At 41.6% G+C, this 288,358-nt stretch overlaps 12 protein-coding genes across 16 annotated transcripts; 5 read left to right on the top strand and 7 right to left on the bottom strand.

Annotated features, from left to right (window-relative positions):
* Positions 1–82,764: 82,764 nt before the first annotated feature.
* Positions 82,765–105,003, bottom strand: dipk2ab (divergent protein kinase domain 2Ab). The gene is made up of 4 exons (XM_070928400.1): positions 104,840–105,003; positions 97,910–98,789; positions 86,465–86,768; positions 82,765–83,131 (listed from the first exon to the last, which is right to left on the bottom strand). The coding sequence occupies exons 2-4, from the start codon at positions 98,561–98,563 to the stop codon at positions 82,785–82,787; spliced, it is 1,305 nt and encodes a 434-aa protein (XP_070784501.1). The 5' UTR covers positions 98,564–98,789; positions 104,840–105,003; the 3' UTR covers positions 82,765–82,784.
* Positions 105,004–105,093: 90 nt separating this feature from the next.
* On the top strand, positions 105,094–161,662 carry LOC139304627 (sodium/hydrogen exchanger 9-like). The gene is made up of 17 exons (XM_070928551.1): positions 105,094–105,168; positions 106,479–106,650; positions 107,290–107,489; positions 110,719–110,796; positions 111,011–111,087; positions 113,969–114,084; positions 121,467–121,572; positions 123,892–124,030; positions 125,011–125,116; positions 128,056–128,144; positions 129,462–129,575; positions 132,549–132,660; positions 133,622–133,775; positions 153,239–153,284; positions 155,171–155,226; positions 161,268–161,373; positions 161,492–161,662. Exons 1-17 carry the CDS (start codon positions 105,094–105,096, stop codon positions 161,660–161,662), a joined length of 1,917 nt encoding a protein of 638 aa, XP_070784652.1.
* A 2,106-nt stretch (positions 161,663–163,768) lies between these two features.
* Positions 163,769–166,239, bottom strand: chst2b (carbohydrate (N-acetylglucosamine-6-O) sulfotransferase 2b). The gene has a single exon (XM_070928219.1). The coding sequence runs from the start codon at positions 166,069–166,071 to the stop codon at positions 164,674–164,676; it is 1,398 nt and encodes a 465-aa protein (XP_070784320.1). The 5' UTR covers positions 166,072–166,239; the 3' UTR covers positions 163,769–164,673.
* A 4,479-nt stretch (positions 166,240–170,718) lies between these two features.
* On the top strand, positions 170,719–183,219 carry trpc1 (transient receptor potential cation channel, subfamily C, member 1). Its single transcript, XM_070927925.1, has 13 exons — positions 170,719–170,884; positions 171,699–171,853; positions 171,980–172,081; positions 172,199–172,401; positions 173,258–173,389; positions 173,612–173,807; positions 174,594–174,930; positions 176,887–177,026; positions 177,596–177,745; positions 181,644–181,828; positions 182,079–182,280; positions 182,634–182,828; positions 182,992–183,219. Exons 1-13 carry the CDS (start codon positions 170,719–170,721, stop codon positions 183,217–183,219), a joined length of 2,391 nt encoding a protein of 796 aa, XP_070784026.1.
* Positions 183,220–184,849: 1,630 nt separating this feature from the next.
* pcolce2b (procollagen C-endopeptidase enhancer 2b) lies at positions 184,850–191,976 on the bottom strand. Its single transcript, XM_070928333.1, has 9 exons — positions 191,828–191,976; positions 191,452–191,560; positions 190,719–190,974; positions 189,382–189,506; positions 188,871–189,007; positions 188,615–188,778; positions 187,639–187,722; positions 185,359–185,526; positions 184,850–184,980 (listed from the first exon to the last, which is right to left on the bottom strand). The coding sequence occupies exons 1-9, from the start codon at positions 191,959–191,961 to the stop codon at positions 184,850–184,852; spliced, it is 1,308 nt and encodes a 435-aa protein (XP_070784434.1). The 5' UTR covers positions 191,962–191,976.
* Positions 191,977–192,955: 979 nt separating this feature from the next.
* On the top strand, positions 192,956–201,921 carry u2surp (U2 snRNP-associated SURP domain containing). Of its 2 annotated transcripts, none has more exons than XM_070928582.1 (26): positions 192,956–193,030; positions 193,898–193,996; positions 194,092–194,206; positions 194,371–194,495; positions 194,584–194,654; positions 194,821–194,909; positions 195,046–195,081; positions 195,196–195,278; positions 195,513–195,678; positions 195,774–195,985; positions 196,391–196,434; positions 198,090–198,194; positions 198,289–198,355; positions 198,491–198,654; positions 198,790–198,952; positions 199,059–199,138; positions 199,244–199,331; positions 199,448–199,585; positions 199,702–199,891; positions 199,996–200,076; positions 200,219–200,270; positions 200,374–200,521; positions 200,623–200,733; positions 200,819–200,946; positions 201,024–201,233; positions 201,393–201,921. In XM_070928582.1, exons 1-26 carry the CDS (start codon positions 192,956–192,958, stop codon positions 201,526–201,528), a joined length of 2,976 nt encoding a protein of 991 aa, XP_070784683.1. In that variant the 3' UTR covers positions 201,529–201,921. The 2 variants fall into 2 exon arrangements, with proteins under 2 accessions (XP_070784683.1, XP_070784684.1); XM_070928583.1 differs by having other exon boundaries at positions 192,986–193,030; positions 201,048–201,233.
* Positions 201,922–201,936: 15 nt separating this feature from the next.
* acad11 (acyl-CoA dehydrogenase family, member 11) lies at positions 201,937–218,774 on the bottom strand. The gene is made up of 20 exons (XM_070928584.1): positions 218,653–218,774; positions 218,419–218,518; positions 217,668–217,793; positions 217,284–217,445; positions 217,014–217,178; positions 216,791–216,932; positions 216,520–216,641; positions 216,205–216,311; positions 215,626–215,737; positions 215,055–215,132; positions 214,507–214,645; positions 214,119–214,226; positions 212,989–213,087; positions 204,632–204,701; positions 203,806–203,891; positions 203,583–203,654; positions 203,189–203,343; positions 202,906–203,022; positions 202,343–202,452; positions 201,937–202,250 (listed from the first exon to the last, which is right to left on the bottom strand). The coding sequence occupies exons 1-20, from the start codon at positions 218,772–218,774 to the stop codon at positions 202,136–202,138; spliced, it is 2,307 nt and encodes a 768-aa protein (XP_070784685.1). The 3' UTR covers positions 201,937–202,135.
* On the top strand, positions 206,629–210,029 carry ackr4b (atypical chemokine receptor 4b). The gene is made up of 2 exons (XM_070928585.1): positions 206,629–206,693; positions 208,730–210,029. Exon 2 carries the CDS (start codon positions 208,736–208,738, stop codon positions 209,846–209,848), a length of 1,113 nt encoding a protein of 370 aa, XP_070784686.1. The 5' UTR covers positions 206,629–206,693; positions 208,730–208,735; the 3' UTR covers positions 209,849–210,029.
* A 292-nt stretch (positions 218,775–219,066) lies between the features above and the next one.
* On the top strand, positions 219,067–222,606 carry uba5 (ubiquitin-like modifier activating enzyme 5). Of its 2 annotated transcripts, none has more exons than XM_070928133.1 (12): positions 219,067–219,357; positions 219,504–219,549; positions 219,951–220,040; positions 220,156–220,265; positions 220,355–220,441; positions 220,535–220,619; positions 220,716–220,820; positions 220,967–221,094; positions 221,181–221,316; positions 221,431–221,506; positions 221,627–221,733; positions 222,085–222,606. In XM_070928133.1, the coding sequence occupies exons 1-12, from the start codon at positions 219,194–219,196 to the stop codon at positions 222,160–222,162; spliced, it is 1,212 nt and encodes a 403-aa protein (XP_070784234.1). In that variant the 5' UTR covers positions 219,067–219,193; the 3' UTR covers positions 222,163–222,606. The 2 variants fall into 2 exon arrangements, with proteins under 2 accessions (XP_070784234.1, XP_070784235.1); XM_070928134.1 differs by having other exon boundaries at positions 221,627–221,744; positions 222,096–222,606.
* A 1,272-nt stretch (positions 222,607–223,878) lies between these two features.
* Positions 223,879–232,127, bottom strand: nphp3 (nephronophthisis 3). The gene is made up of 27 exons (XM_070928581.1): positions 231,804–232,127; positions 231,547–231,672; positions 231,310–231,460; positions 230,992–231,144; positions 230,591–230,724; positions 229,989–230,149; positions 229,723–229,879; positions 229,351–229,425; positions 229,045–229,215; positions 228,849–228,952; positions 228,550–228,664; positions 228,298–228,441; positions 228,059–228,156; positions 227,795–227,897; positions 227,618–227,700; positions 227,146–227,284; positions 226,728–226,892; positions 226,531–226,625; positions 226,320–226,442; positions 226,047–226,236; positions 225,569–225,810; positions 225,258–225,333; positions 225,035–225,162; positions 224,644–224,884; positions 224,405–224,530; positions 224,148–224,263; positions 223,879–224,047 (listed from the first exon to the last, which is right to left on the bottom strand). Exons 1-27 carry the CDS (start codon positions 232,125–232,127, stop codon positions 223,879–223,881), a joined length of 3,909 nt encoding a protein of 1,302 aa, XP_070784682.1.
* Positions 232,128–233,351: 1,224 nt separating this feature from the next.
* Positions 233,352–234,301, bottom strand: LOC139304555 (uracil nucleotide/cysteinyl leukotriene receptor). The gene has a single exon (XM_070928492.1). The coding sequence runs from the start codon at positions 234,287–234,289 to the stop codon at positions 233,378–233,380; it is 912 nt and encodes a 303-aa protein (XP_070784593.1). The 5' UTR covers positions 234,290–234,301; the 3' UTR covers positions 233,352–233,377.
* A 1,132-nt stretch (positions 234,302–235,433) lies between these two features.
* LOC139304104 (sickle tail protein homolog) lies at positions 235,434–278,409 on the bottom strand. 3 transcript variants are annotated; one of them, XM_070927949.1, is made up of 20 exons: positions 278,281–278,409; positions 262,044–262,239; positions 258,502–258,700; positions 257,388–257,481; positions 252,245–253,062; positions 250,622–250,726; positions 250,021–250,070; positions 248,048–248,187; positions 247,760–247,935; positions 245,506–245,636; positions 244,860–245,007; positions 243,738–244,236; positions 243,337–243,535; positions 242,914–243,203; positions 242,510–242,665; positions 242,076–242,198; positions 240,538–240,615; positions 238,787–240,436; positions 238,142–238,273; positions 235,434–237,093 (listed from the first exon to the last, which is right to left on the bottom strand). In XM_070927949.1, exons 1-20 carry the CDS (start codon positions 278,392–278,394, stop codon positions 236,527–236,529), a joined length of 5,865 nt encoding a protein of 1,954 aa, XP_070784050.1. In that variant the 5' UTR covers positions 278,395–278,409; the 3' UTR covers positions 235,434–236,526. The 3 variants fall into 3 exon arrangements, with proteins under 3 accessions (XP_070784050.1, XP_070784048.1, XP_070784049.1); XM_070927947.1 differs by lacking the exon at positions 278,281–278,409 and adding an exon at positions 276,122–276,239; XM_070927948.1 differs by lacking the exon at positions 278,281–278,409 and adding an exon at positions 276,122–276,235 and having other exon boundaries at positions 262,044–262,234.
* Positions 278,410–288,358: the final 9,949 nt, after the last annotated feature.

Raw genomic sequence — 288,358 nt, 5'->3', positions numbered from 1 at the left:
CATTTTTCTTTGGGTTGTACTGAATTTACAGGAAAAGGCTGGTTGCTCAATGAGGTACATGAAAAAATAAAAAAGAAAGGGATGATATCAAAACAATCCAGACTACAGCAAAGCAGGCGGGTAATTTCCTATCAATAAAAAGGTACAGTATGTTCTCTCATAAGCATTCTTATTTGTCATGCATTACATCCACCCTCTGGCCAGGAGTATGTTAGACCATGTCCATATTAGCACCCAGCATGATTTGCAACACCAAAATAAATTAGATTGCATGTCTTATCTGTGATGTGACTGTGAAATGACAAGTATAAATGGGCCAGAGACTAAAGCTAAAAAGCAAAAATTAACCTATAAACTCTCAGTTATTTAAAATATTTTAACTCTAACCTCGCCCTGGGGATAATTTAACAGACACACACCACGTTGCCTTTGACTTCCAAGTGAAATGTAACATGGCAGGAAATCTAGAGTTAATTTCATTTAACTGACAACTGTAATTTGAAACAGTTGGCCGTGATCACCCGAAGACTGTCCACAATCTCCTTGTGCTACAGTGATCTCCCTCCCGCTCTTTATGACAAAACGAAGTGCTGCTCCTAGTTCACACTTCATTACCCACAGTAATGCCTCAGCACAATGATGTATGGAACGCTTCTCACTAGCAGACTTGCTTCTGGCAGGAATGGCTCAACAAACTTAGAAAAGGGCTACAAGAAACAGCATACTGAAACTTTTATTTCCTCTTTAAGAGTTGGAAAAAGATTAGGTTAAAGTTATGACGACATCTCTTTGTATTGGTATCTATTTTTGATTTTAAAAATGCGTCAGTTCGAGATAGTATGTCGCATCATGAGCAAAGGAAAACATTTTTCTCTACATTAGAGTCCAAGGACTGTTGGGTGGACAGCACTTTCCTCAAGGTTAAAATAGTAAACAGGAAATCTTTGTGTTGATAAAAATGATAGTTACTTTAAAGCTGTGTGTGTGTGTAGGTTCAGGTATTTGAAATTACTTCAGATCCTCATTCCACACCTTGACATGTACAGTATGGCTCTCTATAGAGAAACAAAACAATTCATATGTACTTGAAGCATACCATTCTCATAACCCCTGTACCTCTGAGCAGCACATAGTAAGTAACATTGCGTACATCTTCTTTGTACTTGAGGTCATTTAACTTTGTCCAAGGCCTTTACAAAAGTACTACAAGATCTGAATTACCCTTTTTCATTGCTTCATTGGACCCCTTTTGGCTGACATATAAGCCGATACTAATAGCAATATCTGTATTTGAGCAGCTAATATCATCCAAAATATCTGCCGATTTATCAGTCAGGCTCTACAGTGTATGTTTAAACACAGTGTACATATTCCTTTTTACATTAATGTACAATTGTTAGTTGCAAGTGGAATCCATATCTGTACACCTCAAAAAGTGTTTCTTTTTTGAAGTGACTTCTTAACTATGCAATACCAATTTGATGCTAAAAATATACATACAGTGTTGCATCCTGACACATTTCTCTGTAATGCAGTGAATACTGTATGTGATTCTAGCATTTGGCTGTGGTTTACTTAGTTTCACAACAATGAACATGAAAATCCTTAACACTCTAATTCAGTGTTTCTCTCTTTCATCAACTTGCAGGTTTTTCTTACCTGTTCAGTTTCCCTCTTTGTTTGCTCACATAATCCTTTCCCTCAATCACCCGAAAGAGCTCGCTCTGGCCAAAGTTAACTGGAAGTGTGTAGTAGGTCGAATAAAATGTAGATTAAAGGCACAATAACAAAGATAAAGAGTGAGAATAAGGTGAGAATACAACACTTAAGAGGAACAATTACACACTGTACTAAGGAGAGCACAAATCTTTGTTCCCGTAACTGCCTTAAAAGGACAGCAGGGGCACAAATTGCGGATGTTTTTATGGATCACGATCTTAGGAAAGTTCTTCACAGTTTCAGGCTATGTAAATATTCAAATTTCCATTCATATTTTGCTCACTATGAGGCCCCTTTTCCAGAGATTTATAAATGTATATTCCCTCACTATAGCCTCATTTGAATATCTAAAACGTTCAATTCTTTGAACATAAGAAAACTCATCATTATTGCTGAAATCATAATAAAATGCATAAGTAATATTCTGAAAGCTTGTTAAAACTAGACACTGAACAGACATGAAAATGACTGTACTCAGGAGGCATGCAGACAATTTTTCAATAGCAAAATACTGTATGTGTTTCCCACCTCAGTTAATTATAATCATCATAACCACTGCAGTATTTCATTCTTTTCATCTAATAGGGACCGATTTAGAGAATGCTGCATGAATACAAATGACCTGATGGGATAAAAAACAGTGAGTACTCTGAGTTTAGAGAACCAGAGGTTGCAATTGGGAACCATTGTTCAGGCAGAAAAAGTGGCTGGGCAACATAATTAAAAAACATTAGGCATCACTGTATAAACAAGAAGAAGTTTAAATTGTCATGTGAGCAGATACAATCACAGTACTTTCTGCTAAAAACAGTATTCTTTCTCCATAGACATTTGACCATCTTCCCCATCAGCTGAGATGATTAAAGCAGAATAAATTGGAAAGTAGCCGGCCTCAACACCAAAACCTACATTTAATTACTTATTCCCTGTACCGAAAACATTTCAACAAACATTTCCACATGAATATTTAACTTCTACTGGAGAATAATGAGAGTCGCATTAGAAGACATTTTGTGAAAACCTCATTAAAATGTTTTGCTGTGTTCGTCAGCAGAGTATTGATTAATTGATTGATTTTATTAGACAAATTCATTTTCAAATCAAACACCCGCTTTGCCAGGGTAGTAAGTGATTACATAAAAGGAAAAGTCGGGATAACACATTAAAGCCTTGAGGCTTATTTCCACTGTGGTCCATTTGGGGATGGAGGGCGTGCAGGTGAGGACGACACATCTCACATGGCAAGAATTACACAAAAACACTAATCCAGAAACAATAACACAATACATTACAATGCAATACAATACAATCACTGGCACCCACTTTGACACTCACAAGTTATTCACTGTACTAACATCATCGACCTGTACCTCAGTGCTTCATTGGACAATGCATGGCCCGACTCGTCACACAGTTAATAAAACTAATTCAAACTCTGTACATCAGAAATAGACGCATCAATAAGTCAACATTACTTCACAGCTCTCTCAGCAGAATATATAAGTCTGGGTCTGGACCAAACATATGAAGCAAATAAGCTACATCAATACAAAACCAAGAAAATAAAATAGATACCCTGTTATCAGACATAATATGCTACTGTGAATAACCTCTGAGGCAATACTCCCAAGCAGCTCATGATTTTAAGATTTCCCGGCAATCTATTCCTCAGATTCCCTGCCATGTATAGAAAAGTTTCCTTCCCCAGGTTACGCTTAAACCTGAGAGGAACAAAATCAACAGAACTGCCCCTTGTGGAATGGCTATGAATATCCCACACCTGTATGAAATATATATTTGTTGGAATGGGATTTACGAAAGCCAGACTTGAATTCATACAGTAGTCTGATAAAAAAAAAAATGATCTTCTATATACAACATAGAAACAGGCCTATGGTTTCATTCTTATCTGTTGTAACCCTGTTCTCAATGTTTAAATAGATGTTACTGGTTTTTACTGCAGTCAAGCTGCTTGAGAGATTTCCATATCTTACCTGAGTCATTCCTATGTTCAACAATCGTCTCATTGAAATAGGCCTTTTTGGTACTGTCTATTAATGTTCTCGCTTCATTCCTTAACTTTTTGTCCAACTCTGATCATCCCTGTTTTTTCCTGTATGTAAAATATTGTTTATTTCTCTTCTTAATAGCCACCATTCATTCAGAATCAGAATCAGAAATACTTTATTTATCCCTGGGGGAAAATTAGACAAGTAATTCTATGGTGAAAAAAAGTACCAGAACTCTCTCTACCAGCATGTTTGGAGAGGACGCAACTTCAAAAAGTTGGTAGTTAAAAATATGAAAGTTATGATAAAAGAATAAAAGAAAACGTAAGAAAAAATAAGAAACAGGAGCGACTGTAACAGGCTGCATGCACAGTCGGCGCATGCGCACTTATACGGGCTTTGCCCTCTGTTTTATTCCTACCTCTCTTAATAGTACTCAGTACTTAATATTTGATGTACGTGGAAAATCATGACGGGTACCTGAGATGGTGTGTACCGCACCAGGACTGACTGAAGTGGCAAGACTATGCACAGTGCAAACCGCAGGAATGCCCCCTTTGTTAAGACAGTGGAGAGCAATTATGTTAAATGTCAGAAGAGGCAAAAACATACATTGGCCGCATATAAATATGCAATAACTAGCTGTCAGTAAATTATACCACGTAGAAGAATGTCAGGTTGAATGCTTCCTCTCTCCTCCAGGTCAGACAGAGGCTCAGTCGAATAATAACCACTACACCCTCACCTGCTCTGCCTCTGTTCTGAAGTGGAAAAGGACAATGAAATTCAGTACAGTAGTTTTGAACCCATGCACGCTTTTAATACACGATGCACACATCCCGTAGAGTGGAGGAAACACTATATAAATTAAGTTCTTTCTTGCTACATCATCAAAGATTCATTAACCATGAACATAAAACCACCTTTACCTTACTGTCTTTTCAGGGTGGGTTTGGACAAAAATAACAGAACATGTAGTGAGGGTAGAACAGAACATCAGTTTGTTTAGGGAAACAGCACAAAGAGCTTTTTCTTGTGTTGTTCTAGAAAGACCTCCACCAACACTGTGAAGCAATGAAAAACTTTACAGGGCTAATTGCAACTTTTTGTCAGGCATATTCTTACTTCATATTCTAAGCATCTAAGGAGACCATTTTAGTTAATTGTGTCTGTCTTTCTATGTTGTTTGATGAATTAAAATATAGACGACTGACTAGTTACTTCCTTGCAGGCAGACACAGAGCATATGTGCATGTCAGCAGTCAGCTGTTTCGCTGATTAACATGCAACTTTTGAGACGTGAGGCGAGGCAACAGTGCCGTGGGTTTTCATGTTCATGGCTGTGAAACTAACTAAACCATAGCCTAACCATAAAAGTGCTGGAATCACATACAATATTCCCTGTGCTACAGAGAAATGTGTCAGGATGCAACACTGTATGTATATTAACAAAGATTAGCCACCTGGGAATGTACAACAATGTATTTTTAACATCAAACTGCTAAGATGAAGCAACATTAAGTATGATCACTCAGCCTATTTTGGCACTCTAGATCTTTGAGGTTGGCTTGATGCAAGAACATTTTGTAATTCTCAGGCAAAATATCCAGGAATTTCATTCAAATCTTTCAGTTTTAAAGCATTAAATGCACAGACGTGATGTCAAGTAGTGTATGCCCTGTAGTTATCCATTTATTTCTCCATCCATTCATTTCTACACCTGCTAGTCTTGTACAGGGTCGCAGTGGCATTGTAGTTATCTTTCAGTGTTATGTAAACATTTCTGCAAGTACAATTTCATAAATTGCATCTATAAAACTCACAGTCCAGCCATGAAGGTGATGCAAATATGGTAAGAACAAAAAACTGAAATAATGCCAAAACAGCTACAAATCTGAAGTGAAAAACAGACTGGACCACTGCAGAGGCAAGACACGTCTGGCACGGACTAATACCAGCTATCACTCCGCTGAGATCAAATACTCCAGATTATCCTTCCATTAACCTACAAAGGCCTCCAAACAACGGTCACATGACAGCATCAAAGTAAGTCTTATAATAGCTCTTTGTTGGTTGAAAGCCGGAGCAGGCTGAGAATAACAATTATTCTTAACAGTGGATGGAGCCGGTCGACAACCTAATTAGAGGGTCAGAATGTGAGTGGGCACTTCATTGCACAATGACACTAATCTAGTTTGAGTTATTAAAATTTGCGTTGAAATATTTTTGTGCTTTTGAGAAATAATAAGTCACTTTCATGCTTGCCAAAGGGGATTTGCTTATCCCCACAATCAGAGGAAAATCCTGATGGAAGGCTTGGAACGGTTGATGATTATTGATGGTAAATCAAGTGATTATTAGGACATGCTACTACTATATTTGCAAATCAACATCAGCACATGCTCTGAACAAACCCTGTACTGTGAGGGTTTCTCCCGAGACCACAGCACAAATGTCAAATGAGACCTTTGCAGAAAAGAAGAATAACATGTTATAAGGATAACACGAAAGAAATGGGTGTATAAATATGATGTAATTTTTTTTACAATCAGACCACACTTCTGCAACAGAACACCTATAACCTATACAGGTTAGTGCAAAAATGCTTTACCGTCATATGTAAGTTTTACTATTGAGTAACTTCTTAATGCAGGGATAAGGTGGTCTGAATTTTGCATTAATGGGATTGGTTAATTGTGTATGCTCGCATTGCAATTCTGATCCGAGGAGGATGAAAAACTTTTGACCAAAGGGGCAGCAAACAGCTGACCGCCATATAACAGCTGATGATTTGTTCAGCCCAGAAGCTAACAGCTGTTCTGCAGCACTAGCAAACAATCCTGACTGCTGATAAAACCTCGACTTCAGGTGATCCAGAATCAGGTAATCCAGCAGGAAGACAGTTCAGGCAGTCAGTTTGCACACAAATCCAACAGCAAACAAACAGTAAATCCAGAATTGTTGGAGAATTAAAGCAGCAAAATGAGGAAGCATGTGTTTTGGCATGTGTGTCGTTTGGACTGTCTGTCCCAAAACAGAAAGGCACTCTGAACACTTTTAATTATCTAATTATCTCTCTGCTGGTACATTTTTACACTGAGAGTTTCAATCAGTTTTCTCCTTTCCAGCTTCCTTTAGGTTTTACTTTAAGCAACTTTTTCTCACCCTGAAGGCTCTACACAGTGCTGACTGAAGGATCAAAGGACCTGCTGTGTGCACCTAAATATAAAGAAGCACGGGTCAATCAAAATTGAGCTGGCTTTTGAATATACAAGGGGATGATGCTTAATCATGTTGCAGCTGATATTTGTGCATTTCTGTCAGGCTGTCTGACTGCCTTACGCATTGGATTAGGCACTTGACTGAATAGCAGTATTGGCCCATTTAACCTTGTATTCTAGCAGCCAATTGCATTTCTTCTCATTGTAAAGGGGTACAAGAGTATCTTGCTCTGCTGTATTATACATTATATTAAAGTGCCTGAGCACTGAAATGTGCACCTCGTAAACCTCACAAGCAGCCCTGTTTTCAGATGATTTGGCTCTCTTTGTAGCTTTACAGTACAGTGGCAAATGATTTGTTGTTGTTTTGTTGTGCTCAGTGTGGTGAAAAGATGATGGAGGCTGACAACAGCGTCTTTTGATATTTGCATGTAGCCACATTTTTTGTTTGGTTCATTAGCAGTGTTCCTCATGTATGTCAAGATTCATCCCTGGGTTGGCAATGAATTTGTGTGTTTACCCAACTGAAAAAAACACATTTCAATACTCATAGTTGGCTCTTTGTTGGCTTGATGAATTTTTTAGGTACACTGCAGATCAGTAGAATCATTCAAGGAGTCCTCAACCATCAGAGTTATTGGGGGCCTGCTCTACCATGTCTCTCAGATCTGGTTGGATGCTCTACAACAAGTTCGTGTGACCTGATCTTAAATTCATATTCAGCATTCAGCCCTTATCCAGAGCAGTTAGTCTCTATTGTTAGCACTTCACACATTAGCATCTGACTTATTATCATACCCAAAGGTGATACCGTGGATCAAAGACAAGGATGTACTGTTTAATATTTCTGCCTCATTACAGTAGAAGGGCTTTTGATTACTGGCCTTTGTGTGCCTCTGTCAATTTGAGGCAGTGATGTCCTTTGCTGTTCAGCAGGAAGTGCAATATTAATAGCAGTGGATCTTTGCTCCCGAATTAGGGAAGCACTTCGAGGTGCAACACACAGAGTTTCAGGCAGTATAGGCCCCGTAATTGGTCTTCTTGTCACCTGCTTGACTTTATGTCACATGTTCTCCCTCTGGGAAAACTACTGTACCCATTAAACTTATCTCACTGTCTATATTAATCTCACCTTTCCAATGTAATGATCCAGTGTTTTACGTTTGACACTTCTGAGTCACCCTATTGGCTATGTCGTCAAGTCAACACGGTCTTAATTAATGGACCAAATGTCATCTAGATACATCAGATTTCAAAATTCTTATTCCAGCTTTAGGCTTATGTGTACATACTTTCCCACTTGAATAACAGATTTCACCTTCAGTTAAAAAGAATCTGCATGCTTGCTTGTCAGTCACTAAGTATCTAAAATAAAAACAACCCCAGAGGTCGTTTTGCAGGTCTACGTGTTTCATTAATAAAGTGCAAAAAAGCAAAGCTTGATATATTCAGTTTGCTCCATGCCCTTTAAGCAAGAAGCACTGACTAATTTCACCTGAGTCCACGCTTCTACTTAACGGATCACAACATGCTGTCTGCGAGCAGGAAGAGTACAATCTAACCCCCCTGTCAGTATTATGCATATGAGCCCATTATCTGCTCATTCGCAGCTCTGTGAGGATACATTTACAGTACCTGCTCTGGAGAATCCCTCCGCTCTTCTCCGAGAACCAGAGCAAACTGACACTCTCCAGGTGCATATATCTTGGTCCTATATGCTTCAGTAATTAGGAGGAAGAGGCTTGGGCTAGCAGGAAGGGTGTTATTGTTTACCATGGTTGAATAAACAGTGTGATGAGATGGGCTGGCTGACTGATGGTGCAGGAACTACCCCGGTGTCACTGCATCAATTCACTCACGCGCTCCAGCCAATGAAGTAAACAGCTCTGAGATCATCCCCTCCCCCATCCATCGACAATATATTACTACAAAGCTGCAGATATTGCCTTTATGTGTTGTATTATTTGCACCACATGGTCAAATGATATAATGTCAATGTATGTATACAGAGAAAATAACACCCACCTGCTTGATCATCCAGTAGCTATCACCGTATCGACAGCATGAGCTTCAGGACTTCTGTTAAAGCTGCAAGTAATTATCTGATAGAGTTCTCTCTAGAAACTTAAGAAGAAAAAAGGTCAAGGATGTTTGGAAGACCGCTGCCCGACAAGATACCAAGGAGACTCACCCACCACCTCCTCCTCCGCTACTCTTCTAGGCCTGAGCGCTCTGAAAATCCTGTAAAGGAATTGTTTTCACACCAGAAAAATCAATTTGACAGTAAAGCTGTAGTGGTGGTGATTAGTTTGTCCACTTCCAAGCACAGTCCTTTTTTAAAAAAGAACAAAAGCAATAGTTCTGCTCTTCAAATTCTGATTGACTATGAAATATTGTAACAATCTGATAAAAAGTAATTGCCTCTTGTGAATTCATTATTCAATCATTTTAAGACCAGCCGTCATCACCTGGCAGATTGAGGACTGAAGCTGGTTTTTATAAAGCCACGCGGACCAACACTGAGTGAATTCCAATAGGAATAACCTCATCTGAAGCACAGCATGGAGGAGTTACCGTACGTGTAATAGAGGGTGTGCTGTATATGGAGGAGCCACAAGCTTTTATTAGCTTCAGATATGAAATTACAAGTACTGAAGCACCTACCATAATGAAGGACATGGCAAGAGGGGGAAGGCAATAAGGTTTATGTCTGATTCCTAAAGACACATTCATGTAGGTAAAGTCATAAACCAGCTACAGTGTACAGTAGTGTCTTGCACAAAGGAAAATAATCTGTTCATTAGCCAAATTCAGGTCAGTCAGTTCATCAGGAGCTCTCTCTCACCATATCAACTGACACTGGCTCACCCAGTGTTAGGTAAAATCTTGCTGTTTAATTTATGAGCAATTTTAAAAAGGCAAATATTTCAAAACCACACTGAGCAAGTAAAGCATTTCTTCGCATATCAGGCTGAGAATTGAATACACCTCCCCACTGCTAATGAAACTGTGCTCTCTCACCATGCATAGAGTGAAGCCTCTTCGACTAGTGTTCATATTGATGTGTGTTTCTAGTGGTGGTTAATATATGCTGGCAAAAAGAAAGCATTGGTACAACTTGATTGAACTGTCTATATGTTATGATTATTAAATCTGGGTAATGTTAATGACGTACTTTGCTACCATGGTGCTGAAACCTATGGAGCCCAAGACTTGGCAAATGTCAAAAGTGTTACTGAGTACAAACATAAAGTAATTCAAATGAAAAGTAAAAAGCCCTTTTCCATTATCTCTAATCAGATTTATTTTTATCTGGTGGTTATTATCTTTTGCTGGCTCCTTACTTTTATCATTCTACCACAGGTTCATGTTTCACCATTTCCCGACAAAACATTTTCCATATTACTCACAATATTTCCAATTCCATAGTTGCTTATATGGTAATGGCTTGTCTAAGATGTTTGGGTGGTGTATAATTGAATAGGCTTCCTGAACATTTTCTTTATTCCTTTTATTTTAATACAGTGGTGTGTTACAGTGCTTTACTAAAATCAAACAGCTCTGATTCACATCATGCCTACTGCCACTTGAAATACTTATACAAATGCAAATGATGGTCTGGCATGGCTTATTACTTCATCACGACTGTGATAAGAGTCAGTTAGTAAAGGCTTTTAATTCATGTCATAGCCAACCACTAAAAGTATTGGATGATATGATGTTGAGCATTTTTTCAAACACATCTGTGGACAGTTGTTTTTTATGACACAGCCCGTTTTGCATTAGGGGACAGAATGATGTGTCTATAAACACTATTCTACACGTGCCCTATTACTGTGGTGATGAAATGCGGGTGACAAATTCCACCAAATTGTGTAAATAGGACTAAACTAAGAGCAACACATTCACACACTATAATTCTCTTTCACACGTACACGCAAACAAAGCACTGCACACCTCTTGTTTATACAGATGCGAAGCCCAACTTTCAGCAGTGTGTAGCATTAAATGAGGCGGATTCCCTGTGATGTTCTTATCACCTCATCCCGCTCCTCTCCAGGGTCCACTAATGCCTCCCCCTCCTCGTTGATGCTTGACAGAGCCGATGCAGTCTGGAATGAAATGAGCGGCTGGCCCAGATATGACAGAGAAACAGACAACACTGAGGTCCTCTGCCCAGTAGGGATGGAAGTAATTACTGACAATATTATCTCCAGCTGTGGGCTGCTTGGGCTGCTGTACTTTTTCCACACTTTGCCTCAGAGCCTTAAGGTCTGCTGGGATTTCCTTATGTTGTTCCTCCGTTACCTTATTCAATTTATTGCACAGTTGCTCTCGTACAAATACTATGCAAATTCTGCGTGATATATTATACATGCTTAGGCTTAAATATAGCACACAGGAATATGCAACGTCACACTCTTTTTATCCTTGGTAAAAAAAAATCCCTCACCACTCTGCTCTAATAACTGCATGTTGTCATGCTGAAAATGATTTTCGAGGTCTGTAAATTAAATGAACAGGAATTCTGTTAATCATTGTCTGTTGCATCTTAACCTCTGGGAAATTACGTCTCACCCACATGAAAATGAGTGAGTTTAGTTTTCATTGTTAAGGAAATGTGAGGATGCTCATCAACTATAGCCACTGGAGATATTAAATGTTCTTCACCGTGTTAAAAAAAATGCACCTGGTACCAGGAAGGAGAGTTACATAATGAAAAGCAGTCCCAGTGTCACAATCTTTATTTTAGGGTACGTTTGAGAGAGGTAATGGTCCAGAAAGATGATAAATGTATTTTCATCCTGGCTTTTCCACTTCTGCTGGGCTGTTCATCATGACGGGAAGCTCCCTGTAGAGCACATGTCAGTCACACAGGTAAATGCAGAAGTGTGATCAGCTCATTATGGCGAGAAAGTAAGCACTGGATAGCAATGCTGGCACACTGTTTTCCCCACGCATATCAGCATTCATCCTGAAATATAAAGTGGAAGAAGTGCATAGCGTTGCTGAATTCACAGCATTCTCTTTAATGTAAGAGGGTTTTGAGGACACAGCAGAGGGAGTTGTGTACAAATTAGCTGCTACAAAATGAAGTAAATGGTGTATTGATTCTGCCCCTCCCTCAGATAAAACATAATAGTATGAGACGACATGTTAATAAAGACTGAAGCTTTAATAAGATGACACCTACACTGTCTAGCACCTGCTGTGTGATGCATTCAACTATAGTTCCCACAGATTGATCCTGTCCACCTCTCCGGGTAGTACAGTAACTTCAAATGAATGATTATTTTACTGTTGCAGAGAGACATAAAGTTCCCGGGGTGCTAAGATCAAGGAATGTAATATAACTAAGTTACTGGTTCTGATCCTTTTCTAAGACTTAAACACAGTCTCTAAGTGGGCCTGGACAAGTATTATTAATGAGTTGCATCAGCTCAAATTGATAAGAGCCTTAGAGAAGATTATCAAAAGCATTTGAGAGAGAAAGAGAGAGAAACTATTGATTCTTCGGGTTGGTTTCCACTGAAATCTCATTAAGGATGAAGAGCCCTGCCACAGTTGGCTTTGAGCAGTGTTTACCATCTTCCACATAGAATTTTTTTAATTACGGGAGCTGCCTAGCTGCCAGAATCGATAGTTACGAATCTCACACCAATCGGTAGGGATAGGAAACCCACTTCAGCTTGGAACTGGAGAAACAGATGGACTCGAGCTGTTTGCACTGGGGCCCAAGTTCACAACAGTGTCCTTCAAAGCTTCGCTTTCACATGTCATGGCCTTGAAAAAAGAAAAAGACAGCCAGACTGGCAAAATAGACAGAAAAGGCTGTGATGTGGAAGGCTGGTCAGTTATGCTTGTTATTTTTTCCCTCACCGATAAAAGCATCATTAGCTCAAGGTCAGCCCACTTGCACTTCCTCCTGCATTTTCATTTTCTTCACATGGCTTCTGCTTTTTACAAAATGTGCTTTTGTGTGAAAGTAAAGCTTTCCTCCCCCTCCACAGACCTTGCAAACATGATTAGTTGATGATTTCATTCTCTGTAAAATATCCATCAGCACTCTCTCACTTAATGGAGCACTCAAAAAAAGATACTCCTCAAGACACACTGTGACCAGAGTCACTGTGGAAAATGAAGATATTTGCATTTTAGTACCAAAAACCACCAACAGGAATGTAAATGAAAGTAACACGGTCACTTTCTATGGCTGTCCTAATTCAGGAGTTATCCTAACATTCAAAACATTTTATTTTTATTAGTAGATTTCTTAAACAAAAAGTCTTTAAATGATACCTTAAAACTAAGAACATCCAGTCATAAGTAATTACTAATAATCTAAAATGTTCCTCTCTTAATCTCCAGTGCTGTTTCTAAGGTGGATATATCATTTCTGAATAGGAACACTCCATATGTCTTCTGCCAAGTTCAATTTAACCGAAATGTAAAACAACATTAATGATTAATCTAAGATGGAATTCATGTCTCATAATTAACATCTCCCTTCTATTTGAGGACTGCAACCACACAGAACAGGACGTGGCTGAGCAAAATTAGGATTTAATGAGAGCGAAGGTGCTGAAGAAGAGGCAGCCAAAGACCTGGTACGGAAATATACATTTTTCATTGAATAGACTGAAGGGTTTTACAGCCCCTGCATTTGACTGATCAGTGCGATTTTACAGGCAGAGCATTAGCGGCTCATAACATACAATATATATTGATAAGGGTTATTATAGGAGCTAAATTCAATTAGCCAATTCCTTAAAATAATGAAGCTCCCTGTTCCTTCACAGCAATTACACCCATCATTGCAGTTGATGCCAATAAATAACGCACTTTAATTAGCGAGACTAAAACCTTATTTCTTTGTGTATCATGAAGTCCTCATGTCAACTTAAATGAGCATGAAAACTAAATTAAGATCAGGCCCAACACATGGTCTGTATTTGCCGCCACGGAAATTACTTTCAGATTTCAGACAGGAGCGCAGTGAGCAGCAAACGTAATATCTATGAAATATTTTACAAGGAGTTGCTTTTACTTTAATCATTTTGGCCACAGATAAGGTGAAGCCTCCAACCCCAACCACAACGTGGCATTCATTCATTGTGCACTCACTCTGTTTTATAGGTGATGAAACCCATCCAATATTGCTGAGCACGGTGTGAGAGTGCAAGAGGGAGCAAAATAAACAGTATCGACACACAGCGTACATGCGTTCTTGATGTCCTCGTCAAACTGTCTGGCTTAAAAGCCAGCGGCTCTAATTAGCTATGGATTCTCCTGTACAGTGGCTCTTCCTCATTATTTGACATGATGTCATTTGTCCAACCACCAACAGTAAGTGTTTGAGCAGCTGCTACACCCCTAAGTGAACCTCTACAATATGGTTCACAGACACATCAGTAAACATAGCCGGACTTGCTGTCACAGTTTATGTAGTCAAGGATTTTCCTTTTGGCCGGACATCAATGTCCGCTTTGGGTTAATACCTCCAGTGAAAGATTATTGCCTGAGGGACCGCCAGTTTGTCAGACTGGATTGATATTAGCTGACTGGAGATTGGAAAACTTAATGTAATCCCCGGTTCCTTGATAACAGAGTGAGGTGATTCACCACAGTGAAAACACCAAACACAGTTAGAAAAAGAAGTGGAATGTCTGACTGTCTGTGCTAAGACGCTCCTTGTAACACACATCTTTATCAGATACTCAATGCCCTCACTACTAGAGCTCCAACGATTAGTCAATTAATCGATCCAAAGAAAAGTATTTTGATAATCCATTCATTGTTTCAGTCATTTTTCAAGCAAAAATGTCAAACAGTTGCTGGTTTCCACTTCAGTTTAAATGTAAGGATTTGCTGCTTTTCTTTGTCTTTTATGATAGTAAATGGAGAGTCTTAGGATTTTTAACTGTTGGTTGGACAAAAGAAGAAATTTGAAGACGTCACTTTGGGCTCTGGGAAATTATGATGAGCATTTTTCACAAATTTGTCACATTTTATACACTAAACAATTAATCAGGAAAATCGTCAGATTAATCGATAATGAAAATAATTAGTTAGTTGCAGCCCTGCTCACTACTTTACGAAATCAGGAGTCACAGGAGTGGGGATCTAATGTCAGTAGCTTTCATCCTCTACGGACCATGAATGTCTGCACAAAAGTCAATGTCAGTCTATCCAATAGTTGTTGAGATATCTGTCCGTCTGACACTATGTGCTTGTAACTGGCTCCGTTTCATCTTGTTTGGCATTTTGTGTTTGCTTTCTCCAGCCAGAATAGGGCCTCCGCTGAAGCAGCTCAACGAATCTGAGCTGTGTAGTCTTCCTGATTTTGACAAATGTACTAGCAGGGAGGTATAGGAGCACCATTAAACTCACTTAGATGCCTGTGTGCTTTGATGGAGTGACTATCGTTTGAAACATGTATGTTTTGAAACGTCCCAGATTTCCTTTGTCTCTACTTGAGTCATATATGGCATTTTGCTTTGTGCTACTGTTATTTGTCCTCTGGTCCAAGGGAAACATAAAGAACCCTACATGGCCCAGAAATTATTATTTTTTGTTCTCCCTTACACTGACAAAAATAATAAGTCAGCAATGTTTCCAACTCTCAGTATATAGTTTAGTGTCAGTGTCCCGAGGCTCAGTGCAGGAAACTGGTCCAGTGGAGTCAAAAGCACCTGCACAGACACCTGCAAAGATCCCTTGTGAATTTCTGTGAAATGCTTCCCTCAACACAACCCGAATCAGCACACTTTGTGCTTGTTTCAGTAAACCAGATCGTCAAGGTGTGCATTTTCAGCTGCAGTCTACATGGCCTATGTCACCCAGTGTTTCACACTCAAACTGTGAGCCTCAGAACCACTCAGCTCTTTCCCCTCTGAAGAATTCTAATCAATCAGGAAGCCCTCCGGACACCTCCACAAGAGCTCTCTCATTCCCAGCCAGGACAAAAAAAGACTTGAGTCAGTCGGGAATACAGATAGAGGAAATACTGAGGCCTCTGGATAAAATGAGTGCCTGAAGTCTAATTTTGGTAGATGAAAGCCTGGGAAAATTGTGGCACAATACAGACCTTTCCGAAAGAACCTATTCACAGTAAGGATTGACTTCAAGCACTGGGAAATTGGACCTTTGTTTCACACAATTTTCAACTGACTGGCAGGATATAAAAAGTAATGTACGTTTGATCAGCCAGATACACCAGGGAGTAAACAAGCTGCATGTCTGCTGCTTCAGTATAATCTTTAAATGTTTTGTGGAAGTGAAATACTTCATCAGATATTTAAAATTAGTCTTACACACACGGTAGATAATAAGGAAATTAGCAGTGTCTCCTGGTGATCACAGTGTAGGTAATCATTAAAAAAAAGACTCTACTATTATGAATTAATTGTACAGAGGATTTAGCTAAATGGCTAAATATGTGGTTCAATTCTATTAACATAGTCAACTTGCATTTGTTCTGTGCTTAACTTGGTTGATGGTGAGTAAAAGGTTTCCAAGTATGTAAAGGGTAATCCCATGCAGGTAAATTCAGTTTAAATCTCATCCTTGATGTTGAAATTCACAACGTTACTTGCTAAATTTAGCTTAAAAGTAAAATAAAATTGGGGGAACTTTGCATGGCTGCAGTCCATTCTTCATCCATGCTGCACATTTAAGATGGGACTTCATGAATAAAACACCCTGGTAGGAAAAGCAAGAAGCACACAAATCTGATTGGCCAGCGAAAAGTTAAGCCATGGACAACTTTTTTTCAGCTTGTTAAATATGCTCCACACTGGTCAAGTTTCCCTGGTTGCTCAGCTCTATAAGAAATTAAAGAACCACTGGTGACATTAGCCCACTTACTCTGAGATGGTGATGGGGAGAGACATACGAGAGAAAGCTCAGGTGGAATTCACCCCCAGGCCAGTGGGGAAGCTAATCACTCATGAACTCTATCTATGGGCACAGGTTGAGGACATTTTTGTGCAAAATGACCTAAATGTTATGGCTTTTAAACCGACTTGTTTAAAATGACATGAGGATCTGTCTTGAGTAGGGTCACTGTTTAAGTAAGGAAAAGAACATCTTGGATTCTTACATGCCATTCAATCCAGGGCATCCAGAAGAGACATTAATATTAAAATATATCACTTCATTAAAGTTAATACTAAATCATGACATCTAAATTGATAGTACCTTGACATCAGACAGTCTCCAATGAGTGCAAGATGAAGTGAATTGAATTTGTGTCACTTGTGTTCTCAGAAGAGGCTTGACAACATTTTACAGAAGCCCTGTGCTGCTCTGATATGTAATTCTTTGTTTACTGCCTCGGGCAGGATCCTAATTTTCCCTATTAATTCTATAGTGCAAGGCAAGGGATAACAAATGTAAATATGGGAATCGTGTGATATCTCTGCAAGCAGATGTGCTACTCGCTGTTGTTCAATTACATAGACACGCGAGTCGGATTACTGCTACCTTTTAACTTGTCGGATTTAAATGTAGATTTCATTTTCTGCATATGAAGTAAATGGCCCCTGATGTTGCTTATCATGGCCTTGTGCATTCAGGGTTCAGCTGAGCATGTTAACTGTATTCTTAGTCAAGCTAACTCACTCAGTCATTGACACAACATACCAATAACAACACACAGTTGGGCACACATACACACACTACTTCTCAATGTGACTGCTCGCCATCTCCATCTGTCTATTTCTACATAATCAACCATACCCAATAAGCAATATCTACAGCTGCTTGAATGGTAATTGTGGTTCTAACTTGGGTCTTATTTTTGTAGTTTTGGCCATCCATTCCTGTCTGTGGTAATAACATTTTACTCACAGACTAAATTGCTGAACTCTGGAAACATTGTTTTAAACAAAGTCTGATGGGGCAAGAAACCACCAGGTTAGCCACATTTATTTGGGAGAGAAAACAAAGGCAAATGGTTAAATTATTTCCCAAACTGTCTGATGGAAACAGTGCTCACTTTTGTTTTTTTCTCCTTTTTGGTTTTACCTCCTAATAAAGCAGTTTAAAACATCAATTTTTTACCTGTCTGTTTATCTGTTTCTTGACAACTTTGTTGGAGAAATGTCCCAATGTTCCCACATCTCAGCAATTACTTTGGTGAGTACAATATTATCCTAACCGATATAAATGATGGCCAAACCTATGAGAATAAGTTGTAATACACTTATCTTTTAAGGTTCCCCCCAACCATAATAGAAAGTATACTCAAGAATATTTTAATATACTTAGTGTCAGTACACTTTTTGCCTCTACCTGTGCTTCGTAATGTATTCTAATACTGTATTCAATTTATCAAAGCAAGTAACACTTCGCATTAATACATGTCATAATCACACTGCTCAAAACATTGAGCCAGCATAAGAGTACAGTGTGAGCGTATTTAAGTGCACTTTGCACCGTTTCATCGTTTCATTGTGTCTCTCTATTATGATTAATTACTGCAGGTGTTATTGTCTGTTAGTGTGACTAATCTGTCATGAGTCCGCCCATAGTAAATGGCTGGCTATAGTAAATAAAAGTGAAAAGTCGCTGTCCCGATTGGTTCACACAGCCTGCTATACATTTCTCAAAGTTGAGTCCACATTTTTCATTCATCTTCGGTACAAAATTACGTTCGGTATGTGTTGCATTAGCTGTTTCTATGGTGAATCTTTTCAAGAGCTCTGATGTTTAACTTTAATTGTGTGGTGATGCAGGTTATTAACATTATTTGCATTCTTTCTCATTAAACCAGGTGATTTTTACTTAGTCTGGAATCTGATTTATCAGCATGAATTCAAATAAATCATATTTTATTGTTCCAAAACAATAAACCCATGTGATGGAAAACTGGACTGTGGTAATCTGGTTAGTCACACTGTTACACAGTCTCCACTGTTTACTTTATGTTTTGGATGGAGAAATACTGTATTAGCACATTGTTTTCAACCCCCACAATCAGACAACTTATGCTGTTATGATATCATGTTGTTATAAACACATATTGTAATAAAACCAGTAAGTACCAACACATTGACCAGTCACCATGACCATTATAACATGACCAGCTGATCCACATGCTGTGTAGGCGGAAAACTGATCGAATTAGCGTCATTACGTAAATAGCGGTTGTTGTTTGTCAGACTGCTGTAGAAGACAGTCATAGCCATGAGCTGAAAGCTGCATAGAGATGCAGACTTAACTGTTGATTCTCAGTGGAATCACCAAACATAGTAAGCTTTTCACACTATACAGAGTAAATTGATATAAATTTAACATCAATAATATCACTTAATGTAGCTTTAAAACAGAAAACCAGCTGGAGTGAGGAGGAGGAGGCATAGATTCAAGTGGATGAAAATGAAAGAGAAGAAGTGGATAACAGTTTAGGGTGTCAGCAGCCAGTTGTGGTGTAATTAAGTCAGCTTGGCATCTTTTCTCGGCACTAGAAGAAGTGGCACTGACTGCCAGGCCTCCAATGGGCCTGCTGAGCGGATGCTAATAGAGATGCCAGCAGGCTCTGTGATATAGTTGTTGAATATCAGAGTTTTGCACAGTCACATCTTGGTTTTGAGAAAAGTTTGTTGTAACTTACGTTATGCATTAATCAAACCACCTGGAATGTATATAACGTGCAATTCTATGAACTTTGCTTAAGCATTTATTGATTGGACATAATCACAAATATCTCCCCTTATTATTTTCATAATTGTCATGTTTATCATCATTAGCAAAATGACCCTGATGAAATACGGTAATACAGAAAATTTGTAGTTGAAAAACATCACAGGATCAGATCAGCATCATGTGGTGCACTCATTGATATTCAACTTAAACCCTAGGGTTTCAGAAGTTTAACCCGGCTCAGCTGTGTGAAAGATTGATGTACCTTAAACTCCAAACATTAATCTTTCACGGCAATATACCCCAACAGGAAAAAATTTTAATTTTCAATTCATAAATTTCCATAAGCATTAATTTGCTGATGTTGTGGAATAATACTGCCGCCAAGATGCTTAGGATATTAGTTGGATGATGTAGGACCATGATTAGTGTGTTTTAAGATATATGGAGGTAATCGCCATAATAAAACTATGAAATAACATTTCACAACACTGACCTAAATAAAAGGCTTGCACAGCTAAACAATGTGCACGCACAGCGTAGCCAGCAGTAATCAATTTGCCTATTTTCAAAGGGGGGAGCAGTGCATGTGGAACATCAATATCAGAAAGTCTGAGAGAGAAATTGGTTATAGTCATTTCGCCATCCAGAGCAATGCCCTGCAAATCAAAGCCTGTTTACAATCATGAGTACTGCACTGAAGTTTATCCATGTAGCAACGAGTGCCAAAGTGCTGAAGTCAGTATCACACATCAATAAATTCACAACGCTGCATCATTTGTCATCCCTAGTCCCCAAACCCACATGTGCGCTCAGCAGCACCATGAACACACTCCTCATATAAATGGCTTTTTGCTATTATTCACCGCAGAGAAACACAATTAGTTTAAGTACCGAGCGTGCATCAGAGATTCATGACGAGCCTATTTGTTAAAGGAACACTTTATGGTTTTAATGGTGCATAAAATAATTTACATCATCACAGAACACTAATCAAATATGTATAGTCTCCACTTAAACCTGTGTAAAAGCAAATGGAAATCTTAATGCTGGCTTACACTTTGTGTTTAGAAGGCAGAATCTTCCTCTGCTACTGAGAAGCTACTTGCAGAGTGGCCTGGCTGCAATCACCTTTGAATATTAGCGAGATCAGACACCAGAGTGACACACGGCGGCAGTTATGTCCACAATGGATGTGAGCAGTGATAAGAATTCACTTTAATTTCCCCGTACATCCCCATTGTCCACTATTCTAGCCGCTCCCCTTGTCATTTTCCTTTGATCACAATGTCAATATCCATACTGAGCCCATTTCCCTGGGTGACTTGCTGCCATTTACACTAAGACATTCATTCAGAAAGTTATTAATGCTTGATCACAAGGGACTTGTGCTTCTGATTTCTATGTACATTTTCTGAATATCCCTTTGACAATAAGCCAATAAAATTGGAATTTGGAGACTGTCTACGAGTGCAAGTGCCCGGGCCAGGACACAATGCAAATTAAAATCCTCAGTCTCTGCTCAGGGTGAGAAACGGAACAGACACAATGATATTCAACACAGTGATTGGAATGACAGATGCTGGGAGGGAGCCACCCACCATGTAATTACTTGCACATTGTTATTCCCCATTTATTCTCCTAAAATGTATGTTACATGCATATTAACCACTGATATTGATATTTGCAGAACAATTACATACTGCAGGAGGTGACTCAATGGCACTCAACCCTCCCATAAAACCTGCAAATACATGCACATAAATGCCAAGCAATCCACAGTGCACACAGAGACACATCACGCGTGAATATCTTATTCGGCCTGAAACCTGTGGTTATGACTGTTTTATTCACCGGCTTATGGTCAGGTTATTTAATGATTATAAATATGGTGCAGACTTGAGCATCATACACAACGACGCCCTCTCATGCAAGCCAATTCACGTCGCCTTATTCAGTGTAAATTGTTTTCCATAAACAGGTCCTCACATCTAATCTATGTAGAAATAATTGAGAATTACGGCTGTAAAAGTTACTTTAAACATTTTGACTGTCGACTGACCTGAAAACACGCATAATTTACCTTAGCAGCAACATAGAGTAAAAGCATATGGTCATCTCATATCTGCATTTTAGGAATATACAGTGAAGACATATAGTGTATTTGCTCCATATTGCCGTAATTAAGATGCAGTGTAAACAATGATAAGAATGCTTTAGACATTCTGAGCTACATTCTGAAAATTTTATTGCTATTTTTCTTATTGTTGTCAGTAATAACAATGCCTTCTGGAGATAAAACACAATGCAGTGCATGTGAAATTGAAATATCAAGAGAAAGAAAGCTCCAAACATCCAGGCTCCATGACCATAATGTAACACTGAGACACATACTCATAATTCTTATTTGAGTGTTTGTAGAGAATTAAATGGAAAACCTGGAAATAAACAAGAGAGAAAAACAAGCACCACTCAAAAGCATAAAGTGGTTTCATAAAATAATGACCAATCTCCTGGATATGATGGCAATTTTCAGATTTAATTATTCACGTAGACATGGTATGAGGCCCTTTTCACAGCTAATATGTAGATTTACCCAATCATTAGTAATTTTGGCAACTTCAGAAAGAAACCATTTTCAATCTTTTCTTTTTGCTTCAAGTAATGACCATCCATCCACCTTTTGCTAATCTGTCATACAGCTGGAGAATGAGAGAGAGAAGGATTGCAGGCACCGGGGAAAAGGCCTATATTTCTCCTCTTGACACTCTCCTTTTAAAGCGATTTTACTGAATCTCTTAATCAAAGCCTCTGTGCAGGAGAGGATATTTAGGATGGATGTTTTGCACTTAAACTAAATGAATCGCGTCTTTTGTCATTAGCGAGTCCTCCTTTGTTCCCCTCGCCCTATTGACAGTGTTGATAGAGAACCCTGTAGGAATGTGAGAGGAATGTCCTCTGTCATGTAAAGCCATTCGACAGGGAAGGACGTACGGCAGCCCTTTAGTGAATGACATATTCCAGTGTCTCGTAGACAATGTCGGCTAATGATGAACAATCCTGTAACTGTCAGACTGCACTTGTATCCTCTGCTCTTTTCCGATTGCATTCTGGTTGAGTGTTATTGTTGGCAATGAAAATAGCCTGGCATAATGGAAGCTAATGGGGCTTTAATGGAGAGTGTCATAGAATAATCAATCTGAGAAGGAGAGCTGATGAACAGAAAACCCATTACTAATGAATTTTGCAACAATAAGACAAAATATTGTTCTTACAGTAACTTGCAAGATTCATTTGCAATTTAAGTCCATACAGACAATAATGGAAGGCCAATGGGGTTTTGAATTTAATCTGTAAAAAGCTGTTGCCTTTGTAATAAATATAAAGATTAAATAAACTGGAGTTATGTTTGTTTTCTCTGCTACAGCCTCAGATCTGGTTACAGTATGAAGCTAATTGATTTAGAGTGGACCGTCTGCATTACAGTACGTGTCCTTGCTCTGCTGCATCCTTAGTCACAGAACATTCATGCTTAAAGTTCAGAAAAGGACAGAAAATAGCAAGGAAGGCTGTGTGCGTCTGTGTTTGTGCGTGCATGTTCAGAGAGTATTTTTCACCTCCTACTCCCAAACTCCTTGTGTTCCTGCGATAGGTCTGAGTCACTCATACTGACCTAGATGTCACCCTTGCTTGCACCCTCACCAGATATTCAGCAGGACCAGTGGATGGAGGAGAGGGCTGTAGTGGTGCTGTATGGGGTGGGGGTGGGAGGGGGGGAATTGAATTTAGGGCCAAAGCCATACTTGATGTGAAAAGACATCTCTATTTATTTCCAAAAACATTTTCGACTGTGCTGACAAACACAAAGTGACATTGCTGCCACACCACGGTTAACTCCAAATGCTGTTGCTGCTACTTGTTCTGTCCAAAATACTGTGATTCATGCAGGAAGTGTTCCACATTGCAGCATGGTGCCAACAGCTTGCAGACTTCAAAGTCTAACTTTCTTCTGATTTGGTAGAGCATTATTTTTTATCACAAACTGTGTTTCCTTTACACCCATCTTCCTCCTAGATATTAAATTACTTCATTGTATTCCTCTGCACCAGAAATAACTCTTGGACCCTCTATTGGCAGATAATAAGCAGACCTCCACAGTGCCCGATTGATTCTGGACTCCCCGAAGGACCCTGCTGTAAGCAGCCATGATGAAGACAGCAAAATTATTTAGAGTAGCTCAGATGGGCCTCTGGAAGATTTTCTATTTGTTGCAGATTTGATTCCCTCGAGCACAACGATCAATAGTTCCTTGTTGCAGATGCTGAGAGAACGGACTGTCTGGCCAGATTTGCACTCAGGCTGTGCCACTGCTCTGATATCTACTGCAGGCTTTGGAGATTTCTGCCTTCTTCAATGAAGACGGTTAACAATGTTTTGGTAAATGTTGAGGGAGGATTAATTTGCTTCCTTCGTCTCTTGTAAAGATAATGCTTCAAATGCACAAAGCAAAAGACATTACATTGTGCATGAGAGACACTACGGTCAGGATATGCAATTTTAGAGAGAGCCTTTCAGGATTTGTATTCATCTGTGCTTTTGTTGAGTAAGATGTATTACCCTGGTGTGTTGAGGGATGAAGTAGATGTTTTTGAATCAGCTCATTTCACATTTTCCTGACAAGAATGACAAAAATAGGTTACGGTGTTGTACCACGCACAGCAGCTAAAAAGAAAGAGCCATGGAAATTTGTGGAAAAAATTCTATCATCTTATGTCTGTATCTGTCTCTTGCCTAAATGACTTTGTTTTCATATCTAATCAGCATGGTAACAGTAGAATTGACCCCAACAAATATTAACTGAGACAGAGGTGACCTGGATCGCATTTCACTGATGAGGGCATGAACACATGCACTATCAAAACAATGAAACCTGATTCATGACCAGCTTTTAAATGACTGATGGGAGCTTTAGGTTTTAACAACAGCATAGTTATTTTGAAATATACTTCACCATAATTGGAACCTTTTTTATGTTTTATACTGACTTGTACCCTTTTCAATCAATTTACAATCGTCATATTGGAGTGACCTTTGAGATTTCAGGAAAAGGTGAGAGATAAATGTTGAACACAAACCGTTATAGATATTTAGGACATTTCTGTCTACTCCACTGGGTTGAGTTCTTTCCTCAATTTCTTCCAAATGACAGCAATGCTTTGGGTGAGCAGTTATGAGCAGAAGCCAAAAACTTCTCCCTCATATTATTTGCTAAATGTATGTCACAGGGAGTATTTTTTAATCAATATTCACTTGTCTAACCCTCTTCTGCGTGCCCTCTCGGTTTTCAAACTATGGATCTGGCTCTCCGTTATACACTATGTATTACATTCTGCATCAAATTCTTCCTCCACAACCACACCCTCCATCACCACCGAGCACTTCTGCAGAGCACAGATCAATTACAAGCAGGCCTGCCAAGCGATCAAGTCTATAATAACACAGTCTCTCCATCTTGTTCTGCTGCAGTAAATTACCTGGGCTGCAGGACAAGCCTCATCTTTCCCTCCCTCAACCCTTGAGGGATCTTTATTAATGCCCAGGCTTTACATCAAATACAGTCAGGTGGCCTGGTAATGAGATCACAGCCAAGCCCGGCCTGATTTAAATGCTAAATACAGGTCAAAGCCAACCAGTGACCTAAACATACTCCACCGGCTGGGTGTAATGATAATCCAGAGGCGGATGTCGTAGGAGAAAAGCACAGAGAAAAGAAGAGGGTGTGTGCACGGGTATGTGTGTTTGGGTGAGTTGAAAAAGGAAGCATGACGGGTAAGATGGGAGTGAGGGTGAGAGAGCAGAGACAAGGAGACGGAGAAATTAAAAATCTGAATATAAATATCTGTTCAGCTGTGTTTTTTGCAGAGGTGTCTGTGTGGAAAGCGTGGCAGTTGCAGTAATACGATTGGCTGCCCCCAATCTACCTTTACACATCTTCTGTCTGGCAGACAGAAGCTAGACAGACTGTTCCTCCACGTTTTCCTTCACCCCTCCCAAATACACCAATTACTCAGGCCCTGGGCTAAATGTGAGCTGTCTAAAAGTTGAAAAAGAAAAAGTAACAGATGAATAAGAAAACAACAAACTTGTGGTAATTAAACATCAAGGCCGTGGAAAAAGGAAGTGCTAATCCGCCCAACTCAGCTGATTCCACCATTCCAAAAGCATTTACACTTTCATTAAAGTGTGCAGCCAAGCAGAACAAAATCATTTAGAAGGCCCTGCATAAACACCAGAAGTGAACCTGTGGCTGTCTATGCTGCACAGTTGAGAATACAGTAATTAGGACTAGCTGAGGCCACGACAAGATATTCACAGAGAGAAACTTTAGGGAAAAAAAAAACACATGCTTAGATAAAATGTTCAGGGATACAAACAACTGTTAGCCCACTTTTCATCAATACAACGTCTGACAATGAATGAGATGCAATCCTTCTCCTTGAGAAGCCATTAAAGAGCTGAAACAAAAATGGAAATCTAGATTTCCTCAACAGGATGTACAGATTTTAAGGCATTCTATTATCTCAAATAGATTGAAAAACACAGCTGCCGTGAATGGGAAAAAAAATCTCCCCCTGGGGGACCATGCCCCCAGACCCCCCTTGGTTTGGGTTAAGCCCTGAATGTCTGGTTCTTAATTTTTGCCAATTAGTGAGTTAATAGTCAGTTGAGAATAACATAATTATAAGGCTGATTTCACTTGTTGTAAGAGCTTGTATGTGTTTTGGGAAGTATTAGAGAGTGCCTGTAGATGACTGTCATGACTACAGCATTCTGTGAAACCACCCTATCCATTAATGAAATCATAAATCTTTCAATTATGCATGGCAAACTAACTTATTAATGTCAGCCACAAAGGAAAAGCAGTCCACTAGTTGAGAGGAATTATTTCTTTTTTTTTCTTCTTTACAGTTCATTAAGTTTTAAAATAAGAAAATCAATGCCTGGAATCCATAAAGTTGCCGGTGGTTTTGAGTAAATGCATTCAGTCAGTGGGCAGATGTATGAGTCAGTCTGAGAGCTCACACTGCTACCCCTCCCACCTGCTTCACTGCTATCGGCATTATGTATTTATTTTTTAATGATTGTGTTTTGGGTGTAGCAGAGCATGCCAGTGATGCGTGCAGGGAGTGTATTGGCAGAGGAGGTAAAGGGAAGAAAAAGAGAGAGAGAGAGAGAGAGAGAGAGAGAGGGAAAACCTGAAAGCACCAACCACAGAGTTCGTAGAAGTGAGTTCATAGCACATGTCTCTTTGCTGCTGTGATTGGTGCCATCAAAGTCAACACTATGTTGGTTGACTGGCATGATCTGTTTCTGCAAATTGCTGGGGCAAATTGACTTTCCTTTCACTGCATATATCATTTTCGCACTATCATTTTCAGCATCCCCGCCAATGCCAGAAAATAACGGCAGTGTGTCATTCTGAGTGTAGCGACGGATTGATCGCTCTGAATTTACTTCTAACAGCAAACCTTTTGCAGACTGATGCAGGTTATCGTGTATGTAAGGATCAGCTCCCTGGATATCTGATCAGCAATCTAATACGGCCCAAGGCTTCAACAGGGCCCTGCCTCTAACCAGTCAGACAGTGAGACACTCAGGGGAGATGGTGGCTAGCAGTAGCAAAGATAGACATAATAACACTTCAATGCTGCAGAATACAAATGCAGACGCACAGTATGTTCAATTTAATCTATACAGTTTTCTTCTCAAGGTGAACTTACTTCTGAGACCGTCAAAGACAACACTGGGAGCTGGCGAAGCAAACAACATTCATTAGCGCGTTGACAGCCACACTGTACGTGAAACACTGATCCTGCAGATAACATACTGCCTAACACCAAAAGTCACTTCCAGCTGCAGTCAAATCTGCAGTCAGCTGTTAAAGTTGATTTGGTGAGGATACATTGTCAGGGAATGACAGTTCAAACATCACTACCGCCATTTGACTGACTTATATTGTGGCTGAATTGTACACATCACTGTCTTTCTGACAAAATGTTCGACCAAAGCTCTTAAAGGTTGCCTTTTTCTTCCTCAAAAAGTTAAACCTGAGACATTTTTTTCTTTTCGAAAAGGTCTCTCAGTGGGTGCCCAAAGTGGAGGCAGCTTTAATGTGACGGTAAGTAAATGTGAAAGTTTTAAACTGACAGATAGGACAATTGTATTTTTAATATATTTCTCTTTGAGTTCAAAATGTCGGAGAGGCCGTCGGCGACAGTAAATCATGCTAGCCATAAAAAGTAATATATGAAAATGGAAATTAAGTTTGTTGTAAAGAGTATTGACAGTAATCATATGATTTTTACTCCTTACACAAAGTTTACTGGAAACCTGTGATAGATTCAGTGTCCTTGGAATTTCAATGTTCCAGCTCACTTTTTTTTGTCTAAGCTGAGTCACTCACATCAACCAACCCAATGAATACCAATTAATGTCAGTGTGGTGTTATTTTTTGAAAGGAGTGATTTGGGAGTGTGTAATCGCCATTTAACTCAATGGATGTTGAAAACCTTTAAGCTCAATAACTCAGAACTATCCTGAAGGCAGATAGAATCATATAATTCTAAGCTCATGAATAAACTCAGCATGACACCTCCATTAGTCCTCATACGCCTGACAGCTGGTGCAAATTGATCAAGTAAACACAAAAATTGGAAATGGCTTAACTTGACCATTTTTATAGCTAATAAAAGAGTTTGTGTTTAGTTGATGCGTATTGATGTGCATGCTCAGTGTACCTTCCTCTAAAGATCCAATCATTATTTACAGCCAATATCAGCAGACGTGCAGGGGTCCGCCTGATGCAGTAACATAAGTGCCGGGAAAAGAAGTGGCAATACATGCCAATTCATTTTCTCCATGTTCAAATGTGGCCTTTGCTTCAAGCCACTAATTAATACAGAGTATCCTTGCAGTTGAATGGTCTCCTTATCCTCAGTGTGCAGGTACACAAACAATCAATGCTTGCCAAGTGCCTGTTCGCTTTTTAATTAGGCCTGCTTTCAAACGTATTACATCTGAAATACACTGTGTTCCTCTCCGTGTCCGACAACCAGCATGTGGCTAGATTACACCCAACACTTACAGTGCAGCACATCCATCTACAACACAAAGCAGGGGCTCAGAAACTGATATCATCAGTGGGCGCGCACCGCCTCAAACTGCACAGTGTCCACTCCTGTCCAAAAAGAGACAAATGACAGGTAAATACACCAAACGGCCTGTCACTGTACTGATCTGCTGCCCATTTTTCATTTCATAATAACAATGCAGGGGAAGAGACCATTTTGCTAGGCCTGCTGGTGCGTGAATGACTTGGGGAGGAAATAGGCCCAGTAATTATTCTTTCCTCCACTTGTCCCTCCTGTCGCGTCCCACCATCGCTCACACACTGGAGATACAGGCTATTGAATCCTGATGAAATCCAAGCACAACAATGGCTAGCATACTAGTCATGCAGCCATTGCTGTGTTCAAGTGATTGTTCCTGGTTGAACATTGGATGTGACACTGAGGGATTGGCAATTATTGGTATTTCAATCATACAGTCAATATACAATGAAGCAACCACTATGTAAGAACGAGTGGATTAAACACTGCTTTCATATGGGTTTCTCGCTGATAGAAGCGATATCATTCAGGTATATAAGGCATTATGCACTGAATCTTCTTCTGAGCTATGGCAGTGTCACTTTATTAGACAAAGTAAGCATAATGTGAAAATCCAGAACACTAAATTAAATGTCAAAACATGACAAAGACAGGGGCTCACATTGGACTGGATGCAAATGCCCTATCGCATAAATGCATGTCCAAATCTACTTAACACAAGCGAGTCACAGCACAGAGACGGGGGAATTATGAAAAGCAGCAACACTGGCCTTTACTATGCCAATACATACGTGTAGTGATGTCCTACAAGAGACAGGAGGATGGTTGTGTTTTATTTACATCTAACTTTATTTTCTTGGCACAGCTGAAACCAAAATAAATGTCCGTTAACCTGTAAGAGGTAGTTGTCCTCCAAGCCAACAACAGACATGATTCCACAGTCTGATGGTCTCTTTGAGCGCACGAAAAGAATATCAAACAGAATAAATATGCATTATTAATATGTACAGTCCTGTGCACAGACTTTATACAATCACATGTGGGGCTTTCATCTCTAGACAAAAACAAATGAGTCTGCCTTCCAGTTGTTTGGGTGTGCATCAGTGAAAACCTGCTGTCCACTGTGGTTTAGACTGAGTATTTAATGCATTGTGTACGCCCTTGTGCGCATACACGTGTGTTCGAGCAATAAAGAAAGAGACAGTTTCTTTGTGAACACACAAGAGACAACAATACAGAGAATGGGAGGAAGAATGCTCCAGATGGCAATGCTGCTGTGCATGAGGATGTCGACAGTAGGCCATCGAAAGGCAAGCCAGCTGGGGGAGGTCAGGATTTCTTTCCTCTGGGGCTCCTCAGCCTCGCAGGGAGCCAAACAGGAGGCAGAAAGACCAGCAGACAGACAGACAGACAGAGAACTGGTGCATGATAGGTTCAAGGGCCAAGGCCAAGGGTACAGCTGCTTCATATCTCTGCAGTCCTGGTTCACCACTTCCATCGTTCACAATGCACAATCTCTCTGACAATCCCATGATTTCTGTTTTCTAGGTAGCATCTCTTGAACATTTTCTACATTGCTACTCCATAAAATCTCCCCAAAATCACTTTGTGCTTCAAGCTTTAACCCTAAATTGATAGATTTTCTAGTCATGCTTCATGCCCTTCCACAAACTCCTACTCCAATCCACAGTCAAGAACCCCCACCAGCGCCCAACACGCTCGCCTTTGCCATGTGCCCTCAGTTCCACATGGAGGTATGAGAGGGTATTAGGGTCACCCCCGGGCAACAGAAAGAGCCCAGGGAAAGCCTGTCATGACCAGTGACTTGGAAGGACTTTCAATGCAGGATTGCGTTGGCGGAGGCATGCAGCCAGTCGGAAGCAACAAAACGAGCAAACAACAGCACATCACAAAAAGGCCACGAGCATGCTTTTGTAGGTGACCCGCCCTCCTCCAGGTCATCTGAGAGCTATGTTTGCAGCTGGCCTTTTTTAATTCATGATACAGAGGCTGAAGAGAGTAACATAAAAAGAATAGGACAGAAATGACAAAGAAGGGGATGCAGTTTCTGGTAGGGTAATGCAGCATGTGTATCAACCCTTCAAACACCTACACTGGTCAACTTGTGCCCTGGGTACCCTGTAATCTGATGTTGGAGCGTATTAGTACTCAGCAGGTCTTCCACCTTTGTTTATAGTCTGCAGGTTCGGCCCACACATTCGCTGGACATAAATTCACATCACAGCAGCGGCAGCCTTGGCCACACTTGGCAGCTCTGGTTTTCCCATTCTGTTGCAACTTCACACTTGTTTCCGTCAAGGTCCATTGACTTTGTATGCCCTTAGTCCTTGTCCAGACAACGTGTGACCTTGTATGACATGGTCTGACAGAGTCTAGCAGAAAGTGAGAAAAAAGAAGGCAGAGGGAGAAAGAAAGAGCTGTCAAAAAGTCACTAAGGTGCTAAAGCACAGACTACTCTTAAATCATAATGTCACCATCTCCATTCCTTTTCTGGAAAATATAAAAAAGAGGACGAGAGATAAGGAAGTCGGATTGAAGAAATCAGGGACACCTGATGTATGCCACGTTCCCTCAATTTGCCCCCCACCCCCCCCAACAAAAAAATCTGTTCCCTTTACATTCACAATCTAAATTAAAAAGGTCAGACTTTTCCTTCAAATGAAAACTAACTGACAAGATCCTAATTCATTATTTTGAGTCAACTGACATTTTTTTTCCTATCAGATCTGGCTTGTGAGTTGAAAAGCAATGAGATAGCATTGCAGCTGCATTATTCATAGCTCCACTCAATTGAACAAATGCCTAGAAAGGCCCTAAAGACAGTGCCATAACCATCAGCTGCCATTGTGGGTCTTTTCAGGTTGCTCTTGGTTCCATAAATCTGCAATGATAAATACCTTGACAATGATAAGCGTTTCAAATCAGCGTGTGAAACTGAAGTTATTCATGAACCTTTGCAGAGTGTTTGTATGTGTTTTCATTCTAGTACATGATAAGTTTGATGACAGTAATGTACAGCATTGGCACCACACTTGTCTTTGTTTGCTGTACTGAACACTCATTTCTGACCTATCAAATGGCCACAAAGGAGGGAAGCAGTTTCCAATTATGCTTCATTACAACCACCCATCCCTGAAAATGATCAGTGTGGATCATAAACCTCAGTGAATGTGGCTTTAAGTCTTGCCCAGTCAAGAACCTAACAAATATGACCTTTGTGAGTATGCAAATCCTTAAATCAGTCACTGCAGTCATTAAATTGTTAACAAGCTCAGTCCTTCCATTTGCTCCCTACGCTTCCCAAGTCTGGTTGTAAACAGGCTATTAAAGGGTCTGCCTCTGCCACAAGCGGCCTCTGGCCTTGGGCTCACAGCACCAGCACTGCAGCTCTTAATGAAGCGGAAAATTAAAAGGTTTGGTCGGACATTGAAAGCTTGTTTCCTTCTATGAAGGGTTTGTTATTTTATTCATCTCACTTTATTCGCCTCTCGTCAACACAACCCTCCACCCTCATTTCACAATCGCACTCAAATAATCAAAGGTCACAATCAAATGAATTCACAAAGTGCTTCAACATGTAACAGAAATATGGTCAAGTGGCTGAGCCCGGCATTACCACACATGCAAATAAGCCTAAATTAAAATTACAAAAACATGATAAGGTAGAATGAAAAGCTAATATCAGATTTGGAAATGTGGGTCCTTGATAATACGTATTTGCATACTTGAGTACATTTTTAATAAACTCGTCGCAATGACATGCTCTACGTGTTTCTAGAGTTCCTTCGGGTCTGTCACAATATTCACACCAACCCGAACACAAAGCTCTCAGAATATTATATCTGGGGGCTTCATAATACTTATTTGCATACTTTAGTAAATGTTTAATAAAGTGTTGTACAGTAGAAGCGCTATGACCTGCTGTATGTGTTTCTACAGTTCCTTCGGGTCTGTTATATGCCTCAAACCAACCAGCCCACTGAGGTCTCATTGGGATTTAATATGTGGCAGCTACTGGAGTACATCATGATATAACTGACTGTATGTAGTGCATTTAATCTGTCACTGACAAACCCAGCAGGGGGCCACAGCACAAAAGAAAAACAACATTAACATCCTGTTGACCTATTGCCATGAAATATTTACAACAAGTTTTTTCCTGCTCCCATATTATACAACAAGCTCCCACTCACTCTGCTGTGAGACAGGAGAGTGTATCTCACACTCAAATAACTAGCCAGGTGCTGAAGGCCCTACCAGTGGCAAGACCCTATGTCATTTCTAAATGCCAGTCGCCGGCTTTTTAATAACCGCAACCACAGATATATCGTCTCCATCCCACAGGGCCACTTAAAAACTAAGGGCCGGCTGAAAACATGCTTAGTCTTTATGTCTTGCCATTTTCAAGAAGGGGGCCCAGAGAATCCTGGTCTTAGAGGTTTCAAATGGACCTGCAAATACAGGAAGTAGCTTTCCAAGGGGAAATATGACATGTCAATATCCCAAGCTCACTAGCTCTAATTAAATTCTAGGGGCTCAACACTGCGTGAGCCTCGAATACTTTTGAGGGAAGCAAAAGGGCTCACAAACTACTTTGATTGGTAGCCAAGGGATGAGGAATTGTTTGCCAAAGGTAACAGGAACTTTGCTCTGAAAACGACATGCTGACCTCTTGAATTGACCTCAATCACTTGGTCCTGCTGCGTCCCACAATCCCCTCAACTTTTGGCAGTTTCCTTGCGTTACCACGGTGATGGCCCAATTTGGAAGAGGTTGTGGGAGTAGAGAATGCAGTCGCTCATTGTAGGGAAGGACCTGGGACTTCAAACCAGGGATTTGGCCCTGTGAACCTTTCTTCCTGCTTTGTTTGTGTTGTTGCACTGAGTGAACATCTAAATTGGTTTGGCTTTTGTTTTGGCTTTGTATTCCCGGAAGCACTCAGGAAGAGGACTTAGTGTAAATGATGCTATTTATCCAGAGCCTATGTTTAATGCTTTTTTTAAAGGATGATTTCATTCAAATCATAAACAAATAGCTGTTGCAAAGTAGATAGTTTTCATTTTTATGTGCAGAGGTTTACAGATATACACCTTCGGGATTGAAGCCACAATACAATGGGGGAAAATAGAATTTTGTTTGTGGCGCTCAAAGCATGAAAAACGATATCTGAAAAGCTCAACAGCAACATTTCTTTACAGAAATAAGGTTCTGGTTACTCTGGATAATCCGCAGACTTCGCTGTGAACAGTTTTTATTGGAAACTGTTTCCTAAAGAAGAAATAGTCTAAGAAATTGCCCGGAGCATTGTTTCTGGGAGGATACATTGCTTTAGATTTTTTTTTTTCCAAAGATCATTCTCAGTGCTTTCAGCAGCACACACAAAATTCTATTCGCGTCCATTGTATTGAGGTGGCAAGCAGAATTCGTGGGCACAGAGACCTCAAACCTAAGCACATACAGCCAAACTACCTGCATGGCTAGATACCACGGTTGGTAAGAAAATATCTAGTTTTTATTTCATTGAAGTGACCATTTCATTTTTCCGGTTGAGGTGCATTAAAGACACATCCATCCCTTCCCAACATATAATACATGGTGGATAATTTACATGTAGAATATAGAACACAAAATACTAAGACGTTGGGTATTGACATGGGTATTTGACAGGCAACACTACTTGGATATTCAGGAAAACAGTTTTCATAAACTACTGTTTTGTCTGACCACAGGGTACAATGATTTACTGAACAAAACAATAAAAGTGTAAAAACTAATTTACAGCTTTGCTGTCTCAAAGGCACACAAAATACTCTAAATCTCCCACTAATAGCAAAATTATGATGATTAAAGAGCTGCAATGTTATTCTAATACTTTGCTGAACATATCCACTGAGATTGTGGATCATTTTGAAGGCAAGCAGATAGAACTGTTCATGACCTGTGTTATCTGTCAGTGTGTTTACAGTGTACTTGGAATCTATTCCCTGGACAGAGGAAGATGAGTTCTGCCTCCTCGTTCTCTTTGCAATTTTGGTCCATTGGGGACAGATGCCATCAATGTTCCTGGCATTGGACAAGATGTTCCCTTGCATAAGAGATTTCCCTGCTGATGTTGGCCTGTCATTTCCTTTCTTGTCCATGATATAATGTGACGATGTGGTGTCCCACACAACATGCTCCATCTGAGAGGCCTGACAATGTCTTGTGTCTCCACCCACCCACACAGCCAAGCTGTGATGTTCTTCAACACCCAAAGCTGTTTTCACTGATGGTGCGAAGTAAAAAAAGAGCCTTTTGCGCTCCTGCACCAGGTGTTATTTGAATATTTTAAGCGCACAGAGATTCTGAATCAAGACACGTTTATTTGTGTACAAAGACAAACCACATAGCAGCATCCAAAACCAAACAGAAGCCAAACATGTGAATGAAACAGCTAGTTGAAAAGATAAACAAAGAAGAAGAAACTCATTCAGAGATTAAAAGAAACTATAATATTCTAACAAATAAGGATCTATAGTAATCTTATTATTCTTGGGTGCCATTTTACTCTTGCTCGTCATTGTTAAAGACATCTGATTAAACAGTTGTTTGGTATGTCAAATACTGGGATCATAATGGGATGAGATAATGACGTACCAACAGCATTTTTCCACACTGACACATTTCACACACATCCTTTCTACCTCCTCCAAACTACTACAAGCTAAAAATTATAAGCCTATACTCAAAAATTAAATTGTGTTTATGATCATTAAATGATCAGTTTGTGTTTGTTTAACATTAATCAAAGAAAATTCTGATGACTAAATGAATATATGTTGATCCAATAAGAACAAGATATTTCAAAACATTGAATCGGACATTACTGACACCCACCGGATGTGGAAAAACCAAGGAGCAAGTTGCAAGAAGCTGGAGCGGCAAACTTAATGGACAAATGCAAGAATAGTTTAATCTAACTGTTTGGCATCCTCGATATCAAGGGTAAGTTATGAACATACATCTATGTGAATGTATTGGGTTCAAAAGGGTGAGTGATAAAAAAGACTTTAGACTTTTTACCCATTTCTCAGTAGGCTAGTTTTCCCTACAATATCAATATTGTCACTCATTATTCTCACAGGTAATAATACTGTGCCTAAGCATTTTGTTTACACTCTGGGGAATGTTACACTATCTGTAAAAACTCCATTAAGACAGCGAGGGAAGCACAGACACAGAAAATAAACTGCAACCAGCAGTTTCAATCAAGACAGCACTCTCCTTTCAGTGAAGGTATAAAAAATGCTATGGGAGCAGAGCACCTGTGGGTAAGCATTTATTTCAGTGATTTTGCAGGTAGTTCTGGGAATGTAACAAGAGGCTGTGTAAGTACTGTCCAAACTCTGCTGCCAGTACTCTTAGAAAAGATGTAAAATACAGATACAAAATATCATAGAGCACTATACTAAATATTATAGGAAACCATCAAAGATGAGCTGTTATGCAGTCTGTCTCTTCTTAATGCAGACATATTCCACTGTCAATTGAATTGAAATTGCTTTACTAATTTTAATGAAGTTCATAGGCCTTCTGTTGAATTGTACCCGACAGAACACAGAACATATTGAGGCCAACAGTTCCATGGAGCAAAGTTAATGTGGCGTGTGTCATACAGAGGGATGCTGCAGAACCCAAATAGTAATTCTGAATATTTGGTATGGGTGTAGTTTGCATGGGTTTCTACAATTATTACAGTTCTGTGAGTAAGCAGGATCAGCAGCGCTCAGGTGTATTTTAGTTGCATCAGCAGGTCTCTGTAAAGGGTCAAGTCCGCAGGGTTGAGACGCAGACATAGTAGTCGACAGTGTGTGTGTGTGTGTGTGTGTGTGTTATTAGAGACCTTGTATTAGTTGCTATAATTTGCTTTGTACTACTACTGCAGATCATAGACTTTGAATTTGTGGATAAGCTGATTCATGCTCTGGTATAATGCCATCATGCAGTTTAGAAACTCTGTGTTAAACTTTAAAGTCATTACCACTGTAATATTTTAGTTTCAGTTTCCTAAAAGAAAGCACCCTACAGAATCGGACTATTACCATGACTACTATTCCTACAAATAATGGTATAATGAGTCATCATTATTTAATGATGTCAGTCAGAACTGAAGAAGCCGTTTGGATGAGAGGGAAAACGTCCAGTTGCCCTTGACTTAGCACTTAATGTCATGGATGGATGGATAAACCACTCACAATACATTACTGAAACGGACCAACATCACAAGCCTGTCGATTACAAAAGAAGCCGAAAAGCTATAAATCATAATATTTTCAGTTGAATTTTAATTTGAAATCTGATACACCGTCATGTTCGGCAAACGCTGTGTAAATGTGTAATGAGGCTGTTATAAATGTTCAACTGTCTTGTCGAGGAAGTGTGATCAAACATGTCACCAGCCTTTTATTAATGTGCTATGCAAACCCTGAACAAAGAAAGAGTTAGCCATGCCCCGCTGATTGACAGACTGAAGTTATTGCACATGATCCGCTCTGGCTGATATGTCTCTGAGACTGTAAATATATCTACTGCGGTTGGCAGAGACTACTGTTCAAAACATCACTCGCTTTCTTTCCGCTCTTGATATTTGTGATGAAGCGGTGGGTGTGATAGAAAATCTCTCTCATCCTTTTCCCCCCAGTTAAAATGGAAACCAGACAGGGAGGAAAAGAGAGTGGCGGGCCACAGCAGCTTCCATCACTTATCCACCACTCATGCATGATTGAAAGGCCTCTGCAAGCTTGGGGGACTGCATCATTTATACCGGCAAGCAGCAGCTATAGTTAATATTGACAAAGCATTGACTTAAAAAAAATTAAAGAAGAGAAAAGTCTAAATAAAGTACAAGTTGATTCCCTCTAGGGTAAAGCTTAGACTTTTGTCTTCTACTTTTCCTCTGCTCCTGCACTAATCTTTTAGATGGATTCAGCTAAATTGTTATAGTCTCCCACGGAACATAAATGGAGAGCATCCAGGGATTTGGAGCTGCTATTAGGGAGACAAAATGATCCATCAAAGCAGCTGCTAAGGAAGGAACTGGGAAATAAGGATGATGTGAGAGAAAGAGCTATTTTTGTAGGGATGCCATGTTTTTTTTTTCTACTTTCCTATTCCCTAGCTTTCTTCATTCCCCTGCACTGGCAACACCACTGTGGTGAGCTAATCTGTGTTCTCTTGCCCCATGTGTGCTCCATACATTTGGTCTTCATCAAACTTGCATTCGGTAGGAATGCATTAAGCTTAGCCTCATCAGACCACCAACTCGACCACCACCTCAGCAGCAGCAGCATCGGCCTCATCAGGCCTTCACTTTGGGCTCACAGATGGACGATCACAGCTGGAGACTGTCTTTCCATCTCCTCCTCTCCTGCTTCTTGTCCATATCAACAGCTTTAGGTTAAAGCAGAGGATTTCTGTTCATTAGTCAGAGCCCAAGGGTGCATGATGTGTTAAATCTGCATTAGATGGTGTGGAGAAAGAAAGAGTTGAGGGAGTGGTGGGAGGTAGAGGGTGGGGGTCACCACACTGATTAATGACTGAAAGCAGCAGAGCACCACATTCTCCATTCCCTCCGCCTACATCACCCTTGGAAAGAGGAGCGATATATCCAGCACGTTACTGTTGCAGAATCCCAAGCCTCATCCAGTTGTGTTGCCGACGTCAAATCACTCAACACAGTTTTTGTTTTAGAAGCCTTTTTTCTCTCTCTTCACTGGTCCCGGAGATGGAAAGCTTGCACCTGTCAGTCACAGCTGCCGCTGGGTTTTGATGCCTTTAAAAGTGTGACATCGTGCTGTGATAAGAGGCAGAAGCCCAGGCTCGGGCTGTGGCTGTTCGCCCACTGGGTTTCCAATGGGAAATGGAAACCACTGCAGTATTTACTGTTTAGTTTTTGCAGCCTTTCCTCACACTAAACAAATCCCCAACAACTGAAAACAACTGTGGGAAAAAAAAGGGAAACATCTACATAGTTTTATCTCTGGAGAACAAGTATCATGAATCAATATTGATTTTCCCTGATTCAAGTCGTGCAATCTGGCACAACAAAGATCATAAAGACTTAAGAAATACTGATGCTATATTCGGCTTGAGGTTCAGTACCATTTAAAAATGGTCTCTGTCCCTAAAGCTGCATGCAAGTCATTACATCAATCAATATCTTTTAGCAAAGTGATAGATAAGATGTAATTTAATGACAAGAGATGAGATGCAGTTAGTAATAAACAAAATCATGTAATAAACACACAAGCAGTGTTGCAGATGCTAACACACACCCACCTTCTTCAACAGAATGTATTCAGTGGTAAAACACAAACAGTTCTCCTCGCCCTCCCACATATTTTTAGCCCCAGCATCCTCAGGGTCCTGTCCTTCAGTGCTGTGCAATTCTGTGATAAGACTGGTGATAACATCTGGCCACAAGATCAAGAATCAAAAGGGAAGAATCCTGCCAGGTGGGGAGAAAAAACTGATATAATCAGACAGAATATTTAAGAAAAACTAGATTTAAGATTCCCCGCTGCTTGTATCAAATGTGTCTGTAATATCCTGTGAATTTAATTAATGACTCATACAGCTCTGGCTGGGATCATCATGCTATTTTGTGGTGAAACTATCTATTTTTCTGACAGAGCGTAATGTCAACTGTTTAAGGATGTCAATCAGTGCTCATCTTACAGTGTTTCCCAAGCACAGGGGAAGGTTTTAGATCATAACTGTGAGGCCTTATTATACCCCAAAAGTGAGGAAAAAAAGACATACATTATACATAAAACAAGCTAAGTGAGATGTGTCACTGTATAATTTACATCTCATTGTCATACATACAGCCAAGCGGCTTAATTACTCTGTCAAACAACTGAAAAAGTCTCAATGAGAGTTGGAACAGGGCTCTGACAGCCTCTGCGCCTTGACCTTAGGTCTCCGCTCTTAGACGCTCTATGTGTACCGATGCAGAAGCAGAGGCTGACAGATCTCAAAATAAACCTGTCTGAGATTCAGTTGCAAACTTTTCTCATTTATTTTTCCTCCACACCGCCAAAAGTGGCTTATCATCCGCGCTTCACTTGGGAATTATCTGTGATTGATTGCTGCAGCCTAGATTTTCAAGGACTCACCAGAAGGATGCGTGAGGGGACAGGTATGCTTAGCTGACCTCCCAGGCCGTTGATTAATGCTGTGTGTACTGCTGATTTGTACCACTCTGCCAGAGAGCACCGAGAGAGGCTGCAGAACACATGGTCCTCTCTGCTTTGATAAAACCAGAGCAGGAAGAAACACACTCTTCCTCCACCCTCTTGGAAGCAATGTAGGAGTGATTTCGATGGTCGAAACACTGCAAGCAATCCACCACCGGTGCTCTGACGATCTATACTGTTGCTACCACTGCTGCTTACAATAAGTGGCCAAGACGTTGCCCAGAGGCTAGCTACCGTAGCAAAAGTGGATGAAACGGGGCTTGCTGACCGACATGAACCATAAAATGAGAAAAGCTGGGAAACTTTTGTGTAAACACCACAAAATGTTTTTCATAGGCACCTCCGGGGGGTTTAGCTTCACATCTCTCCTGGGTTCCAGAGGATAAAGAGGCCCATGCTTAAAATCACATCCAGGCACCCTAAGTAATAAGCCACTGAATGGAAACAGCCTGGGAACATATGGACAGGGCGAGGCAGGCAATCCATTTCATGTGTTTATACTCAAGGCCGAGGAGCAAGACAGGTCTGCGCTGTCTATCCCCAGGCTAAGGGTTTTTGTTTGACACAGATCGGCTCAACTTTGTTTACCGTTTCCTTGAATTTTCTATTTAGTTTCCTCTCTGCACAGCTGCGGGGCTAAACACGTGTTTGTGTTGCAGAGCTCAGTGTGATGCTGGAGGTCCCTTGGTTCAGAGTTGAGGCTTTTGACTGATGGACAGGTTCCCCTCTGGCCATGGTATCCTGCCTATCTGCCTACTAACACTCACTTGTGCAGCATCAGAAGAGAGTCTGAAAAAGCTCAACAGCAAGGGCTGAAAACTGAGGGGAATTGCTTTGATTTCGTTGGAAGTTTTTTTCCTTTTTTCTTTTTTTGGGGTTTCATGTAGTCCATTCTGATAATTACTATACAACTGCAGAACTATTAATGAGCCATAATACATATATCTTTGCTGCTGTCTAGTTTACAATACAGCATGTAACAGTCTGCAAGGATGCAGCCAAGTGACACTTTGCTCAGCATAATATTGTCTCTCACATGACACAGCACCATTGGACTATACAAATAAAGTGTTACCTTACATGTAACACTGTTCAAAGATGGAAAATAAACATTCCACTTTCTATTCCTTTTTATTTACCATATGAGCAGACAAAGCAATTTTTATGGAATCAAATAAGGGTCATTAATATTTGGAGTTTGTGAAATGATGTTCACAAATAATTTCACAGCCTGCAGTTGTATTTTTGTGTGTTCGTGAAAAAAAATTTGCATGCACGTATCTGAATGTGTAAATGTGTAATAAAGTTTTGCAGCTGTAGAAATATTTTGCACATGTATAAAAAAGTTTTGTAGCTGTGGAAATATTTTGTGTACGTGTAATTAAAATTTGTACAGCATATTGCTTGAGAGCCATATATAGTGATTTTCCTGTATTGTCCAGGATGAAAAGCTAATCACACTAGCCTCTGTAGCTAACGTTAGCCTTGTTACACAGTGTGTCCATGCTTCATAAACACATACAGGCGCTGCATAGATTGAAATAAAAAACAAAGTCAGATTGTAGAAGTTAGACTGTCACTGTGAAGTTGACAAGCTGAGAAGCCCCCCCTTCGGCCCAGGTAAATGCATACTGTGAGTCAGGAGGAATTCTTTTCTTTTCCCTCACACCTCCAGTGATGCTGAGGTCATCCTGCTCCCTGCAGATCCTCGTATCTCAACTCAGGACGTTCCCTCAGCACTCCTCTGCAACAAACACTCAGCATTTACAAAATACATTTAATTGGAAGTGAATGAAAATCATGTGAAACCCAAAAAATGAGCCCAAAGACAACTATACAGCACTTGATTACAAAATTCTCAATGTTTCTTTCCCTGATCATGATTTATCTTTTGCTGTCCATTTTTTTCAGTTTTACTGCTGCATTTTTAGTTTCACAGTTGTTGCTCATCCAGACCATCACTGACCCTGATCAGTGAAAGAAAAGAGTTTTATAATCGAATGTCTTGTATAGTTTGCGTCAATTTGGCCTTTGGGGTCATTCTTTGGTTTCACATCATTTTTATTCACTTACAATAAATGTTTTTCTTGATTCCTGAGAGATTTAGCTCAGTTATTATGAAACAAATCTAATCCCATAAAATGTTAAGCTCTTTTTTGTTGAACTTTCTTTGACTCACTGTGTTGACTGTTGTTTGTTAAAATGACAATGATAACCCTTAATGCAAGCTGTTGCAGTTGTTAATTACTTGAAGGCAAAGACACTAAAAGACAAAGACACTAAAATCAAAAGAGCAGGTTAAGAACCTTGGTGTTTTAATTGGTTCTGACCTAAGTTTTAACGGTCATGTAAAATAACAATAACAAAATCAGCATTTTATCACCTTAACAAAATAAAAACAGGGGCCGTATGACAAAACAAAAAAAATGAACTGATTCATTTATCGTCAGCAAAATTGACTACTGCAATGGACTTCTGACAGGACTTCTTAAAAAGACCATCAGGCACCTGCAACTTATTCAAAATTCAAAATCTAAACAAGGAGAAGCAGCTTTAAGTAATTATGCAGCACAGCGCTGGAACCAACTGCCTGATGGTCTTAGAAATGCCCCAAACACCATTGCAGCTTTCCAGACCTTATTGTTCTCAAGCACTTAACTAAATGTTTTTTAAAATCCAAGGCCTTATTATCATTGTATTATTATTTTGAATATTTGTATTCCTTTACTCTTTTATTGTTGTTTTAACTTTGAATTGTGTTGTTTTAACGTCTCTGTACAGCAACTTCAATCTCCCGGTGTATGAAACGTGCTTAATAAATAAAACTAACTACTACTAATTACACGTACACAAAATATTTCCACAGCTACAAAACTTTTTTACACGTGTGCATTATCCGTGTGCACAAAACTTTTTCACACATGCACAAAATATTTCTACAGCTGCAAAACTTAATTACACATTCACACATTCAGGTACGTGCATGCAAATTTTTTTCACATACACATAAAAGGAGATATACAACTGCAGGCTGTGAAATTATTTGTGAACATCATTTCACAAGCTCCAAATATTAATGACCCTTATTTGATTCTATAAATTTTCACCTTTTTATCATATTTTTATCTCTTTAACCACCTTTTAATTTCCTTCATAAGAGAAGAAGGAGATGAGCAGAGGACAAAGACTTACAACACAGAGCATAACCCTGCAAAATGTGTTTAAAAGAGCCACTCTGTTATGAGGCGATTTACAATGGAGAATGGCAAAAGATGAGACAAATCGCTACAGGAGAGAGCAAGCCCCCTGGGTGCATGTAGGGGTGGCAGCCCAACTGGAGCTGCGAGCAGAGGTCAGGGAATCACTTGTGTGGGCATATGCAAACACGCACGCATATGTAAAGTGCGCGGCAGCCCCAGCAAAGAAACAAATGGCCTATGAGAATGACAGATTAGCGGCGCAGATAGGATGAAATGGCATAGAAGGTGCAGAGGGGGGATGAGGCACCATCCATCCCGGTCCGCAGGTGATCCATCAGGACGCGCAGAGGTCCGGTAAAGGGCAACCCAGGAGATGTAGCAGGAGACAAAACCCTGTCCGCCTGATGTTGAACGCTATTCCTGGGATGGATCATCTGGAAAGGGTGTGTGTGTCTCTGTGTGGGCATATGAGAAAGAGAGAGCCACAAATGATATGGGAATATTTGAATGGTCGTGCATGTGAATTAGGCTGTGGGCGAGATGTGAGAGATCCAGCTGCGCCTGTGTCTGTATGAGTGTATTTAAGCGAGAGGCACAGCATTACTATGGGAATTCAAGTGTACTAAAAGGTAGATGTGAGAGATTTGGGTGTGTGCGTGCATATACTCTAGAGAGAGACAGCAATAGCTGAATGCTTATGTGTGTGACTGAGGTGGGGGGGGGGGTGCAGGAGCACAAGCTGTGTTCGAGACTGTAATACACTGAATATACATACATACTTGAATATGTCTATGTTAGACTCCAGCTGTGTGTATGCATGAATGTGCAAGTTACACCCTCACAATTCAAACATGCTTAAGGTTATCGGCCTGCATTCAGAGCTCGGGTACAGTTGTATCACCCAGCTCGGCTGCAAAGCATCCACATCCTCGCTCAGAGCCACAAAACAAAGGGTTAAAACAATATCCTCTCTGATAACTCGGGGCTGAATGGGAGTGAGATTTTCTCCGGTGATTATGCAGTCAGACACAGCAGCCACTTTGATGCGTGATCATACTATTGATAGCTTGAGAGTGCACGGATAAAATGACAGTTTTGTATTCACATATACACCGCCCACCCACTGTCACCACTAACACACACACACACACACACACATACACACACACACTCAGATATACACACTAATCCCCAGACTGTTTGCCCTACATGCTAGAGCAAAAAGTGTGCTGAAAATTCCAATGTAGGGTTCAGCTTTGAAATGGACCTCCGTTGCTTCAGGTGCCTGGGGTCGTGAAATCAGAATGAGATGCCTCCTGAAAAGAATGTTTGTCAAACATAATTTTACATCTTCGTCTTTGGTGCGTTTGCACGTGAAAAAGGGGGAAACCAGTGCGGGTGCAGGTGCTATAACAGACAGACGTACATGGACAAAAAGACACACTGGTTCGAGGATGGTGCATTTTGGTTGCTGCACTCAGAGACCGAACATCAAAATGCACGATCACATCCAGCCTCTGAGCCTAAGCTTCAGGCTGCCCATGCAATATTTCTGAGTACACGGCTTCTGCTTGCATTACATGTGTCATCACATAGCAAGGGAAGGCGCTGATGACACATAACACTGGCAACAGTAAAGCTACAGATGCGTTGCTGCTCAACATGTCTTGAGGAGCAGAGGCATTTTAATCAAGTTTATGCAGTAATAAAGCAATATAACTTTAAATGCAGCAAAAAGGCACTCGTTCACCTTTAGTTGGTTACAGCAGCACCGCAAAATCATATTTTTTGACAGCATTAGGGATCTCTGCACTGGTTAATGGTGCCTCCAGATTGCGAAGGGCTGATTAATTGATTAGGCCCATTAGGAAAGGAGCAATAGAAGTGCTATTAATTTTGCAGCAGCAGCGCCCCTACGTGTGCTGCCGGAGAGCAGATGGCAATGAATGATGTATTTTGTTAGAACAGTAAATATTGACAGGTGCGCCTGGGCGCCTCCTCTAGCTCCCCACGGACGTTCCAAAGGGAGAGCATTCTAATTGGCTGTCTCCAAAGAGGAGACCTCTCGAAAGCAGATGCCCTGACCCACTCTGGCCCAAAAAGGGCATATGAGGAACTGAGCAGCTTCGAGCCATGTGCTTTACCCTCTATTGTGAATGTATACTATGTGTGAAGGGGGAGTGTGGGGGAGACGAGTGGTACGGTGAGAGAGGGAGAGCAGACTCTGAATCTGAACGGCTTTGGTTTGGCTTGGGGAGCACTCGATAATAGGCCCTCGCCTGGCTCCACTTTGCCTCAAGTCACAATGGCTCCACGTCATTTCAATCGGAAAGCCAAGAAAACTCATTTCTGAGCAGCCTTGACATCAATTGCACTCTCCCGCTCAGTGGCAATTTTAAATCGATTGCTTCACACAGCTCCCCTCCCAGACTTGGTGAAATTTAGCCAATTTCAGACACAACACAGACACTGTAAAGCAACATGGAGAGACCCATGAAAGGAACAATAAAGTTATATTAGTTGCGATTAGCTGATCTCTCTCTGTCTGAGCATCACACAGTAGATTTTTAATACCCGACTTGTAAGGAGGAGGCACAAAAGGAAATATTTCCTCAGTTCAATAAGGTACATTCAAGGACTCAAACGCTGTAAAAATCTGCAATCTACCTGAGTTGCATGTCTCAGCACAGAAACACAGAAACACAGCGAGATGTCATCAAGGTATTGATCGTGGGTCCTGCTTGCTGAGAGGCAACAGCGCTGCCATGTGAGAGAGGAACCAGTTACGAGGCAGGAAGGTAGCCCCCCAGTGGGGTTGGACACCATCAAGATGTTTAAGTTAACCCAGGTCAGCGGCTCCAAGGTGGCAGGGAGCCACATCACTGAAACTGTCCCCTGCAGGGATGCAAAGTCAGGAAGGCAGCTGTGGAGACCATCGATGCTACAGGTCTAATTGTGGATATTTGATGAAAACAGATGAATAGATTAGATCAACAATGAATCTACTACTACATACAACTACTTCCATGTTTGATTATTTTGTTGATTATTTCTTAATTATTTCAGTATTATTAAGTGTATAGTCAGTTAACATCAGTAAAATGTCAGAAAATAGTGAAAAAGGTGAGGGTGAAATCCTCAAATAGATTCCTTTGTGCCACAAACAGTCCTCACCCCAAATATATTAAATTTACAATGAAATAAAACTAAGAAAAGGAGCACATCCTCAAATTTGAGAAGCTGTTAGCGGACAATGGTTGACATTTTTGTTTGATAACATGACAGATAGTATCATTTTAACTCAACTAGCTACAACATGCTGGCTCTCCTCCCCTGTTACACAACAGCACAAAGGATACAACACTTGCCTGTTTCCCTGTGTGACACAATACACTGCGCCTTTTAGTTACATGACAAAGATGACTGGTGTGTGATAAGAATGTGTTTTTTCCGGGCAGCGGCTTTCCCTTCCAGAGAGATGTGTTGTTATTGTTGGGAGCCAACCAGTTATAGCCCCCAGGAGAAAACCACAGATGATGCTCAGATGAAGTGTCTTTCCTGGAACTGTGGGAATAATAGCTCCCTGTATTCTATCTTCACTCCTATGCTTCCTCTATCTCTCTCTGTATTTCAGTCTCCGAGAGCCAGCGGGGCCACTGTACCTCCGATTCTACTCCTTCATCCATGAAGACACGGGAAATTAGATTATCCCTGGTCTGTGTGCACATGTGGGTGTGTGTTTCAGTATAGTTGGGCTGGTTGACAGAGGAGGAGGGGGTTATTTTTAGGCAAGAAATTAAAAGTATACTTGCATAATTTTTGCCTTAGCAGGGTAGAAAACCTCATGATAAGCACACGATGAGACACCTTATCCCTCTTCTCATTTCAATAACATGTTCTTTTGTCTTACCTTATATTTTCTGTTAATTTTCATTCATTGTGCCTCTGTTGACCTTTCTGTCTTTTCTCTTTTCTGTCTTGGCCTAGCTTAACTGTTACCTGCTGTGTTATTGAACTCTACAGTGCCTTTTACTGCTGCATGGTGGTGTGTGATTCTGTTGTAAAGCTCTTGGTAAAGTTGTTTTGAAAGGTGCTGTACAATTAAAGTTGTATTGCTACAAAAGAGAGACAGATAAAGGATGAACACATTAAAGCTAGGTGACCCGTCTCTAAAATCTGGGCTACAATGGACCTTTGGAAAACTTCATTCAAAAATCAAATTAAATATTGCACAAAGACTTCTGCCACAGTTTCACTTGTGCACATCCATATAAACACCTCAAGCTTAAAAGTTAAGATTGGCTGTTTGACTGAGCAGGACATTCAGGATCATGCTGGAAGTTTCTCATATGATCTTTCTTGCATTGCCTCGTTTTGTGCAGAGAGCAGAGAAAGGAGAGAATGGCAAATGAAAAGTCATAACATTCATTTTGAATGCTGAATGAATGCTTTCAGCTTGTCTTGTCTGCATCATTTTACCATATATATGCAAAAGGAAAATGCTATTTAGACTCAAATATTATACTAAATCATTAGCAGAGGCAACCCCTGACGAAGAGATGCTTTCCAGCACAGTGTTTCCCTTATATGCATTCCACAGCAGATATAAATGCTATAAAAATCTCCCCAAACGCAATAAACTCGCTATTTCCACTTTAAGCAGCCCGGGGTGGGGGGCGAGCAAGGATTATAAATCGAACACCCCCAGACACGTCCTTTAGTAGTCTGTTATTGGTTTTTCAAAAGTGCAGTTGGCGGCAACAAAGGCTCAGCTGACGGTCTCGCTACCTTACTATAGAAACAAAGTTCAGCGAAGACGTGGAGACAACGCAGAACAGCTCAAAGGTTGCCTATGTTTCTTGTTTCTCCTTCTACTGTTCAGTGGAATAGTTTGAAACAGACAGAACATGTATAACATCACCGGCATGATTTTGGCCGTACACATTCATCCTTGTGCATAGAGCATGAGATACAAACAAAACATGGACCTGCTTATATCATCACATTGCTCCACAGTACTGCTAGTGGTTAGGAACTCCACATGGTACCTTTAAGCGCTCATTTAGTCCATTACATGACTGACAGGATTGTGCTTGGATTTCGTGTAACCAAGCATATTATGATGCCTGGTTACATTTCAGCCCACCTGCCTAAATGCAATTTGGGCTCTCCACTGATGTACTACACCACACGCTTTCATTATTTAGCTGCATAAATGCAAATCAAAGCACAGGCGCTCTGAGGCAGGGCTTGTGGAGGACAAGGTAAATTAAGGTGAAGAGGAAGAGGTGAGCCATTCTTCCAGTGTCCTTCTCTAAGCCTTATTACCCAGGAAGAAAATGAACACAACTGATACATTATAAAGGGCTGAAAAACCATGGCTATCTCTAATGCAGTCTTTTCCCTCAAACAAAAGGACTGAAATAAGGTCTTTGTCAGCAGTTAGGGCATCTGTCTACTTTCCCTCCTGTTCGCCTTGAGATAAAAGAATCAGCAAAGTAGCATAATGATTGTTAATGGGATCTTTATTAACCAAATTATTGTCTCGCTGATAATTGCTTTCTCAATGTCATGTAACTGTGTCTTACACTGCCATTGAATTAATGGTGGGCATTGATGGAGTTTATTAGCCAGCATCAGCGTGGCTCTCCATCACCTCTTTGATTGGGAAAATCATATAGATTTTACTAGACTGACTTGTGCTGTTAACATCCAGCACAGTGCATTTCAGAACTGGGACTGAGGATAATTCCCTTGCATTAGGAGGCTGTATACAGCAGTGCAACAACAGCCTTTCAACAGTGTAATCTAATGAGAATTAAACTGTGTGTGTGGTGCAAGTGCTTGTTTATGTGTGTTTATGCATATACATGTACGTGTGTGAGTGTGCATTAGCAAGTGCAAGCATCCATCTAAAATACCATTGTGTTTCAGAGACAGAGATGAGCTTCGCTTCTTTTTAATTAGTGGCCCAGCGGACTTAACCCCACCTCATCATTCTGCCTGAACTAAGGCCCTGCGATTAATTGACTCCTCCGAGTTGTCATGGAACTACATTTCCTCAGGACACTCTGAGTGTGCCTCTGAGTTCACAACACATTTTGCTTGCACAAATATTGAGTCTTTAGTAATGACATATGGTGAAGTCCTAGAGGCCTTTGATGTTCCATTTTTCCATCTTCCTCACAGCCGTGAGATGTATTCATCTGTCTTAGGCTGACTATAAGCTTAACAACTTATCATAAAATGTACCTTTTTCCTCCATTTTATGCCTATTTCTCCTGCCGTTCCAACAGGTCTAATTGTTCTTTTGAACTGCCAGTAAGTTACATGCTGCCCTCAGTTGGTAACTCCATTACTATTTCCATGCAACTGTCAAGAGAATCTGAATTGCACTTTTGAAATGTCAGAAAAATAAAATGCAAATTAGGTGCATTTTCATTAGCTGGGTTGAAGGGAATAAATAGTCTTTCAGAATATAAAACTTGCTAGGACAAAAATAGACCCAGACGTGTGTGCCTTAATGCCACATTAAATGCTATATAATAAAAATTTACTCTTTATCAATCACTTCTTTGCTGACAGCAAACATAACTGTCCTCAGTGTCAAAACCCTCATCGCACATTTCCATTCAGCCACTGAATAATCGATCATAAAGTACTGTTTGTAATCCTATAAAATGTTTCTTTAAAAAAAGTTGCAGTTATCTGGATAAGAAATAAGAGTGACCTCACCAAAATATGCAACAAAAAAAAATAATTCCTTAAACATGCTATGATTAGAAATACCAGAGATGATGAATGAGGGGCACCGGAGATGGAAAGGTACCATGGGATGCAGAAAGCAAATCATGGCAAACAGGTATGCTCCTGCCTTGGGCTACACTTATATATATATATATAGACTTAGGTACTTACAATTCCCCAGCAAGGAGCAATGGTTCTCTGGTCTGCCAAGGAGTGTGGACCTCAAAACTCACGAGGGGATCTTCTGAATGAAAGAAAAGGGCTAAAGAATAGAATAAGGTTTCTTCTGTATGGGTATTGCAGGATAAACATTTTCATCTTACAGCTATGGCAGATGAATACAAACTTCACTGGTGCTTTATGGAGTAAACTTTTCCTTATTAGCTTATCCGTTTCTTGCCTGTTCTTTCCAAAGGTTTATGGGCTTCTGGGCTCCCTGTGACCTGTAGCAATATTCCAGACTACACAATATCAATAAAAATACATTTAGGAGCAAATTACAAACCTGTGAACATTTTGAAAACTGTGAAACTACTGTACAGGCTAACAATATGAGTTCTATGCCATAGAGGAATGAGCTTTATAACTTGTTAGTAGGATCAATTCATTGTTGGTTATGGTGTTTTCATGGATTTGTTGACAATAAAAAAAATATAGAATATCACCAGACTTATCCTGCAAGGCCCCAGTATGCATTTCTTGTATTTGCCGTTTCCACCCAACTGTGTACACCAAAGGGGGTACAGTCTAATAAATGACACTGTAAACCAGCCATGGCTTCGGGCTTTACTTCCAGCTAAATGGTGACCAAAATACTAGCAATACATTTGTTTCTTCAGGTATTGGCAACTGCACCCTGTTATAAATGTCTCAGCAGAATTGTAGGCCGAGTGCAACAGAGGAATTAGTTACCTCTATTTAGGGTCTGCTGCCTATGCTACCCCATTAAGCTTACACCCACAGATTTATAGGGGAAGGAAGTATGTATGGCTGTTGTGGTGCAATCTTGATCCTGCAACACTGAAACTGGAGCAGTGCCCTGTGAACTCAGCAGGAGCACAGCATTTATATTGAACCTCATCAGTCATACCTGGCTACACACACAACTGCTGCTCACCTACTGAGCATCAGCTCCCTGGGATGATAATCTTTTTCTATAAACTCGCTGGAATGTGGATCTCTTTGTAGAACATAACCATTTGACAGTCAGCACATCTGCGGCACCAGGAGATTGATCTCAGGACACAACTAAAGATGATGAGATAACCTTATTGACCTACAAGATTACATAACAGGTACAATTTATGTAAGTTTCGTATTGGGCTGTCAAACATCCACAGAGGAATAGTAGAGAGGGCTTTGCAGTCAGTTCTTGTTATAATAGAAAACATATTAGTTTTTATTTTTCCACACTTCACTTCATAAGATTTCACGCTTAGCTGAATATTTTAAACATCACTAGCAACTATCAGCTTAAGTTGCTGCACAAACTCTGCCATGATTTATTAGATCTCCTCTTCTGACTCAATGTTGATGTCACCCTGAGATCTTTTATTTATAAAGTGGACAGTTTTTGGTCTTGTGCTAAGCTCTTGTATCATGGAGTGGACTATTCATCAACATATTTCAGGGAAGTTAAAGGTCAACTGTGTGACTGTTTATGTTTATGTTTTAAAGAATTTCCCTCGATAAATCTTTCACCAGTGAAACAGTCCTGTACGCTCCAGAAGAAACACTTGAAATGAGTGAACCAAGTGCAGCACTGCCAGGAATATATTGCCATTGACTGATATTTTAAGTGAGCCTTATCACCAGTTGTTCATCCAGATGCTGATGTGACAAGATGTCATTTCAGCTCAAAACATGAAAAAACAAAACTGTGCGTGTGCCGACTACGTTCTCTTGTATTGTTGCCCGTATGGTGTGAGTTGTCCCTGGAGACATGGAAAGAAGGACTATTCTGCTTTTCCTGGACGTCACCTATAGCTGCACTTTTAAAAGGGCTTTTAGTCTAATTCGTTTTCCCACCTCCACAACTACTTCTTCTCAAATTAATGGGCCCCTAAACGTCTATCAGCTGAACACATTTAGCAGTGCTTTACTGTGCCTCAATCACTGCCAACGCTTTCAAGCATTATAATTTTGCTGCTTTGCATCAGTTAGAAACATTCGTTCTGTGCATTAACTTCATTACAATTTTACCCAGAGCCCAGAAGACTCTAGGGGTGTAATGGTACACAGAATTCACAGTTCAGTATGTACCTCGTTTTTGGGGTGTTTTTCGGTACAGCAGGGAAAAGAAAAAAATGCAGAATATAGTATCTTCTATTGTCATCTATTTTGAAAAATGTAAACAATGAACAGTAGCTCATTGGCCATACTTCTTATGTCAGTCATTTCCCAAGGAAAGGAGAAATTGTCAAGGTTTGCTACCAGTGTAAAGAGGTCCTGGTTCTCTGCTACTGAATAATCCTGTGTTAAAAGCGCTGTCGCAGGTTCTTTGGATTGGCGGCACAAGAGGACCAGCTTGAGGCGCAAGCAAAATCTTATTAACAACAAATGAAATAGGCCATCACAGCATGCAATATCTCATAGCTTTTAAAACTAGTTTCAACAGATCAGCTGGAGCCAAAGTCCAACTATTTTAATCCATGTGAATTTTGCTCATTGGTCTCCACTGTCTCTACCTTGCCACTTTAGCACCAAAGCAATTTAGCTAGGTAAACAGCTGGATGAGAACAAAGACGCAGAAAGAACAAAAGCTGTTTGAGTCCAGCTGGCTCCACAAACATAATCCACAATGAACTGAAGCTTTCACCTTCCAGATAAATGCGAACTCAACTTGGGTCAGACCAAACACGTTTTGGAAATAATTAAAGCAGTCACGGAGCTATAGGACGTCTTGCTGCCTCACGGGCAAATTGTATTCAGCCAGCACATCGGGAGGGTGTGCGACTGGCTGTCGCCGAGGCTGACACACGCTTTGTTTCTCCTTTTGTTTAGCTGTCATGTGAGGATGTCGCAGATCAGCTCCTGCTTGTTTATGCCAACATCAAGCAATGAGAGCCCGGACGAACGGTGTGGTGTTACAGCTGGTCTGGGATCACTGACACAAACGCACCCACGCATACATAAATACAGCTGCTTCCTGGGCTTCTTCCTCTCAAACACACATGCACACCTATACTCGTATGGAGAGATAACACACCTGCAGTATCCTATTGCAAACACGGCCCACAACAAGGATAGGGTCAATCAGATACCCATCTTTACACACAGAAACACACACACAGAATGTATGACAGTCCAAGCCCAGGAGTCTCAGTATCCCAGAGACCAAAGTAGGCCAGGACCATTCTCTCTCTCTGTCCATCTCTGGCTGGTTAGGTGGCTTTTGACTTGGAGGACAGAGAGCAGGGAGCCTCTGCCAGACTGGGAAAGGATACAAAGCAGCAGCCCTGACAACCACAGAGCCCTTCATTTCCTTTCAAACCAACTCCCATTCAGCAACCGGCCTGCCAAGATCCAGGACAGGAGCAGTGGAGAAAAGTAATTGACCCCCAATTAGATTGATTAGACCATATTGAATATGATTAATTGAAAATACTAAAAGACACACAAGACAGCATCATCCATTCATGATGCGTTAGAGTTGTGCTACCTCTTAATCATTCCCTGCGTGGCGTTAGAAATGTATCAAATACATGAAGAAGTCAATGCTCATTTGGAGAAGAGCCAATGAAACGGTCCTCCTTGCTGAACTCATATTTAGCATTCATAGCATTTGACTTTTCACAAGCAAATGATTTGATATGTGCTCAAGGCTGCATCGAGAAGCAAGGCCAAATATAAACTGAGCGCAGACCCCATTTGCTGCCAGACTGAACAGGTTTATATTGATCTCCAAAAAAATATATGCAAATGTGCATTCTGCATTCAGAATCCTCGCGAGATCCATGTGTAAAGTCCTCTTCGAGAATCAAAGTTTAAGCATCCGTGTTACAGTCTTTACAGCTCAGCTCAAGCTACAGCCAAGTGTAATTGTCTGGCTGCTTTTGTTTTGCGGTGTTAGCCATTTTATATGTAATTAGCTGTCAGGGATAGTGAAAAGGGGCTAATTCCCTTTCTATTTTTGCCTCCCTGAGAGGAGGCTATGCTCAAGTCTGACACTGGCAATAATTAAAACTCTGCCTCAATGACTCTCATGTGCAGTGTTACATTTGTTTTCACCCGTATAATGTGTAATATGTCTGGGTATCACCCCCCCACACATTTCTCTGAGTAATTTGTTCCCCCTGAAGGGTTTGACCACTTGACAACGCTGGGCCATGATACTTAACCATGCCATCACTCACAAGTCTAGTTAAGAAGTATCTGAACTGGAGGGCTTCTCAAAGTCGGCAGAACGGTGGCTTAGATCGTACAGTTGGTATCAGAGGAACTTCATTATTCAGGGTGCCACAATTTTCAACTTTGGCAGCTTAGGAGGTTAGGGGATTCAACAGTCCCTAACCCTAACTCCAAAACATTTCATGTTTTTCATATCTTGTTTTCTCCTAATTACCAAATACCAAATAATTATGTGCACTGAATGTTAAAGGTTTTTCATTTCGAAGTTAGAGGACAAACAGCGACGTGTAGACTAGTGTGACCTTCACTGCTAGTCCATCAAAATTAAAACCTGTCGCACAATGCTTCCCCAGTACACCAAGCTTTTTTTTTCATTAAAACATCTTCGGCTATCTTGCTTTCATCTGAAGTCTGAAGTTGTTTCCGGTTTCCCTATGTACAACCCATCCTTCCATCAATTCCATATATATCACCATATGTACTAATTACACAAAATAACATTACCATTATTATTATTACCAATTAGTGTGAAAATAAAATATATAATATTACAACTAATTATTCAAAACACAGTATACTTATATCTCTCCCCTCAATTTATACTTATGGATAACTAACTCTTTATATTAGTTTCAAACATTTAAACCATGCTGATCAGGGTAAAACAGCCGTTTGGTGAATGAAGCTTGGTGTAATGGAGAACAGCTGTGCTGTTACTGTAAACGATCGTTGTAGCTTTTAACCGATCCCAACTTATTTATAAAAATAAAAGAAAGCTAATGTTAATCATAGTAGATACTATGTAGATACTGCACATTAGTGGGTTCGATTTGAGTTTTTGTGTTTGTTTGGTTGTTGTTATGAGATTGTTTGGTTTACTTTGGGTAAGGTTGGTTTGGCTGGTTGGTTGCTGATAAGGAATGACTAACAGAATATGAAATGTGGGTTGTTTTGTTCAGCTCACTGATGGGAAGCTACATTGTGCAGTCTACATTGTACCTTGAATTATCAAGGAACGTCAGCAGTGATGCATTGACAAGCTCAAACCAAAGCTAATTCAATTGGAAATCGTGATTAGCCTTTAACTGGGGATATCTATAAAAATAACCAACAAACACAACCGTCAGATCTGAAATGAATTTTCTCTCCGGCAATGGCATGAATCTGATTATAGTGCACAGAATTATGCATCAGGGAACCGACAGCTGTTATTGTAATGATTATTTACCATGGTTATCAGCACATCATCATTATGATCATCATCATCATCATCATCATAATCATCATCACATGTACAGAAAGAAAAGGAATCAGTACCCACATACATTTTTTAGAATAGCAGACCAATGCAACATGCAGTGTTACATGACGATATTCATATAGCGAACTGCAATCACTTAATCCTATTAGCACCACATCGTAGTCATGGTAAGCTTTACAATGAAGTGCGCATTTGATCAAGACGTTCTGCATTTGCACAGATGTTTGCACTAATGAAGCGCTGCGAGTAGAATTCAGCACTCATATTGCTTTTTCCTTCGTCTCAAAGCTACAGCATATTATGTAAATGTCACCACCGCTGTTTGCATATGTGGGTGCATTGTGCTGAACATCATCAGTACCAGTTTAGAGCTAACAGTAAGGCAGAGAGTCAAACAGTCAAAGTAAATGGAAAACACAACATAAATGACTGTATACATTTACTGCTGCAGACTTTTAAGTGAAAAGTGTGCTAGTTTTGTCCTTACACAAAGAGTTTCGCTTCTTGTCCCTCCTGATAATGCACAGAAATCCTACTCTGGACTGATAAGAGACCACTGCGCTTAGAGAAAATTAAGGTCTGAGACTGACAATCAAGCATGTCAGAGTATTTAAAAAAACGGTATTGTTTGGAAGCAATTCTCCAGGCAGGTGCAGCAGGCATCTCTTTTTAATTTGCTCCATGCTCAGTATTCAGCCGCATGGATCAAAGGGACACTTAATTTTCCTCCCCTCTCCCCATTATGTGCAGTGAGGAATGAGGCAGACCCTCGTGGGAGCAGATTTGATTACTGTTTATCATTACTGTCACTCTCCATGGTGACAGAGGGGCTGATCCCAGGCCGCCAAGACGCAACCAAACAGATTTGTGAACCTTTATTTTCGGCTGTACTTTTATGCATCACTCGTACACTGAAGTCAGGTTAGATTTTAATTGTAAAGTGACTTTAAGGCCTATTTCCCCAGCAGCCACAGCTAAATTGTATAACTTTGTATTTGTGCTTAAGCAGTGGACAATTATCCAGAAACCACTTACACTTTAAACATTAGCCTGAAAACTAAAAAAATAAATAAATGAAAATCATAAAAATGTATAAACAGCTGTAAATCCAGCCAGGATGCTCGCTAACCACAGCGTCGTGGACGACTGCAAATGCTGATGTATGCTGATGCCTCTGCTATTCAACGCAGTGGCAAACTGTGGGCCTAATTATCTCCCATCTAAGTTTGCGGTTGTCTGTGTTTCCCATTTCTCTCCCTCTCGTCGATGCTCAGCTCTCACTTTAAACTTTAAACCCACCCCAACTCCCGCACAATTGTGAGTATTTCCTAACTACACACTATTCATTTCCAATTAGAGACACTATACTTTCATCCCTCAAGTAAAACTGGTCATTTTTTTATACGATTTGCTCCCCTCTCTAACTTTTTTTTCCTCCTCTCCTTGTGTGATATTTTTCTGTGTGATATTTTCCTGTGTCTACATTAGCATAAGTGCAGCAGTGATCTGCTTCAGGTTGACGGTTTTTAATGGGGCGGCATTTCCATTTCACAGAGGACACATGTGGCGGTGGGATGTCGAGGAGGGCCGGGGGGTTGTGCGGGGTAGCGGGTAAGAGGAAGCAGTACAAAGAGAATGGTAGAGACACTCTGCAACGAGTCCTGTCACCGTTAATAATGCAGCAAGGATGGGGAAGGAGCAGTCATCTTCATCCCTAAACGGCAGACGTAGGTTGTATGCCCTTGGATGCCACAGAGCCTAATTATAAAGCAGGGATGCAAACTGGTTAGGGGTGAAAAAGGTGAGAAGGATGCGTGAGCAGACAAAAACACAGACCCACTAGGGGGGTACTGGGGAGGTCCCCCGAAGATTATTTTAAATAAGCTACTAAATGCTTATTTCTGATGATTTTTAGGAGAAAGCAGAGGAAAACAGGACAAAATTAACGATAGCAAATGACAGACCAGATAAATTAGCTCTTCATTATTAGATTATTAGTGTTCATCTTACCCTGTTCTGCTCCCCTGCAGTATAATTAATAAGAATGCAGTAGAATAAACTGCATTTAATTGCTGATCTAGGATCAGTGTCATTACTCCAAAAGTAATATTGACCAATACTAGACAACACTCAAATATATTAATAATATATAAACCTTAACATTAACATTAGTTAGTGATTGCAAGCTAGCAAAATAACCAGCTGCCTTGTTAATTTATCTGGTCTATTGTTTGCTAATGTATCCATGTTGAATGGAGGATAGGCTAGTTCATGTAAAAACTAGCAGCAAAAATAAATCCTTAAAACTCCATTTTGTCCTGTTTTCTTCTGTTTGATAAGAGCTAACTCATGCATGCATTACACGTTGTATACATAACGTGTATCTGCCAGGAGAGAGAGAAACTGTGACGTGGTGTATTCTGTTGAGGGGTAACTTATGTTGCATCTCTGTAAAGGAGCCGATCTATTACGGCTTGTAATATATATTTAGCTCCTCTTTTGACAGGTCTATCACATATCAATTTGTTGATTGAAATGTGAAGAACAACATAGGACCATTGAATCTTTTGCATGACAAGTCTGCATGCCTCATAAAGACAAAGCCTCATCTCCTGTCCGTGGGCATGTGACTGCCAAATCTGAACCACAGGAGGATGTACAAGGTCCCTAAGGTCCTCTCAAAGACCTCCAGGGACCACAGGTGACGCAAAGGTAAGTCGCAGAGCCTGGGGGGACAGTGGCACAGCCCTCATGGCAGGGACTTGTCGTGGATGTCAGAAGGACTTGACCCATTTGTTGGATTGAGTTCTGGCAGCTGTCTTGTCAACAGAGCATCTGTCAGTCTTGGCTCACTAACTCACTATGCAACAAAATGCACAGGAAAAGGTGTACAAAAAGTCTGACTTTAACCTGAATTTCTCGGATAATGTGTAAGTGTGTGCTGTGTGTGCCTGTGCTTACAATGTGTGAAATTTAAAAGGTTAGAGTCAGTGAGCGAGAATAAGCCACAAAAATGAATAACACTCAAAATGGCTTTATAAATACAGAGTAATATTATGTAAGTCACCCGTGGACTGTGCATTTTAAACCTCTGCCTTCAGTGAAAGTTATCTGTGAAGAAACAATCTCCATATCACAGACACAACACTCCACTTTTTTTACTAAAATCTTCTTACACTCAAAGCTTTTCACACTTGTGTGTTTGAAAATGGTTCCAAAACCAATCGATTTTGACCACACTCCTACCATCTTCAAGAGTTAAACAAAAGGTCAGTTTGTCAAGAGGAGGCATTTCGGGTGGCTGATGTTTAACAGCACGCTCTGATTAACTAATCAGGTCGGTTCTATATAGAATTATGCAATTAATAAAAAAGTAGCAAAGGTCATATTATCATGGCAAATGCATTTGAACTTATAAATCTTTATATCTAAGCTCATCTTAGCTCCAATTTTTCACATTTATACCATAATCCTCAGGGCTTTCCTTAAAGAATGGAAAAATGAGGCTGCATCATCATACTCGTTCTCTGCTACTCTGTTCCTCTGCTTTTTAAAATGAAATGTGCAAATGGTATATTAATATGTCTGTTATGTGATATGACATACACAGTATAAGCTGTTAATATTAACTGGAGAGACAAGCACGGTGACCTCACTGTGCTCTTAATAAAAGAGATGCAGGAACAGCTGATCCGTCAATGAGCTGTCATAACAAAATAATCTCCAGAGAAGCACCTTAATAATGATATCATATCCCTGATAAAACAATACTGTCACACTACCAGCTGCAGAAGTCTCAAACACTTAAACAGTGTTTGAGACTGTGAAAAGACATTTTTGTGAGCGCCCAGTCATTTTAGGTGTTTTCTGAAGTTTAGTAAAGTATGTTCATGTTTTTTGTCCAGACACAAGGGAAAATCTAAATTTGAGTGGATTTAAAAGATCCATGGTCCTCAGTTGTGATTGGCTGAGTCAAGTCAAAACACAATATAAAATACCAAACAAATACAGGGTTATGACAGCTTAAGAGCATCATCAAATAATGATCAACACTTCTAGACGACATTTATGGTTTTCAGTTTAAGTTGTGAAGAAGTTTTTTTATTTTACACATTTACATTGTTATGTGATGTTTAGCCCACATTAGCTTCAGTTATTTATGATTTTTCATTATTTATGGTTATTTACAGTTATTTAGACCAGATTCAGACTAGAAATGAGGGTACATAAGGTGTTTTTGTAGCAATGTGCTTAGTAAGAGACTGGTAATGTATGATGTATTGTAGGCCATTTGTATTACGCCGCATTTACAGATGTTCAATAAACCATGTTCTTTAACAAAAGCATAGTTTATGTACCTACCTCCACCTAATGTCCTAATTAGTCTGCCTAAATCCAATGTCTGATTCAGGTTCCACTTAGGCTTTTCGGTGCCTTGGAGCATCGTAATAGTAGCTGGGCTGTGCGCTATTTGTTTGTTTCTTTGTACAATGGTTTCAACACTTTTAACTGCCTTAATTCTTATTTTTCTTTAAATTTCCCATTTGGCAGTTTCACACTAAAAGAGAGTTATTATGTACTGTGTGATGCTGTATGTACTGTATGTTCTGAATCTGTTTCATGATCCTTACATTGAGTGACATATTTCAACTCAAGTTGCCATATATTATATTTGTTCATTACCCATTTCCTTGTAATCTAGTCTGACATACATGTGCTTGAAATGTTTGTGTCGTGACTAGAATTTAAAAGAAACTTCTGAGGGTTTGGACAGTGCTGGTCCTCGCAGCATGCATTTTAATGATAGCCCCCCCCCCCCCCCCCCCCCAGTGGGTCCAGCAGGGTTTAAGAGGTTAAATCCAAAGAAACCCAATTGTGAACGTTCACTAGCAACAAAATTCACATGCAAAGTTATAACCCCTATTCATTTGGACAAGGACACGTGTACCTATGTTGCAAAGGCTTGTGGGAAGGTGAGCGTTAAACATTTGCAAGCAAAGCGGCGAGAGGGACACGTTGAAAGGAGAGCTCAAGTTGTCTATGCAAATTTAAGCAGTCTGAAAGAACCGTTGACTAATGAACTGCCAGGTGTCTTTTTGATTGACGTCTGCTCATAAAACATCCCAGTCTAACTTCCACCTGCTTCACCCAAAGTCTACAGTTCCACTATGGAGAGAAAACTATCACAAACATTATTCTTGCAGCCTTCAGTTTTCCAAATAATTACAATACATGTATTTTTAAGCACAGGGACAAATTAAGGCATGCAGCAGCACGGAGGAGAGTCTGGTGAAGGAGGGAGAGGATGTAGCAGTGCTCTTCGCTCCAAATCTAATTCAGAAGCAGCACCTGTCATTAAATTTGTGCACCCTTCCCCCCCTCGAACATGAAATTTTGAGTGAAGCAATGTCAAGTGTTGGGACCATCGTAAGTGGACAGAGACTTGGCTCACACTGATCATATGGCCCTGGTTGCAGACTTGCCTTATGTGCACTTTGGCATTCTCACACCTCAGTGAATGTGTATGCCTGAAATCCCCAGTAGTGGTGCCATCAGAAAATTCTGCTTTTTGCACCTCTTTAACAAGAAAAAAGAACAATCCCTTTGGAATCAGCGAATGCTTACAGTTTCTCTTTGTTTGGCCAAGCCTGGACATTTTGGCACCATCCACATTGTTTCAAAATATCAGGTGGCACTCAGCTTGGTGCAGGATTCCAGTTCTTCTAGTCGTTTTTAGCACAATTGTGTAATTAGAGAGCCATACAAAGGGGAAGTTTACGCTGGTGAACTAAAAGGTGCTGTAAAACATCTACAGTGAGGTGAGGTCAAGGCAACCGCTGGGTAGGTACTGGCCGCTGTGAAAGCCAGATTTACACTTAAGAACATCATTTTACAAATTTACATCCAACAACAAACTAACCAAGGAACTTGCTGTTCAGTACAAAATAAAAAGAATAATACAAATATCACGCAACACGTTTGGCTACCCTTCAATAACTCTATATAACAATTTAATTTCTATTAATTTGTCACAACTTCTAGACTTCCCATAAAGACCTATGCTACAAAATGCCAACCATCCAACCACCCTCTGATGACACACAGAGCAACACTGTAAGAGTGGCCCATTGTATTGGTGGTCTAATCACAATAACGTTAGCCTATTAGCTTAAAAGTCCACAGGCACAGGTGAGGTCAACACTGTAGGCACAGTGATGGCACAGGCATGGCGGCCATCCCACCAAACTCAGTTCAAGAAAACACAAAACAAGAGAACATAGCAACATGCAACAGTGTGAGAGGAGGTCTGCAGGTTTCAGCTCCATACATACTTGTATGGCAAGGCGGCTCATACAACACAAATATTATTAGCATAGTTCAAACAATAACTTGCACTTACTATTTGCAGGTCTTCTTGAAGGTCTGCAATGTCCATTCTGTGCCAATCCTCGTTCATAATAACGTCCTTTACAGCGTTGTGGATAACTTTCATCAGTTTTAAAGCTGAAAAGGTCAACCCTGTAAGACATGCTGCTCTTAGCTGAGTGGCGTGGACTTTTCTAGTCCTTTAAATATCCACTGTAGAATACTTTAAATGAGTTTCTTCATGTCCACTTTACTACTTAGCTAACATCCGTCCTGGGTGGCAATCTGAGTGAAACAACAGTTTCAGGCATTCTCAGCTAGCAAAGTTGTTTATCAAAGAAGTGTTGACAATAGGAGCCCATGACAGAAGAGGTGTACGTCACAGCAACAATTCGGCAGAATTCACGTCGATCTATGAAGTCAGTTAAGTATCAAAAACAAGCTTATTTCTAGAGAGAGCGGAGAAATCCAATTAACAACAGTACTGGCCAAACGCAATCAAAGCTGGCGTGAAATGTCTTCTTCGCTGATGGACCGCGGAGCCGCTGCTTTGTGCTCTGTGCTGCCCCCTATTGACTGAAAGCTATATCTCAACAGTCTTATACGCCAACAACGAACAGTATTGTTGCACTACAGGTGTAACTATTATCAAGCAGGAGCAGAGCCTGTTTGGAAAAATAATGGAAAACAAACAAAGAATATACTGCACATAGTAAATAATAACTCTTATTATGATTATTATGATGATGATTATTCTCATTATTATTATCAATCCCAATAATAATAATAAAAATATATTTATTATTTCAAAGAAAGTCTAGTGTAGTTGAGGCAGCATGATGCCACAATAATGTAACACTAAAATATATATGCAAATGGTTAAAAAAGGTATATGAGATACCTACCCAAAAGCTTAAAGATGCAATGCAACCCAATTGCTGCTCCCTCACATTTATTATTTATGAGAGAAATGATTATTAAGCACAAAGCGAGCCCTATTGTGTACTTACAATACTTTGCCATAGTTTAACAAACAGGTTATCATTGGGGGATACAGCTATTGTTAAAGTCTTAATGCAGAAAGTATAAACAAGAAACAACACACACTTATTTCGGCTGTAACTTCCAAGTTTGACTTGACATGAATTACTGTATTTTGCAACAGCCTATAAATTCATATGATGATAACTCAGATCTAAGTAGGTGGTTGGCAAAAATTTTGCTCCATCTCAGCTGCCACCGGTAGCCTGGCAATGTCGAGCAGATGGCGCTTTATGTATTTATAATTGTCCAAACATTGTAAGAACCTCTCCATTTTTGGATCCTGCACACACTAATTAGCTTGATGGATATAAATAAAGTACTTAAAATTTAGCACATCGGAAAAACTCTGTGTCAGTGTGTGTGTGTGTGTGTGTAAGTGTTGCCTAGACATAATGTATGGACTCTGCCTTCTGATGGCTGTTTTGCATCAGTGTGAGTAAGCCCCTATCTATTTCTAAGAGCCAACTACCAGTGTACTTTATCCTACCATTCAACATGGTGTAATGAGGTGCTCTCAGCGGTGCCAGAAAATCATCAAAATATTTACGGTCTTTCCCTGCAGAGCTGTAAAACTGCTTAAGATACCAACACCATACATTTTTTATTTCTAGAAATGATTTGAGGGAGGCATAATATATCTGGTGAACTGAATTTGATTCACTTTGTTTGTTTTAATGATATTTACTATGAAGGCCACAGCAGGTGAATCCTGAGAGAGCTTAGAAACTGTAAGACACATCTTACACCATCCCTTGTTTCCCACCCAACATTTAACAATATACTGTGGCTGATTAGTTTTCTCAAGAGGCATAAAATAAACTTTGATGAGCATTATTACAGCAAATTATGAATCAGAGATTGTATCCGTGTATCTGCAGCTAATGATGCATGCCAGCATTTTCTGGATTCCTCCTTGTATACAAGTAATTATACAAAAATCTGTCATGCTCTCTCTGCATTGCTTATGTGGCTGATTTTCATAATGCTAGTGACAAAGGGACACCAATCAGGTAACCTGGAAAGCCAGAGCACTGATATTGCCCGGTAAGACGCAACACTGCATAAATGAGTCATTTAAGAATGACAGCAACATATAACACCAGCTGCTGTGAGGTGAGAGGAATATATCAGAGATAAAACAGATCGATCCCTCTGGCCTAGACACCTCTAAAGGGGAATATCTTCATGTGAAAAGATAAACGGAAGCAGCAATAATGCTAATCGAGTGAAACATCTGCCGTGGACTAATTTCTGGAGACATAAACTAATCTACAAATTATTTCACCTTACTTTAATAAGAAGTGCTAGACTGTGACTGACTGCACAAGATCTTAGAAACCCAGTGACTGCCTTTGAGCATGGCTTAATCTCAAAAACCTCCAGCTGTGCTCTGACATTGACATTGTGCTGCTACAAACCCCTTAAATTTGGATAAAAGGCTCAGACTCAGGCGCAGACGACAGGGGTACAGATGTTGCAGACATGGATTGTGCAAATACAGACTGCAATATGACACATGGCACTATGTGACATATATGAATCAGTCCTGTGAAGTGAAGAGCAAATGGTTGAAGTAATGCTTTCAAAATAAGGTCAGGATCTTTCAACCACATCTCATGGCCCTCCTCAGCGGATGGAGATGGTTTAGTTATTATCATGTGACGTGGAATTTCAGCCTCAAGATATAAGGTGTTCTTATATGGGGGTCTGCTGGTTGCCTAGCAACCTTGTGTGTCGATAAGACATCAGGAGGTCACAGCCACAGTTCACCAAGAAATAGTTAAAGTGCATAACCTCCCCGTAAAGCCACAATTTGTTGTTTTTACATTTCTGTTTGTGTACGTGCCTTTGGACAGAGCCAGACTCGCTGCATTTCCAGTCTTAATGCTAAGCTAAGCTAATCAAGTCCTGGCTCTGGCTGAATACTTAACACACAGACATGAGAGTGGTGTCAATTTGCTCATCTAACGTCGCGGTGAGAAAGCAAATATACATACATTTCCCAAAATGCCGAACTATTCACTTCAGTTGAGGAAAGTAACTTGGGTTACGGTTGTAGGGTTAGGTCTCTCAAATATATCTCATATTCTCTCAATATATAACATATATATATGTCAATATATAAGTTGACATAGTAAACAGCTGGCTATTTATACATCCATCTGATCGATATTAATTTGGAGTTGTGTTTGTGTCCACCTGATGAGTCCAATATTCACTCGCCTTGAACTCTGTTTTGCTCTCCACCAACTCCTGAGGGAAATATCTGCCTCTTCAGTGGCTAAATGCTTCACTATGTTTACCAGCTAGTCGCTAACTTTGTTTGTCTGCGTTGTGGTGCTGGGCAGGTAGTGCACGGTGGGTTTCTGGAGCTTGTTCGCCACCTGCTGTGTTCATCACCACGAATGACCCCTTTCACATATAGTGAAATGGTCAAGTGATCCATTGTTAAAAAAAAATTTTAAAAAAAAGATTGCCACTTTAAAGAAGTGTTCCCATTGCACAAAGGTCTCATGTGTAAAAGTAATAAGCATATAGCGTGCGTATGGTCATCAGAGAGACTCACACAACACCCTTCATAGACCCCCGTAAAGTCAAACTTTATACACATTCACTCAAGTAGTGGAGGATCCAAACTCATCAGTATCATCCAGTTGTTTATGCAACACGGGGGCCACAGTAATTATGCAAGTACACCATTGTAATTTATGGGAAACGTGTCCTATTTTGATGTAGAAGGATTAAGAAGCCTCCAAGGCTTTTTGACACCAATTCACGCAGGAATGAATGCAAAATAACTCTGCATGTCACCAACAGCCAGATTGCATCAACAACATTGTGCTGGGGAAAAGATTACACAGATGATGTGTGCGTTCAGCAAGTGTAGTCATCCAAACAGTTTGTTATTTCTCCTTTTTTTCTTGATGTAAAGCAGCAAGTTGTCTGGCCTCATTTCTCCATAAGTGTTCCCATTCCAACTGTCTAATTACAAAGATTGTAAAAACATAGATCAGTAGATTTTGAAATATAACTAAATGCACTTCAGGTGAGACATCCCATGAAACGTCATTTAACCTGGTACTTCCCACTACCTGTCATTTAACATGTAGAGACCTTCCCCCCTCCTGTAAAGTCCTCTTGGAAGATGTAATTGGGTAAGATATGGGATCCTAGACAAGAACTTCCTGTACTCGACAGCTACGCTATACTGAAAGGAAACAGCTGCGTTTCAAAACCTTTATATCTTCATATCAAATAATTGCATAATAAATTGGAATGTCCAACATAAGAGTGACATTAAATATTCAGCAATTTAATTTGAACATTCTCTCTCAACAGTTTTTTTTTGTATTTTTTTTACAATAATTCACCACTTCAAATTAATATAAAGTGATGCCGGAGGGTTGGCAAGATTTATCGGGAATAAACAGACACTGCTCTTTGGGCAATGAGTCTCTACTGTCATCTTTTCACAAGGACTAGAAAATCCTTCTGCTCCCACTTAAAACATCAACAACTCTAACCATGTGGGCAGGGTAAATAAAACGGTGTGACAGAATGATACGGCTTCACTAGCCTGACCCTCAACCCCAGCATGCTTGTTTTCCTTTCCTGTGAACTTTTGCGTAGGTTTTGGTTTGTCAGCTTCCTCTTGTGTGTGTGTGTGTGTGTGTGTGTGTGTGTGTGTGTTTTCCAGAATTAACATCAAATCAAAGCAAACAAATTTGTTTTTGTGATATATTGCTCAGTGCACAGGCTCCCTTTTGAGAGACACAAAAAAACTCCCAACAGTTGGATTACATCAGAACTGTGGTTCCATTCATATAAGCATTTGAACCCGCTAGTGCAGATAATGAGAAACATTAACATAATTTTAAGCACTAATGTTGATGCTGAGCTCTAAATTTACAAAGCTGGAATACTGAACATTGTGCAAAAGTAAGTTACAGTGTTATGCCACAGACTAAACTTAGATGGTAAACCTGGTAAATATTACCTGCTAAACATCAGCATTTTAGCATTGTCACAGTAAGCATGTAAGCATGCTGATGTTAGCATTTAGCTCACAGGCTCACAGAGGTACTAGCTTGTCTTTCTGCTAAACTAAGCCAAGCATCTCCTGGCTGTAGTTGAACTTGACCGTACGCATGACAGTGATATAAATCTTCTCGTCTGACTCCTGGCAAGAAAGCCAATACGTTTATTTCCCAAAATGTGTTCCTTTAAAGAAGCACATTATAATCCACAATCACAACCTGTCAATATGGAATCAGAGTACATTGTCATTTCTTTCACCTTCATCCATGTTGGTTGTTAAGAATAAAAACACCTTTTCTTATTGAAATTGAAAGTTGACTTTTTTTACATTTGTATTGCTTATCATTATATTATATAAAGCCAAGCTGTACATTCATTTACCATCAAATAGATTTTTATATTAGCAACACCATGACAATCTATGGTGTGGACCCATAATTCACAGACTTACTTCAAATGGATTTGAGCTGTAATGGAGAGACGTAACATGTTCTTTTAAGGTTCATAGTACAGAGATAGACTGAATCGAAAGTGTGTCACACAGCATAATCCCCGTGATTGTGTTCTTTGCCCAGGATGGTGCCATTGTTTCATGGATCTGTTGATGGCTGGTTTCCAGCACAATCTCCTTTGTCACATCTGCAGCTCATCATCCCATCTCTCTCTCTCTCTCTCTCTCTCTCTCTCTCTCTCTCTCTCTCTCTCTTTTTTTCCTGGAAGCAGCCCTCTTATCTGGCTTTGCCTCTTCCCTTTCTTCCATTGCTTTAATGCATCTTGTCAGATTGAGTGTCTCCGAGTCACAGCTCTCTCAATTTTGGATTATAGAGCCCTCGAGGGTTTGTTTTGGGGTTTTTTTTTCCTGCAACCACGCCCCCGCTCTTTTTCCTCTTCAACTTCCTCTTCTTTATCCTCCATCCTATTTTTCTTTTTTCTCCAGAGATAGTAGGCTGGTATTCCCAATAAGCCTCTTACCCCAAACCCTCACCTCCATCTTACTTCATGTCCTCATGATTGGAGCCAGAAGTTCACGATATCCAGGAGAAGGAGTCCATATGTCAGTCAACCAATTTCTGTCTTTATGCACCCCCGGATCAGGTTGAGAAGGGTCAAGGCCTCAGGGATTCCTACGGCTGCCGTGCACAGTTATCAGTGGTTACACTTGGCATGCAGAATTCAGCTGTGCCAAGCGGAAGCACATCTATATCACAATCTCTCCCTCTGCTAAACCAACAGCTTCACCAACAGCTTCACCCGTATGTGTGAGGCCCAAGAACAGAAATAAAGCAACAACTCAGCAGGAGTGGCCTACTTAAGCCGGCGGTTTGATGTGCTTCCGTTTGACTGATTTCACAACTGCAAGTTCCAGAAAGACTTAGCTTTTAAACCCTGCTGAACGGTCTTGAGGGTCCAGACCTCACAAAAAGATCAACTTGATGTCTTTTTATGCTTAATGTCTTTGGTTTCACTGTAACAATGCATTTAAAATATTCATAGAGGGACTGAGAGCTACAGAGGGCATTCACATCTCTGCTTCAGCAGACCCAAGGAATTTCCTCTTTGTTTTTCATCTAGAATAATGGGATTTATATCATAATGTAACTGGTTCAAACTACAATCAACAGCTTTATTTTTGTTTGTAATGATGTTCCAAATGAAATCACACACATAAGTCACAGTTCGATGTTCCTTTGTGGTTTCTTATCTAAGCAGTAGATGCTGATCTTCTGAGCGAACTCAGTGAACCTCCGTCATTTATTAGGATTTTTACTCCTCGCCTCTGCGGGAGGTTGTGTTTGTTAATTTCTCACATCTCTGCACAGGATGGAGATTGTTGCCAGGATGACAAAGGAAAACTTCCCCTCCTGTCTTGTCCCCCTGTTCTCCTCCTCTCACTCAGCTCAGCACCCTACGGCGCAGCAAAGCTAAGCAGACGGCTGTCCAGACTCCCCAGATCATTACACAGGAATCACACTGGGAGAGGTGTGTGGGAAGTGGAAGCTGTGACTCAATGCGTGTGCCAGTGTTTACTGACATTAATCTCCATATGTCACGACCCCAGCCGATCAGAAACCACGGCTGTGGATTTGGTTTTGGGGGAATAACTACATGAAGTTGCCTGTGGTATCTCACCAGATAAGATTGTATCTCCACAGACACAATTCATTTACATTTCCTATCAGATAAGTTTACATTTTGCCCATTTTGCACAATGCACCCTGATCTAGTATAGGCCGGGTAAAACATACTGTTTAGACGACACAATTCACACGGAAAGCATCTCAAACCGCAAATGAACACCCCCAAATCTCAAATGAAAACGACCAGCTCTTGTGCCGACTCCAATTACATTTTGGCATATCAGTATGAGAATACATACTCCAGAGCAAATTAAACCCCCTTGCTTAACCAACCTCCCCCCAGCAATTCAATTCTATGCAGTCCTGAAATCACTTCCCTGACTGCACTGCCAATCTCTCCATATGAGGGGAGAGATTCACTCCAGTCTATTTCTGAAAGTCTAATAAGATGAACCCTCACACTTGCCATGCTTAGATAAGGAGTCGCTAGAGTGTGTTGAAGTGTTTACCATGGCTCAGACTTGCCTTCCATGTACACAATACCCCCTCCAAATGTCTTAACCCTTTATTTTCCTCGCAAGTGAGTCTAGAACAAATTTGTAACAAATCAGCATTAGCAATTCATGGCTTCAGTGCTTTTCGTTGAATGAACTAGTTCCTTTGGTAACAGCACTCATCCTTTACATAATAGATAACATTTCATTCCAGTCATAGCCAGTGTTTAGGTTGGCCATTTATAGAGATCCAGGCCAGCTACAGTAACACTTGAGGGATGACCTAAGGGGAGATTGGCCCAAGATGAAGAGGGAAAGAATAAAGAGGTTGTTCAATTGGAGTTCTTTGGCCTCACATCTTATTATTAACCTTGTTATCAGCCTCAAGGCATACAGTTCCACTCTGTTTATGCATCCCTTCTTATTGAGTGCCCATAGGCCATGCTGCTATTTCATCATAGCCTGCTAAATTGCAGAGTTGAAAGATAGCCCATCCCATCAGCTAGACCGCTGTGAATCGCTTTTGTGTGTGATGCAAAGCAGAAAATGTCAACCTCGGTGTGACTCCCGCGTCCTCCGAGAGGCCACATCCACTTCCTATTTCAGATGCATCAACTTCTCCTGCTCACCGACTCCCATGCCAGCACATAACTCACCGTGTGATAGCTGGCATTTAGGTTGTTTTGATGAGGCCGTGCACGAGCAAAATGGAGCGTGTTAGTTATTCATTAATGAAATTATTTTTCCAAGTGAGCAGAGGGAGGTTAGCAAACAGGCCTCCACTCGGGCTTTTTTTACACACACTCCCACTCGGATAAGCTCAGAAGTCTAAAATGGTCAACAGAATATCCTCTCTTCACTCATCTCTCAGCGTGAGTGATTGAACTAGGAAATATAAGAAATATTTCTCATCCAATCTTCCTGGAATTATTTTTTCTAATGGAAAACGTAACGCCAGCCCCATCTTTTGATGATATTTGTGCATATTTTTAGAAATACGTTCCAGCAATGACCAATGTCTATTTATAACCATGATTACATGATCACTAGGGCACAATCAGGCCACGCCGACGTAGCAGAACTGTATTGGTTGACTGTTCTCTTTGAACTACTAGTTCCCTTTGATTATTGCTGGTGATTGCAGTCCCGCACAGGCACACACATGTACTCTTCATGCTCTACAACTCCTTCAAAATGTGACCTGTAGTAATCACTGCAATCGTTTTGTAATCTCTGTGTGTGTGCGTTGATCTGAGTCTGGATGAAGGAATGACTTTAAGCAGAGTACAGTAGAGTCAACCGCTGTTTAATCTACTTGGCTCCTGGGTTGTAATCCTCTTTCTTATACCCTGACCTCCAGGGCTTAGGACACAAGACTGAACACACCAATCTTATTCAGATGATACAATAATAATAATCATCTCTCCTCCTTCTGTCCTGTGCCCCTGTCTACACCACATGCCACCATGGATCTGTGTAATTATCCCTGCACTGCAGATGGCAAAATTTGATTAAAATCCTTTCCAAAAAACACGCTTTGTGCCCACTTCTCCGGACAACAGAATGTAATACTCCACCTGAACCTTCAAAGTTACAGTAGCTGCAAGGGGGCCGCTGTGAAAGTGGTTTATCAAAGTAATTGGTGCTTTTCACTTTGGCCCAGGGTGTGGAGTGGAAGGTAACAGATGTCTGTCTGAAGAAGATGTAGGTCACTGAGCTTCCTGCGCTCCCATTGATCCCATCAGATAAAGACGAGGTTGTTTCTAAGGCTGCTTCCCGCAATGACACCCTATCAGATCTGTAGCCCCATATTACTTCCTATGTTTGGGAAAATCCATGTCTTTTGAGACTGCTGGAGAGGCCATGTCAGAGTAATTACTGCACCATGATATCATCTAGCCCCACTTATCCTCCAATGGCAAAAGAAGCTAAATCCCAGTATTGTAGCCTCCTTTTATTTGCTTTATCCCTGAATGTGACAGGATTTTATTTTGAAAATTAGTATAATTTTTAGGAATAAATCAGAAAATGAACAAGGTGATGAGAAGCGTGGTTGATGGGGTATTGCTCAAACTTCCTGTAAATGCTTATTATGATTTATACCAGACAGAGGCGGGGAATCCTTAACATGCATCCCTCCAAGCATCTCTCGTGATACTTAGGTCTGTTTCGTGCCACAGAGTTAACAAGGAGCTTAATGGAGTAATCCTCATCGGCTGCCAGTCTGACAGACTGTCCTCTTAGTGACTTATCCCCTGAGCCACAGGTCAAAGTGCACAGCCCAGGAAATGCACCACCACCCTCCAGACAACTCCATGAAAACCTGAGTAAGTCACAAACATGCTGGTCATTTCTTAAAAAGGGCCATTTACAAGTGTGTAAAAACAAACGCTTCATTGGCTTCCACAGACAGATGTTTCCCTGAAAAAGCTACATGACCCTGACCAACCCCAAATGTGACCCCCCTACTGCTCACCCTCCCCTTCGCAAGCGCACAGCCTGCACAAACCTCGCCATCCGTGGTGGATTATGGGAAGGCCTCTGGGCAGGCTGACTGGCTGGTTTCACTATCTGCCGGGTGTGACCCACATCCCTCTCTCTTCGGCTAATCCTTTTGTTCCTGCGATCTCTGAGTACCTAACCACATCTAATCCTTTGTGCTGCTTTATTTCAGCATTAGATTTCATCTCATCCAAGCGTCTTCCTGATGATAACCTTCATTCCCCTCATCAATTGGTTTTGGATGTGCGTTGAATCTCTATTTGCCACAGGTTCAAGTAAAGGGAAAGGAGTTCTGGTCATTTGAAGTGTTTTTCTGTGTGTTTCTGATCTCCTCCTATCTTATCAAAGTACATCAGATTTGTGGACAAGCAATTATTATATTGCCTATAACACTAGACTTACACACTGTATATGTTCTGTTCATATCCTGACACTGTCCATGATCGGTTTCAGACAGTGAGTCGATATATCTTTCAATACATCTTACATATTACACATACATACATATTAGTTCACATCTTCGTGACTGTGGATCTGAGCCAGCCGAGTTCCATAACAATATGTTTTTTCAAATTGGATTCCTACAAACTCCAGACAGCATGTCAGAATAAAAACGCCACGCTACAATAACCACCGCGATCGATCAGTTCAATATATCAGTCAATACAGTGTGACACACCGATGTTGACACATTTATTTCTCCCTCATGAAAGGGCAAGTTCTGGGATGAAATATGGAAAAAACTCCTTGGCTCCTTGTTTTCATATCTCTGATGGAGATTCAAATCATGGTGGTTTTCAGGTTTTTTTAATGATACTACAAAGAGAATAGGCCATATTTATTCTCATCTCTCGTTCACACAGACACACACATTTATGCATGCGCACACACAACAACACTCTCGAACATACACACACGAACAAGAATTAAATTGGTCATTGAGCCATTTGGAGCCCCTCAACAGCTAACCCAGTGTCTGCCTTAATAAATAAATAAAGCTTTCTGCATCTATTATACATGAATATATACTATGTGGTCATATGGATAAAGCTACACATTAAACCAATGCTATTCTAAACTGATAAATAGATAAATTATAGAGATCATTTATACTGGTGTACACTTAACATGCTGATTTGGCCATAAAAATGCTGATGCAACGGCAAAAGCAGAAGTAAATGCCCTAAAACCATAGTAATTACAGTATGTGCATTATCCTCACAATTTATTTTCTGTGAGATTAAATACATGACACAAAAAATAACCCTAATAACCCTCTGAAATGTTCAGCCTACAGTATATCTTTCTCCTCTATTGATGGCCCTCCTCCTCCTCTTCTCAGCTCCTTTTCTATCTTTTATGACCTTTCATGGCCGGTGGAAGTGAAGCTCCTTCCACAGACTTTCTTTTGATTAAAGTTATTTTGAATAGACTGTATAAAGCACCTTTTTCACGTGCCCTTTCACCTGTTAAAGGTCCAGCAATTTCTTGCATCACCGTCACAGCATGTGGGGACAGTAGCCACAGTCGATTTTCTATGTTAGACATAATTAAGAACTTGGTTAGATTTCTGTGAAATTTTGATAAATTGGTGGGTTTGCTGTTCAGTCATAGCCTGCTTCATCCACAGCCAGGCTTTGGAGTACAGTGAAAACAAGACAAGATAATAGAGCTTACAGAACCGACAGCTAATGGTCCAGGCTCCTCGTATGATCGGACAAAAGCTGTATTCACATATGCAGTTTAGAATAATACCAGTGGCAGATTTACCAATCAAACATTTTTGCAAATTTTAAAACCATGGGTGTTTGATTTCAGACATGGACAAAAGCAGGCTTCTCATCTGTAGCCCACCAATTAATAACAGAAGACTAGGATATGAAGAAACTGTTAGTCCTGGTACTACAATGGCTGCTTAGCTTCTATACTTAGACAAGCAAGACAAAGTTTTGATTAATGCCTTATTGTTTTGCATTTTCAAATAGTATGTTTCACCTTTCAATGATACGTGATAAGTTATGATAAGACGTTGTACTTGCTCAGGTATTGAGTTTGGCTGGAGTGTAAAATGACCCAAATCCAATAAAGAGCGGGACTACATAAAGTAGCATTATACGTATCCTGTAACCCCACAAAATAATGTAGTATGAAATGTTTCTTGGCTCACATTCTTTTTCTAACTCTAAAGTTGGAACTTCTCCCTCGTGTGAGTAGAAAGATCATTAAATGTATCATGTCATGTGAGGGCAGACTCAACCACAATTGATCCCAGTGCTGTCACAAGTTCTGAGTATAAAAAGAGTCATAACATTTGAAATTTAGTGTAAAATGTAAACGCAAAACAGATTTACTACATAACAGAGTGTAAATACCACCTGGAGTATCATCCTGCAGGGTCCTAATTATTCACCTCAGCCAAGTCTGCAGCTACTTTCCACACCTTGTTCTTCTCTTTTCCGTTACTGCAAAGTCTCTGATTGGCCAGTCAGGATCCAATTTATGCAGTGTGTCACTTTCAAGGTCAGAATTCTGCACTTTGCTCTCCTGTGCTCAAATCTCATTTTCCCATAACTCTGACTGTCCAGCTATTTTTTACACCAACTTACAAAACATGGAGAATGAAGCACCAGTTTGATCATCTGGAACTCACTTTGGACCACAAATAAGAAATGAACAACCGACAGTTTATAGTTAGGATTAATGATAAGGATGCAATTCCATGAAAAAAAATGTGCCTAGAGTTGAAGAAGAACTGGTTTTAGATGAGAAGAGTTCTTCAACTTCAGAGGAATTTTTTCTAAGCCAAAAGGGAGCTATAAAATGAATGTGTGGGCTGCTGGTGGGGGAAGATAGAGGTCATGTTTTGTCTCAACATGTGGATGCACTCACACACTCTCTACCTTTCTCTCTCGAACACACACACACACACACACACACACACACACACACTTATCCAAAAGGCAAAACTTGGCAGTCAGACACCATGTACTCAACAAATTGCTGTCCAGCCTGCTGTAGGCCTGTGTGCATCATGTCTCAGAATTCGAACGACAGCTTTGAATTGCTTATTATGCAGTTTCTCTGGAGTGCTCTGCTTGCACATGCAAGCCACAATCTCTGTGCAGCAGCAGCTGACTAGGGAAACTGTGGAAATAATTGTCTGTCGTTCCTTGTTGGCTGCTTTGACGTCTGGCGAATCCCTTTGTGGTGCACTAACAGAGTTGTTTGAAGTCTCTGTCAGCGTGGTAGGCAGTGGCATGGCGTGAGTGTGTGCGCTACATGCTAGTTCACATTTGTGGTGCATTCCACAATCCACATAGTGTCAGACAGGCTGGTGGGAAGATGAGAGGTTGGTGGGAAGAGCGGGCTGAGCATAATAGCTGCAGGTCTGACCCTGGCAGATGGACAAGACAGCTACTGAATGGAGATTTTGTTTTTTTGTCCAAATATCATCTTGCACTTTCTTTCAGAGACAGGCCAAACGCCCAGACAATAGCAAGCTGTGGTGTCCACCAAAGCATTTGTTAGGATTTAGAGTGCGAGAGCTGCTGCTTGATGTCACACAGTGAGCATCGAGGTGAATTGCTCTGTTTTGATCAATTGCGGATGTGGAAAAGGTCCTGATTGTGTGTAAATAGTGATTTTTTAAGATGTTTCAGACAATTGTATTTCTGCTAGCTTATTTCCACATTGGATTTTTTTTTGTATATCTGAAACATTTATCAAAAACTAAAGAAAATGTATTTATTAGTGTTCATTCAAGCACTGTTTCTGTAGACAGCTGGGAATCTTTGAATAGCTGTAATCAACTTTTCATCAATGTTGCACTTGTCAGAAGGGAGCTGTTGTTTATGAAACAATCACATTTGCAGAAGAACAAGGAAGGATGCATGTTATCCCACTTTGCTCTATCGGAAGTAAATACATTTGACTGCCAGTACCTTTTTCATGTTGCCTGCAGAGTGGATGCATGATGAGAGACGGTGTGGTGTATTTGTATCCAGAGTATCTGCTTTCATGCTACCTGTGAACTGTTCATTCCTTCCCAAGCTCACATGAACTCTGAACATGAGCTCACAATTTAGCGAGAAGGACAAAACCCTGGGTGAACTTTCCAACGTGTTATCAGCTTTAGTCAACTGTCACTCAAAGAGGTGGACAGTCATCAGAGAAAATGTTCCATTTTGTCCACTCGAGTGTCACTAAGTGATGGATGCCTCCAGAGTGAGCCGGGGCTGCAGTTCTGCAGCTGCCTGCGGGGCAAATGTGAAAAGCACTGAGGATTTTAGCACTGCTTTTCACAGGCATAGCAGAGATGCCATGTGAGGTCACAGAAGAGTAAATATAGCCCCAAGATAGTGTTAAAGACCTCTGCCTGGGTCCAGGCTCATGTCAGATGTGTCGTCCTTTCCATGCTCTGGGGGGCAGGGAAACTAAGCATATCATTAGGGTGCACCAACGAGGGTAGGACAGGTGAAGGGCAAGCAGTGGGCCACATGCCATAGTGGGTTATAGGATTTTCCAGCCACGCAGTTCAGTCTGTTCATATAGGCGTGTATGATTTGTCGCATCTAGAGTGCTGTGGCTGTGCCAACATTCTGTAGCATGCCTCTGAAGTGGAAGCGTGAACAGCTACCACAATCAGCGCAAATGTCACCTAGTATCATCTCCAACTTGCTAAATGCTAATTACATCTTGTCTGAGTCATAGCTTCCATATGGCGAGTGATAAGATTTGAAAAAAAGAAATCTTATCTCAGCTTCACTGCAGGAGCCCTGAAAAATACATTGAAATAAAGCCTCGATTTTGAACAGATGTGCACATCAGAATTTGATTCATTGGGCGAGGATGTGCGATTTGCTTTCTCTGCTATCTAGACTGCCGGTGCTCGTACTGATCTGCGTGCACGGTGGATAATATTTTGTCTTTAGTGGGGATGAATACAAGCCTGGATAAGTGAGTCTGCTGAATAAATGATGTTTATAATCATAGCCCTGGGTGTCAGCTAATGTGCCTGGGGAGACGGAAGTGGGGAGTGGGGGTTGGGGAGATGAGGAGTTCCAATCATCTGTCCAAGCAAGCCCCTCCAAGGCAGATGATAATGTGGGTCATAACTGCAGCACGGGTGGGTAATGGGATTGTGAGCACGCTGGTCTCCTGCTGGATAAGCTCCTGATAGCACCACTGACCTCTCCCACCGATAGCTGGGACAGGGAGACACAGCACAGCTCCACTTGTGTATGTGTGTGTTCAGGTTGCAGGTATCATGTATGAGACAAAAGGGCAACGGCAGGTGTGCCAACGGGAAGGTGAAAAGGTTCCCCAGCCAGAAAGTACAGGAGGAGGAACAAATAAAAATAAGGGAGCTCAAGAGTGAAGGCTAAGGATGGGTCATATTTGCTGTGATTAAACTTCTGTGAGATTTCAGTTCGTGGTCTCAATGAGTCGCCAGTTATCAAAGTTCAAGGAGGATTCTTGTTTTGGATTGGATTTTCATTTTGAAGCAGCAAAATCACCATTTAAACACAGTTGTGAAGGTGAATCATATCAGGTAGCATGATCATCTCTCTGTTGGTTAGTTTTAACTTGTGACCGTTGTTCCTCTCTCTGAATGCAGCTTGTGTCAGTTGGCGTCTGTTGTAATGACTTTCCAGGCAGTTCTTGACAGTTCCAGACATATTGAGCAATTTTGCCGTTTTTCTGATTTGGACACAATGATTTGTCACTCTTTGGAGCTCTGTTTGTTGCCTCATGTTCCTTTGAAAACTGATTGCCAAACTTCTTCAATGGCCGACATGTGCCATTAATAAGCATTCAGTTTTGCAAATGTGATTAATTCAAAAGTTAGTAATTTTTCTTGAACTTAAAGTCACAAAGTGATGACTGCCAATGCAGCGCACAGTGTCTGTATGAAGCTTTACTCATATCACTATCATCAAATTCTGCCCAAAGCTTTGATGATAACTGCCTGACTCTGTTCCTGGCGGAGAAGGGTTCCCACCCCCTTAATAAAGATGTTCCTGAGCTGCACTTTGAAGGGGACCTGTTAAAGAGGTGGGGCCCGTCCTGAATGCCCTCGGCCTTTAGTGACGAGTTTTCAGAAACTGCTGTTTTTCATTTAAATATTTCTTGGACTCCCTTTCCCTCCACGACTGCCTTCTGATGTCAAAATGTGCATAACCAGAAGATCAAACTAAAACCAGATTAACTTACTAAAAATTCAAACAACCATGATGCTTCCTTTTGGTCCTTGTCAAGCATACTGTAGCTGTGCTTTCAAACAAGGGACAACTTCAGCCTTGGATTTTTGTGTTGGGCTGAACTCTTCCGCAGCTTAAAAAAAAAAAAAAAGCCTCAGAACCAGAGCGCTATCTAAATGAGGCATAATAGATGTGAGACTGACATAACCATGTTGAAGGGATGTAAGCAGCCTGACAGGAACATTGCTTCTAGCAACTCCTGTGTTGCATTAGTGATGATTTTCCAGGAGGCGCTCACAAAGAGTCTTCAGAGCGCTCTCCTGAGCCCTAGCCAAACCCGGAAAAAGCCCCAAAACAAGAGGCCATGTGCACACAGGCGAGCGCTCCCTGACACAGCTTCACACGTTGTTAGTCATAACCCCCCCCCCCACCAACACTAGCCAAATCTATTTCCCCCCAACTTCCTAAAAAAATATAGGTCATTTCGGTTCTAAAAATGGCTGCCTCTCCCTGGGGCTTGCCAGAGCATGAAATAGACTTTACATCACGTTAGCCAAGGAACAGCAACCAAGGAACTTTCCCTTTTTTTTTGTCGTTACTCATTTTTCATCCTCTTTTGTTGCTGTAATCTAACATATGGCGGTTCTCTCACTCTCCCCTCCTCTCCTTCAGTTTATGACCTGAATAAGATATCAGCAGTTTGCCAGGTTTGGAATACGACAGGCGAGGCTAAAGTCATGTAGAGATTTAGATAATATGGTTGCGGAACACTCTACAATGCTTTCCACCTCTGCCTTTCAGACTTCCCCCACCGTGCTGATAAGCAGGAATTTGGAGGTGGATTTCAAAATGCTTTGGATTTGCAAATGCCTGCTGATATGACGAAGGTAGTCACATGGCAGACAGCACAATTACTTCCCACCTGTTTGTAATGCTACGTATCCCCTCAACCACTGGTAGATGAATTACAACAGCATCCACTCTTCCTCTGGGTAGTGGCTACTAAACACAATATGCAGAAATAGGCTGCTCTCGCCTCCATTGTGGCTTTGACAACTTAGACTGCAATTTATAGAGACTAACTCACTTGCAGGAAATTGGATAATGCAGTGAGGAAATTTCTGGGGTTCTATTTGTTGTAGTTTACAGTTTACACATTTCCAGATGCTCTTCCTCCACAACCATATTGTCTCATTTGTTTTTTTTTAAAAAACATTTCCATCTCCTTCCTCTCCATGTCCAATGCATAAACTCCCCAGTGGCTGCCCCTTGAAATTGCCTCATGTTTATTTAAACTTAGAGGGCAGCAGTGGAGCGCCTGGTGGCCCATTCGTTTTCTGTGGTGTTTTCTTATAGCCAGCCAACCCCGGAGCCATTCATCAGCTGGGCTAAGTGTAGCTACAGCGCAGAGGGCTAAACAGCACTTCACCACAATGAGTGTGACATCAACTCTCCACACAAACCAGCGGGTGTGTCAAAGAGAAGCACAATTACAGAGGAGAAGGAGAAGGGAAGAGGTGGAGAAATGACCATGGAGAGAGACGGAGGAAAAAAAGAAAAGAGAGCAGCAGAGAGTGTCAGTCATGTAGCTTCTAATTTTGGTTCTGGCTCGAGCACTACTTTGTTCCACCACGGGCTTTTATGCTACGAGCATGAGCTGGCTCAAGACAGACAGAGAGAGACAGAAGAGCTATTGAATTAGTAAAGACCACACTCCACACACACACCAAAAAAAAAACCCACGCACACACACAAAAATAATGAGTAGGGAAAGAGTTTAGAGTGAGAGTAAAAAATAAAATCCAAGAGGTGATGAATGCTTTTGCATGTGTGAGCATACAATAGTGTTTGTCTTGTGTTTTTATACTTAAAGCTCCTCTGAACGTTAGGCTTTTAAAATTTAATCTAATGTCCTTGTAAAAGATTTCACACAAAGTTCCACACAGCCACAGTAAACGATTTCAAAAAAAGATGATCTCCCCAAATATGGATAAAAGAGAAGAACTCGCATCCAAGTTGAGTGGAGAGCACAACAAAGGGAACTCGGGCTAGAGTCCAAATTAGAGGAAAGATGAAGATATGAAAGATCAAAAACTGAGGAGGAGGAATGAGAAAAAAGGAATTGGCAAACACTGACATCCAGCTGTGCCACAGTGAATCAAATTTTAAAGGCAATACGAACTGGAGCCAAATCGCCTGTAACTTACATGGGAAATAATGAAAAGATAGAGGCTGGATCAAGAAGAGTCCACACAGATCGGAAGTGAATATATCTATATATATATATATATATATCTATATATATATATATCTTCATTTATTTCAATATTTAAACCCACTAAAAGTTGTAAATACAACTTTTGAATGAAAGGCACAGGAAAAATCAGACAACGCTGATATAATACTCAAAAGAAAAATTACAGTACAAAAGTGGACAGTTAGTTACGCACGTACAAATCCCTCCAGGTTCAACGTCCTCCAGACAGGGGAAACAGAAATATATCTGACACAACAAAAGGAAAAAAGGGGGGGGGGGGGTTCAAAACCAGAGATCCATCAGCCAAACTTCTCTTTATTGCTTTTCCTGACTGACAAGGGTCACATCAGCTCCCCGGGTCTTGCAGAAAGCCAAAAAGCAACTGATGTGCTTTCCACTTTCTGCCGTAAGATGGAGTGGCTCATATTTACTTGATTATTTGCCTGTCTATTGACCGTGCTACACAACACTCCACTGGGCATTTAGTGTTTGATTCACAATATTAACACAGATGACATACAAAAACATATGGAGCCAAAAGGGGGGGATTCCTTTTTTTTTTTCTTTAAAGGTAATTTAAGTAAAATCTCTCATGATCCATTACCAAATGAGCCTATATTTGTGATTACCCTTTAATTCGCTGGTCCACTGAGTGTTAAGTCAACCCAACCTCTAAGTGGTGCCGGGTGTTTAAATATTCAACAGAAATTTCTGGGCTGCAAAATTTAAGAGTGCGGGTCAGAAGTCAATTGTGGAGCAAGGAAGTAATTTGGGATATCTTCATTCCCTTTTTTAACATATACTTGAAAGAGCTTGTTGCACTCGACACAAGTGGGAGAAGTTTCATAATAGCTTTCATTTATCAATTACAGACATTTAAAAGAATTTGGCATTGGAGGCCACTACTACGCTGTTTTATTGTGTTTTCTAGTCCTCACTTCATTTCCCACCTTCATTTAGTCAAGATTTTTTTTTTTTACCTTGTTGAAGAACAACATGTCTACATCTATCTGATCATCATTCATCAGTCGTATGGGAGGTAAATAAAGCAGAGGGGGTTATGTGACATTAAGTATGCCCAATCTTTGACTTGCGTACCTCTGGATCAGGTTTTTATTGAGAGAAAAAAATATCAGTATGCAGGCCTGCCAGCTCATATACGATTGTGTACACATTACGGTTCCTTTGGACAGCTCTTGTGGGGAACAACTGGAGGGAAAGGTGCTGTCACTCTGTACTGCTCCGGGTTCTTAATATTATGTATAGCCTCTTTGGTATAGGCACATCTGCATCAAGGGACCACCACTGTCCAATTATTCCTTCTTCCTATGTGCAGCTGTCTCACTCTCTCTGTTTCCTATTAAAAGTGGAAAAAAACACACTTAGAAAAAAAAAAGATGATTGCCACAATTCTGGAACCTGGAAATCAAGTGATTGATTGGAGTAGCAGGAAATTAGACATATATAGGCGTCAAGGGTTTTCTTTTTCTCCTGCATGAAAAGCAAAACCCCAGCCCCCTGCCTCTCCTCTCTACCTGCTGTAGCTTGGCCTTCTCTGCTGCTTGTCAGCAGGAGATTCATGCTACCTTCACCTTCCCTGCAGCCATGCTACAGAGAAAAAAAAGCCATGGCACAGCGAAAATGTAAACGCACCAATCTACTTAAATTCAGCCCTGGAAAAAATAAAATATAAAAAACAAGAGATCCTGGGGGCAAAATGAAACCGGTGTTAAGATTCAATGTTATGAAACACAACAGTTCTGATGGAGTGAGGACTGAACAGGAGGATGGATGTGGTCAGGGCTGTGCGATGTTGCTGCTGTTGTTGCTTGGACGCTCTGGTTTGCGTTAGCCTGGGTCCAGTGAAGGATGCGTTTACCAGAGCCCTTTCTCACCTCCCCGCCCCCCCCGAAGGATGGCAGCCCACCCTGGGAGAGGAGAGGTTGCCTCTGTTATCCCCTCTCTATCCTGGTTCTAACCAGAATCTCTTAGCGCCACACTCCTCATTCACATGGGAGCAAAGTCAGGTAAAAGCTAGAGCTTTAACAAATCTGCTTTGAAGTTTGATTCTTACACTTCCTGATGCAAGACCTCTAACACCTTCCTGCTCCAGCGCACAAAGGGGAGCGAATGACATCATGTACAAGAACCAGGATCTCAAGAGTCCAGAGAAAGAGTACAGGATCCAGTCTCTCAGTGCGTCAGGCTAACGCCGTCTCCATTCATTACCTGGCCGTAGCAGAGGAGGAAGCGGCAGCTAGCTGTGTGAGGTATTCGCGCAGTTCCTTGGCCGCCTGGAAGCGGCCGTAGCGCTTTTTGGGTCTGGTGCACTCGTCCAACAGGGTCTCGAGTTGTCCATCTTTGGCTATGTGGGCAGGGGGGTCATGGAGGAGGCCTCCAGTGGTGCCCCGCCACGTAGCGTACCGCGACAGCAGGTTCTGGCACACGGCATAGTAGTTGTGGTCCACAGTGACCCTGGAACAAAGGGAGTCCTTAGAGAAAGACAGGCAGGCCTCCCTGTCGCACTCCTCAAAGCGGCTCTCGTACCACACGTCGTAGTTTTCTGGCTTGTCTGCAGGGAGACGGAGAGACAGTTAAATGAACACACCGCAATAAACAATGATCATAAAAAACAGTCAATAATATTAATAGAGTCTTAGGTGCACAACATTCATTTCAAATATATAAAAGCATTTATTGGGTCATAACCTTGTTTCTTACAGCCTTCATGAGGAGAATATGTAATAAGATCGAGATATGTAGGTCTTGCAAACTTTGATGAAAATAAAACCAGCCTGCAGTTTACATTTTAGATGGTTTCCTGTGTAGTAAGAGCATTTTTCTTTTCACCAAGATAACTTATCAAAATATTGAACAGCTAAGCACAGGAACCTTGTGCAATTATTTCCAAAGAAATCAACCTGACCAGAAGCTGGCAGGGCCAAGGTGCCACTTTTGACACACACACACAGGAACTAACAGGAAATTCTTTTTCAAAGCACACAGCCAAACAACTCATCTACCGTTTCATTTGACAGAAATGAACCACTTTCCAGATTTATTGAGCAAATAAAATTCGTTCTCCAGCTCATTTCACGTTGCTTTTTCTCTTTAGAGGTTTGTGCTGGGAAAGGAGGGAGCCAAGAAAATAACCTGGAATGATGAGAGAGCTATTGGTTTGTGCATTAAAAAGCAGATCGATAACATTGTTGGGGGGGGGGGGGGGGACCCAGAGGATGCAAACACATAAGTGTATCAGTGTTGTAATGCACTTCTCCTCTGGCTCATCAGAACAACTCAATCAAACATCCAGCACTGCCCTGTTAGCAAGGGGCCCCTGTGGCCCCCTGAAGAGGAGGGGCACATCAACCTCAATCAGTGTGGGTGATGATGATGGATCTGCCTGCGTATGCATGCCACATGTGCACACACACACACACACACACACACACACACACACACACACACACACACACACACACACACACACACACACACACACACACACACACACACACACACAAAGATGTACACAGCAAGGTGAGGTGAAAGCAATTAATGATTCAGAGCTGGCCATGCATCACACCTCAGCATTGATTGACAGAAGGCATCAGGAGAGTGTCATTCTCTAACGGACACACACACACACACACACACACAAACTCACACACAGCAGTCAGAAAGAATGCCTAAAACGAACAAGAAGGGAGGCATACTCAAGGACGAAGATGAGCACAGCAAAAAAAGTACTTAATGACTCAACTAAAGGTCTGAGATCCATTTATTTGCACCACAATCCCCTCTGTTCCACTCTTACTGCAGGCCTGAGCGTAACAAAGCTATAACATTTCCAAAGCAAACGAAAGCATTTCCAATTCAAATGAGTGGGAGAGCAGTGGACAATGTAGGCTGCCTGGCCTCTCTCGTCTCCTGCGTATCCGGCACCTTCTGCGTTAAGGAGCTCAGGTTGGACTTGTATACATTCACCTCACTCCTCTGCCTTCCCAGGGCGACACCGAGAAGGGACATTGAGCCTGAAATGCTTGTTAGCGAGGCCTTACTAGTGGCATTCAAGAGTATGAGCCGGTTTTAACAATGCATGCCTGTGTTAGAGTGCATTATGGAATGTGAGAGAAAGAGGGAGACTGTGTGTGTTTCAAGTGCTGTTGTATTTGTGTGTGTTTGTGTAAGCCAGTGAGCGACTGTGTCGGGAGGGAAGAGAATGAGAGTGAGTGAAGTGTGTGTTACATTATACAGCATGTGTTTCCAAAAACCACTGGGGGTGAAACCATCCTCAAACGCTATAAACTCAATGATGGGGAATGGTTCCTTTCGCACCACTGGACTGTGCAAACACACAATGCACGATACAACATGAACACGGCATGCGTTTTATCTCGCCGAAACCCTCCGCATCAATATGGATGCCACTAACGAGAGGGTGGAACTGCGCGTGGCTTTCTGCGTGTTTGAATTGCAAATCAATTGGCCTCAGTTTAGACTGATGAAAATCGCACCACACACTTTTAACTCACTTTCAATCTCAGGCTCTAATTGTAGGAATTGGATTCTCTGCTTGTGGAGCCTTGGGGAGGTTACTGCACCTATTTCCTACTGCTGTCCGACACGTGGCCGTGACCTCGTAATACTCATTACCGCCGTCATCCCTCTTCTTCATGTTGCGCCCCGGCACTTGGCACACACACAAATAGATCCAACACACAAACACACAAGAAGCACGTAAACATTCTCGAGGCTTAAACTCTGAATGGCCAGGGTAAGCAGCTTGAGTTGTCAAGCTCTAAATGTGTCAGCCAGACAAAGGGAGTATCAACCTGGATTGCGCTTCAGGACTTTGAAAGGGTTTCTGTGACGGGGGGAAAATTGCAAGCTATTGGCAATAAGGTGAATATACACACTTTTGAGTATGGGACACACGCAGCTACATAATCACACAGGTATTCAAGTAAAAGAAAAACTACAGAGCTTGTTGGAGTGCCTTGACACCTATTTGCACTTTTCTGATGTCACATCTTATAATTTGGCAAAGCAACACTTTATCTCAGGATAAATTCATAACACTTTTCCCTTCCAACAACATACATACACACACTCCCTTTCACACACACACACACACACATCCAGACAATAGTTCATATCTGTCACAGGGCACAATGGTGGAACCTCAACACCTAGCGACACAACAGTTCATCACTTTAATAGGATTTCTGCAAGAAGGGACAAATCTAAGAGCCTGACTGGGTGGTCGTCCCTCTCTTTGAAGTAGCCCTAGGAAGGGGGACGGAGGGGTAGGGAACTGCCACACTGAGTGTGTGATGTATAGCTCTCTCTGTCCTTGTTATGAAGTTTATTCTGAGAGGCAAAAAAACTAGGGCAGCGGAGATGGCTTGTTATCCAAACGATCTCTGCTTTGATGGGGACGAGCGTGTCGGAGGCAGAAGGGGTGCTGGAGGAGTGTATTCTTAGAAGAGAGGACGCCTCAAGCATGTGCAGATTTGCCCACAGCCGCCTGTCCCTTGAGACCTTTCCTCGAACCTTCGTCACTGCCTCATGAGCTACAGTTGGCAGTTATATTTCTGACACAAAGTGTGTTTTCTGAAGAATCCAAGCTGTGGTCAGTGTTTGAATCACACTCTGCTCAGCTCCATCATTTGAGTGGGAAGTCACAGTTGAAGTAAGCATTAATGTACAAATGAGTGACATTTCTCTTCTTATGTAGCGGTGGTAACATTTAAAAGGTGTGATACATGTGTTTGTGAATAAAGATGAATTGTCATGGCAACTGGGGGAATAAGACATACTAGGCATTACTCACAGACATATGGACATACACCAACACACACAGAGCACATGTGTTCAGGTAATGATGTACGCCACCACTCACTCTGCTTGATCAGCCTTTTGTCTGCCACCAGAACATTCTCGGCATCGACGACAATGACCTTTCCATCGCGCGGGCCGACCGCAAAGTTATCAAAGCTGACATCGAGCAAGTAGAGGGCAAACTCAAAGTCATTGTTGGTGAGCTGCTCGGCGATGTCCATCAGCTGACGCGCCAGGTCCACCCTCTTCTCCCAGGGTGCGTTGTAGAAGCTCCACAGCTCCTCGCCCACATAGTTGACAGCTACCATGCGCCCACACGCTCCCAGGTACTTGGCGAATGGCCACCCTTCATCTGACGGGAAGCTCTGGAAAGGAAAAACAGACGGGAACAGAAAGCGTTGATTTAAAAACATGGATAAAAGCAGTCAGGCTGTGTAATGTAGAGTTGGCTGAAAGAAAAACAGAAATACCCCATTGGCTTTGAAAAGCAGAGGCTAACACATAAATTGTGAAGACCTTCACATTGTCAGAAAATATTTGTTTTACTCGCACAGAAATCAGTTTCTCAATAAAGAGAGACAAAAGGAAAAAAATCCCAGATGCCAAACACAAAGTTGCCATGTGCAGATTTGGGTAACTTTTGATACACAATTCTAAGCACAATAGTTGAAAATCTGCCAAAGGATCACATGAACGGAGCCAGCACTGGGTATAATGGATTAAATTTAATAAAAGAGCAGAGCCAGTTTGTGTTAAAACCCTACAGCTATGAGCTGATGTACGCTGCTATACTCAGGGCTTCCAGAGAAGTGATAGGAGGTGATTTGTGGTAGCAGCAGTTAGCAGGAAAGCCTTATGTGTTGTGATGCAGCAGTGGGGCGTTTTAAACTGCTGCATGATGTTGGCTAACCGAGTTAATGTAGTTTGGGCATGCTGACAAGAAATCGCTGTGTATTACAGGTTAAAACTGATTAATAATAACAAGGTAATACCACCAGTAGGATATGGTATCACTGCTACTACACAATACCCTAATCTCTCTCAGATTTACTCCATTTTATTGAGGTCAAACAAAAACAGACACACATGCACCATCATCTGCAATCTCTCAAAGTCAAGTGGTAACATCTGCACAGGCAAACACACACACATGCAAATAAACACATACAGACTACTTAAGTGAGTTGGGCGTGAAGCAGCTGCATTTGGCACTACAGGCAGCTAAGGGACCGGATTCTGTCTCCTCCATCTCTCTCCATAGCTCTGGTGTCTCACATTTTCCCTTCATCACTTTCTTTTCTCCTGGTCCATTTCATTGCCACAGACCATCACAACGGGTGGACAAATTAATGGGAAATAATAGAATGAAATCCCCCTTTTCTGCAGCCTACACGAGTTTTGCTACAGGTGATAAGCTCTCATCTTTTACAATAAACCCCCCTGCCATATGCCTAGCTTAACGATAGCCCACAATTCCTATCTCTCCTAGGCTGCTGGTTCTGGCAGACAGCCGCCGCATAGACACAGACAGAGAATCAAGAGGGCTCATGTTTCACAGGAGCCTCAGTAGCCCTCCCTTTCTGAAACCCAATTGCATCGGAGAGATATGGCACAGAACACACCATGTCACTGCAAGTAAGGTGTGAACTACTAGGACCATTGCGGTTCACTTTACACTTGTGGTAATTCAATGCTTCATCAGCTTTCAATTTCTGTCGGGGGGGGGGGGGGGGGGGGGGGGGGGTTAAATATGCATGGCTGCCCTTACTCCCTTTAAACTTTAATGAAATACAAATTATTTAAAAACATACATTTTACCCCCCACAGCTGCTGTATCTCAAAGACAACAGCTGGACCCCTGCCACATAGAGGACTGTGGCACCGAGGGGGTGTATGTGACAAAGAAATGCGATTTGCAGTTTCACTAGTGCGTAGTGTTGAGACAATTTTATCTAAGACACTCCCCAAACGGTGCTGCTCTTAAGCTCCTTTATTACATCCCTTGACTAGGCTATAATTTGCAAAGTGTATTGAAGGCCCAAGCATATGGATCCCAATCATGCTATACTACAAGATGCAACAAGCTGAATGCAATTCTAAGTGAAGGCTAAGAGTGCCTAGGAAAGGGTCCTTGACTGTATAAACAACCTTGGAATAATCTTGAAGATGAAAAATCAAGATCTTGATGCAACACTTTTTTTTACACTCTACACAGAAACAGAAAGGCAGACTTTTATCATAGTATGTTTAAGTGGTGTAAATCTATACCCAGGCTGTATCTCTTGTTCCCATCAGTTTTAAGAAAGATCCACCACCAAGAGGGGAGGACAATGATAAGTTGTATGGAATGCAGTCCTGGTCGAGCCCATTCCCCTGAGGTGACCCAATCAATTGTGTGCCAGACAAAAGTCTGTCCAGGAAGCACTACTGGCTTCCAGCAGCCTGTCTGTCTGTCTGCGCCTGCCATTCTTAAGACTTGGCAATGACTCACCCCAACTTCCCCAAAAACTCTTGGCTTAATAGGCTTCCTCACATTTTCTGATAGAGCAACCTTGACAGGAAGAGGAATCTGAGGAAGTAGATACGTCTCAAAAAGTGAAAAATTCCAGCAGATACTAAGAAACAAAGGATAACAGCGGGCTGACTGTACTCCCAAATACTGAGTACTGGCTGGAAAGGAGACAATCCCAGACTACAGAGATGTTGCTAGTCAACAGGCGATCCTACATGAGAGATTTTAGGATTAGAGACTGAACAGGCTAAATATCTAAAATGGCTGTCTAATTTCTGCAGTTGGTATAGAAAGATTAGGTTGAAGCTGGATCAGTTGGTGGTACATCCCTATTAGGCCCGCTTCCCTTTGACCCAGATTCAAACCTCAGATCGCTTTATGTTGCTGCAAATCTAAGCAGCTCTCGGTCTTGTTGACAAAACTTAGCATGTCCAATGTTACGCTGAACCTGCTTTGCAAAACGCCATCTTCCCTCTTTCACCGCTGCAGGGCGGATGGATAGATGTGGGGAAGGGGTAGCGGTGTTGGGGGAGACGGAGAGCAGAAGAGGAGGGAGAATACGATGGAGACAGCAAACAGAAGAGACAAACAGAGTGTCTTTCACTTCTCCGCTCCAGTGGACAGGAGGAATAAACCAGCAAAGACCTGCCTGCTAAACACATCTCTCTCTTTGTTGTCAGGTTGCAGCCTGAATGGGAGCAAAAGTAGAGCGATGGCAGATGGGGGGGGGGCTGATGGGAGGGAGGAGAAGGATGAATGCCCTCAGGCTACTTTCAGACACTGTCAACGACTGTTATGAGAACACCTTCATGTCTGTCCGGCCCTCGACCGCGGTTCTTAACATAGATGTTGCTCATTCACTGCTCTGACAGGCTCATCGCGCTGCGTCAATTACCGGTGCCAGACAACTCAGCTAGGTGCCATTTTTATGAGCTTCCCATATTTCAGTTTCATATGTAATAAGTCTAAAGGTGAGAACTACTGAACAGTGTAGGCAGGCACATGGAAGTGGGCACCTGAGCTTTGGATTCAAACTTGCCTACTGCAGAAGTTGATAAATACTCCACGTGTCCCACCAATCATTCTCCCTTAGCGCTCTTTAAACGGTTACTCTGCAGAAGTCATTAACGTCCGCAATGAGGCGTTGAGGGAGGGGGGAGGGGGGCGGAGAAATAAATTGGAAAGCCCAGCCTAATGTTACATCCATTGCACTATCTCTGAGCAGAGTTGGGAGGTACTGTATGTGTGTGCGCTTGTATGTGTGTGTACTGTGCAGGTAGCGAATTTTACCAGTCGTCACTCGATAATGTTATGCTATTGAGAAATGCTGAGGGTGCAGAACTGCCAATGACACATCCCAGCGACTTTTACTGCTTTAAAAAGGTCTTATCACTACTTGTTCCTGTCATTGGATAAAAACCTTTTATGTCCTGCTTAGCAAAACCTTTAACATTCAGAACTTGGTGCCAAACGCTCTTCTTATTTTTCCATACACATTCTTTGTTAGAATTTCTTGCAGTGTTACAGAAATAATGAGCCTGGCTCGAGAAACAATAAAGGCGAGGGTGGAAAACAGAGCAAAACAGAATCGCCTCATTAAAGACAACCTCACAGTGACTTCTAGGCCCAAATCTGACTAATCTAATCTTAAAGGTTGTGCCAGTGCACTACTGTAGCATTGACTGGAGTGGGGGAGGGGGCTTGTGCTTTCCACTCCCCTCCCTGTAATACAACAGACACACTGGCGTCCTCTTGGGGGGAGATTGGAGTGGACTGAAATGAAACAGGGCCACAGACAAATGGGCAGCCTCTGGAGAAGAGGATGAAACGAATGGAGCGAGAGGCACAGGAACACACACCTGCGTCCTGACATCTGCTGACAAAGGCATGCCCTTCTACTGGGCCACTCGGGGGAGGGCGTGGGCGTGTGTGTGAGAGAGAGAGTCGAAAGAGGCTCTTTGTGCGTGTGTGCATGTGTGTGTGTCTATGTGAAACTGTATCCCAGTGCATGTGAATGAGAACATGCAACGTGACCAGGGCTGATAACAACCTCTATTCAGGGGCCGAGTAAACATGAGTGGCTCCCAAGATATTGCCTTGGCTGGTCTGCAAAGAACACTGGTCCATCAAACACACATATGCATACACAGACGTGCACACACGCAAATACTGTGGACACACAGAGCTGAGTTTAGAAATGCAAGATTTAAAGGAACCAGTTGCCTTCATCCTGCAACCACAACTACTTACAGCAAAAAAGGAAATTAGTAGTTTGCCACAGAAGTGTTTCATGTGTGAAGCTCGTTAAAGCCCGGAGCAGGGTGTGGTATAAATTCTCAACATTTTCTGTCCTCAACAAAACCCTGCCGCTTCATAGCAAACAAGTTGGGACAGGACTTGTCAAGAGTCCGGGGATCAAACGGTAAAGTTGAGGAAGCGTGGCGGACAGACGCATTCAGTCAGACAATAACAACAGCAAAAAAAGAAAAGCCTTTCAACCCTGATGTTGCAAAATGAACATTATTCAGCCTGTTTATCAAAAGGGGCTTAGCATTAAGGAGTCACATCTGCTCTGCAAGGTTGGGGCTGCCAAGCCGGACTTGAAAAAAAACACGTTGCTTTTCTGTGCAGCTTTCCCGTTGACCTTGTGTGTCTGGAGGATGTGTGGTGAGCCCCGTCTGGCATTTCGCTGGCCATTTAAGTTTAAAATCCAGTCGGCTGGTCCGCAGTGAGAGCTAAGGCCCCACAGGGGAGCCGGCGCTAACTCCTAATCCTGGCACACATGGTGCTATCCTTTTCTTCTTTTTTGCTCTGGTCTCCTACTGCTGCTGCTGCTGCTGCTGCTGCTGCTGCTGCTGCTCCTGCTAACCCTGCTTTTTCCATCTCTCTTTGTTCCACCCTCAAATTCTGCAATACAGGGCAGTGATGCTGTCTGTTCTAGACATGGAAGCCAGGAAATGCCTAGTCAGAGCACCAAACTGACGAGAGCATGTGTGTCCGTCAGTAAAGGAGAAAGGAGAGTGAGGAGAGACAGAGACTGTTAAGTGTATGTATCTGAATTTAGAATAGGCCCTGCCTCTTTCTTTACCAGACATGCGGTTCAAAGAGTGCAAAGTCACAGTGTGTAGAGCTGGCAGCAGTCTTGGGAAACAGGAAAATCATTGAATGAAGAAGACTGAGACTATAAAGAACTGCTGGGTGTGTGTGCCTGTGTGTGTAGAGAGAAGTCAGAGCCAATAATAAAGTAAGAGGTCAAAAAACACTGAGCTCAGATGAGAAATCAAAACTAAGAGGTCAGATAGATAGACTGCAACACAGAAGCAAAGAGCGTGCACATGATTCAGTGAGCACCGCCGAGCAGTGATAGAAATGGGTTAGCTTGGTCTTTCAGTTCTGCAGGCCCCTGCTCTGTAGAGGGAGAATGAGAGCAGGATGAGGAATGAGAGCACAGGACAGTGCAGCTTGGGGTTGCTGGTACACACTCCCCTGCTAGCTGATAGCTGAAACCCTTTGCCGACCTGAACCTGAGCCGGTGTGCACAGAGCCACCTCATAAATCCCGTCCGCTGGAAGATGTGGAATGTATTAAGTCATAGGCAGTGGTGTTGACTCAGTCTAGGTGGTATTGCCGCCCACACGGTTGGGGAGGAACCCAAGTGAAGCTTGGCCTCAGACCTGAGGGCTGTGGGTTTGAGGCCTACATCAAGGGTTGTGTATTTCAGAGCAGGCGCCAATTATCTCGGGGGCAGCCGGGTGGCATTGTGAGTAGGTAGACTGCTATCACCTCTCCGCAGAACAGGACAAACACAGAGAATTTCTCCTACAATGAGCAATCAAGTATCTCATGCGAGAAAAGACTTCATCTAACACAATAACCAGTTTCCTTAACATCTACACTTCCAGTGAGGGGTTTGATTAAATAAAGTTGTTTTGCCAATTGCAAGGGGGCAAACGCTCAAGACTTGAAGATGCTGAAGAATATCCCTGACCTCTCATATTTTCTCTGACAGGAACTAGGTGCCTGAAGCTTTAATGCAGTGGACAATTTTATTACTGCAGGCAAGCTCATATGCTAAAAAGCACATTCTTGCTCTAACATTAGGCCCTAGGCTCTCCGGGGGACACGGTACAGTAAAAAGCCCCTCGTTACCGATCCATATTGGACATCTTAAGGGGCCCAGGGAGAGTTGTGAATGGGGTTAGACTCTCAAGCATTGCAGAACTGCGTCTTCAGGAGCTGGGCCTAAGGTAGGTTGGGGTGCAGGCTGTAACAGTAGGAAGCTGGGGGGTGGGGAAGAAATCTAAAAAAGGAGCTAGTGGGTGGGATGAGTGGGGTTCAGCCACAGGCATTTACCTAACCAAACACAGCTGTCATGCGTGTGTGTGTGTGTGTGTGTGTGTGTGTGTGTTTGGAGAGAGGGAGAAAGAGAGAAAGGATTATGGTAACACAAGCAGTCAGGCTCATTCAAATGGGGGAAAACACCACAAGGCTCTGGCTTGTACAACACACACTCACTAACACAAACCCTCCGCTCCTCTCCTCCTCCTTCTCTTCTCCCCTTTCCACCAGGGCCTCGATCCAGTGAGGGCAGCCAAAAGAGGGGAGTCGGGCCCAGATAACTCCCTGTCTTATCCTAACAGGATTCAGTCTGTACACAAAGGCCTATAAGAATAATGAAAGGGGGTTTGGGAGCACTTGAAGCAGGGTTAAGCGGCGTACACAACCTCCTCTCTTATGTGCTAAGAGCGTCACAATCCCCCAGACCCAAAAACAAAAAGGTTCTAATCACAGACTAGCAACTTAAATACTATTTACCGGCGGACCTCAGCCACTGAGCCGGCCTTAGAGACAGAAGGCTCTCACTTAAGCCGGGATAGCATGCAGTGTCTGTGATTAAATGAAAAGAAATAAATAAAACTAAAAACAAAACAGGCTTTGATCCTCTTTGTAAAGAGGCATGACCCAGAAAGCCAGACTATAAGATTGCAGAGTTTTTTTCTGCATAGACAATATAAAAAGGCTCAAATTCTGCACATCCTTTGCCAAAGAATGACAAAGTGGGCAAAAAGGAGTTGTTGTTTTTATAAATATACATTATTGTAGAAATGTATTGTAGAAACACTCCATCTATCTTAGCTTGCAAAAGTATCATTCCCCACTCATATCTGACCACTGTAGACATTCCTAGTTTTATGCAATCCAATACAACACTACCACAAACTACTCTGACACAGTCTCAAAAAAGAAAAAAAGAGTAAAACAATGATTAACAAGATTTATTGCAGGGCTGTTTAATTGCAATGCATTAGATTGTAAAGGTGTTACGGTTGTTCTGGTTTTCCTATGCATATTTTATGCACCACACTGTAAAAATGTATTTGTTATAATTATTGTTTGTCTAGCCTCTTCATTGTTGAATTTAAAACATCTGGTCTTAACACAACACTGTCATTTATTTTTTCAATTATAAGATTATCTGACTAATAGCTGGTGTAGGCAGGTTTCACATCTGCTTATGACGTGATTAAAAATAAATCAAGGTTCAGTAGGTCATGGTTGAGGAACCACCTTTGCGCCAGGAAAAAACCCTGAATTTATACTATTTACTTTGGCTTAGTTTCCCAAAGTGGAAGAGCATCGTAATAGATTATGCAGAGCCTCATTAAATCAACCCCCCCCCCCCCCCCCCCCCCATTTTCAAAAAAGTCAAACAAGCTGCTAGAGTATTTGCTCAAAGCGCTGTGAATGTTTACTTTCACATTTGCGTTAAAATGCGGCTGTCAACTATCTTAGGAGGAATAGGAGATAAGGTCATCCATCTAATCTCTCTCTTCCGTCTCTTCTCCGATTTGGTATCGGTGTCAGACGTCCATGTTCTGGGAAAAACAGACAGTGTTGTGTGAGAGGCTCATGCCGTCTGCCGAGGATGTCTCGGTGTAAGGTGAGGGTGGGGTGTTGAAGGAGGAGGTGAATCGGTAAAACAAAGAGGGAGTGGGGTGTCTGGAAGGACACAGATTTGAGTCTCGAGGAGATGACTGAGTTAACCCCACAGGCCTGTCACATCCTATTCTCGGCTTCACTGAGCAAGACAGGGCTGAGGACCAAAAAGGGTGCGAGCGCAGTCACATGCTTCTGGCTAGTTCACCAAGCTTAATGATTTGGAAAGGAGGACTAGGCTAAATCGAACTAATTTAAGGCTGGGCCAGATGTACTCCATCAAACACAACCATCACCTGATGAATCTGTGAGTCATCTAGCCGAGGGAGAGAAGCCAGGGATGGCAAATAAGGTTCTAGCGAGGGGAAATGAGAATAATTTATTACTCACTTTGCAAATCATACAAACCAAGTTATTGTCGAATAAGAGGTCAAATTAAACAGCATCATGTAATTTCTCTGGTTGGCAAAGAGACAACCCTTTCATAGGAGTAGATTCATCACAGTAACAGAGAAACAGTTCCAGGCCAACTTATCTGTGAAACCTTAAGTAAAACAGTGTTGGTTAAGAGGAACCGAGAGAAAACAGATGAAGTTGCATAAGGTGCCTCTCATTGCACAAGGATTTTCTTATTTGGCTGTAGTCATTTTGTCTACCAAAAATATTTATTCCCCAAAGCCAAATTGTCTTCCACGTGACAGAGGAATGGGGGTGGTGTGTTTGTGTGTGCGTGTGTGTATGCGTTTGTGTACCGCAGAGCACACAGAAAACGCATTGTTGGCCAGACCCGAAACAACACAGCAGATTGTTTCCCACTGACAAAGAAGGTCTGGTCTCTCATAGTGAAACAGGGCCGATTTAGTGCCTGTGGCTTCAAAAGACTGGAAACAGAAGCCATTCTAAGAGAGTGCAGCTCACTGAGCAGACGGCAGAAATGTTATTGGCATTATTCAACTGAATAAAGCCAGAGGAAAGAGATGAAGAAACCCCCCAAAACCACAACACTGGCAGCCAATGACAGTAGAAAATCATTTACACTAAATATAGAAAACTTAAATTATACACTGAGTGATACTGGCATCTCCAACTTACTGAAAAGGTGTTTAACTACAACCTGGAAAAATGAAGCATCGCTCTAGGCCTGACAAGAAGGCAGAGTGATAAATGGTTGAAATAAGGATCAGGTTTCATTAAATAACTGGTCATAAACCTCAGCCCACATTCCTCTACCTTTTGTTAAAACCAGTCCCCACGCAGTAGCACTAACCTCTGGCAAAAAGAGAGACCAAGGTGTTGTAGTACAGCACGTCTCCTGTTCAATCTCTATAGACGCCATTAATTCTTTATGGTCTACTGCTGCCCAACCTTGTGTATAGGGTCTCTCAGTCTCTCAGCAAATTTTCTCCTCATCTTTTGAGTTCAGTGATGCTGACGAACAGTCAAGGCATCTCTCTGCCACATTTCTTTGTATATTATCCATCCATGCCCACCATCTGTTACCTCCGGCCTGGTGCATACACAGAGCAATTCTTTCTTATGCCCACAGGTCACAAGTTCAGGACGAGATCAACAATTCATGAGTCCCTGTAAACATGCAAAGGCTACACGGAGCAGGGAGTGAAGAGAGCTGTGGACAATGCATGTGTGTGTGATGTCTGTTGCTGAGTGCAAGACAAGGATGGGGGGTGATTCACCAAGCCTCTGGGGCATAATGGCATTAAAAACACTGACGGAATTATCTGGCCAGAGTTTGTGGAGCGTACACAAGCGGACTGGAAAATATAGGGAAGGATGACACAGACGTAAGAAAGACATAATAAGAAAGAAAAGAGGAGAGAGGAAGGAAGGGGGAGGACAAGCGACCACACATGGCTAATCAGATTTTATAGATTGACCGGCCTAAAAGGCTGATCTTGCCTTTTGTCCTCCGAAATGCCTGGAGGTGTGCGGCCCTATGTGTAGCGCGCGGGGGGGGCTGGAGGTCAGTGCAAGTTATTGAATGTCTACACGGGCCATGAACATTGTTGTTCTGTCCCCTCACGAGACACGGTCAATGCCAGATTGAAATTGATTGGCTGCTTGTAAATCAGTGGCGGAAAAGGATATATATATACTCTATGGCTGCCTCGAAATGCAGGATGACAGAACAGAAATTGGTTTGTGATTTTACTCCAAACCTGGTGTCAAAACAAGACAATAAAGTTTAACAAGCACCATTTTGATTTTAGGCAGCATTTACCATTTGTTAATTTACTCTATGCCAAATTCTACATAAATTCTATATAATTCAATATTATTATCGGAATATTTTTTACAGAACTGTACTCAAAATAAAGTGTTAATTCTGTCACATTCTCGTCAAAAACTTTAAAAAGCTTTTATTTTGTAAGATTAGTGAAGGATCAAGAATATTTATGCTGATACCACTTAGCAGCCCCGTAAGAGATCCCTCCACATGCCGCCTCCCACAAATGACGAGAATCCAGTGGACATAGACGTATATCAAAATTAAAAACAACTTGGACCATTTACAGATGCATCCTTGAATAATTCAAAACTGCCCTACATATAGTGTTAAATATGCAGGATTGCCGCCAGCCAAAATCTCTCATCTTTTGGGAGGCCACAGCTCTTAAACCCTTCTCTATTCTAAGCAGAAGAATATTCGTGCTCCAGATAGCGGACGTGTAGCCTAGAGTTTAGGGAAGGTGTAATGGCTCGTCTCAGATCTATGGAAGAGGAAGGAAAAGGAGGATTCCCACCCTGTAATTTACTGGGGGCTTTGTGGGCCAACACCCTGGCTTGCTTTGTACTGATGCTCTTATCCTCTTTGTAGCAAAGCTAATCTAGGAACTGTGGCTTATCAACTACTCTGAAACCACCTGGTGCCACAGATCAGCTGACAGACACCTCTTTATCAAGATGCAATATTTTCTTCAAAAGACTGTAATAGTCAGTCAAACATCACAAGCCTCAAATGGTACCACACATGTTGCTTTAAACAGCACCTGTCCTGAAAACACACAACATTGAGAAAAGTTTAAACAGACACCGTACCTGTAGTACGAGCGGCTCCGGGTTGAATGCCAAGGTCATGAGCAGCTGCATTCTCTCCGTGTCCTTGAGGTTCTTTAGCAGGAAGCTGCCTGAGTCTTTGGTCTCAGCGTACCTGCGGACCACACGGTCCAGCAGCCTCTGAGAGGGGCAGTGCACCAGGTCTGACCAACCCTCCACCACCTCTGGAGTGAGTAGACGAACATCGCCGTTGATCCGGGCAAATTCAGTCTTGTACATTGCCTGGATGAGGTCACAGCGCGGCCTGCCTGTGGCCCTCTTGCAGATTTTCTGGTCTATCTCGGCCAGCTCTTGGTTGGAGCCGAGCCGTTTGAGCACCACACGACGTGTGCCCTCCCTGGGCTCACCGTACTGAGCAAAGTAAACATTCTTGACATTGAAAACATCTAGGAATCGTAGGCGACCCCAGGTCTCAAAGGAAACCTGGCCGTTCATGAATTTGCGGCACCAGCTGGTGCCAAAGCAGGCGGGACACTTGTTGAGGTTGATGAAGCGTCTGTCAGTGAGCTCGTTCTTCTGGAAGGAGGCGAACAGGTTGTGGGTGTTCATCAACAAGATGACAAACAATCCCACCACCAATAAGAGCTTCAGACAGCGGTACAGGCGGCCAAGTTTGAGAGGCAGGAAGCGCAGCATGATGGGGGCAGGGTGGGGATTCTTGAGGGATAGGGAAGAGGAGAGGTATTGAGATGATCGTCAGGGAGCTAACCTCAATGCCTCTCCGTCATGGTGTACCAGGGTAGCTTCTAAAGCGGCACGCAGGGGCGAGGTTGGCACAGCAGCCCCGTGCCAGTCTCTGGCAGAGGCCAGTGAGTCATGTTCTTCCTTTTTGGTGTTTGGGTGCAACCTCAAGCCAGCAGGACTGAAATCAAGCAAAGAAACAGAGAGGAGAACTCATTACATCAGGGCAAAAACAAAAGCTACATTTCATAACACCAACATTGCCTCATTTGGTCATGGATAACAAATGAAAAAGGCTTATTTAATTTTTCTTCTGCTTGGCCTGCAACTTGAACACCTAAGTCCTAGCATGCGATACCTCCTATAAAACAAAGAACACTTTCTCTGGCATATGAAATTGTCTCACAAATTTGAATTGCTTGGGTCATTTGAGAGATTTCATTACTTTTTGAGCAGAAATGAGATGGCCCACAGCCAATGCAATAAACCTGCCTGTGCCCGTTTGAGCTTTCTCTTTGGGAAATCATTTCTTGTATACTCCCCCAATATAAGAAAGATAAATAAAAGTATAGAAAAGGGGAAAATAAAGTGTCAGTGATCAAATTAAGAGGAAATGTACAACATCCTCTCCTAGTATAAATAAAATGTGCTGCACTCTGAGGATGATTCCTCAGAGGACCTCCCTCTGTAGCTACAGAAGTATCCATCACTTTTCCTCCGATGCACAGCAAAATAACACGCTGTCTGCATACCTCAACAGATAAACTGAGCTCAGAAATCTTGATTTTTTTTCTTCTGGTTTCAAATGGAGGAAACTCAGTGCATTGTGAAGAGAGTCATGCTGTGCGTAGTTTAACCTTTGATCAGAGTTGCCCTGTTTCGTTTTAATCATGCTTTGAAGTTGTTTCTTTGAAAATGGCTGGTGTCACTAAAATAACGTCTGTGGTTGAGGGGGGAAAAGAATCTGCAAATACCTCCGTTAGGCATATCGATGTCTGCAGAGAAGGGAAGGGTAATAACTAAGCATGGAAGAAAGAGACAACATTTTGGGTTCACAGTACGAGAACAACGCTCACAAGCCCCCCATAGTCTGCCCATGATGAAGCCATGTTAGACCCCCCAATCAGCTTTTTAGCAATGAGTCTTGTAAGTCTTATAAGGCGCTTTAAGAAAGACAATGACTCAGGCCATGCAAATTAGCCATTCTCAATTAGAGCTCATTAGGACATGCCTATTAGGACAGCTGACTTGAGAGGGCATGGCTAACGAGCAGGCACACTAGTGTGATTAGTGTGTGTGTCGATGGGTTCCTTGCGTTTTGCCTTCAGATCGAAGTGGCTGAGATCTGGAAAGACACGGGGGCTGGAGGCAGCCAAGAGAGCAGCGGTTGTGAGAGATGTGTGGCTGTGGAGTGTCAGATAAGAAAGCTGAATACACTAGTTTTTACCTCACACCTCTGTCTGAAAATACCTCGAGCAGATCAGGCCAACATCACTAATGTAAAAATAGACCGCATCCAAATAGGGGAACTACAGACAGCTGAACTACATGTTTTTTTAAAGGAAAAGAAAAATATGATTCATGCATTTTTTTCTCTATTCTCATCACAAATCTAAATGTGACTCAACAGTAAGCAGAGCACCATAAATAAGATAGGGATAATGAGAGAGACAGACTTACTTACATCATTTAAATAGAGGAAATCTTAAACCAAATAGCTGTTATAAATCTTAATGGTAGTGTCATAATTTCTCAAGATATGGGATGGCATTTATTTATTTATTTTATCATTATAATGAAGCACAATGAGTATGGTAATGTTAGGCTTTACGAATGAATCATTTAGAACACTTTTTGAATAAACCACTTCACTGCCCACATTAACCTGTGATATCTCAGACGCAAAACTGTACAAAAAGATCGTTCTTCATGCCTCTAGTCTGAAACAGCATTTCACTGGGCAAGCTAAATAAAGAATCTGTAGGTCCACATTGAGCTGACTTCAACAAAATGCCTCAGTGTGATAAATGAATAACCAAATAACATCTCAGCCGCATTCAGAATGAGCTAAAAAGAACGCCAACACAATAATTTGTGGATAGTGTCTGGAAAAAATGCATTCAAATTCTACAAGATATTCATATTAAATTGGGAAAGGAAGATGGATTGGGAGATGCGAAATACAGAAACAAAGTCTGTATGACTAAAAATACAATTTCAATAAGAGTGAAAAGGATGTGTGCCTTGTGCCTTCTACTACAGGGAGCGAGAGGAAGCTGATAACTTGAAGGGAAAACTGAATATCAAGTTGCTACAAGATCTCGATTCAAGTGCCATTTAGCGTTTGACACAGGCAGTCACGGCACAGGCTGCAAGATCTTGGGCGCAGATATGAGATTTAACTAGGATCAGTGGAGGGCTCAAAGAGGACGAAACGCAACCTCAGCCAGGCCGAGAAGATGATCACCTCTTCATCCCTCAGAGAAAGCGACAGAGAGCCAGGGCAAGCTGGAACAAGCCCCGAACAAGACCTGGACACTGCGGAGTAATGAGATGCGCGAGCTGGCGGCTAACACAGGGAGGATACATAGCTTCTTCTTCCTCTCCAGAGAAAGTGTTAGGCCTCAATTAGCTATGGAGCGTTACCTGGATTATGTCAATGACCGTACTAATTGCTGGAGTGAAAGGATAAAATACACACTGCATTCTGTTAATGAGAGACAGCCAGGGTGTTAAAACGTTTCAAATGTTGACAATGAAATGTACGAATCTGCCACCGATGGCTTATCCTTGATCCTGTACTTTTGTTTAGCATGAAGCATGAGAGTATAAGAATTGAAATGCTACTAGATTAGAGTTTTTATATCTTGCTGCTGCTGCTACACTCAGAGTAATAGTGTGAATGAGACCAAAACATTTAGCTTTATTGGAAGGATCGCAAGGCCATTTAAGACAGGATATTTTTTCCTGGTAATTACCCCACTAGACTGCTTCTTGTGAATTTTACACCTGCAAAACCATTTATTTAACTACCTCAACTGCTGTATGCCACCCCATGGCTGAGAGTTATTTAAAAGGACATGCAGAAAGGAGGGCAGACTGTATGGCGTTCTATGGCAAGGTTGCCTACTCAGGTTTTTTGACAAGGGCAAAGGTTCCTTAAAGCTCTAAATTACAGCCAGATGTTTTGTATTCTAACACAGATGTTACCCACCGGAATAGAAGGGCAGTGAAATTTAAAGCAGTGTTTTCTTTTGGACAAACCTCATTGTGCCCACAGAAAACGTGTGTTTTAAATTAGCCCCCCACTCCTCCCCCGCGGTGCCTGCGCTCCTTCTGCACTCGGCGAGAAGGAGGGATGCACAATACCATGGAGGAAAACCCTGTTTAGAATAAGCACCAAATTACCTTTCATCATACACAGCCGCTGCCAAAACTGGGGTAAGAAAGTTTTTCAGCGTACTCAGTCTACAAAGTACTGCGGTGAGCGCTTCGAAAGAGAAGCAAAGAAAAGAGGGCAAATCAAAGGATGCCTGACTCCTCATGCATGGGAGATGAGTCTCGCATTCAAAATGTTCCAAGTTTGGCAGATGTTAAGAGCCGCAAAATGGCTCATTACTGGGACAGAAAAGGCGCAAGATGAAGCAATAGGCCCCATGTTGGCTTAAAACAGAATGACAAAGGTCGAGACAGAGGAAGATGACATTGTAATATCCCAATGTTTCAACTTTTATTAAACTTAGATTTCGACAGAATAACCCAGATAAGACAGAGGGGATTGAAAAGGAAATTTCCTTCTTGAATAATCTTTTCCACAGCTCATTGTGTAAAACCGGTTTCAGATAATGGTGGACGAGGACAAGGCTACTCTCGGGCTAACCCATTTCCTTCACTGCACCTGAGGCTAAACTTCATTATGATATAATGAAGTCAAGCCACACATGAACATGCTTGATTAATTCCCCTGGAAATGCAAAGGAGAGCTCAAAGAGGAAGTGGTGAAAAGGACTGGAATACAGTGGGCAAGTTGGAAAAATAGAGAGAGGAAAGATATAACCAATGTATAGCTACTGGACAGCGAGGTGAGAGAAACTTTGAGTTATTGCTCTTGTGATGGAAATTAATGGAAAGAGATCACTTGAATACAGAGCAGCAGTTCTCCATATCTGAATGGACGGACACACACAAACACACACATGAACGTGTCTACCCCCAGAGACCATAGACATGACCACCAACTCAACGCTCGGAAAAAGACCCCCCCCCCCATAGCAATGTGCGGCTCTAGCTGGAAAGAGGAACTACTGTTGCCAAGGTTATCGACTGAGGGAGTCAATAATGTTTGATCACAAAAACATTCAGCCACAGCCAAATTGCCTCAGTACAGCACACACGTAGACAGTGATGGATAGATACAAATGACAGTAACATTCGCATGCCTAATGGAAAATTGAGTCCTCAGAATATAAGCACCAATTAACAGCAACCCCACATGAACATTAGTCCATTCATCTCTGGCCCAAACCAAACGTGAGAGCTTTTAATGAGAATATCAATGGTATCTGCTTTGCGCCAAACTGCCGCAGCTGTTTGGAAGGACACACTTGAGCTGGGAAGACTTGTTCTGGATTCGTCAACCGAGAACATGTTTTGTTTTGTTTAATTTAAACAGCTGCACATATTCACCAGCCAGCATCCCTCTGCAGAAGTTTGAAAAGTTGTCATACATCTAAATCTCATGTTAATGCTATTGCAAAACGAATGTGTCATCCAAGTGAAGGGACACTAAAACAAGCCATCAAAACTAGCTTCAGTTTAAACAAATGGTAAACATGAAAATTGATTACCTGACAAACATTTATTATTTAATTTAAGGCCATTCCTAATGTAGCTCCATCTGTCGTAGAAGTTGTTTTATCCGAGTATGATTTGGTGAGTTTGGAGGTCAGAAACAAAAATATACCGCTCCTGTAGGAGTTTTTAGGCTACAATTACAAGACGTTCCCCTGCTGAGCTCTGAAAAACATTCAAATCAACCACCAGCAGAACGTCTTAAGTGTATTGGTCTATTTTCATAGTTCCCTTGTCGACTAACCTTGCAGAAAGGCTCCACAATTAGTCTCCTGATATGGAAAAATTAATTCTAAGCAACCCATTCTATTCATTAGACTGTAAAGAGAAATTCCTCAGGACTTATTATAAGCCTTTTCTGGACCAAACAGTAGAACTGTTGTGGTAATCTATTTTTCCCTCGGAGAAAATCAAGGGCAGAAGTTTCCAAAGAGCGTACAATCGCAGAAAACTCACAGTCAAGTCAATTTAACTATTATTGCAAATTACACTTTAATTTTCAATGCCTGAGCCTTTCTGTCTGATGGGCAAATGCTCAACCTGCTGTTTGCTCACGCCAACAAGGAAGACAAATTCATAGCAAATCAATCCAAATCAAGTTGGCCAAGTGGAAACCTGTTGAGGTACTTTTGGTTTTGAGTAGTCACAAACGGTGCCAGAAAAAAACATGTTTTGTTGAATAAATACCAAAATGTTAAAAGGTGCCTTAATCCAATGAATACCGTCTTAACACCAATATTTTTGCTATAATTGAATATGTTGTTGATAAAATAGCCAAAGGAATATATGTTTAGAGGTTATAAGGGACAGCACATTGTCACCTGTCATATTATCCGATGCCTGGCTGTGCAGCTTGTGCATGATGACACTCCATTGCAGTATTGTGAATTATATTTTGTAGTCGACATTAAGGTGTGCTTAGGTACCTGAGATGGACATGCCTAATTTTCTAAAATGAAAGAAACTACTGAAAAGATAAGAAGACGGTCATTTTAAAGATGCCAAAGATAGTTCTGTTGTAACAAAAACACCAGCAGCTCTATTAGTGGTAATAATAAACTTCCTGTCACTGTTCAGAGGATGTGGGCATCTGATACGAGTTTGTTTTTTAAAAATAAAAACTCTGTGGTGGATTTTTATCTAATCGTTTAATCATTTCTGGGGTAGCAACAGTGACGCTTCAAGTGTCAAGCATTCTCTTGCGTTAGTAACTGACATACTGAAAACCTCTATAGTTATTGCTTTATTCACCTAGTCAAGGCTACAATAAATGGCGTAAAAGCGACTCCTTTAATTCACATTGTGCCAATTGTCATTATTAAAGGCTTAGTTCAAGGTGAACATGGACTGCAACGAGGAGAATAAAACTGTGAAACAAACCTGTATGACTTTTTCCTCTCCGGGTCTGTAGTAGAGAAATGCTTAGCGCTCAGTTGATATCATTCTTCAAAGTTGCGGCTACTCGCGAGGCGGGCGACGGATACTTTAAATCACCGCCAACAACATCTAAACCGAAAACGGCTTCTTCAAAGCTCGACGAAGATCTCTATCATGCCAACTCACACGGGCTTCCCATTTCTAGCTCATAGGTATATAGCCAGCTAGCCTGCTAGCTGCCGAAATAAACAGTTGGGATGTCGAGTCTTAACTCTTCATATACCGGCTCTTTCCGGCTGGACGACGCGGTCCTCTTCACAAAGGACAACAGCGTCTGTGTTGTGCACTAACGTCCATATCTGTCCGCTTATCATGAGTCCCTTTGTGGTCGCGGAATTGCCTCTTTTCTTCTTCTCTCAGGCAGCAGCTCACTCCTCTCCAACACCACAATGGGTTCTGTTTCGACTCTTTTCAACACCAGCCTCTTTACTCGTTACGACATCCGCTGTCTGTTTACGGCCGTGGTTGCTAAGCGATTGTTCTAATATTGTCTTGTCTGGAACGCTGCCGCCCGTGTGAAGTTTGTCCAGATTTCTATTTTTTCTCATTCCCACAGCAGCCTGAAAGCAATATTTTATGGAAAATAGTAACATAATCTAAAATTAAACTTTAACTCAGATTACCATGCGGTGCAACGTAATGTGATCAGAAAAAAATGCTGAAAATTGTGAGCCTACAGCAGCTTCATACATGAAAAACCAGCCCCTTGTTTTCTTGTTTTCAGACAACATAATCAACTGCATGTGTAATAGGACAAATGAGCCTAATTCAAGTTCAGTGTTTGATTTTGCAGCCGAGGGGCAAAACTGAATCACACTTAAATCTAGGCATTTAAAAACCGTTTTTACAGTTGTATTATTTTTGTATTACAATCGAAGTAACGGACAGATGAAAATAATTCATTACAACCAATTAATGTATTAACTTGCCTACTAATTATGGTCCATGACTGATTCAGTAGAGCTAAGGGATGGCGAGAGAGGAGATTCAATGTCCTGGCCTCTAAGAGTGGGCTCCTTGGAGCTCCGCGTGCATTAGTTTGTGTTCACCGCCATCTGCTGGAAAAAGAGAGGCTGGCAGCCAACGTATGGTGCATTCATGGCCTTGGGAAATACCAGCATTGTTTTCAAGCGCCGCAAAGACACAACGACATGAGATGTGTCAGTTTCAGTGTTGGTATATGTGTTCTGCATTATTTTTACACATCTAACGTCTGGCTTTCTAAGACTATGGCAATTATACCTTGTGTAGTTGTTATTCTACGAATGTTTCACTGCTCTTGCATTTTACTTCTAGCACGCCTCATTTACATTTGTTGTATTGGCACAGTAGCGACAACTTTGTATCTCTTGATTTACAACCTAAAATTATGCTCACCAAAATATCTTTATTAAGCTACATAATCAATTTTGTTGTTTTCCATAAATGGCGCAAAAAACACGCAAGGCTATTTCACCACCTGTTAAATAGAAAGCTGGGATTTCCAAGTGACTTTAAAGGCAGCACGTGCACTCGAGCGCTGCTGATGCGGATGTTGCTGCTGCTGAATTGAATCACAAGTGCAGCAATTGTTTCCGAAAAGTTTGACCCAGACTCTGAAAGGTTGAAAGGCATTATGAAGCTCAGACAGGACAGTGCAGCATTATTGGCACTCGCTGCAGTTGGCTTGGCACTTATAACCGTTCTCAGTGTGTGGAAGTTAAAACAGTTTAAATATAGACTCATAAATGAAACTGGAGGTGCAATGTTTTATGGTAAGTAGCCTTAACTGTTTAGAGTACAGAGAGCGGAAGCCGTTATTCAGCATCACTTCCTGAACTCACAGTTTACATAATATAACTGAATGTTAATTAAATAAGGTCAGTTTTGGTCACAATTTGTCGGATTTTGGGCCTCAGTAGGAATGTAGTGGAGGGCCACATCATCTAATTTTGTTTTATCCACCACCTTTATGTTAGGGTCAGGTTGTATGGCTTTATGGTGATAAATTACATTGGACTCAACATTTTCATTTAGGCTACCATTCCACCTAATGGGTTACATTAATTGCCAGCTAGCCCCACATGCCATAAACTATTAAGGGCTCACCAACCAGCAGTATACTTGATTCATGTAATATTTAAAAGTTTGCACCAATGTTTCATCACTATAACAACGTGTAATGTCGATCGTTTTCCTATATGTGGTACATTTGTGTCCTTATTGTGGGCTTCTCGTTTTGTAATCTTCTGTGGGACTGTTGTAATTATTTTAGCTATGTTGTAATTGTTTGCATAGTAGCTGCATAATGATTTATTTACTCCTGGAATATTTTTCCTAAACGTAAGATATAGAGGATTGCCATAGTGTTCATAACAGCAGCCTTTTCTGTCTTTTTTTGTACTCCTCTGCAGGTGTGCTTGTGGGGTTAGCAGTGAGATGCTTGTCATTTGACTCTGTAGAACATGCGGACAACATGGAGACTGTGTGCAGTTGTGGTGGTCTTAACAGCACTCCTCACATCTTGACGGTCAACATCACATCACACTTTCACTGTTTTAGACATGTTCGGAAAGTCAGTGAAAAATGCCCACCGGTCTCAACCCCTCATATGGTAACTATGGCAATTTAATTTAACCTGCACTCCAAACACGTTACAAAAGTGCATATTTTATGTGGCTAGTTACTGCAGGTTGTAACACAACAAGGGCACTATGTGAAAAGTGAGACAACCGGTCCTAATAAAACATCTGCTTTAAAAAGCTGCTAATCAATATTGTAGAGGGATCATGTGAGAACCAACTGCACCATACAGGATGCTTTCATGTCCTCTGATGTAGTTTTGTTTTGTCTGAAATAACATTTTATTGACATTAACATTTTTTTTCTTCACTGCCTTTTCTTTGATCACATCTATATTTTGTTCCATGTGTATGCTGGGTATTTATATCAACAGTCTCCTCTAATGGTGCTTAGTTATTGGTTTTCCTCTAAATTACTTGCACGCTCTGTTTGTTATTAGGGAAGCAAGAGAGTTATGGTGCAGAGAGAAAGAGGGCAATAGAGCAATTTAACCGATATTAAGGATTTATTAAGAAACAGATAGGGTAGACTACATTTTCAGGTGTGCTGTGCAGACGAGGGGAAATTAGAAGACAACTAAACACAGAAACCAATAAACAGAGTATATACAAAGACTCTAGTAGAGTAGATAAAGCAACACAAAGGGTCTGATCAATGAACAAGAAAAGACTTTACACTAACATTTTCTTAAAAGTATGTTCCTGCCAACAACATAAACTGTGAAAACAATCAGAAAACCAATTAATTTTTTTCTTGAAATGTAGGCTCCTCTCAGGACGTTTTCCTATCTGTGTGTTTACATGCAGAATTCCCATAATGAAATGCTCTTGCAAGTGATATTGGTGCCAGGTCGCTCTGCACTGCAGGGAAGATGTGAGATAGTTAGGTAATCTCAGCAGGCACTGCAGCTTTTTCCTCTTAGATATAGATGGTCATCGCAACCTGTGACACAGAATACAGTAATGGATGCAAATATCTACCATCTGTCATAAAGTGCAGTAGAGATGCACTGCTGCTTATGATTTAATGCTGATTGAGTTTAATTAACACATACATATTTCATTTAGGCACCCTGCTGACTCAAATAGAAGTTTGGTCAGAACAGTTGTTGAATTGTAATATTTCATATGATCTAACGTAATTTTGTTTCTGTAACATTAAAACTGAACCTCATTGCTAATTTACGTTACACTTATATATAGCATACTGTACATGCAAAATAATATAATGTACTGTATTATATATAGTATATTGGTATGTTAATGTTTGAAGACTTCACTGATAACCTTTTTCAATACAGTTCCAGTCAAAAACTTGTTCTCAACAAAAGATTTTACGTATGAGCATATTTGAAAATGTACTTCTTAATCTTGGAGCGATATTTCAACCCAGAGAGAAAGGGAGTAAGTGAACCATGAACCCTGCAAATCATCCAGGCCAAGTGTAACTCTTCACTAATAGCTTGGACTCTTTGGCCCCTTTGAATGCTGGGGTCTCATTAGCAAACCAGCAGAGGCTACCACAAAGGCCATTACATTGGTCAGGCCATTCTGTATAGCCTTCACGCCATTAAGTCTGATACATATGGGGACCTAGTAGGGAGAGATAAGGATTTCATTGCATTACTGAGTCCATTATGTTCCACTGGGGAGTAAAACATTAAAGTTTGTGGTCTGATTAAATTTAGTGCTGCTCAACTGAAGAGGCAATTAGTGTATACAACACACCTCCATCCTCAACTCTGTGGTGCAGGTGGCCCTTAGAATAAAACCACCAGTATATGCATATTTTATTGATTACAGTCAGTACATGTATTTGTCTCTATTATGCAGTTTTGTATTTGTGATGCACAGCCTGCACAGATGAAAAAATACATATATATTGTGTGGTGTGGGTAATTGCAGCCACGAAAAAAAGTAAGTTATTTTGAGCCGGGTGAGCAGAAAGATAGGAGCAATTTGTAGCTCTAGCAACCATTTCAAGTATGAATTACTGAGAACTCTATATGGGGATTTCCAGCATTAGAAATGATCATTAAAAAAAAATGCAATCTTCCACGTATCCACGCATACATGTGTAAATGTTCACCAAAATGCAATGTGTCCTGGAAATAGTACATTTACAGAGGCAGGCCTATTTTCATTTGTCCAAATATTCATGCTATTCAGGCTTCTTCAACCTTTTGTCTGTTTTTTAAAAAAGCAAAATCTAGGCCATTCTCAAAGGTCTGTGACCGCAGCCCCATTTTAGCAAGCATCACCACATCTTGCCTTTTGGAGTGAAATTTAATTGAATTGGAATTTAATTTTCAGCAGTGTAATGAGACCTTGTGGAATGTAGGAATCAGGAAAAAGGTAGCATTATTTTTGATCTGAATTGAATATCACGGCCGTTTGATCCTCAGAATGTACCCACAATAGACATAAAAAGGATTCAAGGATGAAGGACATGAAAGGCTACGTTTCTGAGCCGCTTGTATTGCATCACATCGGCTAGGATGAGAACCAGACAGAGAACGTGCACGGTATGCTTTAAAAAAAAATGCCTTGCACTCTGGTTACTGTTTGTGTTGAAAGTAATGTAGGTTGTGGTGATTAGCAGCTTGGATTTTGTTTGATGTTAATCCACCTATTGCCTGAACATGTGTGGCTGTACTAATGGTACTTGCTTATTCCCATTTTAATGAATGCTGGGAGCCTCTATGGTGAAGACTGACACAAGCAGTTTGACTTCTCATTTTGTATTATGCTTTGCTTTAATCAGCTGTGGAAGTCTGAGCCAGGGCACTGGGACAGAATAGTGCAGTACCCAATAATTATATTATATGTAATCCAACTGATGATTTGTATTTAGGTACATGGGAGCCTACGTTTTCGTGGTTAACTCCGTGCAATGTTAAATGTCAGTTGACTAGTACCTAATGCTCCTAACTACAATGTTCAAGGGTGGGAATAATCAAAAATGTCTGCACATAAACCTGGATTGTCACACTTTCCCACTTTTCGTATTAACAACATGCAATGGTATTTTCTTTTCTTAGAAAGACAGGTCAGACCGTTTGTCGAGGTACCTGGGGACTATTGTTACTTTGGGATTCAAAGAGTAAAAAGAACTGGTGCCTGTCTGCCAAAACAGAACCGCTAAAGTGAAGGATGTGTGTGTAATATCTGTCTGTCAGTCAGCCACATTCAGTAAGCGGAGTCCTATCGCTCCCCACGGAGCCCTGTCAGTCACCAACACAACAGCTCTGTCTTTTACAGGGGACCTTTGATCCAGAGGTCCTTTTCAATCTGTTCCTGCCAACCATCATATTCCATGGAGCTTACACCCTTAATCAGGTGAGACTGCTGTCCTGACATGCCTCCAAGTAACGGAGAAAGACATAATCGAAGGACTATTCCTTTTATATAGGTGCTCCAGCAGTTTAAAAAAAGCACTGCCTTATAGTGTGCGCTGCTACATGACATTTAAGTAAATTGCATAATGTTGACCTGTTTGTTTGTTTGTTTGTTTGGTGTTACTTATTGGTGTTCATTTTAATTTCTGTTCTAGAAACGATTCATTGAGAATCTTGGATCTGTTTTGACCTTTGCTTTTTTGGGTACCATAATCAGCTGTATGACCATAGGGTAAGTATTTGTTTTGTTCAATCGCACAAGTCAAGTGAATACAATAACTGCATAACAGCATATGTGGAAATATATTTCTTAATCCCAGATCTATATTTCAACGATATTTTAAAAGTAATAGAAAATGCTGTGCTGTATACATTTTCTCATTCTCTCTTCTTTATCATCACTATGTCATATACAGTACATACGTATGTGTTCATGTTTTGATCATGATAAATTATAATAACTGAAAACTCATTTTCATCTAATGTGTTGCTCATTGTCTCATTATATTGCAGAAAAATATGTTGCTAATCTTTTTTTTCTTTTAAAATAGGCACTGTATTGTGCCGTTCATTCATATCCTATGTCCCAGTTCCAACTGCATACTATAAGTATACAGTATATACTGAATACTAATTTGCAGTGACTTAATGTCTTCCAGGAGCATTGCATTGTGGTACAATGGGCCCTTTTTGTCATAGCAGGAAAGGCACAGGTGTAACTAATAACATTAATTACTTTTCTATTTAAGTGTTCCAGTAAGCTATGGAAACCAGCCAGCATGCACAGTAGCACAGTAGCACGGCCCTGGAGCTGAGTGACATACATGAGATAGAGCCATCACTGAGGTTATTAATCACACCTGTGCTTTTCTACTATGATAAGTAAAATGTCTGCTATGAATAGTTCTATAGTGTACGTATTGTTTCATATGGAACTTGGACACAGCTATTAATGTGTAGCGTTACTATTCTGGCCTCACACAGCTAGATGGCGCTCTCAGACTTGAGAGAAATTGAGATCTTTGCAAACCAGTTACTGATGCACTAATTTTCTGCACACAGAGACTGTGTGAAAACCTCATAACTCCAGTTACTCCAGTGGTTTTCCTGTTGTAACTCTGTGATCTGAAAAAAATGAGCAATGTTTGATTCTATGAAAACCTTTCAAACGATTATAATATTATTATTATGTTTCTGATACTTTGGAGATATGAGGTTATTATTTTTTTTGTTTGTTTTGTTTTGTTTTTACCTACAGCAATATACACTCAGTGACCACTTTATTAGGCACACCTGTACAATCTGATGCAATCCATTGCAACTGCTATAAAGTCTAGATATACTGTATGATGCATATAATGTTCAGTTGTTTTGTTGATACTGTCATAGAGGAGAATTGTGTTTTAGCGGTGATGTCGTAGTTGGTGATGTTATTTTTGTACTGGAGTGCATTAGATTGAGATGTGTTTCTAAATGGGACTAGAATGAAGTTCAGTGCAACGCCACTTTTAACTAATAATAAACATATAATTGAATTTACACGTCACCAAAAACAGAACATTATGAGCTTTGTAAAGATAGATATTATAGCCTGGCTGTTGTATGGGACTGCATTAGATGGTACAGGTGTACCTAATAAAGTGGCGTCTGAGTGTAATTCCTTTCTTTTTCCTGATGATATAAAATGCAATGTACATGTTTTTCTCTTAAAGCTGCTTTTGGATATAGCAGTTACTTAATGTGCTTGTTGTTTATTCATGACATTATTTCCACTGTCATATCATTTTATTGTTAACTGATTCACAATTATTTTAAATCCATGGAAAAGGTTCATGCCCTCTAGATATTACAGCTGGAACTAATGGGCTTCTCTTGCTTGCTGAAACCCAGTGTTAAAGATGTTGTCTTTCTCTCTCTTTCCATCCGTCTTTCCTCCATACATTAGTCCTTCCCCGGGAACGCCCTCTGTCCAATTCTCCCCACTTCCCCTGGGACGCAGGGCAGGGTTTGACATGTTGGTTCACGTGCACATTCTTTGATGCTAAGACACAAGACCTGACCAATCCTGTTGCTTGTTAGTGAGTCTGCCATATCCTGTGGGGAAAAGAGAGTGTCATGGGACCAAGGGAACCTTACTGACTCAATTGACAAAGTATCTGCCTGTCTCACTCTCTGTCTCTGTATCCCTCACACACACACACACACACACACACACACACACACACACTGAACGTCATTACCATAACTTCAAATCTGCCTTTAAGATACAAGAATAAGACAGCTTAGTTGCTCGACCTGAGGGCAGCACTTTAAATCCCGGCCTTGGGGACAGGTCGTGTGCCGTCACCATGGTAACAGTTATGCCAACGGACAGAGAGGTTCCCCAGAGGACATCCTGGCACACTGATTATTATGGGATGCTTCACAGTAACAGGATTAGTACTTAACACACATCCGTTACCAGTCAGGAGCTGGACTGCAGTGTTGAATGCTGAGTGGGCATGTTAGCAAGTTTCTGCTCACAGTGTACAGTAATTTTTATAAGGGAGAGCATACAGTGGTGCATTCTGGGACAGTTATATTTTAGATTTGTTTTATTGCCAGGCCCCAGAGGTGATAAAAATACTGCCTCTGTTTTTTTTCTGTCGCAATGCCCTTCACAAACTCAAATTCTCATGTTTTTTTAATCTTTCGGGTGATTCTGTGTGCATACAAACTCACAATTGTGGTGCCCTTTTATTATGGCGGGGGGCTTATGATACTGTTATAAAAGCATGCCAGGGGTGAAGCTGGATAGGTGCTGAGATAAGCGGGTGTGAGGGTGTATTGTGCAGGCGGGTATGGGATTGGAGGGAAGGGCCATGCAAATGCACATATGTATATAAATGTGGTTAAATTAAATGCTACTCAGTGTAGTCATAGCTTTGTGTGTCCACCTGTGCTAAGCCGCTGCCTGGAAACGAGTCAACTGCTGGTAGAGTCTGGCCCCATTACCCAGACTACTCTGGGGGAAGCCCTGCTGTGGTTAGAGGGATGACTGATAGGCCTGCTCTGGCTGGCGCTCCCTGATGACCTCACTGTGTGTCCTTCTGTCTGTTTGTCCTCAATCCCAGGGCCTGCGTCTACGGCTTCACCAGACTGATGGTGCTGTTGGGCCGAGCAGCAGATGGAGACTTCTTCCTCACCGATTGCCTTCTGTTTGGTGCCATTGTATCAGCCACTGACCCAGGTAGCTAGCCTTTTAAAGGATCTCTCATCACTTCGAGTGGCAACATTGATGGTTTTATACAGATATAAACATCTTGCACTTGCTCACAATGAATATGTAACAGACACATCACCGGGATCTGCCTTAAGTAAACACATAAAAATGACTGTTCAACCTACTGTAGATTTATTCATTTTTGGATATTGGTTCGGTACTGTGGATTCATGCAGAAAACATGATAAGTTAACATATGAGATAACGTGTTTATAAAGGTCAAACCTGGCTCATGCTGTTCTTTCACACCTCTTTGTACCTCTTTGCACACATGATACTTATAAATGTATATATGCATGTGGGGTGGAGGCTATCCACATAAAAAGTAAGATTTAGGATTGTACTGTAATGTTGCTCCACTTAGACATCTATGATATGTCATCCCTTTTAAAACACATTCATCTCTATTTCAGTGAAACACCCTGTTCTTGCTTTATATGTACGCATCCTTTTCTTTGTCTACATACCTTTGCACAATGACGGATAACAGATTGATAGCCAAGCCTATATGCAGGAACAAAGTCACACTGCCCTCTCAGTAGATGTAACTGCTTTGAATTTGGTGCACCTTTTTCCTAAGTGGAACCACAATATAAACTGTGTTCTTCAAGAACAGTCAAGTGGGATATCATAAGGCATCCTGCAACGCTGCGACAGTGGCAATGTTAACGTCCTCATTTGGCGGTGAATTATGTTTACCAATACGTGGTTGATCTGGGTGAGTGTCAAAGAGGAGCTGTAGATTATGGTGCAGCTGTCACTCTGACTGGCGTTATTTTCCCATGCCATGCGGTGCTCATCCCTGCCAACCCCAGTGCCCTCATCACTTTGATTAGAATCACACTGATGACATCGATGGCTCAAACGTCAAGACCCCTAGGCTGTATCCATCTCGGGCTGTCCAAATATAGCGCCGGCTCTCAGATTTTCTGAAAGGGAGCCATTAAAATTTCCCTGTCCATTTCTCTCCCTTGTACAATTTCGCAATCACAGGGCCAAAGCAGCAAAACACTCCAGAAACAGGCAACAGACCTACTTTCACACATACACATACATATACACACACACACAGGCACAGTGACTCTTTGTCCATGTCATAACCCTTGTGTGACAGCTCTCTGGTCGTGTCGCTGACTCATTGTGTAAGTGCAACTGTGTCACGTACTGACTGAAATGATGGAGATTTTGACAACACTGTGAAAGTCATCACATGCTGGCAGCCAAGCTTTGAGTGAAATGAAAGCCCAATTTATTTGCCACTTTGCTTGCACTGGACTATGGAATGGAGTGATATTTGATATTTGATTGCAGCTATAATCACTCGACGAAAGCTTCATCTGAGAGCAACAGATAGCAAGAAACAGTAGTGAGGCATGAGGATGCTGCCATTGCTAGTAATATTATTATTATTATTTATTATATATATAACAATATATATTATTGTTAGGGCTGCAGCTACCATTAAAGACACTAATGTCATGTCCTCTCTATTGTCTCTGGGACCTTGGAGGATTTAATGGCCAGAGGAGTTCACATTTACACATCAGCTTCTTCTCATATTCTAAAGACATGATGATGGTCTGGTGGTTTGGAGACTCTGAATAAATGTCAGTTCATTTCAAAAACTTAAGGTAGAAAAAATGTGTGAAAAAATGTTACTAGCAGATCTAAAGGTGGATACAGTTGTAAACAGATATTCATTTGAAAATATGTAATTCTTAGGGGGCACAAATGTCCCTAGCATGCACTTATTTGTTTCTTTCAGCGGGCTTGTATTGATTTTTAAATTGTTGGTTTTATATAAGCCCCCAAAGCTCTGTAGCCATGAAACCTGTTCTTTTCAGACTGAGAATAAGACACATGGTTCAGGTCACAAAGTGGAACGCCTGCTGCGCTGCATATTCTAGCCCCAGGGATGGTTACAAAAGGTCGGTGAAACCCTCACTTAATGTCTCAAAGGAAAGACTTTTGTTGGGGGGGCGGGGGGGTATTTATTTTATTTATTTATTTTCTTTTTCAGGAGTTCTCTTGAGGTGGACATTCCACATACATATTTCAATCAGGAGAAGTGAATGACGTAAAGGTAATTGTTTATTAAAACAGATGATAATTAGGTAATTATATAATTATAATTAGGTTTTAACAAAAGTCTTCGACTCTACAGGGAGATTTTGTAATCAAGGGTCGACTGCCCTGAGCAACAGCAAGATAAATCCCCCCATGGAGTCCAGACACGGGTGGTGGTGGCTGATGACTGTGCTGGGACTGATAGGCTGATGAGGCTGATGAATCTGCAGAGGCTGGGCGGTGATGGGGAGGTGCAGAGCGCGCATAACAGCAGCGTGAACATACTAAAGGCAGAGAGAGAGAGAGAGAATCATATTTAAAAACACAGCAGCAAAATGATAGGCTAACGATGTAGGTATGTCGCTGAGCTATTGGGTAGATGTGATCAGCTGATGAAGAGCTGATGTGCCAATTGATGCCCCAGACAATGACTGCAGGAAATTATGAGTGAGCATGCATGAGAGGAGTGAATGGCGGGATGGTATGAGAAATAAACCACTGTCTAAGCATGCAAAAGAATAGTCTTCCTGACTGAACCTTCGCTAGAGCTTCATTTCTCTCAGGGTGCCAGAGCTGGAAATGATGCCAGAGCTGGAAATGACTTGTTTACATCTCTGACATCTGTTTACATCAGATGCCAGAGTAACTATCAAGATTTAAAGTGAATATTAAAAACGCAGGTAGACATAGGTGTGTACATGCACATGACTCAACTTACTAGCAATATTATAAAATGTATACACAGAAGTGAGGATTAGTATTGCAGCAGAGCAGTGCTAGCAGAATATTTAGGCAGAAATGAAAACACAGACAGGCCACAGTCACTATTTACTAAGCACATACACCCTAATTAGCATTATATTATAGTGAAATGTGAAGTTGGTAAGATTTCAACAGAGATGGGAATGTTTTAGCTATTCTGCTGAGATTGTTTTTACCATGGTTACATACTGCATATCTAGATAGGGTCAGACATTTTGATACTTGTGAAAACAGAACTGGTCTGCAGAGCCCAACATCTCAGCTGTCAATATTAGATCAACCTGTCCATACTTGCACCACTGACTACAGAAAGACCAACATTAAGTAGACAAGTAGTAAGTTCTTTGATATCTTCCATTTTTGTAAGGCTCTAATTAAAAAAGGCAGATGTATTTATTTATTTTCCCAATTATTTTAATTAATTAATTTAATTTTAAAAGATAATCAGAATTAATGGAGATTTTAAAAATACCTTGGAACTTCTGTGAGATTCAGAGTAAACTAAAATAAACTGACAAACTACTAATTATAAAGTGGTTTACTTCAACTTGCTTTCAAACTGTGAGCAAGGCTTCTCCTGCTGCAGTCTTGTGACCCCTGTTTGAGCACTTGTCAATGGCAAAAACATTGAGCACATTTTTCCCTGGAGCTGGGGAAATTATAGCAATTCCCTGTTGACCGTTATCTCTTTCCTGATTCATCACTTTCAGTATTATATCTGCCTAATTTGGTGAAATCAGCGAGCAAATCCCATGCTCTCTGACTGAGATGGCCACGAGCTTTGCCCCTGCTAAACCTCCGCAGCAGGGTAATTTGACCTAATAAGGCTTCCATTCGACCCTTTCAACTGTATTATGTCTGAAATAATTGTCTACTCTCTCCACCTTATGGTGTTGCTGTGGAAACTGATGAACACTTGACAGCTGTAGGACGGGGTTGCCATGACAACACAGCCAACCCGCACCCTTGTGTGTATGTGTGTATGGGGTGGGCGCTATTTTTTTTTTTTTTTTTTTCCATCCTGCAGTATGACTGGTGCATGGCTTGCTGTCATCAGCCAGGCATTATGGGAGCAGGGAAATGGAACGATCCTGACTCCAGGGCCTACCTCACCCTCTCCAGATAAAGGATTTTCCCCAACCAGAAAAGGCTTTAAACCTGTCAAAGACCAAAGAGCCAGATCTGTCAAAACAAGTCCTGAGGCTGCTCTCTTGCCACTGCTCTTATTGTCAGTCTGGTCGTATACTGGCTGCGATGCCCTCGCTGGCTTGGTATTCACTACGGAGCCAAACGCCGCTATCAGAGTTGACTCATTATTCATATCAGAAATTTCCCTGAAACTAATTTATAGGGGTCTTTTTGCATCTTGGTCTCCACAGGAGGAATATTAATCTAGCGGGAGCTGTTATTGTTTGGAATATGATATTGTCTGGCCTTCAGAATGGCACAGCGCTGAGTTTCTGTTTTCCTGTCCATAGCTATACCCTTAGAGGTGTGTGTTTGTGAGCGTGCATCCGTGTTGTCTCCATATCTGACATTGTTTATGTTATATGATCATTTTTGCTTGCTTGAAACTCAGCCTGGTTTCTCCTGTGGCGGTTACAATAAGGATTTGTGCCTGTACTGTATTTATCTATGTGTCTATCTACATATCTGTTTATCCATCTATGTATCCACCTATCTATCTAATAGATTGCAATCTAATCTATTGTAATCTAATCTACTGTATCAGGAAACATAGAGCCAACAATGCCACAGCCGATATCTTGCAGAAGTAGATACTTGAGGTGTCACAAAGTGCAGAGCTGACAGGCACGTCACCGCCTCGTCAATGTCAATGTCAGTATTGTCACTCAACGCTTGGCTGTCCTACAGTGCCAAGCTGTTGCGTGTGCAGGCACTCATTCATATGCTCAGCATCTTCCGCTTGATGTTTACTGTTGGTGAACTCGCCATGGAGTTCAGCTCATATTCCTCTCAGCAGATGCACTGTGTTCAGAGATTCAGCTGTATGAAAAAGTGAGTAATAAGCTGTTTGTGTTTTTGGCCACAAATATGAATTTCATCACAAATGAGGTGAGAAATTGCTTTTCTCCATGAAACATGACATGGGATGGAAGTTGAAGATTATGTCTTCATTAAGATGAAGAAATAGCGTATGCCTTGTTTATACAGCATATATGTTGTCATTTTTATTGATTACTGATTTCAAACTGCTAATGACTTCATCATAATCATAAAAAGTCACAACCACTGTTATGACAATGTATTTTTTGTTAACTTTAATTGTTGCCACTGTCTGTGCTTTGACACAGATAAAGTGTAAAATTAAGGGTTTAATTTAAGTTTTAGAAAGTTTAAAAAAAAGAAATTGTGGGAAATGATTGTCCTTCACTGTCTCGTCTCATCTGGGTTTAAACCATCAGGATTATTTTTCTCTATGTGATCCGTAGCCCCCCCCCCCCCCCCCCCCCACCCCCTTTCTTTCTCATGGCACCAAAGAAAGGAAACAAAAAATATGGAACATATTATAGAACTAAATCAAAGGCAATTCAATGCTTTTTGTTATATATCCTTATAATATTTTGCCATTAATCTGAGAGGTTTCATCAGCTCTACTGATCGGTTGTGGGGTTCCCAGCATTTAACCTCTGTGGATGATTCACACCTTGACATCACACAAGAGTTGAATCATCTGCAGAGGTTATAGTAAATACTCGGGACTCCCTCCCTGAAACAGACAAGACTAACTGCCTTTGACCTATTACTACACATCCGTTCTTCTCAGCTGTTGACATCATACAACATTTCCTAAGCTAGATGGAGGCTAGGACACAAGCTTTTGGAAAATCAGTCCAACTTTGCAGCTCACTCCAGATCATACCAGGTATTTGTATCTATGTCTCAACTCTGCCGTAGTTTGGCATTCAAGTACAGAAACACTAAACAGCAGTGTTTAGTGCTATTTCTCATCAGTTCAGTTAACAATTTGACTATTTGTGTTTATTATCATAGTTAATAGCCATACATGTTGTTGTGGTGAGTTTAAGATTGATTTAATTCTCCGTGATCTTTAGTTAACATTTTCTATTTTTTCCCACTTCAAGTTTTCAGTGTTTCTGCTGCGTTAGATTTGCAGTAAACCGTGAAGAGTACCATTTATGTGTTGCGTTTCACTCTACATAAATATCCTGCAAACACATGTTTAAATACACACAACCTCACGTCTGCAGGCACTCTCTGTGTAAACTTTCATGTCCACTTAGAGTCATTATGCAAGAGGCACCTGTGTGAGAAACTGAAATATGTGTGGAGGAATTCTTTGTGTTGCTGAGCAGTGAATGAATCTTATATTATTTAAAACATGCAGCTCTCTGCCTGTAGCGCTAAGATTAAAACATCCAAAAGGAGATCCCCAAGAAACATCCCCAAATTCGACTGTAATTGGTTCCTGTTGGATGTTATAATCTTAGTGCTAATCTCCCCCTTTTCCCTCCAGCGTTCTCTCAAGATTCCCAGAATCCTAGTTGTGCTCTATAGTGAAAACTGCAGCAATGCCCCAAGGTAATAAACAGCCCCATGTGAGCACATATGAAACAGAAACACCTGCAGCGCTAACAATAAGGAAACTGTAACAGCCAGTAACTACTAAGACCCAAATATATACATTTATATCACACAATTCAATCATTTACTTTACTTGAATTAATGAATTATCACAGATTGTCATGTTATGACAACAGGTGGCATGACTATGATTTGCAAACACAGGAAATCACACGCTCAGATTAAGATTTTACTTGTTTTTTGTATTTTTTTTCTAAAAATGTGTTGCATTTAGACCTGCTATTTGTTGTCAAATTATTTATTCATTTGATTTTCTTTGTAGTACACAGTATAAAATGTATTAATTCAATGATATTATATACAAGCCAATAATTTTTTATCTTGTGCACTTGGAAGACAATCACACACAGAGAAACATTAACATCAAATTCCAGATATCTTGTGTTTCACATTTATACTCTCATTTCCAATTACAGTTATATATTACAGTTAGATATTATGATTTGTAAATTGGTTTTGATTTATGTTGCTACTACAGTTTCAAATATGTAAATGAACCTTTTTAGTCAGTTAAACTTGTAGTTTGTCACCACTTTTACTGTAAGAGTAACAATCGCTGAAAAGGGACAATGATCACTTCTTTCTGTTCTGTTTCCTTTGTAGAGATAAATATTGTCTCTTCCAAAGCATTTTGTATTTTCTTCAGCTCGGGCTGAACAAGTCTTTGCTTGGTTTAGTTCCTCTGGCTGGCTCCAAGTGTCAAAATCCTCTTTCCAGTGCTGTCAGTGTGCTGACATTTTCTGTCAGCTTTCATTGTTAAACCGTAACATTAATCCCCTGGTTTCTCCTGCATGTAGCAGCAGAGGTGATACTCCATGCAACTTTTGGTGTGTGATTAGCAGAGGAGTTATTGCACTCTTCTGTAGCAGTAACTCTTGTTTTGTTTTCCTTAGTTTCAGTCCTTGGTCTGTTGTCAGAGCTGCGTGTGGACGTGGATCTGCACAACCTGCTTTTTGGCGAGAGTGTCCTGAATGACGCCGTGGCCATCGTCCTGACACAGTAAGCATCTCACTTTAGGATTTGTCTCTTCCCTCAGAATGTGATATATTTCTAGGTTTAATTGTGTAGGAGCTCGGTCTTTTCCAGTTGGCAATATGGGGGCGGATGTGTAGGAGAGGGAAGGCTGTGTGGATGCTGCCAGCTTTAAGGGCAGGGTGTGATTGGCAAAACCCCATGAGTGCCTCAGATGCTATGCAGTGGACTGCGTAAGCGAGTTGCCCCTGGCACTGTCAGCATCTCATTAAGGTACTCAGTGGAGAGACTCGCTGCCAGAGGAGAGACACACTCCCAGCTAAGGAACTCGGCTAACACAGCTACTGTCAAATTCAAAACAAAATATGGCATAAAAGCCTCGGAAGCTCAGTGAAGTAGCCATGATGCAGTCATCCCTAGTCCATGCGTTTCAGTTGCTTAATTCAATTCCCTCTACTTTTCCCCTTTTCTCCAGCATTGCACTCAAATATGCATGTTCACACACATTGCAGTCATTGTCTGCTCTATTTACGCATTGCTAGTGAACAAAGCTGTTCAAGTAGACGTGCTAACAGATGGCTAAATGGGGAGCAGAGAGATGGAGACATAGAGGGGTGAGAACTCAGACAGGTCCACATTCCTGGCTGGGCAGACAGTTGATAAAATGGAGGAGGGGAGATGACAGGGAAAAGATATGTGTCCATATTTGCATGTTGTATTCATACAGACCGACACGTCACATGTATAGTACCTGCACACTCTGAAATCTCTTTCTCCGACAAATGTGCCCAGGCAGGCAGGCAGGCAGATGGAGAGAAAAATGTGCAGATTGTTGTCTTCACGCCGAGGCTGCTGTCTCTGTGTACATTGAAGTGCAGAGGAGGGAGCCGGCACGTCTTCCCGGACAAACAGTCAGATAGTACTGTGCTTGTTCGTGGAGTGGCGTGACCGGCCTTCATGCCACCTCCTGTCACTTGACTGGCTCGCTAGCCTGCCGGTCGCCCTGGCTCCACACACAAAGCAGGCCCTTATTAGTGAGCCACGCGGGGTCCTGGCACTGGAATTTTAACAAGCTCCCAGAGCAGCTCAACCTTACGCTGATGTGCCCTCTCGCAGGCACTAAACTTCCTGCTGCAGCAGCCCTGACCCAGCCACCATTCAACCAGGTCCTATGTTGACATCTTGAGATTTTTTACTGGGAGTTAACAACCCGAGATGCCTGAAGATGCAGTCTCTTGAGGTTCACACTGACCAAGTTACGAGTGGCCAAATTTAATGTGCTAGCACAACTGGAGTCTTTACTTTCACGGAGGGGGTAATAGATTTTCCCTTTTCAGCTTGCTAAGCTCATTAGCGACAGCTTGATTGATTCTTCCCCTTTTGCTATGCAGATTAAGGCATGTTCTGGTGTGTGCTAGCTCATTTCAACCTGACAGCATGAAAAGTGGAGATACGTTGCAGGTTCATTTATCAGACATTTCTGACACTGTAAGGATCTTCAGTAAACCATTTTCATGGTAGCTGGAGTATAAAGGACGTTTCTGGCAGTTTGGCTACCAGGAGGTGTGTCCCATTAAATGTAGGAAGCAAAAACAATAACCACCACTTTCACATTGTTTTTGCTGACTCAGTGGTTTGACATTCTTTTAAAACAATCCGAGTCTAAGAGGAGTACATGGGAGGATCTGTGGTGGGTAAAAAGAAATACTGTCATTCCACAAAGGCAGCCAGCTCCATCAGCCACTCGCATGGGTGCCTGTCTCTGCTTGCTTCACCTCAGGCCCTCTCTCTTTCTCCCTCCAAATTGCTCCCTCCTCCCTGTGAGGCCTCTTCTGCACTCAATGACTTCCATGTGGAAGTCTCTCCCTTCCCCCCACAAAGTAAATATTTATAGCAGTGTGAATAGCACGATCCTGCTGTCTTTGTGAACAACAATAGTATTTCCCCTGTTTGCCACTAACTACTAGGGGACGTCTCTGAGGCAAATAATTCAGAATGGATTGTTTTTTCAAGGAAGGATTTAACTCCTAAAGAAGGCCATGTATTCTTAGGAATGACTCCAATAAATTGCACTTAAAGGCTTAGCTCAGCATAATAAGCATGGGAATTTATGCTCGCTGCTCCAGACTGGTTTACACCAAGAACCTAGTGGGCCATATTTCTGACGACTGCACTTGTTTCAGAGCCATAAACCATGCTGTTGCTTTAATGTTTCAGCATCTGTAACACTCATATTTACTTCTGTCGTAATTGTGCCATTGGCGTCTATTTGTTCCATAACAGTTTGTCTTATTGTTTCATGCGTGAAACCCTTTTTTCAGTATGTTGTGTCAATTTGTCTTCCAGTGCCATCACCACCTATAGCCAGAAGGGTGCGGGACACACCTTCGACCCCCGTGCCTTCTTCCTCTCTGTTGGTTATTTTCTTGGAGTGCTTCTCGGCTCCTTCCTCCTGGGTTTCATATTCACCATCGTAACAGCCCTCATATCCTTTCATCCCCTCCCATCTCTGCGTCTGCACCCCAAACTCAATTATCACCTCAGTATCCGCTGCAATCTATCCACTTCCTCAACTTGGTAATTACCTCTCTAACAAACCCCTACTGTACCGCCTTTATCAACAAAAGCAACGCAGCTACGTCTCAAGTGCTCCTGCGTCATTAATGGTTGCTGAGAGGTCGTCAATCAAGCCAATAGCCTCTGATGAAGTTTCGACTTGTGCTGTTGTCCAGCATTTCTCTCTGATCTTTTCGTAATAAGACTTTAAGATGAAAAATGAGGATGTGTCATGAGAGGTTTGGGGCACAGCTCAGCTCTTATTTACAGTGACTAATCTCTGGGTGCGAAGCAAAGTACAAAGTGAGCATTTATTAGATTTTGCTGATGCTAACCATAGCAACAGCCTGCTCTTTTGTGCTGTCTCTTCAAATAGTAGTTTCTTAGAAAGATTCACTTTGACGTACAGTTGCTCAGTTATCTTTTAATTACTTGCTGCACCTGTAATTACAGCAAATCAAGGATTGGGAAGATTTGGGAAGGTGTCTTCATTGTTGTAAGCCAACGGGGTATTTAAGGGGGTGCAGAGTAGCAAACAATTAGCAGTCCTAAAATTGGAATATTTACAGTACTTAAACTACTCATCTTAACTTTCTGTGTGACTATCACAGATACAGAACTTCCAACCTGTGTTGTTCTCTCTGGGACACCATGTAAAGACTTACTGCATGGTTTACAGGGAAGTTTTGCCAGAGGGGATGTGGGACAGTGAAAATACAGGGGTGGGAAGTGGACTGCTGGAGAACTCGCAGAAAGGATCTCATTAAGACCCAGTGGGTTACCCTACATGGCAGAGGGGATCTGCCTCAGTCATACATTTTTATCTCAGTTCCAACCGTATATTAGTCTGATGCAAAGTGTTAAATACTGTATGATTGTCTTCTTGTATATCTTTAACTCTCTATCCACCTCACCAAATTCACTCGACTGTGTGAGAATCCACTGCTAGAAACATCAGTCTTCTTCCTGCTGTCCTGGGGCAGCTTCCTCTCAGCTGAAGCCAGTGGACTTTCAGGTAAGCGCTGTATGACTTATATGTCGTCGGTGTGCATGTGTGTATGTGGCCATTTTGGCACTCTGGGTAACGAGGAGGTCAAACAGAATACAAATCCTGTTAGTGAACTGCTGCCCTTTTCCCCTCAGGGGTCCCCGCTCAACTGCTTGCACTGACTCGCTCACTGCTTCACAATATCAGTGGCATAGGCAGCTGTTTCATTGGCAAGCGATACTGCTTCAAGACGTCTCTGTGGCCACTGACACTCCACAAACCTCGCTATGTGCACATTTTTTTGTGTCCAGACATGACCATCTGCACAATTACCTGCTTAAGAACAGATGAAATGTTCCTCTCATTCAACCCACACTGACATTAGAAAAAGGCTTTTCCCTTACATACACGCACAAATCTTACCCTCTGTGAGTCCTTGGCATTGTAGAGAGTCAATAATGCACAGATGAGAAAGTATTAAACCATCTCCTCTCTACAGGGAACTGCAGGTACCAATCCCATTCTGGGCTCAACCCCCATAACTCATTTTAAAATGGTGTCCGCCCTCCTCTGTCTGAGGATGTTCGTACCTTTTAATTTGGAGATGGCAACACAGATAGCAGGAAGCCATAATAGCACAGTAGCATTCTTGCAGTAGCTGTATGTGCAGGTTTCCTGGAAAGTCAAGAAGTCTCATGTAAAATTAGATAAAACATGACCTGCTTTTCTGTTATTGTCTTTTGATTTCTTTATCCATCACCAAGGGCAGGTTGCATTTTTATTATATTGTTAGATTTTTTACTTTACTGATTGATAGTATCTGAAATCTTAGGTAGCTTGTGTTTGGAAAACAACAATTACATGGCTCAGCTGACAGGAATTGTCTTCATCTATTACTTCGTCGACCAGTCGTAATGTAGTTCTGAAATATGAATGTAGTGTACATATGCACGCATTAGTGTTGTTGTTCCTCCTGCCCTGATTGTGTCAGAGGAATTCCACTCATTCAGCTGATGTTGTAGAGCTCTCTCTTACTTGGCAGCGCTCCCCGTGGCCTGTGGAGGAGGAGAAGACGGATTTAATGAAATAGCGTAACCTTTGTCTATTGGACGCATATGCCCTGTCTATAAAGTACACCACTCTGAATGCAGCGCAGTGTGGGAGGCACACAGCAGCAAAACCTAGGCAGTGATACTCAATACTATCTGATGCAGAGCCTCGGGTATTTTTAGTGCTGATGCAACTTCTGTGTACTGTATTATCAGGGCTGATAGTAAAATACTTCATTTTGACTTCAAACCTATAGTGTTATAAAGGCAATTTTGATGCAGATGTTTTGTCACAGTAATCTAAAAATTAGTCCTATTGCAATCTTCGATATTCTTGGTACAAAATTGGATCCTACAGAACTAATCTGTGGAGTGCTACTCTGTTCAAAGGCCTTTAATGGTCCATTTGGGGTGAAGCGACACCTCATGCAGAGCTACCCAGTGAGCGATGGGAGTCCTCCCTGGTGTCCTTTGGTAATCGAGGCTCTTTCTGTCTCTGTTAATTGCTGGAGTTTAGTGAGGGTGTGCCTAATGACCCTCAGCCTCGCAGGGAGCCTTGCTATCATTAATCTTATGCCCCTCAAAACTGCTCATTATGGGATGCATCTCATCTGTTGCCAAGTGCCCTGTGTGGAAGAGTCTTTTATGTGGCTGGTGGATGATGTGTTACCTCTGCCAGTGTTATGTAAACCAAGGAGGATGTTGTTGCCCTAAACCAAATGGAACCAAAATTAGATCTGCCATGCTTGCATGCTCCATTAGACTTTGTTGAACAGTGCTGGGAAGGACATTGTGAACAGGGATTACTGGAGGTATAACAGTGCAGGTACAGGTCAGCATCCTGGTGTGAAGGAGGATGGTGAAGGGAGAGTAATGGACTGGCTTCACTTAGCAGCCGGAACCACAGGTGCTATCTTCTGTCTGCTACCGTATTTATGACTGCCAGCTCTGTCCTCTAACTATTGCAACCCATCACAGTTATTTCACATTTTCCCACCTTCTGTAATTCTCTCTCAAAGTAGAGGGAGCAAAAATGTGAAATTGAATTTCTGCAACAAAGCAAGCATGTCCTGTGAGGCAGCAACCCGCCTTTCATGCTATGCATTTCAAATTCCAGCTCTGTGCTCCAGCCAGCCTCCTCTTTACCAGCAGGGGCCCTAATCACTCCCTCCACCCTGTTTCCTCTCTCTGTGGAGCTGCCTTTCTTTGTCTGCGTTTCTTTCCCCTTCTGTACTTTTGCTTGTCATTTGCTTGCTTGTTTCTTTTGTTAATTTCTGCTCCTCCGCATCTGGCACGATCTGCAGCAATGATGTCATTATTTAGCATTTATCATTCCCAGAGCTTCATGTCTCTGGAGTAGAAATTCGAAGTAATGTCTTTGGCCAGAAACATGAGGATGCTTGAATTGGGTTGTACAGCATGTTTTGATTAAGCTGTTGATACTTCACTGGAATCAGGACAATGGGTGGATACAGGGTTGGGCTGATCTGGTGTCACATACTTCATACTTGAATGCAGAAGTAGCTACACTCAGGAGGATACACTTGGACTCTTGCACTTTTAGGACAATCCTTGCATGCATTGTTCTGCTAATATTACTCAGATTTTACAGTCATTTCCAGGTTTAATTTGAAAATCTAAACTGGAAGTAACTTTTTCACTGCAGATAAAGACTCTTTTCTCAAATTATTTTCTTATGATGGAAGAACCTCCTAAAGCATACAAATATGCCAGCACACAAATATACACATTCTCACAGCATGATTACATAATATGTGCATGTATAAGCGATTTTGCATACTTTGTTCTAATTAGATACAGCACATTGTTTAACTCCCTTCTGTTTACAGAACACTCTTCTATGAGTCACAAAATGTCGATGGATGTTTAACACTTTATTCCCCTTTTTGAATTCAGGTATTGTGGCGGTGCTGTTTTGTGGCTTGAGCCAGGCAAGGTACACAGTTCACAACTTATCCCCCGAGGGCAGGACCAGGACCAAGCAGGTAGCTTTACGGAGGATGATTGAGGCCTATTTCACTGTTGTTTTCAAACAGCATTTTTTCCGTCTACTCACTTTGTTCACATTGCCTATTGATGCCAATGTTTTTGTCTTACGTGCGTGGGCAAGCAATCATTAATTGCCATTAGTGCTCTGGTTGTCCAGTGGGTGTCTGTGTGGGAGGCCAGTCTCCAGCTATCTGCTTAAAAGGCCGAGCACCGATGGAAGGTAGCACACTGTCATACTGTACCGGCAAGCTTCACAGAGAAGCAAATAAATCAGAAGTACACACATATACTCATCTATGCATTTATTATTCATTATCGGTGCCACAGTGGAGCTAACTGTTTATCACAGAAAAGCCTTTTAGAAGGCGATGCAGCACAGTTGAAGCCTTTGCCTATAAAGTGGATTGGCTATGCAGTAGTCAATGCATGTGTATGGTGCAGTATGTTTACTTGGCAGAATGCCTTTATCTACATTTTTATGATTTATACATGTAGCTGCAGCTCAAAGGGAGAGACAAAGTGATTTAGTGTATGCAGACACTAGTTGAATAGATAGTAGGAGACATTTTTTTTTCTCTGTGGCATCTCTTGTCCTTGTGATGTAAGGCTCTTAAGGGAAAAGGTACACTTATTCAATTAGATAGCTTTTTACCAAGGCTTTTAACCAAAGCTGGTGCAACTGGTAAAAACAGAAATTAATAAATCATTAATGAAATCATAACATCTGCTCTAATTTAATCCTGATACAACATAAGGAGCTTAATTAATATTTGATTTCTTTTGCAGAAATCCCTCATTAAAATAATTTTAATACTATTTTCATCTACAGTAAATGACATCCAAGCTCTCTGATATGACTTGGATCATTATGTGAACTGTCGGACTGAGTTGATGAGTTGCAATATTCATCTACCAGGAAGTATCATGAGAAAGGAACAAGTTATTAGCTGTCTTTTTAAGCCCAGAAAGCTACCCTTTTGTTCTTTACAGCATGTTTCAAATACAAGCAAATTATGACAAAACATGTCTGGTGTTACATGCAACCACATTACAGCCTCAAGCTGTAGATGTTTGCACTTGCTACCTCGAAGGATCAGGGAATAACATCAACCCTGGATTTGTCTTGTTTGTACAAATCTAAGCCTGTTTACCCATTTCAGATATGATCCGAGTCCTTCACTTTCACCCCCTTACACTCACACAAACACACACACACACACACACACACACACACACCATCCACCCTGAATCCCTCCCTATCTCGGATGACCTTCTCCCTCATGATCCTTTTCAATCCCTTTTATAATTTGCAGCTCTTTGAAGTCTTCAACTTCCTGGGGGAGATTTTCATCTTCAGCTACATGGGATGTGAATTGTTGACGTTTCCTCACCATGTCTTTAAAGCCCTCTTCATTTCTGGGGCATTTGTATCCTTTTCTGCTACATGATGGAACATCTTCACTCCCTGCCGTGCAGCTTTTGGATCCCACTCAGACCCTAGAAATAGTGTTCTGTTCGGTTTTGTTCTGTCTCTTCCAACTTCTGTCATAATCCTTATCTGCACAATCATCTGCCACTTATTTGATCAGAGTGGTTTTCCTGTTTTCTATCTTGCCTCTCTGCTGCAGTGCAGTGCAGTAATTTCCCCTGTCCTTTAAAAATAACCCTCAGCACTTAAATTGCACAGGTTTTATCCGGTGAGCTCTGCAAATGCCATTCAGCCAGTCTCCCATGATCACCATCTCTGCAGATTAAGATGCTGCAGTGCAGCGTTTGCTCTGAGGAACGCCTGTGAAACAGAAATTTAAATAGGTCTTTAATTATTGTTACTGCTGCTTGTTTTCTGTTCTCCTGCAAAGCTCAGTGGAGTAAAGATGTTTGCCCGTTTGAAATAAGCTTACAGTACTTTAATTTGTAGTGGATTAAGCACCGTATCCCTGTTGAGGTTGGAGATTAAATCTTATTAGTTCTAGAAACTCCAGTGAAACAGGCTCCTGCTGTTCTTTATGATATTCCCATCTCGTTAAAGGGAAAATGCACCCTAAAATGCTTTTAACGCTGTCAAACGGCTATTGGTGATGCATATTGACTTTTGTTGCCCAGAAATGCAAGATGTTGTTTGGTTGTCATGTATTTATCTTGTTTGCATTTACTGGCCAAAGATAGGAACAGGAAATTAACAGATTTTTGATAATCAAGTAATTATCATTTTATATAAGAAGCAAAAATGCCAACATTTCACTGGTTCCAGCTTCTTAAATGTTAGAATTCACTGCTTTTCTCACTTTTATTGAATATCCTTGAGTTTTGTGCTGTTTGTGGCACAAAACGTGCAATTGGACTAATTAGTAACTCAGGTTCTGGGAAATTGTGATGATGAGCACTTTTTTCACTATTTTCCAACATCTTATAGACTAAATGACTGAATGATCGGAAAAATAGACAGATTAATTGATAGTGAAAATATTCATTAGTTGCAGCCCCAGTAGACAGTTTGACATACGCTAGTGTTCAATGTAGTTTGACAGAGGAAAAATATACAGCCATTTAAAACATCAACAGTATTAGTTTCTCCCCTGACATGAGTCTCTGCAGACCAGAGTGCAATGTTACGTTATCAAAAAGCCATCAACCCCTTTATGATACTCACATCACATATATATAATCACATTAAATTATACTATGATAACAGATGTCTCATATTCACAGCTGTTGTTGTATCCGTCAGCTTTACTTCCTGAGGGGAACGCAGGGGTAGTAATGGACTGCTGGCTACAATTGTCCTTGCCTGAGAGCTGGCCTGACCATAGCATATATGCCTGAGGGGAGACTCTAGTGGTCGCACTCCAAGGAGCTGTTCTTTCACAGTCCAGTGCCCAGATGGCCAGCAATTATTATTACAATCCATCTTCCACCATAGGGTCAAAGGAGCCAGAGAAAGAGTCGACGGAGACGATTCCTTCTCCAGTGCTCTAATGTTCAGTGTGAGGGGCTGCCAGTGAGAAAATGTTTGACTTGAGCACTGAGCCTGTTTGTGCTTCCATAACAAAAGCTTAGAGTGAAAAAAAAATCTGGCTAACTGCACCAGCTGGAAGCTGACCCGGATGTACAAACAGGAATAAATGGAGGTTGAAGTCCTCTTGTACAGTGCTAAAAGTGTCTATAAAAATGAAATAACCCCAGTGATTCAACCCTGTTAATCGCTCTTTGGTTACGCAGTAGATTTTAATCGCCGTAGCTTGCAGCCTTTGCCAGTGACAATGGAGATGGGCTTCATTGGAAATGAGGCTGAGATGAAAGTGCTTAATTACCTCCATTCAAATAGCTCAGAGGCCTTTGATAAAGAGAAATGACTGCTTTTGGGAGCAGGATATTGCTTTTGAAAATCCATAGGGGCACGAGAGCTAATACTGACTACAGGGTGCAAGGGAGCTCTGTTTTAGTAATAGTAAAATATTGGTTCATTTGCTATTACAGGCATCATATTTGGATTTATCTAAATGCTAAAATGTCTGATTTTTATGCATCAAAATTCAAAAAGTGTCTAAAAGAATGAATTTTTGGAAAGAATAAAAAGCATGCCTGATCTTCTCCAGCCCGGCCTCCTCTGGTTTATAGCCTGGCTCTCTGGCTGCACTCAGGCTTGTAGGAGGTTAGGAGATTATGTGGGGCTACAGTAACTTCTTAAAGTATGACAAAAGATGTTAAGTGTATCCAGGATGGCAGCTATGTCCCTGATAATTGCACAGATATCCTCTCCCTAACTGCTGCCCAGGACACTTAGCATTCAGTCCCATCCTATGTGAAACATCAAAGTGCGTGTGGAGGGCAGAGACAGCTGGCAGAGCCTGATTGGCTTCATGCCTCGGCATGGTGCCACACTGCTGTGTATGCATCCTAAACAGAAAATATTCAGAGATTATTTTTTTATGTGCGTGTACACGTGCATTATTCATGGATGTACTTTTACAGCCTGATCTCACAAGAATTTGCACTTTTGTATTTAGTATGGAATTAACTGTCATGTATTTGTCTGATTGAGTATTAAAAGGATTGGACTATGTGAAGTCAATCAGGGTTGTTGTTTTTTTAGAATTAATAAAGCGAAACCTTAACTTCATTTATCAATAATTTACCCTAACCTTGACCAAAATAACTTACTCCAAAACAGTTAATCTTAATCTCAAACAGCTTAACTACAACTGAAAAAGTAAGTTGTGCATTTCTGACAAATATGTCTTAGGGCTGTCAGTTTTTCTAGTATGATGCAAAAAAATATTTAATTTTCATAGAAAAATTCCCACATTTCCATGACAACATGCTGACTCATAAGTGTACTTCAATCTGTGACAGTGTCTCAATCATAAATATTCTCCTTAATCCATGCTCAATATAAACAGCTCTCCATCTTTATATCAAGAGCCTGCAACATCTACCCCTTGTCATTCCTCCTAAACCTGGGACGCACGAGCAAGATACCTCGCACACACCAGCACTTCATGATGTTTGCAGGTACTGTTCTTATTTATTTTCATTTGAAGACATATTTTGCATTTTTGGACCTTACTAAAAATTTCCATCTGAGCGCATCTCTGGCTGCTATTTTGATAAATGTTGGATTGGGGGTGTTATTGCTGCAAGAAACCCAAAAGTTAAAACTTGCCCTAATTTATCCTATGAATGGGTATGGATGGGTGTGTGTGTGTGTGTGTGTGTGTGTGTGTGTGTGTGTGTGTGTGTGTGTGTGTGTGTGTGTGTGTGTGTGTGTGTGTGTGTGTGTGTGTGTGTGTGTGTGTGTGTTTGCATAATGTCAGGTAGGTGGACACAAAGACCGGTGCCCTCCTCAAGCTTTGTAATAATTCACTACCCTCATTACAGAAGGTGTTTTTGCGTGAATCGATATCGTCAGAATCTTAGATTTCTTTTTATAAGTCACTCTCAGCCTTTTCTATTTTTGTAGCTGTATTTTGGAGAAGAGTAAATAAAGCATCGCCTCACTTTAGTGCCTGAGACTAATGGTAGACGCTGTGAATGGTTTGATGATGCAGGAGAAAGGAATGTTTGATGTGAAGTGATGTAGGGTAGTGCAGCAGCAGCATGTTTCGCTGCCTGTCTGACCCACTTTACCTCTTATGTAAGAAGGTTTCTTTGTAAAAAGCCCTTGTCTTGCTATTTTTCAAAATTCCCCCTCCATCACCACCACTACCACCTCTCCCATCTGTTTCTCATGGAATTTGCTCTGGAAATTGTTTTGGATTTAACTGTTATGTCACCACTGTACAGCAATCTAGAAGTTTGTTTTGGGGCTGCTTGCTGGTCACAATGATAGTGAACGTCAGGGTGTAATCTGTTACCTATGGAGCTCTCTCAAGCCTTTTTTCAATTAATTGATTGATTGATAGATGGTTGTTTGGTGGTTTGATGGATGGCAGTAATCCAGCTGTTTTCTCAGACGTGTCTCCTCTGCTCTCAGGTCTGAGGGGGGCTGTGGCGTTTAGCCTGGCTTTAAGAGACACATCCACAGAAGTGAGGCGCACCATCTTCACCACCACTCTGCTGCTGGTCGTCTTCACCATCTGGGTGCTGGGTACGGCTGTTGATCCCATGCTGCGCTGTCTGGACATCAGGTCAGTGTGGTGCAAGTCAAACCTATTGCCCCGTCTCTTTATCTGTCCGTCTCTTTCCATCATTTGTGGTTTCACAGACAGACACGGCCTGATTAGACTCTCACATTAAGTATTCAGCTCACTTAATATGCAACAGCTCTTTGTAAAGCTTTTCTCTGCATGTTTGAATTCTGCCTCTCCCTCCTCCCATTGCTGCTCAGCCCTACACAGGCACTTAGCCCTGTGTGTCTGCTCCGGTTCTGCCCTCTATTAGTGACTTGCACAGCTGGCGCACAGGGCAAAGCAGGTCTACAGGTCCCTGAAAACATGTCACAGAGGAGATAGCATTAAAGTGCAGCTTGACACGCTGCACACAAAAACTACTGTAGCTATATAATGAGAACGCATAGTGAGTGCTGTTTTTTTTTCTTTTAAAGTCTGCGTGTTATCTGTGATTCGAGGCCAGTGGGCGATAATGATTAAGGAGTGCAGAAGAGGCGTGAAGGATGCAAGGCAGTAATTAGATACTTATATTATTAAAGAGTAATCTATGGCCCAGATCACAGTGGAATAATTGACTCCCACAGTCTTTCGAGGCAGTGCTGTTGAATCTCCAGTGATTTTCAGTGGTGTGTGTGTATATGTTTGTGTAAAATATCAGAAAAAGCAAATGTCTTTTATTCGGATAGAAGAAGTAAATAGATAGAAGAAGCACTGGTCAGAAACAAGAAGAGGGTTTTTATGAATTAAGTCAAGTTCAATGAAAAATGGAAATTACCCAAATAAAATATATTATGAACAATTTATTATATTTAGTGTAAAATACATGCATACCCCAGACATTGAACATTAAAACAGCCTCTCTCCGAGCTACAGAACAGAGACAATGAAGCAATTTGTGATGTGAAACAAAACCTGGAGCTGCTCTATTGTTAATGAATTGCAGATTGGTTTTGGTGATTCAATCTACCAAGTTGTTTATTTGAGCTTTTACTGCCAAATAAGCTTCATTTCATTATAATGCTGACGTTTATGAACCAGACAAAGAACCAATATCTCTGTGAAATCCCCCTGGGCGCTGGATTTGTGTCCACAAACACAGGTCTCTTGTTTGGTGTCAGTTGAGCAGCTTAAGGAGTTTTTGCTCTGTTGTTTCAAGGTCCTGTCTTCACAAAGACTGGACTGTGTAAGAATTCACACATAACAAGTTCAAAATGCTGGTGACATTTTGCCGGTAAGAGTGGACGGTGACTTTAAAATGAGAAGAAAAAAGCTACAAATCAAGTTTAACAACCAAATCTGCTTCTTCAGGACTGTGTGTTTGTGGTTGGGTCAGATTTGACTGAAAGCATTGTCTTCCTGGCAACACACAAGCAAACAACCCAACAAATGTCAACCAATGTCTGAATCCTATATTGTTAAATTCTGATTGGTGGGAAAAAAAATAGTGACATCAGTATTTTCCAGCAAAGCTCAGCCCACTTGAAATGAGCCCAAACAAAACACAAATAAAGACATTCTTCATGTAAAATAGCAGGCAGTGTTCTAACATGAGCAGAAAAGCCCAACCAACCCATTGCTTATGGCTTATTGAGAAAATTGGTTCCCAGGGCCATTAAATTAGAACATAACGCCTGATTGTGCAGCTGAAATGATAATGAAAATACATAATGGGACAGGTATTATATTAAAATATATTTATTGGTTTAATTAGATTTTTTAAAACATTTACCAGCCCTTAGTATGCAGTATAAACTCAAATCTTCACATTGTTCACCTCTTTTCTATCTTCCTTGTGTGTGCGTGCGTGTGTGCGTGTGTGTGTGTGTGCATACATGTGTACCTGTGGATATCTGTCCTGAATATTGCACCTGCTTTTGGCTGCATATTTCTATCCCCATGACACTGCTGTCTTTGTGGGTAGTCGTTCCATCTTCTGGAGCCCATCACAGTACACTGCGTGCAGCCTTCAGGGCTGTCATGTTTCAGAGAATAGCTCTGTTTTCCTCACTTCCCAAACTCCCACCTCTAACCCCCCCCCCCCCATCTCCCTTCCCTCATCCAATTGTATGAACCAAAGGGACAAGTAACAACTTTGAAAGACTTCATTTCGGTGAATAATACATTACATCTCTTCACCTGAAGCAAATTTAACTTCCATTCCATCTCTGAAATGATTTTGTGGAGGAGCCTTTGAAAGTTGTACTCTGTCTGAAATTACTCCTTTTTTACCCCTATAGCTACCTCAAAAGACCTACCACTGTAGGCATCAAATAAAAGAAAAATATGCAGTAAAATGTCTTTTGTTTCCACTTTGGGAAATTTGTTCACAAAAGCTGATATCACATGTAATATGGTGCTGGGTGTATGTGTGTGGGTGAAGTAAAGCAGGCCAGTCTGCAGTTTCACATACTGTAGACAGGAAATGGTGATGGTTATCTGTCTGTTTTCAGTCTGACGTATCTATTTTATCCAAATAGGGACGTACAAATTTGACTAGGCAAGAGGTCATGTGTTGCAGACAGACGTACAAAGAGACAATTTAATTACCCCTTTGTCAGCCTTTATCAGTGTGGTACATACGCTTGTTTTATCACTATCACTATCACCCCTCCCAAGTGTAACCCAATAATCTGGAAGAAGAAAGTTTCCAACCACAAAGTGGCCACCTGAATTCAAGAAGGAAAGAAAATTGAGCTTTTATAACTGAGGCTCAAAGGAAAAACATATTATGGCAATATAAGATGGCATTGTTTGTTCCACCATTCTGCTGTCTTAAGACTCTCACAGCCAGCCACGCACACACAAACACATTTATACAAACACACACTCAGAAATGCATGCCATACGGGGGTGAGCTGAGTGTCTGTCAGACTGCAATGTGCTTCATATTTAGATAGATGGTTCAAGCTCGAACCAGACGAGAATTACATATTAAGAACTACATAGTGCCTCAGTTTTCAGTCAGCTCACTGTTCAGTCAGACTTCAGAACACTAGACACAATGTGCTTAGACTCTCTGTCTATCCTCCTCTCGCCATTCCTCTCTTTTCCTCTCCATTTCAGTCTCAATTTTAAGGTACATTATTGCCCACACTTGAGAGTTTCATCATGCTGCCGCAAAATAAAGTGATTATTTACACTAAACTGCATACAGTAATGAAAATACTATTTTCCTGTATTGTGCAATTGATAGTAATTATTGATATTTCTAAACACAATTTACCATGAAACTGGATAATGGTCATTTTTATTTTCTCTGCTTCTCGTTTTCTCCCCTCTGCGTTGTCATGCTTGTTGCTTAAGACCAAGCCCAGCCTCCAGGGACATTTGCTTTCCGGAGGACAAACCCACAAACATGTCAGTTAATGGTAGTTTTACTCTGCAGGAGGCAAAACCAAAGCTTGGAAACGATTATACCCATATGAGAGAAATGTCTAAAGCGAAAGAAATTATGAGAAAAATGGTGATGTGAAGGAGTCGATTATTAAAGTGCAAGCAAGCTCAACCAACCAACCAGCTTATGTTGAAGTGTTTGTGCCCATAGATGAAAGCTCAAACTTGGTGCAGCGCAGCACAGTCTGGAAAAGAGCCGAGTGAATATTGTTAAATATAACCAATACTTTATCAGCAGGGGGAGATATGAGTGGGTTTCAGTTATAGCCAATCAGTTTTAAACTTTTATCTGTATGTGTATATGTCGTAGATGAAATGTAAGCCTTTTTTTGTGGCACTTGGCTGATTCATGTACTTTGTGGAAATGATAATTATGTCAACTTTGCCAATATGTGTAAGAGTATTTTGGCAAGTAAATTGTTGAAGTAGGTTCCAGGGGGTTGTTGTAGTTTTTTTTCCAAGCACCCATTTGGTGCAGTGTCACGTCGCAGTACTAATAGTTACTACCAATAGGAAAAGATCCTAGTTGGCTTCTCTAGGAGGAGAAATATACATAAAAGAGGTTTATGTGATATTAAATAGGTTTATGTGTGTGCACCCCACCACTTTATGCACAGACTGCTTGTGTTTGTGCTAAGTACTCCACCCTCATTCGGAGACATGAAATAACTAAACAGGGCCGGGGGGGCAAAAAGTTTTCTTGCAACTAAAATGAAAACTTTTCAAACTGCTTCATATTATTCTTATTAAAATCTGAGAATCAGTCATATGCCCAAAACATAAACTAATGAATTATATAGACTCATATTTCTTAAGTGTCACAAATTGACAGTGGCTTTCAACAGAATAAACTTATCAGCTGAAAAATGACGCCATGTCAAAGTGTCTAAAATATCCATTCTTTATGAGGAGTATTTTTTCTAAATATCCATGTGTTGTGTGTTCTGTTTGTTTCTGTCTTTTGTCTTTACTTTTGCCCATGTAACTCTATGCCCAAGCAGTACACACTCACACACACACAATGTCACAGTGCTGGTTCTCAGTCTCGGTCTGTCTCCTTGGCTTTGATGAGGGCTGGAGGTGGCAGGGCACCCCTGGGGAGATCTGAGACCCAGTCACAGTGAGCAGTCTGGGGCCCCTAGGCTTTGAACATTGGCCAGTCATGTCCTCTTCAAGCCCTTTCAGTTTGAATATCATTATTTTTCCTCAGCCCAGCTCAGGCTAATAGTTATATTTTGCTTTTAGCATTTGTGCTTATCCATTATTAGTGGTAGAGTAGCGACCACAAGGTCTACGGACTTAATGCCTCTGCTCTGTGTTTACTGCAGTTTAGTGCTTTGATGTATATTTGAACAACAGTCCTGCTTTCCATACTTAATGTCATGAAAAGGGCAGATACTGTGTCCTGTGTAGATTTTTAGCTTGATGGCAAGGTCGGTCGGTTGGTCGGTCCAACACTTTGGTACAGATTGACATATCTTTTTTTTTTTTTAAACTACACGACAGATTGCCATGAAATTTTGTACAGACATTCATGGTCCCCAGAGGATGAATCCTGCTGACATTGCTGATCCCCTGACTTTTCATCTAGCGTCACCAGCTGGTTGACATTTTAGGTTCAGAGTGAAATATCTTGACACAACCCGGATGGCTTGCCTTGAAGTTTTCCACAGATGTTTAAGGTTCCTAGAGGGAAAATGACTTTGACAAAACTCTGACTTTTCCTATGGCACATCATCAGGCCAATTCAGTTTGGCCAGAACTAATGACATTCAACCTAAGCTGCACTGTGTTTGTTTATATCAGCATGTTAGCATTGTCACTGTGACCTTGTTAGCATGCTGATGTTACCATTTAGCTAAAAGCGTTGTTGTGCCTATAAGTGCAGCCTCTCAGAGCTGCCAGCATGGCTGTAGACTCTTAGTCTTGTTAATTTGCACAGTCCATGGAGCGAGAGTGATGGACAGAGCGAGATGAGAACATAGCTCACATGCAAGCCATTACCTTTTTACAGTTTTGTGAGATGATGTCATTTCAAAATATGTCATGGTGGTTGCTGAGCGCGACTAGGACGGGCAGGTCCACTCTACTAAATCTCTATGTGTGTGTCACTGTCTGTGTGTATGTGTGCGTGCACATATAAATGAGCAGTGTTCAAAACTTGGAGGCTGAGACGTAACAGCTGGAGCCTGGCTAATGACTGGCCTGTTTGTTTTGAGTGGACAGATGGACGGGTGGAAAACCATGTCTCTGATGTCACTCACTCTCCTTCATGCCCCAGTGACCTCTTATCACTCTCTCCCTCTCTCGGCCACTCACTCACTGACTCTTTTTTGACATCCATCTGCCTGTAGAGCTTTGATAACATTTTCCAATTGTGGGCACTGTGTAATACAAGAGTAAGGCCACACACACACACACACACACACACACACACACACACACACACACACACACACACACACACGCACACACGCACATACATACCTCCTCCCTCCTAATATACAGGCGGGCTGAAGGAGAGGGGAAAGTCACCCACATACGCTCATTTACACAGGCAAATACACACTGCTCATAATAAAAAGACCTCAACCCGATTGGATGGAAGATACTTCAAAGGACTCCAAAGATGAATGGCTCCTGCATAGGTTTGTCCCTATAAGACAGCAGGAAGGGAGAGAAATAAAGCATAAATCCTGACTTCTCCTTCATTGGTATATTCTTTATTCTGTCCATTCAAAGAGATTGCTTTGTAACAAAAGGAAATGGGAAAATATAAGAGAATTGTGAATTAGAAAACCAATGTACAGCAAGGGATGACTTTGGAATTTAGACAGGGAGCAAAGGCTTTTCTTTCTTGCTTTGAAAATGTAACATATTTTTTAATGGGATTTTCCAAAGCAATCTTTATTGTACAATAGCTTTCTGAATGTATCGATGGATCATCAATGGATCAAGGAGGGTCAGGTGACTGTCTCTCTGTTGGTCCTATTTGTCAAGCAAAATGCATCTGTCTGACTTGTACGCTGTAGCTTTTTATGTCTACAAAATACATTCATTATTAATGTAGCCTGATGATCCGGTGATGGATTGGAGCTATAATACTGTTCCCAGAACACTTTGTCGCTGTTATTTATCAAAACAACCTGCAGTTCTTTTTGTCTCTCTCTCTCTTCTTTTCTTCCTCCCCTGTTCCTCCTTGGGTTATTTTTCCCTCCCTCGCCATACTGAAAGTTAAGTCTCATTTCTCATTACATTGAGCTCAGCTCCAGTTGGCGACAGGGTTTAGATGTGCAGCACTAAGTCACACTGGAGCCCTGCAAGTTCAGCCAGCCGCACCGACCATTGATTATGTCTCCTGAGTGTCGAAGAACCGAGCTTCATTTTAACATTTCAGACGGTTCTTTCCTCAGTCAGGGAAAAGGCTCTGCCATCAAAATTCAGCCTGTCCTTGTCCGGCAGTGGCTCTCAGCTCCAAATCGACATGACCCCAAGTAGTCATTCGCCATTTCTGTCTACGCCAGACCGCACAGCATTGTCACCACTCGAGCGTAGCTAACTCTGTTTTGCTAAGGCTGAAGTTGCCTATGTAGTTCACACTCATTCTATATTCATGAAGGGGAAAAGAGTCGGTCAGTGCAACTTGTAGGGTAGTAGTGGACTTCAGTGCTATATTCAGAGTCTGAAAACAGGCTTGTTCCCTGGATAAGTAGGACCTTAATTTAGGATGTTGCAGTTGGGAGCATAATGAGAGAGATGGAGGCTGGGTAAGGCCAATGAATTATGATTCTGATGCTGATCAGACGTGAAACGTTATCTCTTCGCGTTAGCCAGGGTTACTCTCTGTGGCACCAGATACAGATAGTCCCCTTTCAGCTCAACTATCAACACTCCTATGTGTGTTGATAGTTGAGCTGTGTGTGTGTGTGTGTGTGTGTGTGTGTGTGTGTGTGTGTGTGTGTGTGCGTGTGCGTGTGCGGACAATAAACAGGTGAGAGCTTGAGAGCTCACAGAGTGCATGTGCTACTGTTAACGCGCCGCTCTCCCCTCTGACACACAGTTCAATGGGCTTCCTCTCACCGTGGATTGATAGTCGTGGCGGTGTGCAGAGAGACTGAACAGATTGCCGTGGTAACCGCTGCTGTCAGATCAGCCAACACGGCGAGTTTATCAGGTGGAGATTGACTCTGGACGGGGGTCTCGTACATTGGAGTCCTGTGCTCCAGCCTCCACTAAAAAGGCCCAGAGGCACGGCCTAATGGATGTGACGTCAGTACGGAGAGGGAGGAGGAGGGCCATTAAAAAGAGCATCAGGGCAATAAAAGTGGCCACTTGTGCATGTGTGTACGAGGGCAGATGGCTGGTCTAAATGCAGAGCCTGGGGATTTTTCATGAACAGCATATGCAAATAGAATACACACAGATACAAAGTGGTCTGTTGAGAAGTATTTTTGAGTTTATTATTTAAAGAAAGTCTCAGTTAAGCGGCAGAGAGGGAGAGAGGTGGGAGAGAAAATATAGCGAGAACATCAGTATGTGCTGTGTGTATCTCTGGCAGGTGTCTGTGGGCTGAAAGAGGATCCACACATGAGTATGAATAATAAAACAGACATGGGCTGCCTCTGCTGCACACTCTCTCACACTTGCTTAAATGCAAACGCACACCAATGCACATGCACACACATTTTTCCACTCTGCTGGTGGATGAACAATGCTTTAAGAATGTGGTCTGCATGGAGTCCACAGAGGGAATTGGAAATTGGTAATGAGGGTTGATGGATAGCACTGATGGGGCTAAATTTGCAACACTGCAGAGAGCTGCGGAGGTAGAGATAGAAAGTGTGTTCGAAACACTCTGGATCCCAACGCTGCATCAGTGTGTGTGTGTTGTTTACATGTTGGTGTGGGAGAGTTGTGGGGGCTACTCTTTGGAAGAGGAGAGCGCTAATGAATCCAACTCACACAGCATCCCTGGCTGCCTAGCGACCTCGCCTCTCAATCACTCTCAATGGGCACCTCTTATTTATAGGGCCATTATTTTTAGCCCTCTATAATTTCAGCCCTCTGCCTCTTGAAGAATTAACAGAAAGAACGTGAGGGAAAAATGGAGACAGAAAATTGGAGAGAGGGAGACAGCCCAAAAAATTTGAAAAATCAATTGCATCAAATACATTTTTCTGCTTTTTTTTTTTTTTTTTTAACAACCTGGTGCTTTTTTTTTCACAGATTTGGCCTTCATTCCTTCCAGTTATGAAAACATTTTACAAACCAAATTAATTGCTGAGACCTTGAAAAGCAGCACCTGAGAGTGTGGGGGATGCGAAACGAGAAGTCAGACAGGTTGTAGACTCTAAGTTTAGATATACTATCTAAAACAGTTATCTGGAAGTGAGCTAACCCAAAATGTTGAAAAGTGTATAAAGCCATGCTATAAACTCTGTGAGGCTGCATAGGCACAGCAGTGCTTGTAGCTAAATGCTAACAGGATGGTAACACTTATGATGACAATGCTAACATGTTGGTGTTTAGAAGGCAATGTTTACCATGTTCACCATCTTAGCATAGCATGCTAACATTTTATAATTAGCACTAAATATAAGCTGATTCTGATGGGAATGTCAATAGTTTTTGCAGGTGGTCATAAAACAAAGTATTGGACATATTTTGACGTGATGACGTGGAGAGAGAAAAGTTAAGGGTTCACCAAAATTAGTACAATTCATCCTGAGGCGGACATGAATGTCCATACTAAATTTTATGGCAACCCATGCAATAGTAGCCGAGGTATTTCACTCTGAGGCAAAGATGCCGACCTCAAGGTGGCACCAGAGGAAAAGTCAGGGGCTCACCAGAGTCAGTAGGCTTCATCCATTAATGCCTGTACCACATTTCATGGCAAGTCATCCACCAGTTGATGACATATTTCACTGTGGACCAAAGTGGTGTACTGGCCGATCGATATTGCCATCCATAGAGCCACGCCAGAAATTTGATCTGAAAACTTTAATGTTAATTTACACTCAACAAATTTTGTAATCATTTGCATGTTTGTGTTTACTTTGACCGACTAAGTTTGTTAAAAGTGGGCTTGTTTACAACCTGTTTGATCGTCTGATGTATTCCTAGTATTTCTTGCCTGTTTGACTTTGTTCTAGCAAGACCCAGTCTGTGAAAAACCCTTTGAGGTCAACAGCTTGAGAGGATGCATTTGTCTCTTTAGACAATGATCTATTGCTTTTTTGTTTGGTGACTTCTTCCACTCCCTGTCAATGCTAAGGCACAATTGAGGTACCCCTCAAGGTAACACCGTGTCATCCTTGTGAGCCGTTTATGATTTCGGTCCGTCTCGTGAATGATGATCCGCTCTGCTGTGAATGTTAAGTTCACCACAAGGTTGAAACCTGTCCAATTTTCTTTGATCTGCGCTGTGAAACCCAAGCTCCCTGGTGAGGCTCTTGTTTGGTCCCAAATGCTTGTTCTTGAGGCAAGAAATCATTGGTCAGAGAGAGAATAACAGCATTGGCCAAACATGGACTCCCAATACACAGATGAGAAAAGAGAGGCAGATTTAATGGTTCAGCAGAATGGGCACACATAGAGAGAAGAGAGGTGGGGGGGAGTACCGAGAGAAAAATGGATGTAGACTAACCCACTATGAGACAATCAAGTGAAACGAGAGAGTGAGTGCTGGAAGATGGTCATTTATTCAGTCTTGAAAGCCTCCGAGCATTGGCACTGCACAAATCAAGTCCATGAAATCAAATCTTCATTGAAGGCAACTGTGTGAAACTGTTATGTAACTGGTACATAGCTAAGGGTCAGACTTCACCCACAGAAATGTAGGTTTGTGTGAATGCGAGCTCTACATCTGTGTGTATGGCCTCCTGTCTGTTTTCTAACCCGTCTGACTTGGACTGTAGACCCCCGCCTCCAGGCACAACCAGAGGAAAGGAAGAATAGACTTGGCAGGCCTTGAGTTGGCCATCTGTTCCTGTGGATGTGGTCAGTCTGAATTAGGCCCTTCTGTCTGTCTCACACACACATAGATACACAATCCCATCCTCTTTCTAACTGGCTTTCTCATGTACTGTATTTCATCGAGCCTCTTACACACAGGCACAGTGCATCTGGCTGACCAGTCTGCTGTGTCCCGTGGCCATGTGTCTGGACTTCTGTTCAGAGGGTCTGTGGTTTCAGGGAGAAAAAAGGGGGAGGTGGTGGTGGTGGTGGTGGTGGTGGTGGGTGCGGGAAGGGCTCATATTGATTCATACCCGCCAGCAACGCGCCAAGAAGCTGCTTTCATAATCCTCCCTCTTAAATAATTCACCACTCGCTCTCAAAATTTCATCAGCACCTACATATAGAGAACAATATCCTTCACAGCAGCAGCATTGTGAAGAAGGTGTGCATATCAGAGGGAGGGGGTGATGAGGCAGCAGAAGAGTGAGCAGGTGGGAGATAGTTGGGCAATGGTACCCTTGTCCAAACCCAAAATCAACTACTAGAGACCACTTATGCAGCTGCAACACATGCATCTGCACATCTACAGACATGACAGTATACCAGCTCCATGTCTGGGGGGTGTGAGACATTGGTTTGACACTTCATCTGATTTGTCAGACAGATTCAACTAATGGTCATCTAGACCAGCTGGCTTCCATGGCAGCGGAGGCACAGCCATGCATTTTCCCTTATCTTCTCACTACTCCTGTCATCTCTTAGCTGTCTTACCTGTGTAAGTTTCACTTGAAAAAAAAATGATGTTACACAGTGGTCACAGTGTCCTTTCTCAAGTCTCCATCCAGTGCTGGTTTAATTTACTCGCCTCCATTAAGCCTGAGGCAAAGTCCAAAAATACAAAAGCAGGCCAGTGTTGTCCATTTTCCTGTAAAAAGGCAAGGAAATCCCTCCAGTCAGCTCTGCAGCAGGAAGCAATAAGCCATTAGCCCAGTGCCACATATAACACACAAACCAGGCTACTGTTGCAGCTGCCTCGTTATGTTAACCCAAATACCAGTAAGTCCTTTCTCTGAGATTCTTCTGATGTATTCAGCCGGTGCCAGCAGCACCACCCTTGATCCTTCACAATAAAGAGATGGCACTGTCCAAACAACCAGACACAGCAGCAAGACATCTCTCAGAGCCAGCCATGAAAGAGTTTCAGCAGCCTCATCAAAAGGAGGCATTTGATCTCATATCCTTGAGGCTGTTTTGGCAACAGTGAGAGAAAGGAAGAAGGAAGGAAGGAGAAATAAAGCCATATAAGGGTATTTGTTCTGTGGCACAATTATGAATGATATGGCAGCTGAAATAGACCCGCAGGCAAGTGACTAGTCCAGTTATTGAAAGCTTCATCAACAACCTTGTTTTTTTTAATTGAGTGGTGTTCACTGACCACAACCCTTTTCATTATGATTTTCTGTGCACATACACACACCAGTGAGCAGTAATGTAACAGCCTATTATTGTATTTTCATCAAATACTTTGCTGGTCATTTACAATCATTAAACAGCTGGAGGCTTTAGAGCAATTCAGCAAGGACCTGACTGGGTCTGTGAGAGACTTTGGCAGAGATGTCCATATTTGTGCACGGCTTACACTTTCACACAATCATTCATAGTTCTTGCTGATGCCAAAGTCTAGACATCTGAGGAGGTTAATACAACATGGATTTTCTTTAATTTCCCTAATGTAGATCTTGTAGCATTATTTCCCAATTACAATTCATATAGAAAGCATTTGAATATCTATTATATAGTTGTATTGCATGACTTTGTTTATATGCCAACAGTGTAACAGTATTTTACTCGGACAGAGCCTGAGATCTAGTAATATAGCTGCCTAGTAATATATTTGTCAAAAGTAATGTTATTATTCCTTAAGGGAAGTAAACCTGCACCACCAAAACTTCAAAAGTAGTAACTCAGCTGCCATTCCTGTGACCAAGCAGAGAAACAAAGTAGCACTGATGTCTATTGAGGATAAGCATTTTTCGCATTGTTTCATATAAAAAAAAGTCAGCTTGGTCTAAAAACATTATGAATAGCTTGGCTTTTAGCATGGCTACCGAAAATGAACAAAACATTTTAAAATAAAACAACCGTCACTAAGTATAATGTGCATTTAATAAATGTAATACTAGTTCGATGTGTTATCTGGATGTTAAATTTTGTCCTCTTTGGGAGCCAATTCTCACCATGCACCGTATCACACTAACTCCACTAGGCTAAATTTAGGCCATTTCCCTGTGTCATGCTGAGACTTCCAGGTGAACGTTGTGAGAAGGGAAATGAATTCTGTGTGATAATAATATCTTTGGCTCCCACAGCCTCCTCTGCTCCCAACAGTCCTTGGCTATCCGCAGGGATCCAGCTGGGTGAAATGCTAAAACACTCCTGCTAAACTGACACTGTTTGAAACACTGATCGCTGTCGGCTTTCAATGGTGGAGGGATATCTTTCTCTACAGCAGTTGACACAGTGAGTAAATGTAGGAGAGGCGCAAACTAAGACATAGAGATATGAGATAGAGAACAGTATTATTGAAGTTCACCTCACCAAGTATTCTTAGTAGCTAGTTAATGTACCATTACCAAACCATTAAAGTACTGTACCTACAATACTGAGGCAGAGAAGAGGCAAATTGTTGAAAATAAGTAATTTCTTAGTGTTTCCTTTTTATCCTTACTCCCTACATTGCCATGAAAAATATTGCACCTTTTCCTCCGCTACATCTATCCGATGGCTGTAGTTTTTTCACATGAAAAATATAATATATAAAAATATAATACATATCTAGTATAATTGTCTATCTATAGCTAATAGTTAATCTATAGTTTTAAAGTGAAGTAGTTAGATCAGAGACCACCTTGATCAACCAGCAACAATAAAGGAGTAGTGGGTCTTTTTGGGAAGTATGCTTATTTGCTTTCTTGCTGAGAGTTAGATGAGAAGATTGATACCACTCTAACACTACAGCCAGCAGCCAGTTAGCTTAGCTTAGCACTGACTAGAAACAGGGGGATACAGCTAGCCTGGCTCTTTTTACACTTCGGTTTTTGTACAGTTTAAACAAACAAGATATAAAGTGTGAATTAATAAGCTTTACAGGTGCTGGTAGGCACCTAAATGTCTGCAAGAAAGTGAATAAAGCATATGTCCCAAAATGTCCAACATTTTTCTTTGAGATGCTGTGCACACATTGCCACATAAATAATTTTCCACATGTGCACTGAAAGAGCAATTCTTCAGAATGAATATGAAAAAAAATATCTTTATAGACTCACTGCAACATTGGTCATGGCAAATAAATCAATAAAACTTTTAGTTTTTGAGGTTAAATTTAGAATTCAGAGCCTTTATTTTTGATTGAGTGCTTATACTGCCACATTATCACATTTACCTAACTGAAATAATTGAAGACATTTACATAACAAGTTGTAGTATCACACAAGTGCATTTCAACACAATGAAAAGGCCAATAATGTGATGATTGTTACTGAGTTTGGGAGAAGTTGGCCTCAAGTCATGACAGGCAGCAATTTCCAAGTTGGCATTAAATAGTATGCAGAATTATTTTTGGCCATTGTTATCCTGTGGCTCAGATTAAACAACAGAAATGATAACATGATATTTGGACATCTGTTGAGTGGGTGATCATTCATCAGTGTCCAATATGGCAGAACATTTTTTAAAGTTTTGCCTGGTGAGATGAGATATCTATCTGTTAGATAATGAGACGTGCTCTTATGTAATTGCTCTGCTCAGCCCACTGCAATATGCACAGATGAATGCTTGACGAATATTACTGATACACATGCGTGTGATACACATATACAAACACAGACACACTACTCTACGCCAACTTTATTTTTACACCCGCTCAAGTGATGTGAAATTTAGGTTAAAGCTGCAGAGTGAGTGGGATTCTCACTCTAGGTTTCAGTAGATTGACCTAAATACTGCAGTCAGAGACTTTGCCATATATGGATTGTTCTTTTGTAACACTGCAGTAATAGGAATGGAAGCTTATGTTGTTCTTTGTTTTATCTCCACATCCACTGCAGAGTCGTAACACTGAGAGATGCAGGGCTCAGCACACCTCATGCATGACAGCTCATATGCAGTTAGTCTCTTGTAAAGCTTGGCATTATGACCTAAAAGTTATATCCAGTATGAATATGGGACGGTAACAATATTCACAACAATATATATACAGTATTTTTGTATAAGATTCTGGTGTGTGTGTGTGTGTGTGTGTGTGTGTGTGTGTGTGTGTGTGTGTGTGTGTGTGTGTGTGTGTGTGTGTGTGTGTGTGTGTGTGTGTGTGTGTGTGTGTGTGTGTGTGTGTGTGTGTTGCTCCACTTTCGACATCTGCGGTGCAACTTTTGCGGTGAAATCTTTGTGGTTTGTTACCACATACAACAGATTCATGTGTCATTTTAGAAACAGAACCTGCAATGACTCTCAGTGACTTTGATTGACAGCTCTTTTAATACAGACTAACTCTAGACAACTGTTATAAATGTTTTCTGATTCTGTCAAAGGTTTGTTAAATCAGTAATATTTGAAAAGCAGGCCCAAGTCTTTATTTGTTGATTATATTTTGTATTGATAATCTAAATCTGTAAAGGAACTATAGGTAAATGTAGTGGAGTAAAAAGTACAATATTTATCTCTGTATTGTGGTAGAGTAGAAGTATAAAGTAGCAGAAAATGGAAATACCCAAGTACTTCAAAATTGTACTTAAGTACTTGAGTAAATGTGTATATGTGTGTTCATATCGATGCTGGAGATTCAGATCTCTGTTAGGAGGAGTGTACGCTGTCGAATATGGAATCCGTGTGAATCCCTGGTGAGGAGAGCAACGAAATGGGATTTTCAAACAGGAAACTGGGAGGATGACTTACAGCTTTCCTCTTGTCCAAACTCGCCGTATAGAGCAAACACAGTCCCCGTGAGACTCTGATTCCCCTTGTCTCTCGTCTCTATCTCTCTGTGCTCCTTCGTCTGTTTCTCTCTCTGTCAGAGCAGCAAGTAGAGGAAATAGCACAGAGTGAGCGCAGCAGAGGAAGGCGTGTTGTAACTTCATTTACCCTGCCTGTTGAGTATATGCTACTTGAGTGCTTCAACTCAAGAAGAAACTCATCCGAATGTTTATTAACTAGTGCTGCTAATCGCATCCGGTGAAGATGCTCTCCTCCCAAGGAAACGATTGCAAGGAAAATGTTTTGCCTGCATGTAAACACGGTTAACTGCGACCTGTAGACTACCTCCAAGGTGAGAGGATATATTATAAATGAGCCGTATGTGCAAGGTAGTTGACGTTTTTCTGTGATGTTGCGATGTTTTCTCTTGAGGCCTGATGTTCAGCATGCCTGCAGCACAGCAAGCACGTCTTTATCAGCCCTCTACTGTCAGCCTGTCTGATAACGTCTCTACAGAGACACAGCCACACATGTATGTGCACACACACATACTGCATCACCGCTCAAGGCCGAGTTACTTTGCTCTTCCTCTTTTCTGTGAGGCATAGTGGAAATATTCGCTTGTAAGGTTGTGTAATTTTTATTTATTTATAGCCATTATGTTTTCGAGTTTTCAGGTTGTCTGTCTGTCCGTCTGTCCCTTTCTCGTGAACGCATTTAGGGAATTTCTTCAAATTTGACACACACCTCCCTCCACCTGGACTAAAGGATGAACTGATTAGATTTTGGTGGTCAAAGGTCAACGACACTGTGACCTCACGTCCATCCCATGCCTGTGAACGTGATATCTCAGGAACACCTGGAGGGAATTTCACTTTTCGCTTAATCACTTTTATTTAAATATCATTATCACAAATCAAAAATTCGCCTCAAGGGGCTTCACAATCCTGCACAATGCTCTATCCTTACACCCTCGACTCGGAGGAGGAACAAAATGGAAGAAACCTCAGGAAGAGCAACACAAGATGTAGTAAAAAATCAGCTACTTTCTCTTACAGTTATAAAAAAGCTCAAACACAGAAACCTTGTAGCATGTTCATATTAATAGCAACATTCCCCAAAAGCCTGGATGAGTCGTCAGTGAAGGCCCTGTGCAAAGCGCCATGTCATCCTGGAATGTGTCCAGAGATATTTTAGTCACAGTGGAGCTCGGTCGAGATTGTATCAGCACATTAAGAGCCCACTAACAGAGAAGGAAGCGTAGACTTTGGTTTTGGAGGCTGCAGATGATTGTTAGGATAGCAGCCACGACTCTTACAAGATCTTGCCAGATTACAAGAGATTGAGTTACTCCATTGCACATTTCTTTTTGACTAGGTTTTACTTCTCAGGTGTGATTTCCCTGTAGGATGTGGAACTCTACCTCATTGTGGGAGGTAATTGGGCCATGGGAGGATCACATACTTCTGTGGAGGCTCATTACAAGTATCAGATATTGTTTAGGACCCTATTTCCTTCAGTAGGTATACATTTGTGCAAAGTTTACAGACTTTCCTCCTCTGTTGCACTCCCTGTGTGCACCTCTGTCTGCCCACTCATTTGCAGATATAGTTCTGTGAACTCACTGTCACAGAGTTGTTAGATTAGTTTGGACTTGTCTTTATTGAATGTCAGTGTGTTGAAGATAAAGGTAACAGGGCACAAGGGTCACATCAGTTTTAAAAAACGCAATACTGTGAGAGCAGGCTGGCTGACAGCTAAATATATTCCCCATGACACAAAGCAGACCATCGGCCCGCTCACAAACACCCCCCTGCCTTGTTATCTCTTTGTACCTCTCTCGCCTTGGTATTGAGAGAGACCGCCACTCTCTTCTATTCTCTTTTATGTCTTTCTCTCTGTCTCTCTGTGGCTATCTTGTCCTGTCTCCCAGTCAATCTTTCACCCACCAACTCACTATCTCTCACATTCACCAGCAGCACCAACTCATTCTGTCACTCTCATGTCACCGCAGACTATCTCACTCACCATCACGTTCCGGAAACTGGAACTCATTCTCTTATTTTTTGCTCTCCTCCTCCTATTCTTTGTGCTCCACCCTCAGCTTTTGTCCCCTTCCTTGCTCTTTCCCTCACACCTTATCTACCCTTTCCTCTTTTCTATCGGCTTCGCTCAGCGTCAGAGCCTGTCGCCGTGGAATGTATCCCTCCATTCTGAAGGTGATGCGTCATGTGCAGTGCATGCCGCTTGAGCCTGTCACAGCCTCAACACTTTGCACCACTCCACAACAACTCACTATAGTGTAGACCCAGATAACCTTGCATAATAAAGACAGATCCTCAAGCAAGTAAGCTTTACCCTTAATTTCAGCACAAGGTTCCTCTTTCTACTCCTCTGACAAGAAGAATAGATACAGTATATGTGGTGGGCAGAAAATAAAGAGAGAAGCGGGGAGATGGTGGTAGGAGGAGACAAAGAAACAGAATTAAGAGAGAGGTAGGAGGTGATAAAGACAGCAAGAGTGATCCAAGGGAGCAAAATGGATGTTGAGATAATAAAAAGGAAGATAAAGGAAGAGAGAGAGAGTTGGATGAAAGCTGAAGACAATGAGATGTTTTGTTAGAAGAGAGAGGGCAAAAGAAAAACAGGAACAGGAAAAATATTAGGTGAAAGAGAAAGAGACAAAGATGGATGAGTGTAGAGAGGACCTGAAGGAAAAAAAACAAGGGAAGAGACAGAAGCTGGGTGGATAAAATAGAGCAACAGGCAGGGACAGATAGTGGAAAAACAAAAACAAACTAAGAGAAATGGCTCAATGATGGATGGTTTGTTGGGATAGGCCATAGACAGGATAAAAATCCAATTAATTACCAAGCACAATAACGTCAAAGATGTTGCTGGATTCTTGGTGATGCTCAAAAGAAGTTCCACAGCACGGGACCTGTCGGAAGCACAGTGCAAAATAGCCTCCATTCATACTGTATACAAACATAAAGACTAAACTGAAATGTGAGAACCAATAACAAGAAGAGCAATCAGAGAGGGGGAAACTGAAACACCGTAAAGACAAACACCGAAGATGGAGTGGAGGGAAGGCAGCCAAAACAAAAATCTGCACAATCTTAAGTAGTCACAGCGCTCTAATGCACTGATGATAATCTCTCTGTTGTGTTATTGCAGGAGCCTCCCAGTGAAAGGCTTTGGCGTCAGCACATTCAGAATGCACACACACACACACACACACACACACACACACACACACACACACACACACAGTGCACAGTGCACGGGGATAGTGGTCGGTAGTGCTATCTCAAAATGTCCTGAGCCTTGCAGCAGTAATGCTAGGCTATTAGAGTTAACTGCTGACCTGTAGGAACTAACATCGACTGCCATCTCACGCTCAGCATCCCTCTAAGCTCTGTGAGAAATTTTACACCCACAGTGTACTGCATAGTGTTTTTGTTTTTTTTGGCTACTGTACAAGTGTAAACGAGTTTGATTTTAGGTGACGTGCTGGGAAAATATATCAGAGATTATCATCACGTGACATCAGACGCTGCAAAGTTATCATCACCTTTTGATTTCAGATTCAGGGTTAAAAATGGTGCTGCACTGTGGGGGTTGAGTACATGTGTAGCTACAGAGAATGCATGCACACACTGAGATAACGGCCCTTGTTTCCCCTGATGAAGCAGCTCACTAGGCTGTCACTGGCCGGCGCCGAGTCACTTTATTTCAATTCAGAGCAATCGAGAAGCCAGTCTGCCTCTTCTCTCAGCCCCGCTGCTCGAGCACGCCTGCAGCAAAGCAGGGTCCACACCTCAACAGGGTAATAATCGCAGCCGCGCAGAATATCAAGCATAATTGCGACGCTGTTTGTCATTTATCAAAGGTTTACCCAGCTGACATTTCCTTGGCGCGATGTGGAAGGCAAGGCTGATTTTGATGAAACTATTTGAAAGGTCATGTTCAAACTGAGTTCAGACTCCACGCTGACTTTCATTCTCCCTTTCATTTCTAAGTCACATGCGGCGCCAGACTGACCTATTTGAACAGGTATAGCTTCACATGCAGTGGGGAATCACATCCTTGGGGTGGGGTTTGTCTTTGTCTCTGTCATTTTCAGGGTTTGACTGTACCTTTTTCATTCCCTACAGAGTGGGGGTGGATGCAGATGAAAACCCAGAGGACCTTTCTTTAGAGGTAAAAACACCTTATAGTCACTATTCAGTATTCCATATTTTATGCACTCTTTGCCCTTTCTGGCATTGAAATGTATAAAAAAAATCTCTGAAAACTGCAGTGCCACAACTTTTTAAGCTGGACAGTTTTGCTGCAAGTGGCCCTTTGAAATAGTGTCAGCTGCCATGCTTCATGAGCTTTCATCTACAGGAATGCATACAAAATATGATGGCCAGTAAATCTCTGTTCAATAATGTAAAAAGTACTCGTAGAACTACCTGTTAAAAGTGTAAGTAAGTGGTTTTAAAACATTATTTTTATTACGTTACTTTCTCGCAGCAAAGCATCCGTCTGTCTTGCTTTCTCCTGATTTCATTGTTTACTATCATTATATGGGCTTTCCTGCCTCCATTTAGCTGCACTTCATAGCTTCTGTTCAGATATTGCTCATCAATCCCATTTAGAATCTTGACCATTAGTGCTACTTCATATTGATGTATTGCAGACAGTCAAAAGTTGTTTTTGTGCGCTTTAAAACACTCAAACTATCAACATCATTGCATCCTAGAGTTTTATATGATGCAGTTTAGGTATTCAGGGGGTCTGTTTTTCATGAAAATCCCCTGCCAGTATACATTAAACTATAAAAATGACGAGCTAATTTCCAAAATATTGAAAGAGAGAAATGACAGATGCCAGTAGGAAACAGCTCGATTAAAACGATGCCATAATCAGTACTAAGACATCTTTATAGACGGCCAAAAATATATAATTAGAACTATGCAGCTTTAATTGCTTTCCAGATGACTTTAACAGGTTTTATTCACAATACTTGAAATAAGTTGCCCTGTTTTTATGCAAAATGATCCTGCATATGTATATATATGAGTATATTGTGCTGTAAGCTGTGTTTTCTGCTTAGTTGCCAACATTTCAGCTCTCCCTGCTGGAGGGAACTGAACAAAGTGAGAGAGCAGCGATCACAGTCGAAGACAATGAAACTTCATTTGCTTAAGAGCTATTTTTAATCACCACGAAAGTGCTGCAGGGCTGTGCTGCGTCACATTCTGAGTCAGTGCGTGTTTGACTTCTGGTATAGGGTGTTGGAGGAGTTTTTTTGCCCACACATAACAATACTTATCATATATACTCATACTGTACATTTGCAAGATTTACAGTATATCCTGCCATCCTCTCTCACTGACACATAAAATGCTTCTGCCCTTTAATCTTGACTCTGTTGTTCATTTTAACACCGCATGACATCAAAGTGAAGAAGAGGTTCAAGAGGAGGAAATGCGCTTTTGCTTCCTACTAAAGTCTGTAGCACAGCCTCAGTGGCACACAGGCCTTCTGAGTGTGCCTTTTTTGTTGTGTAGACACATCCACCCACACACACACACACCCCTCCCACCCAACCATCACTGCTTCCCAGCAGCACTCCATCCCCTCTCTTTCATCTTCTTATTTGTCCTGACTGTTATCTGCTCGCTGTGAATGGGACATGGTCTGGGCAGCTCCCTGGTATTATCAGGCCAGAGGGGCAGACAGAATAAGCAGCGTGGCAGCTAAGGCTGCAGGAGGATCCCAGTGGAGAGGTGAGGCCGAGCTCCAGGGCTCTTTCTTATGGAAATGGTCAAAAGTAGCCATGCCCAGAGTGAGAGTCCACTGGGGGCGGGTTCTTACTGTAGCAGGAACGGATCTCAAAGGACTTTTTTTGAGAACAGGATTTTCCTCTATAAGCACAGGGCCTGAGGTCCCAGTTGTAAAAGTGGAGGTCATTGGATATGGCCCCGCTGACCATCCAAGGGAGCAGGTTTCCAGCATTTCCATCAGGCAGCGTATATAGCCACCCCAGAGGGCCTTTGTGTGTCTATGAGTAACAGTGGTTCTCTCATGGCTTACAGGTTGCTACAGGGAGGCCAGACACAACACAGGGCCTGTGGCACCGTCTGGACTACAAGTATCCTTTCACTGCTTTCTTCTCCACACTCACATCTGCTCGCATTCACAATGGTTAATGCAGTGGTCTGTGGAGCAGTATTATACAGTGAGTACAAGGGAAAATAGAGTGCTTCATTTCAGGGAATGTGAAGAAAGACCCTTATGTACTGTGATGGCAGGACAAACAGAACGTTCATGAACTACTTCAGGTGGGTGGTCTGCTTGCACCTATTCAGTATATACGTCTGTATGAGTGCCGTGGTATCAATGTATACATACGCTCACATTAGTTCTCCTAATATGAAATGTGTATGTAATGTTTACAATGTTTAAACTCCACCTACCAGCACCACTAACGTTTACTAACGTGTTATATTTCATTAAATCCATACGAAGTGCATAAACAACAAGGTGTGGTTTTAAAATGTATTAGCTTTGTTTGCTAAAACAGAGCCAATCTAGCTGTTTTCCCTTTTACCAGTATTTATGCTAAGCTAAGCTAAGAAGCTGCTCGCTGTAGCCTTGTGTTTACCGTACAAACATGAGTAGTATTGACCTTTTGGTTCTGTCCTCTGTGGTGGAATTTCTGCATTAAGTTTAAGCTAATCTAATTTTACCACTTAATGGCCTCATGACCTGGCGCGGTGCACATCGCTTTACTTTATGGACTCTATCTCCGCTGCAAAACAATGAGATGCAGGTCTGCTAGTGCATTCATGTAGAGTATTCATTTAATGCATGAGTGTGTTAATGTTAATTTTTCTTTTAGATAACTGCATTTAAAGTGAATAACAGTGAGGGGAAATATGTGATTGGACAATGTTGGTAAACCATGAAGCACTCACTGTGGATTGGAAAAGCTCCAGAAGAGCAGGTGTAGCATTGTAGAAAATTTAACTCTGTTTATGGAAAACAAGGCAGTCTTAAGTCAACCGGTTTTCCTAAATATATCCTAGTTAATCTAAATAGTCGTAGCTGTTTACATGACAACAGACTGTCCAATAGTATAAGAAACATGCATCAGACTTTGGCTAGTTGAATCATGTTATGGCTTTAACTCCCTCTATGTTTTTTGCATTTTGTGGTGTTGCAAGATGAATATAGCACATACCAGATACAATAAAATGACAAAACCTTTTCTAAATATATTAAGAATGGAAAAAATAAATCCCAGTTTTCGGCTGAAGTAATTATTTCTCAAGACAACTTTGGCAGCGATTACAGCCTCAGGTTTTTGGTCTGTATTTGTACGGCCCCACTAGATTTGTATTTTTTCACATTATTTCTTACATGTCATCTCAAACTTAATCAAACTGAACAGGGAGCATCTATGAGCAACTGCCTTGAAGTCATTCTTAAATATTTAATAGGAAATGTTCATATATTGTTGCTTTGCTCTAATGTCTAACATTCTGAAATATTCCTTGAGAAGTGCCTGTTCGTTGTTCCTTTGTGTCCTCACAAGTCTCCATGTCCCTGCTGCTGAAAAGCCTCCTCACAACATGATACTGCCGCCACCACCATTTTTCACAGAATGGTGTTAGATGAGTGATAAACTCTGCCAAGTTTCCACCAAACATCGTGCTTCACATTACAACTGAATACATTTCAGCTCATCTTGAAAAAATCCTTGCAAAAGGGTAATATTTTTTGGGGTGTCATTTTCGCCTTGTGAGTCTGTGTGTGTGTCATCATGACAAAACGTGGTCCTGGAGACACCTACTGTAGCGGGAACTGCCACATTATTTGTTGAAATTTCAAAATGAATGGAAACCAATGGGCAGCAGAAGGTAATGTGACTTAAACACACTTTCTGACAATACACACTGAACAACAGTCGACATAAATTAGTAGTAGTCATGTAAGAGGCAGATTCTTCTTGACATTTGGAAAATATGCTTATTCGCTTTGCTAAGAGTTAGATGAGGAGATTGATACCACTCTCACGTCTGTATGATAAATATAAGGCTACAGCCAGCAGCTACCTCAGCTTTGCATAAATGCTGGATATGGGGAAAACAGCTACCCTGAAGCTGTACGAAGGCAACAAGATCCGCCTACCAGCACCTCTAAAGCTCACTAATTAACATGTTATGTTTAATCCCTACAAAACCAAAAAAAGTGGGTAAACAACATGCCTGATTTTTTACCTTTGGACAGAGCCAGGCGAGCTCTCTTGTATCAGCTGAGACAGCAAGAGAGTTAATAAATGTGCCAGCACACACACATAATATGACACACTGCAAACATTTGACTTATGACATTTGCTTTCTTTGACCCACTTGTTGTTTGAAACACAACATTGCAATCTGCGTAACCATAGTAACTACATAGAGTATAACTATACCCTTTGGCTATAGTTATAAGTCTCCACATGGTTCATTTCCACATTTGGCCGTGTGTGTGTATGCATGTAAATGTGAGAAAGAGAGAGAGACGGGATGAGAGACACGGTGAGCAGGATGAAAGGTGCAGTGCTGGCCAATGTTTCCTATTGATGGAGGGAAAAAACGTATTATGGAGATGCTTTGATGTGGACCAGGTGAGAGGAGCCACAGCCTGGATCCTGCTGCCAGGTAATTGAGCTTCAACTTGGCTTGCTGGTGTCTCATCTTAAAGGCATACCTTACTGCTGCTTCCTTAACTGTTTCCCTGTCAGCCTGGCTTTAAGGCTCATTAGGACAAAGGTTTTAAGCACAGATTTTGACGGACATCAAAGCCTGTTTGATCTTTCCTGCTGAAGTGATGTGCAGTCTGTGGTTTTAGGGCTGGCAACCGGTGTTTTTGGTTTGACTCTGGCATCCCAGGGACCACCCGTATTTAAGAGACCCGGGGTGGCTTCATTATATGGTTGGAATGGTCTTTGGATGAGTCTGTTGTGTGACTTTGGAGTTAAAGCTCTCTGTGTTACCTATATTTATGGTATTATGTAAGATACCACAGTAGCAAGGCATAAACAATACTATAAAAAACAGTTAGGGGGAGGCGGCAGCAATTGTAAATATGTGCTGCTGACATTTTGTATTGTGTATGAGAGACATGTAGGAGTAGTCATTATGCAGTATGGCCCCTCTCAGTGTATGTATGGTTGGAATTTTATAATCGATGCATTAACCTCCAAGCAGCATTTTGTTGTTGTATCTGGTCATAGTGAAGCTAATTTAACTGTATTTACTTAACATGCTGTTAGGCAGTTTAATCTATAAGATGATGATATGAGTCGTATGTAAAATCTGAATCTGCAAAGTAACTAACTGCAGCTGTTAGATAAATGTAGTGGGATAAAAAGTACAATATTTCCCTCTGAAAAAAACCCAGATCCATCCTTGATAATCTTTGGTTATTCTGAGATGACAAGGAGTTGTTTGTACAGCCACCAACAAGTATTAAAGGAATACTTCAAAATTTTGTGAAATAGCTTATTGGCTTTCCTGCCGAGAAGACTGATATGACTCATGTCTGTCCGTTAAATATGAAGCCACAGCTAGCAGCAGCAGTTAGCTTAGCTTAGCGTTAAGATTGGAAGCAGGAGGAAAAGCAAGCCTGTCTCTGTCCAAATGTAAAAACAATCTGCCTACCAGCACCTCCAAAGCTCACTAACTAACACGTAATATCTTGTTTGTTTTATCAAGTCACGTCAAGTTGTGGTTTTACAAGGAGTAATGTGCTGGATTATTTCATGTCCGGGTGCAGTGACTTCCTGGAGTCTGCCCTGATTCCCTGGCAACCTCACAGCAACAGCAAGACTCCAGAAAGTCACTGCACACAGCAAACCGATAGATATTCTGATTTAATTCTCTGCAAGAAAGGGAATAAGCATGTTTCACAAAATGTATGAATATATATACTGTATATAGTAGCATGAAATGGAAGTACTCAAGCAAAGTACAAATACCTCAAAATTGTACTTAAGTACAATAGTTGAGTAAATGTACTCAGTTACTTTCCTCCACTGATGAGAGGTCAGGAAAAGGTGACCTGTGGGACATGTAGGAAGGGAATGAGCTTGCAGTGATGATGGCTGATGCAGCAGTTGGGCTTCTACCCCCACACAGCTACTCAGCACCCCCCCCACACACACACACACACACACACACACACACACACACACACACACACACAAACAACCTGACACCACTGTGGAGCAGAAAGCAGCTCTAGCAGTTATAATTACCATCGCTGTCTAGTATTATGCCAGCGTGGAACAGGAGGACACAAGAAGACAACTCACTCCTGCAGGTCTCAAGGAAGTCATTATTCCCCTTTTCTGCCTCTTCATCCCCCTCCCTCTTTTCTCTCTTTCTCTTTCTCATTTGAGACATTTATAAATAAATCCTTTTAGCTGGCAGAATGGTGCCCATAATTCCCTCCTCTTGCATTTTGCTGATAACAGCACCAGAATGTAAGAATTGGTGCCAAATGACATATTAGATCATTTTCCTCTTCTCTTTGTTTTTTGTGTGTGCTTATGCTAGGGGATTGTGTACTTGTCTGCCACCTCTACGTCCCACATTATTCATTATAGGCTCTGAGGTATAAAGGTTGCTCTCGTCCAGAAATTATAGGACTGGTGAATTATTGTTTTGTCAATTTCCGAGGCACAAGGAGAGCAAAGTATGTATACCTGCAGAAGGGCAATTATCAATCAAATAACACAGCTAAAAGCTAGTAAGTGTGCTTACTGTGCTCATTTTTAAGGGTCTGTAATGGAGAGTGTTTTACAAAATCGGCTGTCACCAAACTACTATATACAAAAACCTGGCCTGAAAAGAGGTGTTAAAGGATGTATAATACGTCATTGTTATTATCAAGTACCTACCTGAGGACAAACCATAACATCTGCCATCCCAAAACAGCCCTTTCTACTCTCAACATGGATCAGGAATATGCTTGCCTCTACTACCTTAAACACATTTATAAACCAGTTCTGACCTTGCTTCTGGTTTCAAGCAAGTGCAAGACTGACCCATCATGCCTGAAACAGGATAGCGCCCCATTTGACACCTTTTTTTCTATGAGTTCATTAATTTTTATCTCCATCAAGCCCTCTGCAGTTCTGCTCTATAGAGCGCTCCCTCCTGGAAAGCCTGAATTTGTTGCATATTTTATTGTTGGCTTTTATTACTTAAGACAACTACCCAGCAGACAAGAGCTGGTACATGTATATTAAATATGCTAACAAGTTAGCAATCTGGGACAAAAATAGCACAATCACCTAAAGCTTGAATGACTAAAATCCAGCTCTCTGCAGTATGTTATGTTGAGAATAGAAAGCCACTGACAATGGCCTTATAAAGGGAACAGTATGCCTGATATAACTGCATAGATGTTTATCAGTCAAACATTACATTATGTGGATTCTGTGCAATGATGTCGGTGAAATCTGAAAATGGCTGTGTCATTGTTCAGGCTCTCACTGCGCCCGCTGAGGCAGTCTCCGTTGTATTTTGTATTTTTATATTTGGCGTGCATGAAAACAACTGGAAGTCTGGTAGGAAACAGAGTACTTCAGTGAGATGTTGACTGATGTGTATTATGGCATGTATTAGCACATGCAGTGTGACAATGATATTTAAACAGAAAACTAGTTCTGACATCTGTACAGTATGTTCAAGAAAAAAGCTAATGTCCCATAGTTATAGTTCCCATTTCTAATATATCCCCCCTGTATAAAAATAGTGTGCATTTATGGATGTGTGTGTGTGACATGCTATTCTCCAGAAAAGAATGACTCACTTAAAGCAATTCTTTCTAACATAGTCACTGGCCTCTGATTTGCCCTCCTGTATCTGAAACAATAAGCATCCTTTGGTCCTGCCCATAAATAACATACTTGGCTGAGCAACTAAAGCTAAGATGTTACAGCTTGATCTTCTGAACCCTCCAGAATAATAATCAGTAAAACACTACAATGACTTCTTTTCACATATAATCTCATAGACTGTGCCTGAGGCCAGATTTGGAAATGGCTAAAGGCTAAAAACTAATAATTTCCCTCTCCCCTGTTTGCTGTCAGTGACTCTTACACACCTTTGGCACCATGTCTTAACAAGGTCACAGATATATAAAGCCACTGCTGACACACTGTGGCCCTTCGCTGACCAACCCACTGCCAAAGTGGTGTGGGGTATTTGCCAGATTCTTCGGCAGCCCCCCTGTCCAGGAGGTAAGACTTCCCTTGTATTACTAGATGCTGAATATATCTTTACAGAATAGAAAAAGTAAATTCATTTATTTATTTATTTATTAAAGTAATCAATTAGGATTTGCTACTTGCCATTCAGGACGAAGAGCAGCTGTGTGAGACTGAACCAGATGACTCAACCTTCGATTTGGAGAAAACAGAGAACCAGCATGTATCTATAGGAGGCGACTCCGGATCCGAGCACCAGGAAGACCTGCTGGAGGGAGACCTGGGCCTTGGCACTGCTCCAGCTCCTGCCAGGGAGGCCTGAGCTTCAGGAGTCACTTCTAACCCCAGCTTATCAGCCACAGCTGCCCTGAGGCTAAGGCTCTGCCTCCCACAGTGAATGGGGTCACTGGCCAGGGCATCTGAGAGGAGCCGACCGGGAGTCAGAGCTACAATGGCTCCCCATAGGTCATGCACCCCCCTTGTGCTGACATGCATGCAAAGACAAACTCGCAGAGGGAGAAAAAAAAAACAATTACAAAGGCCATTACTCTTTCTGTTACTCTGCTGATGATTTTCTTGGCTTGTTTTACTGCAGTTTCAAGGACTTCAGTATCTGAAATAGAATGATTAATCCTGGAAGCAGAAGTTGACCTATGGGTGCACAGTGCACTTTTCACACAGCAAGCAAAATCATAATGAGACAGTTCTGGTTGAAAATGTAACATGTTAAGTTACACATTAATTACCAGTGGAGCCGCTTCATGCTTCTGGGTTACATAACCTCTTAGTTTCAAGCTTTGGGGAGAATTGCTTGTGAACATGATTGAAAGCCACAGTATTTCCCTTAATCAGCTGAAATGGTATCTTTGTGCCAACTTTGCTTTGCTCTTCCCCAACTCCTTATTAAACTTTTACTGCACTGTTTTCTTCTGCAATCCTTTTAACTCATTCAAAATGTATTCTACTGAATTTATTACCACCCCATCTCCCTCCACGTCTTGCTTATCCCTCTGCGGCGGGCTAGAATACTTCCAAATGCTTAGGTTTATTAACGGCATTTGGAAAAGAGACTATCAGTATGTGAGACTTCTTTATGGATTGCACTTTGCTGCTTTGTGAATGCATTATTATAAATCTCAGGGCCCCGTTCCCCTTGCGTGAAGCAGGGTGTTGTGTACTGCACAAATCCAATCTGTGAAGGTTAGGCATTGCGAATATGTAGACTGTTTCTCTCATATTAATAAAGACATTGTCCTTGAAGTGAGGGTTTTCCATTCTATGTTGTGAACGCATGGGTGCATCTATGGAATGCTCGTCTGTTTCAGTTCTCAGTTGCTGCACTGTATTCTGCTTTGTTTGTGCTGATGTTTGAATTCAGTTTTGTTCTGAGCAACAGAGACTGAATGACAGCAGCCTCTCAGTCCTCAGATGGAGATGCTCAACGTTTAGCTCAATCCTTAAAGGAACAGTTCCCCAAAAAACACAATTAAACTCGTGCTTTTATCTAGTACAAAGTACAATCTTACTAGTTTTGGGGTGATTTGCTGAGATTTGGAGCTATCACTTATACAATAGGTCACCCCAACACAATGCACTGTAATGCATTTGGTCGGTGTATCAAAACATTCTTCTTCCATGACATTTGAAAACTCAATGACAATGTCTCTTTCCGCATATTCTTCCTGATGAACCACAAACCTTATTTTCAATGTTTTCTCAGAGAACTTCTCATTGACGTACTCCCACTAGCTACAGCATCTATCTCTGTGCAGGAGGAAGAAACAAAGTGTTACAACATTTCAGTGTAACCTTGACGCTTGTTGAGCTTTCCAAGTGTCACTTTTGGGCACATCACGAACCAAATGTATCCTAGCCATTTTACTGAAGTGAACCTTGAATCTCAGCAAATCACATCAAAACCTGGATGGAGTTAGAGGAAAATCAGTTTTGTTGAGTCCCTTTAACTTTTATACACTTTTATATCTTTGTATTGAAGTAATTTAATATTAGTGTCTTTGAACATTTCTCTGAGATCTTTAAGATTGTGTTGTCTTATTTCTACCAACTAATGAAGTAACAGTATTTCAGACTATTACAAAACTGTTTTATGACACATACTTAAAAGGTACCCTGTGGAGTTTTTGACCACTAGTAAAGATTGATGTTGATGATGCGGGTTTGAAAAAAACAGGAACTTTGTTTACAAGAAAACTCCACAGTATATCTTTAAGTTATGTAGCAAATAGCATCAAATGTGAGGCATTATTTCAGCACAATGGTGATCAAGTGGCACAGTGGTGCATAATGCACTGAACTAAGGTGTGCCTTGAAACATCTCATGAATATAAAGAATAAAATTATTACAAAACCTATATGTAGGTTTTTGTTATTACAATATTGATAAAATCCAGTGGCTCGTTGTGTTTTATTTTATTTTACTTTTTAAGGGAACCTTGCTTCATGCACCATTTTCTTTTATCTTTTTTTTTTTTTAAATGTGCAGCAGTGCGGGTTGTTCAACACAGATGCATAAACTTGTCTTGTTAACTGTGAACTTTACTCAATGCAATATTCCCAGATCATGTGTTTTCATAAGAGCAAGCAATTGTAAACATTTGAAATGGTGGAACAGACTGCTTACACCGACACTGAGGGAGACTTTCCAGCTCCAGGGCCATGATGTTGTCCACAGTGCATGATAGCATCCTACAAGGATTTGGTGACAAAAATCAAAACATCCTTTTTTTTAAATCTAGAAATAGCACTACTGCCATCCTGATGTAGCTTACTCATCACACCTCTACCTATGGCACATCAACAAAACAATTTATTGATTGTCTCTGACTTCAACCAGATCTTACAAATAAACATTAGCAATGAGCTTTTTTTTGTTGTTTTTTAAATCAGTTGTTTTTTTGTTTCCTTTCATCCACTATTTTCACTTTTACAGACAGTATGGAGACTGAAAAAACTGATTTTCTGTAAGGTTTTGAACATTCAAAAATAACCCCAAAACATCCACTTTGAAGTGCCATCATAACAAGATACATGAATTATACAGTTGTTGTTTTTTTCATTGTTGCAGCTTCACTAATTGAGTCATTGTTTGTAGGCCTTGCGTCGTCAAACACATCCAATATTCCAGTATAAAAGGAGTGGTCCCTTCAAATACCACTGCAATTCAACTGAGGGAAACATGATACATTCCAAATGTGGCCAGTGGAGCTCCTCAAACACTGATTTAAAGTAAAGCTTTAATTCCACAATAAGAGGAAACGGCACTCGATGCAAAATGAACATTAAATTAAAAGGTCTTTGGTGGTGAGAACGTTTTCACAGTTTGGAGTGTGTCAGTAGTGATTTGCTCAAGTCCTTGGCCTCCCCGGCTGTTCTGACTCTGTCATACCCTAGAACAGACATGGCATGGTGGCAGTAGTCCTCCACTTGTTTGATCTGTTGAATGCTGAGCACTGTTCTCCATGCACTAGCAGCTTGTGTGGCATTCCTGGACGAGACTATGAATGGCTTAGAGGAGGAGCTGGAGCCACTGGTCATGTTCAGTGCAAATGACTCGATGTCGTGGTTGGTGGTGAGGTTGGCAAAGCGATAGATGTTCCGCAAGGTCTTCACTGGGTTCTCCACCAGGTCCTCGTACCGCACAGCCATGTACTTCCCCTTCAGCCAGCTGGGTGGGTTTAAGGCAGTCCTCAAAGTCCTGGAGGTGCGGTCACAGATCACCTCCATGGCTCCTATGGAGTGGTAGTCTGAGCCATCCTTCTTGTTGGCTTTGTGACCAGGATCCACAAAAGGTATCCGGCGGAGTTTGGGGTCCCTGCTGCGGACCACCTGTAAATTCTCCCTTATCAGGCCGTGCCTGGATTTGATCCTGGAGTTTGCCACTGCCCGCGGGTCTCTGACCAGGTGTATCACCTTCAAATCCAAGGATGGATCCTCCATGAGTGGGGCCAACACGTTAACGTCCAAAATGCGCACCCCTTTAATGACTATGGTGTTATATTTGAGGCACTCCTCCTCCAACAGTCTAAGGCTTTGAGGGGGGCACTTTTTACACACCTTATCATCCACCATTCCCACCACGTCTTTCCTGTAGGCTGAGCAGAGGGGATAGGAGCATACCACTTTGTTGAGTGTGGCCCCAAATAGTCCAAGGGAGGTAAAATTCTTGCCCCCGGGGCTGTTGTAAAGTTGGAAAACAGACAGATCGCAGCGGTACAAGGAGCTGAGCATGTCCCTGGCTGCCCCTTGTAAAGACACTGCATCACCTGGGTACAGTTTCTGCCAGATGTGCCACATTGGCTCATACAAGAAGAACACTTCAGGATTTTGGTTAAAAAGCTCCCCAAAAAAGGACGAACCCGACCTCCAGGTGGTCAGAACATAGATGAGCTGTCTCTTTTTAGCCAGAGAGGGCCTGTACAGGAAGCGAATGTCAGATCTGCTCTGATAAGTGGTGCTCCTCATCTGATGGTTACACTGCTGTGGCTCTTTAGTCCATTTATAATTAGCCAAGTTGAGCATAGTGAGGACCAGCAGCAAGAAATAGGCCATGAATAACACGATCCTCTTCCTGCGGAGGACTTTCATCACGATCCCAGGCTGTGCTATTATCTTGGTATGATTCCTGTAGGTTTTGAGCTTCCTCCCAAAGCCAGCATCCTTCTCCCAAGGCGCTGTCAACTTCAGTGGTTGATGATATTGTTTGCCTCTCATCTGTACCCTCGCAGAGTGGCTCTCACCACTGGACAACGCTCCTTACATTGACTGTGCACCAACACGCTCTGTAGGATGTATACAGCCAGTGCTGGGAATTGATACCCAGTTGAATACGAGTTTGTTAGGTAATATATTCACCACCAATTCGAAATCCACAACACGATATCCCGTTTTCACTGCACTGCGCAATGTTCTTCATAGGAACGACGGGTGAGAGGAGCGTTTAAGTTGTCCATGGCGAGCGGTGCAGTGATTCTGTGGGTGGCCCGTGTTCAAAACAAAAAGGAAGACGCCTTCATCATTGTAACAGACGCCCTGTTTGTCCATGTTCAGCGGAGGCATCCCTGCGCAGTTGTCATCTGATGCATCCTTGTAAATGCAGCCTGAGAAGATTCAGGCACCGCAGACAATAAAACCGTCACGATTTGGCGCGCCCGGCTGGAGCTCATATCATTCCGCATCTGCCATAACGGAGCAGAGAACGACCGGTATCCACAGTTACAGCGTTTGGTGAAAGATCCCCCTCCCTCGTTCTTCCTGCTCCTCTGCTCTTCCAACTAATACAAACTGGACCGATTCAATCAGAATACAAGGGGAAAGACCCGCCCACAGAGGGACTATATTGGAGGGCGTTGTGGCGTCGTGCGTCAGCGAGCTGCGCCATTGGACGTGCTGCACGTCTGTCTCTGTCGCAGGCTCGACTCTGGCTCCCACACATCGCAGCAATGGTTGACTGTGGGAAATGCTGCTGTTGTTATGTTTCAGAGAGGTCTACATAACCATATGCACCCTTGTAAGCATCCTCCACCCGTATATTTAAGACACACAGCTGAACACTAAACCCACGTGCACGTGCTTTGCAGGATTTGGATGGTCTTCTCTTTAGAAACGTCACAGCCTCACCCATCCCCATTGTCTCTAACACTTTGTTTTATTGAAATGAATCCGTTTGTAAGTTTCTATTTAGAGTCCTATCATCTATGTTCTCGTCATAGTGTGTGGCTACAAAATCGATTTTTCCAATTAAATGTATTTGTTTTTCCCACTACAGCCTCAAGAGGGTAGCCGACATCTATAAGAAAAAAAACCGCTCCCTACCCCAGAGAAAAAATCCTATTATTAATTAAAAGTAAAGTACCATACTCCCATGTCAGCAAAATATTCTCCTGTTAGACTACCGCAGGGATGTTGTTTGTGCTAAAAGATTAAAACAAATAACTGAAAATAGAGTATCAGTAAGATTAGGTCTAAAGGAATACTGCTGTGGTTTCTCATTGACTGTATTGGGAACAGTCAGCAACAGTGACTGACACTCCTCTCAAGTGGAATCAGCTGAAATGTGACATGTGACAGCTGTTCCCCAGGAACTGACAAGTCCTGGGAAGCTGTAAGGCCATGTGTTCGAACAGAGGAAACCACATGCTCTGCAGATTGAAAATCATCTTTCCTAAGAGGCTTGCCAGTTTGGGATTACGGCCCAGCACAACCGAACGGCACAAAAGACTGAGTGAAAAGGGTTGGGCCCTTTGACCCCTGTAGAGAAATCTCTGGGCCTGTAATGTCCTGATTTTGATTTTATGGTAATGTTTGGTGATTTTATTGTGACCTTTATTGTACCCTTTTTATACATCTTGTACCACCAAAATCCTCTTTTACTATTAGTAGTTGTAATATGTCTGTTTGTACATGAGCATACAAAATTACAACAGTGTAGCCTTGTTTTTCAAAGAGGATATATACTACAGATCAAGTAAAGCTACTGTACTGTAAGTGCTTTTGGAAAAAGCTTAGATATGCACCGGATAATCTGACTATACAGTGAATAATTACTCTTCATGCTCTTTAAAGTGTGCAGCGGTTGCTGATCTTTCTATCCCATAGGTTCTCATTTTGTAGTACTCATCCAATGCGGATGTTTGCAGTACAAAACCTTTGTGCAGACTGCCCTCTGCTGGTGCATAATGTTTCCAATCAAGACAAAGAAACAGTTTCTCTCTCTTTTGCCCTAAAAAGTATTGACATAATAACAGAAAGCATTCATACATCATATATTTTAATTATCTATTGTATTAAATTTAGGCCTATTGAACTACTGATAGAAATGTTGCCAGTGGGAAGTAGTCAATATCTAATAGCAGTTTCAGGAGATGGTTTTTATACAGAGTTTATATGTGTCACATTTTAGAAAGAGTTCAGGTTTGTTTCTACTATTACTTTCTTCTGTCTTCCTCAGTTTAGGATTACTAACTGAAAACTTGACAATGTGGCACAGAGTAATTCCTGTACCTAGCACCAAGTAACAGTAATCTGTATGTATCCCACTTACATTGTACATAATGTTCTTTTTGTTTCTCCTTAATTTATTTCAGTTGATGAACTGAGGGCCGTTCTGGGATGCCGTATTGTTGGATAATAAAGTGCAGCTACGGGAGCCCTTTCTCCACTTGCAAGTATTATTGCTTCAGAGTAGAGTAGATGGGAAGAAGCTTATTTTAAAATCCTCATAACATTTAACAGCTCCTCTATGAATGTTGATTACTTGGGTTCAAGTTTGACTGCACATACAATATTTTGAGCTTTTCTCTAAACTCTTAAACTGGATTTATAATATTCTGTGTGGGCTTTTTCAGGTGGATGAATAGTAAGAGGACACTTCAGTACCACAGTGAGCAACAGTTAAGTAAGTTACCCAAAATGCAACAAAGGCACAAGAGAACAGTTGAGTGAGTCTAAAAAAGAGGTGAAAGAGTGAGTAAATCTGAGTGTTGTTGGTGTAGCTCTGATAATTGTTGTGTATGATTTGACCCAGAGGGAGCATGTACAGGCGGAATAAGAGCGGCCCAAGAATCAAACCCTGGGGGACCCCACATGTCATGGCGATCCGCTCAGATTTATGATCACCGATGGCAACAACATAGCCTCTGCCTTTTAAGATATGATCTGAACCAACTGAGGACTGTGTCAAATAATCCCACACACTTTTCTAGTCTGTCAAGAAGTATTTTATGGTCCACAGATCAAGCAGCACCTAAACTGATGTTTTACCTGAATCAGTGCAGTCTCAGTGCAGTGAAGCCAGACTGAAAGCTGTCCAAAAGGCCGTTCAAAACAGCTTTCTCAATACTTTTTCCAATAAAGGGAAGATTAGAGATGGGTCTGTAATTATTCAATACTGACGGATCCAGGTTGTTTTTCTTTAGACTGGACATAACAGCTGCAGTTTTCAGTGATTTTGGACAAATGTTTGATTGGAGTGAGCTAATTACAATTTCTAACATGTCCATTTCCAAGCAACTGAAAACAGTTTTGGAAAAACTGGTTGGCAGGCTGTCAAAACAGCAGGTGGATGAATTAAGATGCATCACTACTTCGTCCAGCGTTTTAGCATTGACAATACTAAATGTTGACAATCCAGCCAACTTGTTTCAATCTAGCCAAATTGCCTTGCTTTCACTGGTATCAGTTTCTCTATTTCTCTGTCGTTATTTACATAGATTTTTACTGGTCTGTGATAAGTGTTACAGACAGACTGTGAAGGACTGATATGCATTGATGTGACTATCAGAGCGAGGGGGACAGCTGTGATTATCTCCCATATGTGTTCCCTCACAGACTGCCACAGATATCTCTCTCCCTCTCTTTCCATTATCCATATGCAGTAAATTTCACCCATGTATGTCCAGACACATTATTACATGGACATGTTCACATTACTGCAAGAGGCACACACACTCCTTCACAGACCATAGGTATGATTTTCTTTGTCACATTGGTATAATTATAGACCACCTTAAGCCAAGCTGCTAAAATATATGTATATATTTCACAGCTAATACTTCAGACAAGCTATAGGATATACAGAGAATTGTGATGCTCAGTGTTGTCAGCACATGTATATCTAGTGGCCAAACAGATCTCTAATAAATCTCCAATAATACATACATAAAGAGTCGGTCTAGACCTGCTCTATTTTGTAAAGTGTCATGAGATGACTTTGTTGTGATTTGGCGCTATATAAATAAAATTGAATTGAATTGAATTGAAATTTCTGTTCAAATATCTGTAAAACGTATTTTTGCAGTGTGGCGAATGCTCAACCAGACACAGTATCTCTGCATACACACACACACACACACACACACACACACACACACAGTCAGTACAAAGCTGCACTGTGAATAGCCATGTTACGTAATCATGAACAGCGGCTTTGCGCCTGCGAAAAGAACGAGCAGGTGGAGGAGGAAACATGCGCAGTAGGGCGCCTCGTCAGCAGCATCAGGACCAAAAAGGTCCCCAGGAGCCTGCGATGCGAGAAGATGGTGCATGTAAACACACCGAGGGAGAAGACCGTGTCGTTTTGTCGGACTGCAGTCGCCACTGACATCTCTGAGCCCGAAGTCTGAAGTCATTTACAGCGAAAAAAGACAAAAGGAGGTCATTTTTTTTAGCCAGCAGCAGCGCGCAAACGGACGTAGCAGAGATGCGACGGCAATAACAACACTTGATGAAATTGGTTTAGTCTCATGACGACGCGTTAAGCCTCTGCTGCGCTGCGACACACACAAAGACACAAAAAGGATTCATCTAATGTCACCCCATATGACGGGCTTTCTTGTGTAATGGTCGCCGGTGTCTAGTGGGATGCACATCAGTGTTTGGCCGTACTCGCTCTCCGTCGTAATGTCAGCTCTGTACCAGGGCACGGACGCCTCCTCTCCGGATAAATTTCTGGCCTTGAAAGACGTGAGAGAGGTGAAAGAGGAAACTACGCTGGACGAGAAGCTCTTCTTGCTCGCATGCGAGAAAGGTTTGTTGTTACGTGTGTCTTGTTACTTCCAGAGTAAGCCCACATCTCATATTCATTGTTTTTACTCTCAAGATGATGTGTTTAAGGTCACAGAAAAGATCATGTGAATGTTCAGGTGACTGCTGCAGGATTATAATATTGATCAGTTAAGATATTACTGAAGTGTTATGTCTGATATCAGCTGTACTGTAGATAAAATACACCATGACTAACAGCTTGATAGATTTCCAGCAGGGTCATTGCAGCAAGCAAACTGTGCAGTCATACCACATTTTTTCCAGTGAATACCTCTCACAGCTGCCTACATGTTGGCTAGTGTGGAAATTTGCCCACAGGGGTAAGATATATTTAGTTGAACGTCTGCTCCTCTGAAAGTTTCTCTCCCTGTTCTGCTGACTTTTTCTGCAGCACCTAACAAGGAAAGTTAGTGCAAACAAACCGAAGAGAAACTAGTTCAAGCGTAAAATACCAGTCTCATCAGATGGGAGGAGAATTGTTTCATTGATAAGTTAAGAACATTGCACAGGCAGAGGTTGTTTTAGGTGTGCAGGCCAGCAACTGCCACTGTGACCATATAAAGTCTCTCTAAACATGGCTCAGCAACAGAAATTGTCCTTTGAGGGAGATGTTATTGTTATACACGATGGAGGTTGAGAGGACTGCTGGAGCTGAGCCTGCCCTGTGAGAGTGTTTGCCTCATGTCTGAAGCAGTGCATGTCTGTTTGGTGCCATCCACAGATAATACTTCACCTCTTTCATAGATGTGACTTTGCAAGAGCTCCCTAAAGTGGATGCCATTTTACGTGCTTCTCAGGTGACTACTACATGGTGAAGAAACTGCTCGAGGAAAACCGACATGGCGAGCTCAACATCAACTGCGTAGACGTGCTGGGCCGCGACGCCGTCACCATCACCATCGAGAACGAGAACCTAGACATCCTCCAGCTCCTTCTAGAACATGGCTGCCAGGTAGTAAACACACACACACACACACACTTTCAGGACGAAACAACGAATGCAGTTGCTGTGTGTTTTGCTTTGGCATGTAATCTGCTATCTGATAGCTTCAAAAATGATGTGTTTGTTTCTGTGTAGGCAACAGATGCATTGTTGGTGGCCATAGACTCTGAGGTGGTGGGAGCTGTGGACATCCTCCTCAACCACAGGCCGAGGCGATCCTCCAAGCCCTCCATTGCTGTTAGTCTCCTCTCATTACTTTCAGGCTGATATAATTTTTTTTTTTTTTTTGTTATAATCTCTGCACAGTATTTTAAGCTTTTATCCATATATTATATTTTTTCCTTGTTTTTCCAGAAACTGATGCAGCGGATTCAGAACCCAGAGTATTCCACCACCATGGACGTGGCTCCAGTCATCCTGGCAGCCCACAGGAACAACTACGAGATCCTGACTATGCTGCTGAAACAGGACATCTCGCTCCCCCGGCCCCACGCTGTTGGCTGCGAGTGCACGCTCTGCAACGCTAAAAACAAGAAGGATAGCTTACGACACTCCAGGTACATGGCCACCTCAGTGATCTAGAACACAGGAAATGTAATAGTATAAACAATGTTGGCTGCATTAAGCTCCCATTGATCTAAACCAGAAGACTAGTGTTGCACTGAATTACTGAAACATGGTCAACATCATGATTGTCTTCTGGATGATGCCTGTTTTATTTTATGTGTTGATTGTTTTGGCCCTGCTCTGGTATGTAAGAGCTATGAATCAAATGGTCTGTCAAGTGAAGTGTTCAGGAAAGGTTCCTGTGAAACATTGCGGCACCTTGTTTTGATGATAGCATCAGCTTGAAAATGTCACCTTAAGCATCTGGAAAGAAGTGATTTAGTATCATATGCATAGACTTTCTGTGGATGCTTTTATCCAGTTTTTTGCCATCACCATGAGTCTGCTTATCTAGCTGTAGATAGCCAGTATTATATAAATTTTTTCATATAAGTAGTGGTTTTACACTGATATATAAACTCACAACAAACTATAATTTAAGGGGAAGCTGCAAAAAACAGCAGCATTTCCTCTGGGAAGTAGTGATTCTTGGTTTCTGATACCATCTTAGATTTGCAGATGAGATTTTGCTGATCTCCACTGCTGGGCATTTTTGTTCTCTCTGCAGGGCAGTGTAGCTTCCCACACAGTAAGCTAAATGATTCAGTCTGCAGTTTGGCTGGCAAACAACATAAGAGGTCATATCAGGTACAAATGAAACAGCTACTGTAGAAGGCTGAATGCTTGTTTCTAGATTTTTTTCTCATCTGTGCATCTCTTTTTTTTGTCCTGTTTCTTTCCTCACATTTTCATCCCCCTTTCTTTTTTACCACCACATCCTCATCCACCTTGGTCTTTCTGGATCAGGTTCCGCCTGGACATCTACCGCTGCCTGGCCAGCCCTTCTCTGATCATGCTGACCGAGGAAGATCCCATACTCAGGGCCTTTGAGCTGAGTACAGACCTCAAGGAGCTCAGCCTGGTTGAGGTGGAGTTCAGGTACGATTGCTGCCAAGTGCTGCGCGTCCATCTGTCACGTCACTGCACGTTTATCTACTTTCTTTGCACATAAAGACAGAGAAACTTGTCTCACACGCACAAACACATGTACATACACACACACACAGTTATATTGCAAACCCCTTTATAACCTCCTTTATAGTCTGGAACAGAGAAAAATTCGAATCTTTCATCTGATCGCATCTAATTTCCTCACTCCAGGAATGACTATGATGAGCTGGCGAAGCAGTGTAAGATGTTTGCCAAGGACCTGCTGGCTCAAGCTCGAAACTCTCGAGAGCTAGAAGTGATTCTCAACCACACATCCAGCGAGGATCACATTAACAAGAGAGGCTTACTGGAGGAGCGCATGAACCTCAGTCGACTCAAGCTTGCCATCAAGTACAACCAAAAAGAGGTTAGAGGGGCAAAGTCTGCAACTCTCACCTTCATGCTTGTTCTGTCGGCGTCAACAGCAAGCCTTGATAATTATACTTGTAAATACTTTAATTTGATGACTATCCACAGATTAGTGGAGAGAAAATAATAACACTGTCTAATCTGTCATTAATGACCTCTTATTTACTGTACCACATGTCCGACTTACCATCTGCTCCAGCACACCATGTGCTTGTCTTTGTGAAATATGAGTTTTGGCAGGTAAAGCACTTCCTCCAGGCAACAGCAGTCAAAAGACAAACCAAAGCTGGAAGTTTGAAGCTGTGGGGCAATTTACAGCAGGGATGGCTCAGTGTGAAAAGTTTGACTCATATATCACAGTGCAGCTAGTGGCGTACCATTGTTTCCTGCTGGAAGAATAACACTGAGAAGGTTCCTCCTGAGGCTGCGCACCAGAGAACTACTTCCTTTTAGTATTAGTTATGGTTTGTGGTTGGATTTTTATTGCAGAGAGAACATTGATTAGTTTATGGCCGAGTCACTTAGAAATTCAGCCTTCTGATGAGCTGGTAGACAGATTTTGTTACAGAGCCAAGTTAGCTCTTTCCCCTTGTTTCCTGTCTTTGTGCTAAGCTAAGCTAACCAGTTGCTGGTTGTAGCTTAATATTCATCAGAGACATGAGAGTGGCATCAATATTCTCATCTAACCTAAAGCTATTCCTTCAAGCTGAATTTCAACTGATTTGACTTAAAAATGAACTCAATTTGCTAATTCAACACTCATCCTCACGTCATTCTCTCACAGTTTGTGGCTCAGTCCAACTGTCAGCAGTTCCTCAACACCGTCTGGTTTGGAGAGACGGCCAGCTACCGGCGCAAACACACCTGTCTAAAGATGGCCACAGTACTGAGCGTGGCGATGCTTTGGCCGCTGCTTTCTGTCTGCTACCTTCTGGTGCCACGCTCCCGTGTGGGCCAGATCATTCACACGCCCTTCGTCAAGTTCATCATCCACAGCGCCTCCTACTTCACCTTCCTGCTGCTGCTCAATCTGTACTCTCTGGTCTACAATGAGGGCAAGAAAAACACCATGGGCCCCGCGCTGGAGATGATAGATTACCTGCTCATCCTCTGGATCATAGGTCAGCTTTTTTTTTTTATCCCACCTCAACTCAGCTTTCATGCAATAAATAACATAGTCATGTATGTATGTGTAGAGCATGTATGTTATAATGGTATATATTTCAATGCTTAGAGGGAAGACTAAGATCTATAATTGAATTCATCTCCTAATGGACACAATAGAATTTGAAAAAGAAAAAGAATTCAATCAAACGAACCAGAATTTAATAGAATAACATTGCGTAGTGGAGTGAAAATGAGAGATTCCTGTTATGGTCTGGCTAAAGTCCAGTATCCTGTATCCATAATTCTATCAGGCATAACTTGACAAACAGCTGTTTCTATACTAAACGACAGAAAGTCTGGCTTGACTGGATTAAATCTGTCAGCTCTGCTTCTAATTGAGCTCTTTAGAAAGGAGCCGCAGCTTCTTCTTTCTCCCCTGTGGCCCATCTGAGTAATGGTATCACTTGAACTCATGCCCACATACATGCAAACATATATTATACGCACAGACAAACCCATGTGCACGAGCCGTATCTGTTCAGATGAGTCTGGCGAGTGACAGTTAGAAATTGACTCTGCCTCTCTCTGGGGAAAGGGCCTCTCTACCTTCCTCTTCTGCCAAGAAACCATTAGCATGATCATTCAATCGCTTTAATGGCCCTTCCTCCTCAACAGAGATATTGGTCTCATGGTTGCAGCGTCCTACCCGTCTCCACCAGACGCAAAGCATCACAACCACAGCTCACTGGTCCAAGTTTCATCGCTTTCATCAATAAATCATCCCAATAACTGCACCTGACAGGTTGTAAAAGCATGTAGAAGCAATTGACTTCTATTATTCAATGTTATAAAGATGGTTGTGGGGTCATTTGCAATTTATTCGGTATATTGCAGGAGTGAGATCAGTTGTTGAGTCATTAGACAGAAGTGTAATGGGTTTTTCCATGGGCCGAGATAGCCCACTAGAGGGGGAAAGATTCCTTAACTACTGCAAAAGAGCGACATCAAAGATCAATTTTAATAACTTCAGCAGTTTTCTTCCTGAAGGCTGCCTCGTTGCAGAACAGTTTCACTGCGAGATACGGTGCAGGTTTCACACTCTGCAGCATCAACAAAACACAGGAAGTTAGTTAAATAACAAGAATGAGATTTCACAAATGACAAATGTTATTAAGATGTGAAAGGGAGCTAATAAAGTTGCTACATATGCCGCATGTCTACAGAGAGCACTCACAAGTCAAACAACAGCATTTCAGTCCTGTTGCTTTCCATTGTTCTGTCTTTCTCCCACGCTACCTCCCCCCTCCTCCCACCTCAGTCCTGTTCTCTCCATCCTTCTATTCCCCTGAGCCAGATGCCTCACATTAATGGGGAAATCAGATGCTGAGACTGTTGAGTGTGTCTGTGCACTGGGCTAAATGCATCTACTATTCAATCATTCCATATTAAAATATTAAAAAAAAAAAAAGAATAAAAACTAGCCAGACAACATGAATGGAATTCATTCAGAGACAGAAACCATTCATGTGTGTCACTTCTCTGCTTGCTCTCTGTTGAAACCATCGAAACCAATAAGAGATCAATCAGCTTTAATCTAATGAAACAATTTCTGAGTCAAGGCGTAGAGAATATGTCACTACGCCTTGACTTGCAGCTGGAGTCAAGCTCTCAGTCTTAATTTTATTATCCCTGCCGTACATTTAGAATTGATGAAATTCCACTCGGACACAAAAAGACACAGACGCCCATCTTTATTGAATTCCACACACCGCCCTAAATCCCACAGATGACACATTTTCAGCGCATTAATCTCCCGATTTCTGCGTCTTGTACATTCCTGTTTCCCCTGGGCTCCGTTCGTGAGACGACTTGTGGCTGAATCTGGAAGCGATTTTAAAATGTCGGGTATGACAGCAGTGGTGTGTGTATATGTGTGTGTGTGGTGATGTTGAATTCCTGCACTCCTGTAGGCATGGTGTGGTCGGATGTGAAGCGCCTGTGGTACGAGGGGCTGGAAGACTTTCTGGATGAGTCCAGGAACCAGCTGAGTTTCGTGATGAATTCCCTTTACCTAGCCACCTTTGCCCTCAAGATAGTTGCTCATAGCAAGGTACACACACATTGCACACACACTCTTTAGATTGATAGGACATAAATTCCTTTCTACTGTTGTCTTAAAAGGTTTAAATATTGCTTAACGCTAGGTTTAGAAAGTTAGTTGATTTCACTATGTATCCATTTTCTAGGAAAAACATCAATAGTTCATCATTCAGTACATTAACACACCCACACAGGTGCTGTGAAAATCTGTGCTGGGAATTATGTGAGGTTACCAAACTCAATGACGGAGACAGAGATGCCAATCAGGCACAGACTGTACACATCCATATGATCTTGAGAAAGAGGTCTAATCAGGCAGAATAAGTGAAATCATCCCATCAGCCTTATTCAGTATGTAGGACCATTAAATATGCGGAGGAAGCACATTACTGACAAAGCTAACTTCATTAAAACGCACCAAACATTGTATAGATTATTTGAACATAGTATTTCTAACATAGTTAAAGGTGTAGCTGATACGTTTGAAAATATTGGCTTTCTTGCCCAGAGTGAGATGTTTAGACGAGAAGATAGACATCATATATGCTGTGTTTCTGAACGTGTTTGCTTGTTCCTCAGTTCAAGAATGCGGACGACATAGAGAGGAAGAACTGGGATGCCTTCCACCCCATCTTGGTGGCCGAGGGCCTGTTTGCCTTTGCCAACGTTCTAAGTTACCTGCGACTCTTCTTCATGTACACCACCAGCTCCATACTGGGGCCGCTACAGGTAGGAAATCAGTGGGGACACACGCTCTAAGTTAGAGTTAGAAGTTTGATTCCCAGACATGCAGCAGGAAAATTTAAAGGTAGATCCAGATCATCTATCCAGCCAGGCTTTGTAAAATCTTTTAAAAATAAAATTAAAAAAAAGACCAAATACTTATGTAATGATTATAAAACTGCTTCCCTTTCCATCATTCTCTCTAACCCCACCACACACCACCCACTCTCTTCCTCTCTCAGTGGAGTGTGAACACTCAAGGACAAGCCCACACTAAACATCACACCAGCTGTGCTCAGCAGTATCATAACCATCATCATAAGCATTAAGTATAAGCACAGTGGCAGTAGACAGATGTGTTGTGCTGTAATGAAATGCTCATAATAAACTGAACACAACATCATAAAGCTTTGTCATCCTTTCTATCATCTATGTGAATGAGAGCTCTTCAGTTTACACTGAATTGATTTCTCATGCTAACTTCAGTTTAGGCTGCGTATTTACAGCTGTAAAGCTGGAGGAGCGGACTCTATACGCCCACAACACATTTTCATTGGATCCTAGATTGATTTCTACCACAATCTGGCACGTAAAGTCTGATCCTTTTGCCATCTTAACAGCAATTTTGGCTGCATTTATTAAGTAATGAAAAGGGAAAAGTGCAGTCATTTTAACTGAACTTTCTGGATCATCTATGTTGAGGTCCTCTGTAGGCTGAGAAAACAGGTTTTAAAATATTTTCAAAGCTAAGTAGATAAGTAGATTCAATTTGAAAAATGCATGAGCATCTGCCTGATGACGTTTTTTCTGCAGAGAATTTGAAGTGTTTGGTAAACTTTTCTGAATGCTGGAAAGTCTGCAATGTATGTTCAGAATCTCTTCACTCTCTCAAAAGGTTATGGAAATATTTAGCAATACAGTTGTACTGAGCCACTTTATGCCTCTGACACAACTCAAAATAAATTGAATTTGTAAACATTTAGTCTAACAAAAATGGGCATATCTGTGGTTTAGTCGTCCCTCAGACTGCCTAACAAAGGGACGCCCCTTTGTTAGCTTAAAGTATTTGTTTACAACCACACTGAAGCACAATAGTGCATAGATATGTGTATGTTTTTCATATCTTATTTGTTCCCTTTCTCATTCGTAACCCAACACTGAACTATTGCCAGCTTGTTTGATGCTGTCTTACATAACTGCAAGGCATCCTCTGTGCCATTTCTTAAACATGGCTGTTACCAACTCATGGAGGTTGTGTTTGTTTGTTCTTTTTCCTGACGGAAGAGCGATATTCACCATCTACCTGTGTAAATGCTGAACATCTGTTGAAAGCCTAAGGCTGCATAGTTTTCATCTCTGTATACTGAGCAATTTCAGGTGGATCAGTCAAAAGCTTAATGGATAGGCTTATTTTACAACTTGGTCAAAACATATTCTGTTATGTCATTGTTTTTCCACCTTCCCGGACAAGCCAAAAATCTGGTTTGCATATTTTCTACTCAGGCTCTTCAACAATCTCAGTGCAATAGATGTCCCTTTTAATCGCATCGTGATGTTGTGTATCGTCCAGCCAGCTGGCAGAGAGAGATTATAAAGCCAGCCAACGCCTGACTTTGACTGCTGGCAGAGTTTCACTTTTCCCCCCATGTGAGCCTTTATTACGCAAAGCAGTGTTCAGGTATGCGGCCTTCCTGTCATTAAGCAGAGGTGCTGTTTGCGGTTGACTTATAAAACACTGAGGGTCCCCTATAGTCCCCTATAATCTCCTCCATCTTTCTGCCTCCCTCTCTCTTCTTTCCTCTCTTTCACTCACTCACTCTGTGACATCACTGTCTGGCTTGGCAGGATGGAAAAATTATTAGCTTTGGAAATAGATGTGGCTGTGCGTCCACGGCGGTACTCACACTCACATGGCAGACACACCTCCCTACTAATGCACACGCCCCCACACATTTCCACACTCTTGTGAAATGTGAGCGGCTGCACTCAGACAAGCTCCCGCTCACACACAGACAGTGAGGCAGTGCTATGTGGACTGCGGTAATGCAGGTTTCTTAGATTCCGTCCTCCCTGAAGAGGCCAGCTCACATTAGTGCCGGGTAGTGCCCCCTGCTGAGGTTGGAAAGAGTGACTGAAAGTGTGAGTGTGTGTCTGTGTGCATGTACTGTCACCAGTGTGCATACAATGAGCTCACTCATGGCCCAGGCTTAACCTCTCCAACGATATTAATGTCCCATAACTGATGGCACACCACAGGGCATGTATGAGCGTGTTTGAGAGAAAAAGACACAAGTTGTGTCCCAGTACAATACTACATACAAATTCTGAGTATGTATTGTAGTGCGTTCACTCTGCAAAAGTGTGAAATACTTAGAGATTTGTCAATTTGCATGTTAAATTTGCTTGATTTCTAAATGTGGTGTTGGTGGATGCTATTGCCCCACAATACATTGCACAAAGGGACTCACAGCTGGGAAACATTTAAAACTAATTGGAAACAGTGTTGAGACAGTTCCAGGAACATCTTGGTAAACAAAAAACATAAAAATTATATCTTTGTACAAACAATTTGCCTTCTGTTTACGAAATTTAATTGGAAGTCATTTATTTATACATTTAAGTTCTTTACTGAGAAATTTAAAATGTATTAAAGTAATAAAAAATAAACAGTTAAATAGCCATGCTGGAAGTACAGTGTTCCTTGACATCCATTGGTGCACACTTTGTATCATTTCTTGTTAGAGTAGGGCTAAGGCTGAAGTACATCATTTCATATATACAAATAGCCAAAACAGTACTGCATACGATGCTGGCATATAAATATGTCGTATTTAGTAGAAAGTGTTTGTTTGCGTGTACACAGACGCATTTGAGGTGCCTTAAATGCATTAGACCCCCCCCCTCCAGTCAAGGTTAAGAGCTCCTGACCTGCTGCATTCCTGCTCTGTTTGTACAGTAACTAAGTTAGGCTACCTGTCAGGCTGAGCAAGCAGGGAACACACACAGCTCCTAAATCAGACGTGTACAAAGTGGCAGAGGAATACACCGGGGGGATTTAGACATGACAAGAGAATGAATCACCCTAATAGACTAGCCCTTCTCCTCAAACAAGCTGCCTGGGTTTCAGTGCAAACACCCCAGTCGCCATTCACCTTGAGGTGCAGGCAGAGTGGTCATCCCTCATACAGGACACCGTGTGTGTGTGTTTGTGTTTTGCAAGGGCAAGCGTGTTCTGACCTTGTTTGAGCATCTTTAGGTCCCAGTAAACAGATGAGCCACTCAGGTCTATAAATAGTCGGTTTCCAATGGTCTGAGAAGACTTTCTGTGTCTTCGAACCCTCGTTTTGGCTTCTTCCATGTTTGTGGGTGAGAGCACTACAGCCGCCGGAATATGTTGCTTTTTCCACTTGCTCAGAGGATCACCGCCAAACAAGAACATGGGGGGAAAAAGTTTTAAAGATTTAGTCACAAACAGGTGCTTTTAACTTTTCCTGCTACAAGTCAAAAATGTCTGCTGGAAAAAAGGTCCAAGTAAACAAAAGCTATTTAATAAGAGTTACAAGAAAATCTAGTTCATCAAATCTACTTACATCAACCCTGCAGACCACAACACCCAGACTTCCAAGTGCATGACTCAAAGCTGAATTTGAGAATCTTAATATCGTAGCGCTCTACCTTTACCGCATTAACTTCTCAGTTGGTAAGAAATTACTCAAATTCTGTAAGGATCAGACAAACGTCGTGTCTGGTGTCAGATCTGACCCCAGCTAGCCCCCTTGACGGTTAATGAGGATTGCTGGCAGGCAACTGACTATGAAAAATAGAAAAACAAATTACTCACATCTACTTGATTAGATCAGATCAAGCAGCACAGGATTAACAGAGAAATATTTATCCCCCCCAGATCTCCATGGGTCAGATGCTGCAGGAGTTTGGAAAGTTTTTGGGCCTCTTCCTGCTAGTGTTATTCTCCTTCACCATCGGGCTCACCCAGCTTTATGGAAAGGACCAGAAAGACCCAGACAAGAATCCACCCAAGGACTGCGAGGGCATATTCTGCCCACAACAGAGCAATGATGCATTCCACACGTATGGACCAACCTTAATCTTTCATTTTAGACAGTGATGACGACGATGATGGATGTTCAGGATGCTTGTTGAGAGATTTTAGACATTATATATGGGGCTGTCTAAGTACAGCTGAAGTTTCTCTGACCCGTGATTTAACTGTAAAATTAGATGTCATTAGAATATAATTCTTTGGGTTATATTGTGGAGTGAATCTGACAGACATTTCACCCAAATACCCATTTATCTACCAGCTTCTTCCGTTTCACAGGTTTATGGGGACCTGCTATGCCTTATTCTGGTACATCTTCTCCTTGGCACATGTTGCGCTCTTCGTCACCCGCATCGCCTACACAGAGGAGCTGCGCTCTTTTGTGGGTGCCATGATCATAGGCACCTACAACATCGTGGTGGTTATTGTGCTGACCAAGCTGCTGGTGGCCATGCTCCATAAAAGTTTCAGACAAATTGCTGTAAGTATAAACAACTTTTGGCACAGAATGGCTTTGTTTCTTAGTGCCGTTAAGGGTAATTTGAGTTCAACTTGGAGCCAAAAGTTGCAACTGTTTTCAATTACTGTTAAGATATAGATTTTTTTTGATTTCTCTAATTCACCCTGAAATGTTACACAGATGTTAAACTGCTTTTGATTTTGGAACGCTGCTACACATTTTCTCCTTCCTTTGATCAACCGTTTCATTTTGCTTATGCTAAGAAAAACAACTCATTGTTCATAAAAAATCTGTGCCCTCAAAGATTTCCACAAAAACAGCGTGTGAAAGTTAATGTGTTCTCAGTGTTCTTGTTGGCTTTTGGGCTTCTGTAGAATCACGAGGACAAGGAGTGGAAGTTTGCTCGCGCCAAACTGTGGCTCAGCTACTTTGACGACAAGTGCACCCTGCCGCCGCCGTTCAATATCCTCCCCTCCCCTAAGACTGTCTGCTACCTGGTGACCAGCATGAGAAAGTGGATCTGTTCGCACACCTCGAAGGGCAAGGTGAAGAGACAGAACAGCCTCAAGGTGAGAAAGCTACTTTCATAACTGCCAGAACCTTAAATTGTTGTAGGAAGTGCATCTATATGATTTGATTTTGATTATATTACTTCCCCTGATTGTAAACAAATGGTGCTTTGTGCAATATCTTGTCATCGATCTGAGTTCCTTCACTGTGGTTTCCATCCAGGAGTGGAAGAACCTGAAGCAGAAGCGTGATGAGAACTACCAGAAGATCATGTGTTGTCTGGTTCACCGCTACTTGACCTCCACGCGGCAGAAGATGCAGAGCACCGATCAGGCCACCGTGGAAAATCTGAATGACCTGCGCCAAGACCTGTCCAAGTTTCGCAACGAGATGAGGGACCTGCTGGGCTTCCGGACCTCCAAATATGCCATGTTCTATCCAAGGAGTTAAAAAAAGACTAGATATCTCTATCCTTCCCCCTCTCCTCTTGACAAAACCTCTGCTTCTCGTTTATCTGGGATGCCAGGTGACCCGAGCATGTGCAAAAACTCTCTTTTGAGTCACAGAGGCTAATTTTAAACCTGGAACTTAACTAGCAACATATATATTATCCACCAAAGTCTCTAGACTCAGGCCCCCTATATATTATTCAGCTATTAAACCTTTTTTGTAAATAAAGAAAGCCATTGTTTTCAACAGAAAGACGAATAAAGATTTATGGAAATATTTGACATCAAGCGCTGATTTTGCTGAATACAAATGCTGCTTTTGAGATTTGAAGTTACTTGTTGATTTCTCCTCTTGAAAACTGATTTGACCACTCAGGTCTGAAAGCCAGAAAACTGTCAACTGTTCAGCCAACTGCCCGGCGGTCCAGTCCACGTGAGAGTCACATAACACACACCTGATCCTGTCTCATGCTTAGCAGAGCAAAGTTGCCTTGACTTTTCTGAACAGACCAATTCAATTATTATGTGTTTGCCGGCTGAAGGTTCTTGTACAAAGACAGACAAACAAAAGGAAAATGTTAAAGGAGTTTTATTTGGGCAGATGAAAACAATAAAATATAAATAATATTCACAGACTTTTTCATATGAAAATATTTTTCATTTCATACCTCTGCCTTTAAAAACAATGTAAGTAAATGATGTATGCTGATGGCGGCGCTTTGCATCTGTAAACAAACTGAAGAAAAGAGCATTAGCTAGGTAGGTCCTCATTTGTTTCACATAAAACCAGCATACAAATATTTTTTAAAAGAATCATGTATATATTAAATATTGCACTTTTTATCACCCCTTAAAAACTTCCAAATCCTGCCCACTGAAACTGAATACTGAATTAAACTGTAGGTTGTTAGTGTCATTAAAACTACAGCCATCAGCTGCGACAGATCCCCTATAGATATTAATCAGGCTTGTGAAATTTAAGTCTATTCAGACAGATATATTTGTTTAATACATACTAAATAATACAATATTTCACATTGTGCTCCACAGCCTCAAAAGGGAAACAACTGAAAAGTAGAATATAGAAACATTTGAAATGAATAGTGCAATCATAGGATGTCAGAACAGATGTGCACACTGAAAACTTTAAACAATTTGATTCTTGTTTGTCTTAGGGAACACGTCTCTGTGAATTGATCGCCTATTCTGGGCTCCTGTTACTGGCTACAGTTTAATTCCCTGCTAAGGGCATGACAGGAACGTGACGAGGCATAGTGATAACGGGCTGAGAATAGGGATGGAAATCTCAACTCATTGTGTTGCTGATTAATGTGAGACTAAGCGACTGGTCTTTTAATAGAAGACAGAGTGGAAGTACTTAACGTCTTCTTGTTTATTCCAAAAATATGCAACCCGCAGCAAAATGAATAAACACAAAAATATGAGTTGCCCCTAATTGAATGAATTATGTAGATTTTACTTTTTGTGCTGGCATCCAGATTCAATTTTGTTTTTGTGGCCTGTGTTTGTGTTGTTGAGATGGAGATTTTTTTTTTTCCGCTTAATTGTTTCCATCCACAGCGGAGCCTCGGGCACACCTGCCCAGTGGAGATCGTCAGAGCTACTGGGACTCAGCACCGCTTGTTTTTCAGAACGTTGAGTGCTTTCTGGTTCTTCGTCTTAAACGCCATAACAAAGTGGTGAGGGGCGATTTTCCCCCGGCCGTCCTCGTCCACCTGGCCCATGAAGACGTAGTTCAAGCCTGGTGAGGTCACACAAAAAAAACCTGAATGCAGTGGCGGAACGGCAGAGACATTCAGGGAGGCCAAATATCAGAATCTCCAAACGGCAGGTCTGTATACCATATGTTTATATGCATACATATAAACATATACATAGTGTTACACTGACTGTTTGGACAGTGAGTTCTGCCGCTCACCTCACACTTTGGGGGCGAGCTCTATCGACTGAGCGTGACGGCACAGCAAAGGAGGCAAACTCAGAGCCATAGGTTATTGAAAACAATCAACTAGGAACTACATACTGATTATCATCTTTTGTTACAGTGATTTCATACATCAAAAAAATATTCTCAAGGACCTTGAGCCAATTTAATTTCACCAGCACTCTGTGAACTCACCTCTCCTGATAAATGGACACTTCTTGCACAGGATAATGATCTTGGTGCTCATGGTCTTTCCTGCCTGCTGGATGGCCAGACTGCCTTCTTTATACACGTTGATGATGGAGACAGTGGCGTACATACTTCCTCCTCTCATCACCGCAGTAATGACAGTCCCGCTTATCACTGTCATAGACACACACACACGTCATAAAAAACAAAGTCAGGCAGTACTGAAAATCCACTAAAATAGTATATCACATAAAGATTATACAGTGCCCTTTCCTAGAATCCAACATTAACATTACACAATCCTTCTCACACTTCCTCATAAACAAGGATAAAAACCAAGACAAGGATCTAGAGATGTCAGTTTTAATCTCTATAAACAAAACTTTGGCAAGTGCTGTTTCTGGGCTGTGGTTAGAACAAAAGCCAAAGCTTCACGCACAGTGACAGCAGCAGCATAATGAGACTTTGGACAGCCAGCAGAGTAAAAGAAGATGCCACTGACTCATATCAGACAGACAATTGCCAAGATTAAGACTCTACAGCCACGCAAAAGTAAAGGGAAGTTTGGGTTCCCCATCAGGATAGAAATTAGAAATGTAGGGCTAGTATGTGTAATGTGAAGTATTTATCAGAAATACTTTATACTTTACAGCAAATGTTTCAACATCAGAGCAACGGGAGCCTGGAATTTATAGTGGGGAATTTAACATAGAAACCGCTGTAGTGAAGGGAACCTGCTTTTTTATTATCATCATAAATAATCTCAGAGAAAGTTGAACAATGTGCAGCTACTACTTTTCGAATTTTGTCTGTGAGGTGCAGCCTGTCTGTAAAGGTGTCACAGTGAATTAACGGCATAGCCTCACAACGTTTCCTTTCAGGCTTTCAACGCTCCCCTTCTGACCTTTTTATGGCTCCCTCATCCACCCATTGGTTAATAGCTCCTTCTCAAAAACTCAGAAAGCACATCAAGGATATCGTTTACTGTAATTTTAAGACTTTCAAAAGATAAACAATTCCAGGATATGGCCTTGACTGTGACGAGTCAAAGTACAATGTGTGATATCATAATTGTCCAGCAGGCAGCTAAAATGTTTTGCGTGTGAGTCAGTGGAGCAGAGGTCACTCCATATTATGTACAATACAATCTGATATAGAGAGAAAACAGATAGTGCTTTCATCTACACGTTTATTTGTAATAACCAAGTCAATTTTACAATTTGAAACTCCATGAGAAAACATCCCTCTGGTTAATTTACCCAAATACGGAAATGCTGTCTGTCTGGTTGTGCTAAACAATGTGACAAATCTGCAGGTTGAAGTTTCAGCCATTTCCTGTTTAGTCTGACCAGGTCTCCAAAAGCACAAAAAAAATACAGTTCAAGCTCACTATAAAGGAGACCTGACATTTAGCAGCGACAGTGGGGTGAGAGGGAATCACGTCTCATTCAGCATGAAAAGAATTCTTTACTCTGATGGTACCAATATGTCTGGACTTCACATACTGCCTGTTTCATTTCCTGACTGGGATGAGAATAGCCAGAGGACTGCCTGTGTCAGTAATGTTATTGTATCTGATGCTACAGTTACATAAACCAGCGAACTGCTTTTGACAATTCAACGTGCATAAATCACATCATCAGATTAAGCAGTACCAACAGTTATGACTTGAAGTGTTGATGAGACAAACTATTTTCAGTCTGCCGTCTCACCAGTTCATTTAAATGTGACGCAACATATCGTGTGCGGACTCTGCCGCCACATCACACGGGCACACTTTTTCCACATGCACCACCACACCGCTCGTCTTTCCTCAGTTCCTGATGCAAATCCAAGTGAACCCTTTGAAATGCCAGTGTTACACATGTGGTAAACATCTCCGAGAGGAAAACATCAGGGAGCAGGAGAGTAGCAAACAGAGACCGAGCCTGAATCAACACGTTCATTTATTAGCAGTTTACCCACAGTCAGAGGCTGAGCGTGCATGTGTGTGTTTACACTGGAGGTAAATGTGTCCTACTATATACACTCCTTCACTTCCTAACAGGCTATCAAGGAAGTCTTTGAGATGCGCAGTGAGAAATCAGGGGAGCAAAGATAGTGACATTATCAAGACTGTAAACTGCTTGTTAGGGGAGATTTGGCTGATGTAAATCTTCAAAGAATCTGTACTGTGTAGCTTTGGGCTTGTATTAGTAGGTATATAACAGTAGGTAAGTTCAATAATAACATGAGACTGTAGCTTCTACGGTTTAAATAAATTGCATTAAGCACTGCTGTTCTTACCGAAGTTGCTGGAGCAGTAATTGCCCTCAAGTGTTCCCCGTCTTTTGCATTTCTGCTGGCACAGCGCTACAGAGTACTTCAGAGCTGCGGAGACACACACACAAGAAAATGAAATCTCTGTAATTTTGCCTGCCAGTGATGCAAGCACTTAAGTTATGGTTGCATCTGTTTCTACTGCGGTTTTATTTATAGAATATTCTCAGCAACACAAGAGCCTCTCCAGTTGAATGGCTGTCGGCCTCAGAGACAATGTACAGTGTGTCAAATAGCAAGATAATGTGACATGTGAACATCTGTTTTTAGAGTTAGAGATAGTCCATAAAGGAAAGAACCTAGAAAATACACTGTCTAAATATTATTCTTACTGGAGAGGGGAAAAGTCAGGAAAGATAAGCCAACCAGAAAGCGTTGTCACAGTATGACATCATGGCAGGGAGGCGCCAAAATAACCTGGCTTGACTGAGGGAAATAACAACAGTGTGTGGGAATGTGAGTTTGAGTATGAAAATGAGCTGTGATTGCGGGTGCAGACACGTGCCCACACTGTATATGAACTTATGTGTTATGTGCAGTTTATACAAGAGAAATGTGAGCAAAAGACGCAGTTTTAGCATATGTTGTGTTTGAGCATGTTCTATTCACGCTTTGTATAGAGAATCACAACTACACTTTTTAGATTATGATTATGATATGAGCCATTATGTTGGCTACTTATCCACATGCACTGATTCAGAGTTAATAAGATGACACTTGAAGGGGTTAACTCTAAGCAGTACACTTCACTTCACTTTCTCTTGCCCAGATCTGCTATCAGAAGCAGATTCCAGATTTCCCTCGTGTTCAAAGTGAACGATGAACCCCACATGTTAGCAAGACAATCCAGCAGGACAAAGCCAAAATGTCTCATAGCTACATCAACAAATACAGATGTTAGAAGTCTTTAAGAGATTTTTATTGGATAAAAGTTGCTACCTACGTATTGGCCTGGTGGTGACTGGCTGTGTGGTGGTGGTGGGTGGTATCGTGGTGGTGGGGAATTTCTTTGGTCTGAACTTGTAGTGTCCAATGAAGCCATCTGCGGTCAGACTGAGATCTGACAGGAACTGGATCAGGAGCTGGTTCCCCTCTGAGAACACCGGCCTGCAAAGAAACGAAGACCGAGAGTAAACTGAGAGTTATTCATGGGATGGATGTTTTAGTGAAAATAAAATCTTCATGACAGAATCACCTACTCTGGGGGGCTGTCTCCACAGTATTTGCCAATCCTCTTGGCGTCGTTGATTTCTGCGCCATTGAAAATGGAGACGTGGTCATAGCGGCAGTAGTTATCTCTTTCCACATCAAACTTCTCAAACTTTACTTCAATTATCTGCAGCAGGAAAAAATCACACAGAAGGTCTTCTTTCATCAAGCAGAAGTTTGTAATAGGGCTATCAGGGTAGGCCATTTGATTAAAGCGTACCCTATCATTTGTGGGAGGATGTAGTCATGTTCCACACCCATTACACATTGAGCTGTCTTAAAAGAGTACTCCACAAACTGCTAGTCTGCTAGGCAAAGTCCCGACCTAATCGACAATCGGCAATCAATGATCTACTGTGGACGCATGGATGATTTTGGTTCAACAGGCCAATTTCCTTGAATCTGTAATCCTTTAAAGAGCCATTTTCTATCAGAACGTTATATATAATATCTCCTTATATTAAGGAAGAAATAAGATTAATACATTTTGAACATTCTGACCTGGTTCTTTGGTGCCACTATGTGCCAGGAGCAGGTGACACCGGCTGGGTAGTCCTTCTCAGGCCAGTTGGGCGTTTTGAAAGTCCCTGAGGGCTTGTCCAATCTGCCCCCACAGTACTGGTCCCCTGTGGAGTAATAACTTCAATTAATCTTGGACAGTCATCAGGAATCATTCAGATCTTATTCTTCATTCTTTTAAAGGCCGGGATGTACATTATATGATCCTGCAATGAACCACTTGTCTACTGTAATAGGTACTCTCATTGCCTTCTTTGTCATTATGCGCACCCTAAAACGTGAGTCACTCATTAGTTCTGTTCAGTGAACAGTTAAAAAAAAAGACAACATGCTTCCGTCAAGCATCTGTGAAACATCAGTTCAATAAACACATGAGCTATTCAGACTGTCAAAGAGCTGAATCTCTTGACGACATGTTTTCTTTGTAACATACACTTAGATTGATGTTTCCTTTCCAACGTGTCTAAAGAAGTACAATTTAGTGACAGAAATAGACACAAGAGGACATGTTGTTCAGCACAGTTCTGACAATGCTCAGAGACAGTATGGCAACAGTCTACCTGCTACCATTGTGTAAGAGCCAGGCGGGCTGGTTAATAGACATTGTCCGTTACAGCTGTCGGCTCCTTGGGTGCAGAGAACCAGCCATTAAAATTCCACAAAAACAGTAGACTTTGCAACCCTGCAGAGAGGAAGAGGCTCACTCAACTCTACGTGATACTTCTGACCTGTGCCTTCTACTAAAGTGCTCCAAAAAATGTCAGTGAGAAATTCCACATCATACTGCGAGGAGTGTTAGATATTCCTCCCTTTTCGTCCACATGCCGGGACCTTAAACCCGTAGCCTTGTCTCGGACAAATGAAACCCCCCAAAAGCTCACTGTTTTTTACTGAGCAGAAGAAAAACTATACCTCCTTTTGTTTTACTTGTGTGTCTGCATGCCTTGGAAGTGATTCACAGTATTCACAGTAGGCAAAAGCTGAACTTAACTTAAAGAGGTAAAATTTCTCTCTCTGTCTGGGCACTATGGTACCATGCAATGACCTCACTGAAGCGACTCGTGTTAAACAGCCTTGTTAATTTGCTTTTTAAAGACTGACCCTGACACACTCCCAGGCCTGTATCAGATTCCTTTAGGGGGTGAAGTCATGGCTGAGACACAGTCCCACGTGGCTCTGCTTTACATGCTTGGATAGTGGCAAGATATTCCCTACACAGCTGCTTCCCCTTGCATCCTTGGCACCTACAGTATGTGTAGGACGGCAACATTGAGAGCATGCATGCCAAAACTCTTCTTCTTCTTCCCATGTTTGCCTACCTCTCTCATGTGGGTGGGCAGCAGAGAAAACCGCTAGGAAGCCACTCCCAGCGGTGTTGGCATCAGATACCATCTGCATGAGCATCTTGTTGCCCGTGGAAACCAGGGCTCCTGGCTTGAATGTCCCGCAGAAGCGACCGAGTCTCTGCCCACTGACATGGCCACTGTAAACATCCACATAGTCATAGCGGCACAGGTTGTCGCTCTCCAAGTCAATAAAGCGGAATGACAGGACCACCACCTTTCCCTCAGGGACCTGGGTGGGAATTTACGGAGGGCATAATTTCACACAATTATCATTATTACTGAGAGCAATAAAATGTCACCTAAGTTAATCACCTCCCACTGGCTTGTTACTTCAGTGATGTCCAGTGAAACAAATGTTTTCCACATGTGATTGTAGATACTAATGTATATTGTGAACAGTAAGCCTGACCTATGTACAGCAGGCTAAATGCAACTTCATCCAGCCATACTATGAGCTTGACTGTTTAAATGCACAGTAATATAATGGAGCCAGTCAGCAGAAACTGCCTTAAGCTGGCTGTGGTAAAGTATTTTTAGAAGGAAATTAGGAGTTTGAGGTTAGTGACAGATGCATCATAGGCTACGATTATATTGGGCAGCTGTTTTGGTGTGTTTGTAATCAACAGTTTAGCTTTCAGTTTCATCACTATCGTTACTCTAGGCAATGGTAGGAAAGCAAAACATACGAATATGAAATTGGACTCACTGTGATTCTCCACACACATTTGGTATTTGGAGGGTAAACTCCTGGGTACCCCTGGCTCCCGATTACTCCAGATTCCCCTGTAATGTTTCCTCCGCATGTGAAGGTTGGTCTAAGGGGGGGAAAGAATGTTTTCTATTTTCCAAATATCAAATGATGATGAAACATATATAAACGTTAACGATAGCCTGCGGTTGATTTAACACATTTAATTCCTCGCCAATGCGCCATATGTCCTGACTGGGGGCAGCCCAGGACTGCAGAATATTCCTCTAAATTAACTCCAGTTCACTGACGCTGCCTCTCCAGAGGCTACATGAGACACCTTGCTCACTCACAAAGCTTTCAGATTAATAAAACAATGTAAATAAAGGTGTACCTCCGCTGAGCCTGCGCACAGACGTCTGTCAAAAACAGTAGACTCCATGCGCAAAAAATACTGCATGTGCTCCACATTGTTGGGTTAACGGAGCAGGCGCTTCGCCTGTTTTCGCCCCGTGGCATGAATGGCATTGTGTTCAGCTGCTCTAACGGTGGGGAAAAGTACCCAGGAGTTCCTGCGGGGAGTTTCAGTAACTGCAAGCTGGAGCAGATGAATATAGCGTTTGTTCTGCGTGGTAGGAGGGACGGAGCACAGGCTGTTGCCCCCCCCCCCCCCCCCCCCCAAAAAAAAACCGATTAAAGAAGCCGGGAGGGTGTGAGATCGCGCATTAGTTTCATACGGCACCTGGCCTGAAAAACCTTGAAGGAGGTGGCATGAATAAACTTGACACAAGAAGGCATACATGAATGATTTTGTATTCCGATCAATATGGACCATACACATGTGGCAGAGACTTGAGAAATACTCAAGATCACACAACTCAGTGCCTGCAGTGTGGTAGGCTATATAGGCCTACATATACAGTGTACTGCCAGATGTGGAGTGACAGCTGTGGCCGGTTCTCTGACAGGAATGAACATTTCATGCCAGCTAAAATATCATTAAAATAGGTGTTTGAAATCGCCGTAGGCTGTGGGTTGTCTGAATAATATGCACAGGTAACAGAGATTGACTACTACTATACTTGATGGAGAGAATGAGAGCGATAGAGAGCGAGAGCACCACCTGCTGGACTAAATATGGTATAAGCAACTCCTTAGTGAGTACATATCTCATTATAGCTCAAATATACCTTATTTTTCACTTATCTATATCAATGAAACGACTGAATACAGATAAAGACCTTTTATTAGGCTACCTTTGCAGCTATTCGGTCAATGTGAAGCTACAAATGTTTAGACTCATAATAATAAAATAATTGTAATAGATGTTTGAATTCACCATGTCAAACGAGATTTTTTTTCCTCAAAATTATTGCAATTTTCATACACGGCTCCAGCTGCTGTTTTATTTGCATGTAAACATTGCCATCGAAGAGTTGCAGAGAAAATAAGTTTAGCCATCACTGATTCGGGGATTGACTGTGTCGCCTGAAGTTTCACATTTGGCGCTATCTTCCAATCGATGATCGATTTTATTTTAGTTCCACAAAAGATGGCGGACCGAACGCCTGGTGGCTCTCAAAAAGCTAGCGCTAAGGTGAATATACCGTTTGTAATTGCATTAGCTAGGTGTTATCTGCTGTATTGAAAACAATGTAAATAATAGTATGCCTGAATAACCTTGACCATTTATATATTTGTAGCCTACAAGAGACACGAGTTACTAGTGTGCGCAACGTAGTTAGCTAACTACCGACGCGCTAAAGCTAACCTTTGGCTCTCCGACCACACTGGCTAATTTAGCTAAGATAAGCTAGGCTAACGATTTAGCCACCACAAGCAGGACTATTCGGGGCAGTTGACCCAGAAAGGAATATTATTCGCTCAGCCAACCAGCTGATACAGACATAGTTAGTCTTCAAAACGGAGTTTAGTTGATATATATTTGAATTTAGAAATTGTAAATTCAATATTTAGGAACTCGGGCCTAACAATATTTCAGCCATAGCTCCGTATAACAGTCATTCCCCGCTTAATGCATTCAGTCGGTGGCGTTGCAACAGATACCAGCTTGTTAGGCCTCTGGCTAGTTTTGCTCAGTTGTAGCTACTCCCTGGAGTCCGGCTGCATCTAAGTAGAATATATGCAGTAAATGCAACTTACAGAATGACCCATCAAAGGTTTGGGCAACGATTGCAAACTACGAGTGGACAAAACCCATGTATAGTGTGGTGTGAGTTGCGTGGTGTTACGGTAATGCACCCCCGCTTAACTGAGCTAGCTGTCAACATGATACCTGTCATGCTTTAGCAGTCATCTGACTAATAATAATTGACACTAACGTTACTTGGAGCAGTACTGATCTGTGTGATGGCCTGAATGTATTATATGCACCCACATTTATTACATTGCGTGACTTCGAAATACCTGTTGAAAGCCAACCGTGCTTTGTTTACAACGACAGGCGCTGCTTGAGAGCAAACTGAAGTCTTTCAGCATTGGCAAAATGGCAGTGGCAAAGAGAACCTTGAGCAAGAAGGAACAAGATGAAATAAAGAAAAAAGTAAGTCATGGCTCGCTTTTCAAAAACATTATCTGTGGTAACTGGGTACGCATTTTGTATTTAACCCTTCTCTGCAATTTGTATGTATTTATCAGGAGGATGAGCGGGCAGCAGCAGAGATTTATGAGGAGTTTCTTGCTGCTTTTGAAGGAGGAGGGGAGGGCAAAGTCAAAGCCTTTGTCCGTGGTGGTATTGCAAATGCAACAAAAGGTGCAACATTTCTATTATTTACATTATATGTGTTTCCCAAAGGAATTGTATTATATTATAAGGTGCAATCACAGTTCACAACATCTTCCATCCATGCCTTGGAAAAAGTGATTTGCTATGTATTGTAGTGGAACTCTGAACAAACACGCTGTTTCTCATTTCAGAGGAGGCAGCTTCTGATGAGAAGAAAGGAAAGTTGTACAAGCCCAAGTCACGTTTCGAGACCCAAACAAAAAGCTTCTTACCTTTGGAAACACCACCTCAGTTTTTAGCAATAGACAAAAGACATGTAAGTACTATCACAGGCAACAAGTAGCCTCTCTTGTTACTGCTGTTTTTTTTAGTGTGCTGATAATATTTACACATCTGTATTTCAGTCTTTGAAGAAAACTAATGAAAAGGAAAAGAAGAAGAGCAACTTGGAGCTTTTCAAAGAAGAACTTAAACAGTAAGTTTCAACACATAAATCTGTTACACATTTTAATTGATATGGGTAATGGAAACTAGGAGCGCCCAGCTGTTATGGTGTGGAATGGTGCAATTCTGAAAGTATGACACTAGTAATAATTTGAACATAGGTTTTGCTTAATTATGCTACATTCTGTTTCCTGCAGAATACAGGAGGAAAGGGATGAAAGACACAAGATGAAAGGACGTGTTAGTCGATTTGAACCTCTCTCAGGCACAGACGGAAGACGCTCATGTAAGTGTCCTTAAGCTGCATGATTTCCATGTACTAACTTGGCCTGAAATGGCCCTGTCCTGCACGCCTTACTCCCACCCCCTTTGTCCACTTTTGCCCTGAAACAAAATTTATACTGCTTTTCTGCTTCTTTTAGCGGATGGTTCTTCAAGAAGAAACCGTCCGTCCAGTGGTAATTTTGACTTAATGTAGTGGCCGTGAATATCTCCATCTTGCTACGAAAATATATTGTCCTTTCAGACAGCAGTTGGAAATTCTTTTCTCTTTTCTGTCTCTGCCTCTGCAGTTTTGGATGATTGTGCGCCAGGTTCTCATGACGTTGGAGACCCATCCACTACTAACTTGTATCTCGGAAACATCAATCCACAGGTGAATTTGTATCCAAACATTTGTTGAGAAGAGAGACACTACAGCACGGCTGACATAGCTCTGTAAACACAAGTTAACAGTTGCTTTGCTGTGGGCTGACTAGAAATTCCAAATAAATATATTTATTAATATGCTGCTTATGCCCTTAATTTCAAGTGGTTATGTTGTGCGGCTATTTACCCAATGTCCATTAATGAAGTAATAATTTGTTCCATGTATATCTATGTTTTATAGATGAATGAGGAGATGCTGTGTCAAGAGTTTGGCCGCTATGGCCCACTGGCCAGTGTGAAGATCATGTGGCCGAGGACAGACGAGGAGAGGGCTCGGGAGAGGAACTGTGGCTTTGTGGCTTTCATGAACAGGAGGGATGCTGAGCGAGCACTCAAGAACCTAAATGGTATGAAGCTGTATTTCTTTATATTAAATAAATAAATTACATACTTGTGTTCTTTCAAGTCATTGTAAATATACATTTTTGACTTTCCATTACAGGAAAGATGATAATGAACTTTGAGATGAAATTAGGATGGGGCAAAGGTGTGCCCATTCCACCCCACCCCATCTACATCCCTCCTTCCATGATGGAGCACACACTCCCACCGCCTCCCTCTGGCCTACCCTTCAATGCACAGCCCCGGGAGAGGCTAAAGAACCCCAATGCTCCCCTGCTTCCTCCACCTAAAAACAAGGAGGAGTTTGAGAAGGTAACTCAGCATGTCAGCATAGGATTTTCTCATGGGTTTTGGCAGTGTTTTGTTAATTCAGCTGGTAAGATGTTAGTCTTTATAATGAGCAGTCAGTACAGGTTTTAATCCAAGTTTCTGTAAGTGATAGTTTTTGTCTTGTTGAATTAAACTAGTTTTGCACTGTATATCAAAGTGTGGGTATAATGAATTGTTAGCGTGTGGAAAATGCTCAGTGTTACAGAGAGGTGTTTATGGTTAATGAATACAGTGTCAGGGGTGTTTGGCCTTTAGTAAAACTGACAGCAGTAAAGGAAAGTTGTTGTCTATTTGCACTTTTTAAATGCATTTTTTATATTTTTCACCTGTTGCCTTTTAACAATACTCACATTCTATGTTTATTATCTGATGTGACTTCATATACAGACTCTGTCGCAAGCCATAGTCAAAGTGGTTATCCCAACAGAAAGGTACATGTTTTTCTTTTTTTAAATTGGTGTACAAACTTAGAAAAAACATCCCATAATGAAGCTAAAAGTTTGATCAGTTGATCACTGCATGCTACAGGGGGCTGGTCAGTATGGGTGAGCAATGGTTGAGGCTATTGTACAATGTCATCATATTAGTAGATTGAATAATACTCACTGAAAGGTTCTCTTTCACACTCCACCATTACTCATGTTTCCTTTAAATATCTAGCAAAAACATCATTATAGTGCTTATTTAATGTGCCGTTTAGAGCCAAACATCATGATTTTAGTCCATCATAGTTTCACTCCATGCGTCAACATTTAATTGTGTTGTTTTTCAACTTTAGTGACATGTTACTCTGCCACATATATAGTTTGCTGATTCTAGATCTGTAGTTGTGAAATCCTGCTCTCTGGCCATTGCTCACTTAGACAGTCTACCCCCTTGGCCTCTGTCACTCTATCGGGCGCTCAGTAAATCTGGCTCCTGCCAACAAATCCAAACCTGCCAGTATTAGTCTATATATGACCTTTGACATTGGCCTTGGTGAGCAGCACAAGTTGAACTGTCTGCAGCAGCGAGGGACCTGAAAAGCCTCATGGGATGGATTGGGAAAGTATACTGAATTTTACCCCGCCATTGGTACGATCGGCTCCAATACAAGTAAATGTGATCTGTGTTGTCAAATGAAAGACATCCTTTGTCTTGTTGGCCACTTTAGGCTAATTGTATGCAGCCTGCACCATGTATCTCACCCAAATTGTCACAAAAGAACTGATGTGAGAAGTGATCCCATTTGCACTGTATTCAGTCATTACCAACTCCACCAGTAGATGACATGTTTAGCCTATTTAGGCCAACAATCCTATACTGCTTTGGTTCTTCCTCACTTCATATTAGTCAGATGAGTGGGAATTGAAAGGCACTGTACTGACAGACTTTTCAGTTAATACAGTGTCTTGTCAATGTCTCGCTTCTACTTTAAGTTCTTCAGCTTCACTTTTGTGAAATTTGAATCTAGGAAGATTTCAAAGAAAGGGTCCAGGCAGTGCAATATACTTAAAGCCTGTTGCACCGTAGCTTTAAAGAACACAGGCATGAACTTGTAACAATTTATGCACAATTTAAAAAAAATTCTACCGTTACCTGAATTGTTAATTTTTTTTGAATGATTTCTTAATTAATATGAATGTTTTACTGTAACACCATCATTTTTAAGTTTTGATTTTTGGCAGCATTTGTGCATTGATGTTATACATAGGCTCAGAGGCATCGTCATAGTTACATTTAATTCATGCCTGGTCATGTGACACTCTTTAACAGTTGCCTGTCTATTAAGATATGTCTTTCATAGTAAATTAGTATTCAATTGATATTATTGTTTTGCTGAGTCATGTTAGTGACATCTTCTGCCAAGTACATTATAGCAGTGTTTATGATGGCAGTGCAGTACTCTGTTACAACCTACTATACATGACAGCTGCAGTTCTGCCCTGAAACATTTATTTTGTAAAACATGCATCATGTCTGTCTAGAGACAATTGTTCGGAGTGTCAACCGCCATGCATAAATTAAATTAACAGACAGCCTTTTTGTAGTGGTAAAGGGTCCGGCCAGTCTGAATCCGTTTGCTTTAACTGTGTTTTTCTTGTAGGAATTTGCTCTCTCTCATCCACCGAATGATCGAGTTTGTGGTGCGTGAAGGCCCAATGTTTGAAGCCATGATCATGAACAGAGAAATCAACAATCCCATGTACAGGTTGGTGCAACTTCATTTCGGTAGTTTTTGCAAAGTTATTTCGGTAGTTTTTGCAAAGTTATGATGCATATGCTTGTTTATTTTTTTCTTTCAGGTTTCTATTTGAGAACCAGAGTCCAGCACATGTATACTACCGGTGGAAGCTCTACACCATACTACAGGTTTGATTTCTTTGTTTAAAAATGGCTCGAGTACAAAATCAGCTCTAAATTTCAGTGTCCATCCCGAAAAGCATAATGTTCTGGGATCATAGTCCAGCAGGTTTTGATATTATATGTAAATTATTACTTGCTCAGGGTGAAGCACCAGTCAAATGGAAAACGGAGGACTTTAGAATGTTTAAGAATGGCTCTTTGTGGCGTCCGCCTCCTCTTAATCCATACCTCCATGGTCCTTATGATGATGGTGAAGAAGAGGAGGAAGAGGAGGATGCTGGCAAGAAAGGCTGCTTGAAAGAAGAGTAAGACCATTTCCTCATGCATTTTTGCATAGATTCAGTTAAAATGTAGCCATAAACTTTATCATGTCATGATTCATCAACCTGGTGAACCTGCAGTTTGATCGATTCACACTTAATTGCCTTTCATCTCTGCAGAGAGAGGGACAAACTAGAGGAGATGCTGCGTGGTTTGACTCCCAGGAGGGGCGACGTAGCAGAAGCCATGTTGTTTTGTCTCAGCCACGCAGAGGCAGCTGAAGAGATTGTGGAGTGTGTCACAGAGTCTCTCTCCATCCTCAAGACTCCTCTTCCCAAGAAGGCAAGATTATAACGCTGTTAGAAAAAGGACCAGTAACATCCTTGCATGTCCTATTCTGTGGTAGAAAATTAAAAAATCAATTCATATTTTCTCTTTTGTATTTCAGATTGCACGGTTATATCTAGTTTCTGATGTGCTGTACAACTCTTCTGCCAAAGTAACCAATGCGTCTTACTACAGAAAATAGTAAGTTCTCTTACTCCACTATATTACACAGCTCTGTTTAATTTCAATTTAAGTCACTACTTCTGTTTCAAATTCACATTAATGCTCTTACACTCTTCTCAACAGTTTTGAGGCAAAGCTCTGCCAGATTTTCTCAGACCTCAATGCAACATACAAAGCGATTCAGGGCCACCTTCAGAGTGAGAACTTTAAGGTACCAAATGTCCAAATCCTGCTGAGTAAACTAAACACTGAATAATTTACACAAGCAGTTTTTCACCGACATTATGTCACTCAACCACACATGGCTTGTTTTCCTCTTTGTGGCAGCAACGAGTAATGTCATGTTTCCGGGCATGGGAAGACTGGGCTGTCTACCCAGACCCCTTCCTTATCAAGCTGCAGAACATCTTCTTGGGTCTAGTTAATCTCTCTGTAGAGAAGGAACCCCCTGCTGTCATTGTGGAGGTAAATTAACCATTGTAATATCCTAAAAATGTTCTTATATTAACTTTGCTTTCACAGCCTATTCCAGTAGTTATTAAAGTCCTAACTTTAATTTTTTTGTGCTGTCTTTGTCCCAGGCTGAGCCAACAGAGGACATTGATGGGGCTCCAATAGGGGAGTATGTAGATGGCACTCCACTGGAGGATGTGGATGGGGTGCCGATTGACGCAGGGCCCATTGATGGGGCTCCTATTGATGGAGCCCCGCTGGACGACCTCGATGGTGTTCCTATCAAGCCCATGGAAGAAGACATAGATGGAATACCTTGTGAGTGGTGCAGAGACTAACAGAGGATGTTGGTAATGATGATCTTAGTCCCAATGTTCTTGTACAATGACTCAACTTCTTTTGATTTTCCTGGGATTTAACAGTGGATCCGTCCAAGGAGGCAACCTTCAAGGTAGCACCCTCGAAATGGGAAGCAGTGGACGAGGCAGAATTAGAAGCTCAAGGTGAGACCTTTTTTAAGTGGCATCAAATTACTAAGTTTTAATATATGAAAAGGTTTGACTTCAGCACATAAATTATTGTTGCCTCCAGTTCTGTTGTATGCATTCTTAGTTACAGTTCTGCTGTCTTTTGTTTGCTCCTTAGCAGTGACAACTTCAAAATGGGAGATATTTGAGCAGCCCGAAGAAACAAAAAAGTGAGTTTTATGTGTGTTATCTTTTGAGGATAATGGTGTGTTCTGTTCTGCAAATACATCGGTACACCCGTAACATTTTCAAAAACTATTTCCAACTCTGAAGGGATGAAGACGACAGTGATGATGATGACAGGAGCCCTCGCTCAGAAGATAATCAAAGCTACTCCAACCCCATCAGAGATGACTCGGATATTAAGGCCAAGATTTCTGAAATGAATGAGGAGAAACGCACCAAGCTCAGAGAGATAGAGGTACTTTACAACTATCACAAACCCCCGTACTACATATACCAGCATATCATATTTGTGGTGTTTTGTATGCAAGTGATGCAACTGTTGTATTGTTCACCCAGGTTAAGGTCATGAAGTTCCAGGATGAGTTGGAGTCTGGGAAGAGGCCAAAGAAGCCCGGGCAGAGTATTCAGGAGCAGGTGGAGCACTACAGGGACAAACTACTACAAAAGGTATTGAGTTAGGCTCTGCAGATTTTACTTTAGACTACATCAAATACAGGAAAATGGGGTTACTCAATGTGTTCCTTTACTCTAGGAAAAAGAAAAGGAGAAACTTGAACGGGAGAAAGAGAGGGAGAAGAAAGAGAAGGAGAAAGCTGAAGCCCGGTTGAAAGACTTGAAGAAGGAAAAAGAGAAGGACGACACACCAACTAGAAAAGACAGGTGAGAGAACCAGTTGGCCAGTAAAGGTGTAGGTCTAGTACTTGGGGGTGGGATTTGCTGAATTTCCTATCTGAAAGATATTTGTCTCCTTTGGTTGATAGGAAGCGGCGTCACAGTGGGTCACCCAGCCCAACGCGAACTAGCAGCAGACGAGGCCGCTCATCCTCACCCCGTTCAGAGCGGTCAGAAAGATCAGAACGCTCCGACCGCTCATACTCTAAAGACACATCTTCTCGCACTTCCCATAAAGACTCCCCACGATCCAGTAACAAAAAGTCCTCCAAGAGGTAAGATTATCTGTCCAGTCCTTCTCCTAATGTTCTCACTAGAGCCAGGTTTTGGTTAATCCCACATTTTATCTCACAGTGACCAGTTTATTAATTGTAGTGGGGTTTGGAGAGTTTAAACATTTAGACGTAATTTAATTGTCATGTTTTCCCCACTAGATCTCCCTCACCTCGCACACCCAAACGATCCAGGAGGTCGCGCTCCAGGACACCCAAGAAATCCGCTAAGAAGTCCCGCTCCAAATCAAGGTCACCACACCGGTCTCACAAAAAATCAAAGAAGAGCAAACACTGACACGTCTTTTCCTTCAACCTCCAAACCAGCCTATTCTCCTCCCTCCCCATTCTTCCCTTTTCTGCACCGTGTTGTATAAAAGATTGAATGACTGATTCGGCAGCTGAAGATCTCAAATGCCCAAATGTTGATGTATAGACAATGAAGAGTGGAGGGTGTTGCATGGGTTGCCATCTGGTGTATCAAATGGATGGGGCCATTGCTGTTTTATATTGTACAAAAAAAATAATGTGCTTGTGTTTTTGATTCCCCCATGACCTCCCAATGGAATTCATCCATGTGGTAGACCACACCCGTACAGAGTGTGATGACAATAGTCATATTCATGCTGTCATTTTCTGTTTTTGTAGTTCACATTAAAAAGAATTCCTAATAAACAAGTGTCATTTTTAACTCAAACGTCATGTGGACATTCAGACACCTTTAATGGAATGACTTTAACTGAAACGGGTTGCAGTAAAATGTATACAATTAATTATAAATCAGTCATTTATGTACATTTACAGTGTATTTTGTTAGCAAAACTACTTGGAATTTCACAAAAAGCAGGGGTTTAAGGCAAACTGCATTATATTGAAGCTGCTGTGCCCATGTGATGTCCATTACTTCACAGTTTGGACTGTGCTTTCCTTAGTTGATCCCTCAGTTCCAGATGAGCAATGGACGAGAGGTGCACCTCATCTGGCCCATCAGCAATGCGTAGAGTCCGCACATATGAATACCTGAGGAAGAATGGTAATATTGGCATCAGGAGGGAGATGAATTTAATGCTTGTTCTCTTTTGTGGAAAGAAAAAAAAAAAAAGGAAACTTACATCTGTGCTAGCGGCACGTCTCCAGACACACCTGCTCCTCCATACACCTGTATAGCACAGTCCACTACCTTACAGGCCATCCTGGCAGCTGCTACTTTGATCATAGCAATCTAGAAACAAAAGAGATCTTATTCAAAGACAGACTCCATCCCAAATCCAAACTACATAGGAATTCTGAGCAGGTTACTGTATGTACTTAGTGGAAAAGTGACAAAATAAGATATACTCAAAATAGTCAGCATACTAAAAAAACTCCCATGGTACCAAATGTCCAAATTATTCTCCCATGATGCAATGCACAAAGAAAAAGAGCTGCTCACTGCTTTAAACTTTGGAGCAAACATTTACTGTGTCATTAAGCTTAATTAGCAGTTATGGTATTTTCTGTAGGTATAAATTGGTCTACAAACTGCAAAAACAGTATATTTTAAAAGGTTAGTATGTAGTATATACTTTTAATATTTTAATTACTATATAATACACACGACTATACAATAAGTACATAGTATGGAATCGAGACACAGCATGTTACTATGTCCAAAACAGACTATTGATGGTTTTACCTGTTTGCGAGCAGCCCTACTGCCCAGTGTATCCAGGGCACCAGCAGCATGTAGCGTCAGCAGCCGGGCCTGTTCAATCATGAGACGGCACTCTGCTATCCAGTGAGCAACAACTTCCTACACACACAACATAGACAACAGAGTAAGGAGAGCATATTTACTCAAGCTGTATCTACAAATGTGTCCACTAGGTGTCAACAGCAGGCAAGAGCTCAACACATGCTACAGTGCCACAGTCCTGAAATCAAAGTTGGAGGAATCTCTTGGGTCAATGTTCACTTACATGTTGATACAGTTTCTTTCCAAATGTGTGCCTGGAGGCAGCCCGCTGGCAGAGCAGCTCCAGTGCCAACTCTGCCAGACCAACAGCCCTCATACAGTGGTGCAGCCTGCCGGGCCCCAGGCGACCCTGAGCAATCTCAAATCCCCGGCCCTCTCCTGGAAACAAATACATAGTGGGACATAACAGAAAGAGATACCAGGAAGGAGGGAAATCTGGCCTAGTGACCTCATACACATTATTGCCAAGCCAGTATCACTTTATTGTACAAACACAATAAAAGGAATGATAAGGAATAATATATTTCTACAGCTTTATTGGTGTAGCATGCTTCTTAAGAAGACCTAACGCGAGTAAATAAATGAAAACAGGAACACACAGCAATACAGTGTCTTACCCAGAATAATGTTGGAGGCAGGCACACGCACATTTTCAAAGTGCACTTCAAAGTGGCCACCGTGGATGGCATCTGAGCACAGGAAAAAGGAAAAAAACAAAAGGTTTAGTCATTTGGTCAGGAAAGCTCATTCGTCATGGTTGCATGCGAAAAGGAAATGAATATTGTGAAAAGACAATAATATCAACAGCACGTGAATATACAGCGACAGCCATGATCCTACCATCCTGTCCAAACACAGTGAGCGGTCTGACGAGCTTTACACCTGCTGTGCCCATGGGGACGAGGATCATACTGTGTTGGCCATGCCTAAGAAACAAGTTCATAACCAAAGCTTTAAAAGAAATGTTAAGTCTATAATTCCACAATAACCATTTTGACTAGGTTTTACAAGCTGCTCTAAATACTGACATTTTAAAGCGCCTATTGCTCGTGAGAATCTGCAGTCCTGATTTATTTTACTCTTTCTTTGCCAACAAGGTTGGGTGTGTGTGCCTTATTACACTGCTGACAAAACAAGGAGAAAGTGTATTACATATCTTGGGTGTGGTTGTTTCTACAGTTTTCTTTTTCATGAACATCTGAAATGGTTGTAACTGATGAACGTTAGACGAAGATTTGTGCCAATTACAGTGCCAGCCTCAAGATATAACTGACAACAAGATTCTATTTATACATTTTTTTCTGCCATGTGATCCAAATCTCTGGCAGAAAGACGAGGCAGAGGTGTTAAAATGCAAGTGCATGCTGGGAAGTAAACCCTGTCCCCTAACCAAAGTCCATCTCCATTATAATAGTGGCACAGAGGAAGGTTAACAGGAAAAATAGCCTCTCAAGTACAGTGCAAAGGTACACTGACGACCACAGAAGCATTTAAATATAAAACAATTGATATAAAACCAGAAGAAAAACTTAACTGGTAGAATATTGTGGTTAAAAACATGACATCAGAAGCCTGAACTCTTGTGCAAATACACAATTTTTGTTTTCATACTCCCACTAACCAGAAGAGGAAACAACATTCTTCACCACAGAACTGTTCTACTGACCTGCTGCTAGCATCCTGAGAACTGCTTCTGCACATCACAATGGCCACTTTGCATCGGGGGTTGCCAGCACCTGCGGGGGGGTACAGTCAGAAAAGCTGTGGTTCATTTGTATTCCTGCTTTGTTGCCATCTGGCAGTATAACAAACAATGGGACATGCAACTTTTCTAGTCAAAGTCTGACTCTGTCCTTCACCATTCCACAACCCGAATCTGGTCGGAAACGATGTGCGTCGCCAACTGGGAAGTAACAAATGTGGATGCAGCTAATGACGGAGTAATGGCTGGAGAACGGCCAGCTGAGACAGCCACAGGTTGATTTACATTTCCTGAGCTGGTTTCATATTGAGTACAAACAGCCCAGTTTGTCATGAAGCAGATCTTGTTTGTTTGAGGAAAAACTGAAAAGTCTTTGCCAGATAAAAACGTAAATACTGTACAAAGCACCCACGAGAGGGCAACTGAACGTCATACAGATCATTTTTTACAAGATATCATACAAACTAGACGAAGTGGAAATGAAGTGATGATGTGAAATGTTTGATAACCAGATGGCTAACATGCAGAATGATAATGACAAAATGCAGAATACATTGGAATTTCCCTGGTTGGGAATAAACTTTCAGGAAAACACTCTCCCATGTGGCCTTGGATCCCTAAGGCACAGACAGGGTGGTGAACGGTCTGCCTTCCTGTTTATATTTCTGTCCAAGTGGCAAAACTGTACCCTAAGGACAGGACATATGGACACCAGACAGCAACAGACGGAACATCAATAGTCTGTGAATATTCACAGTATGAGAATCACAGCATAAGTACACTTAAACAAACACAATCTGACGCACTGTTAGTGTTTATATTCCTTCTCTGATTGCAGAAATTTAAACAAACTTAAGTTATTATTATGCTTGCAGTGTAACAAGGCACAAAAAAATATATCACCAGACCCCACCCAAAAAACCACATCAAGGAAAGCCTGTTTGGCTCGGGGCAGCTTGGGTTTTCCTGTGAACACTTACATAAGTCCCATGGTCCATGATACAAGGTGAGCCCTGCTGTCATGCAAAAGCCATGCCCATACATGTCCCATCACCGCTGGAATGAAAACAAACCTTCCCAGCCCAGTAATCTGTCCTCCAGAGAATGTGACATCCAGACATTTTTGTTGTTGATTTTTTTTTTTAAAAACTTAAAAGTCACTGTGACACACTGTACTTCAAAAACAAATGCCTTTTTTCTTTGCAAAAACTGTCTGACTTGAAATTTATTTGTGGAGGCATGCCTTATTTCCAAATTCTTTGTTGATTTTTATTGAATTTGTTTATATACAGATGCATTAAACCACAGATAAAAACAAACAGAATGAGAGACAGAGATTAAAATAAAATAAGGAAATGCTGTTCATAAGAAAAACCTCAGGAAACCAAAACACTGAAGTGCCATTCATACATTTCAAGATAAAAGTATCTAAAGCAGAACGGTTTAGTCCACTGAAGTTTTGCTAATGTGAGTGAGGTTGGTAAAACAATGTGACCAACACACTATAACCGATAATGGCTGCATTCCAGAAAACCACAATAAACAATAGGCCTTGTAAATGTCGTTGATCCTTATGAGATGTTATTCTATATCCTCCTTTTATCCCTTCTTTTCTTGCACACACACATAAACAAAGGGCAGCCACCAATGCACTCCCTGCATGACATCAGGAGTGAGAGATTAAGTTCACAACTTATCTGGAAGTGAAATCAGCTTTTATTTGTACAGTTCTTTGCACAGTACAGTGTACAAAGACAGTGAGGGCTTAAGGATTTTTTTATTTATCTGTTTATACTGCAACACAACATGCTCTTAAAGACACACACACACACGTGCATGGAGAGCTACGTGGTGTAGAGAGGAGCTCCTAGAGTGTCGGCAGTGAGGGAGGGGGGCGGGCTGAGGCAAAGAGATCAGTCACTTCAGCCCCGTGCTGCATACAACTTTTCTCCTCAGGATACAAACCAACTGTTTGCGTGTGACTAAAAAAAACCGTTTCAAATCCCACTAAAGGAACAGACACAAGGTAAGAAAATCTTTTCCACTTTAATCAATATTTTGTGACTTTTTCCATCAACTACAAAACAAGTCAAACTGTCACAAGAAGAATGTAAAAAATCTTGGAATGTGCTTTTCTTACATTTTCTTTACCGTATTATGAGCTGAAAGAGTTGTATTGTAAATGGAGTACTGTTTGGACCTTGTGTTTTTTGATGTAATGCTATTTTATATGTTTGTATGGTTAATTTGAAGTCAATAAACTATATTTTACATTTACTCACACCATGATATATATTGAAGTATTGTGCCTTGTTTTTCTGATAGTCAGAGATTCACTTAGACTAACAGTCAAAGTCCTGCTGGTTGTATTTTATGACATTATAGCCATAGTGAGGTAATGATAACAAGCTAAACTTAGGCTGTTGCGTTTGCCTGTTTGACTCCATCTCCTCAGTTTTTTCCTTTTCTCACGGGGTCATATGACTTAAGTGTATTATCATTATGAGTACTGTTAGTGTAGTTTATACCACAGTTGTCAGGATAAACAGGACCTTTGTCTCTTTTTAATTTAAATGTGCAATGTGTGATCTAAATGTAAATGAAAAGGTCATCACACAACCAAAATAAAAAAACACTCCTGAACTGACTGATTTTCAATACATAGAATAACACCAAACAGTGACATTTGAAATTATGCAAGTTTTCTGATGCTGTTTGTTTACATCAGTAATGTTTGTACAAACAGCAGTAAAACTTTTCCTCACTATGTTTAACTATTTAATTATATATCCAAATATACCTGTCATTTGGTTTTTATTTAGATTTTTATTTCTCTATTTAGCTTGAGAAGACCAAATAACCTAAACAAGCACATTAAAAACATAAAACCTTACATCAACCTATCATGCTACCATTACACATGAAGCACAGCTGTTGATACCACTGGAATACTTCACATATTTCTAAATGTTCCAATGAACATCTGTTTCAGTAACTACTGCTCCTCCCATATGGGAGATAATGACTCATTATATAACAAACCTGGACACTTTTCATAGAACGACTGTCATTTTAGCAGCGAGTGTGATTTGCCAAAATGATCCCGAGATGCAAAATATTCCATGCATAATATTCTGGACCTCAGCCAGGGATTATATCATCCGTCACGTAACGCGTTCTGCTGTTTCCTGAATTCCACTTGTTAGTGAATTGAATAAAGTACGAAGTATGATATTAATGTGAACAATGTGAGATGCGCACTTCCAACTCAGTTTCTCTGTTTGTCTGTGTTGAACCAGCACATACCATATACAGTAAAAGCAACATCCTGGGTTTGAATCTGGCAAGAGACCTTGCTTGCACTTGCGTGCCATCCTCATCTACTCTCCACATATTTCCTGTCATTCTTGACTTTGACTGTCTCCTTCAGGCAAATAACTTTAATTATTAAAAGAAAGATAAGAGAATGAAAGTGTACATGTGGATGAATATGTTCACAGATCAGATAAGGTTTTACAAGCTGTGAATACACTGTCCTACATAAAATATAGTAGATGTTATTAGTTTGCAGTGCAGCTTACACTGTTGTGCATTTGGGGAAATTTGACACATTTATGAACACCGACCTGTTTCCTTATTGTTGATTAATAATCAGAGAGATAAACCAAAAACTGCCATTTCCTAAAGTCTGTAGATCACTGAGTATCCAACAGAATACAAACTAACTGAATTCAATAGGGTAATTATTTGCTCTGCGAGTCTCTTGTCCACTTTTTGTTCTCAGAGTGGTGTTCACTGGGGTTATTCAAGCCCTTACACTGTTCAGACAGACAGAGCTTAAGCCATTAGGGAAACCATGCAGGAGAGATTCCTTTGATGCAAAATACAGAAAGAGCTCCCTCAACAGCCCATGATTTACAAATGCACTCTTTTTGTTCTGTTAAATAACACATATCCCATATAACACAACATGTGCAATTAAAAAGGGCAAACTGACATTTTCCTCCATCTAAATACAAAACAAATGCTTCCCTAAATTATATATGTATTTTTTCTCTACAGCAAAAAATGGAAGACTTCTATTATCATGACGATGAGGACTCCAGCTTAAATGACAGTTACGATTACAATTACGAACACTCTGTTTGTGACAAGGAGGCAGTGCGCTCTTTTGCTGGTGTCTTCCTCCCGGTCATCTATGCCCTGGCTCTGGTGGTGGGCCTGGCTGGGAATGCCCTGGTAGTGGTGGTCTACACATCAAAGGTGCGACTAAGAACCCTGACGGATGTGTGCATCCTCAACCTCGCCATTTCAGACCTGCTGCTTCTCTTTACCCTGCCTTTCTGGGCGGCTGATGCCATTCATGGCTGGATGTTGGGTTCGGCAGCCTGCAAGCTCACCTCCTTCCTCTACAGTACCAACTTCAACTGTGGCATGCTCCTGTTGGCGTGTATTAGTGTGGATCGCTACCGTGCTATATCCCAAAATCCAACAGGCAGGACTGGGACAGGTCCCCGGGTAAGGATACAGTGGCTCCTGGTGTGTGTGGTGTTGTGGGCTGTAGCCAGCTTCCTTGGCCTTCCTGAACTTATCTTCTCCACAGTGAAGCACTCCCATCTCAGGATGGCCTGTACAGCAGTCTACCCACCCAGCATGGCCCGGCCTGCAAAGGCTGCCTTGGAGCTGCTGGAGGTGACCCTTAGATTCTTGCTCCCTTTCTTGGTCATGGTGGTGTGCTACTGTTGGATAGGACGGGTGCTGAGCCAGGCAGCTGGGGTCCAAAGAGACCGGAAGTGGCGTGCCCTGCGGGTCCTGCTGGCTGTGGTGGCTGTATTCCTGCTCACCCAGCTGCCCTACAACGTGGTCAAGCTGTGCCGAGCAATGGACATCATCTACATCCTCGTGACAGACTGCGACATCAGCAAGGGCCTGGATCGTGCTCTCCAAGTGACAGAGAGCCTGGCGCTGACCCACGCCTGCATTAACCCTGTCCTCTATGCCTTCATCGGATCCTCGTTCAGGGGACACGTCCTCAAGGCTGTCAAGCACCTTGGACAGCGACTTGGGAGACACCCGAGATACGTCAACGAGGCGCCGGCAGTGGAGATTCCACTCAACACATGCACTCAAACGCAATCCCAGTCTGCTTCAGACCAAGACACCAGCACCTTTACAATTTAAGACTCAAAACATGTATTTATCTGTAAGCACCTATGCAAAATTGTATGTGCATGTATATATATATTTACACATCTTCACTTTCATGAAAGATAAACATGAATTACCATTGATTCTTAGCGTAATAAATATATACATAAATAGTGACTTTATATGCACTAGCTAAGCAAAGTATTTTGTATAAAATGAGTTTTGTTAAATAAAAGAACAAAGATTTTCAGCAAAACTTATCTACAAACATCTGTTGCAATTAAATGCAGCTGAAACTCAAGATGCTCTGAGTACTTCTCGCGACAAATTTAATTCAACCTTACAGTCTGCACTGCCTTCTCATTTTATTACATTCTGTGGCATTGGCTTGGGCTGACTGCACAGTGGGTGACCCATTGAGTAGAAAAACATTTGGCAAACAAATAATGAACAGCAATCAAACCGGGAAACATGAAAGCGGCATGTTCCTTGGAGGAGCGTTAAGGGTAACTGGCGTTTTTATCCACTCATCTTTTTTTATTTCAATATCAGCTTGAAAGAGCAAATGGTTTGCAGTGCAATCCATAAATCTATGCGATGAAATGCTCTCTCCAGACTACTAAATGGTCTTTTCCCCTTTTGAAATTACTCAATGCCATCATATAACATTATGCTCAAGCTAACCCTAATACAGTCACCATATCAAATCTGGGCTCAGAGCGTTGGACGGCCACATTCCAACAGTGATTTCTTCAAGCTGGTTTACAGAGAGGGGTCAGCTTAAATTCCACCACAAAAAGCCAATAAAGCTTTTTAAAGATAAAACATTTCCTTTTTTTACCATTCTTTCTATCTACAATACCTGTTAGTCATCCTCTTTTCACTGTAATGGTTTACAGCTTTGATGTGTGGGAGCTGGACTCAAACTGAAACACAAACTAGGCGTGTCGCACAAGAGAGACAAAGGTTTAGGCCACAGTTTCAAAAGTCTCCAAGCAGAGAAATAACCGCGCCAGTTGCATGTCACAAGTTTTCATTCCTGTCTACTGTTAAATTCTGCCTTCATGATCTGCATTTCATTTAAATTCATTATGATTTTCTTAAACAGTAAATGATCAAGTAATTATTGGCAGGCATTACATGTCAAGATTATTAACTATAACACCAAATAATATGATTGTTTTATTCAACATCTTAACTTGGCCTTAAAGAAACCAACATATAATGACTTGTATGATGATTCTATTCCACTAGTAATGTTAAACATGTGTACATCGTCTGTGCTTGTGTGAGTGTGTATGCAAATACAAACGCTTATAGCTTAAAGACTGCAGGTCTGGGAATAATTTTAGTACATTATCATGCCCGTGGGACAGTCTTATATGGCTTCCACACCACAGAGCTGCCCTGGGAACATCTATAGACCCTCCCTACTACTCGACCTTAGAGAAAAGGGAAAACTACATCACTCTGTAGTGCATGTGGATTAAAGGCAACATTTTTCATCTAAGTGGATAAGCCCATATTTCCAGTAAGTTTAATTTACAGTGGATTATTCTATTAAAAGTAGCAGTCATTCAAAAAGCTACTACAACCTAATGTGGGAACTGCTGTGTAATTATTGTAGTGAAATACAGCATAAAAACCACAGATGAGAAGTCTTTACTTTCTGTCCTCTATGGGAAAAGATACTGTATGAAAATAAACAAATGCACAACATGTCCCCAAGAGCCCTGGACAGCATTTTAGGAAACACCCGTAATGTTAGTAAGGAGCTGGCTGTGAACACTGCATTTGATACTTGAGATAGAATGAGATACCGCAGCAAAACATCCTTTAACATGATTTCAATTAACACAACATAAATCAAAATCACATTGAGTGTCTGGATATTATGACTCACTGCAGAGGCACAAATGCATCCAATTTCCATGCTTGCATAATATGGTCTGTCATAAAAGCAGCCACAGGTCACGGTTAAGTAAGAAAATGACCATCAACACATCATCATTCTTTCCTAACAGAGCGAGATATTTATACTGGTAGAGGACACTCTCACAACCCCAGAAGATTTTTTTCTAAGGATGGAAATTTCACTTCCAAGGAAAAGAGAAACGTTAAGAAAAGAGTCTAACTGTAGACCTATGTGACAGACATGGACCGAAGCACTTCATAAAGACAATCATTTGAAAGTGGAAATTCTGCTCATTTTTGCACTTTAAGCACTTTAAGTTTTCAACGACAAAAAGGAATTCCATGCAGATTCGAAAAAAATGCAAAAACAACAGGCCACTGTTTTCCTTCAAGACCTCAGACCTCATCTGTGTCTGAGGAAACATGTGGAACATCTTTCAGTTCAGAGTGATTAAGGAGGTGCACAATAAAAATCTAAAAACACTAATATGACTTTTCAGATATTTCAACAACTATTGACAACTGTCAATTAAACCCTAAATACTTAAAGGCTTAATTTCACGATGTTGGTGACTTAATTTGTAGAGTACTTCTCTATGTCAAATTATGTTGTTTAGTAATTTAACAAGATAATATGAACTAACGGGTCAAAGCACATGAGCCGTCGTAATGTCCAGAAAATTAACACATACAATGTGAGCATACAGTCAATTCAGTGGAGCATCAACAAAGAGATGCTTTTTGTCACCTTGAATTATTTACAATGACTAATCAATTAGGGTTAAAATGTCAATTGATGAAAACACGCTGACTTTGTTGTGGTTTGAATCTGTGACCTGGCAAACCAAGGCCACCAAATATTTTGGGGATGAAATGGATCCAGGATTTTTTCAAGGTCATTAAAAAGCTGTTTATGTTATATAATGCTTATTGTATGAGTCAACTGGGCGTTTCTGCTGTCCGTATGTTAGCAGTTTGGGTAAGCATGTATCTTTGTTACAGCAACATCTTGATTACATATAAAAGCATCTCTTTCTGAGAAAAGCTCTTGAGTACATAAGTTTACTCTTATAAAAACACACTTTGGTTTAAGAGGACTTGCCTCTTGTCATGATTTAAAGCAAGTTGAACCAGGCAGACATAAAACAACTCCTTGTTGTTTATTGAGCGTTAAGCTCTTTAATGGAGTTTTCCGTACTCAATGGAGCAGAAAACTATTTTTTTTCTTATATAACTAATAGAAACAAAAATGGACATACCACTGCTCCACCATTTCTTGCCGTTTATGACGTAGTTGTCGTCATCCCTGCGAAGAGTGCACTCCATGTTGGTTGCATCACTGGAGGCCACATCGGGCTCTGGGGAAGGGACCACAGGTCAGCTTAAAACTCACAACATAAACATTTTACACCAAATAAAAAGATAATAAGCAATGAGACTTGTACTCTTAACACGTTTCACATCTCCAGTCCCCTGCCTTTGCTTTACGTTCTATTGTTTCCAAAATTCCTGCTGAAACCACAGGCAGAGTGGTTCAAATGAATAGTGCACTCACACCCTTTTCATGCTTCAACTGTACAGCAGATGACTCTTAAGTCAGAAGTAGCAATTTATAAGCACAAGATGGGGGTTCCTGTTGCTCAGCGTCCAGTGTAAACAAATCCACCTAACTGGTGACAAAAAACATCCCCAGAACACAACTAATCACCATCTGTGTATACGAAAAACCATGGGGAGGTTCACACCCACTATAATCACCTCTGGCACCAGCATGACGCTGTTTCCAGGCAGTGTGGAAAGCAATGGGGGAGAAAACAGGGAGAAATTACTCATAGTGAGCTAGTGTTTGCTGTGCATGAAGAATTTCCAAACAAGTCTTTTACAGTTTCAGTAGCAGTCATGCCGTGTTTAACCTGGCTCATTTAAGACCACGCCACAACAAATATTTCGAGGCAGTACTTTATAACTACGCAGGACTCCCTCAATTCTACACATAGTAAATTATTATTTTTTAGAACTTAATTTCTATTCTCAATAAGATCACATTATCCATTACAGTTTTGTATACTGACATAATAACATGGGAATAAGTAAAACATAAGTAAATAATGACTCAGTAAAATAAGAAAAAAGAAATAACCCCACAAAGATACTAGAATTGGATTCATAACAATTAAAACAACTATAGTTCCATATATCTATCCTCTAGGGGTTAGAAGGATAGGTGAGTTGGGGTTTTCACGACATAATTTCACTTCTTAATACATCCCTCTCTCTTGAGAATATGGTATGGTATTTTCTTTGTTTAGCCTTTCGCAAACCACAGTTTAGACATGAAGCATATTTGAAAGTCTGTAAGTGATGCAGGAGGACACAGTCATGGAAATACCTGTCATACAGAAGCACGAGCGGATCTCTCCTCTGAGCAGAGGCTCCAGCCATTTTCTCTTCTGCTCTTCACTGCCAAACATATGGAGCACCTCCATATTTCCTGTGTCTGTGGAGACACACAATGTCCTCCATTTTATTATTTATTATGAGCTAAATTAGGAAAATAATATGCTCTTTTTAACTTGTCTGACAAACAAATAACTTAAAAGGCCAGTTTGGGGGATTCTTATGTTTTAAACCCAGTGAATAAAATCAAACATGCATGGTTGTTATGACAAAATGATAAAATATGCTGAACATGTGCAAGGTCATGTTGTAAGTATAGTCATGTGACTGACAAAATGGACCCATAATATTGTCCATGGACATCTTGTAGGATGTTTTACCAGGAGCCTGGCAGTTGAAGACTTCAGGGGCAAAGAGGCAGTGTCCAGTTTCCTCTGCAATGTAGGCATAGTCCAACTGACTGAGACCACTGACTGCAGGCAGGAACAGGTTCCAGAGCCCTGCCTCCCTGGCTTTCACCTGGATACACAAATACACACATTACTATACAGAGTGTACATGCGTGTGCAAACTGAATGTTTATTTCAAAGCAGATGCTAGTGATGACAAGCAGAGCTCAAGGCGTTGGAGAGGACCAGCACAGACACAGATAACTGTAATTTTCTGTTTAATTTAAACTCTTAATGATGGATTGCAGTGTGTGGGAGGTGCACTGTTTAGACAAGATTTAAATAAACTTGGCCCTTCAATCTGCTGGATTGATTTTGGAATACCACCTCATCCATTTTTTCTTATTTGATTTACTGCACTGTTATATTTTGTTTACATACATTGCATCATGTATGTTATTAGTATTATATTGATAGTGGACAGAAATGTGGCCACCAAATTAAACAAAAGGTAAAAAAAAAAAAAAAAAAAGATATACCTTTAGATCTTCAATTATTTGGGGGGTGTGCCACCTCTGTGGAGACTGAGCGTGTTTGGAGTAGTACTCTGCAACTTCCTGCAGAATAACACATTTTTTTACACAGTATAGTCAATATTAATCCATTTCTATTTGACTCTACTCTCACTTCTGCACTCACTTCATAAGCGGGAACGTACCATTAAAATCTTTTATTAAGAACTACTTCTCCTACTTTACCATGTGTTAATGTACACAAGAAACACATTTGTTGTTACATTTGTCATCTGACAAAAAAATACATCACTCGGCCCAATGCTTTAACAAATAAAACCAAACAAGATTTACAATGCCACCTCGAACACTGCTGAACTGCATTAAGACTGCAATGAGGCCCAGCTAACGGTGATGATTCTGCGTGCAATATAATTTGCGTAATCAATACACTCCTTGTTCTCTCGCTCGAATGAATTAGTCCTGATTGCATGAATGAATTGGTGGTGAGCTCTGTCAAGTCCTTTCATGTGTAAGTTAAAAAGTCCATCTGGACAAACAAATCTCTCTTCTGTTCTTCCCAGCTCTTGGCACTGACCTCCTGAGCAGGAAGCACATATTGTCTCATGAAGTCTTTGACCTGCTGGAGAACAGCCTGACCTTTAGCTGTCTGGAGGAACAGACCGTCTTCTGTAGGACGTACGACAGAGCTGGCAAGAAACACATCTCACACGTTAAAAAGCAAACAGGGAATCTCAGAAGCTGGGAAGCTGGAAGCTGGATGTCAAATTCCAACTGTTGCTGGCTTAAGTTTAGTCAGCCGGTGGAACCAATCTGTTTTCTGGCCTACAATAACACTGAATTTAGACAATATTCTATTGATAACAGAATGTTTGGACTGTCTAATGCTGATTATATTATATTATATTATGTTATGTTAAATTTATACATTACTGCATATTACTAAACAGTCTATGACTTTCATTCACTTCTATCAACCGCAGTGTGTCTGTGACAACTTACAGATAAAATTACAACAGCAAAGTAGATATCAGTCAGATAGCCACTGACACATCTAGCATCTTTTAAAAGTAATTGTTGAGTCACTGTATTGATCAATAATCCATGCAAAAACATCCACAGACACGTAACTCTAGTAGCCATAACTGCAACCAACCTCTGTGCAAGCTGCAAGGCAACCTTAGCTAAGGGCTCCACACACTGGCCAAACTGAGATGCATTGGAGGCACTGGCATTACCTAGCAGGTGGCGTGCAAAGATCCCCTGATAGATAAAAAAGCAGAATAAAGGAGAGTGATAAATATCAGATTAAAATCTACCCAGGCCCATCTGGGTCCCTCTGCAATTTCACCTGCTTTGTGCACTTTAACTGCAATATATCTGTAAGCACTTTCTTAGCACATGTATATCTTAAAAAAACACAAATAGGGGTACAATTGCAGTGGAACTTTGTATATAAATAGATACAAACCTGGGCAATTCCTGCCATTTTAAAGACAGATAGGGCCAGATAGAAATTCAATTGTGGCAAAGCCGATAGGACCCCCCGGCACCTGCAGTAAATGGAGATCAGGTCACCTACAGTTGGGATACCTGCTCATTGGTTGGAGAGAGAAGGAGACAGAAAAATGACTGTAACAGATACTGTGTCTACACACGTGTGTTTAAACAGTATGTCCATCTATTTGAGCAATTTTCTATACTTGTTATGCTGTCCTGGGTTGTTATTTGTTTATCATTACCTTCTATTCCTTTTAAGCTTCCCATTGTGCTGACAACATTAAGGTTTGCAGGCCAGTAGTGAGGCATGAGGAAGTAGGCCAGGTCTGCCAAGGGCTGCCCAGTGGTAGACAGCTCCCAGTCCAACACTGCTATCACACGTGCCTAATGACATCCAACACACTTTATAAAACATTACAGCCACGTGAAGCAGATCGGTAAGAATAACTGTTCATGAAGTTGTACCTCTGTCGGATGGAAGATCAAGTTGTCCAATCGGAAATCTCCGTGGACAAGCGTGACCTCGTTATCATTGGCTGGCAGATTATTCATCAGCCAATCAGACAGTTCATTCATGGCTGGAATGTCTCTGTGGGCTGCTGCGGTGTACTGCTTCGTCCAGGTGGACACCTTAAAGATGGAAAGCCACTTTTGAATGTCACAACTCTAACTCCTTTTTCCAAAGAAGATGTATACACGTTATTTTGATTTATTGAGTACAATGTGTTGTCTCACTTGTCTCTTGCAGTAGCCTGATCCTTTTCCATACCCTTCTATGTTCAGTGATGCTAGGTCCAGTGAGTGTAGCTTTGCCAACACTTCCATTGCAGCCACATATAGAGCTGTTCTCTCAGCTGCACTCACTCCAGGGAGACGAAGATCCCTGAATATACGTCCCTGCTCAACAGGGATGGTTAAACATGACTATCTTTTCATCTCATGATAGGTGACATTATATGATAGTAAAGTACATATTTAGAAACCTGGGTATCAATTGGGTATGTCAAGTTAGCATGTGGCAGCAAGCAAACACAGGTGAGTCCAAATGTCTTCTTTTATCATTAGAATATAGAGCAAAGGTCAAGCAAGACAGCAATAAATATATTGCCACAAACTTACCCTCACATGCTGCATCAAGTAAAACTCTGTTCCAATGACTTCAGCATCAGTGCAGTGCAAGAGAGGCTCGGGTACAGGGAAGCCAGCAGAGAACAGCGCCTTCTGCACCCGATACTCCCTGTCCACCTATAAACAACGTCACAAACATCCACCACTCTATACTGAAACATCACCCATACAGTAAGCCTTAAGATATTATCCTAACACACAGGTCCCATAGTTCCCTAATAATTTCCTACACAGATACCCATATATAACTGTAAATCCATATGAAGGTTCTTGGAAAGGACTATGTAATTTTGTATTAATTTTAATTTAAAAAAGCCGACAGTATTCAGTTGGTACACTTTCTATTAATTAGTTCCAAATGATTGCTGGCTTAACCTAAAGAGTGTCTAAAACAGGTCAGCTGAACATGCACAAATTTGAAATTTCAAGCATACACTTAGAATAACGTTTTCAATAAATAATAATATTTTCTTGGGTTTCAATGGATCAGTTTTATCAGCCATTAAGATTTTAGCAGTTTCATACATTTCTGTCAAATGTGGCTTTCAGACACACACATGGATATATTTGTGCCATTGTCTGTTTAACTTGATAGTTATGGACAAATGTATGAATACCTCAGCCAAACCAAATAAAATTTCTCCCCGTTGGAGAAGTGACGCGGCTATACACAACAGTGCTGCAAACAAATGCTTGTGCTTAAAGTTTCATTGACCAAAGTTATCCATTTGTCAAACCTTACCTTGTGAGCCCCTGGCAGCAGCTCACCTGGGGGTTTCTTCCTGAGCACATAGCTGTTTGAGGGGGTTTGGATTAGGAAGGTTGGGTTTGACTGACCAGCACTGAAAAGACAACAAGAAGCTGTTGGCGTGTTATCAGTTAGCTAAACATGATTTGCACAATATTAGCTTTCACTCGCTCGCTTAACGTTGCTGAGAAATTGTGAAACAAACCAGCTCTGTCTATCTTAACCTACCTGTACTGTCTGACAGCGAGCGTGTCATTGTTTGACACCCGTGACTTGACAGACAGATAACTTTGAAGTCTGCCAACACTGAATTTATGTTGCTGTCGTACAGGAGCTGTCAACTCTTCCATGTCTCCGTTAACGAGTGGGTTAATAATTTCCAGGTGCATTGTTGAGCTAACTTTACCAGTGTTGATAGTCGGACCGTTTACGGGTGCACACACAACGTACTATCCTTAGTCATTATATTTATGCTAATAACTTACATAAATTCAGCTGTTTTAAACCGTAATGGACATAAATAATTCAACAGTCAGCTCATGAACTCGAAAAACTGTTGAAATAATAAACTAATAATGTAGGAACATTTTGTGGTATTTGTACTCGCTTTCTACACGGACATTGTTTACGGGAACACACATCCTGACAGCTGATTTTAGTTGTGAAGACGTGTACTTCTGTACACATTTAGCCATATAGATAGCCCATTTTTAATTTTATTCATAAGATTATATTTCGTTGACATTGTTTGGCGATATTTGTTTTCCTAATGGCGACGGTAGAGGAACTGAAGCTGCGGGTGAGAGAGTTGGAAAACGAATTGATAAAGTGTAAGCAGAAGCAGTGTGCCATGGAGGATGCTCCCAGCCAGGAACTTCACAGACCGAAGATTGACAAAATGAGCGCCGAAGTTGTGGATTCCAACCCGTACAGGTGACTTTTTATCTTATTAGTATGGCTTTTGACGGATTTTCTCAGGACTGCTCATAGCGCTGAGAGGCGACGCCTCATGAGTCACTCATCCCATATGGTGGTACTTCACAGACCACAAGCTAATCTCAGCTGTGTTTTCATTGCAGTCGTCTAATGGCTTTAAAGAGAATGGGCATCGTGGATGATTATGAGGTATGACATTTAAGGGTTGCTATTTTCGCAATGTAAGACTTGAGTCTGTGGTTGCTGCTTTATGCTAACAGAAATTATAATATTCTTATCAGGAAATACTGAAGGTATGGAAGGGCTGATGTTCTTGAAGCCTATACCGATTTCATTAATACCAATATGCATTTTGATATGTTTAAATGCTTTTTTATCACATTGGTATCCTTAAGGTTGCCTTGTCCTTGTGTGGTATTAATTTTAAAATATGAACTGCCCAAATTGTAATAAAAAAGTGAATTCCACAGATCAATATACATTTCTGTACATATCAATATTTTGTACAGCTGATATCAGCTGATAATACCTATCAGTGCTCCCCTGGTTTAGCATCGAGAAGCACAATAATCTTCAAATTTTGTTGACAGAAAATCCGAACATTCACTGTCGCTGTGGTCGGTGTTGGGGGAGTTGGCAGTGTGACAGCTGAAATGCTCACTAGATGTGGCATTGGTAAGGTAATGCAAACTTTTTTTTATTATTTCATCTACATCGCCTTATACCTGTTCATCTTGTTCAGTAGACTGTCTGCCTGTGCTTACCCCAATCTCGTCCATGCTTGCGCCATCACAGTTGCTCCTCTTTGACTATGATAAAGTAGAGCTGGCCAATATGAACAGACTGTTCTTCCAGCCTCACCAGGCAGGCCTCAGTAAAGTGGAAGCAGCAGAACACACACTCAGGTATACTGTTATTTATAGTAATCCACTTTCCCCAAAAATAGAGATATTCAGTTTCATTTTGCTTACATGTTGCTCAATTTACCCAACAGGAGCATCAACCCAGATGTGTCATTTGAGACCCACAACTACAATATCACCACAATGGAAAATTTTACACATTTTATGGAGCGCATCAGGTGAGCATTCCTACTCTCCAGTTTCTAGTTTTACTGTTCTTTCTCCTCAGCGGTGCCTTCACAACAAATTATTTTGTGCCTTTTGTGTCTCAGTCATGGAGGGCTGGAAGAAGGGAAGCCAGTGGATTTGATCCTGAGCTGTGTGGACAACTTTGAGGCCAGAATGGCCATCAATACGGTAAGCACATCACTGTCACAGAAGCAAAGCTGTTATACATTGTGCTTTGTACACGTTACTCTTGCAGATGTAGTCATTTTTTCATGTTTGTCTCAGGCCTGTAATGAACTAGGTCAGATCTGGATGGAGTCTGGTGTCAGTGAGAACGCTGTATCAGGACACATCCAGCTCATCATTCCTGGAGAGACGGCGTGCTTCGCCGTATGTCCACACACAAACAACATCTTTAGTTTACCTTTAACATTGTTATACTTTGAAAATTTTCACTGAAAAGATGTTCACCTCCTACAATACTTGGGAAAAACAGTAGTAGTTACATTATAATGCAGTTTCATATCTTTTGTTAGTGTGCTCCTCCTCTGGTGGTGGCCGCTAATATAGATGAGAAGACCCTAAAAAGGGAGGGTGTGTGTGCTGCCAGCTTACCGACGACAATGGGTGTGGTCGCAGGCATCCTGGTGCAAAATGTCCTCAAGTAAGATATCATTATTTAATGCCTGTGGGAAACCTATACTTTATATGTTAAGTTAAAACATGTTGATTTAATTTGTTGTCTTTCAGGTATTTGTTAAAGTTTGGCACTGTCAGTTATTATCTTGGCTACAACGCCATGCAGGACTTCTTCCCCACCATGGCCATGAAAGCCAACCCCCAGTGTAATGACCGCTACTGCAGGAGACAACAGGAGGAGTACAAGGTGTGTGCTTGCTGGATGTAGGACCGACCAACTGTTCATTGCAATACAGACTCTTATATGGTGCTGTACCAGTTGGGAAAGATAACGCCGCCTGTGTGAATTCTTTCCCCTCAGAAGAAAGAAGCAGAGCGGCCAAAGGTTGAAGTTGTACAGGAAGAGGAGGAGGTCGTACATGAGGACAATGAGTGGGGTGAGCAACAAACCTGCTAACAGTGTCGGATCTGTAACAGTTTGCTTGGATTTGTCATTGTACAACATAATATTATCACCTTTATGTGTATTAACACACACACGCAAATGTGCTGTGCAGGTATTGAACTAGTATCAGAGGTGACGGACATGGAGTTACAGGCTGCATCAGGCACTGTGCCTGACCTCCCCGAAGGCATCACTGTGGCTTACACCATTCCAGCTGAGGTTAGTATTCTGTAACCCAACACGGCTTTGAAGGGCTTAACTGGTAGTCTTAAATGTTTGAGCTTGTTAACTTAAAATACTTATACGTGAGATTATTGCTTACCATTGTGATAGTATAGTCAACTAAATATTCACTCAGGCAAGTTTCTAGTCTCCAGTTTTATTTTCATTACATACTGATTACTGCCTGGCTGGAAGGAAGGTAGGAAATCAATCAATCAAAAAATCATGATGCTGTGGAAAGGGTTCAGCAGTAATGTAAGATTTATGGACTTGTAGACTTGTATTTTGACACTATCCTTTAGGTCTTTTTAACTGAATTCTGATAATATTTTTCTTGTGTTTGAACAGACTACAGCAAGTGGGGAGACAGTGGAAGAGACTGAGCAGAGCCTAGAAGAGTTGATGGCTCAGATGAGAAAGTTGTAGGCTGCAATTTGAAGATTACCATGCCTTTTCTCACGTCTATTCCATTTGCTTTCTTTGATAACATGCATCAATTAATATCAAATAAAAAATTACAGAATGAATTCTTCCAACAGCTGAAGAAGGGAATTGCATGAAAAGTGCTGCTAATGGCATTTCACACAGCACACAAAAAAATGCAAAAGCTGTCAAATATGTAATTTGCTGACATACTGGGAAGGCGTTTAGCACTTGGAATTGGTACAGTCTCTAATGAAATGTCTCTAAGCCTAGAATAATATAACAGTCAACATGTATTACAAGGTGTTTTTTCTACGGTTTTGATTAATGAATGAGTGTCCCTACCTGTAATGTATGTGCTCTGTCATTCACTCAGCTTTAAAAAGACACCTGCTGCAACAGAACTGATGAACAATGTTCAAGTTGTCTCAATAAAGTATTTATTAGATGGAATACAACCTTCTCCATATATTGGATGTGATTTTTGTTGTTGTCCTGTACAGCTTTTACAGATTTTACATGAATACATGAATATATAAAAACACTTAAGATACATTGCATGTACTATATTTGGCACTGAGACAATACGTTTCGGTACAGTGTCCCTTTTGGGGTTCATGTACATTCAGTCAGACAATAAATCATGACTTTACTGTACTAGACACTGGATGAGGCACCATCATGGAACCATTTTGGAAAATCCCTTAAATCCTTTTTGTAAATCAATAAATAAACAGAAATTTCATTTTGCATAAACATAGCATGACATCAGTACCAGAGGTGAGGTTTCCTCAGACATGGTCTAGGCTTGTTTTTGGACACTTTCCTGGGGTTCTACATCTTTTTGGATTGCATACTTAATACTAGTAGGTAAACACAATTTAATGTAAACATAAATGGTATATAAATGTACCAATTTTTCACAATACGCATTTGATTTTAGGGACATTAGTTCTCTAAAATCCTTCATTCAAAACATCAGGAATGTACACTTGGCAACAAATCTGTTTGAGGTCTGAACAGTTTTAGTAAAAGATCAGTTATCCTGATCAGACTGAGTTGTGGAAATGTTTGATATTTCATACTTCATCTCCTTAAAAGAAGCTTGAGAAGCCCTTTTTTTTTTTTACTGGATTTTTAGGGTTATTCTTTTAAAATCAAACTTAAAGAATAAGACATCAGGTTTTCTTCATACCTGTATGCCTAATTCACAAAAAAGGACAGTTTTGGAAAAAGTGCATAGTGTAATATCTGCTGTACATTTGAACAAGTATTGAATGTGTGTGGTCATTAATCATGTTTAAGAGTTAGACCCTGATGGCATTCCATTCCAGCAAATCAATCTGTGATGCTATTGTGATGATCTACACTGTGAGGCATGTAAATGCGAGCAAAGTCTGAATTAACATAAGTGTAAACCTGAGTTCCAGGCCCATAAAAAGGACTGATTTAACAGAAGTTCAAAGTTCCTTACACACATGATTATGTTAGAAATATTAATAAATATTTTCACAGGCTAATACGGCAGACTTCCTAATCATACTGGTACAGGTACAGTATATTTAACCAAACCCTAAAACCTCCAACAATCACAGTGTGATGACCAGGATGGTTCCCTTTTTGATAAAACCATGGAGTCTGATGTTTTTGTTATTCTACGGTAGTTAGAGCTGTCAAAACAGCCTTTTTTGTTCTGTGGCACTAAGTGGCTGAACAGAGTCACCTCAGGGTATGTGGGAGGGGAGCAGGTCCCCTCAGACTGAATGTGTCCCCACTAGAGGAGTGGCGGGACGGGGCGTTTCCACACACCAACGATGGCTCTGCCTCCTTTATCTCCATTGCACGTTTGTAAAGCTCTGCTGCCTTCTCGAAGTCACCCTCTTCGTAGCTATTTACAAAAGGAATGAAAATCGAGGAAGAAAAAAAATGTCATTAAACATTCGTGATTAAACTTCTGATTCGCAAATGTCGAATGTAAACTACTGTACCTTAGCACAGCCAGGTTTTTTAGGGTCTCTCCGACACGTGGGTGAGAGCGTCCCAAGCTATCCTCATACACTTTCAGTGCTCGCTCATAAAGAGGCAAGGCATCACTGTGCTTCTTCTGCCAAAGACAAGTAAATCCACAGTTAGCTTTGTCTATACAACCTAAAATACAGCTACACATGCTCTTCACAGCCATTAAAATAAAAACAAGTCGGGAATATGTGATGCAGGCTGAATAAAGCGTAATAAACATTCTCACTAGTTGGCAGTAGATCACAGCCAGGTTGACCAGTGCTGTGGCCACACTGGGGTGTTTGGGCCCAAAACTTTTTTCCCTGATTTCCAGAGACAGCTCGTACAGTGGCACAGCTTTTTCCAGCTTCCCCTGTACAACACACACATCTTCAAATCAGATTCTCAGCCAATGACAAACACAGATTGAGCTGTTCAACAGACATAATATTAAAGTCTCAGTGTCAACAGACAAACGTGTCTCACCCTGCGTTTATAGAGCATGGCCAGGTGTTTGAGTGTGTATGCCAGTGAGGGGTGGTCTGGGGACAAGGCCGTCTTGCGGATGTCCAGTGCCCTCTCATACATGTCCTCAGCGGTCTCATACTCCTTCCTCTCTGTGTGCAGTGCAGCCAGGTTGTTGAGGGACTGAGCACAGTCTGGGTGGTCTGGGCCGAGGACACGCTGACGCATCTCCAGTGAGCGGGTCAAGAATACCTTGGCTGCACTAGTAAGGGCAAAGAGAGGGATTTTAGATATGTTGGTTGTCCACCAACATATCATAAAAAATAAGGCTTAAAGACCAAAGAATCAGGTAGAAGGTGCAATGAAAGATAGTGTTACAAGTCTTTGTCTCTGTGCATGCCAGCTGCCTTACTCAAGGTTGTTTTGGAGGTAGTAGAGGACACCCAGTTCATTAAGTGTCTTGGCACAGTCTGCAGAGTCTTTTCCCAGGGTCAGCTCTTCCAGCTGTAGGGCTCTGCGCCTCAACAGAGTGAAGCCGTACTGAAGGGAACAGTAGACAAAAGGCATGTACAATATGACTAATTGAGTGAGTATGAGCATGTGGGCAAGACTAAGCATCTGTGAAACATGCTTACCATATGACCTTTCTGGCGAGCAGTCTTCTGACGGATCTTCACTGACATCTTCCTGAGTTTCTCTGCTTGTTCATACCTGATGGTAAGAATGCCAGGTGTAAGCCATTAAACGTGCATTTAAAATGGAATCCTGCACTGACAGTGTGTCACTGAGTGTTTTAAGTACTCTTAACTTTTAATAAGATCATCTACACAGGTGGGATGCCTCTTTGTAAACATATTGCTTGGCAGGAACAACCAATTAACTATACTACATGAATAACAATTATACATAACATCATGCACGACAACACCAAGAGAGAAACATTTACTTGTTTTGCTTCTGATACAGCATGGCGAGTGACTCCAGCTCTCGTGCTACGCTGGCATGCTCAGCTCCATAGGCATTCTCACTTATCTCCAGGGCCTGCTTGTACAGCTGCTCAGCGTTGCCATACTTCTTCCACTGAACATAAACCCCGGCCAGCTGGTGCAGGGAGCGTGCTACGCTGGGATGGTCCGGGTCCAAGGCTGTCTCCCTAATCTCAAGGGACCTTTGTAAAGGAGCTACGGCCTAGACAAACAGACAGAATCAGATACATGTACAATTGTCAATATGTGCACTTTCCTAGCAGAAAATAAGGTATGTATACATATAAGCACAATTTATTTTATTTTAAGTAGGCTATGTAAGCAAATGAAACAAAACAAACTGCCATAAAAGGTGAGGCAACAATAAACATGATTTTTGGTTATGTCAAAGCTCATACTTTTTTAGTTATTTCGAGATCTTGCAATCATGTATACTACCTGACTAGGGAGGCCCAGGTCTTTGAGGAAACGTCCCAAGGTCTCATACAGGTTTGCCAGCTTGGTCATGCTGTCTTCGCTCTCACAGCTCTTCTCATAGTGTTTCAGAGAGTCGAAGTACTCGGTGGCCATGGAGCTTTTGTCTTTGCCCACATATTGCCAATAGGCTAGCAGCTCAGAGAAATGACCCCTAGGAAAAGAAAACAACACATACCTATAAGACTATATCTAAATAAATGTGGCAGGCCGCTTGTGTGTATGCATGTTTTGTACCTCTTGTAGAGATTTTGGGAGACAAACAGGTTCAGGAGGCTAAGCTGTAGTTTAGTCCTATCCTCCTGCTGTTGGAGCAGCCAGGGCAGCTCATCTGCGACACGCCAAGTCACACGGTCCTGGCTACACACACAGACACACACTGACATGAGTTGTACTGGCAGAAGAGTGTGAGTTGTGCTGTATGCAGATGATGACTATTCTTAAGCACCTGAGTTGCTGACTGAAGTAATGTATGAGTTTCTCTCTATAAGCTGCAGCGCTGCTTCCTCCACCCAGGAACTCCAACCTCACAGCTTCCCAAGCCTGAAAGACCAACACACAGACCAAAACTTCAAAACTGTCTATTCATAATATATGATATATGATATGACACTGTGTGTATGATACTGGCCAAAGCCCAATTACCTGCAGGTGCCGAAACCTGATGAGCCCACAACGGAGGGTTACAATGCAGAGTCTGTTCAGACGGTAAAGCAGAGAGGACAGGACAGGCAACTCCTCTTCTGGGAAAAGATCCAGTACCTCTGATTCACTCACTCCATTATGGCTGGCACATACAAGGCACAGGATCTAAGAAGAGAGAAAAAACAAGCATATATCCCTCTGCTACATAGAGAAAAAAGAATGTGAGTCCCTGTGAGGCTAAATCAAACCAGACAGACATACTGCAAAAAAGAATCTGATGTGATATTTCTAACTAATCAAAAGAAAATGCTGTATCATGACACACAATATAACATGTAGGTTTGCAGCACACACTTGCCATTACAACCAACAATGATGACAAAACTCTGTTTAAGTGTTGAGAAGTTTTGTAGGTCACCTCTCTCATAATGTGTCGCTCTCTGTCTGTGTTGAGAGAGTTCAGTGTCATCTTGAGTGCCAGGCGGTAGAGTGACATGGTGTCCTGACACTGTAGACACTGCTCCAGGCTCGTCTCCAGTGACCAACATGATAAACTGCTGGATCGTAACAAAACATGGCATACAATCCAGTCAACACAATTAAAAACATATGTAGCCACACAGACTTAAGTGGGGTAGACCATTTCTAACCCAGATAATCCAGGCTTAATGTCCATTATGGACTGAATTTACTCCACCCATGTTCTTTGAAGCAAGTTACAGAAATCCTTACCATTATATACATTTCATTGCAATGAAAAGAGCGTGTCCTGTTTCTTTAAAAGGACAAAATAAGGTGATAGACCTATAAACAGATTTCAAAAGGGAAGAAAAGAGAGTTTTTCTGTGACAATCAGTAAATTCAGAGTTGTGAAACCAGAGGCCACTAACCTGATGATCATCCTTGCCAGTAGTGTGACATACAATGCATTGCAGGTCGATGCAGAGCGACAGTGCCTTTCCAGCTTCTTCTCCTGGAACAAAGATATAACATTCAAAAGTGGCATTACCACAAAACAAACATACCTCTACTTCCAAACATCTTTCCACACTGTGATGGTAACTGACCTGGTCCTTGGTAAATTTGAGATCCATGCTCTGGCACTCTGCATGAACAACGCTCCTGACCTCTCTGGGACTCAGTGGGTCTAAGTGTAGTGTGGGCCACAACCTAAACAGACACGGCCACTGAATTACAAATGGCAATACTACAGGAGCATATTTAGAAATATATACCACTGCATGGGAAAAAAATAAATAATACATGCCAATACAACACATATACAGTAAACTGACTGGGATATTTAGAATTCAAGCAGGTCTGTGTCTCACCTCCAAGCTTGAGGACACGTCTCTACATTGACAGACACCACCACTCTGACATTGACAGGGAGAGGGTCAATCAGCCACTTCATGTGTCTTTCTGCTTGCTGAAAAAAAGGAGAAAAACTGTAGTTAGAAGAGTTAATCTGGAAAAATAGAGAAAACCGTAGTGTAGAGACAATTATTCCAAAGAGACCAAACATGTACAGTATACGTCTAATTTGAGTTAAAACAGAGAGGAGGTGTACCTGTATTTGGTCAATGGAGTCGATGATGATGATGAGGTTTCCTTGATGGCGTGCTGAAAGTCTTTCAAGCCAGCGGGGGAACTCCTCCAAGATCTTACTGGGCTCCATGGACAAACCAGAAATGGACCAGAAGTGCTGCAGCAGCTATGTGACAACAGACAGACAGGAAACACATTCCCACAGTTATTCAGAAAGAAAAGTGTCTTCACTGAAAGTAAGCCTATGAAAGAGCCAATGAGAGAGATCCCTTACTTTGACTGTGAGGCGTTTGATAATGAGAACTGGCTCTGAGCTTGTGGAAAGTGGGCGACCAACAAAATGATAAAGGAACAAGGTGTTGGGGGACTGCTTCTGCTGCTGCTCGATCCTTAAACAGATTAAAGAATAATTAGCAAAGTAGAAAACTGAACAAAAAGTCCTGTTCCATGATGACACCTAATCAACATCCCTCAAAAGCAAATGAAAATTTAAATTACAATGGTCACCCAATAGTTTGAGTTAAAAAGAGTCCACCAGTCAGGGGACATGTTACACTTCTTATCAGTTCTCACCATTTGGAGAGCAGGAGAGACTTCCCTGAGCCTGGCCCACCAGACACCAGCAGAGGAGGGGTGGGAGGGGGAGCTGCTATCATGTCATTCAAACGATCTATATACTGAGGAGGACATCAGATACAACACAGACTTAGAGAAACTGAAAAACAAATTATTAGATTGGAAGACAAGATTAAGGAAGCCTTTAAGAAACCTTCTGGAAGCCTAACTGGGAGTTGGTGCTGTTACAGGCCTGCTGGTAGGACTCAATCTGTTCCTGTTCATCGTGCAGGTCCCACAGCACATCTCCCGAGTCTTCCTCACGTCCCTCCTCTATCCCAGAGTCTTTGGAGTCAACATCTCCTCCTTCAAGACCCAGCAACTCCTACGTGGTGAGGGTAAAAGTGGAAGTTAAAAAGCTGGCAGGGACAGGAGGGATGAATATAAATCACTGTACACATAACGCTTAAGGCTCTATGAATTGATGAAAAGACAGATGTTGCAGATGGACAGTCTGTACCTGTTTAATGACTTTCTCTAGTTGAGCATAAATCAGGTCAGCCCCCTCCTCTGCAGAACCACTATGATCCACCACCTGGGTTAAAGTTCAAAACATGTCAGCATGAACACAGTGCAGCATCCAGCAACCAGAAAGATACAGAATGTCAACTTTAAAGGTAGGGTAAGGTAAGTGATAATAAAGTCATTCTCATGACTTTAAATGCCATACCCATTTATAGAATGCACTGTCACAGCATTTTGAACAGACAAGATATTATGGTGAACATGGTAAAATATAAGCTTTTATCTAACCTTGGATACTTTGTGAAACATCTCCTTCTCCCCTGCATCCTTTTTTGCCTTGGTCATTTAATATACGGCGCACACAAACCTTGACTTTGGCAGCCTTGTCTGCAGCATTGACCCTTTCTAGCAGTTGCCTGGTGGGTCCAGTCAAATTGTGATCTTCTTCTGTCCTGAGGTAGAGCACCAGTGGATGGCCATCTGGATTCTTCACAAAAGCCTCCTCACAATCCTCCACCACAGAGCTACACACATGCATGAATACCAGAAGAAAAATGTTCTTTTATTTATAAATAAACAATATAATTAATGTTGTAATCTTGGAGGTCAGGATAGGTACAGGACTTACTGTACCTAGTGACAGTAGATTTCAGAAGAAGCACACACACAGAGCTCCTTTCAATCTCCTGCTTGCGCTCCACAGCGTATAAGGCAGCATTCTCCTCTGGAAAGCAGATATTCAGGTAGAAATGGCCGAGACCTTCACACATTCTCCGTAACACAGGAGAGTGTTTCTGTAATGAAAACACAAAGCAAAGGTTTCCCAGTCAAGGATTAATGACAGTTCTCTACAAAAGTGGCATTTTGAACCAAGTTGACTCACAATGGTTTTCTCAGAGTTTGACATTCAAACTAGTCTTCAATTGGCCCAACTTCCAGAAGGGAGATTAAAGGTAATGTAAGACTAAATGCAGTCTTAAATTAAGCCTCTTTGAGCATGATAAATTGCAGATTAATGCTGTCTGTCAGTGTAGACCAACAAGCACCATCAGACAGATAAGTACTACTTGACAAGAGCAAGCACCTCAGTCACAAGTTAACACAAGTTTAACTATCATAGCTTAAGTCCTACCCCTGTGTTACTTTAGGCCATTTCCAGGCAACAGCCCCATGGTGCCACAAAATGAAAACAAAATATTTACAGTTTTCTGACTTACAGTGTCCATCTTACTAACCTTAATAAAGATATCAAGCTCAGCTTTGGTCTCCTGGGTAAAGATTAGGTAGCAGCGCACTGTATTACTCCATAAGGCCTGGGGCACATGAGGGGAGACCTGAAGCAGACTGGCCACAGCAGCATCCCAGTCATCTGAAACAAACACACATACACACGAGAAAAGTTGTGAGACAAACACATGAAGAGATAAGTGAATTCATACTGCAATCCGTATACAAACATAAATATATACCTATTCAATAAGTTTGAATAAGAAGGTAATGTATGTAGAAGTACATTTCTATATAGAATAACTTTTTCCAGAGTGGTAGTAGCCACATGTTTGGCTACTTCTGCCCTGCCTACAACCCATACCATGATGCCTCCCTTCTTTCTACATACTTAGTGAAGTTTACTTACCTCTGCTCACATTTGCAAAGGGTCCCTCCACATCTATCAAACTGTGGGCAAACTCCGGTCCCCGAAAGGTCTGTTGCAACTGCATCATGCTACCCATAGAGGGCTCACTTCCCAGCACACCACCAGACCAGTACTCACATTGCGTCCCTGCAGCTAAAGACATATAATGAATAAATAATACAATGTTTTTGGAAATTTCATCATACAAAACAAGACCTTTGATTTTGTATTCTAATGACAAATAAATGCTGGAAGGATGGATGATGAATAAAACAAAGAAAAGAAAAGGTCCCAACATTGTGGATTTCAGGGTCTTACCAGTGACAGTGGTTTGGTTGTCATCTGAATCAGAATCATTTAGGTCATAGACCTGGATGCCCTGAGCCTGCAACTGTTGCAGTTTGGCCTCCAAGTCCCTCTTGGCCCGCAGGAGATCCTGAATCTCCTTTTCTTTTGTCTCCCGGAAAATCTGGTGGTCATTTAGCCAATTGGTAAGGGTTGCAACCATGATTACCAGAGAGAATGCTACACAGTAACACATGTGGTGTGGTTTACCTTAAACTGTCGTTTTACTTTGTCCCTGTCATGTTCAAAGGTGGCAGCCCTCTCCATAGCTTGGTACTTTGCCTCAAGAGCACTCTCTTTTTCTCTAAGGATCTTCTGGTAGGTCTTTTGCAGAGCCTGAGGATGATGAACACCATCATAAATATATCAGGTGTTACAACATCCACACACCTTATATAGAGTTATAAGTTTGTGCTATGATAAGCTGGTAGTCTCTAAATCTTCATAGTCTCCAGTTAATTCATTACCTGTAGCTCAGCTCTCAGCCTCTTGTTCTCCTCATCCAGCTTGGCCTCCTTCTTTTGCATGGATGAGATCTCGTTATTCTTGCTGACACGAAAGATTTCATACTCTTTACGGAGTCTTTCATACTCAGCAGCATACTCTAGATCCACAGAGCCTGTGGATTTGAAACTGGCCCCAATCACTCGAGGGGCTCTGCGGAAGGAACTGCGCAGGAGTCGGGCTTTGGGCTTGACCTCCACTGGGATCTCACAGGCTTCCCCACCTTCACCCCCATATCCATCCTCAATCACCTCACCTGGGCTGACCAAAGAGGACGCGGTGCCCATGGTGGCAGCCTAAGCTGTAGAAAAGTACTCAGCCTTTTCGGGTGCCCATAACTGTTCCTGCACGATGACAGACAGGACACAGATGCATAGTGACAACTATTAAACAGTTTTCATTACCAAGGCTGTGGCAGATGATCGTGATTGGCATTTCTGTGCACTAGTTTAGTTTCTCCGTGCTGTATCACAAAGGCAAAGCAGCTATAGTCAATATATAGTTAACAGCCACGAAGCTAACTCGTTTTCTACAAAAGCAACAGCTCACACGACGGTTATTTTTAGAAGAGAGCCTCCAGCAAACAAAAAGGCGACTTAACATTAACGCGTTTGCAGTTGCTGGCTTATTATTCCTATCCGACCAGTAACGACAAAGGCAGCTGTAACGTTACTTGGTTAGCTAGCGTAACATTAGAGAAATAGCTTTTCAACACATTCGTCACGACATTAACTGGTGTAAAGACAACCGGAACGACACAATAAGGTCCGTAACGTACATATTTTAGCTTCAACTGAATGTTAACTAAAACCCCAAGTCTTGTTGAAAACATATGAAGCTAGGTTAAACAAACAAAAATACACTTACGGTCCGCTCCCTTCACAGCTTCTTCCTGGCTGCCTTGGTAACAAGTCGATAATACGGGTGCTCGCACTGGTCAAACTGGTTAAAAGTAAATTTTTCATGAAAGTACGGCACTTACACAGAGCCCGCCTGGCAGTTATTGTATTAAGGATCACATTCATGATCATTTGTGCCATTGAACTCTACACTTAGCTATGATAGTTAAAGCAATAGACATTCCGACAGGGATATTATAAACTGTTCGACTAATTCCTGCTTCATGTGGTGTGACATTTAGCTTCGGACGTGCATCAAGGTTTCAAATGCATTATTTATATATAGTATAACCTGTATTTTCTAAAATCCAATCCGTACAAAAAAGTCTTTCAGGAATGGTTTAGTTGTGAAGGAGTCCTGTGGGAATTATACAGGTTTTGTGCATGCATTGACTTTTGTGTAACATCTGAAAGTAGAAGTTCCGTTTTTTGTCACCATAACAAATAATCAACAGAATTTTTTTTTTTTTTACCTGAACTGCACCTTTGATTACTTTGTAACCCTAAAGTTTAGAAATCACATGACATGTGTTGAATGCATTTGTGTCTGAACTCTAAAATGATACAAAAAAAGGACCATTTGTTCAAAAATATTTATTGTTTACATGCTATTTGTTGCTTATTGATAATTTCCCGTTTTAACAGAACAACTGAAGCAATTTGTCCCTGTATGCATGGTTCAGGAAGAAATACATCACAGGATCCAGAACACCACTAACACAGGTCAGCGCAGATGTGATCCGATTGGCTCTTCCCAGTGACTCCTGGCTTGCTGCAGTCATATGGCCATGACTGTGGCTTTCAATATAGATTACCCTGCTCACATGGTAAGGCACAAATGCAAACAGGAAGTTCATCACAATGAGAATGATCATTTTTATAGCTTTGTCTTTCACTGGTCGTTCTTCTTGTTGCTTGACTGTCCTGAGTTTCAACAGAATCAGTATGTAGGAAACCACTATGGTGGTGAGGGGAATAACAAATGCCACAATAGTGGAAACCAAAGCCGTGGGAGATGGGAGATTTTCCAAGTACAGATTGTTGCAGATGCCCGTTGAGTTGTTGTTCACATTCTTTTTAAAGAAAAGTATAGGACTCACAGACACAATAACTGTCACCCAGAGTATGCCAACAACTACCTTTGCATACATAGCCTTCCTAACTGACTGTGATTTTATAGGTAGAACCACAGCGAGAAATCTGTCCAGGCTGATGAAACTCATCAAGTACAGGCTGCAGTACATGTTTAGATAAAAGAGGAAGCCTGCTAGTTGACAGATTACATGTCCAAAAGGCCAGTGGCTGTCCGACAAGTGGTAAACAATACGCATGGGTAAAATGAGGATGTAAGAGATGTCTGCTACAGAAAGGTGCCTCAGGAAGACCTTAGATGGAGACGTGCTGTCCTGGCGAAAGAAAGCCCACAGTGCCAAGGCATTCCCAGGCACAGCGATGATGAAAATCAGGATGTAAAATGTAGAGAAGATGATGTTCTCTTGGTGGCAGTCACTGCCAAAGAAGCTCTGTATCTTCTCCTCAGAGATGTTCATTGTTGTTGTGGAGAGGATCAGCCTGGTGCAGCATGGACATAAATAACCTGTTAGGATGACTGACAGCCCAGTGGAAGCCTATAATTCTTTTTTGGTGATTCACCAAGTCATACTCAACTAAGAATGCAAGATGTGCGTGTGACAAAAAGATGACTTTCATATGATAATAATGATGATAATGATAGAATATCGACCCACATAGAACATCCTGTCTGAATGATTATTAGAAACAGGAAGTGTCCTTGCGCGGCTTCAGTGTGACCAGTGTTGCAAAAGACACACTGATGCCAGAAAGATTAACCACAAATAAGCTATGTTCAAGAGATAAGAATATATTTGTTTAGCAGATAGTTTGAGAAGTAGAAAAAAGTTTTCAGTCATACAACAGAAACTACATGACTGCAAATTACATTCAGGATGCAAAAAAACAGTGTAGGATACGTCTGTATGAATAAAATAATGAAATAATATTTCTTCTCTTTAATGGCAAACAATATCTGGCAGTTGTAGTTCACCTTATCTTACAGTAAACTGAGAAATCCATCCAGTGCATTTACTAATGGTATCACCAAGCTATACCAATGTAATTAAATGTGTTGACACTTGCACTTAACCCTGGTAAAACAGCAGGCTTTAAAATTTGATTTCATACAAGAAACAGAATTTTCAAAAGATGACTTTGACTGCTCTGTGGCAGTTAGTAAAATAAATTCATGCTTTAGATAGTTTAAATGCTAAAACGTACAAAATGGTGCTACATGCTTAAGCATGATTTGTATTTAAAAGTACCACTAATCCTAACACTTTAGTATCTAATCATGTAATCCAAAGCAAGACTGTGAGAGTACATGTAGGGAATATATAATATAATCATTCTTATTATTAATAGTAATATTCTTACCTGTAATCGTAGATACAGAATGCAGAATTGTTCTGTATATTTATCAGTGGCAAACACTAGTGTCAGAATACCAGACGGGTGGAAGTGAGAACTGCTTTGTTGTGTGGTGCGTCTCCATGTGTTATATGTATACACACACACACACGCACGCACGCACGCACGCACGCAACATGTAAAGTAGACTCAATCACACGGTAATTAAACAGGAAGCCAGAAACAGAAAATAAAAACATTGAAGCTCAATGCATTACAAGCATGCAAGTCTTTATTTTTGCTACTCCAACACAGTTTTGTCTTTACCACATTGCTCCTTTATAGTATGATTTAAAGCTTTACAAAAACGAGAGAAAACCAGATATTTACAAAATCTATCTGTGCAAACATAATTCTTCTTTTACACCACTCTCCTAAAGTATTTGAAAGGCATGCATACAAATAAACTTTGGTATGTTAAAAAAAACTACTTATTTTCTTAGTAGAAGCATCTATGTACATGTGGTAGAACTGATTCATCACTTTGTTTTTAGTACAGTTTACATTTAGACAACAATATATGTTAACTTAACAAACCGAGACCACTTCAGCCATCACATATGTAAATTCCCCTAAATCTTGTGGCTGGGTTAGGCCTGAAGTGAGTCATTGTACAACAACTTTGGCAAATAGGCACACTAAAATGAAAACTTGTATTACTCATGATACCAATTTCAGATATCTGTAAAAGAAATTGGCAGTTCATATGGGTGAAAAATGAGAAAATATTCTTAGAAAACAGAAGTTAACAATGAGTTCAACTTTAAAATGTCTGTATACATTATGTATACATTCATAAAAGGCATTTACAAGGGCTGTGTCGAATGTCTGGCAACATAAGAAATATAGAAGATTAAATATACTATGGTTATTCAATCTCTGGTTTGAAAAATAAAACAACATTTTTACATGGTACATTGTGATTGTACATCAACTCTATATTCCCTATTCATAGCTACAACAAGAAAAATAGATTTTCAACACCATGAGAGCCTGCCACTTCAACTACAAAGTGGTAAAACTATTATTTTTTTAGTTCCATTACAAAATATTTTGTCAGAACATCTGGTACACCTTCAAGAAATAAGAATCCAAGTATTTTTCAAAACAAGAAAATGCAACTTAAAGGAGATAGAAGTGTTGGTATGAGAATGCCAGTGTCAAATAAAACATGAATTGGGGGAGTGCATCACTTAATACTTTTACAAAAAACTTTCAGAAACAGAAAAACCAAAACTATATAAAAGGAAAACATGACCAGGTCTACCTGCTATGCGGTAAAGCCAGATTGGCGATAATGGGGCTAGGTAGTGTCCTTAGCTGCTGTGGCTGTTGGGATGCAGGATTTGCCGCTGCTGCCGTTGTGGGACCTGTAGCTGGTGAAGCTGGGGGTGTGTATGGTGCGGATGCTCTTTCCACCTGGGCCCAAAGGTGTGGGCGACAGAGGGGAGGGGGAGGAGGAGGAGGATGAGGAGGAGGAGGAGAATGAAGAGGAGGAGTGCACTCGACCATTCTGAGTCTGCGAGGGAAACGAGAGATTTTTACCTGTGTGCTGTGAGGGTGTGGGGAGTTTGAGGGATCCGTTAGACAGGGAGGGGATGTGGGAGGAGGGTAGGGAACCGGAACGAGGAGTGTGAGAGGACAGGATGGAGGACTTTGTCACAGAGGAGGAGGAGGAGGAGGAGGAGGAGGAGGAGGAGGAGGAGGAAGAGGCAGAGGAAGGGTTAATGGGATTAGTAGCATCTGAGTTTTGTGCAGACTGGGAGCTGCCTTTAGTAGAGCTAGGATAAAAAGCAGGGATTTTAGAGATGGGTATAGTAGGGGAAGTAGTTTTATGATCCCCTCCCACTCTTTTAGCACTTCCGTTAGCCTGCAAACAGAGATGCCAAAACAGATACTGGTTGTCAAAAAAGAAATCTGATCAAATTATACATATAGAAGGCAAGACGATGTTAAAAAAACTACCAGTTATACACATAGAAACACACTTTGACTAGACAAACATTAATATTACTAAGACACAACTAAAAGACATCAAAAACAACGAATACAGAAGATCTGTTTTTACTAGGTTACATGAAAGGTGAGACATACTGAACTGAGAGACATGTTACCAAGACACAGAACTCTGCAAAGGTTAGACAGTGCGATGGCAGACAGGAAGGGCATCTTTACAGCCTGTGGTAGGGGGATTGTTAGGCCTCGTAAAGGGGCTGTGGGGGGAAAATTCATAAGGCAGAAATGTATAGGAAAGTTGGAGACAATTAGATAACAGGGTTAGGTGTTTGAAGAGTGACAGCAGACAGGGGAAATGTGGGGCAGTATTCCACTGACACTGACTGTGCAAGATGGTGAGTTGTGGCGAGGTCTTGAGGGTAAGGAAATATATCACCGTGAGGTTAAGAAGCTATGCAGTAATGTTGGGTTTGAGCAGAGGTGCACTGTGAGAAGGAAGGTGCATAGCTGAAAAGTCAGTTAGGTTTGTATTTTAACATAGCCATAAGCATCCTGGGGTTTGGCAACACTGTTTAGGAACTCAGCTGTGATGGGAACTGGAGATGGGATGACAACTTAGATGATGACAGGATAGGATTCCACTTTTCTTTGCCATTTTTCCATTTTTTTTGTTTAGTCACCAACACAGTGAAAACCATGAGCAGTGTGGACATGCAAAAGCATACAGTACAGTGATGTTATGGGGTAACAGTCAAGAGTCAAGCATGCCTTCTTGTCAGAGCAGGCTCGAGAGAAACATTAACAGATCCATAGTCGCCACCATGGTGACTTTATTTTTTTCAAAATACTTGAAATCTCACAGCTTTGGTAGTCTTTTTTTCCCTAATAATACATGCCTCATGTTTTCAACTCCTATATGTTTGTTTCCTCTAGTCTCTGGTAAGGCCCTACAGTAAAACTACCTGTCGGAACTGCCTCTGAGCGTCCTGCAGTTTTTGCTGTTTTCCTGCTTTGTCAGTAGTACCCGGCGACTGCCTGGACTTCGCAGACAAAGGGATGGGCATCCGACTAGTAGGGGAAGCGACACTGGTGTTCTGCAAGGGGATCCAAACGAAAAACAAAACAAGAAATAAAACAAAAGAAAGAAAAAAAACACACACCATATAGGAAGTATGAAAAATCAAGGCACTACCAGATAAAAGAACAAGATCAACACCAGTGAAAGATCATGCACCAAGTGAGACCATAAACCTTTAAGTCAATACACAGTAGTACATGCAGTCAAGAATAAGGGAGGTATCAGAGCTTAATCATCACGAGAGTGTCTTTGATGATGAGTTTGCCACTTGCTGAAAACCTCAGAGTTTTAGCAATGAATGGAAGGAGAAATATGGTAGCCAGGAACCCAACAAAATGCCACCCCCAATCATGTCACCATGATTTCACAGAGGGAAGAAGCTACGGGGGACATTTCCAACATTTCCAAGCACCTGTGGAGTGGATTAATGATTCGGTAATTTCAGTGGTTAGGGTTGGAGTGAAGGTAGGTTGTAAACTGAAAAAGAAGGACCCAAAGCCTCCCGGAGCAACAAGAGCTAAAGAGAGACCTGTTGTACGGTGCTGGGGGCACTGGGGGCAGTGGTGGTGGTGGTAGTAGGGATGACTACAGGGCGAGGAAGGAGTTGAGGTTTAGTCTTCTTCTGCAATGAATTTTTGCTGGGTACCTTAGGGCATGACCCTCTGGAGGTAGGGAGCGAGGAAGACCTCTTCAGCCCTACTCCTTCTGAGCTTTTCCCATTCCCTGCTTTAGCTTCCTCCGTGCAGGCTGGCTCCCCAGGGGAGTGTGGTCCCATCTCACTGATAGTGGTCTCCAGCTGCTTGATGGTCTGCTCCAGGCTGTCCAGTGTCTTGTAGGTGTTCTTCCGGATCTCATTCGTCCTGCCGAAGGAGTCAGAGTTTTGCCTCTTCAGTGCGGCTGAGCCTGTTGCCTTGGGAGTGTCTGCTAAGGATTTTGAGCGTGCAATCTCAAATCTCTTTGCTTCTTTGTGCTGCCTGATAGTACCGTCGCATTCCTCCTCGTCTTCATACACAACCACCTGTAAAGTCTTCTTGCCTGACTTGGTTCCTGTGCGAATTGCCTGGGTCAGTGCCGCCAGCTGTTTCTTCGGGAACTTAAACTTGAACTTCTTCTTACCATCCTGCTTGGGGTCACCATTTGACTCTAAGTTCACCCCACTGTCCGTCAGCTCAGAGATTGAAGATGAAGATGAGGATGATAAGCTAACGTGGTCTCCAGTCACCTGTGAAGAGCTGCCCTTTTTGCCATCAACAACCTCGGCCCCTCCAGCTTTTACCTGCAGCCCACCACTCCTCTCTGTGTCTGACTCCTCACTCTCCTCCTCAATGCGCTCCTCTGATAGCATCCTGTCCAGTTCCTCCTCACATTCAAAGATGGTGGACAGGCGCTTGTAAGCTGAACGGATGTCCATGGGCTCGTCAAAAATGATGATGACCGGCTTCTTGTTGTTGAAGCCATTATCATGTGGCACAGCGGGATCTGCTGTGGGGTTCCCTCGGTTAGTGGCACTACCTACAGTAACTGTCTGGACACTTCCTTTCTTGGCATTGACCAGTTCCTGGTACTCGCCACAGGACAGGGCCTGAACTTTGGTATTAGTGATCATAAATGCTATGTTGTCAGGAGGTGGAGGTGCCTCTTCACCAGGTAAGTCAGGACTAAGACTAGCCTCCTCATCATCCTCCTCAAAGTTAGCTTTAGATGGATCACTGTCCTCACAAGGAGCCTTTTTTGGTGGAGCAACAGAACTTTTGGGAACCTCTCTTATGGTATTGGTTGTTGTGGTTGCCACAGGCTCGGGTATTATATTCTTACTTGAAGAAACATGTTGCTGGGTGACTTTACTTGTCTTTTCAGTGTTAATTTTGTTGAAGATTTTTCCCTTCTGCATTTCTGCACTGGTTTTCAAGGATTCTGAGCGTTTAACTTGCTTCCTTGGAAGTTTGAATCCTTTCAGTCCCACAGGCTTTGGCGATATAGGTGGAGGTGTTATAGGTGGGGGTGATTTGGGTGGCGGAGACAGTGGCTGCTGCTGCTGCTGGCTTGGAGAATTGTCATTAACATTGACATTTGACACCTGTGATGGTGGCTGTGTGGGCTCTCGATGTTCAGGGGTTTCCTCCATTCCTGACAGGGGTGGATGCTCTTTGGGAATCTGGCCAGTCACATAGTATATGACCTGAGAAATGAAGAAGTAACTGTTTAAAATCCCTCAAAATATAGAACATAGTACATTGACTATATATTAATATAATGTTACTAATTGAAAGTCATACATACCCCTTTGCTCTGTCGGACAGTAGTATTCCCATTTTCATCTGTGTCTGGATCTTTATCCTCTCGACTGGGCTCTGTGCTCTGCTAGGACAGTGTGTGAGGGAATAATATTACTGTGCAACTGGTGTGTGTGGTTGCTGTGGATTAACTGTGAATCCAAATACATTATAGCTGTACCATCCACACTGCATTGGGCAATTACCTTCTACAAGGCAACAGCAAAATATTTACAGTATGTACTGCTCAGGCTGACTTCAGTTTCATACCAAGACATGACTTTTATATGCTGTTCTGATATTAAATGCTGTATAGCAAAATGCATGCAGGGAAAACTAATAAGTATTACTGTTTAAAAGCTAAGACTATAAGCCGCTTTATTTTACAACAGCCAAATCAGCTACTTATTGACGGCTAAAACCTGTCTGTTCAGCCTTCTTTTTGGCGCTTCCCCTGTTGATAAAACACCAATTAAGTTTTCATTTTTAGTTTCACGGAACTGTTTCTCCTTCTGTTTTCTAGTGATTTTCCTAGGAACTTTATACACCCGGTTTCCTGTCCTGTTCACTCAGTATGCACTGTTGATACTATGCAAATCACTTTTCACACTATTTTCACTTCAGCAAAATAAATTGGGCCATAACCTTTGCAACATCACCTAATGTGCAATATATTATGTTTTATTATTTACATTTAAATAGTAGCTTACCATCTACTCATATACCTCTAATTTGATAAACTCTGAGAGCGCTGATACTTAAGATTTAGTTTTAAAAACTTAGCTGTGAACTAGTCAAATTTGTACTTGAGCTTGAACATACCTGTCCTCTAAATCTTATTGAACATGTGTATTGTTTAACCTAGTTGTGAAAAAGAATTATAGGGTCGTGCTGGTTATATAGGTGTAAAGCTGGGAAAGCAAACTGAAGTAAAGTTGTGCAAAGACAAAGAGAAACAGAAAAGTAATTCCTCAGAAAAGTATAAGTTGGGAAGAGTAGCATGCAAAGTGCCCAGACCAACATCTAGTGAACCAAGTCTGCAAAAACAGGTTGTGTCTACAAAGTGAGTTTTAACTATGTTGTTTCTCTCCATTGTCAATCATTTAAGAAATATTTGTTCTGTTGATTTTGTACGAAGACACATAATTAAAGAAAGACACAAGACGATTTAATTGCCTGTAGAATACAGTGCAGAGGTCTTTATTGATTTGGAGAAAAAGAGAAGTGATAATTAAATCAGTGGCAAAACACATCATTGTCTGGTCCAGACGGCCAAAAGACACAGCATCTTTTCAGAGGCTTCATTTTATGCAGACTTAATCCTGGAAAAATATTCAAGCAAGTGATATCCAGCAGAATCACAAGAGGGAAGGAAACTGAGGCAGCAAGGAAAGGAGCTTTTGGAGGCAGCTGTTACAGGTTTCTCTTGAGCCAAAGCAAGGGTGCAAAAGTTGTAGAAGGGTTAAGACACAGCCATCGATTGTATCAGACAGTTGGCAGAGGCAGGCAGTTAGCTGGGTAGCTGCACGGCGACTTATATTTTACCTTTTTCTCTTTAGGGGGCAATAAGGCCCCCGGTCTTAGTTCTCTGATTTGCGGTTCAATTCGAGTGCTGGTTTCTACCACATTTTTCACCCCTATATCTTTAACTGTGCACTTCTGGAAAACCTGAAGAGTGGAGAGAAGTGAAGGGGAAATGGGGACAAGGATTTTGAAGAGGGAAGAAGTTTGAGTATCTGCACCTTTGCCACAGCTGGAAAACCCCACACGTGACAAAGTTAGATTCAAAATCAAGGAGTTTGGCAGCTATCAGTGCTCATCCTTTGCCACTTCTGAGAAAGTCAACCACCATGGGAAGAAACGATAGGCAACCAGAAGAAATCAGAAAAATCCAGCGGATGTTACACCTATTGATTGTTTTTGTACACGTTTGAGGAAATGTGTGTGTGTGAGTGCTTGAGTGTACATATGCATCTAACCTGGAGCTCTGCCATGATCTTGTCGCCTTCATCCTCCTCTTCTCCTGCAACAGAAGCAGTGACGGGGGGAGGGGAGGCTGGCTTCGGCTTGGTCTCTGGTGCAACCTTGGTGGGCTTGGTTTGGGGAGTGGGAGATGGAGCGTCATCTTCACCCTCCTGTTAGAATTTATGGGAAGGAAATCATTTACTCATTACCTTTCCAAGCCATACAGCAAGACAATAACATTCAGATTCAACAAAAAGACAGGAGTTAGATGAGAAGATCAATACCACTCTGTCTGAGAAAAAAGAAAATGTATGCAACCAAAAATTGTGAATAGTTAGTTGTATTTTCTTCCCCTTTTCTTTTTTAAGTCTCAATAAGCTGCAGCTGCTGTTTGAACACAATTCCTATCCTGACTGACCTGAGCCGAGACAGACTCCTTCCTGCTGGTGTAGACCACCTCGCCAGACCGTGTGGTGGTCATGCCTGAGCTCGAGCTGGCGTAGGTCTTCCTTGGAGGAGGTGGCGGTGGGGACTTGCTGGACTTTTCGGACCCCTGCTTGGTAAAACTGTCAATGGGGGCTGGCCTGGTGGCAGTCTTGGAGGGTCTCTCCAGTGCAGGTTTGGCTGGTTTCTCCATCACAGGCTTTGGGAGTTTCTCAGGCCCCTTCTTGGCTGGTTTGTCTGAGTAAAGCTCCAACTGGGACTCTTCTGTCATGCAAAATAACAGAGATTAAGATATAAAGGAGAACATACTTTAAAATTAATTCACACAGCAATAAAATGAAAAAATACTTGAAGCCCATGTTTGTGTCTTAAAATTACATTGGTGTTAGATTTGTACCTGATGGTGACTCCACAGGGTTGTGGATTTCTGCTTGTTCTCCAGTGGCAGCAGCGGGCAGTGCTGGGTTCTCTTCCACCCCTAGACTGGGAATGCCTTTCATCATGTTGGCCTGGGCCTCCTGGAGGATCTTCTCAAACTCTTTTCCATCATAATGACCCATGTTTTGCCTCCTCTCTTCCCACTCCTTCTCTGCTGCCTACAGGGTCAAAAGAAGAGAAGAGAGAGAGAGGAGGTTCCCAACAGGTTCTCTCATTCTGAAAAAACTAACTACAGGAGTCTTAAAAATAAAATAAACAAAATAATGCCATTCAGAGCTGAGGATGCTAATGAGAGCAATTGAATATCACCACAGCTTTTGTTGGATAAAAATAAATCAATTGGAAGGTGACTAAGCATACCTCTATGGACATAGCTCTGTTTTTGCTCTTGTCCTGACTGTTCTGGAGCTCCTCTATGACAAGACCCTGGTTGCCAGTGCCATTGCCATTATTCACTGGGTTCCCGTGTGTCTTCTTATGACGGGTGGGACTCGGTGGATCTGAGCCTGCCCCCTTGGGAGATTCCCGGCCCTGACTCTTGCCCGGGTTGGGACTGGGGATGTGAAAGGGGCTGGGGGTGAGCGGTGGACTGGGCTGAGCTGTCAAGGCTGCAGACTGCTGGGACTGCTGGATTTGGACCGGGGCGCTCTGGACATGATGGATGACCACCGGAGAGGAAGGCATCACCTCTGATCTGAGGGTGGAGCTCTGGGGCTCCAACGGGGGTGATGAGGAGCCAGACTGGACCGGTGCTGGGGGAGGTTCTGCAGGGGCTTCTGCTGCTACTGCCAAAGGGCTGTTGTCCACTGGGACATGAGCTGAAGGATTGGGTCCTTTCTGATGGCCCTCAGAAGCACATCTGCAGAGAGGAGGGACACAGTATGTCATACAAACCATGTAGAAAACACTGGTAAAAAACCATCAAATGTTTTTTCTTGCTCAACAGCAATCAAAATTTGTATTTATGGTCTTTTTGATTTGTCATCCAGATTGAAAAAACAAACATCAAACCCTATAATGAAGTCGACAAATAAAAAAAAACACCACCAAAAGCTATGGTGCAATGTCTTGTGGTTTGGCCACTGGGTATGTTGCGGGTAAGAGGTAAGAAAGTCATGAAGGGAGAGCGAGAGAAAAATCGAGAGTGAATTTGGTATCTGTGACATATTAAAATGGAAATGAGGCGCTGCCGTGTCCACCAAATTAATTCACTTATCGGTTCAGTGAAGGTGATGGAAGTAAATCAAGCTGGACGCCACACTCCTCTGTCCACACGGAATGATCTCTTTGATGGGTTGAAGGCAGCCTTGCCAGTATAATCAAATAGTACAATCTCCCACATCACACACCCCTGTGAGAAGCTCTGCAGAGTGCTTTTTGTTCTCATCTTCAATTCTCTCTCTCAGCCCCCATACCCCAGCAACTCTTCTCCTGATCCCTACTTTATCTCCACTGACATTTTTTTCTCCGTCTTTGCTCTACCTTCTCAGACCGCTGAGTGTGTCAGTCAGGCTCTTGACCCTTTTCAGCATGCTGTCCAGTTTATGAGGCTCCTCCTTCAAAAACTTGACAGCTTCCACTTCCACCCTGAGCACAGCCCGCATTCTGGTTTGTAGGGCCGGGAACTCTCCTGAGCAAACAGAGAAACATGCACACATTTTGTAATCAGCTATTGTTTTAGAATATTTCTGACCAATCTCAATTTTTTAACGTCTGATTCCACAAGTTTTATTTTGTAGCTGCTTGCATTGTTATTTCATGACACTACAACTCTTCAGAGAACCTCATATTAATAACGTTACAGGACCCAGCTCATTAAGGTGCTTTGACCCATCATAGATGTTCAATGGGATACATTACTACCTTTGAAAAAAGTTCATAGCCTCTGAGGAGCCATATCGGCTTATATTTGGCCAATATTTAACAAAAGACCAGTGCCAACCTGATATCAGTCTATTTCTCAAAAAAATAAGACAACTGCTTTATAATAATCACAGTACCAAACGCTTTCTTGTAGTTCACCTGTTTGTTTAATCACTGTAACTATAAATGCAACTAAAAACAGTTTGGAACAGAGGGTAACGCACAATATTGTTCCCAGTGGTGAGAATATTATCTGTTGTCTTACCTTTGAGCCCTGCCAGAGACTCTCCCACCTTCCTCAGAGTCACCGCTCCCTCCTCCACGTCCTTCAGGGTCACTACTCTGTGTGTCGCAGCTGAGTCTTTCTGCAGAGAGACTACATACTGCTCCAGCTCACTGCAGAGACAAACAAAATTGGCAACGGAAAGTACAAAGAATGTTAAGTGGGGTGAGAATCCAGTTTTCCTACAGCGATTGGAAGTATCTACGGTACAGTGTGTTCAAGAGCAGAAGTGAAAATGAATGGAAAGTCGTGATCATATGTTAATTTATAATATATGTATGTAGTTCTACTTTAGGGACTATTTGTTTCTGTTATATTAACATTTATCTACTTGTGCACAATTTGATTGAGAGAAAGACAGAAGAATAGACAGATTCTCACTCTACTATTAACATTTTATTTACTCTTTACAAACACTAGGGGGCAGGACACAATCATTCATCTTAAAGATCATACAGTGATACTGAATGGGCAAAGGTGAAAGCAGCCTTTGGGACATAATCCATAGAAACACATTATATCATCATATTTAAAATATGTGCAAGGATTGACACTGCCAATAAACATTTCCACTATGTAGTTCACTTTCCTGTCTGCATTCGATTGCTTAGTCTTGATTGGATTGGATCTCATCCCAAATCCACAAATGTTTACAGGCTGAAGGAGGGCTTATTGGTGAGAGAGCACTTCCTCGCATAGAAAACATATCACGCCGCTTCCCAGCCACCCCAGTGCCTTAGAAAAATGGCTACTCCGCAGGGAAATGTGCCGAATGATAACATTGTGTGCAGTGTTGGATTGCATGAGAGGGACTAAAACAGTGTTTCATTGTGGCCAGGTAACCTTGAGAAACACTCTTTTATAGAAAGAAAGGCAAGAAGGAGACAGTGTGTTAAATGCCCCGCTATGCCGAGGCCTGTTGGTAATAGGAATGATGATGGTAAATTCCAGCTGAGGACAAAGGAAACAGATTTTCCTTTTTTCATCAAGCCTCCGACAGACAAAAACAAATACAGTTTTTATACACCTCTGTGTCAGAGTATAAGAGGCCTTCACAGACACTCTAACAAAGCATTTAAGATAGAATTTGCTTGAGGAATCATCATGCGTTTTTCATTGTCTCTTTCTTATACTGTAACTGGCTGTTATCAACTGAAACTTATAGTGTGGGATCCCAAGCAGCACGTGACTTAAGATGACAACAGCCTGAAATACTGTAGGTGCTGAGATGAAAACCGACTTGCAAGGAAGTTAGTGGCACAGATATGTGGCTAGATAAATGCTCTATATTTTTACTCTGTGGAAGCTTTGTCACCATCATCAATACTGCCCACTGACAATGACAAACCATCCTATTTAAAACTCTTGGGACTCATTTGGTCTCTGGTGCAGTTTCCTTGCTTTTTCAAGTATTCCTGTCCTCGGATTACTAGCCAACTATTCCACATAGCACCAGTTTCATAATTTAAAGGACTTTGTAGTCACAGAGTTATAAGATGTTACACAATGTGCTATTATAGGTCATAATAGATTCACTTCTCTTGAGAGGGCAGTGGTTTTCACACCACATTCTGGTCCAAGCAGTCCTAATTACCAAGCCTTATTTAAAGCGCCAGCAGCCGTGTTTTGCTGACTCACAACTGGCTGGATACCAAGGGTAACAGAGAGCTTAATCCACTGACTTTCGCCTGCTCCCCGTCTCCGTGAGCTGCTATCATTGTGTTTATTGGAGCATATGTTCAGCACTGTGTAGCAAGACAACACTGTTTGACCTTGCCTGTAAACATCCAAATAGAAAGGATTCAATTACTGCTCCCTGTTGGCAAGATGAGGCAGGTGAATTCAAATAAGAGCAGGGTAGTGAGAAGATACTCCACAGTCGGGTCCATTGTTCGAGTCTGCTGTCTCCTAGAGGCAGGCACTGCTTGCCTGTATAAACCTGTGGGCTGTAATTTGGAGGGCGTTGGCTTGTCAAAGAGTTTAGGAGTGAATAGCGTAGGTGAGCTGATAAAAATGAAGCCTTTTGGGGATTTCCTATCAATGGAGGCACCTTGACTGGAACCGCAAGGGTGTGTACTAAATCATCTCTAATACTTGTGCAAGACTTTCATGAAAGGAATAAAAAGTCCTAACAATAAACATCCAGTAATGAATGCAAACAACTGAATCGGTCCATGTTAGGCTATATAATACACAAAAACAGGGAAGTAAATGAGTGAATTTTGAGCCACTTTACCTGAGTTGTGTGAGGACACGCTCCTCCAGACCCAAGTACTTGTGCCTGTCTTCTTCTACCAAAGTTCTCTGCCTCTGGACAGGGTCCTCCAGACCCCGCATGGCCTCTGCAAGTTTAACACTGATCTCCTGCTCTGCCCGCTTCAGCTGGACTCGTAATGCCTCCTGGTTCTGGAGCTGCACACAGCAGGAATTCAATATTAGAGGACCCGAACTAGCAGACCAACATACAAAGCTGTAACAGATACTAACACACTCGAAATGAATTAAAAGGAGGAAGAGGTCTTGCCTGCAGCTGTCTCATCTGATGGAGTTGCATCCTGAGGTCAGAAACATTCTTCCTGAACTGCAGGAGGTTGACTTTGAGTGGAACTGAGCCCTTGTCTGATGGGGCCGCACTGCTCTTGGGAGCCAAGACTGGGGAACCACCTGTAACAGGGGGAATAAATCAAGTTATAGCTTGTTACTTGGAAAATGTTACCTAAATAATACATAAAACAGATTTATGTTAATTAATATGCACATGCTGAAACCGTAAGAACACTTGGAAGACAGCATACAGTATAATTGCTCTTGTCATTACACTACAGTAGTAATTACACTTAAAATCATTTAAAAGGCACATAAAAGTACAAATATAGTCCCTTCAAGGGAGCAGACAGAGTTGTTCTTATCCAAACCCATCCTGTCTGACTTTACTCGACAAATTACTGGTTAGATTGTACATGTCTGCAAACACATTTTCTCTGGCAACACACTGGTCTGACTTAATGTTCCTAATGTTTAGTAATGATTGCCTGAACTCTCTGTGGCTGTCTTTTCCCCTCCACAACAAGCACAGATATACTGGAAGTCATATTGGCTGCACCTCTGAAATGTCTGTCAACTGATTTCAATATTTCAGTCACCGCGAGAGACGGAGAAGAGGTTGAAACCATGGAAACCAAGGGAGGCAATATTTGTGAGTCCCTAAATGGCCAACAACATTAATATTTTATTTTCAATCCTTTCAAAAACTCCAGCATGAGTTTTGACTCTAATGACCTTAATATCAGTTAATAAATGTACCCAATCAATGTTTGTGTTGATTTGAAGACTTCAACATTTAACGGTTGGAGAGAAGAAGAGGAACAAGCTTTAACAGTTTTCTTAGGGACATTTTTTGTGTTGAAAGTAGATCCATGATCTGAAAAGACATGTTTGTGTTGAATTTTCTTTATTTAATTTTCAATGCTGTGAGCACCACAAATGAAATTGCATTCCCCTCTATTGTATTGGCTTTGAGGCAGAAATCCCAAAGACGAATATCTCAAAACGTGGGCAAAATAAAACCAAAACTATGTGCTTGGCTAGGTAGAAGTGAGTGGTAAAATATTTGTTCTGTAATTTGGGAGAACCAATCCTTTAGCCTCAGAAATATGGAGGTCCATTAAACAAAGTAGTGTCCCTGCCCGGGAGTTACACAATAGGTCAGGAAATGCACTCTAAGCTCCCTTGACGCAGAGTAAAAGAACAAACTCTTGTCTTCATAATCCCCAAACTCTATTCCTTACACACCACTACCTGACAGCTGGCTAGACCTGTAGTACAGGTTACAATGTACACTGCTGGTTGTGTTTTGGGCCTTGGACAATGTCCATCAAACGTGCAGGTTGAGTGGTGACAATGAAGACGCATTTGAGATATGGAAGAAAAAGTGCCACTGATGTAGAATTTGTTTGATGTAGAGACAGTCTGGCCCTCACTGTAACTTTTCTGATGTTTTGGAGAGTCACTCAAGCTCAACATAACAAGTGAATCCCTCTGAAAGCTACATGTCTCACGAGACATGAGATTAGCTCTCAAGACACATGACTAGCATTGTGTTTTCTCTCTGCCACTGGTGAGGTTGCAGTTCTTTTTTTATCAAACCAAGATCTTGCCACAGACCGCTGCAGAGCTGAGATTGAATCGCTGAATCATCTTGGCAGGCTTGAGAAGTAATAGCGTCTTGTTTTAAGTAGTGCTTTGAGGAGCTTGCGTTAGCTCTGCTGGCTCTCGTCTCTTATCTCCTATTAAACTGAATGTACTGGGGAAAGGGTTGTAAGGAAATATGAACCGATGACAAGCAAAGAAGCCTGACTTTGTTTTCCCTCCCTTCTGCTCTGCTCATTGCAGACTGTTGATTGACACTGATGTGTGGGCTTGTCTGCACAAGACATTATGGTGCTAAAACTCTGACTAAAAAGTCATGAAATGGAACAGAATAACTGTGATACTAACCTGAGCTATGTGCACTGTGGGCTGGAGATGATGTCTTCGGCGGTCTCTCACTGCAGCCAGAGAAAAATTCATAAGAGCAGGATTTTGATTGTAAAAAAACAGTATTTTTGGGCACTTAAGATTTATAGGTCAGTATTAGTAAGAACAAACACACTACAACAAAGTGTGATGGAAAAGACTGACAAACCAGAGAGGTTAAAATGATGTTAATGATGTTCACAAGCTTCATCAGTGTTCAACAAAGCATAGAAACATACAAATTCACTGCAGTCACAGACCTTTTAGACTAAACTGTCAAGCAAACATTAACACAAGGTCTCCACAGAGAAGATCGAAATGCAAAGAGTTGAAATGCAGCCAGATATACCATACATAGTGGCCATTTATCTGCAAATGGCTTCAATGTCAGATTCACAGTCAAACCTATTTCCTCTTCACCAGATGCCATTTAACTTGAAGTGGTTTTTCATTTAAAGTGTTTGATATGGCCATTTTAGAAGGGATACTTTATCTCTTCCCACTCTGGCTGAATAGCCAGGCTTTTCATTTGAAACTCCATTTCCCCTGATGCCTCACTCTGTCCTATACTGTGATTGCTTACCTTAGAGGCTCCTTGATGCCACTAGTGTTTGGCCCCTTTAAAAGTGCATGCTGAACAAGACCAGTCAAGCTGGCAATCTGTTGCTCCATAGCCTTCATTCGCACTCTGCAGAAACATCAGAAAATTCTACTTTCAACACGGAGGCCTATTGAATATTACAGCTGCCACTAGAGCAAATATTAGCTCAGAATGAGGGCTGTAACACAATAATCAATTGTTTTTAATTACCTGATCATGAATCTCTTTGTTATTTCATGGGATTACATGTTGGAGATTTCTTTGCAATTGATTTGCTATTATGTCCTCAGTAAATATTGACTCCGGTCAAATAAATAGTTTCTGAATTACAACAGTGCAACAGCACTTGACTCAGTCTTTTCACAAAAAGAAAAAGCTTGAGTCCAAATGGAGTAAACAAGATGGACGACTCAAGACAAGAAAAGAACCCTAAGGTCGACACAGAGGGTGTCATATTTTTTAAATAAAACAAGAGTGTGTCCCAAGTGGTGGTTGCTCAGAAGATTCAAAAATTACACTGCCTGAAGAAAGCCAGACACCAGAAGGGTGTACACTGAGATTGCTTGGTAAGCCTAGAGGTTGGAAAAGGGAACTTTTGTTTTCAGATGTCATTTATCTTGAGGAAGGATATGGGGCCAGCTGAGGACACGGGGGGGGGGGGGGGTCTATTGTGCTACAGACAATAGACCTATGTGAACACTACAATGCCTAACCTCAGCGTCATACAGCATATTTCACATGAATAAATTCTATGACAGCTAAAGAGCAATATGTGTTGGGACTATGTTTATTTTGAGTTCAGTACAGTACTTTCCCATTCAAATTCCTACACTCGTTTCCAAAATTCCCAGGGCATTTCTAATGGGGGTTTTGGTGCTACCCAGGTGGTCCAGCCTGATCTGTTTGACTGATTGGGCCATTTCAAATACTTATTCAACCTGGTCAGTGTTTTCTTTGGTTTTCCTAGGTACGCATATAGCCTTTGTAACCTCCCCTTTAATGAAAGCACGTTTGCCTGGCTAAGTGGCAAGCATCCCTCTTGCTCTCTTTCTATGTTTATGTGCTCTCAGTCAGAGTGGACAAAGCTAACACCAGGTACCAAAATGTCTGCTGGATTATCAAAACTGAATAGACTCTACGGAGGGATTGTTGTTAGAGTCACAGAGTAATGGAAAAATATACAGTGGGTTAATGGGGTCTCCAGATACTATCCTGTTTCAGTGGTGGTAGCTATGTCTGGGTCTACGCACTCCATTATAACCAACACTGTAAGCTCCAAAGTTTGAATAGGGACTGTGAAAACAATGGTCAAATAAGCAGAACTGGTTGTATACACAAACCACACTGATGCATAATCATGTGCATTAGTCTGCTGCTCTTAATGTGCAGATGTTGACACTCAAGACAGTGAGAGGGCAGGTTATATTCTTGCCTTCAGTCATGGATGATGAAACAGAGTCAGAGCCAGGGATTGAAAACCAGCAGCTCATGGTTAGGGTGAAACTGGGATGCAGAGTTAGTCCATGCTCCCATGCGATGTCTGAATCCTGATTTTAACAATTCCACCAGCCCCCTGTCTGTAACGCTCGGTCCCCTGGTGCTTACCGTGTCTGATGGTCATTTGCAGGTGGGATGGGCCCCTGGAGGTGACCCTGGAGGTCTGCAACTACAGGTGATCCCATGTTGCTCCGGGGCTTGGTCCCTGTCACTTCCTCCTTCCTGAAGGACTGACGCACAGGTGAGCTTCTCTCCATGGGAACACCATGAGGTGGCCCGCCATGAGGAGGCCCGCCATGAGGAGGCCCGCCATGGATGTCAATCATCCGTACCTCAGCCATCCGGTGTGGGGATGGGGGAGGAGTCTTGGAGCCCAAAGTAGGCAGCTGGCTGTTTCTGGACTTCTGCCTGTACAGAGAGGGGTGATCCATAGTGTCCGAGGGGCTGGGCCCGCCGTAAGAGCTTGTGGAGCGGATGGAAGCACGGTGAAATCCCCCCATGCCATGATCTGGACCATCAAGCCCAGGGTTGGGGTGTGGTCCATGGGCAGGGGCCATGCCCATTCTTCCGTCTTGGAGCAAGTATGGGTCTGCATACAACCCCTCATTTCCCCTGGCTAGACTGTGGCTTTTAACACCCATGTCCTCATCTGGCTTGACATCCCGTCTCTCCAGAATGGCGCTGGGACAGGGTGAGATGGAGCGGGCCGGAGGGTTGGCATTAGACAGTCGGTCCCTTGGGATAGTAGCGCTGCCAGGTATAGAGCCCTGCCGTGGGCCAAATGGGATTCTGGAGGGGGATGGGGGCATGGAGTGGGGAGCTGGGGGTAGTGCTCCCTGCATGTGGTGGTGTGGTGGGGGACCCATGGGGGGCTGTCTCAGAGGGTGCGGGCCATCACGACTGGCATGCACCATCTCGCTGTGCATCTGGTAAAGCACAAAGGCATATATACATGTTATCATACACTGACAGACATAAAAACTGGATTTGTTATTACTTTAAATAATGCAGAAATCAAGCAAAATATCCCTCAATTTAAGGATTGTTCAATAAACCAGACTGCATATTTCTGCCCACTTCAGCTTCAGCTACTGTTTATTTTGTATATATCCTGGATTTCTGGACTGAAGTTGCCCTTGAAACAAAAACATCCATCTAACTCAGTTTACACTGTTGTTTTTCAAAGAAAATAGACTGTCAGCAATTCTTCCAGAGGCAGAAAATAGTTACTTGCAAGGCTACTAACCCCGGGTACACAGTACAGCATTTGATTCAAAGTCCTGGTTATACCCACAGGCTTCTATAAAACTATATTACAATACATGAACACAAGATTATTTCTTTGGATGGAAAGTCTGTAGTCTGTAGTTTTTAATAAAGGTGAGTTGATTTACTTTTTTCTTTTCTTTTTTTAAACAGTCAGCTAATCTGAGTCACTGTTCTTCATCCTGACCACCCATTAAAGGACCCTTGAGGCTAATGTACAATAAACCTAACCTCATTTAACTAGCGTGGCTTTCTGGGTTAAGTGAAAAATATGAGCGCTCAGGCTGTATGTGGTAAAACTACAAACTCAGAGGTGAAAGTGTTACAGATACACAGTAGAAGTAAAAGGAAATATGGTTAATGTGGTGAGTCGCCTGCTGTGTTAAGTATGACAAGTTTCACCACAAATGTAAACAATTTTCTTATCATATTTTATTGCAGTTAGCTTTGTCTAATCTTTGCATCACTTCCTCTTCTTCTATTGACGGCTACTTAAAGCAAGACTACGATTTTAAAGAAGAAATAACACATTCTTCCTTTTACAAATGAAATGTTTAACTCATAAGCAGCTGACAAACCTTGTATCCATTTAACGTACTTAGAGATTTTGCTGCTACGGTAGCTTGTGGTGGCTAGCTAACGTTAGCTTAGTTAACGTTAACTTTAGATGTGTGATGTGCTGGGTATGATAACACTGTGCCGAGGAGTGTCACATGCAGGGCTATGAATCTATTCCATCTTTCTTCCTGTCTAACTCTCTATTCCTGTCAAACAAACAAGCTATTGTTCCCTCAAGGTATGACTCATGGGTTACACCTACATAAGAAGACAAGTCAAAACCTAATGCAAAGTTTCAAAAACTTCAGGTACAGTTTTTGACACTTGTGCTTTTTAAGTGTTGTCTTTATTTATGTTTTCCCCCAGTGCTGATACAGATTAATACAGTGAAGAGAACAATAAAGTGGGTGTGACATGTGGGTGTGTGAAATAGGTGTGTTTGTGTGTATGAACTGGAAAACAGCAACTGTTCAAAGTGTACAGTAACAAAGAGCTCAGGCTTGGCTGTGAAAACAAAGGACACAAAGAAAGAAACGTGCTGGCAGTGAAAGCACACACAGCTCATAAATATGGCAGCAACAAGTCTGACCAAACAACGAAACACATAATAGGAAATCTAACAAGCCCAGAGCCACTGCAAACCATCATGAAACCCTAATGGCATTCACTATCCAAGGTGCCTACACACAATAAAAGAAAAGTTGCCCTCTTGTGCAGGAATTTCTCTGGAGCGCTAAATAACATCTCTGACTGCTTTTTCCAATTCCAGCACAGCCTCAGAAGAACAATTTGGGCCAAAAAGGCATCGTTTGTCAATCCCAAACAGATGTTACATGGTCCTTAAAATACACTGACTTTCTGTACAACATGCTAATAAATGACTGCTTTAAGACAAAACAGAGGAGTAAAAGCTTGAAAAATAAACATGTGAGCGACCATGTCAGGCACACAAGAGCCGTGTTGAGAAACATTTGGTTTGAGTTTGACTCTTGTCTCTAGTTTCTACCGTGCTCTTAAGCTTCCAATAATGAGGGCAGCATGTCTGGTAGGAGCGCACAAAGTTACCTCGGTCTCTCGCCGTGCTGGAGATGGAGAGGGCTCCTAAACTGATTCACAAACTGCAGAGCCTCAGAGGCAGCCAAGCTAAACAGATAAAGAGGAGCTGGTGCTGCTGATGTTCATTCAGAAGTGTGTCGACATTTAAGTAGCTGGCTCTATGGCGGGATGTACTATGCCGCTGTGTGCATTATAAAGAAGATAGGAGCTTGCTGACAAGACAAACATTACATTTTTAATTTTTTAATAAATACCAAAATTCAATGGATTGCCTTAAAGGGAACAGAGGTTGGCCAATAACTGAACCTCTGTTTACAAAACATTTCCTCCAGCTATGTGTACATAACATCACTCCTGACCGCCACTATTGACTATTCTATGAATACAAAGCACTGCTTTGGGCACAATCCCTTTCTTAAGTACAGGTTAATATTTCAAAATATTTGCCGCGTTTTCATTCGATGAAACATGGCAAAAGAGATGCTTCAAATGCAAGAAATTATCTCTTTATTCTAACTGTCTGCCGCATATTATGCTTATCAAGTTACTTATCAGTTACTGTGTAAATCTGTCCACCTTAAATCAATTACTGACAGACAAGGTATTTGTTTTCATAACCACAGACAGCTCTATTTGGCCAGAAAGCTTCAATCAATAACAGAAGTAACTGCAGATGATACTTTAAATCTGATCTGAGACCTGGCATTCCTGCAAGACAAGAGGACACACTCAATAGCCCAAACAGATGTGAAGTACACGCACCCCCTCTCCCCGAAAAAGTGTTTGAACAGGTGTACAGCTCATTAGGTTGTAGTATTTGCCCTTTTTCTTTGAGTCCCAGGGTTTCTATATCATTATTAAAAGAGGTTGCCAAGAGAAAAAACTAAAAACTAGAAAGACTTTGTTTCTCTCGGGCATTCTTTAAAAGGTAAACTAAACAAACAAAACAATTTCCGTGCTTGTTTTTTGCTTTACAGCTGCTAAGAGTTTACAATGTCTGTGTTTGTGTGTGTCTGAGTGTTAAAATCTGCCAATATGTTTGTGGGTAAAGGGCAGCTTGCCACAAGTTTTTGGATTTGTACATTTTTGGATTAATGCAACAAATTTCTTTCAACTAATTTCTTTCGGATGTCCTGTCCTGTGCCATTCACCAACCCGGCCTCCACACCCCATAACCATGTCCAAGCTTCGTATCTGTGTCAATTGCTGCTTGGTTAAACATTGACAACAATCTTCTTCAGCATATCTCTACGTCACGATAGATTTCACAATGTTTGCACAAGAGCCCTTGTTAAGTTGCCTTGCTTCTTTCTGCTGAATGCATTTCACTTCATCCAGAACAAGTTATATTTTCATATATTATATATATATTATATATCAATCCTGCTGGTTCAGCAAGTGCCAGAGTTGTTAAATAGGCAATTCTGTAAAAAAAATGAACAAAAAAGGATGAGTAAAACTGCTCCACGCAATTAATGTCCTTCTGCTGTTGCCAGTTTACAACCTTTCCTGTTTGCACTATTAAATTCCCACTTCACTTTTTCAGTTTTATCTTTTTTTGCCATCTTTTTTTTCTCAAATGTCTTTTGTTCGCTTCCCCTTGAAGGACCCCGTCACAGAGAGCCAGCCGAAGCAACCTCGCCTGTCAGCAGCAGAGAATGAAAAGAGTTTCTGCAGCACCTCAAAATCATCATGCCATCTGAACCAAGACCTCTTAAACCATCATCATGTTTGCCTCATCATTCCTATAAACTTCTAAAAAGTTCCTATCAATTTCACTTTACACTTATGTGACACATACAGTATGCGGCAATGGGATTATGGCTGAGGTTAATGTAATTTTTGCAGTATCACAATGGTGCTGCAACGCCGCCTGGAAATCTGCAGCAGGCAGAGACGAGCAGTGGGTTAGATAAAGGGTCAGGTGGATTAGAGAGGTGGATTTGAGGAGAAACATTTGAGGAAACGGCTCTTTGGGGCTTTAGTTTTGTTACATCAGCAGGAAACAAAAATGCTGGAATCAGAACAAGAGAAAGAGATTAGAGCTGATGTTGGGGGAAGAATGAACAAGGAAAATGGTCCTGAGATTTGAGTTCAATTGTCCCTTAAGCAAGCTGCACCAGAGCGTACAGGCGAGGCCCAATCTCAGGCCCCTGGGAGAACAATATGAGACCCCCTCTAAACAGATTAAGAAGAGGCAGGGGGACATTCCTTCCCTTAACTGCAAACAGGACGTAAGAATGAGAAGAATTGGAGGGCTGGGCTTACTATTCTGTCTACAGCAGGTCTGGTTGTCTCCTTGCAGCTACTGCTGTTAACAAGACAATCATTTCCACTGCTGTGTTAGCATCTGTGTCAGTTAAGTACTCACCCTGGCATCGCCGTTGGCAGGTCTTGGCCCATGGCTGAACGCTTGTGCTGGGTCTTTGTGGTAGACCTTCAGGCAGGAGTGATCTGTGATGTTCCTGTAGGGGGAAGAAGTGTCCCTTGGTAAAAAGGCAGCCCACATGTCACCGTCAGACAGCGGCCGATCCTGCCACTGCCTGGATCTTCTAAGCAGCCCTGCCAAGGGCACATACCCTGACAGGGGCTCTGATAGTCTGTTATATGACATTTCCTCTTAATCTCTAAAGTCTATAAAAACATTTACTAATACTTTGTTGAAACGTGGCTCGACTACATAAACGGAGAGCGGATTGGTAGTTATTTTGCTGGTCTCCCTCTCACACTGGTGTTGCACCCTGGACATCTGTACCAACCTTAAGGAATCACGAGACATTTTTTTTACAGCCCTGATAAAGAATTAGTCACAAAGTACACATTGCACTTGCAGGAACTCTGGAGACAATGGGGCAAAGTTGCTTATGTCTTCAAGAGTAATGTTTTTTTTCTGAAAAGAACAACTAGAACAAATGGCTGTATACTGTCTCGGCACATAGAATCTGCTGTATCATTGTTAAGACATGCTGGTGAATACCAAACCAGGAGGGTACAAGGATCAAGAAAAAGCAGTGAGCTAGTATGTGTGTTTGTGTGCTTCTAAATGACACACACAACACAGTACACAATACTTTGGGAACTACACTCTGAAAGGCATAAAAGGACCTCTGAAAGTATAAAAAGACAAAGCTCAGATTGCTCAAACTTTCTAGAAACTTTCACCAGAGGAGAAGTCATCGAAGTCTCTCAAGAGCGCTCTTCAGTTTGTTTGGGTATATCAGAGACATTTCGCCATAGGGCGTCATCTACAAATAACTTTCTCCCTACTAACTTTAAACATGTGGGTAAAAGGAAGCGAGAAGCTTTCTTGGCCAGTGTCACTTCCTGTGCAGGGGGAGTTTAGACAGGAAGTGCTCAGGGAAGGGAACAGGAAGACTGAAACTCTGGAGCACAATGAACCTTGGATGCCCTGTTAACACAATATATGCTGCCCAATATGTCTATGTCTCTTTCTATGTTTATCACACACAAACATGCACCTTTACCTGACATCAGTGAGCTCGTAGTACATATTCCTCATGTCGTCTTTGACGTAGACGGCGACGCTGGGCGACTCCAGCATCTTCATGGTGAGCTGCTGCGGGAAGGCACTAACAAACAGAGCTCTGATGGTGTCGATGCTGGTGATCTCATTAGGCATGCGGATCTGTTTGGTCTCGTCCCCGTACTGCAGGTACAGTGCACCTACAGACAGAAAGCAGTGTGATTAGCCAGAAGCAAACTCCTTTCAGTTCATGAAAATATTTCCTATGACTAAGACAGGCATGTGATTTCTGCAGCTAGCAGGAGAGTAGAGCACAGTAGTGATACACTGTTTTGTTTGTCTCCTGGTTTGTAATCTCCCTGTTTTTTCACATGCTAAAGAAGTTAAGTCCTTTTTGCTGTGCTAATCTGTTAATGCAAACACAACACTTCATGCAGTTTCTTAACAGTGACAACCTCCCAATTACGAACCACTGGAAGGATTTTTAGTCTTAAGATGCTGCACAAAGTATTGAACAAAGTTAGCCACTGATTGCTAAGGATGTGCTAAATAAAAAAAAAATCTGGATTTAGACCTTTTTCAGCCATTTGTGATCTTTTAGGAATACTGTAAAAACAGAAAACAATGCCACAACAGAACAAGTCAAACGTAAAGGGATGTTTATTGCAGTTTGGGTGAGCCTCAAACAACCTCCAACAGACGATCTACATAAAAATCACCTTTTCCTGACCAGTGAAAACACAGTAGGCACCCTTCCCACATCACAATGCCTGGTCATGGCTGCTCACTGCCTCTGGACCAGTGCAGATATTTGGCCAGATTAAAATGGGCAAAAATTGTATTTCCAAATACTTCAATTTCTGAATGTATGGATGGTGAACTGTCCTTTAAAGGCTCCATTTGTGGGTTAAGATTTTTTTGAATTTGGCTTCAGAATTAATGCTTACCCCTCAATTGTAGCCCAAAGAAAATCAAAGCCTTTAAATTGATTTTCTGTGGTGTATGGTTTCTTTTAAGACATATTGTACTAAACCTGTCACTCAACTCCTGTTTGTGTTATACATGTCTGAGAACAGTATGCTGTATATTCTTGACAAATGACATGATATTTAGAAAGTGAGCTGGGGCAGGAATAGGGGGCAGAAGCAGGGCTGTGTGCTCGGGGTGGAACAGTACAAGTTGTGCATCAAAAAGACCAAAGCCTGAACCTCTGAACCCTGGGTGTGGCTTCTGTACTGTGCTTTAGAAAAACAGATGTCTCCCCCACAACATTTACAGCCACGCCCACACTGCACTTGTATAAACAATGCCAGTGAAAAGAAAAAACACATTTCTATTTCTACTCTCTGATTCATTGCTCCAAACAGCATGGAACTGATTTTATAGGGGCGTATGAACTTAAGAATAGAACTTTAATGAAAAGAACAAAGTTTGTGTTTCTCTTCCAATTAAGTTGTGTCATCGTCCAGGATGTCACATCATTTCATGAACTGACGAGACAAAAGGTTTGACTTTTTGGGATACACATAAATCAGTCATCTCACTTTTACATTTGTGCACTGAAAATAGCTGGTTTTAAGGAAAGGGGGTATGGTTTTACTTGGTGTAACCCCATAAAAGGACCGAGCCAGTAAAAGCTACCAGATGTTGGTGAAATATTATACAAGATCCTACATGCTCCACGAGACAGAGTGAGACAGAGAAAGGGCAAATCCAGGAAATAAAAATTGCTGAGTCTATCATTGCTCTTTCTGGTCTGTCTGGGTTTCTGGGTAGTAATAACTTAACAAAGTGCCCATTTGCAGAATACCTTCATCTTTCCCCCGAGACCTGTTATGTTAACAGTCGGCTAGTATTCGCCCAGATGTTAGCAATTAAAGCGAATGAGTTTGATGACAAAGCGCCATTGATTGAGCATGCATTATGAAGATGATTATGAATTCTTTAACATCAGTTTTATTTGCCGCGACAAAGTTGAAGAGCTCGGCTCTAACAAGAGAGCCGTGTTACATTCCTGAGCGCCTGGTTTCAATCAGGATTGGAAGCAAATGGCCAGTGGGTTTCCTGACCAAATGGGCACCGCATTGCAGACTGTCTGAGTTTTAAAAGTTTTCCACATTTCTCCAGTGAGACGCAAAAGTTTAAACTAAGCGTAATTGTGAAAAAATAACGTTGTGCCTCTGTTAATATTATCACAAAGTTTGAAATGCAACAAAAAAAGCAGAAAAATACTACTTTAGAACCACAGAATAAATGATTTGAAATACAATACACTTGATCCCATAGTCTAGATTAAATCTGATACTCACTTAAGGGTTTTAAGGATTTCCTGTTTTCTGCTGAGTCTTGTGACGCTCTGGAAAAGACCCCGCGACAACTCCAACAGTACAAGCTCAAGATACTAAGCCCCAAGAAGAAGCCCCAAATGTCCGTTGGGACCCAGCAAAGTGTGCGCTTGTGTGTTTGTGTAAGTGTGTGTGTGTGTGTGTGTGTGTGTGTGTGTGTGTGTGTGTGAAAGACTGTGGGAGGGACACTGTAGTTAAGTGGTGCCCCTTTTTCTCTCCTCCCCTTTCATCACACCATAACCCCCCACTGTCATAACGCTTTGTCCTGATGTTTTTGAAAGAGAGAAAGAGAGAGTTGGAGTGTGTTTGTGTGAGTGTGTGTGTGTGTGTGTGTGTGTGTGTGTGTGTGTGCCCGCGCGTGCATGTGTGGTAAAGCATATTTGTTTTTAGTTTTTTTTAACGGGTTTTGCATTTCTGCTTCTCAAGCAAAACAGGAGGCGCTACTGGCACCGAGAAGAGTGGAAATCGGCACCCTATAGTTTCATTCATTTTCACTTTGGTCAAAAGGCGTGCCACTCAGACGCTATTATCCAGCAGCAGATGCCTTGCTGAGTTGTAAGCTACCTTTGAAGACTATCCTACTAAAAAATTACAGACTCTACACTTTGTTTGGGGAGTTCTCAAACTCTTTCCACCACTCTCGCCCTAACGCAGCAGCCTAATTCTGCAAAACTTACAGCTTTTCTGCATATGGATGCAAATGAAGCACCATGTGTGTTGATAAGACGACCCATTTCTAATCCTGTCAATAACACGATGGCACATTGTGGATGGATTCCCTAATCTTCCACTACAGAGGAAATGAATTCTAATTAAAAAACGGAGCTGTGAGCTGAGGTGGAGGGAGGAGAGAGGAAGGAGAAGATGGATGGAGTGAGAGGAAAAGACTTGGACAAGGTGAAACGGTGAGATCATGGTGTGGTTCGGAGTTATTTCAGAGAGTTATGCCAAGATTATGCTAAAAGAGCTGCAAAATCAAGGTTATGGAAGAGGATTAATGTAAATTCACTTTCACCTTAGTCTATTCGCAAAGTCAATTTAAGATTTGAGATACATTCTCAATAAGTTCCTAATAGACCAGATAGAAGACATTCTCTGTGGCAAAATATTGTCAGTTTGAGAGAGAAAGAATTACAAGACAGTTAATGTTCTGACTTTGATAATTGTTATCAACCTAAAAGCCAAACACACATCGTACCTAGCGAGCGGTCCTTTGTCTGGTTGGTCGACCGCACCACAGGCAGGCTAGCACGAACCCGGCTGCCGCGGGTGAATGCTGTGGGAGCGTCGGCCTCAGACATGGTGTCCAATGACTCCAGGGAGGCCAGGGATAGGTGGTCAACCTGGTCGCCGACGCCGGGCTGCGGACTGGGGCCGTGCTTTGGGCTTCTGCTCTGGAGGGGGAGGCACATGGAAACATAATACGTTAAAGGTGAGACCATGGACACTTAAGTGATACAGTACCTGCACATGCATGAGTTCTTTATTCTTAAAATGACACAACAAGCTTTCTAATTTCCCCATGAGCGTCGAGCATTCCCTTTAAGATATGATGCATTCTGTGGAGTTAGAAAATAACACTGCATCTCTTTCTTTGGCGAGCTAGAATAAAGCACCTTTGATGTTGACTTTGAGCTCGACTCCAGCACAACAGCTAAATAAACCAAAAGACTGCAGTCATGCAAAAGTGCAGAGAAGTGTTAATACTGTATGTCGCTGAAACATGCTCACACATCTAACACTGCTCAGTACTGTCTCACGAGCACATCACCGCACTGAAGGTTATCAAGCTTGAGGAAACTTCTGATCAAACTACAGGAGTCTCAACTCTTACATTTCATATGCACCCGAATGAGCCGGAGTCTGATTTAATGACACTAACAGTGTATGAGAGGAGTTCAAACTGTGCGTGACAAAACTGTGCGTGACGACACACTGAAAGAGACCAAACAGAAACCTACAATGTGGGTTATACAGAGGAAGAAATTCCCTTTAACCACTGATTATGGATCAGGAATTGTGTCATCAAAACTCAAAGATCAGTTGGCTACTCTGTAATCAGATCTACGTGACGTGGCATCCTCAAGCCACAGCTACGATGTGTGACAAGACTACAGAGCCCATTGAGCTATTGTGCAGCGCTGTAAGGTGATCTGTACCACAGGGACAAGGTGGGACCCAAATGGAGGGGTCAGCGAACACTGGGCTCTTTATGAAATGCTCTTCTTCCCTGGCAGACGTTTGGTGCTGTAGAGCTAATGCAGCTGGAGACACGAGGGCAGGTCCACCAGGGTTATCTTGAACACACCTGCATGCACACGCTGCTGTTCTCTCATACTCGTGCGGACAAATAAAGAATTTAAGCGTTTTATATTAAGTGCAGTTGACATTTGTGGGAGCTTTCATGGCCAGAACTGGTTTAGCCTGGCAGCCAAGTGTGCTTGGCAGGCACAGTCAGGGCAGACGCTAAGAGACACAGGGGCACCAGGGTTGGGAACATGGTCACACAGCAGATGTTAGTGAGGATGCAAACATAGCGCCACACACACACACACACACACACACACACACACACACACACACAATGGCATGATGCAGATAAGATAAAAGGCTGACTAACTCTGTGGGGCAATTGGATTTTCATCAAGTACCTCTGAATGTCAAGCTCAGAGTGAAGGGAGGAGAGCATGCCCTGTAAAGACTGATGGGAGAAAAGAGGAGAGAAGGAGAAAACAAAAAGCAAATGGCTATGAAATGCCAGTGGGAGGGTGAGATGGAAAGAGAAATGGTCATCAAACAAAACAGAGGAACCATGGAAACAAATCAATCTCAACAGCAGAGTGAAGTTAAGTAGAAAGAGGCTAAAAGGAGATCCTAGCTGAAAAGGTATCTTCAACACAATCTAACAGCAGAGAGCATTTAGTTTATTACTTACCATGTTTTATGACCTTTGTGATTTTAAGAGTACTGAAATAGAAATGCCAGAAACCCCACCACTTTAATAATCTCTACAATCACATTAATTGCCATCATCAATATTATACCCTAACGCCCTAACGCATTTCCAATCAGCGACATTCTCAGGCCCATGTGATATTTGCTGAGTCAAAGTGTACGAGCATTTATGCAATGCACCTCCACAGCGACCTGACACAGCAGGCAAAACTGCTGAGCCATCCCTCAACCTCCTGTAATTCCACTAAAATACCCTTAGGCTGCAACACCCAGAGATTAAAAATACATGAGCAAAAATGTGCCCTACCGTTAACTCATGATGATAGTCACCTTTTAAAACACAAGGGTCACATGGAGTTGACATGTCACCTGAAACCAGACATGTGTTGGGATATTTTATCTGAGCACTGAATGATTTATGAGCGTATTCAATGGTGGTGGGTCCAAACAGCCCTCCCACACATGCTGTTCTATCCTCTCATATGCTACTGTGTCACCCTTGGGAATGTTGAATCATATTGGATTCCTCCATCAACTGTAGGTAGTAATTATATCAGACTGGTCTGGCAGTGTAATCCAATATTTTTTTAAATACTAAAGCGTAGGAAGAAGAACCTGCACTCAAACTTTAACTTTTATAAAAGTTTATTTAACTATGATGTGTTATGAGTTTATTGTATTTTTTTGCATGAAAACACATACTTGGTTAAGTAAAAACACTTTAGCCATCAGATAGGGCTGGGCTATATGGCTGAAATCAATATAACATGTACCGTACATTTGAAAATAGTGTCTGGACAAGAATTGCACAGGAGAAAATGATAGTTAAAGTAGAAGCAGTCGCATATAAAAGTGGAAGAAATTGCAAATGAGACCTTCTGCCTCCCTGTGGAGAGGGGTAATTAAGTTAAACCACTCCACACCAGTCCACATCTGACAAATGAGGTGTCCCTTCCAAAGGTCAACAGTTTAGCTCAGATGAACTCCTCGGTTTCTCTCCCTCCCTCCTTCTCATGCATGCACGCAGAGAGATCATCATTCTCACAGCGGCTACGCATGATATTGCCGAAATGCCTAGCATCAAAAGCCACTTCCTGTTCCGACTAACCACTTCCCGCTTTAGGGTTCAGATGTAAAAACCGCAGGCCAACCGCTGATTAGCACCATAAAACCTGCTTCAACCCGCTCACACCTACAGTACATTCCACACCAGTGATTTCCCCCCGCTTCGGTCAAAACCATACAGCGTGTGATTCTGCTTTTTCAGCAGCGACTCCCTCTGTATGCCACATTTGCTCTGACAGCTATGATGAATGTGAATGTGAGACACCGACATTAGTTTATACGGAGGAATATGACAAGTTATAAAGTCATGAAAAGAGCCCCTCGGGAAGGGACGTGTCGAGAAAATAGATCTTGAAAGAGTCAAAGAAATCAGAAAATGTCTACTACAAAGATGGTGGGTTGTGTGTGAAGTGCTGTAGCCGATCTCAGTGAGTTGTTATTATACGGCCTGTGTCAAATACTCACTCTGATTCGAGTATGTTAGAGCGGGTCTAGTAATAACTCAATGGAATTTGCCTCATCTAAATGCACATGTTGTGTAGCTTGGAAAGGCAAACTGCTCTGTTGCAGCAAACCTTCTCCTCAAAGGTTCACAAAGGCACTACATTGTGCATCTCAAGGTTTCTTATTGTCTTGAACATTGCTTGCAGCAGCTTTATATTAAACGGATGTCGAGCGTAATGTAATGCGGACAAGTGACGATTAAGCAAACAACCATGTTTGCGGAGAAAACGAATAAAAGAAAAGTAGGTAGTTCAGATGTGGGCTGTCTGTGTGTTGTGTGTGTGTTTAAACGAGAGAGAAAGAGGGATACAAAGAGAGACCGAGTGTGTGCATGAGTGAGTCAGACCATTGTTCCAGAAAATCTGACCCGAACCCAGGACATCCTGAAAACATTTATGCAACAGTGGTCTGACAAACAGAATGCCGTCACTAGAAAGAAAGCTCAGGTCTGTGTTAGTGTGTGTCTGCATTCACACAATATATGTTATATTCAAATGTTATACGTCAGTGCTATTACATGTGTTATATAGTACATTGTACTCTCTTGCATTGCCAACGTTTCACTTCTCACTGTATCTGCACCTCGTGAGCATGCATGTATGATTGCTTTTCACTGCTACCTGTCGCCTCTCCTGAATATTGCAGAGTAGTTTCAAACTGAAGAGACAATGTTGCATGATTTCGCCGAGCAGAACAGATTATGTTATATCATGCGGCCCCTGTCTGTTTGACAGACAGGTTGACTTGCAGAGCCGAGATGGGGTGATTAAAGTAAATCACGATTGTTAAGAATAATGGCAGCTCCCACCAGGAGCCTGCTGTGTCACTCATGGAGATTTAAGTATCGACATAGCCACGAAAACTGCCAGAGCGTCATTCACTACACCTGCTGCCAGCCTACACAAAGCCCACTGATTGGTGCCTACTTTCTTATATAATCAACATAGTCGGGGTTATAATAGCTGTCTCATAACATAGCCTGGCTTTCACCTTATAAAAGAGGACATTCGCCTGACATCTCTGAAATCATGTCAGTTTCTTTCTCACTTTACTGTGACAAACGATTCACTGCAAGTTTCAGGACAAGAAGCCAAAGGCAACTTTTATGGATGTACTTGTCGACAACAACAGCCACTCCCGGGGTTCAACGACAATAATGTGCATTCACGCGTCATCTCTTATGTACATAGACGAAGCGAACACACAGATAACTAGACAAACAAGTTTCCTTCACTCATTCTATATTGTCTTACCAGAAGTGAGAGAATGTAAACATGAGTGTGGAGGTGGAAGCTTGTGTGGCTCTAAACACAAACTCCAGTGTTGTGAGCACAGTTTTCCACTTAAGATGCTAATTTGGCCCTGGCTCTGGGGAGCGGAAATGGAGCTAACTGTAATTACCTGGCCTGATCTGTATGGCAAACACATAAACAGAAGACGGTGGCTCTGCAGACTGTTAACCCCTTACTTAACTTGTCTCATTCTGACACGTTACTCCACTTAGAGCACTGAGTCTGGCTAGTTTATGTGCTGTCAAATTTGATGTGAAAGATGCTTTTAGTATTTGTGTCCTTGAGCAAAACACTGCATCAGTACTGTCCTCCCTTTTAGCTTTGTCTAAAAGGTTGAAGTGTGCCACACTTTTTCCACAGAAATAAAAACTCGAAAACGCACGCGCAAACCTACAAGAGTTCATTAAAAGCACCTGTGTGAGTCTAAAACTCAGTGCCACTGCAGTTCTGCTCAACTTTGAAGCATAAAGCCCCTGTCAATCAACCAGTCAGCGCTCGGTCCGTATGCTGTCTGTGGACAGACCATCATCCTTTGTCTCCCCTAGCCTTAATGACATTATACTGAAATCCCCTAGTCATCCATTCCCATTCATTGCTACCACATCCCTCTCTCCCTCCCTCCTCTGATGCATTCCTCCTCTAATCCCTTCATCCAAATCCCCAGATGACCTTTCAGAGATGGGCTCGCTTGTTAATTGGTGTGTTAAAAGGAGATGACTTTATAGTATCCACAGTCAAAGTTGACAGTGAAGGTGAAGCTGTGTGCAGAAGTCGTGGGAGTTCAAGACCCAATGAGTTTATAATCAGCAGACCTTTCCGAAATGTACAGGCAAACAATAACCAGGACTGTTACCATCTCATTAATAAAATATCACATTGGCATGTAAAATAAAATCAAGCAGATCTGTCATTCAGACTGCAAATGAAGTGCATAATCACAACAGACACAATACTGTGCCTGTTGACCCAGTGCAGAGAGGAGGCAAGATGACTATCTCTTCCGCCACTTGTGATATTTCCACCAACTGAGCTACGTCGTTCCAATTGATTTCATCCACTCACGCATAAATGAGTTAGTCCCGGTTATCACCAGCAGACATCAGCCCCTCCTCTGAATGAGCGAGGTTACAAAAGTCAACTTTGCGTAACCATCGGATACATCAGCCACCGGGAGTTTGTGGAGTAAAAAATCATGAGCTGGTTCTGTCAATCCAGGTTTAAAAGCGGAGCCATTTTAATAGCATGTATGAATATATAAGTCAAGTACAATCCAAATTAAAAACATTTTAAGCAACATCATGTTTTAAAGTATCTTAAAAAGTATTTACCATATCAGATGAGTGGGGATCCCTTTCCAGCAGTTCCACTTCCATGTGAGACTGGAAACTCCCTGGTCTAAGGGAAACAGGGTCTCTTCCTCCTCTGTTATTTCAGCCCTTGTAACACTTGCTCTGTACAACTGCACTGTCCTGCTCCCTTCCCTTTCTGTTCTACCTCACAGCGGATGCCCCCCATCCAATGCACACACCGCCCCGTGTCCCAAACTATCCAACAGCACAATACAAACACACACAATCCACACCACCACGACAGCAGGGGGAAAGTCATTGTTTGTATGTCTGCCTTTTGCATTCGAGCACCATTGTGTGAGACACTGTGTTAGAGGGACGTCTGCACGAATCGTGACGTTCAAATGTTTCTTAGTTGCAGAGTATTCCAGCAGCCTCTGAGTAGAAAATCCAACCCCTGAAACAGCTTTAAAACTCCATAAAGTTTCCATTCAGTGCTAAAAAAAAAAATAAGGCAGCTCCAACACTAATCCCCATGTCCAATCTCTGCTTCCATCTCACTGGCCTGAAGCTGTGGCTGAAGACAGAGAGATGACCTGAGGAGATAAGACCCAGCTCTACCCTTAGGGATCCTGATACACTCAGCAGGCCCTCATCCTATAGGACATACACATGTTGGGATCATTACAGGAAGAGCAATTTGTGTTGGTAAGTATACACTGGTTTATTGACAAGATTCTGTGTTGTGCTTTAGCCATGCATTCGAGTCGAAGGGTTGCATAAAACAACAGGTCCAGACTTAGACCAAGACTGGCAGATCATTCACCAGTTGTGCATGCAATGGTTTGCACACACCAATGAGTGTGCACACACAAAGTCTCTCACCCCTCCCCGCTCACTGTCTCTTACCAAAGAAATACAAGCAAAGTATTTGCTGACGGGGCTGCAGAGCCATGATCTGTCCAGACCTGCTCTTTAATATCATGAGACCCATTGTAGAGCTCTGAACACTTACAGCGTCCCAGAATAGAGCTCTAAATCTTTGATTAACTCTTCTCTCACACACACACAGGATCCCTCTATGGTGAATCACAAAGAGAGCACCCATCCATATACACACGGTGGACAAAGCCATGCTCATATTTCGTGAGGGCCTCTTTATTTGACACGTCCTCATACGAACCTGGTCTGTCTCCAGAGAGCGTCTGTCCTGAGGTACAAAAAAAAGACCTTCCAGGTCTAATTTGAGCCTCTCTGGGTGTACATCTGAGAATGTGTGGATGTGTGTGTGTGGCTCCGAGCTTGTGGTCACCAAGACAAAGAGGGCTTTCTTCTCTCCAGAGAAATCTGACTCCTGCATCTTCTACATCATGTTGCACACACGTAAACTCATATATAATCTAATGCGATCAAGGGGGTTTAATACTACTACTGCCAAAGCTAAACTTACTTTTTGCACCTTTATTCGCTAACAATGTCTTGGCTGGTTTTAAATCGCTGTATTTTGTCAAGTGTCAAGTCTCCTTTTCGTCCCGTGAAACCAGCCCTGATAATGGCTTTGCTATTCATGCCTAATTAACAAGTCACAGAGGACCACATACGCTCCTCCACTGAGCCGAAGATTTATTATGCCCACTCTCCCAGAGGAGAGTTTCTCTGTGCGTCTGTGTGTGTATGCAGAGGAAGAGTCAGATAATCAGGAATAAACTGAAGTTTTAATTAAGCTCGATAGAACTGCATCCAAAGTTTCTGCATTTCCTAAAAAACATGATCCACTACGCATCACTGTCATGTAAAAACTGTCAGCTACAGTTTATAATATGCTTGACTATTGTCTTATCTGCTTATCTGTTGTGCTTATTTTCATTATGGTCCATTGTTTTTTCCTCTCGCTGACTGGTAGTAACATGCATTTTCCTCATTATCCACTTCTGACCCAAGTGACCTGTTTTTGACCTCTGAAACACAATAAGAAGCACTGCTCACACACACACACACACACACACACACAATCCTGAGCTCTCAGCTCTAGATGATTCAGTCAACCATATGTGATATGAAACTCCTACTCTCACTGTCAATAAACAGCACCTGTTGGTGGTTAAGGTGCGAAATCACCACCAAGTTTTCCCCGCACTGAGCTTCAGGTTCATGACTGACTTGTTTTGTTAGCCACCATGTCAACACCAACTGCAAAGTGTAAAACAACAAACTAAACACAACATAGCAAGAGCTGAGTTGCATGGATATAACGTGAATACATGTACATGTAAAACATGAGACACAGTTGAGGGAGATTATGGTGTCAACCTGAGGAGGAGGTGCTATGATCAATGGCAGCACACGCTCCACTTCTGTCAAATAGTCTGATTTATTACTGACTCCATTAGCTGCTGATGCCTCAAATATATACTTTCCCACTGTATACTTACTCATATTCCAGGTGTCCCCCATCAACTGTCACCTTATTTAAAAACCTGCGTTCTCGTTCTATCTGTTGAAAATGTTTTTTAAACATTTAAAAAAGCAAGTCTTCTGACTTTGAGCCAAGTTTCTGCCATGCCTTTCTCTAACCCACACCCACACTCCACCCCTTTATCTCCACTAAGAAGGGCCAACTGGAAATAGAGCACAGGAGATCAAAATAGGGTTTGAGCCAGATGCTTGGAGCTGGTCCTGTCAAATCCTCCTGGTGTGCCTCTGTCTCTGCTTTGCCTTTTGAAGTCAGGTTCATACCTTTGGCCCAAGGTGGAGCCCAGATGTCGGGCTGCAAGACTTGCAAAGCAAAGGTACCGATAGAGAAAACAAAGGGAAACTTGCTTGCTCCCTGTTTGGTTCTGCGGGTCATAAAGCTTGGAATCTCTTTGACAATATATAAAAAATATTAACAGCTGTACCAGTAATGGCGATTCATCAAAATGAAAGATTTTCAAACTATCTAGAGCATCTAGAGCATGTTCAAGAGCAGCAACACAAATAGATTGCAGAGATTTGAAGCATCAACACAACAGCATATGAGCATTTCATCAGCCTGACAGGTGACCATTGTGTCCATTAGTTCAGCAACTCGTTAAGTCACTTAGTTCCTTCAATCTAGTCCAATGACCCGCATCATCTTGCCGACAAAAACAGATCACCAGTGCTAACAAAGGATGGAAAGTATGCCAAAATGCCTGACGCCTAGTGCTCCCTTCAAGTACCAAACAAACATTAATGACCAACCAAACAGGTAAATACATCTGGGAAAGATGTGACAATTCAGGGTGGAGAGGTTATTCAGTATCTGACAAAGAGACTAATCTCATGTTAGTAGGTGGCAGTCTCTTTTTCTTGTCATGCTGTTTTGAGTACTGTAAATTGGAAATAAACTAAATAGTGGTTATTTATTGAAACTGTGTATTGTACTCTGTGTGGTTATAGTTTAGCTGATTAGTAGCTGACTGAATAAGTCAAGGAATGGTCCTCAGAAGGAGCTCCTCAGGCTGCAACTGCTGTATTGACAAATGGTCTTAATTGTACCCAAAGGAATGTCAGGGCATAAGGTTAAAGAGGTCCCAGACATTTCACCTCCATTGTCTGCAAATCTGTCAAAAAAAACCCTGAACTTTTTATAACGACTACCTGCCTGTTAAACCAGAGGAGCCACAGTATAAGACAACTCCGACTTCTGTGGCTAACTTAAGCCTGGGCTAATACAGCGCTGTTGTTATGATGCAGAGAAGTACACTGAAAAGAGCTCAGACCTGATTAGCTGGTCTGATTAACACACTGGCGTTGCGTTTGAGACAGTGTGTAAAATTCTGTCTGGCTTGACTCATTATCAGCAGTGATCAGAGGCAGGTCCATCAGGGCCTTCTGTCAGAGCGGCTTAAACCCCCCCTCTCCATGGCACTCAGGATTAGACACAACCTTGGCGCCACTCCACGGACCACTTGTCCTCTCAGTTGGGGTGCTGCACCCCTAAAAACTAAACCCCCCCAAATAACCCCGGTTAACTGGCAGGTCAACGCATGCCCGTCATTAACCTTGTGGTTCTTGTTTGTGTTACTCAAGGTAGCTCTCAAAGTGTCACTTCATGCAGGGGTGGCAGATGCTATTAAAAACAGTCCAGCTCCTGCTCCTGATGGTCAGTGGAGGAGGTGCGATGATTAAAAACAGATGTTTTGCTGCAGACCTGCTGCACACAGTGTCTGATTGTGTGATTTCAGACACAAGGTGCAATAAAGGCTATGACAAAGAGGTGTTTTGTGAGAAATCACACGCGTATAAATGTTTCAGCATGTTAATAATGTGCGTGTTTGCTTACCAGATCATCTTGTGATACTCTAATCATAGCAGGAATACTGTGCCAGGCGTGGAAGACAATGAGTGATCCTTTTTTCTTTGAGCAGTTTAGTTAAAACCAGCAACAATACACCCCCAAAACTCCCTCCCTCTCCTTTTCTTCTCTGATCATGGTCGGATCTCTTGCGGGGAGTTGATGCATGCTCAGAGCCAGTGTTATCTAACCAACCTTGGTTCTGAGGAGCAAGAGTGTAGCAGGGCCAGGAGCCCACAGAGAGAAGTATGTGGGGGACTGGCCAAATGTTGCAATGCCTCAAAAAGACTCAGAGGGAGAGTTCACAGTACATTTACTGCCTATAATGACAAATGAGCGCTATTTATGTGGCCTTGTTCAACATGAATTGGTGGGAGGGTGCAGATATTGTGCACCCTGCCATCTTATTGATGTTGATGTTGTTACTAAATGCAGCATTTTTCCATGCTTAATTTATATCACTGATGTGGTGCCCAACTACCAGTTGTGAAAAGGGATCGCTTCCTGTGTGATCCTTTTCCAAGGCTTATTCCAATTTTTTGTTCCCATTTAAAAGTTTTTTTCTTGCCCTCTTCTCGGGTGTAATTATTAAGACAGTCATGACATGTCTTTCTTAATAAAATCTATTTAAGAAAGGATTATAATGTAAAAAAGTATATCCCTTTCCCCTGTAGCTTTTTCATTTTGAGATAAAGCTCCAACTTGGCAAGTGAAAACACGTCGGTTTGACTTTGATGGATGAAGCAATAAAGGTCATCACCACACCATCGAGTAACATTTTGAGATTTTTGATAACATCAGCTATAAACAGTCTTTTGCCTTTGCTTGTTGGCAAACTTTGCTCCTGCTGACCACAACACACTCACTCTGAGCAAACAAACCAAGAGAAGATCTGCCTGTTTGCACACAAAATATAACAGGAAATGGACAGTTACATACATAGGGGCTGGAAATCATAACTTAACATGATACAATGCTGCCATGACACGTTACCAACAACAACCAACACATGACGTATGACAAGACACTTACCGATAATTGATCAAACACACATACAGTATGTTGTATTAATTCGAAGCACTGAATGATGCGCTTTCTATTTTAAGAGTTGTATGTCAGGAGCAATTACAAAACACACCTCTGGCTAAGTACAGAACGCAAAGTGATATTGGTGCCAATTTATCAATTATGTATCACAAGAGACCGTGTTTTCGTATATTGCAAAATTGTCCCACCCTGCAGATTTGGAACATTTCTTGACTGATTGTATTTGGCCCTAAGTGGTCCAAGAAATAAAAAGTGAAAAGTTGAAAAAAAAAAGATTTTAATGACATTTTTCTCTATAATAAAAACATCCTTAGTTATAAACAAAAAATCTTGAAAGAAATACCTGACATCACCTTTTCCCAACACAGCCCACTTACACACTAAACCACATACTGTAAGCACCTGTCAAACATTGCACTGGAAAACAATTTACCCATCTTTACACTCACACTGTTACCATAATCTGCGCTCTCATCAACCAATGGATTATCACAGCTTGGGGGTGACAGAACTGTCTGTCTGTCTGTCTGTCTGCTGCACACAGCTGCACACAGCTGTCCTAACATGGCCGCTCCACACTGCAGAAAAACCGTTGGCCTAGCAAGTCACAGCTCATCACACACAGACACTGACACACAGGCGGAAAAGGAGGGAACTCGGTGTGTGTATGTGTTTCTGTGATCGGTCAAGCGGTTTAGTTTGTGCTCGTCAAAGCCCCCGGGCAGAGAGAGAGAGAGAGAGAGAGAGAGAGAGAGAGAGAGGTGAGAGGATGGGTGGCGGTCAGGCCAGTGGGATATTATCTCATCTCCCTTGGGTGGGATCCAGGCCTTTGGAGGATGAGGAGAGGAGGAAATTAAACCACTCGCTTTTGTTGCGGGTTTAAGGATCACAGAAGGAGACGAAGGAAGAATTGAGGGGGCACCTTATATAAGAATAAGTCAGGCTGTGTGTGTGTGTCTGTGTGTGTGCGCAGTCATGCTGGGTGGAGCGGGGTCATCCACTTTTCAGAGAGCGATATCATCTTCCCAACCTCCGCTTGACCTTGATAAATCTCCGCCTTTGTAACTCAAACCTCCGGAGACACTTCTTTCTCACCTCTGAAGCATGCATTGTTGCCACTGATGTTGTCTTTCCTGTATGGTCTGCACTTTTACGTCTGCGTGAGAACTGTGGCAAGTTTCTCCTTCCTCCCGCACTATCTACCACAGACTTCACAGTCACTCCACTTGTTTTCTTGCTGTTTTTCCTCAAAGCAGAATAATTGAACCTCCCCAGGACACCAGATGATAAACGCTTGAATAAACTTGTCTTTTTTGTTTTGTTTGGTTTTAATTTTCTGCTGTTTATATTAGCAGGGAATGATTGCATTCCTCTTGACATCCTGAATTAGATTATGACAAATAGAGTCTTCAATCATCTTTTTTTCATGTATCAGCCCTACATTTATGTGCCAGAAATTCATGCTCAGACCAGTCTGACAGCATCTTGTATCTTCTTCCTTGGCATGATAAATTCAAGAGCCATCACCACTCAAATCTCACTCCTGACATCTGAATAACATATGAGGAGCTTCACACCAAAAATCAATTTAAAAGCGCCATGCCTTACAAACTGACAATCAGCACCAACGGTTCATTTTTATCTCTCTCTCGTCTTATTTCAGTGTTTCAGCAGCTATGGGACGAACTTCAAAGAATTTTATGATTACACAAACTGGAAAAAAACCTCATACTTTCTTACAGCAACTCTACCAATAAGAAAGCCCTGTAAGATAATCCCCTACTAATAAGGACAGCAAGTTCCAAACTAAATTCTCTATGACCCTGGAATGACCCCAAACATTATTCTCTATACCAGTTCATACAAAATGCAAAAGAAAGTCGTCTTCCTCTTGATGCATCTTAAAACCCTGAAACAGTATAACCAGGAGTTGGCATTGTAAACACACACAAAATACATGATACTGAACAAATCCAGCAATCCTGGACTCATCAAAGGCAATATAAAGGCATCTGATCCCAGAAGCTAACCTCCAAAATCCATTGAAATTAGTCACTGAAATAACATTCAGTGCAATCCAGGAGTGACACAGTGAAAAAGCAACATACAAAGTGAAAGATTCAACATGAGCCATTAAGTCATATTCGAGTGAAGCCATCTCGATATGCGCTACATGTTCCATTTGACTGATTCTGGATCTTTTTTAAACACTAAAACACATCTAAAGAAATAAAAAAATGACTCATGTAATCACACATTTGGTAAGAAACCTCCTCCGACAATATGCCATTGCAAAAACGTGCAGCAGCAGCAGAAAGAGCAGCAACTAACAGCGTAACAATCAGTTATTACTGGCCATATTGGCGGTTATGACAGAAACCCTAACTTCCGTTGGCGGTGGGTAATTTGCTTTGCAGTTATGGCTGTATAATTGCCCTCTCTCGTTAAGATAACTTGGAGCTACAGGTGATTGTCCCTTATGGATGATTTACAACCGCGAGGCGTCCGTCCAACAACTAAACATCAGTGAGGTGAAGAAATCAGTCGCGCCCAAACACTTTTCTGTCCGATTTTTCTTTCCTGATAAAACTGGTGCGCCAAGTTTTGCATGCGCTTCTTCCTCTTCTGGAAGTTTGCAGCACCTGACAGCCTGCAGGCGTGCACTCCCTCTGCTGCAGCACCAAACTAACACTCCTCGACACTGAAAAGCGCAATAATCCACGCATTTGTGCAGTTCTACTCACACATCCTAAGGTTTTGAATGACTGAGAATGCACCGACTGCAAATGTTCCGATAATATCCTACCTTTATTCCCTCTTCCCGGGATGAAGACGCCGATGTGACAAGTTTATTCCGTCTGTATGAAAAGTTGATTTTTATTCCTCTGCGGACAACAAAGTGCCATGCCGCCAGAAAATCTTCAGATCCATCGCATGTTCTGCAGAGCAGCGTCCCTGCACTCGCACAAACACACGCACATACACACGCAGCTCTCTCACACAGCCAGCCAGCTCGCTCCAGCAGGCACCTACACGTAAACTGAGCCCCTCCAGCGGTGACATCATGAGTCACTATGGCAACTCTGACTCCACCCCAGTCCGGAGCTGAACTTACCTGTCTGACTACCTCAATTTCACAACAAAACTCTTCCCTACCCTTCTCCCTGTGCATGGGATAATAACAGCACATGCACATAGCTCATAGACAGATTATCTGTTGATGATAAAATAATGCAAAAGCACACATGTAACCCCAAAACACACAGACACACACACACACACACACACACACACTACCAAGTTGTTTGGAGTAACATGACACCATCAACCCTCCTGACTGATATTACGCAAATACACAGAGTTCATGATCATTGCAGTGGATTCAAACCTCATGAAAAGGGTTTACTTTGCATGTGTGCAGGCAGTGTGGGCTGGTCTGAAAACAGCACACAAAATCCCTCTTGCACAATGCCTAGTACCATCGCCTGGAGCTCCCCTGTGGCTTGGTGCCAGTCTCACCATTACCTTGATTGTTTTGGCTACAAAGCCAGCTTGCCCCTCCCTTTAGTCTCCCCTGACCCCGAGCAAACAAACAGACAATGACCAGGTGAGCTAAATGTCCACCTACAGTGACTCCTTCTGAGTCGCCCTCCCCCCGTCAACTTACTTGACTTCAAAAAGCTGAGGCACGAGGAGACTTTTTATTCAGTAAAAGCTCCAAAACAACTGAGACATGTATACCTTATACATCACACTGTAGTCTAGAATACACAAACCAGTCTGAAGATATAAGCAAGTCTAATTATGGTGATCAAAACAGGCTTGTGAGTGTATGGACAATTTAAACTGTTCACATGTATTCTACACCTTCACAAAAACACCACCTCACTGTTTCACAGCAGCTGTGGGAGGGAAACGTGACAGGCAGATTTATAGGATAGACTTCACATTTAACCTGCGGCAAAGAAAAAAAAGAAGGAAATAGTTTTGCAGTTGCACTGTTGCCTCGGTCTGCAAAGGAAAATAAAAATACCTGTAACTCCAAGAGTGGACAAAAGCACTTAGAAGCTCACATGTGATTCTGTCAGCACATAAACATGATTATTTATGTGGTAATCTGCACTGTCATCCCTCTTTTATCTTTCTTTGTCATGTTAAATAATTAGTTCAATATTTTTGTTAACCTTATTTGATGAGAAGATTGATACCCCTTTCATACTTGAGTGGTAAATATGTAGCTGGAGCCAGTAGCCTGTTAGCTTAGCACAAAAACTGGAAACGGGGAAACTAGCTAGCTAGGCTCTGTCCATTAAGGTAACAAAATCCTCGTACCAGTACCTCGAAGCTCAGTATGTATAAGATTAAACTGAACTAAAATATGAAATGATGGTAAAAATAGCTGCTTCAGAGTCTTAAATTGACATTACAAATGTATTAATTGATTTTTTTGGGCAGAGGAATAAACACAACCTCTGACATAACATCACCTTATGACGTTGACATGGAGAACGTTTTAGTTGCCTATTTACACATCCAGTGGACATGGAGCAGCATTTGCATTCTTTTGGAGTCGTGTTCCTGGTGTGTGTGTACGTTGCTCACGAGTTAGCTAACCGCTTGGTGCCGGTAGCATACACACTTTTAAAAAAAGGTTAATTATACCTAAAAACATTAGATGACAAAAACATCTGCCTCCTCCTGTAAACAAGGTGAGTTTGCGGGCCGTAAAATAAAAACGCTCCTGAGAGCTTAGTGGAACTGCAGATTTAGGTAATTCTCTGTGTGTTCATCTTTACGAGTGACACCTTATTCTTAGTCAATTGATCCGTTTTTGCAGCTTTAAAATGTATTCACTGTAATCTCTTAAATGCAGTAAGACAGCAGAATTATAACTCAGATCACTGTAACAATGTGAGCTCAAACAAACACAACATTGCACACCCAGGCCTCTCTCAACCCACTGACCTGCTCTCGCAGCCTTTCCTGGTGGCCCATGATCGCTGAGGCATGATGGGGGTATTTCTGCTTCAGATGCTCCAGGAAGGCCTCCCTCTTCTTGTCCATGTCTGGCGGCTGCATGGCCAGGATCTCTCGGGAGCCGCGGGCACCCCCTAACGTGTGCCTTCGAGGGACCGTGCGGCTGCCTTTGGCTTCCCCTCTTGAGGGGGCCGTCCCATTTGGGGAGGCCTGTCTGCGGCTTATGTGCTCGGCGTCCTCTGGGGAGGTTACCTTCAGGTTGCTTTTGGTTTGTTCTGAGGGGACAGAGGGGACACAGAGACAAGGGGTCAAAACACATCTGCTGTGCTGATGTTTTGACATCAACAACAAGTGCGTGTGAGTATGTTATTCTCCCATAGGTCATGAAGAGGGCATGTTAGGTCAAATTCAACTAAGACAATAGCAACTTTGCCAATATCGAAGAAATGAAGACTGTAAGCTCTTCTCTTTTACTATACATACTCTGCGTGAGAAAGTAAATAAAAGAGAAACCTGACTGACTTCTTATGCAAAAGGATGTTAATATTCTCTTCAGCAGCAACGTTGAGGTAAACATTGTCTGATATGCAGCCGGTCCAGTTCATTATATATTCATGCTGTTTTACATTTCAGCAAGAAATCCGCAATTCATTGTGACAGACACCGTATTGGTGCTGAAAACACTGAATTGAAACAGCTGTTCAGGCTTATTTCCTTTTTTTTTTTTTTAAAGCCAAGGATATCCATTAATGTAAGGAGGGACAAATGGAGAAAGTTGAAATGATATCCAGAGGGTCTGTTTTGAGCAGAAACTGTTAGATGCAATACGTTTAATTGACTGGTGACATTTTAATTCAAAAATAGGAGGAGGAAATGTCTTTTTTATTTTTGATGATTGTGTGATGGATGTCTAGTGTGCTCACAGCGTTATATCTACACTAACATGACATTAAGCATGTTTCTGATTGAAAGCATACCTTTTAGGAAGGCCTGAGCCATGCAAATTTATCACATATGAAAACACTTTCTACAACAAAAAAAGAGACGTTAAAGATGAACAATTGATTTTAGGGCAGAATGGAGATAAAATAAACACAACCTCCATAGGTACATAAACATATTTTCACTATGTCATCTTTTTTGAAATCAATCAGGGCCTGAGGAATACAATTATAATCCGTCAACCTGAAAGTTATCCAATGTGATTCTTTAAGAGAAGAGAAGAGAAGAGAAGAGGGAAATAAAGGAGACAATGGCGGCAAAGGAAGAGAGCTGCTGGAGTGTGAAAACAGAGGGGAAAGAAGCAATAAAGCAAGCTGATCTGCTGCCTTGTTTTCTAGACAGGCAGGTAGTGCTATAATGTGTACCTTTCAGAGGGTAATGGCGGAAAATAAAGGACCTCTTACGGAGTTCAGCTCTTCAACATTTGAAGGAGGATATTTCAAGTGATTTGCCACTATTTGGTGGGTGGTTTAATAAGGCTTTTCTTTTCTTCTTTGAAAGCTTGAGAGCGTGCTGTGAGCCACAGATGAAAAAGGAATTTCTTGTTTTCCTCTCAAAGACATGTTGGGATTGAGACAGAGGTAGTTTCATAGATTTAACTACTGCAACAACTTGGGACAGAAAAAACTCTGTGCTTAACAGCTGCAATTATTCAATTCTTATTTGTTTTCCTGTGCCGTGATATTTCCTCCCACTAAATTTCAATCTACAGTTTTTGTCTGCTGCCTTTCCACCTGCAGATCTTTTGAAGAAAACTAACAAAAAGTTTAGATCAGTACAAAAAGCTGGCATCATTTTTGAGCAATACTAAGTGGTGGTGTGCCATGATCAAGCCCCATCAACAGCACCCTCAGCCGATACCCCCACCCTGCTCAAGTTCAGAGCCGCAGTAGTCTCATGTACTTCCAATCCTATTTTTAACTCCCAAACACAGCTTCCCCACTGCTAACCAAATTACACTCAGCAGACAGAATAGACTCAAACCTCCAAAAAGGATCTGAATTCATTTGCGGGTTGCATGTCAGCAAGCTCATTACCTTCCCCAAGTGGGCAATCTTTGTCTTCATCTGCTATTTCCTCTTCCATTGCACCTTGGGATCAACACACACAGTGACGGCAAAAGAGAGAAGCTGGGAGAATCGCCTAACTGCTTGCTTAGAGATTCCAGACGGAGCTCACGTGGAAAAGGGGGCTTGAGATAGGCCCTGCCCCGCAGCCCCAGGATAGACTGGTGGGGATTTAGAAAGTCAACTGCATTCCAGGACACAGAGCAACTAGCCCCTCACCCTCAGGCTAAAAAGCCCTTCTGCTGCCATGGAGTGGTCATAGACTGAATGTAAATGTGTGTGAGGAAGGCAGAGAGCATATAGAGCTCTGTAAAGGAAGATATTGATAAGAAACACATTCTCTCCTCTGAAAACTGGACCCTGAGACTAACAGGTGCCAGTCACACTGTCTGACGCTCACACACATGTATATACACACACACAGTCTGTTCTTTATCAGGAGTTTGTCTGCAAGCTGTCTCTTATTTAACTCTCTGTCCCTGCAGAGGGGCCCACCAGACGCCAGCATGCATCCAAATGTGTCATAACCTACTTCTGAGCCACATCCAAACTGCTCTCAGCGCATGGCACCCAGTTAATATGTGATCGAGTTATCTGATCAACACGACGGACTAAGACAAGCGTCAGTCCTGCAGGCAGTGTTGTTTCCAATTAGGAACCTCACAGGAGACACCACAGTCTTTGTATTTGCTCCCACTCTGGGGTCTATGAAAAGCAACACTGTCTTGGTCGCTCTGTTTGCCCGACAGTCAGCAAACACGCTTGCCGGCTTCATATATTGTGCAAACATGTCAGTATGTGCATGTCTATAACTGACATATATGTGGTTCTGCATGAGATCATTTCTTCGCAGCTGCTGATGTAAGTGACCTGATCTGAATGTGCAAGAAGAAGGTGCAAATTGACGTACCTTAACAGGCAAACGTGAGGGGATCAATGTCCTAGTTTGTGGGCCATGTAATTGAAAGAGGAGGGGTGAGCACATGAACAAACACAACGCAGCAGCTGACGGATAATGTCTAACATACGGAGACATGTCTGCATCCACCCACTTTCTGTCTGCTTTCACCCGCTCACATGCTCAGGCACTTAGCAGGCCAATAGACGGGGATCAGGTCATTTAATCATACTGTGGAACTGAGTTAGCGTCATGCAATGCTAATAGTCTTTGCACAGTTATCTATGATTTTCATTCAATTCCAAGAGTTGAAGAAATGTTGTAATTTCCTTTTTTGGTGAAGAAACTTTACCTCACGCTGCCTCGTCTACTTCTGTATAAATTAGTGATATCCTATGTTTCCCAGGATTATATGCAACAACCCCCACAGAGAACCAGCACTTTTCCATATGAGCGAGAGTGAGAGCAACAGCTATAGCACAGTAAAATGGTATTTCATCCCCTTCCTTTCCTTAGTCCAGAGAGTCCAGAAACAAGAACTCACTCGACCTACAACTTTAGCTGAAACTCTATGGTATAAAACTCTACTCAAATACCTGTATTGAATGACATACAACAACAAAATGAGCCCAAAGTCACCAATAACAATGTGTCATTGTTGAATTTGTGTGCCCTGTTTGGCGAACTTACAACTATCCTTAAATATTTTATATTGTTTCAAGGGAACTGACACTTAACACACGTCAAACCTAAAATTTCATACCCTTTTCCTTGAACATTTACATGAAATATTTGACAATATGTAATCAAAAGGTGACTCAAAGAGTGTCAAAAATGGTCTGAAATTTGAAAGCCTGCTTATTTCCAAAGAATAAAACTGAAATGCTTTAGTTTTCTTCTTAACCAAAGCAGTTATTGTCAGTGTTTCTGTGTCAAAATTCCTCTGTCCTGACAATGACAGATAACATCATCACAACCGACCAACAGGTCAGCCTTTGCCAACCCAAAGTCACAATTAAAGCAGCTCTCCCAAACCGACAATTACATCCTGTGGTCTGAACAACCTGCCTCGCTGCACTTTTACTGTCAGCATTCCAGGCCAAAAAAAATGACCTCCTTCTTGTAGAGTGTCACAGGGGATCTGCAAGTGAATTGTGTCTCGCTCCAATAACTCAAGAATGTTGCTGTCTCTTTCACAGCTGCCAGTGTTGAGTAAATGATGGTCCGCTCAGCTGAAAGACAACATGAAACACTTGCCCATGAACACCCCAGTCTTATGGAGGAGCGGGGCCTCCTGCTGTTTGCAGTTACTTTCTGGTTGTCACTTATTTATGGAGGAATGCATCCCTGTGTGCACTCCCACTCTCCCCTACTATTACTGTCCCATAACTATGCAGTTAGATACAAAGCCCTGTTGTGTGCAATAAAAGCAGAGCACACATAGCAGTACCCTGAAGCCATGCATAGTGTATACATATAACAGCACTGGTCCACTGTTGAGTATCTGGCAGTATTTTTATTATGTAAAAGTTATTGGAGTCGGATATCAGATCTTCCGTTCATGTGGAACTGAACCTACGGTACAAAAAGGATCATATTTAAATATGACTAGAATAAATTAAGCTTCTAATGCACTGCAATAATATCCATTTTAACAAGTCATTTGGACTATTACTGAGACTTAAAATCTAGTTTGACAAATGTTGCCAGTGGGCTGAAATAATAATGACCCATTACAAGATTTGTACCCATGCTAGTGGTGGACGGTCCACCTCTTTGGTCCAGACTGAAATATCTTCACAAATATTTAATTGCCATGAAATTCTGTACAGACAGACATTCATGTTTCCGAGATTATTCACTTGAGTGACTTTTTTTATCCCCTGATTTTTCCTCTAGAACCACCGTGAGGTTGACATTTCTGGTTTTGAATGAAATGTCTTGACAACATTTAGATGAATTGTAGAGGTGGAAATCAAATCACTCATTTTAATCTTTTCAGTCAGTTCGGTTTAAAGATTTGTAGACACTGACAAAGTAGTTTGATCAGTTGTTTTCAAAATCAAGCGACTTCATTAATGTTTAAATGCACTTCAGTGCATACATCAGTAATCACCGTTCATACCACTGCAATGTTCACTTCAGCACTCTAAACCAAGACTGTGAACATGGTAAACAATATACCTGCTAACATTAGCATGCTAGCTTTGTAACCATGTTAGCATTTCATGCAAAGCACTCCTTTACAGCCCCACAAAGCGGCTAGCGGTGATGTATACTCTTGTTTTATAATGTTAATGTCCTAAAATAAAATAGGTAGCTTCTTGGGTATTATAAAGTCATATTTTGAAAAACATCTTAAAATAAGGTTAGCCAAGTGAAATAATCTACTCATTACATTACGTTTATTTAGCTACTGCTTTTATCCAAAGCGACTTACAATAAGTGCATTTCAACCATGTGGATACGAGTTCACCAACTTCAAATTTCGAAATGTAAGATACATTTTAAAACCCCCAAAAATGACTGCTTGTAAAAAATGATATAAACTGTGGACATATTTTCCGACTCCTCTGAATCTTGTGCCTGAGGAACCTTTGTTTTTCCCATCAGTCATCTTTCCTGTGTCAGACTGAGACCACCTGATTCCATGACCTTCACCTATCACGTTACTTTCTTCCGCCCACAGCCAGCGCTGCACACTGACCCTGCCAAGCTACAGTAGACGGCTAATATGTGGGAGTCTGTGGAGGTGACCTGCTCAAAGCCCACAGAAATAGAAGCTGATTTCTACACCGACTTTTCACTGATTGCTGATCCGACAGATAAGTTCCTTCCGTGCAGGTAACTGAGACCAGAGTCGGAAAAAAAACACCCTACAATGCAGCCCGGCCACATTTTTCACACCAAATATACGCACATATATGCTCACAAACACAGATTTATGCGCTAACACTCACATGCAGGAAATGTCTGACTTCCTATCTGGGTATCTGTTTCACTCTTTGCATGTTCAAGTCATAAAAAACTACAATTTTCAGGCATGTCAACACTTTCGGATTTTGCACACAATGGGAAAAACATGCCTGGGAAAGTGATTTCTCACAAAGAGAAGGGGAAAATAGAATCTTTTCATAAATAGGAGGGATTTCACTTCTAGTTTAGCCTAAGGCTTATTGCCAAAGAAAATTGTCCACATATGGAATCCACCAATCAGAGAGGCCATTGTGAATGAGGCAACCTTTGCCCCCAAGTCCGTCCCTCCAAAAGGCTGTGGATCAGTGCTGCTTTGTTTTGATTTGGGAGGTTGATTATATGAGTTTCAGGTCAGAATGTCACGATTTCTGGAGAACAACAGGCTGTTATTTTTTTAGAACCAGCTGTAATGAATTCAATATGGGTTTGAGTTTTCAGAAATCCTTATAGTTTTAGTGTCTATACTGTTGTTTTCCCTATTCATTTTCTTTATTCTTCTTTCTTTAATTATTTTTTGTATTAAAAATACCCACTCCTACACTCTTCCTTATGACTGATCCACCTCCTTCTACTCTCGATGTGTTTATGGGAGTAAAGTCCACTATGCTTGTGTGTACTGTGAAAGCATTCCCCCTTAGTGTCCATTTGGGACACTGGCACTGTCATACTGGGAACTACAGTACAGTCAACAGACTCTCAACTGTCTCCTCTCTGGCTGTCCTCGCCGTTAAAACATGCAACTGTCCCCTCCTTCAGGAATAAAATACAATGAAGTAAAGCACCACATATGAATTATACATATGAAGCTGACAAATGAAATGTCATTAGTGGCTTAGAAAAGTCACAGAGATTCCAGATGTCAGATTCCTCTCCTGAAGTTTGTAACTCTTTGTGGCTCCCCAGCACGACTGGATTTTTGTCTTCTTTTCATATTTTTGCATCTCTTCTTCTCCTTCACTATCTCCCTGTCTCTCTTTCCCATCCACTCTCCCCTCTATCTCTCACCTAATGAGGCATCTCCCAGCTGCCGTGCCACTGTTAATGAACACTGGCCCCCACCCTGTTAGCTAAGACCACCGCAACATCTGTCTCAGGTCAGACTCGCAGACACCCAGAGCTCTGTGGTACATACACTGATTGCAATGTACCTTTCAATTAAGATGCGTGTGTGGATATGTACAGTAAGAATGTGTGTGCATGTGGTCAGATACACAGGCCTGCCCAGACTTTCCCCTCTGGTGGAGCCTTATAAACAGACGGGGCTGCCAACCTGACAGGCAGTCGGCCAAAAGATGAGTTACAGACGTGGTGTAGAGTGTGAGTGTGGGTGTCAGCGCTGGGAATAGTAGCAGTGGTGGGGTGAGCGGATGTGATATCAAAACAGCTATGGAACAGCAAAGAATATGACGGCTGACAGTTACATACGTATCTATCACACAGGAGACTCCCAGCATATTCAAGCAAGGCCCTTTACTGTAGCTGGACTCAATGAGGCATGGCAAATTGATTTTACTGCTGCTTTACCTCCAATTGGAATTGCTTATCCGGAGGGGGTGAGACTTGTAGATCTTTAACTCAAGTGAAATGTTAATACCCTTCCTACTGAAGTTCGATAAAGTTTAACTCAGCATTTGGAATAAGGCTGTTCCACTGTCCTTATGAAAGTAAATACTAGTACCTATAATATAACTACATAAAATGGGTAAAATCACTATTCGCACATGTCTGCAAATCAATCATTTTGCTCTCTGTCTTCTATGTCTCGCTTTCTGCTTTCTCCTGTTGTTGTACGACTAACAAAGCAAACAAGCAGAGGGGAGCTGAGAGAAGAGCCGCTGGCAGAGCAGGCCTGTTAGTTCTGATACTTCCCTCCAAGACAGCCAGAGCACAACTCAAACAAACAGCTCTGTTTATTGGCCAGCTCCACTCATCAGCACAAACACCGTGTCTGTCTGCTCCCCCTCTCTGACACTCATCAGCACCGGATCAATCCGAAGCAAGTACCCGCCGTCTCTATACTAAACAAGTTGTTGCTACTTTTAAGATGCACTGCATTTTTAATCACACCAGGGGGTGCTGTGGAACATGCACCAAGGATGTTGTTCACTGATCAGGAGGAAATTATAGAGTGTGTGTGTGAGAGTGTGTGTTTGTGTGCCTCCTCAATCTTGCACAAGGAAATAAGCTCTAGCATATTTCCTTTGTCATTTATTAACTGAGACACTAAGTGCTGCTTAATGAACCGGTGTGTTTGTTAGTGTGTCTGTGTGCAATTATGTATGTGTGTGTGCTCACGTGTCAGCCAGTAAAACCCAGCAGTGTGCACACTTCATTAACTCGTGGCCAGAGTAGGTGTAAGTCAAACTAGCCACCGGCTCAGATGTCTGCTTGTCTCCCGTGACAACCGTCTCTGGGCCAACAGTGAGGCCGGTGGTGTCCCGAGGGGGAGGGATGGAGAGATGCTGAGAACAGCTGCAGCTGGGAGGAGGACATCCATCCAGGAGCCACAGAGGAGGAATCTGCTACCTCTTCTACCCGGCCGAAGAGAAACTTTTTGTTTGGAATCTGACTCACTCTGGTTTGACCCCCCCCCCCCCCCCGAACTCTCTCCCTGGATAAAAGATAAGAGTGCACTGGGCTAGAAAACATTTCATTCACACCAAATCCCCAGTGTGAGTGACTCATCTGTTTAACAGCCTAACAAGTGTGACTAGGGCTGGGTATCATTTGAACATTTTTGATACTGGTGTTGATTCGCTTATAGTCATTATATTTACTCTACCCTCACTGGTAAAAGGGAAGGAAATATTAAAACACAAAGTAAAATATTAGAATTGCCACTCAGTAACACACAATACAATTGAGTGGCTATAAAGTTGAATAAACACCTCTCTAAAAACTGAACATTATGACCTTTTTTTCTCTTTTTTGGGGAGAACTGCTCCTTTAAGCCTGTAGCTGCACAGGACTCCATCATCTCTCAGCTGAACTCTGGCCATGTGATGATAATTTCACTGAGGAGATCTGCCCGCCGAGTGTTACTGCAGTAATGTCCATCAACTTGCAGAAGGTTGCCTAAGTTTTGCAACAGGAACTGCATGAAGTGAGAAAAAGTCGAATTCTCAGGGCCTCTCTCAAACTGTGTGCTTGTTGATAAGATATCTCTTATCTGTTCTGACAAGTTTTCTGTGTCAACAAACTCAAAACAAGTGCACACAGCAGAAATGCCCTCATGAGATCAACATACACACACAAAAATACACACACAGGCACATAAGCACAAGCACATATACGTATGGTAAATAAATGATATGCCTTACTTTGCACAAACAGGCTTAAAACACAGTGGGAAGCACCTGCTCTTTCTGCCTGGTGATAATTAGATGGATAAGACACATTTGAAGACAGATGTACGTGAAGACGCACTACAGATATCACAGCAAAGTCTTAAGCAAATGAAATCAACTTTAGTCCTCTTTGCTGCAGCGAGTTAACTATGCGTTCAGCCTGCACATGGCTTCCATTTAAATATGTATTTCAATATGCCTGCTCTCTCACAAGTTTATTAAAAAGTGATTGTGCTGCAATTGACTCTTCATAGTGATAAGCAGCTTAGGTCCTGGACTTTGCCAGCCAGTCAATCATGTGTTCCTCACTTTCTCCTCTGCACTGCGTATCTCCTCCTCTCCCTCCCTTTTTCTCCACATGCTAGCACAGCTAACCAGCGTTAACCTAAAGCTTATTACTACCCGACAGCTCAGGAACGCAAGGAAAATGAAATGAGTTACTAAATCAAATAATACCAAATGATACAGTAACCTGTGTGACATTAGGCTTGAGGTTAATTATTCTTAAATGTAGCGCTCAAATACCTCAAAAGCACTCAGAGTACGCCATATTCTCCATGTAGACAAAGCCAAATGTTTACATCTGTGTGTGTCAGAGAGCTGATGAAGCTGAGTGGCTCCAGCCTGCTTTGGAGAGGTGAGTGCTGCTGGAGCTGATAAGTGATGCAGGTGGTGGAGGGATGTGAAATAGGCCCAGTGGAGGGGGAGCCACTCTGAGAATCCTGGGAACACTAGTGCCTCTGTCCCAGTCTTTATCTGTGAAACCTGCTGTGTGC

The sequence above is a fragment of the Enoplosus armatus genome, chromosome 21, assembly GCF_043641665.1.
Source record: "Enoplosus armatus isolate fEnoArm2 chromosome 21, fEnoArm2.hap1, whole genome shotgun sequence".
Lineage (NCBI taxonomy): Eukaryota > Metazoa > Chordata > Actinopteri > Centrarchiformes > Enoplosidae > Enoplosus > Enoplosus armatus.
Note: the sequence above shows the minus strand (reverse complement) of the source record. Positions and strands in the feature narration are given on the sequence as shown.

What these genes read in the sequence shown, in the direction of transcription:
- dipk2ab (XM_070928400.1), bottom strand. Translation starts at nt 98,563, where the DNA reads ATGCTGCGCTTCCTGCCTCTCAAACTTGGCCGCCTGTACCGCTGTCTG. An exon ending in CGGAGCCGCTCGTACTACAG is followed by an intron (nt 86,769 to 97,909) that starts GTACGGTGTCTG and finishes TTTCCTTTCCAG; the next exon opens with AGCTTCCCGTCAGATGAAGG. An exon ending in CAAAAGGCTGATCAAGCAGA is followed by an intron (nt 83,132 to 86,464) that starts GTGAGTGGTGGC and finishes GTCTCCCTGCAG; the next exon opens with ACAAGCCAGAAAACTACGAC.
- LOC139304627 (XM_070928551.1), top strand. Translation starts at nt 105,094, where the DNA reads ATGTCGAGTCTTAACTCTTCATATACCGGCTCTTTCCGGCTGGACGAC. An exon ending in TGAAGCCAGTGGACTTTCAG is followed by an intron (nt 125,117 to 128,055) that starts GTAAGCGCTGTA and finishes TTTTGAATTCAG; the next exon opens with GTATTGTGGCGGTGCTGTTT. An exon ending in CAGAGGACCTTTCTTTAGAG is followed by an intron (nt 153,285 to 155,170) that starts GTAAAAACACCT and finishes CATGGCTTACAG; the next exon opens with GTTGCTACAGGGAGGCCAGA.
- chst2b (XM_070928219.1), bottom strand. Translation starts at nt 166,071, where the DNA reads ATGAGAGGCAAACAATATCATCAACCACTGAAGTTGACAGCGCCTTGG.
- trpc1 (XM_070927925.1), top strand. Translation starts at nt 170,719, where the DNA reads ATGCACATCAGTGTTTGGCCGTACTCGCTCTCCGTCGTAATGTCAGCT. An exon ending in CTGGTTGAGGTGGAGTTCAG is followed by an intron (nt 173,390 to 173,611) that starts GTACGATTGCTG and finishes TCCTCACTCCAG; the next exon opens with GAATGACTATGATGAGCTGG. An exon ending in AGAGACAGAACAGCCTCAAG is followed by an intron (nt 182,829 to 182,991) that starts GTGAGAAAGCTA and finishes GTTTCCATCCAG; the next exon opens with GAGTGGAAGAACCTGAAGCA.
- pcolce2b (XM_070928333.1), bottom strand. Translation starts at nt 191,961, where the DNA reads ATGCCATTCATGCCACGGGGCGAAAACAGGCGAAGCGCCTGCTCCGTT. An exon ending in TTACTGCTCCAGCAACTTCG is followed by an intron (nt 185,527 to 187,638) that starts GTAAGAACAGCA and finishes TGTCTATGACAG; the next exon opens with TGATAAGCGGGACTGTCATT. An exon ending in GTGTCCATTTATCAGGAGAG is followed by an intron (nt 184,981 to 185,358) that starts GTGAGTTCACAG and finishes TGACCTCACCAG; the next exon opens with GCTTGAACTACGTCTTCATG.
- u2surp (XM_070928582.1), top strand. Translation starts at nt 192,956, where the DNA reads ATGATCGATTTTATTTTAGTTCCACAAAAGATGGCGGACCGAACGCCT. An exon ending in CCCCTGCTGTCATTGTGGAG is followed by an intron (nt 199,586 to 199,701) that starts GTAAATTAACCA and finishes TCTTTGTCCCAG; the next exon opens with GCTGAGCCAACAGAGGACAT. An exon ending in CCAAGCTCAGAGAGATAGAG is followed by an intron (nt 200,522 to 200,622) that starts GTACTTTACAAC and finishes TTGTTCACCCAG; the next exon opens with GTTAAGGTCATGAAGTTCCA.
- ackr4b (XM_070928585.1), top strand. Translation starts at nt 208,736, where the DNA reads ATGGAAGACTTCTATTATCATGACGATGAGGACTCCAGCTTAAATGAC.
- acad11 (XM_070928584.1), bottom strand. Translation starts at nt 218,774, where the DNA reads ATGGAAGAGTTGACAGCTCCTGTACGACAGCAACATAAATTCAGTGTT. An exon ending in CAGGCTACTGCAAGAGACAA is followed by an intron (nt 217,179 to 217,283) that starts GTGAGACAACAC and finishes TCCATCTTTAAG; the next exon opens with GTGTCCACCTGGACGAAGCA. An exon ending in CACTGTGTTTGGACAGGATG is followed by an intron (nt 203,655 to 203,805) that starts GTAGGATCATGG and finishes TCCTGTGCTCAG; the next exon opens with ATGCCATCCACGGTGGCCAC.
- uba5 (XM_070928133.1), top strand. Translation starts at nt 219,194, where the DNA reads ATGGCGACGGTAGAGGAACTGAAGCTGCGGGTGAGAGAGTTGGAAAAC. An exon ending in GTGGATTCCAACCCGTACAG is followed by an intron (nt 219,358 to 219,503) that starts GTGACTTTTTAT and finishes TTTTCATTGCAG; the next exon opens with TCGTCTAATGGCTTTAAAGA. An exon ending in CTAGATGTGGCATTGGTAAG is followed by an intron (nt 220,041 to 220,155) that starts GTAATGCAAACT and finishes GCGCCATCACAG; the next exon opens with TTGCTCCTCTTTGACTATGA.
- nphp3 (XM_070928581.1), bottom strand. Translation starts at nt 232,127, where the DNA reads ATGGGCACCGCGTCCTCTTTGGTCAGCCCAGGTGAGGTGATTGAGGAT. An exon ending in ACAAGGCTGCCAAAGTCAAG is followed by an intron (nt 229,426 to 229,722) that starts GTTTGTGTGCGC and finishes ACTTTAACCCAG; the next exon opens with GTGGTGGATCATAGTGGTTC. An exon ending in CCATGCTCTATAAACGCAGG is followed by an intron (nt 224,531 to 224,643) that starts GTGAGACACGTT and finishes TGTGTTGTACAG; the next exon opens with GGGAAGCTGGAAAAAGCTGT.
- LOC139304555 (XM_070928492.1), bottom strand. Translation starts at nt 234,289, where the DNA reads ATGAACATCTCTGAGGAGAAGATACAGAGCTTCTTTGGCAGTGACTGC.
- LOC139304104 (XM_070927949.1), bottom strand. Translation starts at nt 278,394, where the DNA reads ATGCAGCCGCCAGACATGGACAAGAAGAGGGAGGCCTTCCTGGAGCAT. An exon ending in GCAAATGACCATCAGACACG is followed by an intron (nt 250,727 to 252,244) that starts GTAAGCACCAGG and finishes ATGTTTCTGCAG; the next exon opens with AGTGCGAATGAAGGCTATGG. An exon ending in GTCTCTGGCAGGGCTCAAAG is followed by an intron (nt 245,008 to 245,505) that starts GTAAGACAACAG and finishes CTGTTTGCTCAG; the next exon opens with GAGAGTTCCCGGCCCTACAA.